This window comes from Callithrix jacchus, chromosome 3 (genome assembly GCF_049354715.1).
Source record: "Callithrix jacchus isolate 240 chromosome 3, calJac240_pri, whole genome shotgun sequence".
NCBI lineage: Eukaryota > Metazoa > Chordata > Mammalia > Primates > Cebidae > Callithrix > Callithrix jacchus.
Window position 1 is genome coordinate 40,768,821 of NC_133504.1, and position 247,614 is coordinate 41,016,434.

General features: G+C 37.4%; 1 protein-coding gene and 1 long non-coding RNA gene across 9 annotated transcripts; one reads left to right on the forward strand and one right to left on the reverse strand.

The window, feature by feature from the left end:
- Positions 1-929: 929 nt before the first annotated feature.
- Positions 930-66,148, reverse strand: GUCY1A1 (guanylate cyclase 1 soluble subunit alpha 1). 8 transcript variants are annotated; one of them, XM_078366363.1, is made up of 11 exons: positions 65,993-66,148; positions 65,531-65,604; positions 38,650-38,770; positions 35,876-36,242; positions 29,007-29,068; positions 25,078-25,136; positions 22,121-22,830; positions 19,324-19,809; positions 15,495-15,638; positions 9,720-9,874; positions 930-1,845 (listed from the first exon to the last, which is right to left on the reverse strand). In XM_078366363.1, the coding sequence occupies exons 4-11, from the start codon at positions 36,128-36,130 to the stop codon at positions 1,644-1,646; spliced, it is 2,073 nt and encodes a 690-aa protein (XP_078222489.1). In that variant the 5' UTR covers positions 36,131-36,242; positions 38,650-38,770; positions 65,531-65,604; positions 65,993-66,148; the 3' UTR covers positions 930-1,643. The 8 variants fall into 8 exon arrangements, with proteins under 8 accessions (XP_078222489.1, XP_008990804.3, XP_002745349.3 ...); XM_008992556.5 differs by lacking the exon at positions 38,650-38,770 and having other exon boundaries at positions 35,876-36,192; XM_002745303.7 differs by lacking the exon at positions 38,650-38,770.
- Positions 66,149-109,972: 43,824 nt separating this feature from the next.
- On the forward strand, positions 109,973-214,887 carry LOC108590790 (uncharacterized). The gene is made up of 3 exons (XR_004740585.3): positions 109,973-110,233; positions 209,365-210,913; positions 211,037-214,887. It is a non-coding gene; the product is annotated as an uncharacterized LOC108590790 (long non-coding RNA).
- Positions 214,888-247,614: the final 32,727 nt, after the last annotated feature.

Genomic DNA, 247,614 nt, shown 5'->3' on the forward strand with positions numbered 1-247,614 from the left:
AACATTATTGTATTATCTATAGAAGTACCCTTGGAATACTAGAGGCCCATCAGTAATAACTATTCCTGGTGTCACGGTGGGGAAGCCTGGGCACAAATGAAGGCAATTGAAGAATTTTTAAACTGAGTTATTTCTCAGAGCCCAAATTAAGAGTTTAGCATATCTATGGCTCTGCTAATATTGATTTTAAAACTGTTTAACATTCATTTTTTTCTTACTTTAAATTTGAGCTTTTAAAAATCAAATCCTTATCCTCAATCAAAATGTAAATATTTTAGTTCACCAGAAAACTTCAACTGACATAATTAAAATTAAAAGATCATATCTGCTTAAAGGTTTAAGTAAAACCAAAGAAAAAAGGTGAAGCTCTGGAAAAAAATATCAGAAATTTCCATAACATAGTCACTGCCTTATTTGCTTTATCAATACTGAGTGTCTTTAAATAATCAAGATATTTCAAATAGAATAAAAAATACTTATTATATGTATATTTAATGAGACAAAAACTTGATTCTTAGTGCATAAAAATACACCAAAATGTTCATCCCAAATACTCATGAAAAATGAGATATCCACAAAAGAACAAGACTTATTTCTAGTTCCATACTTAGATTTTCTTTTTAAAACTGTAAATGGCTCATCATGGCAACAGACGATGTCTGCCGAAGTAGGTCCACATTGCTCCAAGTGTGCCTCCATGTATGTGTACATGTGTGGATGTTTTACCAATGTACTTTATGGTGAGTCCTCTGGACCATTACTTTATTCCCATGTTGCTTTCAGCTAAATTAGATTAGAGTTATACTGCTGCACTTTAATACAAGACATAAACCTCTATTATCTTGAATACTTAGCTATCATGATAGTAAAATGAATTAATAGGAATTAAATAACTAATATGAGTTAAAATAGCCTTTACCATTGTAGAATTTTTAAGAGTCAAACGAAAGAAATATTTATTGTTATAACACACATTACTATGGAGAGTATTTGTAACTTCAAGAACTAAAAATAATATTTGATATTTACAGAACTATTTTATATTCATATTGCATCTAACCCCTAATTGCTTATTTTCTAAAAAGAAAAAAAGAAGAAAATGCAATAGAGATAGAAAGGTCACCGTATATTCAAACATATGCTGGCAGTTAAATGAGAAAGTGCAATAAAACGCAGAGTTGAAAGTTTGAAAGAACTTACGGTGTCAAAATGTAATTTCTAATCAAAATCCTTTTTTAAGACAACACTATCACAAACACACTTTAATACGCATGGCATTTCACCAGGATTTCAGATTGCGGGTGACTCCATCAGTTTGTATAGTTGACTACAATTATCTTATATATGTACAAGATGCTGAATTTTGAGTACAGGTAATAAGTGATGGTTATATATAAAGAAATACTGCCCAAAAAGTAACTTCTTAAGCTTTCTTTCTTTCTTTTTTCCTTTTTAACAGAAGAGCTGAAGTACTGAACTGATCACATTTTGTTAAGTTAAATGACAGAAAGAGTACATTGTGAGTTGGCTCCTGAAATTTTAATACTGCTCATTAGCCATCTACAATCCTAAAGTGCTTTCAGAGGGTCTACACATCTTCAATGAGTCAAACCCCAAAGACTTATAAATAGGCATATAGGTTGCTAATCTATTCCCGACGCTTTGCCTAAAAAATTGGCATTGCCATCTTCCACATTTTTCTTTTGGAATGATGGTTTTGAGTTTGTTCCTTGTTGGTAAGCATCCAGAAAATGGCAGATTCCGGGAATTTCACTGGGGAAGTTTGGTGGAAGTTCCTCCCTTGATCGAGGGGTAAACACAAAACCAGGGCAGTCTTTGAGTAATCTGAAAATATTAAAATAAAAATATTCAAATATAATATTGACATAAATGTTTGTCCACTCAAAAAAAGAAGACAACTTAACTGAATGTTACTGAGAATATTAATAAACCATATTAATAAATGATTTTAAATGTGATTGACAGGAAAAGACAAATGAGGTTAACAGATATCTTCACAGAAGTACAACAATGAAGAATCAATTCACAAGAAGAAAATTGTGTCAACTAATGAATTTCACTTACACTGGCAACAAATTATAAAATATTTTTGCAAAGATAATATCCACCTAACAGTGCAATTTATAGTAGTGAAAAAAAATCCAAAGATTTAATAATAGCAAAGTATCCACACATAATCATAATAGTATTAAGATTTCCTAAGTTGAAAGAGGTAAGACTTCCATTTATCAATTCATTAATTTTGTAAATTTTACTATAATCACAGCCAAAAAAAGTAATCATGTGGGCAAGAAATTCTGAACCAAAATTACAGTGACAAAAATGATGTGTGAACAACATCTGAATCGTTCAACAGAATTTTTGTAAATTCTAGATTCATAAAAATGAATCAAATTAAGACTCAAATGAGATTTAAGATTGTACATACCAGCACTCTACTTACCAATTGTTATTTGCAATATTTTACCTCCCGAAATTCGTCTGTTCACCAAATTATATTGTTTGCTATTTTACTACTTGTTCATTATGCTAAACCCATTTTAAATTCTTAATCTTACTGATTAAGCTATTGGCACCTCTTCCCATTTGCTTCCCTAGCTTTCTGTCAAATTCGAACCTAATAAGCCTCTCTAACCTAATATTTAGGCCATGCATGAAAAATGTCGCATAGTTGTGGGCTCTCAACTAACTGCTACAGAGAAGCATGTATTATATTTACCCAAACAGACCACGATCTTCTACTCACCAGTCTGTAATGTCATGTCTAAATTAAATACAATAATGATGTTGAATCAGATTTTGGTGCTGTGACAACGTCTATCTGCTGAAGAAACCAATTGAATAGAAATCTGTCTCAAGGATGACAGTTTAATTTTCATCAGTACATCAATAAATATGTAATCAGCAAAACAATAAAACTAACAAAAATCATGCCTTAGCCATGAATTTATAAATATTTTGAATGGCTATTATTTGAGAATATATAATGAAAAGTTATAGAATCACAAAGTATTAAAAGCATAAGCTTCAAAGTCTGATAGATCTAGCAGTAAAGATGTTCATTATCCAACCTTTAAAATGGGGATAGTAATAGTACATATTCCTTAGGACAGTTGTGAAAATGAAGTAAATGGATTTTTAAAAACTGACTAAGCCTCAATTAGAAATCACACCATACCTATCATATTGGCAACAATAAGTTTGACAATATCAGGCTTTGGGGAATAGCACCCTTCATACACTTGGTAGAGTATAGATTGGTAAAATCAATTTGAACAGCTAATTAATGGTTAGTAAGGTTGAAACTGGGTATAGCCTATGGTCTGGGAATACCATTTTTAGTTATATTATCTAAAGACATTTGTATAAAGATATTTATTGAATCACATTTTATAATAATGAAAAAATGGATACACTTTAATTAACCATGGGTGGAAGATAGAGTCTGGCTTATTCATACTCCAGAATACATATTATATCACATGCGCATATAGTAACATGCTGGATCTAGTTCATACTGGCTTGTGAGCGTCAATTGTTAAATACTCAGAAACTCTGTGAGACAGTTAAGCCTCTGTAGCCCAAAAGCTGCCAGAGTGTATACAGTAACACCACCGAAATTGGCAAATGTTAGAATCATGGATTCTCTATCTCATCCTCCAAAGTTGGTTTACCAGCAAACCACTCCATTAGCAATAGTTAAAATGAATGATCTAGATTTATAACTAGGCTTAATGTTTTATCAAGGAAACTATCTCAGAAACATAATACTGAGTGGATCCAAGGCAAGTCATAAAAGGATTGGGAATCTATTTTCCTCTGGCTTTATTTTTCTACCTGGCAGGACCTAAATGAAAGTGAAATTCCTGCCTCTCTCTACCCATTTTCCTTCCTGGAAAGCAGAAGTGACATCTTATTGATGAGTTGTGGAGAAGCTGCTGAACACACATCTGTATTTTGGAGATCGTCTGTAGGGAGTATGTATTCTCAGCTCCTATAAACTATAAAGCATATAGGATCCATTGTATCAGAGTGTACAGGGACCATGTAATATTTTACATTTATATTATATTATATTAATATCTATTTATTTTATTGTTTTTATAAAACAGAAATCTGAAATGAATATGGCAAAATGTTGATACTTAAGTGTTAGTATTGGCTATATGAGTGCCATCTTGTTTGCTTTGTTATTTTTCTGTATGTTTAAAAATTAAATGTAAAAATGTATAAAACTATGAGTCTAATAAATAAAAATATATAAAACTATAGGTGATTGATAAACTTATTTTTTCTACCTATGACAACCCAACATTTCCTACTAAATACGGTCATCATATTTAAATGTATTATATAAAAACATGCAGCCTTTACAAGTGGCTTTAAAGTGCATCATCTGAGTTTATTAAAGGCCTTGCTCTGGATCACACATCTGGTAAGTGCAGTGTTTGGGACTCTAAGACATGTCTTCTGAATACAAATTCTATGCTTTTTAAAGAAACTTAACAGACAAACATAATTAGAATGTCATGGAGTTAGAAATGTTCATTATATTGTCTTTTAAAAAGATCAGAATATTTAAGACAAACCATTTGGAAAAACAAACCATTTAGATGAAATCTTGATGATAGTAACACCCAAAAAAGGCAGCAATAGCCTAGATGTCCTCATAGGGTGGACATTTTTCTCTACAGCTTCTTCAGCAGACACCATTTTCCCCAAATTATTGCATCAACTCTCCTATTCTCTGTTATCTTTCTTATATTCCTTTAATCACTCTGTTCTTTCTTCTTACAGAATTCAATTCTTGCTTCTCTAGCACCATGTGCTCAGATTTGTCCTACAAACAAGAGGTCCTAGGCCTGTTTACCCCACACACTGGCCGGCATCTACGCATCCTCCCCAATTGCCATTTTTGTTTCTAATGATTCTTGGATCACCACATAAACCCCTATCATTAATCCACGACCTGAAACTTTGACAATATCTAATGTAGTCTCTATTAGTTTTCCTCACCTCAGAAAAAGACAACAAAATGCACAGTATTATCCCCTAAAATTAGTGTAAAACTCCTTACAATGTTTAAAAGACAGGAATGTATAATTGTCATTACACTGCCACATTCTGAATCACTGATTAGAATTTGGAAGTGGAAATTTGAAGTAGATGTATGTATTCTGTGTTCTAAATTTACCTGTATTTACAAATATATTAAGGGAGTTACATTCAATATTAAAAATATTTATTACTAAAGAAATATCATTCCAGAATTTAATGCATTGCCAGTAAAGCTCTCCAAAGAAAACTGCATTTGGTATTTGCACACGTTCTTTAGCATCCACTTCTTGTCCTATACTTTGAGTAAAACTAAAATTATGCCCCTCCTATTGACTAAATTTAACAAAGCATGGATGTTTAGTTGAAATTTAAATTATTTATATTGTTTTCCTAGCATATGGAAAAAAAGTGAAGTATCTCTTGAAGAAAGGAATTTAAAATGTTGTTAAAAGTATTTCACATTAAGTATTTATATTTGCCTAAATAAAACAGTATTAACTACTGCTTTCCCTTAGGCAAGACATAAACATCTCATATATGAGAATAAAAGGAGAGTAAATTAGTATTGAAATCAACACAAAAGGGGAAAAAGCCATATCATATTTGTCTAGAAAAAGTAGAAATGACTTTAGCAAATAAGCTGAATAAAGTTTAATAAAAATTAAATTAAAATTTCAATATTGTAAATGTATGTGCATATCAACATAACTGAAAAAAAGAAATGTTAGTAGTTACTATCTCTGGGTAGTGAGATTATGAGATTTTCCTATTATTTACTTAGTAACTAATTTTGTAAATTTTCTAAAATGGACATGTGTTACTACACTAAAAAATTTATTTTAAAAAATAACACATGGTCCTCTGCTGAAATACCTGAGATGCTGAATTATATTTTGGAGAAAAATGGGTAGTTAATATCAGTGTCTCTTAACATAACTCAAGACCACCAGACTTTGAGATACGAAATGAAAGATTTTTGAAAAAGTTAGTTTTATACTGTAAAAAACAATCAATATAGAAAAAAGGAAAATATACTTTTTATATGTAGAGATTTTGTTTTAAGGTAGGATTCCTCAATATGCACATGCACATGCACACATAATATATCACTGAACACTGAAGGGGAAGCTCAGCTATCAGTGGAAGGACAAGCAACTGAGTCCTGCTTAGCAGGATGATTCCTTTTAATGCCCACAGAGAGAGTGGCATCATATTGTTTCAGGCCATGGATTCTTATCCCTACCTATATTATACCGGATAGGACCACAGGCCAATTACCATTACAATGAACCCCAGGGATTTTTCCAGTTCTCAGGTTACACTGAGTATTTTCATGTCCAGGAGTCAGTAGTCAACCAGTAAATACAGAAATAGCTTTACTTCTGTGTTCCAGGCACTGATCTAGGAGCTGGGGATATAGAATGTGTACCACAGGAAGCTAACATTCTGCAAAGGGAGGCAGGAAATTGGCACATAAATACTGCATAAGACAATTTCACATGCAGGTGCTAACTGAGAAGATAAGATAGTGTGAGGGTGTGTGAGGAGAAGGTTGTTGCTGTAGCTATGGTAGTTAAGGAGTGTCCCATTAAAGAGAGGAGAAGAAATGATCACTGTAGGGTAGATGGTCTGAGTAACTAGGTGGATGGTGATATCATTTTTAAGATGATTGGTAAGCTTGCCTGGGTGGGAAGTGGATTTCATCACTCTGCGTGGAAAATCACTCATTCTAATTTGGTCCAGTTAATTTTAATATGTCAATTAGTCATCCAAGTGGAAATATGGAATAGGATAGATATATGATCTGTAGCTATATGGAGAGTTAGAGGATGGGCAAAAGATTTTTTAAAAAATGATTACAGTCATAAAAGTTCAGACACAGAAGAGTACAGGAGCAGAGCTCTGGGCACTGCCGCACAGGTTTGGTAGGGAAGGAGTGCCAACGAGACACTGAGAAGGTGCAGACACAGGGTAGTGAGAAAACTAGGTGAGTCCGGAGCCAAAAACTTAAGGAAGAAAATGTTTTTTTTGTTTTGTTTTGTTTTTGTTTTTGTTTTTTTGAGACGGAGTTTCGCTCTTGTTACCCAGCCTGGAGTGCAATGGCGCGATCTCGGCTCACCGCAACCTGCGCCTCCCGGGTTCAGGCAATTCCCCTGCCTCAGCCTCCTGAGTAGCTGGGATTACAGGCACAGGCAAGCAGACGGGGTTTGTATCTTTAGTAGAGACGGGGTTTCACCATGTTGACCAGGATGGTCTCGATTTCTTGACCTCCTGATCTACCTGCCTCGGCCTCCCAAAGTGCTGGGATTACAGGCTTGAGCCACCGCGCCCGGCCGAAAATGTTTAAATGAGGGAGTTCTCAGCCAATTCAAATGCTACTGAGATGTTGAGGACAATAAGGAGAGAAAATTGACAGTGATTTTAACAAGGCACACTGATGACCCTGATAAGAACCATTTCAGTGGAGGAAACACTGATTGGGGTAAGTTGAAGTGATAATAAGAGGTGGAAAAAATAGAGATAGTGAATGTAGACAACTTATTTCAGTTTTGCTATAAAAAGGAGCAGAAATTTAAAATTGTAGCAGGAGAACAAAAAACAGGAAAGTTTTTAACTTTTCAAGAGCTTTAATAGATACGGTTGTGTTCTGTTGGGAATATCATTTCATCAGAGAGAAATTGCTCATTGAGAGAAAGTAGTTAATTTCAGCAGAAAAGTTATTGAGAAGGTGAGAGGAAATATCACTTAGAGTAAAACTGTATCAACAGGGGCAGGACGGGAGCTAGCCCAATGTAAGGGGAACAAAGAAGGAGCAGATGGGTACTGGGGTAGCTCTGCCGAGGGAACCCACGGTGTGAAGATGGCAAAGTTCTTATCTGAATTCTAGTCTAGCTGTGAAATATGAGGCAAGATTATCAACTGAGAGTCTGGGCTGGAAAGGAAAGGATGTTGGTACTTTAAGAAGGGAGAAGGCCAGGCACATTGGCTCACACCTATAATCCCAGCACTTTGGGGGAGCCAAGGCGGATCACTTGAGGTCAGGAGTTCAAGACCGGCCTGGCCAACACAGCAAAACCCAATACCTACTAAAAATACAAAAATTAGCCAGACATGGATGTGGGTGCCTGTAATCCCAGCTACTTGGGAGGATGAGACAGGAGAATCACTTGAACCTGGGAGGCAGAGTTTGCAGTGAACCGAGACTGCACCACTGCACACTCCAACCTGGGCTTCAGAGTGAGACTTGGTCTCAAAAAAATAGAAGAAGAAGGGAGAAGATGAGAAGATGATATTTATTAAAGAGCTATTTCTGATAATAGAAAAGTTAACTTGCTTGGTATAATTTAGCTGCTCCATAGATCTGAAAACCTTTTTTGTTACTTTAGAGTTTCCAATATAATGAGACAAAATGTACATGATAGATTTATTTCTACTTACCACGAATTGGTTTATTGTCTGCTTAAAGATGGATAAGTGATGCCAAAATGGCAGATTTTATAGACTCAGGGTGTACACGACATGTTGTTAAGGAGACAGTGAAAAAGGAGGTTCTTCTGATGCGAGATGACACATGGCTCCTCTGTGTTAACACTTGCTGCCAATCCACAAAACTGCAATCTTTGAAAAACACTTGATAATAGAAAACTTGACTGGCTTTTGTCCTCAACTGCAGGGAGGGAGCTTCTAAAACTCTTGGAGTTTTTTTGAGTTATAGGTATCTGTTTTCCATGAGCCCTTTGGATCATATTTGAGTTTATACTAATGAAATGACTCAGAATGGAGGCAGTGAACCAGAAAAATCAATCTTGTGATTAGAAGGTTGGGGTTTTGTGCTAGCCTAACCTCTGGGGAGGAGAGTGGGGCTGGTGACTGAGTTCAATCCCATGGCCAATGATTCAGCCAACATGCCTACATAATGAACGCAATAAAACTTCATAACACCAACTGAAAGCTCAGTGAGGTGGAGCTTCCTGCTTTGTGAACCCATTGATGTGATCAGAGGGAGATAAGTTCTGATTCCATGAAAGCCCTGCATCTGGGACCCTCCCAGACCTTACCCACTCTGTTTCCTCCTTTGGTTGGTCCTGATTTGTATCCTTTAAAATAAAACTGTAATAGTAAGTATAGCAATTCCCTAAGTACTGTGAGTCATTTAACTAATTATCTAACTTGAGAGGTTCATGGGAACCCCCAAATTTGTAGCTCATTCAGTCTAAATGCACACTTAGGCCCTGAAGGGTGGTTGGCATCTGAATTAAGGGCAGGTTTGTTGGGTTTTATGCCCCATACCCTGTGGTTATGACTGCTCAGTCTGGGTGGTTAGTGCCAGAATTTCACTGCAGTATACTAGGTGATGTAAGAACACCTATCAACATACTGAGAGTATTAATATATGCTTCTAAAAGAAGAGTGATGGAAGAATATGTAATATCTGTCATGGATTATAGTTGGGCCACAAACACCTCAGGAGACACATACTTAAGAGGCTAATAAGTAGTGTAAAAACAGTTAAAGTGAGGATGATAAAATGTATCACTTTTTTTTTTCTTTATGATTAAGGAAGAAAAAAGTTACAGGGAAAAATGGCAATTGCATATAAATAAAAACAAGAGATTTTAGGTGTTTAACATAATTACTACCTGTAAGTTGTTGGACTGACATTGATTTTTCGTGGTACACTGCAGGACTCAAATTTGTTAGCCAGAGTGACATTGTTTCCAAAAAGACAGTAACGAGGCATTTTAACTCCAACAACGCCCGCAAAAACTGATCCAGAATGCAGTCCAATTCGCATCTGAAAGCAAAAAATAACATGATGTTCCCAGTCACTGGTAAAACACTTCCTACCTGTCAGTGTTGTTTGAATACCCTGTCTAAATTATTTTACCATTCACCCTCAGCACACCACCCCTTTCCTCAAAACCTCCAGCCAACTTCCCTCTACTCCTTATATGCAATCAAAAATTACTAGTGCAGGCTGGGCTTGGTGGCTCATGCCTGTAATCCCAGCACTTTGGGAGGCTGAGGCGGGTGTATCACAAGGTCAAGAGATCGAGACCATCCTGGACAACATGGTGAAACCCTGTCTCTACTAAAAACACAAAAAATTAGCTGCATGTGGTGGCTCGCTCCTGCAGTTCCAGTTACTTGGGAGGCTGAGGCAGGAGGATCACTTGAACCCAGGAGGCAGAGGTGGCAGTGAGCTAAGATTGCACCACTGCACTCCAGCCTGGCAACAGAGCGAGACTGTCTCAGAAAAAAAAAAAAAAAATTACTAGTACAGAATCAATAGTCACACCTCTTAACTCTTTTCCATTTAGATTTATTACATAAACCATCTTAATTTTGCCAGTCTTCAACACCTGAAACAAGTTACCATGCACAGGGATGATAGTTACCACAGCGACATACCAAGGAGGATATGAGCCATTTATGTAAACCTGCCACCTCTCCATCAAGTGAGATAGACATAATTTCTGGACTCCTAGAGTTGTTTCCCCAAACCCTGACAAAGAAAGGCAAATGAAGGTAGCTCTAAGGACATTAAACACATTTTGTAGACATTTTACCTTAAAACAGCTTTATACCAAACACTATTCCACTATTCTAATGACTTACAACTGGGGAAATGAAATTGTACTATTTAAGCAGAAAATGACAGAGGAAGCAGAAAGTGGAAGTTACTTAAGTCCAGATGACAATGTTTATACACATTAAACTGAAAATCCAGACTGATAAAAATGTCAGATTTGTTCCACACCGAGATAAAAGAGGCAGTCTGGGATGTGTTGTGGCAAAATTTTAGGAATTCTGGAAGTCTCCAATATTTGGAGAGCCACTGAGACAGAATGTTTTATTTTATTTTGTTTATGTTTTTAGAGATAGAGTCTTGCTCTGTCACTCAGGCTGTAGTGAAGTGGCACAGTCATAGTTCACAGTAACTTCAAACCCCTGAGCTCAAATGATCTCCCACCTCAGCCTCCGGAGTAGCTGGAACTACAGGCATACACCACCACACCTGGCTAAGTGTTAAATTTTTTTGTAGAGACAGGGTCTTGGCTATGTTGCCAGTTGACTCTCAAACTCTTGGGCTCAAGTGATCTTCCTGCCTCAACCTTCCAATGTGATAGAATTACAAATATAAGTCACCTTGCCTAGCCAAAGCAGGATATTTAATCATGAAATCTTCAAAGGTCTGATTACTTTATGATATTAAAGGATTCACAAGTACTTAAATTACTGCTGCTACAAAGCAGGCTAAAGTGAGCTTATTTTACATCATAATGATGATATCATGTTCGTTTTCAAACTCTATGTTTACTCCACCATTTTAAGAAGTTGTGTTAGATATATGCATTTTGAATGAAGACCAAGAACTCAGTAGCTTAGATATAATTTGGAAATCAGAAGACTTCAGTTCTGCCTACTTTTAGTAACTAATTTCAGATATCTGTTAAAGACTTTCCAGACTCATTTACATTTAAGATGTCATATGAATTCTACAAACTTTTCAAACAAAAGCACTAGCCTGTGAATCAGAAACTTTGCCTTCTAACAAACTCTTCTGGTAACTGGTAGTCTGACTTCCTTAAGGCTCTTTACTTCCCTCTGATCATGTTTTCACCTATAAAATGCAGGGTTTGATTATTTTTAAATAACTTTCTTCACCAAAATTTTACTTTAACAAGCAAAACTTAGATACCTGTTATATAACTGGCTTTGTCTCCCGTAGGAGAATATGACTTAACACATATAATGAGTGCCAGATAGATAGATAGATAGATAGATAGATAGATAGATAGATAGATAGATGAAGACTCTCTTCTGCCCCTAAATCAGCCACGACTTTAGCATATTTAGATTGAGGAATTTTTGCTCTCTCTGAGCGTTCTTCTGGTTAAACCAGGTTTTCTTCCTATACTTAGTTATTCCAGTTTATTATATATTAGATTTACCATAGCATTTTAATCTTATTTCATAATTAAAATATAAATACGTTCTGCTTGTAAAAACTGAAGTCATGCAGATAAGACAAGTGTCCCTTTTAGTCCTTCCACCCCAAGCCGCCCTCTTCCCCTTCTCCAGCTCTGAATTTCACTCTCAACCCCAGCATTTTCTTACAAAGCTTTTCAAACTCATCAGCAAGATTTTAAACACAATGTGTTTCACAAGTGAAAAGCATAGCTCTTTTCACTGGTAACAGACTACCATGTGAAATAATGAAAGGGAAAGGCAGAATTCTGGCTCTTGGAAAACGTTTGAACGGGAACCTGCTAAGGGCATCTTCTATTTGGAACCACTTGTGGCATAGCCCATTTCACACACAGGCTTCTGGGAAGAGGAATGCAGGGGTACTAGAAGTTTGCTTCCATGTTCACTTGTCACTTACTGACTTTCACTGTTATACTCAGCCCACTGGTCTCTGCCCCAACCCACCTGCTGCTTTCTTTTTTTTTTTTTTAATTGCATTTTTGGTTTTGGGGTACATGTGCAGAACTTGCAAGACAGTTGCATAGGTACACAAGTGGCAGTGTGACTTGCTGCCTTCCTCTCCTTTAGCCACATCTGGCATTTCTTCCCATGCTATCCCTCCCCAGCTCCCCCCTCCTGCTGTCCCTCCCCTATTCCCCCCAATAGACCCCAGTGTGTAGTGCTCCCCTCCCTGTGTCCATGTGTTCTCATTGTTCATCACCCGCCTATGAGTGAGAATATGTGGTATTTCATTTTCTGTTCTTGTGTCAGTTTGCTGAGAATGATGTTCTCCAGATTCATCCATGTCCCTACAAAGGACACGAACTCATCGTTTTTGATTGCTGCATAATATTCCATGGTGTATATGTGCCACATTTTCCCAGTCCAGTCTATCATTGATGGGCATTTGGGTTGGTTCCAGGTCTTTGCTATTGTAAACAGTGCTGCAGTGAACATTTGTGTGCATGTGTCCTTATAGTAGAATGATTTATAGTCCTTTGGATATATACCCAGTAATAGGAATGCTGGGTCAAATGGAATTTCTATTTCTAGATCCTTGAGGAATCGCCACACTGTCTTCTAAGACTGACTGGATGGATGTTAGTGAGGAAATCAATAGGAATTAGTGAAGGGATGAATGATTAGCACATGTGACGTGCTAGAGGAAAGTATAGAGTTTGAAAAACAAAAAAAGAAAATATTTTCTGTTCTTTCACTTCAATTATGTACCAGGAGGTAGCAGGGCAAGAAGCAGGAAAAGCCTGGGCTTTGAAGCCACATGGACATGACTCCAAATCCTGACACATAGGAGACCTGACTGCTCTTGCCCACTGGTGAATTATAGATTCCTCTTTAAAGTGTTACTATAAGGATTAAATGAGACGATGTCTAAGTCACAGTATGCTACTTTCCGATACACGTTAAAGTTTCCCTACTAAAAATACTCTCCACTCTGTCTCTGTGATGTTTCACAGGTACCTCTTAAGGCCGTCAGATATTTCCCAGTACTGCGCGTTATAGTATGCATAAAAAGGTATGATTAACGACTCACTTTATAGGTCTCTAAAACTAACCTACCGTTACCCAGGTAACTATCTTTGAAACTAGCTATAAATAATTCTTCCAACTTAGAAAAATCTAAAAATACATTTCTACAAATAACAAAAATCCCATCAATTCTCTCATTCCAAACATACACATCTTAATTATAAAATGCGTTTATGTGGAAATCACTGAAAATATTAACAGTCTAAATATATTTAATATTTACTTCAATGCTACAAGCCCCCTTGAACACCTTAGAAAGAGAAAGAAATATATAGTCCTCCTCAAAAATATGTAATTATAGAAACTAAATCAGAAAAAGTCAGGCGTTGTGATGCTTTTAAAACATAGCTGCAAGTTATTTTATACTCCTTCTATTGATTGATGGGTTCTAAGCCCGCCCTCTTCTGGGACGACTGATGATTGCTCTGACCAATAGAATACAGTGGAAGTGTCTCTGTGTGTCTTCCAAGACTAGGTCATGCAGCTTCCACCAGTCTTGTTCAGTGGGACTTGAACCACCTCATAAGAAATACGTATTCGTGTACCACATGTAACTGTAATAATCCCAGTTGACCTCAACCTTTCATCCATCCCCATCAAGGAATCAGACATGTAAGTGAAGCAGTAGTCTTGGAATGAATCCTCCAGCTCCAGTCCTTGCAATCCCAACTATTCTAGGCAGCCTCAATCATTTGCATATTCCTGGCTGAGGTCCTATAGACTGAACAGCAGAGACGAGGTAGGTATTCCTGCTATGCCTTATCCAAATTTTTGATGAGCAGAATCCATGCATAATAAAAGTTTGTGATTTTGTACCACTAAATTTAGAAAAATATGTTGCACAACAACATATAAATGGGATGACAATAGACTTAGAAAATCGTTATGAAGGCTTAAACATATAGCTTCTATTAAGGTTAAAGAGAGTTAAGGATAAACTTGTAGATACAGTTTTGTTTTTAAATATATTCTTTCTTCACTACATGTTTTATAGCATGTCAACTGAGGACTCTCCTATAAAAATTAAGGGGCAGATTCACTGTAAGTGAGACAAGTAAAGGTAATCTGCTTAGGTTCTATCTATTAAACCAATGCCCACCATGTTAACTTTATTTCCTCACGTGTGGTGAGATGTTATTCTGGAATCTGGCTCATCAAGAAATTCTGAAATGTCATGTGCCTTGGAAAATATTGGTGGATTAGCAGTCAACATCCATTCAAATGTAATATCCTCTCCTCCAGGGGTTGGAAAACCAAAACTACATTTTCCAAATGAACTTACAGCTTCTAAATGCAGTTAGGCTTAGTAAATCAGATGTACAGTTGCATGGGATTTGGCAGGCACAATCTCCACTATAACTCAAGTTGTGGAAGCCTTTGTGTTTTCTATAGCATGCTTAGTTGAGAGTCCATTTTCCCATCACTCATTTTGTAACAGTCATGATGCAGGATGGCCATCTTGCTGATTATTATAGCAGGTACAGTTTTGGAGAGGCAGCAGCTTTCATAACATGGCAATTTCCTGACTGTAGCTTTGGTGGGATAGTTCTGGAATCAGCTTTCAGATTTTTGAAAACGCAGTTGTTGTGAAGTGTGCTTTTAGGAGCCATTTTATTTTGACAATAGAAAATTCCCATGCTATGGGAGACATTTTTTGAAAGCTTATAGAGGACAGGAGAAACCTTCTTAAAGATGGTTTCTTCTGTCCTCTCAGTGATTCCGTAGGCCATTTAATGCCCTATAATAAATTTCTTCCAATGCAAACAAGTTAGAGAAGATTGTGCTCTCTTTATAGATTTTGCTTTCTCTCTCGACTAAACCCCAACTGATACACCGTGCTTTTGATAATCAACTAATATGTGTTTGCTTTTGTGACAATGCATCATCTGCCTTACCTTGATAGGTTCTCCATGGGGAGACATAACTTCATCAGAGAGTTCCATCATCTTCAAGGCCATCAGTGCTATCTGAACAGCATGAGTATCACTCTCTTTGTGTAATCCCCCAGCTACACAATAGGCATCGCCAATGGTCTCCACCTAGATACAATGTATTTTCCATACCATAAATAAATACTCAGGAAGAATCACAGTCTACATCATATAGAATAAATTAATTCATATAGCAGAAATCTCATTGCTCAGGCCATCTGGAGGATCAGGGTTAATGTCAGATACTCCCATAAATGGCTTTCTCTTTCAGAAAATGCACACAATTTAAACCCATTACGTTCACTGCACTGAGAGGCAGCACAGTCCGCGAACACAGAAACAGTTGGCTTCTACTCCCAGATTTGCCACTGACTCATTGTATCATTTCACCTCTTTTTTTCTTACCATGAAAGATGGTTTTTGTAGAAACAAATAATGTGTTTTTAAATTATAATAAATTGCTTAAAGATGTGGGGATCATTTACTCATTTTATATCCTCCTCATCATAAAACAGTATTTTGCCTCAAGTCACTACCCAATAAATGTCCTATGAATGTGATAAAATTGTACAATATAAAACCAAGATATTAATCGTCATAAGAGTAAAGAGAAATGGTTTATCTAAAGGGCCCTTGGGGTTCTCATAGCAATTACATGTCTAATGGATACTAATCACAATTGCAGAAATCAAGATGTTGAACCAGCAGATAAAAACAATGGTGGTGCTTGAAAGACCACTGGATATCAAGCTATTATCTAAAATCAAAGTATTAACCTTATCATCATCATCATCACTATTGTTGATGTTATGGGCAATTTTTATCTATCTGTGATACTGGCTGCAGAAAGCAAATAGTTAACTGAAGTCTACAAACAACTCTGTAATTCTAAGAGCTGCATTTTTCTTCTCCTCCAAATATTTATTGTAACTATAAGACCCTATTGTCCTTATCGAAAGCCTCAATTGTTAAAGGATGAGGGTGAGAAATGAAAAAAGAAAGGAGGTGCAAACCTTCAGAAATTACCCTTATTATGGCTTCACATTTCTTCACGACCTTTCTCTTAATCTCTGACTTTTATCTTCTTATTCTCGGTATTGCTCACATTGTCCCAGTGTCACTGCCTTCCATTATCCAAATGTCAAAGCATATCAAACATGCTCTTACTTGCTATTCCTTTCTTCTGGTGCAATCTCGTTGCAGATAACCACTTGGTTGTCCCTCCTTTTCTTCCGTCCCTGCTAAAACCTCATTTTATTAGAAAAGCCCATTGCTATCACCTTCTAAGAAATAGCAATTGCTCTTTACCCACTGCCCTTCTTCTTCCCCTTAACCTGCTCTATTTTTCTTCCACATTATTGTACTATGGTGAACTTACTCATCTGTTTATTGTCTTTCTTTCCCCCCAATCATATGTAAGCCCTCTGTCTGGTTTATTCACTCCATATTACCTGTGCTCAGTAATGAATGAACTAAACAGCAATGCCACCCGTAAGCTTTTTCTCAGCAATGAGTACATAAGAAGTGCTTATTATGATGGTCATCACAGGTGCTCAATAAATACACTATTAGAAGAAATCCTACCCCCACCCCATCTGATGTTAGGGGCCTGCTGTATCTGCTCTTGCAGCCCCTTGTACCTTACTGTGTCTCTTCATCCTGTCATTTGGAAATCTGGCATTTGTCCTTTCTGCCCTCCTCTCCCTCTCCATATGTGAACTGTTCTCACAGGGATTGTACCCTCTAGCTCTCAAGCCATTGCACACCCATGCTGGCAGATTCTGGATATCCAGTACATATTGATTGAAACAATGGGTAAATGAACACAGAAAGAAATAGAAAAATGGCCAAAAAAATAACCGAGGAAGACAGAGAGAAAATAAAATTTAAAAAACCCCTATTTTAATTTAGGGCTATATAATAATTTATACATTATATATTTACATATATTATTTCTGTACTATTTAATAAAATTAAATAAAGCCCTAAAATTAAAATAAAGCCCTAATAAATAAAAAATTAAAGTATAATCAAGTTCTAGAATAAATAAGGTTGACTATTTTTTCGAAGCCATTGGCACTACAATTATACATTTTGTATATCTGAAACCCTTCCATATTTATTTTCAGCTATGTCCAAGTAATCTGAAGCAATATCAGCAGTGAAGAGAACGTAGAAATGAGGACTGAAATGGAAGGCAATTTACTATATAGCTACAGCTTTATAGTTAGATTCATCAGGGAACTCTGTGGCTGTTGTCTTTAATGAGCAGCATAGTTTCAATATGCTTGTTAGGATATTTTAAAATTATACCCTTGATAGAAAAAACAAAAAGTAGAAATTTAAAAGTAGTAATTAATTGCTACTTCTTCTGTTAGCAATTAAAGCAGTTTGTAAGGAAGAAAAACTTCCTTCTCACACTTCTGAGAAAGGAGACAGTCTCAAGATAGAAAACGTCTACAAATAAATACAGTAAATTCCACAAGAGGCCATGAAACAACCTAACTGAAGCCAATTATTTTATCTGTAACTATACATGGACCTCTTTTTTTCCCAAGGGAATCATGGCTCTGTTTGGAATTTCCTGTTTGGAATTTTAAAAAATCAGGTTTTACTTCTAAATCTAGAACAAAACAAGACAAAAGCTTATGTATTATCAGGAATAATATTTGTTTCTTCCTCAATAATATATTTATTTCCTGTTGAGTTTGGCTCTGAAATGTCAGCTTCTTATGTGGCAAGTTAAGAAGACGGATGTTTCAAGCCACACAAATGAGAAATATGCTTTATTCTTAGTCCCAATATCTAAAAGAAAGCAAAGTCATTTAAATCAGTAAAAACTGTTTTCATTTTAAAGAAGCAGGCAGAACTTGAAATCTCTTCATTAGCTCTCATACTAATAGTCTAATAGTAGCTATAATAAAAAAAATAAAAAAGGTATCAGGGATGGTCGCTGCTGTATCGCCAGAGCCTGCAATGATGCCTGGCTCATCCTCTATGGCTGATGGATACCACATATTATCTAACATTAGCTTTATAACAATCCTGTTCATGAAGATTATGGGACATAATGTGTGTTATTCATGTATATAAACTCTGTGAGTGACCGTTGTTTTCTCTGTCTTAGAGGTGATGGGAAAGGTTTTTTAACTTTCTCAGTTTACCGAGCAAGGAAGGCGGAGAAGAAGATTTGAAGATAGGTCTTTCTTTTTCAACTGTCTCCGCCCTTAGCTAAGCTGCAAAAATGCCTTAAGTAGGTGATTTTGATTTCTGTTAACTGGCCATGAAAAGTATCACATTAACTCTGTGCTGAAGTAATCTATTTAAAGGCAATTTTTATAATCCTCATGTGTCTTTACTTTTACAGATACAAAGGATAATATTTCCTGGGATAAGCCATACTTTGAATTATCTCATGCTTAATAATTCAACTCGGTTTCCGCAGTGAAGTGGCAGGCTCATTGACTATTAAACTTCTCCTATTCACACGTCCTACACCCCATCCTCCATTCCTTGAGCACCCTATCCTCTCTCCATTCTCTGCTCATTCTTTGAGAAGACAGTGTGCCAGTCCTTTCACGGAAGAATTATCTCTGTTTCTGGGCAGATCCGGAGCTGTTTCTGGCTGGAAAACACCCACATAGTGAATGCACCATACCTGCTCCCAGGACTGGGCTTGCAAGACCCTACAGAGGTGGCCTTTTCCGCTGCATTATAATTCAAGTCCTAGGCACAGTACTTGTTCCTCAGTGAGTTTGCCAGTGAAATGATCATTGCCCTGCTTCGCCCTTACCTTGTAGACATCCAGCTCTCCACACTGCTGGTCAAAGAGAGTGTAGAGTGCATTGAGCATGGTGATGACCTGCAGTGGTGAGCACTGGGAGCAGATGGCAGTGAACCCAACGATGTCTGAGAAGAGCATGGTGACATTACTGAACTTCTTGGCTTGCACAACTTGCCCTTGCCATAGCTGCTGAGCAACCTCACAGGGAAATATGGAGCACAAAAGATCTACTGTCTTTTTCTTCTCCTCTTCCAGGGCTTGGTGGGCTTGCTCAAGAGTGGCCTTCAGCTTCCCCAGCCTCTTCTTCAGGCCATCTTGAGCTCGGGCTTGTTCCCCTATCAAGACCACATCCCTCAGTGCATTGTGAATTGGGATGTCTGAGAGGTAGAGCCCTCGGCCTGTAAAATCTTCTAATCTGTCCACACAGGGTGAACCCAAAAACAAGATTGCACTGGATTCAACAATGTAGATCATTTGGCCTTTGAGGTCCATAACCTATGAAGGAAAGGAGAACCGATTGTGGTTTATTCAAGTTTCCAACGCCTTTCTGAGACAAAAGAAGGGGAAGTAGATACAGTGAAAATCCCTTTGTGTTTAAACTCTTTTTTTCTCAACCTACTGAAAAGGAACAATTTGCTTTCTTTTTTTTGAGACGGAGTTTCGTTCTTATTACCCAGGCTGGAGTGCAATGGCGCGATCTCGGCTCACTGCAACCTCTGCCTCCTGGATTCAGGCAATTCTCCTGCCTCAGCCTCCTGAGTAGCTGGGATTACAGGCACGCACCACCATGCCCAGCTAATTTTTTGCATTTTTAGTGGAGAAGGGGTTTCACCATGTTGACCACGATGGTTTCAATCTCTTGACCTCGTGATCCACCCGCCTCAGCCTCCCAAAGTGCTGGGATTACAGGACAATTTGCTTTCTTATATTTCCAGTTTGCCCTGAGTTCTAAACTGCATGCAGATGTTTGAAGAGTATACTGGAGTATACAGAGAAATCAAGATTTGCAATGAACAATGTAAAATGCTCTTGCTTTCTCGCTAAGCAGCATGCTGATGCTTTTGCTAGTAAATTCTTGTTAGTAGTCTCACTTGGTTAATCTGAAGTTCTATTTTTTTGTGTAATATAGTTCTCATGAAAATGGATTCTTCCTCTCTTGCTCCTTCCCTCCCTCCCTTTTACTTTTTTTTGTTCTATTTTTTTGGTTTCCTCCTCTTTCAGCATGTTTCTCTTCTCTTCTCCACTTCTCCCATTAGTACTTGCTCCATCTGGCAGGTATGGAAGTTAAAAAGCCTCCAAAGGTATGATTTTTATCCTAATTTATTTTTTCTGTATGAATAGCTCTCCAGAACTACCTTTTGGAAGTCACTATTTTTCCAGAGACTTCAGCTTGCGTTATCTGAATCTTTTAGGAGAGGCCACTTCCCCATTTCAGCTGTGCCTTCAGAACCTGAGGAACCCTGCCATCTGCTACATAAATAAAAGAACAAACCAGCCAGTAGAAAGGACTGCACCCAGGGGGATGTGAGAGAGATGGGGCTTCAAGCGATCATACTGGACCACAAGAAGATTTACTTGCATACGTGTGGACGAAGATGTGCATGTATGTTCTTGCAGCAAAAAGCCAAAAGCAACTGAGGCACCCTTCCATAGGGAACTAGTTAAATAAAGTAGAGCCTGGGGAGCCGAGGTGGGAGGATCACCTGAGGTCAGGAGTTCAAGACCAGTCTGGGCAACGTGGCTAAACCCCGCCTCTACTAAAAGATACAAAAATTAGCCTGGTGTGGTGGTGCATGCCTATAATCCCAGCTACTCTGGAGGCTGAGGCAGAAGAATTGCTTGAACCCTGGAGGTGGAGGTTGTAGTGAGCTGAGATCACACCACTGCACTCCAGCCTGGGTGACAGAGAAAGATTCTGTCTCTAAATAAATAAATAAGTAAAATGAAGTAGTGCACAACCACATAATGGAATACCACTGAGACTCCAAGAAAGCTGAATAGACCTATATCTTATGACATGGGAAGATGCAAAAGATATATTGTTTCTTGATAAAATAAGTTGTAAAATAGTATTTTTTATTTTAAACAAAAATGTATATTTAGTTTTTAATTTTTTGCTACAATAAGTATCTTTCCATATTACTCATTTTTAAATTATTCATTATTTTATGATAGAAAAGCAATAGATCTGTTTTCCTTTTGGGAAACAAACAGTGCTTCTGCTGGCGTTTTATACATGTGTGAAGCCTCTCTCCTAGCTTTGCTTGTATGATCAACTATGAGTTAGCAAACTTTCTTTCCTGAGACTAAATAATTCCGGAGTTCTCTACCATGAGATGACAGAATATGTTTTAATCTCTACATTCGGCAACAATCAGATAAATTATTTGTTTTTTTCCTGGCTAATAAATGCTGATTAAAAATCCATTTAGTTGCCTCCTACAAGAAACAGGTAGACTTTTGTTTGTTATAAAATAATACCTCTTATTATTCAATCTAAGTCAAGTATTTGATACTTGAAAATATATTTTATATAAACACTTATCAAATTTCATTATAAAACACTCCATAAAGATATTAAAAGGCAGACTGCATCCAATAAATATTTTTGGAGTAATGAATCAAGTAAGCAAACCAATGCAGAAAGAATTCTGTGTTAAGTTGATTCGTGTTACAATTCTTTTACAGTTGTTTCAAACATGTTTTATCAAAAATTTGAAGTGATGCACATATTTTTACCTTTTGGTTTCTTGCTGTTAAATATAAAATAACTTTCATATTCAAGATAATATTATATTTTCCTTACCCTTGAAGATTTCTTCACAGAGTTGTCCCATCTCCTCACTCGCACAACAAACTGCATATTCAACATAGTCATGATCCCGCTAAACGTCTGGTTGATTTTTGGAGTCAGAATTTCAAAGAATTCTTCAAAGTTAGGCTTTCCTTGAAAGTCTCTCCTGTTCATCAGCCTTCTAATGCCATTGCCAAATTGCAGAATTGTCATATCTTTGTCAAACATGAAATGGAATGGAAATGTCTTGCAGAAGAGCGATGTGGGAATCACCAGCGAGGACTGGGGTTTGCTCGGGGACAGGGATGGTTTGGTGCTTTTCACATGAACGTAGTACAACAAATAGGGCTGATTCACAAACTCGCTGCAATCATTATGGAAGCAGGGAGGCATTAATGACACTTCTACTTCAGTTTCATATAATACATGAGCAGCTGCCTTTATGATGCCGGGAAGAAGCAGGGATGTGGTTCTCTTAGGGAAGAAGTAGTAAACATGTAAAAAATTGTCCTCCTTATCCAGGCACAGAATGGAGGCATCCTCAAGCCTGCCCCTTTTTCCTGCTTCTTGGCAATGGCTGCTCTGTTTCAGAAGGGTACTAAAGCTGTTTAAAAAATCTTTCAGGGTGCCTCCAACCACTCCTAGGATGTTTTCATCTTCCTCATAACATATTTTAAAAAGCTCTTCACCAAGAGATTCTTTGATGATCTCCACTGGAACTCCTGAAATCACAGAATACATGTTCTGCCATATCAAATACACCACCTTGGTAAAGCTGTGCTGTTATTCCAATTTTCAACTTGTGTTAGTTGCTGATTTAGCTCCTCTTATATCTGAAAATAATATTTCCAACCAAAATGAAACCCTTATATCCAAATATATACCTAGGTTAGCTTCTAAAATTCTAGTAACTGAAGAAAAATTCCAAGTTAAAAAAGAATGACCAGTTGAGTATAATACACAACTTATTATCTCCCTGAAATCTAACTATAAAAGAACAACTTGGATTCTAATATTAAGTACATTTTGGCAAAAGTCCTCCAATTTTCTGTTAAAAACAAAAGCAATCCATCCTCACGAAGAGGTTCTTCCCTTCTAAGGGTTTCCAGCAGCAAAAGGGTCAGATACTGGAGTTAATTTAAAATTACTGGTTATGAAACTCAATTTTGTCTAGAAATGATGATAAAGCATTTTTTTCCTGAGTAAAATAGAATTCTTGTTGTTTAGTGTTAGCTGAATTAATATCTGCTTGGAATATATAATTTACTTTCTATAGCATCTTCACGACTGGCATAAGGTTAGAAATAATCAAGCCTATGCATATCTGTGTCTTTTTACAATGTTAGGCTTTTATTGGTATTATTTTTTATTATAAAAATTATGAGTTACACAAAGCTTTTAAGAAGGCATTTTTTTTTTTTTTTTTTTGAGACAAAGTCTTGCTGTGCTGCCCAGGCTGGAGTGCAGTGGTGCAATCTCGGCTCTCTGCAACTTCTGCCTCCCGCAGGCAATTCTAATGTCTCAGCCTCCAGAGTAGCTGGAACTAGAGGTGCACACGACCACGCCCAGCTGTTATATATATACATTCTTACTAGAGACGAGTATTCCTCATGTTGGCCAGGCTGGTCTCGAACTCCTGACTTCAGGTGATCTGCCCTCCTCAGCCTCCTAAAGTGCTGGGATTACAGGTGTGAACCACTGCATCTTACCAAGAGGCAATTTTTGTAGTACCTTTTGTTTACTCGCTTCTTAGGGCTACAGGCACACAGGCTCAAGTCACTCCACCAGTCAGTTAATATCGTAAACTATACATAATAGTATGCTTAATTAATATAGAAAATAGAAATGTTATAGATTAAATATTGTATAACAAAATAACATGTAACATCAAAAGGAAAAAGAGATAGGAGAAAGAATTAACAAACTAGGGTTGGTATCATGAAGAAGACAAAAGGAGCCTTGGTTTGGGCTGGCCCATCTGTTGGTCTTATAAGGAAGACTCTTCAAGGTGGCAGATGTCAAGTTTTTATCACAAGTGAATGTAAGAAGGTGTCAGTTAGGATGGCCGTCTTGAGTTGTTGAAAGTTTAATTTTTTTATAGTTACAGAGTCCTCTGGTGAGAACTGATAGTAGAAAAGTGTGTTTGTATTTTTAGCTGGTTTTATATAGTTTTTATTTTTTAAAATTTGTTTATTAAATAAAACATGTTATTTTTATTGGCAAAATGCCCTACAAAATACAAAATAGAGTCTTTTTTAAAGATGGACTTAGTTACGTCAAGGGTGCTCTGCATGATCTTCCCAGTCTATAATCTCCTTTATTCTTTACCCTCTGAGTATCACATTTTCTTATCTGTAATAGGGTATAGAGAACAGTGTCCCCTTCATAGCACTGTTGTAATGTGTGGGGCTTATGTTCAGAATAGGGCCTTGCTCCTAGAAGGGCCTCAATACATGTTAGCCATTATTATTATTATCATCGTCAATATCTTACACTTGTAGAAAGATGCAACCTCTTGGTTCATGTACTAAAACTTTGGAAAGGACAGTAAGACAAAGTCACACTTCATTTTTTTCTGTCTAATTATTAATGTGAGAACACTGTTAACTTTTTTCCCATGATTGCTCCTAATTTTTAAGTATTCTTTATTATTTTGTTGACTAGAACTTTTCATGCATAAAAGAGGAACACTTAGTTAGGTTTAAGATCTAAGCCTGTGAATGTCTGTGAGTGTCAGCTTCCCATCCAGCCTTATCTACTTCTCAGCAAGTAAACATTAACAGAGAAAATGCTTTAGGTCAAACAAAAACAAGCAGTATGAAGAAGAGTTACTCTTCACATTCACAGAATGCATAATATTGAACGCTTCATACTGAGAGTCACCAACAAATAAATATGAATAGTTTTGGAGAAAGTGTTTTACAGGCATATGGTCTACTTTCTAATTAAGTAAACAATTCTATTATTACCTGCTGCAACTGCTTGTTCTGCAATTATTTTTTCAAAGTCTTCTCTTTCCAAATATTTCCTGGAAATATTTCAATATTTTAAGTTATAAACTCATAAATACATGCTAAAAGTTCAGATTGTAATATAGAGAAATAATGATAGAAAATAGTTTACCTTTCCTGTAGAAGCAAATCTTAACTATCAAGTTTACGGGAAAGGAGCAATGACTTGTACCATCCAGAAGAATGTTGGGAAACCCCAAAATATACATGACATAGAATGTTTTGTTATTCTTCATATGGAATATTTACCTTTTAAGTGAACTTTACATAGAATAACAGACAGTCTCAGACCTAAGACTTTTTAAAATTTAAAATTTTTATTTTTTACCTTATCTAGGTGCAAAAGCTGTAAGTATTCAGTAAAAACTGTACTTCAAAGTTTGCATTTTGATTTTGCTCCCATGCTGCAGGTATGGAGTACAATGCTCTCGTGTGATGCTGGACAGTGGCAAGGTGTCACAGCTCTCACGTGGCTATGAAATCGTGAAGGTATACAACCAGTACTCTCCAGTGCACTGTGTGGACAGATGATTTTGCCCAAATGTAGGCTACTTTAAATTGCTGACCATGTGTAAGGTAGACAAGGCTAAGCTATTCAGCACGTTAAGCGTGTTCAGTGCATTTCAACTCAGGGTGTTTTCAAGTTATAACAGGTTTATCTGGCCGTAACCCCATTGTAAGTCAAGGAGCCTCCGTACTAAAGAGAAGCTTCCCTGGCTAGCAACCTCAATGTGAAGTGGCCAAGAAGAGGATGGTAATGCTGATAACCAAGAAAAACGTACATGCAGATAGATTTCACTTTTAAGTAATACTGTGTATCTTCCTAAAGCAAATACATAGAATCTTTTGCTTCTTAGTCTAAGGCTCTATTTATCTCTCAGATATCATTATATTAAACTTTTATCCTTGATTTTATATAGAAATTAGTAATGAAAGAAGCCTATTCTTCATTCAATTACTGCACTTGTTTTTACAGCATAGAAATTGAAATATAACAGCCTACATTTTTACTGATACGAGGTTTTTGCAGTTTTAACTGCGCAACTTGTGGATTCACAACTTGCCTAATTGTTAGTGATGATTTCTGATAGCGATGAGTGATATGACAAAATCTGCCACGTGAGCGAAGCTCAGTTAGTCCAAATAGCACATAGTGCAATTCAAACTACAATTCCTACTCTCATCTCTAAAAAACACAAGTGGGTGTAAGTATTGCACATGCACCAGCAAACACATGTGTACCTCAAATACACACACACACACACACACACACACACACATACCCCAGCATGAGTTCATACATATAATGATGTCATCAAAAGATCCCAGAAAAAGAAACTAGACAAGAACTCTGTGGGCGACCAATCCTGAGAGATATCATAGCTGTACTAAAACTCATTCACTGAAAAGAAGAGGTGAAGCGGGTGGCTCTAGTCCTTCATTCAAGGGAAGCTTATTGGTTGATATACTGGATTTTTGTTTCTCAGTTCATTTAGGAGAATAAGCAGCAAAAAAGGGGTTAAGGTGTGTCCAACAGCTGGAAAACTGACAGCAATAAAATTGGCCGTGACTTGCCAACAGGAAAGTGAAGTAAAAAGCATAAACCAGAGGATACCCCAAAACTAAAAAAGCACAGAGGAGCCACTTAACATAACAGCAGGCAGGCTTATGAGCAAAATCTTGTTTCAACAACTGAATAGTTCTCATCAAGACAATTTAAAGTATAACCAGAATTCCTTTTTATTTATTTAATTTTTTTTTAGGGAAATCAGGGAAGTGCCAAAAAAATTTCAAAATTTCCAAAAAGTAATTATTGTTTGCTTAAGTTTTGAGATCATTTTGAGAGATATACTGCTGGAAACACATCATAACTTAGTATTACAAGAAGCTGCAGGAACAATTCAGAACACAAAGCCCTGAGAATAAATTTTGAATAAACTGGCTGCCAAGGACTTAAGCAGACAGACACAGTAGCACAGGGAGAGACTTGAGGCTATCTTATCAGCTTGACTGGGAATTAAGGTCAGAGGAATTCTGGAATGCTTTTCACATTACTTGTGTAAGTAAACAAAGCTTCTGTCAGACACATAGATTCACACTCTCTCCTTCTGGACCTGTCCATGACTGCTTCTTGGCTTGGTCCTGCTGCCTGCAGTCTGGGACTAGTTAGTGAGCAAGGAAACTGAAGCACATAAAATCCACAGCATGATCACTCATGAGTAGGAGACAGATGAATTAATTGATAAAACATTCCTGACAACAGTACTGGTTTGTAAAACTTCGAAGTTCACTTCTGCAAATTTGAACACCAGCATTTATTCTGTTATTTATTAACTAAATAATCCTTAAAATTTCAGGGAATTGAAAACGAGGCCTATTACTTTTTTTTTTTTTTTTTTTGAGACAGAGTTTCACTCTGTCTCCCAGGTTGGAGTGCAGTGGTGCGATCTCAGTTCACTGCAACCTCTGCTTCCTGGGTTCAGGTGATTCTCCTGACCCAGTCTCCTGAGTAGCTGGGATTACAAGCACCTGCCACCATGTCTGGCTAATTTTAGTGCTTTTAGTAGAGATGGAGCTTCACCATATTGGCCAGGCTGCTCTCAAACTCATGACCACAGGTGATCCACCCACCTTGGCCTCCCAAAGTACTGGGATTATAGGCGTGAGCCACTATGCCCAGCTTCTATTACATTTTCTGTCAGCAGTAAATGTGCTAAATTGTATAATTCACTAAATAAATTAGATTTTTAAAATGTAACTTTAGAGGCCAGGCATGGTGGGACATGCCTGTAATCCTAGCAGTTTGGGAGGTCAAAGCTGGTGAAAGCTTGAGTTTATGAGTTTAAGATCAACTTGAGCAACATGGAAAAACCCTGTCTCTACCGAAAAAAAAAAAAAATAGCTGGGTGTAGTGGCGTGTGTCTGTCGTCTCAGCAACTTGAGAGGTTGATGTGGGAAAATTGCTTGAGCCAGGGAGGTAGAGGTTGCAGTGAGCCAAGATTGTACCACTGCACTCCAGCCTGGGCAACAGAGCAAGACTCCGTCTCAAAAAAAAAAAAAATAGTAACTTTAGGCCCATGCCTGTAATCTCAGCTTTTTGGGAGGCCAAAGCAGAAGGACAGCTTGAGCCCCTGAGTTCCAGGCAGCAGTAACCTATGATCACACCACTGCATTCCAGCCTGGATGACAGAGCGAGATCCTGTTTCTTAAAAGAAAAAAAAAGTAACCCTTTAAAGGAAAATTTCAGAATACAGTAAAAAAAGTATAAACAAAACTGATGTTCACCCATGTAACCAAACTAGTTATAAGAATTCTGGAACACTTCCCCAAGGATAAACACCTGCTACCCACAGAACCCCAAGTCCCCCTCCTCTTAAGCCCTTGATCCTTCTACGTCCTCCTGATGCGGATACTAAAGGGTTAACATGTTGTTGAGGTGTGTGTTGGGGACGGGGTACCTGCTGGGACCCTGCTCAAGACTTCTGCAGTATCCTTCAGGTAAGAAGCCTGTTCTGATAGTTTGGGATCCATGACTTATTTGTTGTTAAATATTTTAGAAGTTACCCATTAGTATAGAAGAATAGGTCTTGTGGGAGCTTGTTAAAGCAGCAGTCTATTACCGCATGCTTAAAATAATGGGCTCTGAAAAACCCAGGCTTGAATGCCAGCTCTGTCTTTTCCTTAAACAGCTAAACAATTCTAAACATTTCATACCAACCTGAGTTTCATCAGTTATAAAATGTGAAAAACAGATGCACTCACTTTCAAATTAGTATCAGCTAAAGAGCTAAGTCCAGTTTCTGACATTTGACACATTCAGTAAGTGCTGGCCAATAGTAGCAGTCTTTGTAATAAGAGGTTCACACAGCTAAAGTGATTTGACTTACCTGCTTTCTTTAATCTTGTGCTTTGCCAATGTTCTCTGAAGTGCAAGATTCAGCCGTTCAAACTGAAAGTTCAAAAGAAATGTTTTAAACATTCCCTTAAATAATAGCTCGTTTGAAAATATATATTTAAAAATGCATCCTGAAGATTTTAGAGAAGCAAAAACATTATAAAACTGCTTGAACGATCAATGTTGTGATTCACCTTGAAAACTCACAACATTGATTTTGGATTTTTCTGTGTTTTCAAACTGGAGAAAAAACAATGAGCTAAGACTAATCTGAGACTGGATATGTGCTGCTGCCCACAGGTTTAGCCTTTGGTGGTAGTCTCATTGACAGCCACAGAACAGTTGAGCTGAGTGTGTATCCAAACAGAAGACTTCAGTTTCGTAGCGTTAGGTCTTCTGTAATAAGGATTCCATGGGCATCACTTCCTGTGGGTCAGAAAAGCCCTCTGGATGGGTGGCCAACACATTAGCCTCAGCATGGACAAAGCCAAGCAAATTTCTCTTCCTTTCACAAACTCCACACTCAGCTGCCCCAGTGACTCTCTGCCCTTAACTATACATTCATATCATCTTCTTGTTTAGCAAACTCTGGAATTATCTCTGTCTCCTCCTTTTTTTTTAATCTCTTATATCTAATCTGTCACCAAAGTTAATTGATCATTTATTTGAAATAAGCCTTGGGTTTACCATAGCTTAGACCAATTTCCTTTCTTTGAATCAATAATTCTCATCAAATACTATGGTTTTATTTTCTTTTATTGATTCTGAGAATTTCATGAGTATTCCTACTTTGCAAGACATTTGTATGTAAGCTTTTATATTTAATAAATACTATTTATTTATTAAATTTATTAGTAAATAAATAGTACTTTAGTATCTATAATGTCTCTAATAAGCGGAAAGTAGAGCATTGATAAGCTGTGTTGTCCATTTTTTTTACATTCCATGTAAAAATCATATGTATCTATGTGTGTGTATCTCTCTCTCTACATATATATATATACCTATATATGTATAACCATATATTATATATAGAGAACCATTGATTCTTTCTATAGTTTGCCCAGAGGAAAGTGAAAATTTTTTCTGTTCCAAGTTGAGAAATTCCTTTTTCCTTAAGACCTATTTATATCTCTTGTAGAGTTTCCACTAGTCAAATGAGGTACTGGAGTAAACCAAAATAGAAATATGTTCTGTTTTAATGAAATGAGTTATGAAAAGGGCTTTTAGTTTTAAATATGCATATACAAAGCTTAGAAAGAAAATTTAAAAATGTCTTGAAAGAAAATACAATCGCTAAAAAGAAATGAAAGAGAAAGAGAATTATATTTACAATGTGGAACAATTTTTCAGACTGTACAGATATATAGAGAAAGGATAACATATGCCACAGAATGAAAGAAAAGCTGGTGGAAGACACACCCATGGGGCAGATTTGGAGCAGGTCCTGGTGGGCTATGTAAAGGCAGAGGGCAGTTGAGGAATATGTTGGAGAAAGAAACTATGGGCATATTTCCTAGACATCTTTCTCATCGAAGAAAAAGGAAGGCAACATTAAAGTAGGGATACTGTACATGAAGTAAATCAGTCAGGGTGCTTGAAATATTTAAACTTGGTGCAGTGGAAAGCTACTCCAGTAACACAGTATTAATGTGGATACAGATTCATGAAAGCATGGGTGGCTCTGAGTTCTTTCCTCCTGCAAAAATATATTCATATGAAAAAAGAAATCTTCAATAAAATAAAAGTTGCTGCCTTTGTGCTTGAGCTCTCAGTTTTCCTTCATAGCATTTGCTCCCCAACTTTGTAAATTTGCCATAATCTGTTTTCCATTACAGTAGAAGCTCCAAAAGGGCAGAGAGTTTCTGTTTTGTTTACCCCTCTATGTCCAGAACCTACAATAGTACCTACTCCTAGGAGATGTTCAATACATATTTACTGAATGAATGAATGAATGATGTTCACCTGCCAGCCACTGGCAGGTGGCTTAATCTACAAAACTTCATCTGTGAAGTAAAAAAGCCAAATACAGAGGTGTTTCTCTCGTACCCTGTTTACAAACAAATTTAGGTTGTTTCCAATGTAAACTATTTCAATTATATTTGTTTATATATATCAATTGCTTCTCGGACCAGGAACTTTTTTTTTTGGATATAGAGTTTTGCTCTGTTATCCAGGCTGGAGTGCAGTGGTGATGACAGTTCACTGTAGCCAAGAACTCCTGAGCTCAAGTGATCCTCTTGCCTCAACCTCCCAAGTAGCTGCGACTATAGGTATGAGCCACCATGCTTGCCCTAACCAGGAACCTTTTATGGACCATGAAGAAAGAAAACTCAACCAATTCTGCCACTGAAGAATGTTTTCCTCTTCCTCTTCAACGCTACTGGAGATATTCCACTCTTCTTTACATCTCTGATTAAGCCATTGGGTATACTCTTTTTCTCTTTTAGTCAACATGCTTATTTGTCTTTCATTTCCTTCCTATTGCCATCAGAAATGTCTTTTTTTCTGGTCCTTTCCTTCTAACATATACATTATAATTGTAACGGGGAGAAGAAATGGTCTCCTTCCAATTGCTAGGGTTGGTAGAGCAAATGTATTTTTGGCTTTCCATTTTGAATCAAAACTTATTTTCCTAAAGAAAAAAGAAACAAAGTTGGAGCAAAGCATTGGTAGCATACCTGACTGATAATATGAGAGAATAGGCTTTTATGGGAATCTACATTCATCTTACACCATTGCTCCTCTGAAAAATTTTTGTAAATTTTCCAGCAAAACAAAACCCCTATGAAACAGAACTCACATGTTTTCCAGGCAGAATATTTCTTGGTAAAGGCTGCTGGTGCATCAAGTTTTCTACACTGGTGCTGTATTTCCTGCGATATATCCTGACCCTGAGATCATGTGAGTCCACAATAAAATTATAAATAAGACTCAACCATAAGTGAGATCTGTCACACACGGCCAACCTGATGAACTCATGACACCAACCATTTCAGGACTGCTCTATATCCCAACAATTCTACATATTAATTTTTGGTTTCAGATTTTAGAACTAAATCCAGTATTTCCTTCCAAATTAACTTCTTATAGCTCAAGATATTTAAATATTGTGTAGCAGTGTTTTGTAGATCTTTTAGTTGTCTATCATTAAAATGCCCTACTATTTGGGAAAGCCTTCGTTTTGAATTTTGGAGAAATTATTTCCTATTTGTATAACCACTAGACCCTGAAGTGTTGTAGATTGCGGACTTTCTGATTCACAGAGGGGACACTTGTCACTCAAAGCAAATAGTCTGTAATGCTTTCAAGTTTGTTTCTCTTGACTAAACAATTATCTTTTGGCTTCATAAAGAATAGATCTGATTAAATTGTTAAAACATCTACTTTTGCCACAAATATACCATATATGAATACTTCAGGAATAACTGTTATTTGATGCAATGTTGCTGTCAACAATGTGAATTTTAATTAATGAAATTTCATTGGTGTGATTTATGGATAAGTCACTATTTTCAATAGCTTTTTAGCTTTTTTACAGTGTTAATGTTTTTCTAGACCAAGGATATTTTAATTCATAAGATAAATTGTAGTACTGTTTCTTTTTTTCTTCTTGCAACCTAATACACTAGAACACACCTACAGATCTCATAATTCCTTCAAATCCTCCTATTCTTACAAAGTACTTGATTTGGGGTCTTATCATTTATGTAAGCATGTCCAATTCAATGGACTCAATTCAGTAAGTGATTTTGATTTGCTGCGACTGTGGATCCATTAAAAACTTCCTCAAGACATTGATTACAAGGTCTTCAAGATCCTTACAATAATTCTGCAAGCCTGAAGGAACTTACAGAATTACGGGAAACAATATCCATGAAAAAAGATCAAACAATATTATAATATATTACATTATATTATATTATGTTAGGAAGAGCAATCAATTATGAATAAAATACAGAGAGTTTTTCATTTCTCCAGTTACCTTTTGCTTTAAGCAAGAGATCTAAATTTATGTGCCTCCATTTCTTAAAATATAAATGAAAAGTTTGCATCACATGATCGAGAAGCCTTTTTAAAGCTCTAGTATTCCATTACTCAGGAATGTATAATTACATCAGGAATGACCTCTCACTTGTTACATTTCCTAAGGAAAATACATTTTTATACTTGCCTGTTCACTAACAAAAATATAATCAGGAAGTTAATTCTGATTATTTAAAACAAAAATTGTGATGTCAAATGCTATCTTAAGTCTTACTTTGAATTATTAATATAACTGAAACTAAATAGTAGTTTAAGCATTAAATCTATAAACTTAACAAATAATCAGAAAAAAACACTAAAAAAACACATAACAGGTATTTTCAAAGATAAGTAGATGTTTGAAGTTATCTAGACTGATTACTACACAGCTCAAATGTATTCAACACTGGAATATTTTCCAAATAAGCATAATGTTTCAGTTGGAGAGGAGTTTTTGTCACTGATGCCAAACATACCTCTTCCATCTCCCATAGTCTTGCCCTCTCTGTTACATGACACTGTAGTAAAATCTTAACGATTATTCTTATAAACTCATGAACAAACAACAAACTACTAAATTATATATATATATTTATATACACATACACACACACACACACACAGAACTTAAATTTGGTATTGCATCCTAGTCTTTCCGTATATTTTCCTAGGAAAAAGAGAAGGGAATTTCAGCAGCCAGTATGGCTCTTCAGGATCGGGAGAAAGGACATCACCCTGAAACTTCTCCCTCAGCAGGAAAAAAGAGTTATGGAACATGCACATCCCTAGAAAATGTTTGAGAGGCTTTCAAAATCTCTAGCTGAGCCAACTGCCGAAAGTCTTTTCCTGTAAAAGCTAGTCTGCAGAGAATGAAAGAGGTGACTGCATATTCAAGTGTGCAGGCACCAATGCAAAGCTATAAGGAACAGAAAAAAATCAGGGAAATATGACACAACCAAATAAATAAATAAATAAATCTACAGTAACTTACCCTAAAGAAATGAAGAACAATGAGTTAAATGACAAAAAAATTCAAAGTGATGAAATTCAGTGAGTTATAAGAAAACACAGATAGACAACGAAATAAAATCAGAAAAATATGCATGAACAAAATGCAAATATCAACAAAGAGGTAACCACAAATATAGAACCAAGCCAAAATTCTGGAATGAAAGAATAGTAGAATAACTAAACTGAAAAATTCAATGGAAAGCCTCTACAGCAGACTTAATCAAGTTGAAAAATCAGCAAATTCAAAGAGAGGTCATTTGAAGTTATTCGGTCAGAAGATTGAAAAGGAAAATGAATGAAAAATGTTGAAGGAAGCCTGTGGAACTTTTGGGAGCAACAGCAAGTAAACCAGAATGTTTTTTAAAAAAGAGTCCAATATGTGTATGACTTCCATTGTAGAAATTCAAAATCTATCAAACAAAATAATGAAGCCAACATAGTAATGACAGGATTTAGGAAAAGCATAGACGCTATCAACCTGCCTCATCACCACCATCTGTTCGTTTCTGTTCATTTCACTCTGTCCTTGGAAATGAGAGCATTGATTGTTTCCCAGACTGTGCCACAAACCAACTCCCTAAGGAGGGCTAGTTGTCTCTAGCCAATTCTGGCTGTCTAGAAACTAGAGTGGGGTAAGAATAATTAAGCATTTCCATTTCAAAGGTTATCAGCCAAAGTACTATTGTGTCAATATCATATCTGAAATATCAACTTTCTGCTAAGTCTAATTTATCCATTCTTCAAACTTCAATTTTTAAGTTTCTTCTTCCTCAGTTATTCCAACCTGGATTGTTTACCGCAGTAATTAATTGCTCTACCCTTTCAAAGTTGTATAACTTTGGTCAAATCTCTGAATTTCCCAAGTATTTCCTGGGAGTGAAACAAGATTATCTGTGAAATTCCTTTCAGTTCTGAAAATCAGGCAGTCTGTGTTTCTTTGGTGTTTTGCACACAGTAGAGTGTTGATATTGAGCCAATTAAAAATTATCAATGTGTTATGTTAGCTATTGTCTGATTAAGTTAATGTTCAGCCAATTTCATAGGTTAAACAAATCTATATAAAACTATGAAGACTGATATAGGGAGGGAGACATCATGAAGACCTTCAACTGCTCTTCTATTTATCTTGTGGAGGGAGAGAAGCGTTCTACATGTCCCCTCTATTCCTAAGACATTTGACCTGTTTAGGTCTACGTTCTGTTCCCAGAAGTTTCCTTAAAGGTGGATTGACAGAAGCTGCTCCAGATCTCAACATGACACTATGCTACGGAGCTTGAAGGTCTATTTGAAGAAGTATCAGAGCTAATAATACATAGGTATAGGCAAACTCTGAAAACTGGCAGGGATCAAATGATGCTCTTTAAAATTAAGAGATGAAAGTCCACCAGAAAACAAGTTATTCTTTGAAGAACTTAATTTTAAAATAATAGCTAACAACTACTGATAGCTTATGGTATGGCAAGAGCTATGGAGGGTTTTACTTAAAAGTCATTAAAACTCTAGAAGGCAGTTGCCATTATTATTTCCACTTCAAGGATAAGGAAGCTGACATAAAGAGACGTCTGCCAGTTGCCCCAAATCATAAAGTTTGTCAGAATACAGTGTTATTTTGAAAAGAATTCAAGATCATAAACATGTTCAGATTAAACAATTGCTTTAAAAGAATATTTTTATGTGTTTCAAGGAAACAGTCTACATTTATTGTAGCCTTGAAAGTGAGAAAGCAAGTGTTTAAATTTTCCTTAGAAAAACATTCTTTTTTAGTTTCAAAGTATTACAGTTTCAAAGTATTACAATTTCAAAATCTAAAGGGCAAGCACTCACCTCTGGGAAAATCAGTTTGCAAATACTCTCTGCCAAAGTATGAAGATAGACTCGGCTCCGACTGGTTTTTCTTTGAGGAAGACTTTCTTGTATGTTCTTCTCAGGAATGTCTTGACAGATGGGCACAGTTGCTCTGCAGATCTCTGAGCTTCCTGCGGCCTCCTCTGAAGACTCTTTAGGAACTTGACCTGGTGCCAGTAAGGAGAAAGGACACTCTCCTGTGATCTTGAGATCCTTGAGCTTCGTGCAGAACATGGTGTTGGTGTCTCTTACCCTGCTGCGATCTCCTCCTGATGAGCTGTAGTTCTTATATGAGACTGACAAACAGAAGTCACTATCAATTCAAGGACACTGGTAACTGGGATGTCTATGGGCAGCAAAAAGTCAGAACAGAAAGAGGAATGACTTTATGCACAGATGAAAACAGAAAAAGACAGGTGAGAAAAACCAACAGTCATGTCATTTTCAAGTAAAAAAATTCTGCTGGAAATTCCATTTATAAAATGAGCAAGACATTTGGCAAAGATCTTTTGTGTGAATTTCACTATATTAGTAAAATACTTGCTCTTAGTAGTTCAACTTTTAAAATAAAATACATTTTTCCCCAAATGTCCTTAGCATCAACTACTGATTTCCATTTTTTTGTACCCAAACTGTCCAGTTTGATTTCACAAGAGTGGGGACACCACGATTTTATGACAACAGCCACATCTAAATCTATGTTTTATTAATGCTTGTACTAACACATTCTCATTACGCTTTCCTTTCTGAAAAGTCAGAACAGTAAAAATCAATGGCTTCCAAAACTACCTAAGGGAAAATAATATGTATAATGGTCCCCAAGTATATGTTTCCAAACATTGATTTAGATTAAAAAAGAAAAATGTTCAATGAAAAAAAGTTCCATGAAGATGATTATGGCAAAAGAAAATTTTTATCACTTTAAACAATACATTTAAAAATATTATCATCACAATGAAAAAAAAAATCAGAATTCCTGATCCCTACGAACATGCCATGGGATTTGCAGGTGTCCCTGGATCCAAATCTAGGCAGCACTGCAGTGAGTCAAAAACTACCCACTTCCCGCTGATATCGTATGCACCGCCATTCCAGCATTGTCCTCTGTGTACTTTGTTTTTGTTGATGCTGTCGTTGTAAATTCTGTCACAATTCACAACCCATTTATCATTAGTTATTTGTTACTGGAACTGTCAAGTTGAGAATTTAGCTCATCAACAATATTAATTATCTTGATTAACTGGGTCTACCAGCTGTTTCCTACTCTTGGGGAAGAAAAACAAAAAGTGGAAAAGAACCTACATTTACTAAACCACACGTGTACTAAGTGCTGTGTGTCTGACACAGTGCCGGGAACTCTATACTTAAAATTAATTCTCACAGCAACCACGTAACACAGGTATTATTATCCCCAATGGGTGAGAGACTCAAAAGTTTAGGTCATTTTCTCTCATTTGAAATGCTAGAGAATGACAGAGCTACGGTTCAATGAAGAGCCATCTGACCATGGAGCCAATGTGTTTTCTGTAACTCCAAACTCATATTATTAAGTTAGAACAATTTTTACATAATCAGGCTTAGTTTATCAACTAAGATTAGATTTTTATCTTGAAAATGTGGTTTATAAGTTTATATTAAAATTCAGTCAAGAACATAATTCTCCTGCTCATTGGCTGGTGGTATATGAATAATCTGGGATACAGCCCTATATTTGAATCTTTAGAGTTGGAGTTTAATTAGTATTTTTCTTTTCTATGCTTCTCAATGCCCTTAATATGTTCCCAGCGTGTATAAGCAAGAGCCTGTAAATTGCCATGGATAAGTCATCTAACAAGTTTAGAACAATGAACAACTCATTTTCTGAACTGAGACAAACAAAGAAGCTAAATTCAGTATCTGATCCCTGTGGGATGTCATGGGACATTAGGTATAGAGGAAGATTATGGATGCTGGCAGGCCAGAAGAAGCTGCCAGGGTTCTGTTACCTAAAGTTACAACCAAAATCTATGCTCATGTAAAATTTATGAATCTTCAAGAAAAGACAAAAAAAATCCTATGCATTTATGAGTAGAAAATTTATTCTGCCAGAACAGAATGGGAATAGTCTATCTCAATAGACTACTGAAGTGGTCCAAAGATAATATGGAGATAAGGGGAATGGTTACTTAGATTCTACAAGACTTAAAAATCTAAGGATTTTTCTTAGGCTTTTATAACCGATATTTGTTTTGGGACTTAATGTAATAAATATTTGCTTCTTAGTCTTTGCTACATCTCAACATAATTCTATTATTGCTTAATAACTTCTCTTCTGCTTTAAGCTTTAAATCAGTGATCAGCTTTAAGCTTTAAAAGTGCTTTAACCTTTTCTGTAAAGGACCTGAGACAATATACTGCCAGCCTTGCATGTTCCATGGTCTTTAATGCAGCTATTCACCCCTACCATTGCAGCATGAAGCTGCCAGAGAAGCTACACAAAGGAATGGGCAGAGATGTGTTCCAATACAATTTTATATGTAAAAACAGGCTGTGAATGTAGCCGGTAGTTTGCTGACCCTTGGATGTAAAATTTGAGTAAATTAACTAAAGCATTTTAGTTAAAATGTAATTTTGACTATAGAAGCAAAGTTACTTCCTCATCTTCTCTAGTCGCTCCTCTCCAAAAATAACAGCCTATGTAGATCCACTTTTGGTAGAGGGGAAGGAGGTTTGGTGGTTTTTTTTCATTATTATTTGTAGAGACAAAGTCTTACTATGTTGCCCAGGCCGGTCTCTAACTCCTGGGCTCAGGCAATTCTCACGCTTCGGCTTTGCAAAGTGCTGGAATTACAGGGACAAGCCATTGTGTCTGGCTGGGATCCAGTTTTTGTACAACTTGAAAGTAATCAAAGAGAATGTGTTAGATAAAACTAAATAACTATTTATACAAATAATAGTACCATTATTTTATATTAATTTTCAGGAAAAAGAGCTATATTAACTGAATGCCACTATTTCAGTTATAACAAAATCTAACTATAATAACTAGCAGAAGAGGAAACTCAAAAACAAAAGGAAGACAATAAGAAATGGAAGATTATAGATTAGATCTGAGGATGGCACAGAGGTATTACTAAAACAAGTTATTCTGGCATATATTTGAATTTTAGTCTTGGACTTAGATGTTTGCCATAATATAGTTTATAATAGACCTTTCCATTAAACATAATCTCTCTCATTCACACTGGATTTCAATGCTGGTACTCAAGCCCAATATTTTAATTCTTGTCTTCCTACTTAATTCAGCTGCAGCAGGATACAGTTGACTAGTCAACTTTCCTTGAAATAATTTCTTTTCCTGTACTGCACAGTACTATAATTTCCAGGAAATGTGCCGAACAGTGTTTTTTAATTAAAGCAAAAATAGCTAACAGGAAACAAGTTGTGCTTACTTTAAGATGGTTAAGGCTTTAGTCTCATTAAATTACATATGTATAAACAAACTAATTAGCATTCTTCATCTGCTCAACTGATGAATTATACTATGAAGCAGATGCATGCAGTGTTGATACCTTGGAAACCTGTTTGTCTTGCTTTTGCCTGCCAGGAATACAGAATATTCCTCAACTAAACTAGTGATGATTTTTATGGGTAACATCAGCAGTAACTTCAGAAATGGTTTGGTCAGTTGATGAATTCAGTACAAAGCTGGTTGTGGAAAGGGTAGTAACATGGTAAGGGAAAAACAAATAAATTAAAATGGCAAATTTGGCAACAGGCCTTGGCAAACAGTGGAATACGATGTTCTCAGAAACTGGAAGAGGTACTTGTCATCCCAGAAGGTGATGATTAAACAGCCTCCAAAGAAACTGAATGCTCTCTCTCTTTAACCAGTGAGTGATTAACTTTGCTGTGGTAAGAATAATAACCCAGCTACTGGCCTAGTATTAATAACAGAGACAGATTATCGTTCAAGTAAGGCAACCCTCAAACCCTCAATCATTTAAATTCTAGAATTTAATTAAGTGTAAACATCTTTTTTTTTTCTTGAGAGAGTCTCACTCTGTCTCCCAGGCTGGAGTGCAGTGGCATGATCTTCCGCCTTCTGGGTTCAAGTGATTCTCCTGCCTCAGCCTCCCAAGTTGCTGGGATTACAGGCAGCTGCCACGAAGCCTACTAATTTTTGTATTTTAGTAGAGATAGGGTTTCGCCACATTGGCTAGGCTGGTCTCTAACTCCTGACCTCAGATCATCTGCCCACCTCGGCCTTCCAAAGTGCTGGGATTACAGGCCTGAGCCACCACACCCGTCCTAGAATTTAAATAAACAGGAACATCTTGTTTACTACATGTAACGAGGTCATGTAGACTTGAGGAAAGCATCCCTTACCATACTCTCTGATATACTTTTCTCCAAAAGCAGTTCTTAAGGAACAGATGAAGAGTTAGAAAAAGACACTTTTCAAAAGAAGGCATACATGTGACCAACAATCATATGAAAAGAAGCTCAACATCACTGTTCATTAGAGAAACGCAAATCAAAACTGCAATGAGATACCATCTAACACTAGTTAGAATGGCTATCATGAAAAAGTCAAAAAATAACAGATGCTGGCAAGGTTGTAAAGAAAAAGGAATGTTTATACACTGTTGATGGGAGTATAAATTACTTCAGCTATTGTGGAAGACGGTGTGGTGACTCCTCAAAGGCCTAAAGACAGAAATATCATTTGACCCAGCAATCCTAATACTGGGTATATATGCAAAGGAATATAAATCATTCTATTATAAAGACCCATGCACATGTATGTTTGTTGGAACACTATTCACAACAGTAAAACATGGAATCAACCTAATGGCCCATCAGTGATAAACTGGATAAAGAAAATGTCATTCATGTACATCATGGAATACTGTGCAGTCATAAAAAAAGATAAGATCATGTCCTTTGCAGGGACCTGGATGGAGCTGGAGGCCATTATCCTGAACAAACTCACCCAAGAACAGAAAACCAAGCACCACATGTTCTCACTGATAAGCGGGAGCTAAACGATGAGAACACATGGACACATAGAGGGGAACAACACTCACTTGGGCCTTTTGGAGCACAGAGGGTGGAGGGAGGGAGAGGATCAAGAAAAGTCACTAGTGGGTAGTAGGCTTAAAACCTGGGTGATGCATGTACACGAATGTTCATTGCAGCACTGTTTACAATAGCAAAGACCTGGAATCAACCCAAATGCCCATTGATAATAGACTGGATTGGAAAAATGTGGCACATATACACCATGGAATATTATGCAGCAATCAGAAATGATGAGTTCGTGTCGTTTGTAGGGACATGGATGAATCTGGAAAACATCATCCTCAGCAAACTGACACAAGAACAGAAAATGAAACACCGCATATTCTCACTCATAGGTGGGTGATGAAAAATGAGAACACATGGACACAGAAAGGGGAGTACTAAACACTGGGGTCTATTGGGGGGAAAAGGGGAGGGCCAGTGGGAGGGGGAGGTGGGGAGGGATAGCCTGGGGAGAAATGCCAAATGTGGGTGAAGGGGAGAAGAAAAGCAAAGCACACTGCCATGTGTGTACCTACGCAACTGTCTTGCATGCTCTGCTCATGTACCCCAAAACCTATAATCCAATAAAAAATTTAAAAAAAAAACAAAAAAAACCTGGGTGATGAAATGATCTGTGCAGCAAACTCCCATGACACAGCTTACTTATGTAACAAACCTGCACTTGTACCCCAAACTAAAAATAAAAGTTAAAATAAACAAATAATAGAATAAATAAATATCCAAAAAAAAAAAGGAAGAGGCAAGCCTAAAAATTATGTATCCATCCTGAAAGCAATTCGCTGTATCAAATGTCTGCCATCAGACCTGGCACCTGGACATGCCAATATCTGTGATTAAAGAGATGTGAGCTTTTTACGATTAAACCTAAAAGTCCAGATTTTTAAGAGTAGCCAAAAGGAGAAGAAAACTTAAAAGCAAATTGCCTTAGTAAAGACAAAGTTTGTATACTTCAGTACAAATTGTAACAACTATTTTCATAAATTAGAAAAAGACTTAATTTTCTGATAGACTGAAAAGTTAGAAAGTTTTCCTTTCCCCAAAATTGAAAAATATTAAATAAAATCCCATAAATCCATCTTTTAGAATGTGTTTCTTTTCACTTCGTAGTAGGAAATGTTTATAGAACTTTCCCTGTGAAGTATCAGGAAAGCAAGAGGAAGTAGTAGAAAAAGTGATGATCATGCCCAATTGTCTCCACCACAAAGTTAAAAAGAGGCAAACAAGTCTCAGACCCCTTCATCCATCATTCCTCTCTAGCACTACACTTCTCTCTTTATTATTACTCTTTTAGAAAGGTTGGCTTTATGGGCTGTGTTCATTTCCTTACATCATATTTATTCTTAAGTTTACAACTATCTGGCTTTTGCTTTAGTATCTTACTGATATCTCCTTATTAAACTTGATAATGCCTAGAAGTCAAAGCTCAAGACTCTTTTGGCTTTTAACATAAATTCTCCATCCATCTGCATTTTTTTAAAATAATCTCAATTCCAATAGATACCTTGGTATTGCTGGATTGTCTTCTACATCATTCATGCATTCATTCACTTGTTCATTTTTCCTCCTCTTCAACAAATATTTATGGATGTCTTGCTCTGTGCCAGGCATTCTTCTAGACACAAGGGCACAAGAGTTTTGTGCAAAGAACACCCCTTGCTCTCAAGGAACTTACAATCCAGAAGGAAAACTATTTCTGATGCATCAGTTCCAAGCGTGGCCTGTGCTGCAAACAGGGGAGGGATATAGTGCTCTGGGAATGGAAATCAGGGATCTGAACCTAGTCCCCTCAGAAACAACTGACTGGGCCAGGCTAAGAGAGTTCCAGAAAGAGCAGCGTGCTTGGAAGCCAATGTTCTAACAATGGAAATGATTCCAGTATAGCAAAGGCATGAACGAGGTAAGAGAGAGCAAGGTAATGGTGGTGAGGGACAAAATAGGTAGAGATCAGGATTTTGCAGTGTTCTACAAACCACATTAAATACGGTAATACTCTATTCTAGGGGCAATCGACTAAATGACTAAGAAGCAAGAAAGCAAATGAATTAGATTGCATTTTTAAAAGATTATTTGAAATGTAGAATGAAAAATGGGTCAGAGTGGGACAGATGGTAGATATGGGATGGGCAAAAACAGTGACCCTGGGGGAAAAAAATGAACCAATGCAGAAGTAATTCTAAGAGAATCTGCACGCCTGGGCTGCTGACTGTGTGTGGGGGCCGAATCAGAGGGAAGACTCATTCCTCTGACTTGACTTCTCAATACCAAATCCAAGAAAAAACTCTAGGGACCATAGGGCACCTTCAAAACAGTCCATAATACATTGCCCATGACTTTGGTTATTCAATCAGAACCAAGCCTACAGCTTGGATTTCAAATATTATACATCTTCTGGGAGTTGGGTTACTCCAACTCTCCTGTTACAATCTCTTTTTTGGAAGCAGTTTCTCCTTCTTGTTCAACGGCCCAGAAGTTATTCATTCCAATTTCTATTACTGAGCAGGCCATTCACCTTCCTAATGGACTGCATTTCTATGTAAGGGTGAGCTGTCTCAAGCCTTTTTTTTTTTTTTTTTTTTTTGAGACGGAGTTTTGCTCGTTACCCAGGCTGGAGTGCAATGGCGCGATCTCGGCTCACCACAACCTCCGCCTCCTGGGTTCAGGCAATTCTCCTGCCTCAGCCTCCTGAGTAGCTGGGATTGCAGGCATGCGCCACCATGCCCAGCTAATTTTTTGAATTTTTAATAGAGACGGGGTTTCACCACGTTGACCAGGATGGTCTTGATCTCTTGACCTCGTATTCCACCCGCCTCGGCCTCCCAAAGTGCTGGGATTACAGGCGTGAGCCACCGTGCCCGGCCTCAAGCTATTTTTAAAGAGGAGGATGCTTACCTTAAATATTTGTAACTCAAGAGCCCATACTGATAATTCTCCCAAAACAAAGAGGTCAGCTCTAAAGACGACAGCAACCTCACTTTCAATAATCACATTGGAGTCCTCCTGGCCCCCGATTTGCCGAATGGCCAACTGCGTTGATAAAATGATAGCACTGGACCTAATTGTGTTTAATAGGCTACATTAAATCTTTACTTAAAATAAGATTGCACTCATCAATCCCTAATCTTTTAAAATTAGATTTAAGAGGCAATTCTGTGGCATCTTTGAAGTAATAGCAAAATTCAGTACACTCTATAACAGGAAGATTTTAACTGCTTAACATTTTTTTTCTCCGTTTTTATATCAAAGTATTTACCAAATGTTTTATAACTAATTTAAGAGCAAACCTTTGAGATTATAAATCCTAAAATATATTTTTAGCACTCTTCTGTGTGATAGTCACTACAATTTGAAGACATGCAGTTAAACATCTTCAAATTAAGTATCATCACTACTTACGGTGCATCATGCTGCTGATGACAAAATCAGATAAGCTTTTCAATGGTTTTTCCCTCTAATATATAAAACAATTTCTTGCAGCTTTTCCTGTGATTCTCATCATAGTTACATTGCTAAAATAGTTCCTTACAGAGGCCTAGCACTTTCAAATATACTTACTGTAAATATACTAATGATGATGAAATGAGTTAAGGAAGAAATGTAATTCCTTTTTACTCTGTAAAAAGCCATTTTGTTTTTATCTGTTTTCAAATAAGTACCGTGCGTTTTGGGAATGTCATTCGGCTCAGGCACACCTATCGCTAGGGAAATAATGTCAGGATAAAATGGCAGGCATGCTAGATCACCTCTGCTCCCTGTTCTTCCTCTTAGCCAAGTCTGACCATATGCTCTGTCATGGAAGCACTGATGGCACAATTTCCCTTTATTTTTCTCTTGTCTCCGTGACTCAGCAGACTCAAGGCTTTAGTATAGTTCTTTCCCACCAACTACTTTCACTTTTATCCCTTTAAGTCACGTTCTGAAATTACTGGGGTGCAATATTCATTTGAATTCAATATGTCTTTTAACTAAACTTTTATATTTTGGGGTTTTTTTAATTGTTGCTTTTGTTAGTGTTCATAAGCAGTGAGTGATTTCACCCAAACATGTTTTTTTCCCTAAGTCCTTTTATTTTTAGTGCAGAGTTTTGAAGCACATAGAGTTTTCCAAGAACATCTATATTGTGTTATATCAAAAATAACTCTACTCTCATCAATGTTTGATTTAAATTTGCAGATAAGGTCAAAGTCAACTTACCATCCTGGAAGAAACACTCATTCTCTGAGACTCCATAGAGTACATTAGGATTTAGATCAAATAATCTGATGAAACTTTTAAAGTGAAAACAAATCCTTGATGATTAAATAATTGGGCTTACCGATAGATTTCATTTAGGCGACATAATGAACTTGATGATTACATGACATCATAATTTCTCCATTTTCTCTTATTTTAAATTTCAGTCAGGCAGGAAGGCCTGGAAGTTCACTCTCCATATCCTTGATGTCATAGACATACATAAACACACATACACATGCATACTTATTATATGTACACACTTATTTTTCCCCTTCTATAATGGTGAATTTTCACATCTGAGAAATACAGGTGTGTGTATATACGAGTGTGTGTGTCTCATGCAGATAATTAGCATGACAGAGACTACATAATTTGGCAGGTTGGATTCACATAAATGTAGGTGTCATGCCCAGTTGTGCCCAGAGGCAGTGGAGTTGGCATAGCAGTTAAAAGCTTAGGCTATATGAACAGATGGCCTGTGTTTGCACCCTGCATCTACCATGTGCTAGCTCTGTGATGTTAGTCAAGTTCTTAACTAAACTTTACCTCAATTTTCTCTATCTGAAAAATAAGGATAATAATAGCAACTACCTCCTAAATGTGTTGTGAGATTAAACAAAGCAATAGATAGAAAGCACTTAGAAAAACACTGCCACCAAATATGTCAGGAATACATGTTGACTGTCATGACTGCTATGCAGTGGTAGTGTGACACAGGACAAGTTTCATAACTTTATGAGTTCTGTTATTTCACATACAGTAAAGTTATGATGTAACAGTTACATTAAGAATTTGGAATAATACATGTAAAGTGCCTGGACTTGCCTAGCATCCATAGGTACATAATTTTTAAACAAGATAAACATTCAGTCTTGGATCAAGACTTAAGTCAAAAGCTGTGATGCCTCTTCTACCAGTTCTCTAGGCAACTTCTTACAACAGGAACAAAAGGATCACTGTCTGCTTGCTAACTTCAGAGCAACCCTAAAATTTTCTTTTTGGTACATACAACCAAATGTTAATGTTCGTTTCATACTACAAAAGAATCCTGCTGATATAAATTATTAAATAAATGACTGACAACTTAGTCTATCTTCTCAGAAAGATTCAGTAGTGTTTTATACCTATGAAACTTTTGTTTCATGAATCAAATCTTGTTTAGGGGAACTCTGATAATACATCAAATGCTCATGATTCTACAAATATAGAAACCAATCTTTACTTGATGAGCATTACAGAATACCAAGAAAGCTATATCTAAGTCAATAGTTAGGGTTCTTCTTATCTAATTATAAAATAAAAGAGTTTGCAGCACAGCTTAGAGCAGAGAGATTCCATTTTGGTTTTATCTAATTCTATTACATAATAAGTTGCATATCTAATTTTTTCAATGAAATATTAGAATGCAAAAATTGGGCTACTATGTTGAATTTTAAACCTCATTTTCTATTCATTAAGCCAAAACTATTTTATAAATCAAGAAGCCTTATGCCATTGCAGTACAAGTTGTTTTGTATTAATTCATATTATTCCCAATGTGGAAATTTGAAAACAAAACAAAATTTCATAACAACAAATCTTAAATAGAAATTCTATGGTGTCTGATGTTCTTTTCTTAGAATGCCATATTGGGAAATGATGACTATTTGTTAAACAAGAAATCTTAGCTCCAAGTATTGCTAACTGTCCTTCTAAATATTGACTCAATGATCATTCTTTAATCTACTGACTTTCTCCATGTTAGTTTGGTAGAAAGGTTCAGGTGGTGAGCAAGTAGAGGTGATACACTAATTGGCAATTCATTTTAAGATATTTGTGGAACCAAGATAGGTGACCCGGAGTCCAGTAAGAGACACAGGGATCCTGACAAAAGTGAAGGGACTCCGGAGTGACCTGTGGAACATTTGATTTACCATCCTAAGCAATGAGAAGATACTAAGGTCATCTTACCCTCGATGGGAAGGAAGGAGTGACCTGTAAGTACAGAACTGACCCAGTGGTAGAGGAAAGACAAACTAGCTGGACTCTAACTTGTCATATTTGGAAAGAAGATTCTGGAATAAGAGACACTAGTGACTCTCACAGTTTTTCTAATCCAGCCTTTGGAAATTTTCTCAAGCTCTTTGAGAGAAAGGACCAGTAACTTATATAGCAATGAAAACTTAAGATCTCTATGCACTACTGGAGTTAGAATCTTACCAAACCTAATCAAGAACACATTAATGGAGAAGTGTAGGCCTGGCTACAGAAGGAACAGCAAAGAGGAAAAAAAACAAAACCAAAAACAGAAGGAGAGCAAGATCAAATGTATCAATGGGGGAGACTCAGGCAGTGGATGAGCTGCTGAAGCCAGAGAAGGGCTGAGGGGAGTCAGGCAAAGCTAAGCCACCATGCAGGAGAACACCGGAAGCTCAGGAGCCTTTAAAGTAGGAGCTGGGGCCGGGCGCGGTGGCTCACGCCTGTAATCCCAGCACTTTGGGAGGCCGAGGTGGCTGGATCACGAGGTTGAGAGATCGAGACCATCCTGGTCAACATGGTGAAACCCCGTCTCTACTAAAAATACAAAAAATTAGCTGGGCGTGGTGGTGCGTGCCTGTAATCCCAGCTACTCAGGAGGATGAGGCAGGAGAATTGCCTGAACCCAGGAGGCGGAGGTTGCGGTGAGCCGATATCTCGACATTGCACTCCCGCCTGGGTAACAAGAACAAAACTCCGTCTCAGAAAAAAAGCAGGAGCTGGCACATGATGGCCTGTGGGCCAAAATCCAGTCTGTTGCCTGTTTTCATCTAGCTGAGAAGCTAAGAACCGTCTTTATATTATTAAATAGTGAATAAAACTCAACACTCTGCGATACATGAGCATTATATGAGACCTAAATTTCTATGTCCATAAATAGTTTGATTGGAGCGCAGCCACACTCACTCATTTATGCACTGTCTACAGCTACTGTGTTCAAACCCTGCAGCTGAGTAACTGCTCCGGAGGTCTCATGGCTGGCAAAGCCTTAAGGAGCTACTATCTCGCCCTTGATGGGGTTTGTTGACTGACTCCTGCTTTGAAGAGCTGCTGGGGCATCACATACATTATCTCATTTAATCTTCGCAACGATCTTATGGGAAGGATGTGTGAGTGTGTGTTTGTATATTTTAGTATCTTTTACACAACGAGAATCTGAAAGATCAATCATGTGCCTTCTCCTTGGCCATAGCGGGTGAGTGGCAGAAACAGGAAATGAACCCAACCCGATCTAACTACAGAGCCCATGCTGTGGAGTTGCCTTGAGAAACCAGGAGCTTTGACATATCATGGTGATTATTATTCAAGTTCTCCTACTAATAAATATAAGCTGGGAAAACAAAGACTAAATTTTATCTTCTAGAGTACAAAGAAAATGAAAGATCAGGTTGTTGGGCATGTCGATTAAGATAACGAAGCTTAAATATTTCCAAAATGAAGGCATGAGAGATGTTTTCAGGGTCCCAATGAACTCTAAGGAGACTCCCTTGGAAAACTTTACTTTGATCCTCTCTAGTTTTAGAAGAATTGAAAGGCAGCTAAAAAGGCTGTCGGTTTCTTTGCCACATTAAAAGGAACTTTACAACAAAGCCGAGGAAGAAACTTTGGCAAAGTACGTTTCTCAGAGAAATTTTCTTTTATGACCCCAGAGAAGAGCTCATAAAAGTGAAGGAAAAAGTGAGATTAGAGGCCTGGAGACTCAGCAGATGTTTCTTTGGAGGTGGCCTAGGGGAACAGGCTACTGAGGTATTAGTAATTGATGGGCAGTCTGGTGCGTTTTCTACTTTTCAGACCAGCAGTAAAGCTCTTTCTGATTCTTAAGACAGGAAACGAACTTTTATCACAACACTGGGACACAGATCCTTGATGCTTATGCTGGAATCGGATTAGCAAAAGACATGTAGCAAATTTCAACATAAATTAAATTCTACCGATTTTTCACATAATGATTTAGTTTAGAAGAAATCGTAACTAGAAATGAATTTTGACTTCTGAACATGTACTTTGCAGGTATATATTTGGATGCTTGCAGAGTCTATCTTGAGAAAGGCTGAGTCTTTTCCCCTTAAATCCAAATCCACCACTATATTCTTTTAATGCCTTCTGCCATCTAATTGATTCAAAACGGAGAAAGTTTAAAGAAACACCAAACAATTTTTCCTGTTCATTTCAGTACCTCTCACATAAAAGTGAACATACAGAGTCATTTGCATAATAGAAGTTTAGAACTGGAAGAGGAGTTAGAGATTATTTACTGCAATGCCTTCCACTCACAGATGACAGAGTGCAGATTTCAGTGATGTGGCTCAAACCCCAAAGCTCAGGAGGCATATAGGTGAGACAGGAATGCAGGGAGTTTGACCATGACCCTGGAGTTCACCCAATACACCCTGATCACCTCCTCTACTGAAAATGCTGAGAAGGCCTCCTCTCTTTGTGGACCACCAGCCACTGCAGGGAGAAAACCTTAACAGTTATTTTAATTCAAATTTCACAGTTTGCCATGTTTTGAGGGTGAACATAACTGGTTCATCTCAGTACAATCAGAAGGTTACCGTTTGTCTACATATCATGCTGTTAACATACACTATAAAATTGCTTTGACTGTCTACACTTTCTAAAATGGTGCCCTAGACTCTTTTATTATTTTCTCATCCCCTTTTGCGCTTTCTTCAGAAAGTATCTTTTAGTCCTTTTTCAAATCTGTAAACACGTTTTCTAAATAATCTTCCTCATTATCCCGTCTTTGTCATTAAATCAAGTTTGGTATTGTCCAGCCTTAATCAAACCAGCTAATGACAGTCTCAGTTTATCCAACTTTGGAATGCCAATAATTATTTTCTGCTGAAATTGAAAGACAGAACTACTGGCATTGAGTCATTTGCTATAAATACGGAAGTGATATAGAAAGGCAATCTAAATTGTTATTACCAAATTTATTCGATCTTTTGCATTTATTTTCCTGGATTCTTTGTATGTGAAGACACGAACACACCTATGTAAGTGACAAACAACTTGACAAGAAATTTTTTTTCCTATGTATTCTCTTTTTCTATTTCACTTATTAGTGTTATTTTTCAACTGTTTTCTGAAAAAGTGAAATCTCACTATACAGAGAAGTTTATGCATTTCCAGGGTCTGTGCTTGATAAAGAAGTCAGCAATGCTCATGTAATTTCCTACCTTCCTTTTTCACTTTGCTGTGAACTGCAAAACCATCCATGTTTCCTATATTTCACTGCCTTATCAGAAGCACTTAGCACATAATCAAGCATCATTTAGCCGTTCAATTAATATTAACAGATGTCAATAAAATATATTAATATCATACCATTAGTTATAATCAATATATAGGGCAAAACACAAGCCAGAAAACCATAAAATACAAACAAAAGAAATCTAAATCAGAACTTCTAGAATGTCTTGCTTATTGGAAATAAGTTTTAAAATGAGTTGTTAATAATCCATTTATTATTCAAATTTACCCAGCTACATAAAAGAATAAAAATATTCCTTTCTTTTTCTTCAAAGCCTGATATGAGTGGGGTATCACACATGCACACTGAATTTTCTTATGTATATTTAAGAAATTTTCTTAAATAGCTAATGGCTATAATAAAAAGTGAGAATGAGTAAAGATGGGGGTTTAAACTGTTCATAAGAAATAATCAGGTATAGGCAGTGGTGGCAAAAGAATGATCGAAGAAGACTTCTTGGAAGGAACAGAATTTGAACATATTTTTTTGAATGACGAAAGTTTCAACATTAAGATATTTGGCAAAGGGCATGCCACAGAGAAAGAGTAGTGTAAGTGAAAACAAGATATGAAGGAAATTGTGGAAAAGAGGCAGAAAAAGATGGTTACTGGAGATATTATAAAATTAAAGTTGGCGTGATGTGGCAACTCACCATATCTGAGGAATAGGATGACTCTGAAGTTTTGTCTAGAATAATATACTACCATTATGGAAACATTAATGGATCTTGAACTGTTAGCGGGGAATCTCAGGTACAGGTGCTTTTGAAAATTGCAGTATTTACTTCAGAAGTGTATAATAGATTAGACATGAATTTGTGCTCCTCCCTGGAGCAGAAACCTTATAGTCAGGAGTTTAATTAAAACTACTTAAGATCAAAGGGCTACATGTAGAGAGAGACAATAGCCAAATTTAGAACTCCAGGAAATCCTCACGTTTAAGGACTGGAGAAGGTATTGTGATTATTGACAGCGAAGCAGCAATTAGAAAAGCATAATGAGAATGAATATGAAAAAGGACACATGTTCAAAAGAAGCGTATGTCACAAGTCCAAAGAGGGGAATGGGGATTGAGAAAACATCATTTGATTTTTAAATTAGAAAAATACTCATGGCTTTTCAAACAAAACTTTGTATAATAAAGTAGATCGAAATGGAAGAAAATAGGAGTTACAGTGATAAAATGCTATACTGTAACTGAGTGCAAATTACATTAAGATTCATGGATTAGGAAACAGCAAGTTTGAGAGAAGGATTATGAGGATAAGAAATCTTTTCCTTTAGTTACCTGTATTTGTAGCTTTCTGTAATTAGAAATACTATACAGACCACAAAAATTAGTTCAAAGTACAGGGTCTTTGACTTCTAGTTAAATTGCAGAAAATCACGAGAGACTCTCACTCCAACCCTAATAATGAGAACAAGTGAGAGAAGCTATGCAATCATCATTTAAAAATATCCATCAGAAAGCATCTATGAAAACTATAATTATTGAGTCATACTTGATGATGAAAGACTGAACACTTTTCCACTATTATTCAGGAACAAGGCAGAGATGCCTGCTCTCTCTACTTCTAGTCAATATTGTAAAGAAGTCAGGTCCTACCCTTTGCAATAAGTTAAACAAAAGGCAAAAAGGTAGCAGATTTACGCGTGCATGCGTGTGTGTGTGTGTGTGTGTGTGTGTGTGTGTGTGTATATCCAATTGCTACAAGAACAAAACAGATTCAAACTGCACGGGTCCACTATATGCAGATTTTCTTCTGCTTCTGCCATCCCAGATGCAGCAAAACCAATCCCTTATCTTCTTCCTCCTCTTACTCAAAGTGAGGACAATGAGAATGAACACTTTTTATAATGACCCACTTGCACTTAATAAATAGTAAATATATTTTCTCTTTCTTTAGGATTTTCTTTGTAACATTTTCTTTTCTCTAGCTTACTTTATTGTAAGAATATAGTATGTAATGCATAATACGTGTCAATCAACTGTTTGTTATCAGTAAAGCTTTCCAGTCTCTAGCAGGCTATTAGTAGACAAGTTTTTGAGGAGTCAAATCTTTTATGTGAATTTTTGACTGTGCAGGAGTGTCGGCACCCCTAAACCCTGTGTTGTTCAAGGATCATACACACGCATGCACGCATGTGCACGCGCACACATACACACACACACACTTAAAATTGTTCATGTAGGAATTCCCAAGGGATCTACTAATTAACTAGAATGAAGAAGTAAATTCAGCACTATTTCAGAATACAAGACTGATATACAAAAGTCCATTGTAATTTCTGTACTAGCCACAAACACTGGAAAATAATTATTTTTAAAACTCATTTATGATAATGTTAATAAATATAAAATACTTAGGAATAAATCTAACCGAAGGCTTACAAGACTCTTACACTGAAAACTACAAACACCGGTGAGACAAATTAAGGAAGGTCTAAATATATGGAGAGATATACCATGTAAAATGTTGTTAAGGTACAAATTTTCTCTAAATTGGTTTAGAGGTTCAGTGCAATTCCAAGCAACATCCAAGCCATCGCTTCAGTAAAAATTGACAAAATGAGGCTTTCACTGATGACATAGGGTAGCCAAATTAATATTCAAGAAGAATAATACCACTGAATGACTTATATACCCGCTTCAAAGTTAAAAAGTCACAGTAGTAATCAAGAGTGAGGTATCAGTTTGAAAGGAGTGCCACAGAGATCAGTGAGATAGAGATCCACAATTGCATTTTCAACAAAGGTGTCAAGGGAATAAAATCAGGAAAAAGAATATGTTTGTTTGTTTTTTAATAAAAAATGCCATTGGAACAACTGGAAATCCATATTAAAAAAAAAGAAAGAAACTTTTATCCACACACACATCATACCATATACAAAAATTAATTCTAAATGGACTGTGCCATGGTTTGGATATTCAAACCTTCAGACTTTATGTTGAAATCTGTTTTTCATTGTTGAATGTGGAGTGAAATGGGAGATGTTTGGGTCATTGGGCAGATCCCTCATGAATGACTTGGCACCATTCTCATGATAGCATGAGTTCTTGCTCTACTAGTTCCTCCAAGAGCTGGCTGTTACACAAAAGCCTGGCATCTCCTCTCTCTCTCCCTTGCTTCCTCTCTCTGAGTCATCTCTGCAAACTCTTGGTCCCCTTCACCTTCCGCCATGAGGGGAAGCAGCCTCATGCTCTCACCAGAAGCAAATGCTGGTGCCATGCTTCCTGCACAGCCTGTAGACACTGAACCAAATAAACCTCATTTTAAAATAAATGATCCAGTCCCAGGTATTCTTTTATAGCAAAATAAACAGACTACAACAGATCTTAAACCTAAATACAAAAGTTACAACTGTAAAACTTACAGAAGAAAGCATAAAAGAAATTCTTTGTGACCTGGTTTAAAGCAAAGATGCTTACATTTAAAAAAAAGCATGAAATATTGTAAAAAGCATGAAGAAGTGGACTTCATCAAAATAAAGAAATACTTCGGCTCTTTGAAAGACATTATTGCATCAACAAAAATACAAGTCACATACTGGAAGAAAATACTTGTAACACATACCAGCAAAGGAGTTTAATCCAGAATATACAGTGTTGCGACTCATTAAGAAAATAAACAATTCCATTTTAAAATAAGCAAAAAAATCTGAATAGACAATTCATTAAAGGAAATATATAAACAGTCAATAAACACTTTTTCATATGTTCAATATTATTAGTTATTAAAGAAAAACCCATTAGAATGTCTAAAATTCTAGAGTTTGGCAATGTCAAGAGTTATTGACTATGTGGAATCACTGGAATTCTCATAGACTACTGGTGGGAATGGAAAACAGTTTGGGAGTTTCTTAAGATGCTAGACATTTAACAAATGCTATTGTTCATCAGCAAAACTTGACTGATTTATAAACCATCAAGAAAATTTGCAATGTGGGCAGAAAGGTAACCATAGTAATTACCACAGTAAGTAAAAGTATGAACCTTGTCTGGCTGCAAATACCAGTTCCATTATTAATTCAATGTATGACATTTATGCAAGTGACTTATCTACTCTGCGCATCATCCCTTTTCTCATCTGTAGAACAGTGATGAGAACAGAACATTCCTCAAGGGATCTGATTAAAGTGAGGCAGTTGTATTAATGCTTGGAATGGAACATGTGCTTAAGAAATGTTAACTATCATTAGCTGGACTTGATATAAAATTATTGTAAGAAACTTTGTGTTTACCTTGTTCAAGTCACATTTGACAGAAGCAGCATTTCTTGAAATGTGATTTGCAAACTCTTGGGGATGGCTTGAGACATTTCCAGAGGATCTGCAAGGTCAAAACTATTCTCATAACAACACGCTAATATGATGCACCTTTTTCATTCTCATTCTTTGACAGATTTCAGTAGAGTTCTCCAGAGACTACATGACACGTGATGATGTAATCATTCTAATGAAATTTACATTTGATTAAAATTCTCTATATTAGTAGGTTTAAAGTATAAGCATACATTTTTGAAGATTAGAGCGGTTTGTTCTCAGAACATCTGTTTTGATTTTTCCTATCAGGATACCTTCTATAATGTTTGTAATTTAATTATTGTTTAATAATTTATCATTTTGAAATCTTGAAGTGTTTCTTGGTCTGAAATGTAAACAGAGAAGTGATTCCACTTTGCTAAATTTTTCATATAAACTGTTATTTTAGATTTTAGTATTTATTCTAATTTATTCTAATTTAAATCTATTGGGTTGCATGTGTGTATATATACATACATATATATATATATATTTGTGTTTATATATATGTGTATATATGTGTATACACACACACACACACACACACACACCCCAATAGATTTGGTCTTAAATTAGAATATATATATAAATTAGAATAAATACATATATATACACACACACACAAATATATATATATAGAGAGAGAGAGAGAGAAAGAGGGGGGGAGGGAGAGAGAGAGAGGCTGGAGTGCAGCGGCATGATCTTGGCTCAGTTTCAAAAGATTCTCCTGCCTCAGTCTCCTAAGAAGCTGGGAATACAGACACCCACCACCATGCCTGGCTAATTGTTGTATTTTTAGTAGAGACAGCATTTTACTAAAAATGTAAAACCAGGCTGGTCTCAAACTCCTGACCTCAGGTGATCCAGGCTGATGTTGGATCAGTCTGGTCTCAAACTCCTGACCTCAGGTGATCTGCCCACCTTGGCATCCCAAAGTACTGAGATTACAGTCAGGAGCCACGGTGCCCTGCCTGATTTTTTTCTTATATTTAAGGATGGATTCTTGGTTTAAAAAGAGGAAACTGGAAAGCTTTCTCAGCCCACAACTGCACTATCTACAATTGCCATTGTGAGCTTATAGCTATCCAATGTGGAGTATGTGTATATATATGTATGTATATATACACACACACGCACCCCAATAGATTTAAATTAGAACTTAAAACTTAAAACTTAGAACTTAAAACACTTAAAACTTCCTGATAAGACTGGTGATGATAGTCACGAAGGCTAACTTTTGACACTGTATTATAAACTATATCACCATTTGGAAAATGTGTGGATTTCAATGGACCAATATTTTCCAAATAACCATGATGCTACATATAAGCTGATCAACAAAATCACGTATGAATGAAGGAGCCATTCCTTTCCTAAGCATTCTTTAGGACCTTTCTCTTATAATCACATTATCAAATCTCCCCTTAGAATCTTTCATCAACCCATCTGATCATTCATTCATTCACGTATCCCCAAAGTATTTATTAAGCACCTATTACTACATTTTAAAGGATGAGATCTCAGAGATTAAAAACAAAAACAAAGAAATAAAAACAAGCTAATACTAGTTCCTTAAAGAATGTGTTGAGTAAAGGTTTGGGTAGACAGACTTAGACTACACAAACTCAGTTCAGTGTGATATCATGACAGGTTGTGATGGGGACATGAAGAATCTGCATGTGGCCCTGTACCATACATTGGTGACATTTAAGATGAGCTTTGTAAAGTAATAGGAAATAGCAAGACAGAGAAAACAAAATAAGGCTTTGCAGGAGCAGAAAATACATGCAAAAGACAAAGACGTGAAAACAAACAAAAAAAAACTTGGGAATAAAGTGCAGCTAAGATAACGTGACCGTAACACAGTATTCAAGGAAGAGAATGTCCAAGAATAAAGCTGCAGGCAGGCAGCGAAATACAGCTGTCAGATTACCCACTTAAAGTGATGAAAACTGCATGACTGCCACACCACTTATATGAGTTTTAACACATGCTGTGCCGCAAAAATTCTTGAGACTTATAGTCACTGACCAATTAGTATTTATCATGGACGGCGAATGTAAAGAAACATAGTCATATACCTTTCCTCTGTGTACAAAATAGACTGTGACAACATGCAACCACCAATTTCCAGTACACACTGAAACAGATCCAATGTTAACATCATAAAAATCACTAAACTGATTTTCCTCTGGTTTGATGTAGGTAGATAATCAAGGCCATAACATGCCAATGTGGAAAAATGTTCCAACCATCCCCAGGAAAGAAGAAAACTAATAGGCAACAAAAGCATAAACAAGACCGGCTCTTCTTAGGACATTCTTTGCTTTCTTTTGGTCTTCCTCTTCTTATTTAAGCCCTGCGTTGTTGCCCAATACACTCTGTGTAGGTCTCATTTACTTATCTATGCCCAACTTACTGAGCCTTTCAGTTTCCTTTTTCTTTTTACTTTCAAAAGCTATGTCCAAGTGTCATGCTCTTGACTGAAGGCAGAACACAACATAATGAAAGTGACCCCTGCTATTGGGCAACCTGGTTGTGCTGCTCTTTTGGGTAAAACAGGTATCTCATGGACTCCGGAGATACTCCAAAGGATTGAATCAATCCAAAGGAGATTTAGGCCTTGGGGCAGGACAAAGTGGGAGAGCAATTTTTGTGAAAGGTGGCCTTATGATATCCCTCATATACAACTTCCTTGCCATCAGCCAAGTCATTAAGCAAGCCTTAGGTGGTGACCAGTCTTGGTTAAGATAAACTGTCATAGCTTCAAAGAGAGGAGGAGAAAGAGAAGCAGTGACTTTAATCAGGATAATTTGCTCTCCAAAGTATAAACTCTTATCAGCACATATCACAGCACTCCTACATACCACTGCTCAATTTTTGTTAGTGTTAAGATGAAACAAGGGCTTATGAATTATTCTGAGCCAGTCACACAGAAGAGAATCAGAAATAGAGGCTGTGGTGTATTAAATTGTTATTTGGGATAGAGCTGGACAAAAAGGAATATTACTTACAATTAGTGACTGCGAAAATTTTAAAACATTAAAAAAACAGAATTTTACCCAAAGATGTTTTTACCACTCGTAAGCTTGCCTTTTACTAATCATATTTACAAATGTATAGTGCTAATTTAATATATAAATATCTTGCTTTACAACTTGTGTACTGACAACTTTATTGCATTTACCCAAATTTCCTTCGATGCTACATTGGTAACTTGCTAAATTCTTCACACATAGTACTGAAGATCTTAATCTAAATGTATCCCCACAATTACACAATTTAAAAGTTCATGCTATACTCTGGAATACTGAAATTCCTTGTCACATGTTTTATTAACTTACTAATGGAATAAAAACCACATATCATTTCACTGCTGATAAGGAGCATATTTGAAGGTACAACGTGATTGCAAATTGAGAACGATAAGCAGCTGACAATTGGAGTGCATATACTGTCCCGTGCCAAATAACCACATTTCTTTCAGCTATGGACCACATACACAGTCATGGCCCCATATGATTACAATGAGGCTGAAAAAATCCGGTTATTTAGACACTGCTAGCCATCTAATGTCATAGCACAGTGCATGATTGAAATGCTTGTGGAGATGTTCCGCAGGCACACCTACTACACTACCAGTCGCATAAAAGCATAGTACATACAATTAAAACTTGATAGTGATAAGAAAGTACTATTTTATTGGTTTATGTATTTACTATACTATGCCTTTTATTGTTATTTTAGAGGTTACTAGTTTTACCTATAAAATTAAGTTAACCGTAAAACAGCTCAGGCATTTCCTTCAGGAGGCTTTCCAGATTGCAATGGAGGTTTTCCATTGTAATCAAAGGCGAGGACAGCTCCATGAGTGTTATTGAACCTGAAGACCTTCCAGGGAGAAAATGTGGCAGTGGAAGACAACAAAGCTGAAGACCCTGACTTTGTGTAGGTCCAGGCTAAGGTATGTGTTTTTGTCTTTATTTTTAATAATAAAAAAGCTTAAGAAGTAAAATCAAATAAATACATTTTAAATAAAGAAAAAAATCTTATAGAATAAGCATATAAAGAAAGAAAATTCTGGACTTGTAATCCAACCCTTCTTTAAACATCTACTTACAAATATTCTCCACATAACTTCACTGTTCTGAGTAGGCTCATCATAGCACACATTATCACTGAGGGCTCATGAGCCATTGAGCGCTTGTGTTAGATGACTGTGCATAAAATGGGGAACTAAACAGAAATGGTACCTCTTCCCACAAATATCAGTTGAATAAGCGAAAGTTCAGCAAGCAATTATTCATGTCATAATAATTTGACAGAGGAAGCACAGTGTGTTATAGGAAAACATAATAAGGTATACAATTTAGGTTTGGAAGGTCAGGGAAAGCTTTTAATAAGTTGAGCTTAGTTTGAGATTTACAGGATGAGTAGGTATGGGCCTCACACCTAGAAATGGAAAAGTGGTGTTCTCTACAAAGAAGTACTTCAAAGCTATGGCTTGGGAAGGCTCAGCATTGCCTGGTCCACCATACACAGGGTACACGCACATACCAAACGCACACACCAAACACATACACACACACGCACACACATACCAACACATCTGATCCCTGCCGTGGATCTTTTCCTTTCCTCTGTCTAGAATACTCTTCATACTATTTGCCATATTTAAATCCTACAGATCCTACGATGTCTAACATCCTGATCTTGCTTTGAAACCTCAGCTAAGTCTTAGATACCCTCTGGAAAGCCTTACTCAGTATATCCATCTTACCAAACTCTCTTCCTTCTCCTAAATTATTTCAAACGTATTAAAACGCTTCTACAAATATTACGCTCATTGTTAAGTGCTGACATGTATAATTCTGAGACCATTTCTTGGTTTTGTTCATGCAAACTTTAAATTCCTTCAAGTCAAGGAGTGTGTGTCATAAACTTTGCTTTATATCTCCCTCAGTGACAAGCATAAACCATAATAAACTTTATTGAGAGAAGTACAAAACGGTGGCTGAGTCTCTAAGAAGACTGTTATAAAATACTAGACATAAAATAAGCTGAATCTTAGAAAAACAAGAAAAAATGCCCTTTTAATTTTTGCTGTGATTGCCAGATAAAGGGGCGACAATGCTATTTTTATTAGATACAAAATGAGTGCACTGGATAAGGATATTCAAATCGCAGTACATGAAGAAACAGGAAAACTACTCTGTTCTTATTTTGTTTCATACCCATTCCTCAAGAAAATCATATCCACACTTATGAAAGTAAGACAAAACTAAAAATAACCAATTTAAGGTCCGGAAGATAGAATGCTATCAAATATTCTAAATGAGCTTAAATTCATTAATTTGGGGAAACTACACTATGAAATATTGAGCATGTGCAGATAAAATAAAGGAATTGTTAAAGCCATCTTTAAAAACACTATGATGAAGAGAACTGTTGACAGAGTCCAACCATTGCCTCAATTTTCAAACTTGGAAAGGTGGGTTCTACTAGCTATAATTTAGAGAGCTGGACATTAATTGCAGGCACTATTCCAAAGAGATGTTTAAAAACATGGCATGCAAGCATTCAAAATGTGAAGTGCTGTTATTTATAAACTAACGAGAGGTCACAGGAACCTATCACTATCAACTAACCTAGTTATTTCCTTCTGTTTTTAGTAGCCGTTACTTGACATTTATTCTGCAGGAATGGAAACTCATTTCAGCAAGGAATTTGACCAAGTCTGTCTCAGTATACACTCTTAAGCCACACAAAGAAATGTAAACTTCAAAGAGAGTTATTTGACCGTATAACTGGTTGAACTGCCTTAGAAAGAGGAATAATTTATGGACTAATATAAAGCAGGAGTCTATCTAAAGGAAGGTGTCTAGGAAAATGCCAAGGCAGTTCCAGTTCAGCATTGTAGACAGTTACCTGGACAAAGATGTTAATCATATCCTGATCAAACCTGTTAATTCCCCTAAATTGGAGAAAATGGCTAATCTGTATCAAGGACTCACAATTTAAGAAGACTTTGACTTTCTGGAACAACAGGCTAACTAAAGGTAACGATTAAATTGAATTGCAGTAAGTATTTGTAAAGTCACAAATCAAGTGGCCAAACAAAATTAGGTTGGGAAAAGAAGTGTATTTTCAGAAGAATGTGCAAAAAAGATACAAAATTAAACAATATTGTATGAGTGCAGAAAAAAGGGGGGATAAGGTAGAATAGATTTCAGGTTGATTTACTATATGGTATCTAGAGGACATAAATATATCAGAGGACGGTCCTCTATGTTTAACTCTGGGTATCACACTAAGAAAAACAGAAGTGCATCCAAAAGAGAAAAGCCCTGATCACGATGAGACTCTCAACCCATGCTAAACACACATGGGTTGAAGGAACGGAATATTATCTTAGACACTATTAGGAGCTGTTAGATGTTAAAGCATTTTTTATAAATACTCTACGAGGTAAAAATTAAAGATATGGGTATTAAAAAGAAAAATTTGATAGTTGAATATAAGAAAAGAGTTCTTACGCTCAGAGCCGGTCAAAGAAATGCTTACTGTATTCAAGGTGAGTGCTGACAAATAATTTGCCAAAGCTGACTCTAATATTCTCTGTGAATGAAAAAGTAAGGTCCTCTGCTAAGAAAGAAGAGTGGAGATAATTTTGGTAGACTAGAAAACCTGGGAATATCCAGAATGCATACCATGGAGAATTTGATATGAAATTAACCAAAAAAGAATAAAGTAACTGCATAGCACTGTTAAGTATCCTCTACACTGAAACTGGAGTGAAGCAATTGGGAGCCACAAGATGCAGTTATGTCTCTTTGTCCAGCTAAATCCACAGCAAGGAAGATAAAGCAGACATTAAAAGTGAAGCTGACATTGGGAAGGCAGGTTCTGGTAGGGCTAGTGGCAAGAGATTTAAGGGTTTGAGCAGAGTTAAAATCGTTGGTGAAACAAATAATAGTTTACAAGCAATTCTGAAGAGGCTACCAACATATAACAGAAGAGCGCACAAGGATCTCTGTCACCAAGATAATAGCTCCATTTGGTAGCATTAAGGCAAAAACGAGCCTTAATTCAAGAATAACAAAGACAACAGTGTTAAGCCCTTTAGACACCTACTATGCGTCAACCACTATGGATCCAATATTGGATACTCCGAAGGAGATTTGAATTTAGTGGGAGATGCAGACATTTAAACCGGTACTTTCAGTGATGTGTGACAAAGCAAAAGGGGATAAATAGATAGGCTGGGCCTAGAGAAAAAGGTCAGGATTAAGAAATGGGTCTGCCCCACCTGCTTTCAACAAGAGGGTGTTCACTTTCAAAGCCATTGTCTTGTGTTGATTTCCTGCTAATTCTTAGGATGGTGAGATGGAGGGCTTGGTATGTGAGTTAATTAATTTGAGTTGGCTTCAATTTTATAAAAGGGAGATTTTGTTTTAACGAAATATTATTAATGGCCAGAAACATGCCAGATAAGAGAAGTTAGGAACTACAGGCTGTGAGGCACATTCTTGTGGCAAGGAAGAACCTGTTCCAGAGGATCTCAAGTTTTAAGATGTAGCCATTCTCTCTTCCTGTCGGCTTGGAAGATGAAGCCTATTGACCTGAATCCAGGGAGGGCAGTGTGTGTGTGTGTGTGTGTGTGTGTGCGTGTGTGTGTACATACATATATATATATATATGTTAGGTAAGACATTTCAAAATGTTCTGAAAAAAATTAAAGAAGCAGATATGATTCAGCACAGCCAGGAAATTTGTTTTACCCCAAGTAAATCAATCCCAGGAAATTTACTTCACCCCAAGTAACTAATCATTGACAAAAGCTCTTGTATCAAGTCAAGATGTAGACACCCAAAACAACCTATTGCAGAATCAATGTAGATGGCCAAGAGACAAAAATATTTTTAATTATTGATACTTTTGAAAGAAATATTTGTTTTTACTAATATGCAAAAAGTGAGAAATATAAATGTTTAAGAAAAGTGGCTTGGGTAAATATTTTTAATTCACCAGTATAAAAACCAGTGCCATCAAAATGTAATAGTCTCACAAATAAAAGCCAAGCAACTTCTTAGTGAATCTGACGTAGAAAAAGTCATTCTGAATAACCACGTCCTCCAAAATCTTTTTCCTATCAATGGACATACTTTTTGGCTTGTTTTATTGAAATACTGCCTTACCTTTCCATTTCCCCTTTCTTGTTGAGATTGGTTCTGATGGCTAATTTGATATTTATTTATTTCTGTAAAAAGGTAAATTAGAAATTATGAGGGTACATATCATGTTATTTTAAACTAACCTGTAAAGAAAGAAATATTCTCCTCAGTCCACAATCATTAACTGTTAGCAAATGTAAATGCAGGATTTAATTTCCCATGTATAGTTTCTGAAAAAATTCAGTTATATGGTATTGCAATGTGTCAATAAAAGTGATATTAGATAAAGGTTTATTTTTTTTCAAGTTTAGTTGAAAAATATCTATGACAAAATTCTTAAAATTAGGTCTCAAAATAGTTTATTGATGTACGTGTAATAGATATACTTTAATTTTAATATTATCACTTGTTTGTAGTGAAATATTAAAATAGCTTCTCAAAATGTCTTAAGAAAAATCACTTAACAAGCCATAGTTTTAAGAGTTATAAGGACTAAGCATTGTGAAGTTTTTCACACTTCTTTTGTCTTTGGGATTACCATAAATAAATAAAATAGTTTTATATTTCCTTCCGCATTCTCTGAATAACAGAAAACTATTTTAATTATGTTATTTAATACCTGAATACCTAGAAGCAAGACCTTTAAGGGGCTACTTATATTTCATACACTTTGAGACATCATATCAAGCGTAAGTACTTTATATGTTGATTGGATTTCAAAGACAAAAATATAATTTTTATTTTCTGCCTTTTAATAGAGATCTTTAAATACAAGAATAAATATAAGGTACCCATCTATTCACTACAAAATTCTACTAAATAAGCGTCACAGACCTATTTCCTAATACCTTAAAATACATGCATCTGCTCTTGTGAAATGTTTAATTATTGTCACACCATGTAATTGTTCTAGAATTTTTCTGCTGGCCTATGTCTGCAGGCTCTATGTAGAGAGCCTGTTGTTTTGACAAGAAAAAGTGTGGCTTATGTGGTTTTACCCTGTGGTCCTTAATTTTGTGTCATTTGATATTTGACTGTGTACCGACTCCCTTAAAATGCAGTAACTCTAACGTTTAAGTACAAATTGAGGATCGCAGGCCCCCAGAAGATCCACAGACCCAGTTGTTAAATGGCTGAGCAAAGCACAGACTGTACAGACAACTTCCACTGAAGGAATAATAAAGTTTATGCATATAACTTTCAGGCAAATCAAGTGTTGCTTATTTGGGTCACATCGTTGCTATCATAACGCGTTGATTTTTTTACCACTGTGCATAATACGGTACCTGAAATAATCACTCTTAAAGAAAAAAAAAATACGTATAGCCATTTTAGGAAAAGCGACAGACCATTTCCACACTATGAACCAAGATATAAAAATTTATATAATTAAGGGCTTCAACCCTTACCTATATGTAACAGGAAAGTTTGACGTTCCTACCAAGACCGTTCTAGTAAGTGGTAGAGATGTAATAAAATCAAATCAAGAATTCATTGAATAGGCATTTAGTGAAATCACCATAGGAAGACTGATCCTAAAACATCACTATTGATATGTAATAAACGAAGTTCAAATGAAAGAAAAAAATCTGCCCTATTTAAAACCCAGCACTGTTTCCACAGGTTCGAATTCAAGATGCCTTCCACCAGTCACCGTTAAGTGAGCCTTACGATCTTCTGGCTTACTTCAGAAGATGTAAACTGTTTATCGAGTGCACAATGAAAGAATAACCTTGTGGAAATCCGTGAGCAAAGAAAGACGCACGAAATCCATAGCCTGAAATCACATGACCACATTGCAACGCAGCCCCTCACACCATCGTCACTGGCAGGCAGCTCCGGCGACGGGGTGCAGCCTGGCGCGGAGACCCCGGTGGCCCCCTGCTCACCGTTTCTCCTAGAGCCTGAGTCCTAACGAAAGCCGAAATGGGACTGCTAAGCATAAATGATTCTGTCTCGCACACACGCGCACACCTCGTGGAGCCGCTGGGGAGCCGCTGGAAGTTAGCCGGCTGCCTTCTCTGGGCAGCCCAGCGATCGCAGGGTTTGCTGTGGGGAGCACGCGCCGCTTACCCAAGCCGCAGCCCGCCGGGTGAAGTTGCCCTGAAACCCGCCACCACCTCCAGTCCCGCTGCCCCCCGGGTGCAGGCATTCCCAGGCTGCGCCCGCTCTCTCGCCTGTCCGCGCGCGGGAGGCCGCGGCGCTGCACCGGGCTGGAGGGCTCTGCGGCCCGGGCTCCCCGGCGGTGGGAGAGCAGCGGCCCCCGCGCGCCCCGCGCGTTCTCACGGCCCGGCCCAGCGAGCGCGGCCGCAGGCGCGGCGCTGCCCTGCGCCCACCCCAGTAAGTGCTCCTCCCTCGGGCGCCGCGGGTCCCCCGGGCCCTGGGCCGGCCCTCCGGGCGTCGTCTCTTTTCCTCTCGCTCCTCCCCAGCGTGGGAACCGGGCCCTGGCTCCCCAGGGCTGGGCAATTTGGGAGCTTAGGGAAGGTTTCCCGGGAGAGGAAGGAGGCCCAGCCCAAGAAGGGGTCCCGGAAGAGGGACCGCCTGTCTGAAGAGCCCCGACCCGCGTGGGGACGCAGCGACCACTTACTTGGTGGCTTCGCACACCTCGGGGCTGTGCTTCCGGATCTCTAGCAGCTCCAGGGCGCGCCTTGCAAATCCGCACTGCGAAGGGAGAAAGAGAGAGGGCGTCAGGGGTGGCAGGCGGTGAGCGGGAGACGGGACCCTGCAGTGCACCTGTCGGTCTCCGCGTGTGTGCACCCTGGGCACTCGCAGCAGCCGCGCTTACGCTCGGGTAGCTAGTGTCTACCTGCTCAACAGGCTGGGCGGGACGCGGCGTGCCTCGGACACGGTGTCGACCGTGTGGCTCCCAGACCCTCAGTCCGCCCCTGCCTTTGTCTCTCTGTGTCTGTCTGTATCTCCCTCTTTGATCACCCCAAAGGAACCCTTGCAGTTCCTTTCTCTATGGCATTCGATTTTTTCAGACCTCTCCCCGTCTCCTCCCCTTTTCTGCACCGAAAGACTGAAAAAGAAAGTAGCAGCCAAAACGCACCATGGTGAGATCACGCTGGGCTGGGGTCCCTAGGCTGCTCCAGGCGCTTCTTCCCCCGAAGGTGTCCTTCCCCTGGGTCTGCTCCAGGCTGCTCGCCGCTATAGCGCAGGAAAAAGTGTAGGAAAACTCTGCCCTAAAACCTGCTTCTGGAAAACTGACTCTGTGCTGTGTCCCACCCACTAGGCTCAGAATAGGGCAGGGGAACCGAGTCCTGGTCTCTGCAGCCGCCCAATCGCCATCCCAGAAATTACTGTGTGGATACTGAGACCTAGGGGCAGGGGACAAAAAAAAAAAGAGAAAGGAAAAAGTCGGAGAAGACTCCAGGAAAATTTGGCCCACTTAAAAACAGAAACATGTCTTCTCTATGCACTGGTTCGGAAACACTGCAGTTTTCCACAGTTAAAAAACTCCAACATTTCTGTCGGGAAGTTGACATCAGCGCTGATTATTTTCTTGTGCAAGTTTTCAGATTTGAAGTCAATATACTTCTTTGCAGAAGCAATTTTATGGTTACAGAGATTTTACATCTTTTGAGTAAAGTCTGGCTTCTGCTTGGCTCGGTGCACTTAGTTCTGTTTGTTACCTATGTGTGTGTTGTGATATTATGCTTTTAGTCACCTTTCTGACTTAAAAAAAAAAAAACCATCATTCTGTTCCATTGTGAATTAACAATTAATCATGATTTTTATGTGATCCCTCTTCAATTCAATTCAATTCAAGATAGTATCCTCTTTTATATGTTCCCCAAATCCACCAACTAATGTGGCCCCATTTTAAGCTCATCACATTTGCAGACTTTCTCCCAGTCTTGCCTGTTGTGCTTGCCTCATGGCGAACATTAATCAGAATCAGGAAAACAAATATATTTAAGTAAGTCAGGAACAGTTAAGAAAGTCAGCTATATAAGCACAGGTAGCCACAGAAACTTTTGCCCTCCTGCCATCTCAGAAACTTCTCTTCCTCTGCATTTAACCCGTGATACTCTCTTAGATCAGCAGGGCATTTGTACTAAGAATATTTAGAACTTCAGATGTAGAAGGAAACTTTAAGAAAATACAGAGTAATTCATAAGTATAAGGAAGAGGGAATTCATACTACTTTAAGTAAATTAAATGCTATGAATATTCAGAAGAAAATGAGGTATTGTCTGGCAGGTTTCATAAAAGAACAGTATTAGAGATAGATCTTGAAGGATTGGTCATATTTGGAGAAAGATAAAATAGAGGAAGTTATTTTTTGGTGTTTTTGCTTTTTTCTGACAGAGGGAAACTTGCGAGCAAACATATAGAGGTTGAAAAGGCATGACACTGCTATTCAAGACACAAAGAGTAGTACCATCCGGTAGAAATAAAAAGTACATAAAGAAACTTGTAGGAATATATGGTAGAAAGATAGGTTGGGTTCAGATGCCTGAGTTCAGATCCGCTGTAGTCATGAGTTTCAGGCTTGTATAAAAACTTTGTTGTTGTTGCCTTCTGCTGCTGATACCATTACCAATATTCCTTTCATTCTGGAACATGACTTGTTTAACCCTTAATTTTGACGTTTACTATTCTCAAGTTTTATAGCGTATCAAATTCCTTGATTAGTAATGCATTTAACCCCACGCCATTCTGCCAGGAGCTACTCAGCTTTATCCGGGTAGACTCTCAACTGAAGAGTGTCTTGTCTTCTTCCTCCTCTACCCTTTGTGACTGTCAGACAATGGGTAAGAAGAGAAAGCAACCAATCTAAGCGTAATGGTGGCTAGAACCACCAAAAGGTGATTACAAAAGACATTCCGTAATCCGGATGTTTGATATGTACTAAAAAAGTAACAAGAGTTCCTTGATGTTAGGGAAGTGCTTATCTTCAAGCCTAATTTCCTAGCAATGAACATCGTTCATAACGGGATTCACTAAAATGAGTGGATGAATGAATACCTGAATATTTTGTCCTCTTCCAGGTCCATTCTTCTTTCTTATAGTTGACTTATGTATTAAAAACTACTTTCCTCCACTTTGTTGAGAATAAGAAAGTTGTCATGACAAATTAATAAAAATGTTAACAAGGAAAATTATTCAGTGTACAGCAATATTCCTAGCCATGTTGGCGCTGGCAGAAAAGCTCAGGATATTTTCCTCTCAAGACGCTTTGTGTTTCTTGTACCTACAACCCACAATTGACAACAATACAAAAGCATTTAAATGTACATTAATTTCACACTTGCACATGAAATGACAATAGCAACTAGAGATAGTATCTAAATCCTCGCTACTCAGAGTATGGTTTCTCTATCAGCAGTATCCCATAACCTGCAATCTTGTTAGAAATACAGAAGGAGAGGCTGGGCGCGGTGGCTCACGCCTGTAATCCCAGCACTTTGGGAGGCCGAGGCGGGTGGATCACGAGGTCAAGAGATCGAGACCATCCTGGTCAACATGGTGAAACCCCGTCTCTACTAAAAATACAAAAAATTAGCTGGGCATGGTGGCGCGTGCCTGTAATCCCAGCTACTCAGGAGGCTGAGGCAGAATTGCCTGAACCCAGGAGGCGGAGGTAGCGGTGAGCCGAGATCGCGCCATTGCACTCCAGCCTGGGTGAAAAGAGCGAAACTCCGTCTCAAAAAAAAAAAAAAAAAAGAAATACAGAAGGAAGTTCAGGCCAGTCTCCAAACCAACTGAATTAGAATATCCACTTAACAGAATCCCCAAGTGATGTACACGCACACTAAAGTTTGAAAAGCACTGATCTACTATCAAGGTGTTAAGTATGATAAGCCTCAAAGAACATTACATGAATCTTCCTAAATCCAGAGATTTTTAGAACGAGTGCTTTTTTTTTTTTCTGGGTTACTATTGCCATGTCAGTTCAAATAAAGTAATGGGACTAATGATTTCATCTCTACTGACTTTGTGGACCATAATACATTCATAAACCAGAGGGAATTAAGAGAGAGAGAGAATGGTGAAAGGGTAGAAGTGAGAGAAGTGGCCATACATGTCGGGGCAGAGCTTTGTTTTATTTTTAGCAAACAAACCAACCATGGATTATACTATTTTCCAAATTAGGATAACCTCTCAAACACAGAAAATGAAGGTAAACTTCTGTCTTTTTATTTCCTCTTTTTCTTAGTATTATTCATTTTCAATTTGTTTTAATGTGCCTGGTTAGATAAATTTTACACTGGTAACTTGCAGTAAGATGATGCAAACACTCCAAAATATCTCTTTTGTATGAATGTAAAGGTTTAGTTAGAAAAACTAAATCACATTAGATTGGCGACCATACATTTCTAGTCCTGGACTGGAAGAGATTCTGATAGTAACAGAAATGTTGTCCACGATATCAAAGAGTTGGTGTTTGTGAGACGTAAATACAGTGGTAGGCAGAATAATGGCACTCCAAAGATGTCAACCTGCTAATCCTTAGAACCTGTGAATATGCAATATTACATGGCAAGGGAGAAGTAAGGATGCAGATGGAATTAGGGTTATTAATCAGCTGGTGTTGAGATGGGAAGAATATTCCAGATTAAGTGGGTGAAGCCAAAGTAATCAAAGGGTCTTTATAAAAGAAAGATTAAAGCTATAGAGTCAGAGTTAGAGTGATGCTATGTTAGAAAGACTTACTCAGTAATTGCTGGCTTTGAAAATAGAAAGGGGGCCAAGTGTGGTGGATCATGCCTGTAATCCCAGCACTTTCGGAGGCCGAGGGAGGTGGATCACCTGAAGTCAGGAGTTCAAGACCAGCCTGACCAACACGGTGAAATCCTGTCTCTACAAAATGCAAAAAATTAGCCAGGTGTGGTGGCGGGCACCCATAATCTCAGCTACTCAGGAGGCTGGGACAGGAGAATCGCTTGAATCTGAGAGGTGGAAGTTGCACTGAGCCTAGATTACATGATTGCACTCCAGCCTGAGTGACAAGAGCCAGACTCTGTCTAAAGAAAAAAAAATGGAAAGGGGCTTAGCCAGGAATGTTTGCAGCCTCTAGAAGATGAACAAAGCTAGAAAATTATCCCTCCTTAGAGTCTCCAGAACAGAAAGCAGCCCTGTCATCACCTAGGTTTTAGTGTAATGAGACTCATTTCAAACTTAAGACTTACACAAATGTAAGCTAATAAATGTGCGTTGCTTTAAGTCCTAAGTTTGGGGGGTAATTTGTTGCAATAGTAATAGGACACTAAATGTCAAAGGGTCTTAGGTGTTGGGCAATGGCAAAGGCTGGAAGAATTGTGTGGAGTCAGCATTTTAAAAACTGAGACTGCCTTGAACACATTGTTAGTAGAAATATGGAGGCCGGGCGCAGTGGCTCACACCTGTAATCCCAGCACTTTGGGAGGCCGAGGCGGGTGGATCACGAGGTCAAGAGTTTGAGACCATCCTGGTCAACATGATGAAACCCCGTCTCTACTAAAAATACAAAAAATTAGCTGGGCATGGTGGCACGTGCCTGTAATCCCAGCTACTCAGGAGGCTGAGGCAGGAGAATTGCCTGAACCCAGGAGGCGGAGGTTGCAGTGAGCTGAGATCACACCATTGCACTCCAGCCTGGGTAACAAGAGTGAAACTCCATCTCAAAAAAAAAAAAAAAAAAAGAAATATGGATGTCAACTCTGCTAGTGAGGCCTCAGAAGAAAGTAAGAGGCATGGTAGAGAACATCTGTATCATCTTAGGGAATACACAAATCATCATGAACAAACTGCTGGTACAAATATGGACATTAAAAGTGCTACTGAACAGGATACAGATGGAAAGGAAGAAAGTGTAATTGGAAATTGTAGGAAATGATATCCTCAGTTGATATGGTTTGGCTGTGTCCCCATCCAAATCTCACCTCAAGTTTTACAATACCCATATGTTACGGGCAGGGCCGGGTGAAGATAATTGGATCATGGGGTTTATTTCTCCCATTCTGTTTTCATGGTAGTGAATAAGTCTTATGAGATCTGATGGTTTTATAAATGGGAGTTTCCCTGCACAAGCAGTCTTACCTGTTGCCTTGTAAGATGTGGTTTTACTCTTCCGTCATCTTCTGCCATGGTTGTGAGGCCTCCCCAGCCATGTGGAACTGTGAGTCCATGAAACCTCTTTTTCTTTAGAAATTACCCATCATCAGGTATGTCTTTATCAGCAGTATGAGAACAGACTAATGTATCAGTATATGGTGGCAGAAAGCTTAGCTGATTTATGTCCCACAGATATGTGGAAATATTGATCTTGGGTATTTAACTGAGAAGATTTCTAAGCAAAATGGTGAAGTCATGGCCTAATTTTGTCTTGCTATTTATTGTAAAATGTGAGCAAAAGAGAAAGATTGAAGGAAGAACTGTTAAGCCAAAAAAAAACCAGAGCTTTACTGGGGAAATCCTCAACCTATCCAGCTTGCAAGTTATGCTATGTCATTCTTTGTTATGGTAAACATGTCTTTTTACTTTTCAAGACTGAGAGATTTTATTAGTTCTCATATTTGAAAAGGCTCCTACATGTCTAGATATAGGAGATTCTATTTGTTTAACTTATGTTAAAATAGTAGTATACTGACTCTTTTAATTGCCAATAGTTAGCCCTGATATCATTATGTAGGCACTGGTATTCCATAAATTGTATGCATTTTGAATGAAAATAAAATGGTATTCTGTAGGCCCCGACATATTTAATGCTCTTTCAAAAAGATTCCACCATAGAGGTAACTTAAAAATTCATTAATTTTGGAACATTGAAAAAACATAGTGTGGATACAATAGCATATAAAAAAGTAAGATGAATGCATTAATGGCTATTGCAAAATAAACGTTTGTGAAACTTTTTCAAAGGCACTTTTTGAGTGTAACTCAAGATATTTCAGCACAAAATATCTCAATATCTCAAACAAGTTGATCAGTTTTAAAAGAAAGCTTCAGCCAAACAAAGAAATGATATCTGTTAAAAAAAACAAGTCCATTAAAGATAGCTACAGTTAAGCTCCCATTCTAAGTTGTTCAACAACATTCTGTTTTCGATATTTTCTTTTTTCTAGCTTAGTTCCCATTCCCTATCTTAATTCTTATGAGATTTCTAGACTTTCCAAAATAGTTGGCCATTTAAAAACAGAGTCTGTGTTTTAAGAGTCTTTGACTTTACTTTTTTTTTTTTTTGCATAGAAAACTAATGCCTGGTGCCAATCAACCAAAAAAAAATTATCAAAATAAGGACCAATGATCTCCTTGCTGTTGTTCTAACATTTTAATTGTCAAGAGAGAATCACCATTAATCATAATAGTTAACATAATAAGATGATAATTATGCACCAGGCCTTATTCTAAGCACTTTGTATGCATTATCTGTTTCCCCTAAAAAACCCTTGGAAGGTTAGCATTATTATCATGTCAGCTTTACAGATGAGAAAATTAAGGTATAGGAAGATTAAGCATCTTTCCCAAAATCATACAGCAAGGAAGTAGCAAAATAGGACTCAAACTCAGGCAGTCTGGCTTATAACCCTGGAGTATTAATAACTCTGGTTACTCTGACAGGAGCTTGTGAATGATCAAAATAAAGATTGTCAGTTCAGATTTATTATGTCATATTCTTTGAGTAGGCTCCATTAACCTGTATTTTAACAAGCATCTGTAGATAATTCTGAGAGTTGAGGATCACACAAACACTAAGAATGTCAAGGTTGTAATCGTATTGAAGAAGTCTCTGGGCATTTGCACATTGGTGATGCCATTATGCAATAGGTTTGAGTTTTCAACATTAGCACATCAAACCGTTTCTATTCTCTTGATGTCTTTGCTTCACATTAGTTTCAGATACCAAATGACTAGTGGAGAATATGAATTTCAATAGCTTGATTTCCTAATAGAATTGCTAACTACATAGGTGTCTTGTCTTTTCATTTAATTATGCATTTGTAGAAAAGAAGCAGAAAAGAAAAGGAGGGAAGGAGAGAGGAAGGGAAGGAGAGAGAAGCTTTACGGAAGTAGGTCAGCAAAGCATTGGAAATATATCCAATAAAGTTACTTATAAAGGAAAATATACTTAGGGGATTTTCTCCCAATTCTTCAAATGTAACAAAAGTTGTCTTATTCCTGCTTCCTTTCACAGTAAAGCCTAGTCAAAAATAATTGTTGATTAAATTAATGCATTTTAGAGAGAGTTGAAAAATTTTAACATCTTCTATTTTTAGACACTGGACACATTAACAACCTCAAAGCTCCTGAAATCGAGGCTCCAAAGCATCTTCCTCAACCATATGGCTGTCTGCTATTTCAGGGGATCTCGCATAGCTGAGTTGAAATAGAGTTAAAAAAACCAGCCTTAATAGAACATCACATTTAGAAGAGCACATTTACTCAAAATTATTATAGAGGAGGTATTTTTCTCATTGTGGAGATTATGAGCATGAGCCCTTATATTTTAAGAAATCCCGAGTAGTATGAGCTTCTGATCTACAGAAAAGAGAGAGCCATCTGTATAAAAATACAGTTTGTAAACTTTCAAAGAATTGTTTTTTAAAAAGTAGACTTTAGTCGCTAAAGTGCCCTCTCTCTTTAAAAATATTATGAGATAAAATATTCTCTGCTTCTTAGATTATACTTTTATAGTTTAAAGCTGGAAAATATGGTATGAGAAAAATAATATGTTACTAATTAAGCTGTCCTGTAGAACTGAGACCAGGACATTTTCATTATTCTTACACAGGACACTCACTAACTGGGGATGTTTTATATTAATGAGCTAATGTAACTCTATCAGAAACATCTAATGAATGGGTATGAGTTTTGCTTTTGATTCTCACTGTGCCTCAGAATTCAAGATGTTTTCTTTGAGCCTAGCTCCTAAATGTGTTTGATGCATGCTTCTCCTCCTGGAAAAAGTGAAGTACATAGATCTCAAAACTGTATAAGGCAGCCAAAAAGACTGAGATACTCTTAAATGATAGTCTCACCAGACAGGGCCAAAAGGCATATCCTGAGCCATGGTTTAAAAAAGGAAACTGATTCAAGTCTGAAAGTAAAGAAAATTTTGTTTTGACATAGAGAAAAGGCAAATTATGCAGAGGCAGGCTTGTTGAAATCTTATTTTATGAAAATGACAGCTATGGCTGCCGATCTCATATTTATAAAATACTTCGTTTAAACAGTTGACAATATTACCTAAGAGAAATAACGTCTTACCAAATCTTTCTTATTACTTTTTAGAGTATTCTATTTTGGTCTCATTGTAAAATTAATGCAAGAAGCTTTCCCTTTCCAACACTATAGAAGATGTGCAGAGAAACCCTTCCCAGTGTTGAAAAGCTGACAAGGCTGAATAAAAATTTAAATATGCTTTTAAGGCTTAACCAGGCTGACTGTTCAGAAAAGGTAATGAGCTGAGACCAGAAACAAGGAGAAAGGGTGCCATCGGTAAGCAAGCATGGTATCTGGCAATTGCCCTGCGGTCAGCTACTTATAGCTGGTGGGCTTAGAGCCTAGGTTATTGGGTGACATGTGCAAGGGAGACAGAAGGCAAAACTAGCTGTGCAAGTCGAAAATGACAGCACACTAATAGAAACCTCGGATGGGAAAGGAGAGTGTTTTCACAAAAACTATCTTGTTTCTTTAAGTTTTGGCTCATAATGGAGCAGGGGAAAAACACATCTCTATTGAAAATTCTTGATCACAAGCCTCTACTTACACAATTTGTGACTGGAAATTTATACCAACTTTGTGACTTGAAAATCCCGAGGCAGAAACTGTGTTTTAAGTAGTCACATGTTGAGAATGCCCCAGGAGCCAGGCAGAAGCAAACATAAATCCTCACTAGTAAAATACACTTTAAAGATAAGCTTCAAATAATCACTACAAATAAGAGTCAGGGAAAAGGAGTCTGTAATAGGAAGTTAGCAAATACATGAGGGAAAAAAACTACCATAAATCAGAAAACAGAACTAAAATTAAGTCAGACCAACAAGGACTGTAAAAGCAGAAATTATTCAAGACGGAATGTAAAATACATGTTATATATGTATATATTTTTAAATAAAATGTATTTATAGTATAACAAAGAAACCAAACATATAACTAAACCAAAAAGAACTCCCAGAAATTAAAACACAATAGTTGGAAATAAAGTTTCATGAATGTATTAAATAAATTAGATAAAACTAAAGAGAAAATTAATGAACTGGAAAATATATCTAGATATATTTAAGTAATACTGAATTTAGACAAAAGGTGAATGAAAATATGAAGGATAGGTTAAGAAGTTTGAAGGGTACTATAAGAAGAGAATGGCAGTTTGGTGGAAAGGCAATATTCAAAGTGACAGTGATTAAGAGTTTCCAGAATTTAATTCAGTCACCCATCCTCTGCTTAGCGTAACATTTAAACATTTAAATACATTTTAAAATACCTAAAATCCACTTATAAATACATTTGGTAAAGAGACCAAACCAAAGATTAAGAAATCTTAAAAGGAGCCAGAGAGAAAATCGGATCACCTACAGTGGAATGACAATTAGATTGACTGTCATCTTTGCTAACTGCTTAACAGAAGTAATTAAAGGTAAAAGTAAACAATCTTCATAGTGCAAGAAATGCGGCGAGAAACATTACCGTCTCTAGAATTTTATATTCAGCAAAATTGACTTTGAAGAATTGGTTGGTGGGGATGGAAAGAAGGTATTCTTTGAGATTTTAAAACCAACATACCTCCTATAAAATAATCTCTAAAGATGTAGTACAGAAAGAACAATTTCCAATCAGGAGAGCTGAGTGCCAAGACAGAATAGTGAGGAAAAAAACAACAAATATGTAACATGTTTAAGTCAAATGTAAACAAAGAAATAGAGTGATAAACTTTGCCTATTTTTAATTTAAGTACTTCCTTTCCTCAAAAAGAATAAAGCAAAAAGCTACAAACCAACTGAAGTTATTTGCAACACATAATTACAAACAGATGAACAACTTTGTAAATAGTTCAAGTCCTACATTTTTCTTTGATATGTTCCCAAGAGTTTTGGTTTCAGAGAATGAGTTATTTAATTGTGACTAAACCACTTGCCAGATCATTCAATGTTTTAATCAATTTATAATCTTATCCGTTTTGTGTAAAGAATGAATTACATACTTGCTATTATTTTTATTAAAGATTTATGTTTGATATTTTGCATTAAAAGTGAATCTCAAAGTATATTTCTTTCATGAGTGAGTTTTAATATCTTACATGTTTATTTAGCATTATTATCCAACCCCATATTTTTTGGACCATCAGTTGATGTCCTTTGCCCTTGGTTGAGGTATTAGTGTTTTTCTAATTCATTTGAAGAAAAGCTTCTTATGGTGAGATTATGCACCTGAAATATCAAAATTAAGAATCTCAACCTTGAATTCTTCTTGATTAAATTACAAGAAACTATAGAATTTAATGAGAAAACATGGACAAAAAATACTCAGTGCTGAGCTGATCTTATCCTTTTCAAACTAGTTAAAGACTTTTTGCATTATGGTGGTCATAATAGGACAATGAAAGAATTACAGTTGGAGAGGTAGGCAGATAAGGCAAGGACTTATTTAAAATTAAAGTATGCATGCTCTGGTTTTCCATATGATAATTAGAGACCCTTTTATCTATATACTGGCATTCAAAAAGAGGGAAAATACACTTTTGTCAGATTCATTCATTCATTCATTCATTCAAATACTTGTATTGAATACCAATCGTATACCAAGCACTATTCTGTAGACTGAGGAACAAGCAAGGATCACTATTGTGGTGGCATTCCACAATGACATAACAGACCATTGAAAAGATTAACAAATAAAATATCAGGATGTCAGGTGGTAATATATGCTTTGGAGAAAAATAGAGCAGAGAAGGATGGTTGGTGGGAGGTGGTTAAGGTAGGAAGAGTAGGGAATGTCAGCTGTGCAGCCAATACATTGTTACTTCTCAAATCTCTCAAATAGGAAATATTTAAGTGTTGTTACAACCACTGTATCAGATTTCATTTTCTTTAGGGAAACAGAAATTACTTTAGGAACAGAAAGGGATGCTAATAGAACTACTGAAAGACCTTGGGAAGGAATGTAGGGATCCCAGGAGGAAAATACCCTTGAGGATGTCAGCTGCCTGCAGCAGGCATGAGGTTGATATACATCTCAACAGGACCCGCTGCCCCGCAGGTGTCTGCTGCTGCCAGAGGAGAACAGTACTTCTCCTGTTCTCTGTCATTCAAATCTGACATGAATTCTGAATCCAAATTAAATCCTGTTGGTGGAGGATTCCGGGAACTGTCTTTTCCATGCTCCCTACTTGCATTGCAAAAGAAAGTGCAGAAAAAAGAAGTATAGAAAAAGGCAAGAATCATGCAAAATTGCTGACAGGAGATCTGATACAACAGCAAAGATTGAAAATACATTTATTGTTGCAAATAATGCAAATGTTTGTTTTTGTACAATCAGTCCATATATATGTATTACAGAGTATTAAATGTTTGCATCTAAGTTGTGAATATATTCTCTGGCTTTGAGTTAATTAACCAGAAGTTTGAGGCATAGAGAGATAATATTAGAAAAAAAGCAGACTAAATAACGAATAATGTAGAGATAGAGTTGGCATTGAGGAAAGAGTTCTATTGCCATTCCTTTATGATTTGATTAGGTAAGTTTAATTAGAGTGGTATGAATATTAATTTAATCAAATATGTTGTATATTTATTCATTAATTTCACACACTTAAATATTTATTCTACCTTTTCATGAGATGAATTAATGTCCATAATTATATGGATATCATGAATGAATATTGATTTATCTATTCAGTCTTTCCTTCACTTGATTCAATGATTTTATTCTTTATCTGTTACCACTGGGGCTTTTTTAAAAACTGTTACCTAATCATGGTTCCCTAGGAGTTCATAATCTAGAGGTGGACAGGTAATTTGAAAAATAATTGTAGCACAGTGAATCAAATGATATCATAGAAATGCTCAGAGGGTGCTTTGGGAACCCATAAAGGGCCATGAATAATTTTGAGAGTTGATGATGTTTGAATTGAGAATTTAGTGCTGTCTAGTAATTTTCCAAATAGAAGTATAAATAGCCCAAGTTTACAGATTAGGAAATTGAAGCTCAGAGGGGCTAAGTAAATGTGTGAAGTCATGATCCAGCATAGTGGCTGACACATGGTAGGAGTTCCTAATATTAAGATTTGTTGAATGTGTGGAAGGGAAGGGTGAGGGGTGATTTGGTGACTAGAGAATAAGATTTGAGGATACAATTGTATTTACTAAAGTTTTCTAAGATTGATATCTTCAAATTTCAGAAAATCAGATGTTTTGTGCTTGGTTCAGATTGTTTTAAAGTCTCATGATGTATTTTAGTAGTAAAAGAGTAAAATCCTTACTGTATTAGAAACCTGTCAACGATACCAACAATGAACATAAACAAACAAAAATCAAGAACTACTTAAAAGCCACACATAATTAAGTTAGGTGATTAGAATAAACGGAACCAAGAAGACAAGGAAAAAGCTTATAAGAAAACACGACTGTATCCATACATTTTAATAGTGGTTTTGTATATCTTTGATAATTCAACAAATGATATTAAGAAGCCCCAATATTTCATACCTGCTTTTCTTGAAGTTTGTCATCTAAGTGAGAGATTACAGGTGTAAGAACAAACTGAGACTTCCAATCTTATTTGTATTCCTCTTACAGAACAATAATTTTAGCTTATGGGCCATGGAAAATAAATGGCCAATGTCCAGGCACTTTTAATGAGCTGTTGATATTACCTGTTTTAATCATACTGAAGTAGAGCAAACTTTTTCTCATCAGCTATCTGCTTTCCTTCTACAAATAATGTTTGTTTTATTTTTGGAGTGAAGATGAGTAAATCAAAAAAGAAAAAATGTATGGAGTAAAACTTGTATTATAATTAAATCTTTTCACAGGTAGGCAATTCTTCCAACAAACATTCTTTCAGCTATACAGAATGAGTATACAGACTTCGTACATTTTTTAATACATCTCTTTCAGGGGGGAAAGAACAGTTCAAGTAACAGTGACTATTACAAACATTAATTCAAGAAGCATATTTTAAATTTACTTTTGCATTCCTTTAAAAAATGTTATATTTTGGTAAAAGAACGGGCAACTCTAACGAGTCGATAAAATATTAATTAAAATAGGAGTCATAACTTAATCTAAATTTTATTTCCAGTATTTCAGTATAAACTTTATTTTTAGATACTGCTAACTTTACCTGGGTTTTATTTCATAACTAAGTGGAATAAATCCTTCTAAATAATTGTACCTTCTTACAGTTGAAGTCTCTTGGGGATTATTTAAATTTCCTAATAAATTGACTAGTCATATAAACCTTTGGAATTCATCTACTTAACTTTTTAATTGCTTTAAGGAATTAAAGAAATGCTGTCTGTTAATTTTAGGGAAAGCTATAACTTATTGTTTCAAGTGTTCTCTACCTAATTTCAGATTTCCTGCACATTTTCCACATCTGTAGTCAGAAACTGTTACTGAAAAATCAAAAGTACCTATATAAATGGCCATCACTATTATGGAAAGTTCGCATAAATGCTTATTTTACTGGCAATAAAGCAATTATCAGAAAGCTGTGACTTTTTTAAGTCATCGGACATGAGTCTCACCATTTGGAGAGGCCAAGTTTACTTATCACAACACAAAAAGGGAGATATCACAATTATACAAATGTTTAGGCTGTACAGGGAGCAAAACTGAGTTATTCAGATCCCCAGCATTCATCTTAGTCAACTAAATTTAATCAAATGAGCATTAGCCTTAAGATAATTGAAAAATCTCCGTTAGAACAGCCTCTTGCTTTGGATATTTAGAGAGAGCAAGATGAATGTCTAGGTCTTTTCTTAATGACTAAATGACTTCACTCATATTCCATTCCACCTTAAGATAGTTGCTAGAGAATCTTACATCTATAAACCATTCCATGAAAATCATTATTCGTATTAGTGTCTTAGGGCCACTGTAACAAATTACCATGCACTTGGTGGCTTAAAAAAACAGAAATTTTTCGAGCCCAGCCTGACCAATATGGTAAAACCCCGTCTCTATTAAAAATACAAAAAATAGCTGGGCGCAGTGGCATGTGCCGGTAATCCCAGCTACTCGGGAGGCTAACACAGGAGAATCGCTTGAATTAGTGAGTCAGACGTTCAGTGTGCCGACATCGCAGCCACTGCACTCCAGCCTGGCGACAGAAGGAGACTCCATCTCAAAAAAAAAAAAAAAAAAAAAAAACCACAAAAACCAGAAATTTCTTCTCTCACAGTTCAGAAGCCCAAATCAAGGTATCTCCGGGTTTGATTCCTGTTGGAGACTCTGAGGGAGAATCCATTCGGAGACTTCTTCCTAGCTTGTGATGCTGCTGGCAGTGCTTGGTATTCACTGGCTCATAGCTGCACCATTCTAGTCTCTGCCTCTGTCTTCCCATGGCCTTCCCTCTGTGTCTCCATAGCGTCTCAAGTTTCTTATAAACTCTCATTGTTGAATTCAGGACCCACCTTAATCCAGGATGATTTCATCTCCAGATCCTTACCTTAGTGATATCTGCAACCAAGATACTTATTCCAAATAAGGTCATATTCTGATGTTCCTGATGGAAATATTTTTGGGAGCCACAATTAAACACAATACACCATAGTTGTCAGCAATTGAACAGTTTTTATGTAAACTCCGTGTTGCATGAGGTTTTGGTGAAGGTCCCCAGGCTGTTTCCTTATAGACACCTTAACCATTATGTCATTTGTGGTATTTATGGTCTTATAATGTTATCCTTTCATTTTGTGCTATATTCAGAACATGGAAATAAAACCCATTCTTTATCTTTTCCTTTTCTCTGAACCTAGTTTGCCTTTTTATTAAAAAGGTCAATCTCTTCCCTGGAAATATAATTGTATGGTTAGAATATCATGATATTAAAAAATTCATCAACTGCAAATAAACAAGGATGTGATAGTTAATTTTTTTGTGTCATCTTGACTTGGCAAAAGGATGCCCATATCACTGGTAAAATATTGCTTCTGCATGTGGCTATGGGGGTGTTTCTGGAAGAGATTAGCATTTGGATTGATAGACTGAGTAAAGAAGGTTGCTCTCTTCAGTGTGAGAGTGGGCATCAGACAGTCCTTCAGGGGATTGATGGAGGAGCAGATTCTCTCTCTCTCTCCTTGAGCCAGGACATCCATCTTCCCCCCGAGACACCAGAACTCCTGGTTTTGGGGCTTTTATACTTAGGCTGACACTTACACCATTACCTGCCCTCCACCCCACCCGACCATTCACTCTTAGATCTTCAAACTTGAAGTCAAAAAGTTTTTAAAAGAATTTTATAAACTAAAAAAGTTATAGTAAGCTAAGATTAATGTGTTATTGAAGAAAGAAACAAATTTTAAATGAATGTAGTGTAGCCTAAGCATAGTGTTTGTAAAGTCTTCAGTAGTCACTTTGGGAGGCTGAGGCGGGTGGATCACGAGGTCAAGAGATCAAGACCATCCTGGTCAACATGGTGAAACCCCGTCTCTACTAAAAATACAAAAAATTAGCTGGGCATGGTGGCGCATGCCTGTAATCCCAGCTACTCAGGAGGCTGAGGCAGGAGAATTGCCTGAACCCAGGAGGCAGAGGTTGCTGTGAGCCGAGATTGCGCCATTGCACTCCAGCCTGGGTAACAAGAGCGAAACTCCATCTCAAAAAAAAAAAGAAAAAAAAAGTCTTCAGTAGTTAGTCATGTCCTAGGCCTTCATGTTCACTCACCACTCACTCACTGACTCTCCCAGAGCACCTTTCTGGCCTGCAAGGAGCCTCCATTCCTGGTACCAGTTTTCATCTTTTATATCATATTTTTACTGTATTTGTCTGTGTTTAGATGTGTTTTATAAGTTTAAGTACACAAATCCTATGGCTGTGTTGCAATTGCCCACAGGATTCAGTAGAGTAACGTGCTGTACAGGTTTGTAGCCTGGGAACAATAGGCTATCCCGTCTAGCCTAGGTGTGTAGTAAGCTATACCATCTAGGTTTGTCTAAGTACATTCTGTGATGTTTGCATGGTCATAACATTGATGGAGAATGCATTTGCTAGAACATATCCCTACTGTTAAATGATGCGTAACTGTTCTGGTTTACCCAGGAATGTCGCACTTTACATGTGGTTGTTTTTATTTATGCCTATTGTTCCACTGTCACATCTGGATTAGCCTTTGTCTAGATTTTTTATATTTTGAAATACAGGGTTAGTAGTAGCTGCATTATAATGATCACAGATCATTATAATATGCCAGACCTCCCCTTTGTGTGTACATCTTCTGCCATGTTTTGTGACAGTTACATGTGTTGATACAGTTACATGTTGTTGATAGTCCCCACCCAAATCTCATCTTGAATTGTAGCTCCCACAATTCCCATGTGTCATGGGAGGGAGGGATCTGGTGAAAGGTAATGGAATCAAGGTGGTGGTGGGTCTTTCACATGCTGTTCTTGTGATAATGAACAAGTCTCACTAGATCTGATGGTTTTATAAAGGGGAGTTCCCCTGCACAATTTCTCTCTGGCCTGCCACCATGTAAGACATCCCTTGCTCTTTCACTATGATTCTGAGGCCTCCTCAGCTATGCGGAACTGTGAGTCAATTAAAACTCTTTCCTTCCTAAATTAACCAGTCTTGGGTAGGTCTTTATTAGCAGCCTGAGAACAGACTAATACATATGTGTCCTATTGCAAAAAAAAAAAAAGGACTTTTAATTCTAACATGTAGATAAATCTGAAAGAAAATGTATTTCTCTTTTGAGATGCAAAAATGACTGATATCTTTGTTTCAAGGAAAACATAAAAGTACTAGCAAAGACATGTGCCCAGACCATAAATTGATATTTTGAAGTTGTAGATAATTTTATAAAGAATTAAATGTAAGAATAATGCATTGTAAAGGTAAATTCTTTAAAAAGGATCCAGTTACATAATAGAAGCCAAAATAGATAAGAAATTGACTGAAGCTTGTGAAACCATACGAGTTATATTTATGTTAGGTGTTGCTTATGCTTTTTTAAAATCAACTTATATTTTAGAACAGGTTTAGGGTTTACAGAAAAATAGCAAAGAGAGTAAAGAGTTCTGATGTATGCCACACCAAATTCCCCTATTATTTGCATCTAATATCTGATAGTTATACATTTCGTATAATTAATGAACCAAAGTTGGTATGTTCTTATTAACTAAAGCTTATATATTATTAGGATTTTCTTAGCTTTTAACTGTCTGTTCTTTTCCTGTTCAAAGATACTACATTACATTTAGTCATGTCTCCTTAAGTTTCTTTTGACTATGACAATTTTTTAAACTCTCATGGAATATTATGCAGCCATAAAAAATGATGAGTTCGTGTCCTTTGTATGGACATGGATGAACCTGGAAACCATCATTCTCAGCAAACTGACACAAGAACAGAAAATCAAACACCACATGTTCTCACTCATAGGTGGGTGTTGAACAATAAGAACACATGGACACAGGGAGGGAAGCATCACACACGGGGGTCTGTTGGGGGGAAACAGGGGAGGGACAGTGGGGGATGGGGAGTTGGGGAGAGAGAGCATGGGGAGAAATGCGAGATATAGGTGATGGGGAGAAAGGCAGCAAATCACACTGCCATATGTGTACCTATGCAACAACCTTGCATGTTCTTCACATGTTCCCCAAAACCTAAAATTCAATTAAAAATTAATTAATTAATTAATTAAACTCTCTCTTTTTTAATGATTTTGATAGCTTCAAGAATTACTGGGCAGGTATTTTGTAGAATGGTCCTCATTTTTATTTGTCTGATATGTTACTCATGATTAGATTGAAGGTTATGTGCTTTCGGAGAAAATCACAGAGGTTAAGTGTCATTGTCATCACATTGCACCCAGGGTACATCCTATTGATCTTAACCTTGATCACCTGATTGAGGTAGTGTTTGTCCAGTTTCTCCACTGAAAATTTACTCTTCTCCCATACTCTTCTTCCATACCTTATGGTTTGAAAGGATGTCACTATGTGCAGCCACACATAAAAAGCGAGAAATTAAGCTGCACCTCTTTGAAGCTGGAGTATCTACATCAATTATTTGAAATTCTGTATGAGAATTTGTTTCTTCTTCTTGTGTTTATTCACTTATTCAATCTATTATTTATATCATCATGGGCTCATTCATATGTATTTTATATTTTGAATATAATCAAACACTACTCTGTTTATTTTGTTGCTCAAAATTTTCCAGCTTCATACCTTGGCCATACATTCATTGTGATGTTTTGTGAGTACTCCCTTACTTATTGACAGTAAAAGCTGCTACAAGCTAGTGTTGTAATGTTGTGTATTTCCTGCTGCAGTCCTAGATGCAAACATCTCCAAGGAGCCTTGGTTGCTCTTTATTGAAGAATGATATTAGGATCCAAAAGCTGGGTACTATTTTTGTTTGTTGCTACTAGGTTTGTTTGTTGCTTTTAGGCCCTTCAGCTGACACAACAAGGAAATACATGTGTGCCTACTAACCACTGTATATACCTACATCTATTAATATTTCCATATTTAGCCATCTGTATCTATATTAAGTTAAACATTAGTTCACAGTGATGTCTCTGACTCTAATCCATTACCACATGGATTATTCTAGCCCCTTTCCTTTGCTTATTGTAACCACTAACAGGCAAAATGGGAGGGAAAAACGGCCAGTCATTTGCTATATTGCTCAATTCCAGTATTAGTAATCTGTATCCTCATAAGAAACAGCTTTATCAGCTAAAGTCCAGCGTTTATGTAGTTTCCTTTGCCTAGACTTACAGGCTACTCATTTCTAGAGTTACTTAGCACCTATTTCCCTGACTTCATTCAGTGAAGCCTTTTCATCCATTTGTAATACAGTTAGATTATTTTGTCATTTTGTGCATTCCATTCTGGCATCGCTCACCCTCATAAATAATTTTTTGTTAATTTGCATACATTAAGGTTCTCTTTCTGTGCTGTAACATTCCGAGTTCTGAAAATGTGTGTTGCCATGTATTTACTATGACACTATCATACAGACTGGCTCCAAAAGTCTCCCATCCTTCACCTATTCAACTTTTCCCCAGAAGCAACTGATGTTTTCACTGTTTCTGTAGTTTTGTCTTTCCCACAATGCCATATAATTGAACTCATGCGGCATGTAGCTTCATACAGACTGATTTGTTTCATTTAGCAATTTGTGTTAAAGATTTACCTATGTGGTTTTTGTTTCTTTGATAGCTCATGTCTTGTTATTGCTGAATAATGTTCCATAGTATGGATGGACCACTGTTTGTTTATCCATTAACTTCTAAAAGAACATTTTGGTTGCTTCCAGTTTTTTGATGATTATGAATAAAGTAGCTATAAATGTCCACATGCAGTTTTTATGTGAACCTAAATTTTCAGTTCAGTTGAGTGAGTACATAGGAATGCAATCATAGGATGGCATAGAAAGATTATGTTTATTTTTGTAAGAAACTGCCAACTGTTTTCCAAAGTGGAAGTAACATTTTGAATTCCAATCAGCAATAAATAAGAGTTCTTGTTGCTCTACATCCTCACCAGCAAGCAGTACTGTCAGATACATCATTTGTAAGTATTTTCTCCCAGTCTGAGACTCATCTTTCATTTTCTCTTTTAATTCACTTTTTCCAGTGTCAGGATTATTTTTAAAAATATCTTAAAAAAATAGTTATATATTTACAGAAAAATTCAGAAATTAGTATAAAGAGTTCCCATGTACCTCACACCTAGTTTGCCCTATTATTAACATTTTACATAAATATGGTATATTTGGTACAAATCAATGAATTGCTACTGATAAATTATTTTAACTAAATTCCATGGTTTATTCAGATTCTTTGTTTTAATGTAATGTTTGTTTCTTTTCTAAAGTCCTATACAGAATGTTCTGTTTGTATCCTACACACTTTGATCTGTAGTTTTCCCTTCTTGAAGTGTCTTATTTTTTTGGAGATGGAGTTTTGTTCTTGTTGCCCAGGCTGGAGGGTAATGGTGTGATCTCACCTCACTACAACCTCCGCCTTCTGGGTTCAAGCAATTCTCCTGCCTCACGCTCTGAAGTAGCTGGAATAACAGGCACCCACCACCATGCCCAGCTAATTTTTTGCATTTTTGGTACAGATGGGGTTCACCTTGTTGCCCAGGCTGGTCTTGAACTCCTGACCTCAGGTGATCCACCACATTGGCTTCCCAAAATGCTGGGATTACAGGCATCAACCACAGCACTGCCTTAATGTATCTTTATCTGGTTTTGGTATTAGGGTGGTACTGGCCTCACAGAATGAGTTAGGAGTTACCCCTTCTACTTCTATTATCTGAAAGATATTGTGGAGAATTGTTACTTAGTTCTCAAATATTTGATAGAATTCGCCATCTAGGCATGGTAATTTCTTTTTTGAAGGTTATCAATTATTTATTTAATAGCTAAAGGTTTATCATATTACCTATTTATCCTTCCTTGTGTGAAATATTGGTAATCTGTCTTTCCAAGAATCTATCCACCCCATCAAAGTTATATGTTAGATGAAACTGGCCCATTTCATTTAAGTATGTGAATATTCTGGGCATAGAGTTGTTGATAATTTTTTTATTACTTTTAATGTCCACGAGATCAGTAATTATAAAACTTCTTTTATTTCTGATATTAGTAATTTGGGTCTTCCATGTTTTTGTCTTCATTAGAGTGGTTAGAGAAATTCATCAACTGTATTTATCTTTGTAAAAGATCAGCTTTTAGTTTTATTGACTTTCTCTAATGCTTTATATTTTCAAGTTTATTGAAATTACCACTAATTTTTATTATTTCATTTCTTCTGCTTGATCCGGACTTAAATTTCCCTTCTTTCTTCAGCTTTCTAATACAGAAGCCTAGATTATTTATTTCAAATCATTTTTCTTATCTAACTATATGTATGTAATACTATAAATTTCTGTCTAAGCATGCTTTCATCTTACTACACATTTTTTTTTAAATTTTTGAATAGGTTTTGGAGAACATGTGTGTTTTGGTTACATAGATATGTTATTTAGTGGTGATTTCTGAGATTTTGGTGCACCCATCACCCATGAAGTATACACTGTATCCAATATGCAGTCTCTGATCCCCTCCTTCTCTCCTAAATCTCTTTTAACATTCTTATGCCTTTGCGACCTCATAGTTTAGCTCTCACTTATGAGTGAAACATTCAACATTTGGTTTTCCATTCCTGAGCTATTTCACTTAGAATAATGGCCTCCAACTTCATTCAGGTTGTTGCAACAGCCATTATGTTATTTCATTTTATGACTGAGTGGTATTCCATGGACTACACAAATTTTCATAAGGTAACTTTCATTTTCGTTTAGTTAAAAATATTTTAAAATTTCATTTGAGACTTATTTGACTCATCATATTTGGAAGTGAATTGTTTAATTTCCAAATATTTAGGGAAATTTCCAGCGACCTTTCTGTTGTTAAAATTCTAGTTTAATTTTATTTTTGTCTAAGAGCATCTGCTCTATTATTTATAGTCTTTTAAAGCTGTTAGTGTGTGTTTTGTGGCCAAGAATGTGTTTCATTATGGTGTATTGTCTACACAGCCTTATAAAGCATGTGTGCTTGTTGAATACTTTTATAAATGTCAATACAACTAATTTAATTAATCTAATTAATGAGGTTATCTATTTGGGTTATCCATATTCTTATTGATGTTCTGCTTCCTTAATCTGTTCATTATCAAAATAAAGACGTTGAAGGCTTCAACAATCTATTGTCTCTTTTTCCTTTCAGTACTGTCATATTTTGCCCTTTATACTTTGATGCTGTCTTCTGAACATTCACCTTTAGGATTGTTCCACCTTCATGGAGAATTGACACTTCTAACATTATCAAAGACCACTTTCTATCCCTCACAATTTCCCCATAATGAAGTCTGCTTTATATGAAATTAATATGGTGGTTACAGCTTTCTTTGACTAGTGTTAACATGTCAAGGAAATGCTATCTCTATCCACTTAATGTTTAACCTGTATTTGTCTTTATATTTAAAGTGGGTTTCTTATAGACAACATAATTGGGTCTTTAAGCACATTTACTCTGACAATCACTGAATTTAATTAGTATATTTACATAATTCACATTTAAGGTGTTTATTCATATACAGATACCTTGATATTACAGGTTTAGTTCCAGACCATCATACAAACTAAATATTGCAATAAAGAGAGCCACACTTTTTAAAAATTTCCTAGTGCATATAAATGTTTACACTATACAATAGTCTAATTAGTTTGCAATAGCATTATGTCTAAAAAAATGTACATACCATAATTAAAAATAATTTGTGGGGTCCAGATCTAAGAAGACTGGATCCAAGAAGCTCTGCAGTGCAGTTCTCAGAGAGAACAATGCAGAGAGTGAGTGATCACTGCATTTCCAAACAAGTTTTTACTCTCCACAGACCAGGAGATTCCTGGGCTGAAAAGTGTCATGTGTTTCCAGCACAGCTGTTTCAGCTGGCACCGAGGGTCTCCACACAAAAACTCACTCAAATCTGAGCAGCCGTTTCACCTGCCTCCTGGAATGCCTGGGAAACAGAGCAGCCCATTCAACTAAAAAAAAAAGGAGGGGCTGAGATAGGGAGCCAGGTAATCTGGCTCAGGGAGTCCCACCCCAACAAAGACCAGCAATCTAAAATGCTTTGGATTGAGAATTTTGCAGCAACTGCAGCTGCAATCGGGTGGTCCAGCTTGGTGGGGGAAAGGGTGTCAGCCATTACTGAGGTAGTCCACCATTACCGAGGCAGTCCACCATTACTGAGGTAATCTGCCTTTACTGAGGCAGTCTGCCATTACCAAGGCAGTCTGCCATTGCCTAGGCAGTTCTAACTGTACCTCTGTAAACAAAACCGCAAGGAAGTTCACACAGCAGCTGGGCAGAGCTGTGGCAGCTCAGCAATGTCTCTGCTGGTAGACTATGACTAGACTACCTCCTTGCTGGACCGGACAGCTCTGAAAAAAGGCAGCCCAGCACATCAGGAACTTATAAATAAAGCCCCAACTTCCCAGGACAGAGCACCTGGGAAAAGAGGCAGTTATGAGTTCCACTGCAGTAACCTTAAAGTTACCTGCCCAGCAGCTCTGAATGGACAACAGTAGAGCTCCCAGCTCAGTACTTGAGCTCCTATAAGGCACAGACTGTCTCCTCAAGTTGCTCCCCAACCCCACTATAGCCAAAAAGACACCTCATAAAGGAGAGCTCAGGCTGACATCTAGTGGGTACCCTTATGGGACAAGACAACAGAAGAAGAAACCGGCAGCAACCCATACTGTTCTGCAGCTGTCACAGGTGATCCCCAGGCGAGCAGGGTCTGGATTGGACCTCCAGCAGTCCTACAGCAGAGGGGCCTAACTGTTAGAAGGAAAACTAAAAAACAGAAAGAAATAACTTCATTATCAACAAAAAGGACATCTACTCAGAGACCACATCCAAAAGTCACCAACTACAAAGGCCACAGTTAGATAAATCCATGAAAATGAGAAGAAACCAGCACAAAAAGGATAAAACCACCAAAAACCAGAATGCCACTCCTCCTCCAAGGGATCACAACTCCTTACCAGCAAGGGAACAAGGCTAGATGGAGAATGAGTCTGATAAATTGACAGAAACAGGCTTCAGAAGGTAGGTAATAACAAACTTCTCAGAGCTAAAAGAACATGTTCTAAGCCAATGCAAAGAAACTAAGGATGCTGAAAAAAGGTTCAACAAAATGCTAACGAATATAAACAGCTTAGAGAAGAATATAAATGACTTGATGGAGCTGAAAAACAAACATGAGAACTTCGTGAAGCATTCAAAGCATAAGTTTCAATAGCCGAATAGACCAAGTAGAAGAAAGGATATCAGAGATTGAAGATCAACTCAATGAAATAAAATGAGATGGCAAGATTAGAGAAAAAAGAGTGAAAAGGAATGAACAAAGCCTCCAAGAAATATGGGATTATGTGAAAAGACCTAATCTACATTTGATAGGTGTACCTGAATGTGACGGAGAGAATGAATCCAAGGTAGAAAATACTCTTCAGGATATTAACCAGGAGAACTTCCCCAACCTAGCAAGGCAGGCCAATATTCAAGTCCAGGAAATACAGAGAACACCACAAAGATATTCCTCAAGAAGAGCAACCCCAAGGCACATAATCATCAGATTCACCAGGGTTGAAATGAAGGAAAAAATGCTAAGGGCAGCCAGAGAGAAAGGATGGGTAACTCACAAAGGGAAGCCCATCAGACTCACAGTGGATCTCTCTGCAGAAACCCTACAAACCAGAAGAGAGTGGGGGCCAATATTCAACATCCTTAACGAAAAGAACTTTCAACCTAGAATTTCATATCAAGCCAAACTAAGCTTGAAAAGCAAAGGAGAAATAAAATCCTTTATGGACAAGCAATTGCTGAGAAATTTTGTCACCACCAGACCTGCCTTCTAAGAACTCCTGAAAGAAGTACTAAACATAGAAAGAAACAATCAGTACCAGCCACTCCAAAAACATACCAAATGGTAAAGCACATTGACACAATAAAGAAACTGCATCAACTAATGGGCAGAACAACCAGCTAGCATCCATATGGCAGGATCAAACTCACACATAACAATATTAACCTTAAATTTAAAAGGTCTAAATGTCTCAATAAAATGATACAGACTGGCAAATTGGATTAAAAAGTCAAGATCCATTGGTGTGCTGTGTTCAGGAAACCCATCTCACATGCAAGGACACACGTAGGCTCAAAATAAAGGGATGGAGGAAGATTTACCAAGTAAACGGAGAGCAAAAAAAAAAAAGCAGCAGTTGCAATCCTAGTCTCTGATAAAATAGACTTTAAACCAACTAAGATCAAAAGAGACAAAGAAGGGCATTATATAACAGTAAAAGGATCAATGTAACAAGAAGAGTTAAAGATCCTAAATATTGACAAACCCAATACAGGAACACCCAGATACATAAAGCAAATTCTTAATGACCTTCAAAGAGACTTAGACTCCCACATAATAACAGTGGGAGACTTTAACACTCCACTGTCAATATTAGACAGAACAATGAGACAGAAAATTAACAAGGATATCCAGGACTTGAATTCAGATCTGGACCAAGCAAATTTAATAGACATCTACAGAACTCTCCACCCCAAATCCACAGAATATACATTCTTCTCAGCACCACATTTCACCTACTCTAAAATTGACCACATAATTGGAAGTAATTCACTCCTCAGGAAATACAGAAGAACTGAAATCATAGCAAACAGTATCTCAGACACAGTGCAACCAAATTAGAACTCAGGATTAAGAAAATAACTGAGAACCACACAACTTCATGGAAACTGAACAACTGGCTCTTGAATGTCAACTGGATAAACAATGAAATGAAGATAGAGATAAAGATGTTCTTCGAAACCAACAAGAACAAAGACACAACATACTAGAATCTCTGGGACACACTCAAAGCAGTGTCTAGAGGAAAATTTATAGTAATAAATGCCCACATGAGAAGCAAGGGAAGATCTAAAATCGACACCCTATCACCAAAATTGAAAGAGCTAGGAGAGCAAGTCAAAAAAACTCAAAAGCTAGCAGAAGACAAGAAATAACTGATCAGAGCAGAACTGAAGGAGATAGAGGACACAAAAAACCCTTCAAAAAATTCAATAAACCCAGGAGTTGGTTTTTTGAAAAGATCAACAAAATAGACCACTAGCCAGATTAATAAAAAAGAAAAGAGAGAAGAATCAAATAGATGTAATAAAAAATGATAAAGGGAATATCACCACCAATTCCACAGAAATACAAACTACCATCAGAGATTACTACAAACAACTTTATGCACATAAACCTGTAAACCTGGAAAAAATGGATAAATTCCTGGACACTTGCAACCTCCCAAACCTAAACCAGAAAGAAGTTGGAACCCTGAATAGACCAATAATAAGGGCTGAAGTTGAGGCAGCAATTAATAGCCTACCAACCAAAAAAAGCCCAGGTCTAGGAAGCTTCTCAGCCAAATTCTACCAGACGTACAAAGAGGAGTTGGCACAACTCTTTCTGAAACCATTCCAAACAATACAAAAGAGGCAATCCTTCCCAAAGCATTTTATGAGACAAACATCATCCTGATACCAAAACCTGGCAGGGACTCAACAAAATAAGAAAACTTCAGGCCAATAACCATGATGAACATAGATGCAAAAATCTTCAATATAATACTGGCAAGCCAATTGCAAGAGCACATCAAAGAGCTTATCCTTCATGATCAAGTAGGCTTCATCCCAGGGATGCAAGGCTGGTTCAACATATGTGAGTCTCTATTTGCAGACGACATGATTATATATTTAGAAGACCCCATCATCTCAGCCCAAAATCTCCTGAAACTGATAAACAACTTCAGCAAAGTCTCAGGATACAAAATCAATATGCAAAAATCACAAGCATTGCTATACACCAAAAACAGACTTAAAGAGAGCCAAATCAAGAGCAAACTCCCATTTACAATTGCTACAAAGAGAATAAAATACCTAGGAATACATCTAACAAAGAATGTAAAGGACCCCTTTAAGGAGAACTACAAACCACTGCTCAAGGAAATAAGAAAGGACACAAACAGATGGAGAATCATTCCATGCTCATGGTTAAAAAGAATCAATATTGTGAAAATGGCCATACTGCCCAAAGTAATTTATACATTCAACACTATCCCCATCATGCTACCTATGATCCTCTTCACAGAACTGGATAAAACCACCTTAAACTTCATATGAAACCAAAAGAGAGCCCACATAGCCAAGAAAATCCTAAGCAAAAAGAACAAAGCTGGAGGCATAACACTACCTGACTTCAAACTATACTACAAGACTACAGTAATCAAAACAGCATGGTACTGGTACCAAAACAGAGATATAAACCAATGGAATCGAACAGAGGTCTCAGAGGCAATGCCATACATCTACAACCATGTGATCTTTGACAATCCTGACAAAACCAAGCAATGAGGAAAGGATTCCTTGTTTAATAAATGGTGTTGGGAAAACTGGCTAGCCACATGCAGAAAACAGAAACTGGACCCCTTCCTGACACCTTACACTAAAATTAACTCCAGATGGATTAAAAATTTAAACATAAGAACTAACACCATAACAACCCTAGAAGAAAACATAGGCAAAACCATTGAGGACATAGGCATAGGCAAGGACTTCATGACTAAAACACCAAAAGCATTGTCAACAAAAGCCAAAATAGACAAATAGAATCTAATTAAGCTCCAGAGCTTCTGTACAGCACAAGAAACAGTCATTAGAGTGAATTGGCAACCAACAGAATGGTAAAAAATTTTTGCAATCTTTTTTTGACAAAGGGCTAATATCCAGAATCTACAAAGAACTAAAACAGATTTACAGGAAACAAACAAACAAACAAACAAACCCATTCAAAAGTGGGTGAAGGACATAAACAGACACTTTTCAAAAGAAGACATATATGAGACCAACAAACATAAGAAAAAATGCTCATCATCACTAGTCATGAGAGAAATGCAAATCAAAACTATATTAAGATACCATCTCATACCAGTTAGAATGGAAATTATTAAAAAATCTGGAGACAACAGATGCTAGAGAGGATGTGGAGAAATAGGAACACTTTTACACTGTTGGTGGGAGTGTAAATTAGTTCAACCATTGTGGAAGACAGTGTGGCGATTCCTCAAGGACCTAGAGATAGAAATTCCATTTGACCCAGCAATCCCGTTACTGAAGCTTTGAAGCTTTGAAGCTTTGAAGCTTTGAAGCCAAGCAATGTCTTCTGAAAGTCGTACACGGCATGTTCTCCCAAAAGAGGGCTACTTTGTCCTCTTAGAACTCATAGTAGAACTTCTTTCAAAACTGGACTGGAGCCACTCAAACGCTGCCATCACTTTATCAATCAACTAAGTCCATGTAATATTCTAAATCCTTTGTTGTCATTTCAACAATGTTCACAGCAGTGTCACCAGGAGATGATTCCATCTTAAAAAACCATTTTCATTGCTCATTCCTAAGAAGCAATTCCTCATCTGTTCAGTTTTATCATGAGATTGCAGCAATTAAGTCATGTCTTCAAGCTCCACTCTAGTTCTCTTGTTATTTTCACCACAGCTGCGGTTACTGCCTTCACTGAAGTCTTGACGCCTCCAAATCATGCATGAGGGCTGAAATCAACTTGTTCTAAACTCCTGGTAAAGTTGGTATTTTCACTTTCACAAATGTTCCTAATGGCATCTAGAATGCTGAATCCTTTCCAGAAGGTTTTCAATTTACTGTGCCCAGGCCTATTAGAGAAATCACTATGGCACCTGTAGCATTATAAAACGTATTTGTTAAATAATAAGACTTGGAAATCAAAATGACTACTTGGTCCATAGGCTGCAGAATGGATGTTGTAATAGTGGGCATGAAAACAACATTAACCTCCTTGTACATCTTCATCTCTGCTCTTGGGTATCCAGGCACATTGTCAATGAACATTAATATTTTGGAAAGAATCTTTATTTTTGAGCAAAAGTCCTCAACAGTGGGCTTAAAATATTCAACAAACCATGCTATAAACAGATGTCTTGTCATTCAGGCTTTGTTGTTCCATTTATAGAGCACAGGCAGAGTAGATTCAGCATAATTATTATAGGACCCTGGATTTTCAGATTAGTAAATGGGCTTTAGCATCAATTTAAAGTCACCAGCTTCATTAGCTCCTAACAAGAGAGTCAGCCTGTTCTTTGAAGCTTTGAAGCCAGGCAATGTCTTCTTCTGAAAGTCGTATATGGCATGTTCTCCCAAAAGAGGACTACTTTGTCCCCATTGAAAATATGTTCAGTGTAGCCAGCTTCATCAACTATTTTTGCTAGATCTTCTGCATGTTTGTTGCAGTTTCTCTGTTAGCATATGCTACTCCATCTTGCATTTTTATGTTATGGAGACAGCTTCTTTCCTTAAACCTTATGAACCAACCTATTCCAGATTTCTTCTGCTGCTACCTTACCTATCTCCGAATTGTTAGGGTCTTGCCCCGGATTAGGCTTTGGCTTAAGGGAATATTGTGTCTGGTTTTATCATCTATCCAGACCACTCAAACTTTCTCCCTATCAGCTGTAAGACTGTCCTGCTTTCTTGTCATTCATGTGTTCACTGAAGTAGTACTTTACATTTCCTTCAAGCACACTTTCTTTGTGTACACAATTTGGCTGTTTGGTTCAAGAGACCTAGCTATGGCCTCCCTCAGTGTTTGATGTCCCGTCCTGACCAAGCATAATAATTTCTAATCCTTTGGGAGAGATGTGTGAGATCTTCCTTTAACTTCAACACTAGTAGGGTATTATAGGGTTATGAATTGGCCTAATTGTGATATTGTCGTGTTTCAGGGAATAGGGAGGCCTGATGAGAAGGAGAGAGATGTGGGGTTGGGGGTCAGTCAGTCAGAACGCATACAACATTTATGCAATTAAGTTCATCGTCTCACATGGGTGCAGTTCCTAGTGCTCCAGAACAATTATACAATAGTAATACCAAGATGGCCAGGTGCGGTGGCTTACACCTGTAATCCCAGCACTTTGAGAGGCCCAAGCAGGCAGATCACAAGGTCAAGAGATTGAGACAATCCTAGCCAACATGGCGAAAACCCGTCTCTACTAAAATACAAAAATCAGCTGAGCATGGTTGTGCACGCCTGTAGTCCCAGCTACTTGGGAGGCTGAGGCAAGAGAATTGCTTGAGCCCAGGAGGCAGAGGTTGTGGCGAGCTGAGATTGCACCATTGCACTCCAGCCTGACGCCTGGCAACAGAGCGAGACTCTGTCTCAAAATAAATAAAGAAAATCAAAGATGACCAATTGCAGATCATGATAACAATTACAATAAAATGAAAAAGTTGAAAAAATTGTGAGAATTACCAAAATGTGACACACAGATTCAAAGTGAGCACATGCTATTGGGAAAAATGCTGCCAACAGACTTGCTAGACACAAAGTTGCTGCAAACCTTCCATTGTTAAAAAACATATTATCTGAGAAGAGCAATAAAGTGAAGCACAATAAAACCAAGTATGACTAGTTTGAATTAATATCCACCATGTTTGCATTGTTTTCTGTTCATTACATTTTGCATGTCTTTTTCTTTTTTTTTTCTGCCTTTTCTGGTTAGAATGAGCATTTTACATGATTCAACTTTTTCTCCAATCTTGGCGTATCAATAGTATTTCTTTTAAAAATTTGTTAGTAGTTGTTCTTGAGTTTCTAATACATTTTTAACTGGTTTGGGTTTACCTTTAAATAACACTTTGCCACTTCATTTTAGCATGGGTGCCATATAACAAAATATTCCCAATTCCTCCCTCCTAACCCTATGACATCAATGTAATTCTTGTCACTGATCCATATTCTTTAATTACTCTTCACATTGATAGTATTGTTACTTTAAATAGTTATCTTTTAGCTCAATTATTATAAGAAAAATAGAAAAAAAATTGTTTTTTTTTTTCTCTAACATGTCCTTTATTTATGTAGATCCAAGTTTCTGAATTGCATCGTTTTATTTCTCCCTGAAGAACCTCTTATATGTGTTACAGGACAGGTCTGATGGCAAAGAATCCTTTCAGTTTTTGTTTACCTAAGAAAGTCTTCGTTTCTCTTTCACTACTGAAGGTTAAGTTTTTTAGATATAAAATTCCAGACTGGCAGATTTTTTCTTTCAACACTTTAAATATTTTATGACACTACCTTCTTGTGTAGCTTCTTTCTTTCTTTCTTTCTTTCTTTCTTTCTTTCTTTCTTTCTTTCTTTCTTTCTTTCTTTCTTTTTTCTTTCTTTCTTTCTTCTTTCTTTCTTTTCTTTCTTTTCTTTCTCTTTCTTTCTTTCTTTTTCTTTCTCTCTTGACACTACCTTCTTGTGTAGCTTCTTTCTTTCTTCTTTCTTTCTTTCTTTCTTTCTTTCTTTCTTTCTTTCTTTTTCTTTCTTTCTTTCTTTCTCTCTTCCCTTCTTTCTTTCTTTTTTTATTGTTGAAGTCTCATGCAGTTGTCCAGGTTGGAGTATAGTGGCACAATCTCAGCGCACTGCAGCCTCCTCCTGTCAGGTTTAAGTGAGTCACTTGCCTCAGCCTCGTGAGTAGCTGATATTACATATGCTTGCCACAACACTCAGCTAATTTTTTGCTATTTTTAATAGAGATGGGGTTTCATGACGTTGGCCAGTCTGGTCTTGAACTCCTGACCTCAAGTGATCCGGCTGCCTCGGCCTCCCAGAGTGCTGTGATTACAAGCATGAGCCACCATGCTTGGCTTTCTTGCATAGTTTCTGATCTGAAGTTCACTGTAATTTTTAACCCTTATTCTTCTATATAAACTGTTCACTCACTTCCTTTAGATTCTTTCAAGATTTGTCTCTGTCTTTATATTTTTGCAGCTTAAATATTATATACCTAGGTGTACATTTTTTGATATTTATTTTCTTGGTGTTCTCCAACCTTTCTGGATCTGTGGTTTGAAGTATGTCATTAATCTTGAATAGCTCTTGATCATTATTACTTCAGATATTTCTTCTGCTCCATTCTATTTCTTCTCCTTCTGGTATTCCCATTCCATGTATTTTATATAATTTGAAACTGACTAGTGGTTTTTGAATGTTCTATTCTGTTTTTTTCATTCTTTTTTTCTCTTTAAGTCTCATTTTATTGTTCCGTCTTCAATCTCCCTAATTCTTTCCTTGGCAATGCCCGATTCTACTGATGAGTCAGTCAAAGGCATTCTTTATTCTGTTACCTTCTTTTTAGAGTTTTCCATTTTCTTTTGATTCTCAGATCTTTTCCTGCTTACATTACTCATCTGTTCTTGCATGTTGTCAATTTTTTTCATTGGAGATCTTAACATATTAATTGTAGCTATTTTAAATTCCTGATCTGATGAGTCCAGCATATGTGTGACATCTGAGTCTGCTTCTGATGCTTGCTTCGTTTCTTCAGATTCTGGCTTTCATTATTTGCTTGGTTGTTTCCTCTTTTTTTTTTTTTTTGGCATGCCTTGTAATTTTTGGTGAAAGCTAGGCATGTTGTATTTGCTAGTGGGAACTGAGGAAAATGGTCTTTTAGTTTGTGGATTTGCGTTAGGGTTGTGGGGACTGTGTTTGATATCTGCTTTGGCTTTAGGTGCCAGAGGCTTCAAGTCCTTTCGTGTTCTTGTATTTATCTCCCCTCTTGACTCTGGGCTTCCTAAGCACTCCTCCTCAGAGAGCGTCTGTGTCTTGCAGCACTTTCAGTAACAATCTACTAATATTATACAGAAACCCTATCAGTGTGGAGGTAACGTGTGGGAGATGAAATGAGTTCTGTACTCTTACAATTAAATTCCAGTCTCTGAGTGGGTCTGTGACTCAGGGCCGTGACTTTCATAAGTGTTTCTTCAGTGGCACAGCTTTTTTTTTTTTTTCCCCTACTCAACGTAAAACATGAAGGCTACAGCTGGAGGAAAGCCTTCACTTAAAAAGGTGAATCCTTTTCTCTATAGTGTAGGCTTTTTTTTATGGAGAAGGCTATTTCACAACTTCTCTGTCCCTTTTCTGACCAGAGCCAGGAGGGGATTTTTCTTAAATATTCATGGTGAAAGCTAGTTAGTTTCCTGGTTAATTTCACAAAAAAAGTGTGAAAGTTCTTCCAAGATTGGGGCTCCCTAAAGCTCCTCACTGTCATCCTAGGCCACACACAGTGTCTAGAAATTCGTCAAAATAGCCACTTAAATATTTCTACAAGTTTGTGTTTCCAGTAGCTGTGATCCTCTGGGTTCTCAGAGTTTGTTGTTGTGGTTTCCCACCCCACTTCAGTTTTCTGTTGGGTCTAAAAAAAGTAGTTGTTTTCACTTTGTCAGCTTTTTCTTCTTGTAAAGGCAAAAATGACAGCTTCCAACTTTTTACATACCAGATCTAAAAGTGGAAGTCCTGTTTATGTTATACTCAAGACAATTAATAACAAAAGTTTAAAATATAATTTGCTTTTAATGTATGTAGCTATGCTACTTTTATTTTATTTTATTTATTTATTTATTTTGAGACAGAGTCTCACTCTGTCACTCAGGCTGGAGTGCAGTGGTGTAATCTTGGCTCACTCACTGCAACCTTCACTTCCCAGGTTCAAGCAATTCTTTTACCTCAGCCTCCTGAGTAGTTGGGATTCCATGCGCTCACCACCACGCCCAGCTAATTTTTATATATTTTTTAAGTAGAGACTGGGTTTTGCTGTATTGGCCAGGCTGGTCTCAAACTTTTGACCTCATGTGATCTGCCCACCTTGGCCTCCCAAAGTGCTGGTATTACAGGCATGAGCCACCGTGCCTGGCCTACTTTTAATTTTTTAAAATGTTTTGAAAATAGGTATCATTTGAAAATATTTTTGAATATCATAATGCATTAAAACCCTGTGATTAGGCAAAGTTAAGCATTTCAGAAGTTTTATAATTTCAATGACTTTTTGTTTCCCCTTGCACCCTCAAAAGTGTTGGATTTGGACAAAAAACTATGAGAAAACTCAAGCACCTACAGTTATAAAGCCCTGTGCAAGTGTTTGCCTTTAATACCTGCAGTCCATTTATAAAGACTCACTGCCCATTTATCATTGAAAGATTCAAATATGTTCCAAAATACAACCATGTCCATGTATTAGAAGTAAATAGTATAGACGGTGTAATGATTAAAGTATACTTACCTATGTTATGTACAAACAGCAGTTATCCTCATCAAGTTGATGAGAACATTACTTAATGTCTGTTTGTCTAGATAAACCAAAAAAAAAAAATTCTGTGATGAGGAGTTTTCTTTGATTTGAATTAAATTACCTTTATTTCTAGGTGGGAGTAGATGTTAACAATAATAATTTTCTTAGAAGTTAGAGAAAAGGAAACATCTGACTTCCTCTGTTTATAACAGAAATTTCCTTTAGTCCACATTAGAGGGACCTGTGGTTCAGAGGTCTTCTCTTTCTCAGATGAAATTTTCTATAACTGCCAAGTTCAATATATCAAAATAACAGCAAAAATGAAAACAGTAGATGTCAAACACTTGAAAAAAAGTGTTTAACACTTAAGTCATTCTTAAAAAGCAAGATCATTTTCCTGTGGGTATTTGAAACTCTAGACCAGAGGGTGCAGTAGAAAAGAACTAAATATCTGTTGTGAGTACTTTAGCTGAAATTCAGAAATGAAGGATAAAACTGAAGTAGGCACAATAAAGGAGCATGTCAACAATAACTTCACAGATAAATTTACCAGCCAGGCACAGTCTTGCACCTGTAATACCAGCCACTCAGAAGGCTGAGGTGGGGAGATTGCTTGATTCCAGGAGTTCATGGCTGCTGCCAGCTATGATGGTGCCACTGTACTCCAGCCTGGGCTACAGAGCTAGACTCCGTCTCTGTACAAACAAAACATGCACAAAATCAAGTTATGTACTACATATTATTATTTATTATGTCAAAATGCAAGACTACATGCACATTAAGAAAGCGTAATATTATATCAATATTAGGGAAACATCTACACGATGTTGTTGACTCCATCATAAAAACAAACTTAATAAATCTGAAATTTGAGCTACTCATTTTAAAAAACAATCACCATCTATTTCCCAAATCTGGATTTCTAATTTTACTCTCTAATAAAATAAAGCAGAGCTCCATGCAGAAATGGCGATTCCAGGGCTAGGGCAGGGAATATACAAGATGAGACTGGAGTATCTTGTTCTACCAGAAAGTAAGAAAATGCCTTAAAGACAAGCAAACAAATACTTGACCTATGTTCATGGGGCAAAGGACCTATCTGAATGGGCTTTATTTGAGCCATAAAATTTAAAAATGTAGTGTTGTATTATAACCCAAAGTATAAAATAAATATTCATGAGTCTATGCTAATGTATATAATTAATTGAACAATAAATAAGTGGGTGAGAATAGATGAATGCCCAATATTGAAGAGTTCCAAATAATTGATGTAGATGCTGTACCGTGCAAAAGTTGGAAGGTAACTCTCCACTTCTTAAGTGTGGGCTGCATAATGAATCCCTTTCAAAGAATTCCATCTGGAAAGAAGGGGAAGTTGGTAACTGTGCAGTGGAGAAACTGTACAAACAGTACTGCAGCCAGATGGTCAAGGACAACATCTGCCATGATAAGTCATGTTGCAATAGATATCCTTGGTGCCATGAGGATGGCACTGTTCCTCTGTGGCCTTCCTCCCCCCAACTGGCAGCTGCTGTCTAACCATGAGAGAAACATCAGAAAATGCAAGTAGAGACAGTCCTTAAAATATGTGACCAATACTCTGCAAGGCTGTTAAGATTAGCAAAAATAAAGGAAGTCTGTTACAGTTAAGGAGAGCCTGAGCTGGGCACAGTGGTAATCCCAGTGCCTGTGTAATCCCAGCTCTTTAGGAAGCCGAGATGGAAGGATCAGTTGAGGCCAGCGGTTTGTGACTAGCCTGGGCAGGATGGTGAGTCCCCATCTCTACAAATAATTTAAAAATTAGCCTGACATAGTGGTTCATGCCCATAGTCCTAGCTACTCTGGAGGCTAAGGTGGGAGGATCACTTGAGCTCAGGAATTTGAGGCTGCAGTGAGCTATGGTCCTGCCACTACAATCCAGCCTGGGTGGCAGGGCGAGACACTGTCTCAAAAAAGAAAAAAAAAGGTGGTAATAAAGACGAGCCTCAGGAGACAAGGCAGCTAAATAGACTGTGGCATTCTGGATGGGATCCTGTAACAGAAAAAGGACATCAGGTACAAACTAAAAATATTCTAATAAAGTATAGACTTTGGTTAATGGGAATATAGCAGTACTGGTTCATTAGTCGTGGCAATGAGACCGTACTAACGTAACATGTAAATAACAGGAAAAACTGGGAGTGGGAGATTTTCTATAAACTTAAGACTTTATTTTCTATAAAATTTTAAAAGCTCATTAAAAATTAATCATCATAAATTTTCCATCAGTGTACAGAATTAACTGGAGGAGGACTAAGACAATATGTCAATTAAATTTAAAAAACAGTCCCTTTTTCTTTATTTCTGCTGCACTGAGAATGAGGGTCCATCTGTTTGCTCAATATGTATATTTTGAACACAAGCTGTGCACTAGGTTTTTTGTCAGGTTGGTAGTTATATAATCATGAGCAAAATAGTTTAATATTTTGACCACTGCTCCATAGCCCATGAGAGGGGAAACAATAGCTAAATATATGATTCAGAACAGCCATAAGTGCTATGAAAGGAAGGTACAGAGAAGTATAGGACTTCTCAAAGGTGAATCTGTTCCCTGAAGATGGGAGGTAGAAGTGTGGTCAGGGTGTGTCCCAGAGGGAGTGAAGTTGAGGCTGAGATGTGACCTATGCGTGAGAATTGGGGACAGTTTGAGGGCAGGAAGACAGTCTTGACAGGAGGAACAGTGTGTGTGGGAGTCCTGGGGACTAGGAACATAGTATGTTGCAAGAACCAAAAGGAGATGAGCATAGCTGGGGTGGAGAGCACAGGGAGAAGGAAACCATGCTTTTGACAATGGATCAAAACACCTTTCTCTTACTCTGGGCTGCATTTAGAAGTACAGTGGCCTGGGGAGGAAAAGGAGGTAACATTCTACTATATCCATATCCTCCCTGGAGTCCTGTTGTGCTCTACAACCCTACACATCTGTACCTCTTTCTAGGAGGCACAACGGTTGTAAATAAAGCTGGCTCTATTGTAAGGAAACCCCAGCCCCAGCTCTCTGTAGACTCTTCTATGGAGACATATTATTTTCATACTCCAATGATCAGAGAGGCCACCCTGGTACAGACATTCTCCTGGGTCCCAGCTTCAATTCTCCTGCCTCCTTTAGTGTACTCTCAGCTGTGAGTCCTTCCCGCATACAAAAGTGGATCACGCTGCTCATCTGGCTTGCTCATCAATGTATTTTAGGACTTAGGATGTGATACTGCAGTTTTTTTTTTTTTTTTTTGCATCTGTTTGTACTACATCACTACAAGCTCTTTAGGGAAAGACCATGTCTGGTTCATTAGGAGTTAATAAATATTTATTGAATGGGTAAGTAAAATAAAGCTCATGTAAGAATTAGAACTTTGATGTTGAATTCATTCCCTTTAGGTTTTATCTGAGATGAATGTCCCAGATAGCAGGTGGTCTCACCTTGCAATAATCATTGACACGTGGTTAAGGAGGACCTTAATCAGACCAGAAATATGATCTGGCACATCTGCTGCCTGTGATTCCAGGCGTCAAGGGTTTTTTTGTTTTGTTTTTTTCCACTTTCTCATTTTCACACAAATATATGAACTTCTTTGGGCTAGTCTATAGTGGTAAGTTAAATCCATTCTTCAGAGTTAAGCTGCTCTTTATCAGTCCTACCACACAGAAAATAATATGCACCATGCCACACATTCCCATGGGGCCACCTCTGTTATGGACTCTGTGTGGTACAGACCACAGAGAGTCCAGCTTGGATGGAGTCCTAATGGTACTCGCTATGATGTCATTCCTCTGCTTCCACTGAAGAAAACACTTTGAAATGCACATGAGAGTGACACTGTAGCCGGGATGACCTTGAATCCACTCTGATTTATTTTTCTAGCACATCTTATACACATTGGAGTGTTTTACTAAAATTAGTAACCGTTTAAACGCTAGTCACAAACGATCTTGACAAACCAAAATGTATCACATCTCTCATTTAGTAGTCACTTTGAATGGGGAAGACATGGGCTGAGTAAATCTTTTACCAAGCTGTCAAAGACATTGTTTTTGGGGCCAATCTTGACATAAAAGGGAGAAACATATCATGGTCATACTGTTTCATTTCTATCATCAAAACTATTGATTAAAACATGAATATCATGCAATTTATGGGCTCTCAGAGCTGCCAAGTATTGTGCAGGTTGCAAACTGCAAAACTTCAGGAGTATCAGTCACATGCGATGTTTACTTGTTGTGCAGTCTAACCTTATAGTTGTATGCTCTGAAGACTTTCCTGAAGTATTTTGTGATACATCAGTACCAAAATATTGATCACTGATATTGACCAATTTCAGACACTGGACAGCTTTGAGTTCATAGATTTTCTATGTTTTACTGATGTGATTATTAAGAAATCAAATTATTGACTATGGTTCACTATCTATGAGGGAACATACTAAAACTTTTCACTTAAATTTTGATTGATTCTTTGTTTAAATGATTGTGATGTGCTGACATTTCACCAGTTTTATTGTTATCTAATAAAATCCTAATTACATGTTTTATAATTCATTTTGAAATTATAGTCACTGATTTCTGCTCTGAGAAGGAAACGTGCATTTTCCCCAACCAATGTGCTTGAATTGTGGGAATTAGACCTCTTAAACTCTCTAGTGTTCATCAATACTGTATAATTATAGCATGGGTTGTTTTAATTCTCAAATGAGAGATGTGGCAATTCAAGAGAGATTAAAAGTGCTATAATCCAGCCCAGGAATTATAAACCTATCTGATGTGGTAGGATATTTTCTATAGTAGAATCTGTAAGATCCCCTCTACTCAATTTCTCTGTGATAAACTCATTTTTTTAATTAATTTCATCATTAAAAAGAATTAAAAATGAATAACCTTGTTAAAAATATGTTTTTAATAAGCTATTATTATAATTATTATTTATATAAGAGGTCCTGATTTTTATAACAAGGCCTAAGTTAGTTTCAAATGTAGACTCTCTACAAAGAGACATTATATACTTGTACAAAACACACCTCTAGTGCCACTATTTTCATAAATGTGTTTACAAGAACAGAATTTCTAAGATCTCACATTATAGTTCTATAGATAACGAGATATCACATTTTTCAATGTTGGCTAAAAATGGATTTCATGCTGTCAACTAAAAATTGTGTATTCCAATAAAGTTGTCCAAAGATCCTAGCCAGGAGTACTATACCACTTACATTACCTACCAACCAGATGTGAAGCTTATCAAATACTGTATCCTACCAGACATTTACTATTAAATGAATAATGACTAAGATGAATCTGTTGAAGATCTGACTTGAAGGGGAGACAGATACAAAACGTAGTCCAACAGAAGGAATGTTTAAAAAAGAAACAGCTGCTTACCATCAACTTGCTTTCCTTAACAAATCTTTTTTCCTAGTCATTAAAATACTTTTTTCTAGGCTTGTACAACATTTGAAGTAGCAATTTTGTCAACACACATCTGCATAATCTCAAAGGCTATAGCATGTGACTCAACAATGTAATTAGTAGCATTTCATTTGGAAGAGTCCAAAAGAATATTTAAAAAATAGGAAAATGCTTTCAATAAGAGGCAAGTGGATGTGTTCTAGAAGAAAAATGATAACTTTCTACACTGGTACATAATAAATGTCTATTCTGTTACTGCTTTACAAATAGAAATGAAAAGATTAGCAGAAACATGGAAAACTAGACTGTAGTCATGGGAGTGATAAAGTTCACATGAGATTTAAAATCAACATACTCTTACCTTGCTAAATTACCAATTTACTTGAAATAAGTATAGTAATAATTACTAAATGAGTAGCAATTCATTTTATTTTAGCAATTTATTTAGCAATTTTTAAAAGATGCTTCATTGTCTTTTTAAAATTTTTATAGATTTAGGGAGCATAAGTGCAGTTTTGTTACCTAGGTGTATATTACGTAGGGGTGAAGTCTGGGCTTTTAATGTTATCATCGCTCGAACAGTTGACATGAACATTTTTCTAAAGACACTCCACTGTTTTGTGATGGTAATGAAGGATTACAGAGAGAGTACTGGTATAATGGTAATAATTTATTATGCTAAATATAGTTTTAATGCCTATAGAAAAATACATGGTTGTCTAAGTACTTGAAGCATAAATTAATTCACAACTGAGATTTTCTAATATTCAAAGATAAAATTTCCATTTAAGACATATCTGCCATAGATAAGTAGGATGAAATAGATATGATTACCGGTACTTATTACTTATCCTGACTGTTGCCCTCGGGTGGCAAATAGGTTTCAACTTATGTGAAAATTCTGATTAATCAAAAGGTGCTTCCTGGGTCGCCGTGTTCAGAAAGATTCTGAGTACTCATTGAGAAGATGTGTAGTGATGGGTTTCTGATGTTTGGGGTGTGGGCGGTGAGTGATGGCCCATCTAGGCACCTGACATTTACTATCCCTAGGGATAATAGAGCTTAGAAATTAACTGAAAAGTCAAAACAAATCATATTATTTATCCATCCTTAAACATATATTTAATATTCTATCACACAAAACCTGACGATATTTAATTAAATGCTCAGTAGAGGTTTTATTTCATTCTCTCGCTTTGAATCATAGCTAATGACCAGGTTCATATCTGTAATCTCAACACTTTGGGAGGCTCAGGTGGAAAGATCACTTGAGACCAGGAGTTCAAGACCAGCCTGGGCAACATAGCAAGACCCTGTCTCAACAAAAATTAGCTGCACGTGGTGGCGCACACCTGTAGTCCCAGCTAGTCAGGAGGCTAAAGCAGGGAAGATTGCTTGAGGCCAGGAAGTCGAGGCTGCAGTGAGCTATGATTGCACAACAGAGCAAAATCCTACCTCAAAAAAGAAAAAAATCCTAGTTAATATTTTCTATGGTACATGGAATCTTGCACAATGTTTTTATGTTGGGACAATTTTTGGTTGGAAAAATAAAGTGGAGAGATGATAGCAGAAAGCATAAGTCCTACTCTTGGCAGAGTATGTAAAAAAAACACTTAACATACATACGAACCAAGAGTCAAATTTCTTATAAACTGCTTGGATAGTGAATACTAGAGTGTTTCTAAATCAGAGTTTACAAGAACTCAAACACATAAACAGTGACAGTGAAGAACTGGCTGTAATCCAAAGAGCTAAAAATGGTTCAAAAAATTATAATTACAGCTTGAAAATGTAAGTTATAGAAAACACATTCCTTGAGTCATTGGCAGTATAAACAGTCTAACTTCAAATGCCTCTCATCTCTAGATAAATCTTCTGGAATTTAAAAAATAAATGTAAAGATTTTCAAAGCTTTTGGTTAATACTGAGAGCAGCATCACAAGAAAGATCACTGAAGATTTGAGACTATAATTGGAAAATTTGACTACTTTTGCCTTCATACAAATGTATCTGCCTGAAGAGAAAATTTAAAAATTAGGAGTAGGGTGAGATTAGGGCTTTATGTAAAGGGTAACTTATATGTAACTAATAGACACCTCCCAAATGAGCAATGTGAAAAAGAACAGCAGTCTCATTTTGAAAGTACTTTTACAAGTTTTATGTTCCTTAAGCTTCTATTTAAAATGAGTTGACCCTTATCTGATTTGATAGTTGGTTTTCAAAGGAAGAATGAGTCATATCAGAAATGCTGTCAATTTTGCTTTTACGAGGTTTGGCAAAGGACTTTCTATTTTCTCCAGATTTTATGAGATCTCAAAATAGATTTAGGAATTCCCCGCCCCCCCACTCCTGCTCTAGAGAGAACATTATGATATTAACTATAATTACGTTAAAAGACCGTTCCGCTTCCAAAGGGCTTTTCCCCAATATTATATAGCTTTGTTAGCCCTTTCAACCTGATTCCATATGGAGTAGAGGTGCCAGCATCCTAGTCGTACAAATGACAGCATTAAGACATGGCTGATTAAGGGGTTTTCCAAGTACACAGGGTTGCTATGAGGCAAAGTAGGGAGCTAACACCCAAACTGTCTGACTCACTGCTGAGTTGTTTTCCAGGCCACTTTATGTGGAATGCTATGGGAGGTCTTGAGGAATACCATCTCTGACTCTTTTTAAATAACAAATGCCCTTACTCTACTGACAGAGTATTGAAGGTACAGGAATACATGCTCTTAATAAAGTCCTGAGAAAATCTCTCTGCAGAAGTTTTGGTGTTTTGCCGCATAATCTTTTTATTCTTTCCCCTTTTCTCTTTTCATACCAGCTCCCTGAAGGACTTCAGTCACTCCACAGCTCTGCTCACCACCTGTATTTTGATGACTCCCATCATTGTATCTGCAGCTCAGATTCCTTCTTCTACAGCTTCCAACCTAAATGTGTATCCACCTACTGGAAACTTCTATTTGAATGCCTTCCAAAAGAGCCAGACTCAAACTGTTGCGAAAGGAATTTACTGTCTTACCTCCACATCTGCTTCCCCTCTGTTTCTGCATGGGGATCCATGCCATCCTTCACTAAACAAACCCAAACTTGAACTGCATCCTTTCTTCTTCCCTGTGTTTCCTCGTAGCCATGTACTCCCCAGCTGCTGGTGATTCAGTTTTTCTAATGCTTATTAAATCCTGTTGGCTTTCTCCATTCTCTCTGCATTTATCTAGGTCAGGATCCCATGATTTTTCACCTGGGTTAAGGCCTACACTTTCTGACAGGCCCCTCTTCTTGCAATCTGGACTGTTTCTCATTCAGTTTCCACACTACAGTCAGCCATCAATGGCTACCCAAAGGATTTATGATCGTGTTTCTACTCTTTAATGTGGCCTGCAGTCTCAGCTATGTGAGAGGCTGAGGCAAGAGGATTGCTTGATTCCAGGAGATAGAGACTGTGGTGAACCATGATTACGCCACTGCCCTCCAGTCTGGGTAACAGAGCAAGACCCTGTCTCAAATTAATTAATTAATTAATTAATTAAGTGTCCTGTAGAGCTCACCCCATCTGGCTCATGGTTATTGACCCACCTTCATCCTGTATCTCTTTCTGCCTCACTGTCTAAGCTCAAGCTACATAGAAATCAAGTCTTAAGCTATGCTGAGTTCTATGTTGGGATTCTTCCTTTATCTATGCTATTCATAGATGGCATCACTCTTCTGCCATAATGTCCAGTTTTTCTCAGCATGGTGTCCCTTCCTGCCCATTGGAATATTATACCTCTTTGCCCTGTAGACATGGCCAGGTGACTTGCTTTGCCTAAGGAAATGTAAACAAAACTGACAGCTATCACTTTTGGAGGATGGCTTTAAGAGCCATTCAATGTGATCTCTTACTTCATTCTGCCACAAGACAAACAAGGTCCCAGGTGGAGGATGATTCATCAGCCTCTGTCCTGGAGAGAAGACATGGAGCAGAGATGTGGCCATCATGTGGTGGCCACAAATGTGAGACTGTAAGGGTCATCCAATGTCAGGCAACCTACAGAAGTTTTCACAAGGAGGTTTAAGGAATAACAGTCTTCCTTAATCAGGCTTATTTGCATGTGTGTTTTTTCAAAGATGTTGAGCAATATAAGTCTAGAATTGTGAAAATTTTCATTTTACATTAAATCATACAGTCATAGAACGAATACTAAATAAACCTTTCTAGTTCTAAACCACTGAGACTTGGGTATCATTTTTGTTTTCTCAGCGTGACTTAGCCTGCTTTTGCTGTTACCTCTGCCTGGGAGAGTCCTCTTCCCCATCTTTGCCCCAATAACTCCCATCCATGTCTCAGCTGAGATTCCGTTCTCTTAGTAATCCATCTCTAACTCCTTGGCGGAATGGCACCTTGTGTTTCTTTCACTCTGGACTTCTCCTAATGTTGAATACACTGCACTGTAATTTCTTGATTATTGTTTGTGTTTTTAGTCGATGGTCAACTCTGCAAGGTTGTGGTTCATTTCTTCCTTGTTTATCATTTTAGTCCTATCTCTTAGTACCTAGTAAATAAATGTTATGCAATAATTATAGTGTATGAAAGGGTGATAAATAAATGTAGGAAAAGTAGTTAAAAGTAAATCAATTCTCACATCCCCAAATACTGTGAAAGATTTTCAGCTTCAAAATCGCATAAGCTAGAGCCATAATTGGAAATTTCCTTTACTGTGGTGACAGATGGAACACTGAAAGGAAAACTCATCATTGACATTTAACACATACCAGTGCCTCTTTCTGTTATCACATTTGCAAACTACAGAGCTCTGTGAAAAGTTTTAATTATAAATTGTAGTCTAGATTACATTTTTGTTCTATGAGTTCCTTGAATGTGTTCAATGTTATGTCCAGTAACAACTCCACTTTCCATGAAGGACAATTTATCCCAGGATCACAAATGTGAGACAGTAACGGGGCCATTCAATTTCAGGCCAACTTATAGAAGTTTTTTTTCAAGGAGGCTTGGTGAGTAACAATCTTCCTTAATCTGTATTATTTACATTCTCTCTTCTTTATTCTGTGTGTTTTTATCAAAGATGTCAGGTGGGATGATTTTAATCTAGGTTTGTGACAATTTTCGTTTTGCATGAAATCACAGGATAGTTTTAGTTTTGTGTTTTTGTAATGTTACTGACTTCCTAGAGTAAGTGTCATGTGTGCAGTAGGTTTGCAATACATCGTTGTTTCCAGTCTATACTTTCCTCTTAACTACTGCTTACATGTTCTCCTTCACTATCAGGTGTCTTTGAAACACTAAAATAATAATTTGTATATTTTCACCTGCATTTTCTAACATCTCTTACTTTTCACTTTTAATGCTCCACACACACACACACACACACACACACACACACACGCCAGGTCAAATATTTTAGCTTGAGACCATGAAGATCCTGTGACAAAAGTCTACTAAGCTTTGTAAAGTCTGTTTCTATATTGCATCTATTTTTAATTTTCTGCATATTATGATATACAGAAAATCTTGAAAACCTTTACTGGCTGGGGAAGAGACAGTCTCTCCTGGAGCTGGTCAGCTCTCAGAGATCTGAAGCAGGAGTGTGCCTTTCTCATGCAAATTCAGCAGTCCAGAGCCACACCTCTATCTAGCCTGTGCTTCCCAGGGGGCAATATTCCTCTGACTTAATCATCCTAGGGCCAGGTACCAGGCAACTAGGGACCACCCCTATAGTTCAGAGCACACTGAAATTATGATTAGCCAGGCCTAAACTGTTTTCTCTTCCTTGCCTTTTCCCCACCCTGTGGAGACTCTAGTACAGGTTCCAGCCTAATGCTTTCCCCTGACTCCTGCCCGCTGCCATCTGACCTAGATCTGATGCATCCCCAGTGATCCTGGGTGGGATGCAATGGCCCCCTCTCTAGAATATGCAAGTAAAATAAACTTTCTTTTCTCTCTCCTTCCTTCCTTCCTTCCCTCCCTCCCTCCCTCCATTCTTTCCTTCTTTCTCTTTCTTTCCTTCCTTCTTTCTTTCTCTCTCCTTCCCCCATTCCTTCCCTCCCTTCCTTCTTTCCTTCTTTCCCTCTTTCTTTCTTTCTCTGTCTCCCTCCTTCCCTCCCTCCCTTCCTTCCTTATTTCTTCCTTTCTCTCTCTTCCTTTCTTTTTTCCATCGCATTACCTATTTAGCATATAGTTTCTGAACTTCATTGGTCTTACTGCAGTTCACGTTTTAAATGAAGCCATCAGTAGATCTGTTGTACAGCACCAGGCATGTTGCACATGAGTCACTAATGAATAGTAAATTTAACAAACTGATTTCCTAAATGAATGGAATGAAAGAGAACATAGGAACTAGAGCAGGGGTTAACTGAGGATGAAAAGTTGCTCAAGGCTTTCAGCCTGGAGGAAGGCAGTCAGGTAGCATGTATGTGCTGGTGCCTGAGGTAACACAGTGCTAAGGCTTTCTTAGGAGAGAGGAGAGGAAAGATGATGCATTTCGGTTTACACATATGAAGTTTAAGATGATAGTTATTTATTCAAATGGAAGTATCTAACAGGCCGTGATGATTCAAAGAAAGAAGGAAAATCAGGACTGATGAAAGATGTAGCTGGGGAGAGGCTCGTTAAGCAGTGAGTGTGACTGTGAAAGAAAATATGGAGACAGGCCAGAGAGAGGAGCCTGTGGTCAAAAAGGAGCAGCCAGACATGTTCTTCTCTGAGTAACAGTGACACAGTTTCCTGGAATCCCAAAATGGAGACATTCTGCAGGAACAGCCAGGACTGGGAGTGGCAGGAAGCATGGAAATGCTATATGGCTTATCCAATCAGATGCTCTTTTTAGGACTTTGACTCTTAGAGAAGAAGTGAGATTTGACTCCTGCAGAAAGAAACCTAGAATTTGAAATGAGTGTAGTGTCTAGGGTGTGAGAACATCAGCCTGCCTCAGCCACAAGCACTTGGCTGCCTGAGGATCCTGCTGCCAGCAGCCCTTCATTCCTGCCAGTTTTCCTGGCCAGTCCTCAGCTTTCCATTAACCATGAGTTCCTCCATTCTGCTAAGAATTCTCTCTCATATTGACGATGGCCAGCACCAGTTTCTGTTGCTTGCCTCCAAGCACTTTATATGACACACAGGGTGACTTCATCTTATTTATGGAAGCTTAGAGAGATATTGATTTCTGCAGTACTGAGGATGCAGTACTCAGCACTGAGGATGGCAGAGATGGAAAAGGAACAGTATTTCAAAATACATGTGTCTTCAGTGATCTTAGAGGGTCAAGTTCAATAGCCTGAGGATGGTAAGATGTTACATTGTAGCAGATCAGGAAATGAGTAACTGGTGAACTGAAAGAGGCTGTAGATACAAGCAAATTTAAGCAATTCTAAAATACTAGGGATTTTCAAATTTGGTTACAGGGGACAGGATGTGCATGCACGAGTGGCGAGGTACAAATGTCATGGGGAGAAATGTGAGAAAATCAACATGGCACTTTTAGAGCAAATCAAGAAAACACATAACAAAGTGTGTTGGTGGGGATGGGGTGGCCCAGTGGAGAAGGAACCCATTATAGCCACTGAATGAATAGAATTGATTCCAACACATCACATATGACAATATGCTGCGTTTTTACTATGATTATCTTCATTTGTACCACTACTACCATTGAAATAAATTATACTACAGTGGAAAAAAAATAAAGAAATTGCTAATACTAACAAATTTGAAGGGATTATGTTAATAATTAGTTTTTTAAAATTGAGATGAGGGAGTCATACTTTGTCACCCAGGCTGGTCTGGAACTCCTGGACTCATGCAAGCCTTCTGCCTCAGCCTCCCAAGGAGCTGGGATTTATAGGCGTCCACCACTGCCTAGCCTGATCATCAGCACTGCTGACATTTTAAAAAAAATCAATGAAAGTAATCTCATGATTATTGAGAGAACATCCCCCTCCCCAATTCTTGCAGATACCCAAATTGTAAAATATTAATACTTTTAATATTTGAAAACTCCTTACTTGGGGTTAAGGAAATATGCTCCTCTAGAAAGTGAAAATCAATGTTGATGTACTGGTTAGTTTTCTTGACAGATCTCATTTTTTTTCTGTCAGAAATAACATTTTTGTTCCATAAGTCTTTAGTGGTAACATGAATGAACATAGAATAGCTTTACTTTCTTTCTTTTGCCATTACTACAGATAGATTGGCCATGTTTTGTGGGGGATGGTTAGCATGTTGCTATTGCACAGTTGTCAATGCATTCATAAAACATTACTTTCGACAATTCTGTGGAAAGACTTGTTTGCTTTTCTATGTCAATTATTTTTTGAATTGCTTTGAAGTAATTCAAAAAGTCCAAAGAAGATTGAAAAAATGATGTTATAAAATTATAAAATCTAAAATAAAGCAAACAATAAAAGGAAACGTTATTTTTTCAGTTATTACTTGACATATGGCTTCAACATGCAACCACATACAACATGCAGAATACAGCCCAAGCCTTTACGGTGCCTCTAGTCCTTCTCTTAGTTTTAGCATTTTATTCTTAGCACCTGGCACTGTTCTGGGCACATGATAAATACTGATTTAAATGAATAAATACATGGATATATGGTGTTTAAAATTTTTTTGATTATATGACTATGACTTCTTTGTAACTAGTTTCTATAATTTCAATTTACTACATATAAATTCCAGGAGTGAAATAGGTAGTAACCTCTTTATCTTTAAAAAATTGTGAAATCTGAAGTTTATCAAATAGACTGACATTACAAATCTCTGCATGTAGCAGAGGAATACTAACCTTTCAGTAGAATACCAACCTAACATCCTACTGAAAGGTTAGTATTTTATATATATGTGTGTGTATGTAAAATTGTGTGTGCATATATATGTATGTATGTACACACACACACACACACACACACATTGAATGGAATGCTGAAGAAACTCATTTAAAGGCCTTTGTTTAATTATCTTAAAGTTGCCCTTTATAATAAGGTAATAAAACTAAAACTAATCATGAGGGGTTTTTCTTTGGTGACTTAATAATCACCTCACTTTCATAATAATAAATTACTTTTGTACATGACAATCATTATTTAATGATCTGGGACACTACACATATAGGAACAAGTTTGAAGACATTTGAGAGTGAACAGATTCTTTACTTCCTTTAAGAGCTGTTTCTTAAAAACTGAATAGTTTAAAAAGTGTTCTATGATTGGACCAAACTGAGTCAGAAAGATGAGTTAGGAGGAAAAGGGAAATGGCATTTGGCACGTTCTAAACTTGCGCAAAAGCTATGATTTAATACTGCCTTCAAGAAATATATCTATTTGCATTTTTTCAAAATGCATCATATCATGACAAAATTTCCACAAAACTACATTTTAAAATGGAAAGTGTTATTGTCTTTAGTTTAGAAATAAAATATCAGAATATCATAAGTATCAGTAAACTTGATACTGCAGTCATAGAACTAATAAGCAAATTAGGGACTAATACTAGAGATTCCTGTCTACTAAATAAATGCTCAATATATGCATCTTATTTTCTCTTTTCATTTTTTAAATTTTAATACTATGAGTATTTTCCAGTAATGGAAATGACGACTCTCCTAACTTTTACATGAATGAGATTTTAACAGCAGCATTTTCAGGTCATGATGTTAAGAGTAAAATGACATTATTTACACATACTTTTTCTCCAACAGCAATAAAGAGAAGATACTTTTGTTACATGTGTTAGGATTCACCATTTATGCCCCAGCCACAATGTGATTCCTTGAATTATAGAGCTAGCATAAGAACTAAAATGACAAAAAGCAGTGGCTTACAATTGGGATATTTTATAACTCTTTTGGAACCTACAGGGATGGAGCAGTAAAAATACTTCCATTAAAAGTCAGAGGAGTCTTTCAAAAGCTTTCGTGAGTTACACCTTTTCCTATATCACAATATCTTCAATGTGCTTTTGCCTTCTCCAGATATTTTTTTCCATCCTGCAGTGTAAAGAGGCAAAGCTTAACAAATAAACCTTTTTAGGGTCTGTTTTCTCTCCTTCTCTCTGAGGATCCTATCTAAAACTGGGGAAATCCATTTTCTATCAGAAGGAAGAAGAACTGCAGTAATAGAAAATATCTAATACCTTAGAGGAGATCTTAAAGTCAATTACCTAGATAAACAAAGAGAAAAAGAAAAATCTTTAAATATCAGTCAACCTTGAATAAGAATGTCAGATATCTGCTTTGGATACAAAGACAGAAAAGATTCAATTTTTCTGCTAGTCAGCATAGGACACTAAAAATCATCGAATGCTAAGTGTCCTTATGATTCATTATTAAGTACTAGGGAATTAGCCTTTGATATTTTTCTTAGGATTCCTCAACAGTGTTAGACCACTGAGTATCTCCTGAGACTTCCAAAGTCCTCACTATTTCCCATCTTTTTCTCTAATCCACTCAATCCTTGGTTCAAACAATTAGCAATGATAAAGATCATCATTTATCCAAATGGATTTTTTCAGGACAAAATGCATTGTCTTGTGGGTTGTTAAGAATTTGGGATAGGCATATATAGGACACGGCAGGGAGGAAAGTTTTTAGCTGAGGTACATTTGAGAAAGGCTGGACTGAATAAAGCCAAAGCATTTGTATAGCACAATGAATTTTCAAACCATTGATACATTAATAGCGTTTCTAAAGCACGTTTAATCATGTAGCCCTGTTAGCCACCACTCCCTGCCTTCACCACTGTGGACGCCATCTAAATATTTCATGAGACTTTAATATTCTCCAATCTCGACGTGCAAATGCTGACACAAAGGCTGCCACTTGCACCATGTTGTGTCCAACAGATCTGCAGCCCCAGCACTCCCCGTTTCCTATTATAGGCTTTTGAAATATTTCCTGGTTGCTGCTATTCTGTCAAATGACCTCAGAAAACTTGGAGCATGGCTGAAATCATTCATCCCCAATAGCATCATGTTCCTTCCCTCATGCAGATCAGATTGCCTTGCTTCTTAGCCTTGCTTCCTAGTTATTCTCCACATTTTTTTAAAGATAACCTGCCTTTTTTTTTTCCTTTGCCTGCTCTATCACCCTGACTAGAGTGCTGTGGTGTGATCATGACTCACTGTAGACTTGACTTGCCAGGCTCAAGTGATCCTCCCACCCCAGCATCCCAAGTAGCTGGGACTCAGGTGTGTGCCACCAAACCCAGATTATTTTATTTTATTTTATTTTTTTATAGAGATTGGGTCTCACTATGTCTCCCAAACTGATCTCAAACTTTTGGGTCTTGACCTCCCAAACTTCTGGGATTACAGGCAAGAGCCACTGTCCCAGGCCTTGTTTTCCAAGTTCTGTTCAAAGCACCAGAGATAAGATTCTTACTTTATTCTCTCCTAACTTAGGAAAAGTAGAGATTTTTAAATTCTTGTATATTTTCTCTCTCATCAACCATGCACTGTATTGCCTTATTTCGGGACAACTTTAGTCCAATATACATATACACACTGCTCTATGTTGCTCTAATTTATCAACACAGCATTGTTGGTATAGTAGAGACCTACAAAAACAGTTATTTGATCCTTTCAAATTTCCACTGAAAAAATGACAGTTTCAAGCATTTATCTGTGGTCTATTTCTTAGCATCCTATTACTTATCGGTTACCTATGAGAGAAAAAGGCATGTTTTTCTAGATCATTTATTATTACCTCCCTCATGGTCTTTTGTTAGTATATTCTCTTGACTAGGAGTTTCTGCTGAAGTGTGGTGGGAGGGGGTAAAAAGGAAATTCACAAATAAGAATACAAGTCAATCGTGGGTGAAAGTTCTAATTACTTTTTCACCTAAATAGGAAATGACATCTAATTGTTGGCCTTTCATCAGGTTAACTGGCAACATAACTAAATTACCACAGTGAGAGTATTGTTAACATCACAATTTGTTTGGAATTAGGCTGTGGGAAAGAGGAGTTTCTACAGAAAGTTAAGCCAAGTTAAACAGAGAAGGGAAAAAATTACTGCTATTCCCTTTACTCCAAGTCTGGGTTAAAGGTTGATTATGTGGGAAGATGCCAAAGGGTCAGATATGCAAAACTCATGGAATCTGGCTTCCTGACAAATTCCTAAATATAAATTATGGTTTCAAGTACTTTTTCCTATTTTGTTCCATTAATTTGGGAATTCTGATATAGATGATTATCAAAACCCAAAGGAAGTAGTTTATTCTTTCTTACAAATGGTTGGGATATTTACTAAGTAAATAAAAAGTTAATATTGTAATGTATTTCTGCAAAGATATTTATATGGCTTTAGAGACACTGTATTTTTCAGTTGGAAAATAACATACAACTATCCCTTAATACATTTTTATACATGTATGTTGTCTTCATTGAATCTTTAGAGAAGATTCCTAATGGAATAGAACATTTCATAAAAATTTATGTAGTCTTGTCTTAAGCTGAAATATAAAGCTACATTAATTTGGCATTCTTATGTATTATTTGGAAATTAACTTGAAATAGTATTACTAAATAACGTAAATTACTGAAACAACTGTAGGAATAACTGCTGTAGCTTAAGTCAAGGGTCAATTTGATGACACCATCACTGATGTTATTAATGGATACTTACAGTGTGAAATAACTTCTCTGAGATCAACCATGCATGAAATTGACTTATTTTTGCACAGTTTTGGTCCAAAATACACATTTCTCTATTTCGCTCTAATTTATTGATATAAATATTATAGCATTGCTGGTATAGTAGCCTCATATGTACTGATTATTGTGTTACAAAATATTGTCTCTTTTTTTTTTTTTTTGAGATGGAGTCTCACTGTCACCCAGGCTAGAGCACAATGGCGTGATCTCAGCTCACTGCAACCTCTACCTCCTGGATACAAACAATTCTTCTGCCTCAGCCACTCGAGTAGCTGGGATTATAGGTGCCTGCCACCACTCCCAGCTAATTTTTGTATTTTTAGTGGAGACAGCATTTCACCATCTTGTCCAGGCTGGTCTCAAACTCCTGACCTCATGATCCACCCTCCTCAGCCTCCCAGAGTGCTGGGATTACAGGTGTGAGCCACCGTGCCCCACCAAAAATAGTGTTTCTTTTCCAAGAATCATAGTGCTGTTATTTTCATTTTAATTTTTATGTTCTTTTGGTTATTCTTTTTAGAATTGAAATTCCCTAAACTTGAAATCCGAAACAATTTCTTTCTTTTCCTTTTCCTCTTCTTAACCCAATGCCTATGGCTGCCCTGATTTAAGTCTGTTTTGAATTGTTATTTTGGCCAAGAGCTGATAATTTTTACTCATAGTTCATTAATCCTACTTTAGAAAGTTTAAAATGTTTCCAGAAAGGATAATTTTTTTCCCTTGTTAACCAAAGGCTGCTGTTATTTGTCCTCTGACAGTAAGTAAACAGGAATGCCAGTAAGTGTGGAGCTAAGATCAGATACTAAGTCTACAATTTGATGAGAATAAACAGACCATACATACTTTTTACTAAAAATGTCTTTTTTCAATTTATTTATTTATTGAAAAAAATAAATTTTTCAATAAATGTATTTTTATTTAGCTTCTGCTCCTGAAAAGGTGCAAAATTATCTGTCTTCTACAATATACGTTAGCCTTATTCAAATAATGCAGTTTCAAGATGGACTCATTGACTCTATTATAAATAAAAGTACATTTTAGATGAAATTAATAACAAGTTAGAAGAAATGGAAGATACATAAAATTTTATTTGGGTGAAAAAGTTAATAAGTTCTGAATTTTATAGCTAACTGTCTAGAATCAATTATTCTAGACAGTTAGAAATAGAAAAAAAATTGGAGAAGCTGGAACTGTTTTCATTCTAATTATTGATTGCTAGTCTTCCAGCAGCTCTGAAACCCATAAGAGAAGATGAAAGGCAATTTCTTTTGTGTTGCTTTTGTATAATTCACAAATACACACTTCATGTCAGGTTTTAAAGACAACTGACCATTTGACACAGCATTTCCCACCCAACCCTTTACATTCTCTGATATAAATTTTATTTTTCAAAACTGCCTTTGAAAAAGTAGATTTAGACAATATACACTCCTTCCTAAATATAATGTGTTTAGTGTTTCTGTATATGCAAAGTGGAATCTTGTCTTTTGAATGATAAATGTTTTACTGGAGTGCTCGAAGTGAGAAAAGAAGGAAAGTAAACGGGAAAGTAGAAGTGAAAAAGAAAGAAGTTGTAGAAGCAGGATAAGTTAAAAAGAAGAAGAAGAGAAAGGAAAGAAAGGAAAAGCAGAACTAAGAAGATTGTTGTGAGAGGGAGAAATAAGAGTAGAACTGGAGAAAGTCAACATCTGGCGAAAAGAAGGAAATGACAAAAAAAAGAAAAGAAAAGAGAGAAAAGGGGAAATAAAAATAGAAAAAGGGTAAAGAAAAGAGGCAAAAATTAGAAGAGAGAGTAGTTTGTTGTCAGCAGATGTTTTGTCGCCGAAGCTACTGCTGAAGATCCAAACTGTATTCCTTTCCCACTGGGGATGGTGACAGTCTTTGAGACTGACAGTGTAAATGAACAGCTTATCTTCACATGTACAGGACAAGACGAGACTAGATGATCTCTCTGCCTGCCCTGAGACAAATGTATATTTAATTTGTTCCCCTAATCTATGTTTATCTTATCTTATGGGAAATGCACATTGACTGAGTACATAATTGACTCTTCCTCTTTCCCTCTTGCCTTCTATTTCCTCTTTGAATAGTGAGGTCCTCAAAACCATCTTTGGAGAAAGCACAGGCCACAGATCCTACTGTGACATGTGTCTCTTTTTCCGGGGTGTGTCCTCAACCCTAGCAAAATAAATCTTTAAATTAATTGAGACCTGTCTCAGACACGTTTTGATTTACCCATGTATGAAATTTTGATCTTGATCAGGCCTAATCAAGAAAGAAACAGAATATTTTTCAACTTTCGCCTAAGAGCATACCAGTTGTCCCTTATCTATGACCAAGAACTTCAGCATTGACAAAAAAAGGATATTTTCTTCCAATCGAATTTACTGATAAGCATTAACAAGGCTTTCTCACACCAATTAGTTCTCATTAGGGAAAGGAAATAATGATGTCAAATTTCAATTGCACAGGATTTTTAAATTAATAAATCTTAAGCTAATAATTTTTTTAAAAAATTAAAAAACATGTATATTTAAAAAGAAAAAAAAAACAGCTGCTGATGTAGCATAATAGCTGTTGAAACTGGATTGTGTTCAAACTTCAGAGACATAGTGATGACTACCTTCCCCTAAGGATGGCTGTGTAGATTCCATGGACAACTCATATTAGAATGAATTTTCCTTGTGTCTCTGAAACTAAATAGTTTATCCAGCTTTATAAATCTTACAAGTCATGTCACTTTAAATCAGTTTACTGACAAGTTTTGATTTGTTGCCCTATCCTTCCAAGCAAATCCCACTTGCATACAATCTACTTTCAACATTGACACCCTCCACTGCATACATTTTCAGACATAAAGGAGACAAAACATCCCTATGGTTTGCTACTGATGATGTTGGCACTTTCAACATTCAGCCTTGACTATTAATTTTGAGCATATAACAAATAAATAAATGGCCACCTCATATTTCTCTTGTTATCCAAGTCCAGATACAAAATACAGGATTTTGATAAATTATTCTTAAGTTCAGACTGATCATACACTCAGGTTAAATAATACGGGTTCTCATTCTTCATTTTACAGATGAGGAAACTGATAACTAAAAGGGTTTAATAACTTAAGCTTCTAAAAGCCACAATTGCTCCATAATTTTGGATTAGGTCCTCAAATTTTGCATGAAGTTGCTAAAACTTCAGATAGATCTTTAACCAAAAATTTGCGCTTGTACCTTCTTTAGTTACCTTCTAAATATAAAATTTATACTCAAATTAAAATCTTAATATTAAATTTAATGTTATAAGCCACATCATTTTTATCAATATTAGAAGCAGAAGCTATGTTCAAGCCACCGGTTACCAGAATTCTCATCTCCAAGAACTCATCCTGCTGTATCAACTTCATGATATCAAAATGGCCAGCAATGGACACAGAGATGGAGGATGAGAAAGAGAAGTGGAGGAACGGGACTTGACTTCAGGATTCTTATGCCATAAGATGTTAGGTTTATCTTCTTTCCTGTCAGAAGTGTTACTCAGATTTTAAAACATCTGTTCAGTTGTGTGTATTCCCGGTACATATTAATTGGTATATGAATGAGAGAGAATGTGTGCTCTGCAGTCTAGTTAAAATGTCAGAGTCAGAAAGAAAGGGTGAATCCCATTAGAAAAATAAAGAAATCTTACTTTTTCACACACTTGGGGCTAAGAAATGATGAAAACATATTTTTACATACATGGGACTTCTATTTCCACTATTTGCTGTGCATTTTCTGTCTGCCAGTCTGGAGATGCCGGAGAAGGGGATCCAGTTTTAAAAGGAAGAAGATAAATTGGAACTAGGATAGGAAGGCTCTATCAAACCATTCCATTAAACGCTTATCTTTTAGGGTTGCACTCAGGATGCCTGCTTCTGCTTCATGAATGTGTCCTTGCATCCCATAAAGCAGAATTAGTTGATGATTTTGACCACTCAAATGTACACTTTTTCTGTTACCTCCAGAGTCTCTGTGCTTGCATAGTAATGGATTAACTCTAGTAGTTGTGAGTGAGAGGTGGAAAATGATAATTTTGTTTAAACTCTTACTTACCTGATCTTTCCATTAAATCACCAAACTCTTATTCTAGCTCCAGAATGGCATATGCTGCTCTAATGGGGAATAAATTTTCTAAATTTAACATTATTAATAGGAGAATCAAATGCATGAAATTTTTTGATGTTTTATACTTACTTAAGTATAAACATGCAACTTAATATACACTTTAAAAAGTATATACTTTTATTTTTAAAAGTATAAATATATGTTTTAAAAATATCCAAGCAGATAGACTCTTGAGATCTAAGTTTCTGCATTGTAATTACAGAATCAGATTATTTGATATCACCAATCTGTATATTTGAGGAAAAAATATAAAATAATTTATCTATTGCTTTTTAGATTTTCTACATGTTCACACCTGGAAAGCAAAACTTTCTTGGTGCTGGGAAATAGCAATAACAAAATAGGGGAAAATGGCCTCATGGAATGTAAATAATATTGGGGAATAGAAAATAAATAGAACAGATTAGTAAAAACACAGTCAGATAGTAATAAGTGCTGAGGAAGGAAAGGAAATCACAGTAAGATGATGAGGAATGGTGGTGTTTGGGGGGAGGCAATATGGTTAAGTTAGATAATGTTTGTTAAGTAAAGAATATGTGAATGCAGACCTGAAGGAAGTGAAGGAATAATCTCACAAAGGAGAAAAGGAGTTGGGACCAAAATCATGATCAGGGCAAGGTCCCTTATGGGAGTTACACGAGCAGGTACAAGAAACACTGAAAAAGCCGGTGCAGCCAGAGCAGCATGAGCAAGGGTGAGCATGGCAGGGGATGAGGTCAGACACATGGTGAGCGCAGCTCTCACTGAGTGCATGGGGAGTTTCTGGGAAGGTGTATGAGCAGAGGACGACAGTGTCTGAGTGAGTTATACTTTGGCAGGGTTCTTTAGCTGCTCTGTTAAATTAGATTGAATGGGTAAAGGAAAAGTATTAGGAAAACTAGTTAGAAGGCTATTTTAATAATGTACGTAAGAAATTCTGGTGGAATCGATGAGGGGTGTGTGAAGTCGTCAGTCTTGGTTTTAGAGAGAGTCTTGCTCTGTTGCCCAGGCTGGAGTGCAGTGGCCCAGTCCTAGCTTACTGCAGCTTCAAATCCCTGGGCTGATGATTCTCTCCACCTCAGCTTCCCAAGTAGCTGGGACTACAGGTAGGCACACCACCAAACCTGGCTAATTAATTTAATTTATGTATTTTTGTAGAGACGGGGTCTTGCTATGTTTCTCGGGTTGGTCTCCTAGTGATCCTGCTGCCTTGGCCTCTGGAGTAGCTGTGATTACAGGCTAACGTCACTGTCCCTGAGCCATTAGGATTACTCATGGATAAGGATGTGCCTGTCAGCAAAAGACAGAAGTGGAACATGACCCTAAGGATATTTGCCTAAGCCACTGGGATCATGATAATGCCATAACTGATATGAAGAACAATCCAGAATGACCAGGTTTAGTGGGTGTGGGGAGACTAGATATTAGGAGCTTCGTTTCAGACCTTTTAACTTTGAGATGCCTCTTAGACATCCAAGAGGGAAGGTCCGGTAATCAGTTGATTATGGAGTTCATAGAAGAGATTATAGTGAAGAAAAATTTGGGAATCTCCATAAAATTAAAGGGAGACAAATGAGCATAGTTTTGCATTTTTCTTTACCCACCTTCAGTGGAGAAGTACAGATGGGTAATAGACTAAAAATGGGAATTGAAATGTATTCAAGGAAATGATCATTATTATTGGCAATGAAATTTTGGCTGGTTAAGAATGAAAATGACACTAAGAGGAGATTGAAAGATGATATGGTTTGTCTGTGTGCCCCTCCAAAATCTCATCTTGAATTGTAATCCAATTGTAATCCCTATGTATTGGGTAGGACCTCATGGGCGGTGATTAGATCACGGGGGCAGTTCTTCCGCTTTGTCCTTATGATGGTGAGTGAGTTAGCTTTTCCTCCCTTCACTCATTCTTCTCCTCGCTGTTGCCATGTGAATAGGATATGTTTGCTTCCCCTCCCATCACGATTGTAAGTTTCCTGAGGCCTTCCCAGCCCTGTAGAACTGTGAGTCGATTAGACCTCTTTGGTTTATAATTACCCAGGCTTGTGTATGTCCTTACAGCAGTATGAGGATGGACTAATACAAAAGACAATGTAAAGTATGTGAGCAATGAGATTTAAGGCCCAGTGTAGTAGAAAAATTGTTAGAGTTATAGTATTTGAGCTGTGTAAGTGGGGAGTGTATTAGGTTTCTCCAGAGAAACAGAACTAACAGTGTATCTACAGATATCTGAAAGGAGATTTATCATGGGAATTGGCTCACGTAATTATGGAGGCTGAGAAGTCCCACAGCATGCCATCTGCAAGCTGGAGAACCAGGGAGATCAGTGGTGTAACTCCCAGTCTGAGGCTGATGGTCTGAAGATGGAGAGCGCTGATGTTCAAGGGTAGGAGAAGATAGAATTTCAGCTCAAGATGAGAGGGTGCATTTGTCCTTCCTCTGCTCTTTTGTTCAATCTGGACCCTCAACAAATTGGATGAGTCCCACCACTATTGATGAGGGCAGATCTTCACTCTGTCTACTGATTCAAATGCTCATCTCTTCCAGAAACACCTTCGCAGACACGCCCAGAAAAAATGTTTGCCAGCTATCTAAGGATCTCTCAGCCTGGACAAGTTCACATGTAAATTAACCATCACAGCTGGAAAGATTTAATGTGGTATCCGAGAATTAGTTGTGTGAAATTGATATTATGAGAACGCTGAGATGTTTGGAAATGACAAAATGAATGACTGAGACAGGATAGAGAATAAGATCATTAGAGGATAGAAGCAGGAACTGAGGAGAAACAGTTGCATTGCATGAATCACCAAGGATGAAACTGATATTATCAACTAGCAAGGCAAGACTTGAAGAGAATGACAGTGAACAAATATTCAGTTTCAAGTCACTATGTAACAACTCAAGAATTCATTGACTTAATAATTTATTATTACCTCTTGTAGTTTAATGTGATAACTAGGCTAAGTTGGGCATGCCTTCTTGGAGTCTTTCTTGCTGTATGTGACTGGGGGCTTTTCTGGGACTGTCAGCTATAGTGCCTTCTCATGGCCTCTCAATGTTACTTGGATTTCTCGTAACAGGTGGCCTCAGGGTAGTCAGCCTGCTTTCATGGTGACTCTCTTCTAAAAGGCAAGAAGCAGAAAGAGCCATGTAGACTAAGAGTTATGTCTGGGAATGGCAGGTAATACTTTCACTGTATTCTATTGATTAAAATAGTCAAAAAAGCCTGAAACAATTTAAGAATGTAAAGAAACAGACTCTAGTATGACATGGGGCCATCTCAAGGTTACATTGCAAGAAAAAAAAAAGAAGAAGTTGAAGTTGGGGTCATCTTTAGAAAATACTGTGAGCCATAGGCAAGGAATAAGTTTAAAGCATAAGGTATTAGTGCCCTAGATGGGTGGAGGTGGCAAGGGTAATAGTATAAAGTTCATGACTACAAAAAGGTGTTATTTAGTTATAAATGAAGGCTGGAGCAGACATAGCCAGTTGACTACCAATATATATTTCAATACATATTTTCCCTCTCTTCTTTGGTAATAGAATTCTGAACTTATTCATTGAGATATTGTGTCTTAGTAAGGTGTCATTTATCAACCTAATTTGTAATGAAAGATAGGTAGACAGAGATTGATAGATGGTCAATGAAACATAAATGAAGGGTGTTCAGTGGATATCCAGGGAAGCTCTTTAAAACTGGCAAAAACATCTGATGCTTGCCTCTTATGGCTCATTCCCTTGGTCTTATCTGTCTCTGGAATATAGTTATATTAGTTTTCTTTTCTGCATAGTAAATTATCACAAACTTAGTAGCTTAAAATAATATACACTTATTATCTCCAAGTTTGTGGGTGAGGATTCCAGGCACAGCTTAGCTGATTTTCAACTTCAAAATCTTCCCAGGCTTCAGTCCAGATGTTGGCTGGGGCTGCAGTCTCTCTAGAGGTTTACAAGGGGAGGATCTTTTTCCAGCCTCCCTTGGGTCGTTGGTAGAGTTCATTTCGACTTCAGTTTCCAGGTGCAGGTCATTCTCAGGTCCTAGGAGCTACCCACAGTTCCTTGTCAGGTTGATTTCTCCAATATGGCTGTCCACTTTATGCAGCTTGAGGGGAAGACTCTAGGGTCGGTGTGCTAGCCAGATAGAATGTTCCATAATGTTACATAACTATGGCAGTAGCATACCATCATCTTTGCCACGTTTTGCTGCTCAGAAGCAGGTCACCCGTCCTGCCCACACTCAATGGGAGGAGATTCTACAAAGCATGAGTACTAGAACACGGAGGCTGTGAGAAGTCACCTGCAGGTTTGTCTGCTACAACATGTGTGACAATCACTATTCCAATAACTATCCTGTGATCTCGAAGATGGGAATTAAGTGACAAGAAAAGCAAAACTTAGGTCCCTGAGGATTTCACAGAGGTGCTAAACCAACCTTGGAATAGCTGCCTCTGGTCTATTACCTGAGAAATTAATCTCTCATTTGTGTAAGCCCCTCCATTTTTATCCCTGTCTTTAGTTGCTGAACACAATTCTTTACTGATTCAGGGACTAACCTTTTCTTTTTTTGCCACTTCTAAAATTATATCTTAGGCCTACCATTGCATGCATCCTCTTCTTTCTTTTCTACAAAACTCATGAGAGACTAATGTTCCCTTATTGTACATGATCACATCAATTACGACCGCTTCCATTATTAACTACAAACTACTGAGTCCCAAAATGATGGCTCCATGATCTTTTCTTTAGCTCTTGTATTTCTTATCTTTGATATGCCCAGACACTTTATATTCAAAAACACTATCTTTTCAGTTGCCTAGATCAGAAATATGAAAATATCTCTTCAGTGTGATTGGACACATTCCCTTTAAGGTTTAAGTGAATAATGCTCTATAATGTAACTCAAAACTGAGAAAAAGCAGATGGTGTTTTAACACAATAAATGCCAAAAGTTATGCTGCAAGGAAATGTAAATCTCATCTCCAGAACCCATATGGACCATTGGCAAGAGATTAACCATTGCCGTGGAAGAGCTCTGCTATTCCTAGATGCTCTGGCAAGACTACCAAAAGCAGAGAGATCGAGAATGACAAAAACCAATCTGTGGATCCCAGAGCAAGCAAACACATTCCAGGAATTGAATACTCACTTTCCCAGCCAGGCAGCATAAATGCCTGGGGAAGAGAATAGTCATGATTTACAATGCCTCTAGAACAGCACTGTTCGAAGAACTTTCTGCAGTGATGAAATATTCTGTATCTGTTCTAACAAGGCAGCTGCTTGTTACACATGGCTATTGAACACTTGAAATGTGCCTGGTGTGACTGAGGAACTGAATTCTTCACTTTATTTAGTGATAATTAAACTAGATCTAAATATCCTTATATGGGTATGGACTAACATATTGGACTATGTAGGCTGTGAACTTCACTAGCTATGCAATCTGTGAAGTCTCCTTTGATATATTAGGAGGTTGAGGCGGTGCTACCTGCTGGAGAAAGGGCAATGGAAGCCTTATCCTGACAGGAGCAATGAAAAGACCAAGACAGGTGGAGTGTTGAAAAAAGAATAATTCCACATTGGGTTCTCTCCATACAGTGCTTAACATCCTTTACTTAACAAGTTAAAAGGGGTTTGGAAAGGAAATTAACAAATTTTGGGGCTATAATGTATATATTATTTTATTATTTTAAGGACATTTGCATGTACCAACATCCTAAGTACCAACGAAAAGTATGTAGTCCTTTCATGGAAGATTTTTGTTTTAAGCAGCACTTTAAAAAATTATGACAATAGTTAAACATTGTTATGATAAAAGATTTGGAAAATATGAAACACTCTTAAAAAAAAATCACTGGTAATCTCATTACCCAAGAGTTTACTTCTATAACACTTTTAGTGTGTAATATAACCTTCCCATTTTTTCTGTATTTGTGTGTTTGTATTCATGTGTGTGTGCGCATGTATACATACATATATCCAAAACATATACAAGTACGTAGATGCATAGATCACATTTGATACACACATGTCAGTGCATGTAACACAGTTGGTCTAGTACGGCCTTGTTCCCTTAACAGTAGATTGTGAACGTATTTATAGGGTTCTCCTTTATCTGCAATGTGATTTCAAATGGGAAGCCACATGACTAAATGTTTTACCCTTTGGACTTTGGAGCTGAGCTACCTGGATTTAGGTCCCAATGTGTGAGTTATCTATTGTGTAGTATCAGGTCAGTCCCTTAACCTTTCTGTATCTCAAGGTTTCTCAATTCAAAAGGTTGCTGTGATGACTAAATACGTTACTATATGTAAGGCATGTACTACATCTGGCACTACATCTATGAACTATTATTATTATCATTATTAATGGTTGGATACTATCTTATCCTATTAATAAATCATAATTTAAATAACAAATCTCAAAATATTTCATGCCCATGAAAACTTCTTTTTAATGCTTATAATATATAATGGCATATACCTGCATCTCTCAGAGTATAGCCATTATTCTAATTCATTCAAGTAATGGTTTATGTTATAAAAGATCAGGGGAAGAAAGTAAATGAAGTTAGTTTGTTCTCTGTTGAAAGCAGATATTTTTTAAAAAATAAGGTACAAGTACATAACTGTTTTAATGCATATATACATAGAAGTCATTTATGTTGGCATTTTTACACTGTAAGAGTTTCAAGAGAAAATATAAAAGAAAAATTTCATGGATGTGTTTATACAGGTTTAAGAGTAGATAGTCTACCAAATTTTTATATATGCAGCATTGAGAAGTGCTGTCTTAGAATTAACATGGTGTTAGTAGCTTGGTTGTGTTCCAGTAAGAACTATCTATGCACAAACAGCAACTCAACTGGAAAAAGTCTCCGCAACAAAATTGGTTTCCAGAACATGAATTTCACAGGGTACGTTGGTTCTGCTCTAATCAAGCAATCCTTAGTAAATAATTCAAAAGCACATCTCCATTGGCAATTTGCTGACACTGGTTTTCTTTTGGCACAAATGGACAACACTGATTTAGGAAAATAATCTGACCAGGCGTGTGAGCGAACACAGTGCCTGACAGGAAATCTGTCTGAAATGACTGACTCTTCAGTAGGCCTCCCCTGTTATCTAGATATTCCAATTCCTGTCTTGGGAACATGAGAGACTCCCATGGTGCTGAGGGTTAGTTTCCATCTGTGACCTGCAAGGTTAGACTAAGAAGGAGAAACTGCCTGACCAGGTACATGAGTCCTGCTATGTAGTCATCAAGGTGTGGAGCTCCTCTTTATAAATATATTGCAGAATGCAAGATAGCTCACTCTCAGGGAGTATATTATATTAAAAACCCTCTCTTTACTTTTCTAGCTTTGCCAAGTTTATAATTATATACTCTCTGAATTATATACTCTTTGAATTATATATTAATTCTCTATGAATTGCATTAAATAATTTAACATGTCTGGCAATGACTCAAAACCTAAGACATGTTTAGGAAAATGCCCAAGTTTCTGTGGTTTTTGGTTCTAAGAATACTGAAGCCTTAAAATCAGAGACATGGAGTAGCTGCTGGCTTGTGGCCAGTGTACTTGAAGTGATGGTGGTTATGCTTACTCCAAAGATCAAGAAAAAACCATTTTTCTGAGGCTAATCACCTTGAAAGTGTGATATTTCTAAGCTTTGCATGCTTTTCACTTTCAAAAATATTTCGAGGTAACCAAAAGTACCAGTTAGTAATATAAAGTGGGTTTTTTTCAGAAGCATTCCAGCTAATACATATAAAAGAAATGTGGTAACTAGAAAAATCATCAATTTGCAACTTGTAATGCAGTAAATGACACAGGCAACAACAAAAATTTGCTGAGCTAAGGCCAACATGAAAAGGTCTTCATCATGAGAAAAATAAATATAATTTGATTGGACCCTTGCATGGTTCTACCTTTGCTTAAAGATGTCCTGATGGTGTTTCTGCTATCTTCTGTGTTCTCTTCACTGCACATTCTTGTTCCTCCCTCCGTCCTTCCTTGAATCCTTTCTTCTTTCCTTTGCTCCTCTAATAACTATTTATTAGGACCATGTTGTGATTGGCATTGGAGATTCAAAAACTGTCAATGTTCATTCCTTGTCCTGTTCTTCCAGGAAAGTATTGCATAAAAAAAGGGAAAAGCCAGCGGGACATGGTGGCTCACACCTGTAATTTCAGCACTTTGGGAGGCCAAGGTGGGTGAATCATGAGGTCAGGAGCTCAAGACCAGCCTGACCAACATGGTGAAACCTGGTCTCTACCAAAAATACAAAAATTAGCCAGGTGTGGTGGCATGCACCTGTAATCCCAGCTACTCAGGAAGCTGAGTCAGGAGAATTGCTTGAACCTGGGAGGTGGAGGTTGCAGTGAGCCCAGATCATGCCATTGCACTCCAGCCTGGGCAACAGAGTGAGACTCCATATTAAAAAAAAAAGAAAGAAAGAAAAGAGCAAGAGCCAGACACCAGTAGGTTTGAATACCAGGTCTATCACTTATACGCTGTGGAATTCGGGGCATGTGACTTAAGCCCTCTGAGCTTGATTTTTCCACTTAGAGTTATTGTGAAGATAATTGAGAGAGAACTCTCAAAGCCTAACACAACCACATAGTAACACAAGCATTTGAGAATGGTAAGCCCACTACCTTTTTTGTTCCTCTGCCCCACACACTGGTGTGTGAGAACAAAGAGTGCTTTCACTCCTAGCCCTGTCTCCAGTGTGGGATCTTTGGCTCTGCTTGGACCCAGGACCTGGACACTTCTGCATTAGCTACCCCTGTTGAATCACCCAAAGCCCCTCTCATGATCTGTTCATATCAGGCTTAATCACCACCAGTTGAAGAAAGCACACAGGCAGAAGCAAAGGGAAATGGAATCTGGTCCAGTGATTCCAATTTAGCCTCCTTTAACCAAACAAGTATGCTCACTTACACCACGTGCACCAGTTCTGAGTTTCGTTTTTATTTTCATAAAAAGTGGAAGCTATAGATGTGATTATGATATCTGATATACTTCTATAAACATAATATACTTTTGGAAATATCTTTTCTTCCATGATATGTTACCTCTAATGATAATAATTAATACTTACAAGAAAAACACATTCTCATCTGTCCTGGCCTCAAGCCTTTCATTCTTCTTTCAGTCTGACACTCAGTGGCCTCTGTAACTCTTGAAACCTTGACTGCCTATGAACTTTCAAATCTGGAAGAGCCGGTTTCTTTACATTTTTCATACTCTCTTTTGCTTTCTGTGTCATGTATATAATCTACAGTTTTAGATGGTTCTGAGGGTTTTAGTTTCTCCCTTTCCCCTTGTTGTTCTGATAGGGGCAAACAGGTTCTGGTGGGCTTTGGGTGGGTGTTCTAGATGACAAATCTCCGTAGGAGAGAAACAGAATTTGCCTCAGAGCCTGTCTCCACCTCTCTCATCAGAAAGGCCTGTGCACAGGAACCTGAAAGTGAGGTCTTTAGGCTAGATAATGTCTTCCATTTCTTACGTGATATGACATTGCAACTTTTCACTATTTCTATGGGAATTCTCTTGTGAAAAATTGCTGTAAACCATTTTATTTTTTAAGTCAGGTATGATGAGGGAAAAGGGCAGGGCAATCAATGTCATACAAAGTGCTGGTGGCATTCTTTAGACTGGATGGTCAGGAATGGCTTTGCTGAGGAGGCAATAATTGTAAGCTGAGATGACTGCTCTACTAGCGTCTGGGGAGGAGCATTGGAGGCAGAGAAAGCAGCAAGGCCCTAAGGCAAGAAGGAAGCTAACAGGTTGGAGAACAATAAGGACAATTATCAGACTGAAGCATAATTAATGAGGGCAGACTAGTAGGGATAAGTAATTGGAGGCCAGATAGATAATGTTCTCTTACAGGCCAGCCTTATGGTGGGCCAGGACAGATGTGGTTGAGATCGTCTTCTCCAGCACTTTAAGGAGCTGTGAGTTGAGGCAGGGGTTGAGATTGCTTCCTTAAATCTGGAGGCCAGCAATATCTCCAGAAATAATGCTTAGTATTCTAATACCATGATACACTGCTGGAACCACTTGCAAAAGACTTAAATTCAAAGTATAACCTAGTGTCTTTTATATGAAGAGCGTTCATTTAAGAATAACCCAGGAGGCAGAGGCTGCAGTGAGCTGAGATCATGTCACTCCATTCCAGCCTGGGTGACAGAGTGAGATTCTGTCTCAAAAACAAAAAACAAAACCACAATGCGATACCACCTTACTCCTGCAAGAAGGGCCATAATCACAACATCAAAAAGTATTAGATGTTGGTGGGGATGTGGTGAAAAGAGAACACTTTCATATTGCTGGTGGGAATGGAAACTTGCACAACCCCTAAGGAAAACAATGTATAGATTCCTTAAAGAACTAAAAGTAGAACTACCCATTTGATCCGGCAATCCCACTACTAGGATCTACCCAGAGGAAAAGAAATCATTATACAAAAAAGAACAAAAGTATATACTTGCACACGCATGTTTATAGTGGCACAATTTGCAATTGCAAAAATATAAAACCATCCTAAATGCCCATCAATCAACGAGTAGATAAAGAAATTGTGCTATATATATATGTACTACGGAATACTACTCAGTCATAAAAGGAATGAAATAATGGCATTTGCAGCAACCAAGATGGAATTGGAGATGATTATTCTAAGTGAAGTAACTCAGGAATGAAAAACCAAACATATCTACTCACTCGCAAGTGGGGGCTAAGTTATGTGGATCTGAAGACATAGAATGATACAATAAACTTTGGGGATTTCGGGGGGGGGCAAAGGATGGGAGGGGGTGAGAGATAAAAGACTACAAATTGGGTCCAGTGTATACTGCTCATGTGATGGGTGCTCCAAAATCTCAGATATCATCACTAAATGACTTATTCATGTTACCAAACCCACCTGTTCCCCTAAAACTTATGGAAATAAAAAAGAAAAAGAAAAAAAAACAGTTATAGTCTACCCAGTCTATTTTTTTTCCAGCAAGTTGCTTTTGGTCAAAGGATACCACATAAAATCAACGGTAATAAACTGCAAAACAAACTCCAAGATAAGTGACAAACTTCAAAATATAATGCCACTGAATGTGAATGTCCACTAGGTAACAATGCAGGTTTTGAACATGGAAATGAATAGATCATATTTTAATTTGCAAACATGACAGGCAATATCAACTTTTATTACTGAGAATTTCATATGAGTACTGTGCGCTAACTGATTGCACTACTGGAGCTCCTTATTACTGAGAATTTCAAACCCAAGTCCCATTGTAGTTTGTTAACTGATGATGTAATAGGATAAGTTGCTCTCACAATTAAAGTAATTAATGAATGTAGATTTTAAGAGTAGAATGTTAAGGACAGGGTTTCATGATGTAGCTTAAGAGTAAATATTATATATTAAGGATTGAGATAATTATTTTTAAAAAGTTTGTTGAGAGATATCTACTAAACTAGGTAAATGTTTTGCAGACAGATTACTGTTTTAGTCTTTGCTCTCCTACATAGAACTCATATGAATTGCTAAAAATACTTTGTCATGGCTTAGGCTCAGTAACTTCATCTGCAAAATGGGAATGATCATGTCTCTCTGTCAAAATTATCTTTGCTTAATAAATGAGATAGTGTTTGACAAGTCTCTACTAAAGTAAACCCATGCTCAGTAGTCTGCCCATCCTCTCTCCTGTTACTGGAGCCTCCCCTACCCACAACCCACCCATACCATAAATGTAAGGCACACCGAAAACTGATATGCTTCAATAATGTGGTTAGTTTCATTTGGGTTGTGTGAGTTACTCATCAGAATGATTTATGATGCATCTTATCCCAGAATAGTTTTGCATAGATAATGATTTAGATGCCTGTCCAGTCCTTCCCTGATAAAAAAGAGATTCATCACAATAACATATTAGGGTTTAAGTCTTAGAATTAACAAAATGAAAATTCACTGAAAAGTTTAGCACAATTTAATACATAGCCTTAAAGTAATGAAAGAGAATGGACCATGTTTCAATATATACGCTATGTACCAATATGCCATATACCAATGTTTTATATATAAAAAATAGTTACTGAGGTCATTGATGCTATTATGCTGAATGAATCAATTTTTAAAAAGGAGAAAATAATTAAAATAGCTAGTTAAGGAATAGATAGGAGTTAGGGATCATGGAAATGAAATTTTGACTGTTTGTGTTCCCAAACAAAGAGCAGTACTGTTGCTTTATAATTAATGAAAACCGAGGAATCTTATCATCTGCATGCCAGACTGAAAGAAATGGCATATAATAAATTTCTCTTCCTTGTTCTTTTGCAGTGTTTCAAAGCATGTACCTTATCTCCAGGGAAATGTAGGCAGCTTGCTTTTAGTCGGTATACTGATTAAAGGAAGGAAAGCCAAAGGCACATTTGCTCAAAACATGTGGAACCAAATTTGGCAACTCGTTTGCCACTGTGTGGTCTGTACTCTGCTACCTTGCTGATGCCATTCTCCATACTCTGACTTGAAGAAAAATCAGCTTCACAGAATATATTCTTCTCCATTTGTATTATGAGGTAAAAGGTAGCATGCACTTTTAAAGCTGAACAAAAACAAATTTTAATAGATGCTAAGTTTATATTAGTACTATCTCATAGATTGACAAATAATTATAGTAAAGGATTTGGAATACAATCCTACGTAAGGACTGAAGCGGAGGACTGGGGAAGGCTCTCCTAACGCAAAAACAAACAAACAAACAAACAAACAAACAAACAAACAAACAAAAAACACCAAAAAACAAAACCCAGAAAAGTGGTGAGTTGCAATCAGTGATTACTAGATTTGCTTGGATTGTTAGTAACGAGGGAAAATAGCAACCAGCTGGTCAAGATTTATGGCTGTAGGTGCACACTATTCCCAAACCACTACTTGGGAACTTAGAAGAAGAAATATTTCTAAGAAGAGAGAACGTTTTCTCTAAGTTCTGGTTTTGGTATGCTTGGTCACTATTGTGAGGGCATCTGTGTTACTCAGCTGACCCATCACAGCAAATATATCTGTATCCTTTCCTTAAATGGAGCAGTAGATCCTATTTGCGTTTGTCTCCCACTGTCCCCTTCCCTGGGTACATCTAACTATAGTACTTAAAGAGTTTATGCATTATATAGGGAAAGTAGCTTTCTGCTGAAGGAATTTTAGCCCTGGTTAGCAGGAAAATAATGAGTTACTTTGTAAGAAATGTTACTAATTAATGAGATGATGAACCAACTGCATGATTCACATCCTTGCTGCAAAGAGATTTTACAGGATCATTGAAGGTTTGGTAACAACTGTGCTTTGCTAATTAACATAAGTTAAATGTGAATGTTGTAGAACATCCTAAAACAACCTAAATAGCAACTGTAAATTTTGTATATAAAATTTCTATGAAAAAACACTTGCTATTAAACAGAACCATATTTCTTAGGCCGAGTGTGGTGGCTCACACCTGTAATCCCAGCACTTTGGGAGGCCAAGGCGGGCGGATCATCTGAGAGGTCGGGAGTTCAAGACCAGCCTGGTCAACACGGAGAAACCCCATCTCTACTAAAAATACAAAATTAGCTGGGTATGGTAATGTATGCCTGTAATCCCAGCTACTTGGGGAGGCTGAGGCAGAATTGCTTGAACCCAGGAGGCAGAGGTTTCGGTGAGCATAGATGGCGCCCTTGCACTCCAGCCTGGCAACAGGAATGAAACTCTGTCTCAAAAAATATGCATATATAAAATAAATAATAAAAATATTAAAAAACAGAAAAATATTTCTTATAACCTACACAATACCATCATAATGTATATCCTTTTTTATTATTTGGTTAAAAAAGTATACCAAAATTTTGACTTCTGACATGTCTATAAGGTATGTTCTTAATGCTGCTCTTAAGATCCAGCAAGACTGTGAAGCACCTTTTGTCAATCAGCAGAGTTGAGTACATTCAATATCATTTTAGGACCACATTATTTGCTGAAGATTAATACTTGAAAATATTTTATTCATATAAAGTGTTTTTTTCTCCAAGCTAAGCACATCATTAGAATTGCCTGGGGAGTGAGGATTTTAAAAAATAGATTCTTTCCTGGAACATTTGATTTACTGGTTCTGGGGTTGAAATGAGGGATCTGGGTGTTTAAAAAATTCCCTGGTGATTGCTTTGGTCAGGCTGATTGGGAAACACAAATACAAAGAATGCATATCCCTACTAATTAGAATATCCTATTTCCCATGTTGTTAATACTGTCTTCTCTTACATATTACTGAGTAATAGGAGTTGTCTTCATTCTTGTGGGGTTTGAACATGTGAGGGTTCTCAAGAGCTGTTGCTGCCACTTTGATGTTTCCCTGCCAGCTTAAGACCTACCTTTTAATACCTACTGTGGAGGTAGTGAACCAGGTGGGCTATTTATGTGCTAGCCTGGCATGTCTTAGGGGCATGGCATGCCAAACTTATTTCTACCAGTCTATTATTAAACAAAAACTAGAAAAGGGAAGTTCGTAAAACATAGCTTTAGAAAAATTGTCCATCCTAAAAGAAAATATGAGTTCAACAAATAGGTGATTAATAAAGGTAAGTGTTACCTTGAATGTTTTATTTAGTGGACAGAATAAAATTTTGGATACTGAGCATAAGTCTCTTTTTTTCTTTTAAAATAACAACTACTTCTCTATTTGCTAAACTTGCAATTTGCTTCTTTCCATGTCAGGTTTAGTAACAGGTACAAGTGATAAACTTCTGGCTTTTAAACAGAAGAGAGGTTTATGCAAGCATAATGTAAATATTAGAAGAGAAAAAGAACTGACGCTATTAGAAGCCTGTAAGCTGACATAAACATTTTTAAAAAGCAAGTTTACAAAACAGATACAATATAATTCCACTATTTTACAATAAAAATAAATGCATTAAACTAACACCTGTATGAATAAAGAAAAATGAAGACTGGAAGCAAATATATCAAAATGTCAATAGTAGTTTTTCCTGATTCTGAAATTCAGGGTATTTTACTTTTATTTGCCTTTTTTATTTGTATTTTAAAACTTTTAACAATTAAGATGTATATTTATAATAAAAACTAAAATTATCTTGAAAAATTCACATTGTTTTTCCTGAAACAGTATTGAGAATATGTTTTTTGTGACTTGCTTTTCAATTCCTCTTTAAAATTGACCTTAGAAATTTTGTCTGATATTTGTACATTCACCTAAGCAGTAAATTTATGCACCAAAAATCAGCTACAGAAAGTTCAGGCTGAAGGGTGTGTTTGATAAGATGACATTAATAATATACTGTCAATTCTATATTTATATATCTTCAACTCATTTGGAAATTTTTAGCTCTAGATAAAAACAATTTAATCTTTTATGTGAAAAGAAAATGGAACAGTGAAGAAATAATTCAACAAAAGGATTAGGGAAAAAAAGGTTATGCATATTAACCTTAAATAGAAGTAATTTTTTAAAACCTCGAACTACTTACCTTTCAAAGTAAAAATGTCCTTTTTTTTTTTTTGAACATATTTGTTTAGAGAAAAATTATGGTTGGATGTAGTGCCCCCTCCACCCATCTCTCTCCTTTCCTTTGAGAGGAACTTGATTCTAGTGCTGGCATGTCCAAAAACGCAGTGGAGTAGTTACAGGTAGCTATCAATTTCCTCAAAAGCTTTTATTTATTTATTTTTTTGAGATGGAATTTCGCTCTTGTTACCCAAGCTGGAGTGCAATGGCGCGATCTCGGCTCACCGCAACCTCCGCCTTCTGGGTTCAGGCAATTCTCCTGCCTCAGCCTCCTGAGTAGCTGGGATTACAGGCACACGCCACCATGCCCAGCTGATTTTTTGTATTTTCAGTAGAGACGGGGTTTCACCACGGTGACCAGGATGGTCTCGATCTCTTGACCTCATAATCCACCCGCCTCCGCCTCCCAAAGTGCTGGGATTACAGGCGTGAGCCACCCTGCCCGGCCCTCAAAGGTTTTATGTGAACATAATTATGCTCCCCTTAAACATCCTATAGATGTGATTCAAAGATAATAAGATAGCGATTACTTTGATGTTTTAAGATCACACTCAAATAAAGCATACTTGGATCTAGTCAAGTTGAAGATGGTCCAGATTTACTCTTTCTCCAGAGACCACCAACCCACTGAAAACCATATATGAAGTAAAGGTATTCAAAGATTGACATCAGACAGCACAAGGGAGGATCACTAAAAGAGGTAAAATAAACCTGACAAACTCTATGATTATTTCAGTTTACTGACTGGAGGAGAAAACCAGGAAGAAAATTGAAAGAGACTTGTATATTCTCCCTGAGTTGAGGAGTCGTGTTGAGAATCTGAGAATGCCAGGGAGTCTCCAAGCACTTGGAAAGAGAAAACTGCACAGAGAGAGAAAATTCCAAAGAACTGCAGAGGTTCTTTTATAAGTTTTCAGCTGAGTAGTGATCAAGTCATGCTTGTGAGGAAATTATCAGATGCTGAAAAAATAACTGCTTTTGAGTGTTAGAGCTCACTCAAAATAGTTTGTGTTCTCAACAGCCAGAGTTGAAAGAACTTTTTAATTCACAGAGTATCTTACTTAGAAGAGTATTCCCTCAAATATAAAGTGAAATTGGTGTTAAATTACAAGTTACTCTAGGACAACATAATGTGAAAGTATATATTCCTGTGGTGTGTATTCGGGGGGAAAAAAAAGAAAAAAAAATAATGTGAAAGTATAAACCTGTTTCCAAATACCTTAACTGCATTGCAGAACATATATCCAGAATATTAACAGTTCAAAATACAAAAATATCTAGCACAGAGAAAGGTGTAATTGTCAATTTGTGGCTTCTAACTGAAAAGAGATATGGAAAATAGAAAAATAAGACACACAGCTAGGTTAAAAATTAATACAAACTCAGAAATGACAAAATGATATACTGTGTAGATAACAAACTTGTAACTCTATATATTCAAGAACAAACCTATAACTCAATACGTTCAAGAAGGTAGAAGAGACCTAAATGTTAAAAGAGATCACATTGAGTTTTCAAAATCTGAATTAAACTTCTAAAAATGAAAAAACTGTGTGTGAAATGAATATAAAGTGAATAGGATTAACAAATTGTGGAAGAAAATATTAGTGACCTTGAAACATAGTGATAGTGAGAGGAAGCAGAGAAATTCTAGGCAGAAAAGAGTGGGTTCCTGACACAACCTCATCCTCAAGGTAAAAAGCCTGAAACTGCCACCCAAAGTGAAAACTTCTATTCCTATTTTCCTGCTCGAATGTTGCCTTTTTCTAAACCACTCATGGCCTGATTCATTCCTCATCCTGTGCCTATAAAAACCCCAGACTCAGCCAGCAGAGAGAAGAAGCAGCTGGATGCCAGAGACTACTACTGAATGTTGGACAGAAGCAGCTTGACTTCAGAGGGACAGCTTGGTGTCATAACTACAAAGAATCCAGCCAGAGATGGCTGGACCTAAGGGGAAAATTGCCTACCTACCCCATACCTTTCCCAGCTTGCCTTCCCACAGACAGCCAATTTCATCTGTAATAAAATCCACATTTACCATGCTTCAATTTATTTATGTAACCTCCTTTTTCCTGGACGCTGGACAAGAGCTTGGGAGCACCAAGTGTGGATGAAAAAGTCTGTCACACTAGCCCTTTGCCCTCGCTGGCAAAAGGCAGCCACCTCATGCAAAAAACAGAGGGGTCACTGAGCTGTTAACACTTAAGCACCTGCAGATGGCAGAGCTAAAATACCTCTATAACATACCTTCTGGGGCTTCAGGGGTCTCAGGGCCTGCACAGATGTTACAGCAGTACCCGCACAGAGTTTGCTCCTGCAAATGTCCAAAATTGCTCTCCCCAGCTCCTACACTGCTCACCTATGTGCTTCCTTCCTCCCACAAGGGGTAAAACGCAGTGAGTTCAAGTGAGTGGAGTTCGCTCCTGCTGGTGCCAAACTGGCCATCTGGTTCCAGCACTCGTGCACTCCAGTTCCCACTCATTCACTCATGTGCTCCATCCTGCAAGGAGTTGAGAGCTGTGGGCTGAGTAAATGAGGTAAACCTGTTGTGAGTCCTGTGAAGGGGTCACAGAAATATCCAGCCTCAATGGTAATAGAACATTTCTAAAATGAGACACAGAGAGAAAAAAGACTGAATAAATAGAGCATCAATGAACTGTAGGAAAACTTCAACATGTTTCAAATACGTAATTGGAGTCCTTAAAGGAGAGTAGAGAGATGGCTGGGTGCAGAAATAAGGACAAAAAAAATGTTCTAGATTTGATGAAAACTATGGAACCACAAATCTAAGAATTTCAAAATCCCAGATACAAGAAACATGAAAAAAGTGATCTTAAGGAGCATCATAATAGAATGGCTTAAAACAAATGATTAAGAGAAAAACTTAAAAGCAGTCACTGAAAATAAGACAAATTAGGTACAGGAAAACAAAGATAATGACAAGAGGCTTTCCATCAGAAACAGTACAAGTCAGAAATAGTAGAGCAGTATCATTAAAATTACAAAGAAAAAAACCTCAACTTCCAAATTACAATGTCATACCCAGTAGAAATATCTTCAAGAAATGAATGCCCAAAAGAGGGACTTTTTTGGATACATAAAAGTTGAACAAATTTGTCACCAGAAGGCATGTACTATAAAAAATGTTAAAGGAAGTTCTTTGAGCAAAAAAAAAATTATAGAAAATTATATCAGATGGAATCTTAATCTACAAAATGAAATCTCTTTAAAATATAATAGGCTGTTCAAAACAAATAATAACTGTTTTGAGAGCTCTATAACATATGCAGAAATAAAAAGCATGTCAATATTGACCCAAAGTCAACAGGGGAAATGGGAGCATTTTGTTGTAAGGTTTTTACTGAAAGTGGAATGCTATATTATTGCTTAAATGTAGGCTGCAATAAGTTAAGGATGATAGTATAGGCCATGGATCGGCAGACTCTTTTTGTAAAGGAGAAAATGATAAATATTTTAGCCTTTTTGACAATATGATGTCTGTTGCATGTATTTAACTCTGACAACATAGAAAAAAATCAAAGACAATACCTAAGTAAATGAATGTGTCTGTGTTATACTAAAACTTTATTGAGGAGAAGACAGAGAGTGAACTGGATTAGGCCTATGGGTTATAGTTATATGACTCCTGATGTAAAAAGATCTGAAACACTCACTTAAAAAAAAGAGTTATAGTTAAGAAGCCAACAAAAGAAATAAAGTTGAATAGTAATAATAAAAAAAGTATATTGATCTAAAGAAATACGGAAAGGAAAGAGGAACAAAACCAGATGTGACAAAGGGATAGGAAAAAACAAGATGGTAGCTTTAGACCCTAAAATATTCATAATCATATTAAATACAAATGACCTAAAAACATGAATTAAAAGGCAAAGATTTTCAAATGACATGAAAAAAAAAGATTCAATTAAATGCTGCCTACAAGAGTCCCAATTTCAATAAAGAGAAACAAGTAAGTTAGATAAAAGGATAAAACATATGACATAATAATACTAATTTTTAAAAGGCTTGAATAGCAATATATGAGACAAAGAAGATTTCAGAGAAATAATTTTCCTAGGGCTAAAAATCCAAACCTGGATGTTTAGAAAGAAATTATGGCTTCTTCCTATTGCAAATTAAAGAGCTCTTTAATGAAGAGAAATTCTCATTCCGTCTTGAGTGGGGTCCTGTCTTAATGGTGCACTTGAGGTTCGCCACAGAAACAACTCTCCCACTCTCACTCCCAATGTACTCATTACTATGCACATGCAGATCAATCTCTTTATGTCCCAAAGTTGCTTCATGTTTTCTCTGGGAGAATAGCTGAATAGAAAATTTCTCAGCAGGCTGATATTTATGCGCCAAACTTGGTTAATTCCAGAAGTACCATGAGAAAAATATCTTTACATTAAGACTTTTTGGAAACAATCATTTTATCTTTATAGCAAATATCTGATTAGCTTTTCTTTACTCAGTTTGCTAGAAAACAAAACAGGTGAAATTAATTTTTTTAATACTTGTTGTTCCACAGCCAGCATATTCATTACATTGGAATAAAGCATTTATTCACTTTATACAATTAAGAACATTCTGTGTCAGGTGAAGTGGCTCACACCTGTAATTCCATCACTTTGGGAGACCAAGGTGGGTAAATTACTTAAACCAGTTCGACGCCAGCCTTGCCAATATGGCAAAACCCAGTTCTTACAAACAATACAAAAGTTAGGTGTGGTGGTGCATGCCTGTAGTCCCAGCTACTCAGGAGGCTGAGGCATGAGAATCACTTGAACCCAGGAAGTGGAGGCTGCAGTGAGCTGAGATCACGCTGCTGCCCAGCCTCCAGTCTGGGCAGAGTGAGACCCTATCCCTGACATCAAAAAAATATAAATATTCTGTAGCTACTCAAAATAGACCTATTGTTGCACAGAAGTAGAATTCTTTGGGGTTTATTTTCCCATGGGAAATGATAAAGTATAGCCAGGGTTGGAGAAAAGGTTTAGAGTACGGATTCGATAAATCAGAAAAGACTGGCCAACACTTTTTAAAAAGTACTTTGGAAATACAATCAGAACATGATATATAGCTGTAGCATGAAAAAGCTAAGAAAATCCTGACAGTTTACTCTCTCAAGGAATAAACAAGTCCAGTGAAAATTGTGTTTTGCCCTAGAGATCTTAGTGTTACTCCATGTGAGCCAAAATAAGAATGAATATTTCCTTTGGAACCTCAGGAATCTTGGTTAGACAAGATGAACTCAATCTACCTTAGGCTCTTCAATTAAGAATGGGGAATCTTGTGTGCCATTTAGAATAACTCACACTGTTGTCACTGAATATATAGTTAGCTGTGCTCTATAACATAACAAAATGGTAAATAATCCCTAAAAGGCTAACATCATAAAATATCAATTAAATTATGTTAGTAGTTATTTTATAACGGAGCCCAGGTAAGATACATCTTTATATAATATTAAAATTTAGGGCAGAATAAGGGTGATTGATTAGGATGCTTTTCTTCTTTTCTCTATTTGTACGCAAGATCAGAGCTTTTGTCTTCTGAGAATAGACCAGGGGTCAGAAACTCAAATTCCAGAAGATGCTACCAGGTAACACACTACATTGAAGTAGAGAGCACTTAACACATCTGACAATAGTAATTTAATTAAAAACAAAAGCATGTGCCATCTAGCCAAAGACCTGCCTATATAACTCAAGTGTTTGGAACTCTTGGCACAGACTTTTATTTCTTAGAACAATGGGTACCTCTGTGCCTAGAAAATTATGTGACCTAGAATTACACCGCATAGATATTTGCACAGAAAGTTGGCTCATCTCTGGTGAGCTATAGAACTGCTTGACATTATTGGAGCCTTCCTTGAACAGCTTAATTTTTGGGGCATGTGAACTAGGGATTTTTACAAAAAGAATAAAAAAAAGTCCTCTAAGTGATTTAAAAACTTAATGACATTGTGAAGTCTATTCTTTTGTTGAAGAGAGTAAAGTTTGAATAGTGCCAATAGTCATCTAAAGTATCCTTATGTAAACTGATTTCCTTCAAGCTCATGTTTTGAACCTAAGCAGTTCCACTAACTTAAGGCTAGGTGCCAACTAGTCACTTAAAATAAAAACAAATACATTAGCAACACCATGCTTATCACAGAAATATTGGAAGGGCTGATGACTGAAATTGATTACATAATCCTCAAGAGGCCTTTAAGGGAACAGAAGCAGATTCAGAGACTGTAAGAATTTCAGTAAGAACCCCTTCTAATCACACTCAGTGGATTATTTAGCTTACTTGAATATTTCTGTCCACTATCCAAGTGAACCATGAACTTTATTTGGAATATATACTGAAAATCCTCCATTTATATCTCATTTATTTTAACTAGAGACAGGGTCTCGCTCTGTCATACACACTGGGGTGCAGTGGTACAATCATAGCTCACTGCAAGCCTCAGACTCCTGTACTCAAGTGATCCTCTGGTTCCTAGGAACTAGGACTACAGGCATGTACCACCATGCCCAGATAAGTTTTAAATTTTTTGACAGAGATAGGGTCTTGCCATGTTGCCCAGGCTGGTCTCAAACTTCTTGTCTCTAATGATCCTGCCACCTCGCCCTCTCAAAGTGCTGGGATTACTGGTGTGCATCATGGTGCCCAGTTCCCCTTGCCTTTTTAGGTCCTTTTTCTATCCTCTCAATGTTGTTTTGTGTCCTGGGAGCTTGACCTGTGAGGAATGCATCAAAAGGCTGCTTTGCCTTCTGACTTTTGGTTGGATTCAACAAATGAGGGAAACGGAGAAGAGATCAGAGGGATAATGGAGCATGAAATTGTGGTATTTTTTTCATTGGCTCCCTCTCTTAGAGGTTATCACAGGTGGGTTGCATTCCTCAACCAAAGTACACAACTCCCATGAAGAGATCTTCCTTCCCCATACAGCTCTCTCTATCTCTGTGGATCTCAGTAAGGTCCCCCTATTTTTCACCTTTAAGAGTAAGAATAGCAATAGCTCCACTCTTAGGATCCCAAGGCTGGTGCATCCCTATTGCTCTTCCTAAGCCATGTCCACATCTTTTAAATAGTCCTTATTATCCACTTTCTCCTTAGCTAAATTGAGGGTGTTGTCTATTTCCTTCTGGGAGTCCACTTAATACACATGCAGAGTGAGGACAATGAGCATTTGGCTGCGTACATGAGCAGGGACAGAGGAGGCCGGTCACAATGAACGAACCATCTTGCGCACTCATCTGAGTGATCTGCTATGTAGCACACAAAAATGTGGTGTGTTTGATGTACATGTTACTAAAAACAGAAAGAAAAAGACGACTTTAAAAGGATCCTAATAATTCTCTGAAGCTTTTTGCTAAATTTAGTGAATAGCATTCTAAAATCACACAGTGAATTACAGCTTTGTTCTTAGTCAAATCAGCAACAAAGTTTTAAAATGCTTTGTCGTTGATGTTATCAAATATAGTAATGAGCAAAGATAAAGCAGAAAATGATAGTGAGGATTCAGACAAATATGGAGGAGAGAAGACTGGGGAAAAGGTCTAGCATTAAGTTAGTCGTGAAGTTATAAATTGCTTGTGTCTTAACACAGTTTTGCTTAAATGTCTAACAAAAACAAGGCTTGAACAAAATTTGTTTTTGAAGAGTCTGTATATGGAATCAATTTAGTTCTGTCCCCGGGGTATATTTACTGAGAGGTAAGCAAAAATAATCACATCGTAGATTTTTCATAAAACGTGAAGAACACGTGTCTTAGAGCAATTATACTGCTATAAAATCAAAGTTCTTATATCAGCATCATATGACTTTATCCGTAATCAGGTTTAAAGTCTACCCAAGTAGTGTGAAAGTTAACAATGGCCATGTAAATCAGATGTGCTTGAAGTCAGTTTATTTTGTATCTTAGAGTGCTTCATGTTGGGGATAACATCTCCCTGGTTGAGTACTTCCAATCTGTTAGTGCTGCAATTCTTCTTTCATCTGAGCGAGCGTCATTTGATCAGAGAAATGATTAATTTGCTAATGAGCAGAAGTGTTTTCTTGAGCAAAACTTCCCAGACAGCAGAGGAATAAATAGATGTTTGCATATATCATTGACTTCATGTTTCATTAAGCTTGAATTCAGAAAACATTTCTCCCATACAAATATGTAATACTTGGAAAGCTGAAATGTGCTATAAAAAAATGAAAATGGCTTCCTAGTGCAACCAGCTGTATTCTCACTGCTCAAAATGTGGTTTTTATTATGAATGAATTGGCCTTCAGGGGAGAATTTTCCCAAGGATATGAACTCTGATTACTTAATATTACCAGTAAGTACATATTAAATAAAGTGAACTGTGTAAATGAAGGCTGTGAATACTGGAATCCACTGCTGAATACATTTTGCAAAGATATCTTTGTGCATGTTTTAAGAATGCGTGTCTGGGAGTACTCAGGCTGCAGTGTGGTAAATCACCGGCAAACTTTTTCTCACGCTTAGGTCTGCCATGAAGAGATAAAGATAAAACATTTTATTTTCTTGCAGCAAAAGCATAATCCCATGAAGAGGTGGAGAGTTCCTTTCTAGAGGTCTCTGGGAAATGCACAGTTCTATTTCAGGGGGAAAAAATAGTAAGGATTTCTTCAATATAAAGAGGAGAATACAGGTACCTTGAATGTGTTATGAAACCTAGTTTCTCCACCTCTAGTGACATCACTGGCCACAATCACTTGGAGTTCCCATCATATTTAATTTCCATGTTAGGGTCTAATGCCATGAAAGGGAAGCAGTTGGCCGGGTGCGGTGGCTCACGCCTATAATCCCAGCACTTTGGGAGGCCGAGGCGGGTGGATCACGAGGTCAAGAGATCGAGACCATCCTGGTCAACATGGTGAAACCCCGTCTCTACTAAAAATACAAAAATTAGCTGGGCATGGTGGAGCGCGCCTTTAGTCCCAGCTACTCGGGAGGCTGAGGCAGGAGAATTGCTTGAACCCAGGAGGCGGAGGTTGCAGTGAGCCGAGATCGCGCCATTGCACTCCAGTCTGGGTAACAAGAGCGAAACTCCATCTCAAAAAAAAAAGAAAGAAAGGGAAGCAGTCTCTCTGATGATATGAACAAGTTAAAGTCACCCTTCTGCTTAAAATCTTGCAGGGGTCCCTTACGTCTTTTGAAGCAAAAGTGAAGTCTTTACAATGGCTCTCAAGGCCTGACTCCCACCTCTTGTCTCTCTGACCTAATCCTTCTACTGTCCTCTGTCTGTCCTTGCTTACCTCTCACTGCTCTCCAGTCACATTTTCTCCCTATCTGTTCACAGCTCACATAGGCACAGATCTTGGATCCCTTTCCTCTACGTGGATGCCCTTCCAAGATAATGCACCTGGCTAACTCCCCCCATCTCCTTCCAGTCAGCTTTCACCTTCACAACAAAGTCTACCTTGACAGACTGATTTCATAAAGCACATTGCCATCCATCTTCCACCTGCCGCTTATCCTCTTTACCCTCTTCTACTTTGATTCTGTTTCCAAAGCATGTATCATCATCTAACATACTATACAATTTTCTAATATGATGTTTACTTTTATTATTCATCTCTCCTCCACTGGGATGTAAGCATAAGGCAAAAGTCTTTGACTGTTGTTTGCTGAGATACATTAGCACCTAGAATGGTAGCCAGCTTTGGGTAAATGACAAATAAACATTTGCCTAATTTTAAGGACTGTAGATAAAAACAAGGACATACAACTTAAAAAAAAATCATTTAAAATGCCTCAAACTTAAATGTACCTCAAACGCATGAATTTCTACCGAGAAAGGAAGAATAACAGTAAATAATTCACTGTAAGTATTTAATACATACTATTTGCTATTTAGACGAATAGTCAAGAAAATATTGCCTGGGCCAAATGTAGCTGGCCACTTTTTTTTTTAATCAAACTTTTATTGGATCACAACCACACCCATTTGCTTGCATATTGTCTAAGACTGTTTTTTCTCTACAACAGCAGAATTGAGTAGTTGTAACAGAAATCTTTTGGCAAGGAAAACCTATTAACTGGACTTTTAGATAGTCTGCCTACTGACTCCTGATTTAGATCCAAGTTGGTGATATTTTGCAAACATTTGGTCTGTCCAAATGATAGCAATTATCCAAACAAATGTTTTCAGTTTGCATGTTTGCGATACTTTGAATGTCCCTTTTAAAACTCATGTTGAAATTTAATGGCCAGTGTCATGGTTTGGGGAAATGGGGCCCTTAAGATGTGATTAGGTCATGAGAGCCCTACCCTCATGAATGAATTAATTGTTAGTTATTGTGGGGGTAGGTTCCTGGTAAAGGGATACTTTTGGCTTCCATTTGCTGTCTTGCCATGTGATACTTTTCATCATGGGATGATCTGGCTCCATGCTCTTGGACTTCTCAGCCTACAGAACCATGAGCCAAATAAACTTCTGTTCTTTATAAATTACCCAGTCTGTGGTATTCTATTATAGCAGCAAAACATGGACTAAGAGTAAAGGAAGTCTAAACAAGAGAGACTGCTTAAAGTGATATTGCTTCACGCTGCAGCTACCTTTGTATCTCTCTGATGTATTTTAAGTGTTTAAATTTTTTTCATAATTTTAGACTTTAAAATTGAAATATGGCCAGAATTCTAAACTAAATGATCTCTTGAAATCCCATCTTAATTCATTTTATTATTCAAAATTCTATGCTATTTTACACTTTATTTACATTTTATAATATGCTGAATTTTTTGGTAATATGTCCTTAATGCCCTGTTTCTATTTAAAAACAGTTCCTTTGATGTTCTCTGAAAGGTATTGTCAGATATCACTACACTATATTTATCCCTCAATAATTTTCTTGAACAAAGATATAATTTTTCTTAACCTTTAATCCTAGATGTGCAATTAGCATACCTTATTTAGCAACATCATTGTTAATCTAATAGCTGCATTATAATTAATAATAGAAAAGGCAGATTAAGATGACAGATTTATCATTATGCTTAGTAAAATATATGAGAACTAGTGCTTTTAAGGGAATGCATTTCGGTACTATCTTAAATAACACTGAATTGAATATACTCAAAAGTCTTTTCTAAACAGAAGTTAAAGTCAACCTGAGGCAAGTATCTGTATAATGCAAATGAAAAAACCCTTTTGTTAATTCCCCCAATTTTTTTAGGTTATTTTTTTCATGTGTGGTATGTGAATGTGTGTGGTTTGTGTGTGTATGTATGTATGCAGATAGATAGATGATAGATAGATAGATAGATAATGTAAAGTGTTCTGCCTGGAGGCTGGCATATAGGAAGTATTTAATAAGTATTATTGTTCTTTTTCTGTATAGTCTTTTCCTTTTCACCAATAGATATCAGAAGTTGAGAAGACCTTTAGAAAATTCTTGCTAATAGGAGAAATGAAAATAGACAAATTAGATAAACGTGATCTTAAAGTCTTCATGTTAGACCTGAATTTTACAGCTAGTCCTTTTATATGGGCCATCCAACCAGACAGTTGACTGCTTCATTTGAAACTCAGGCTTCAAAAGAAAACTTATTTTTGGGGAAACTAAGCCTGAGAAGATTGTTTTAAATACCATTTTCATGTAATTAGCATATTAAAGGTTTGCACATCAGATTCACAAATATTTATTCAGTCTCTACCATGTCAGATGATTTCCTAAATGAGTTATTAAAGTTAAACATGTAGTGATGTTTATTAAATAGTTGTTAAATATGCCAATAACCTGGATTGAATATGCCATTATAACCCTCTTTGAATGAGGAAATGAGGCTAAAGTGGTTTAGCAGACTGAGTTTTTTGATAAAAAAGGAATATTGTTTGTAACAACTTGTATTGCTAATAGTTATTGAAATGCATGATATATAGCAAATAATAAATATGTAATACATAAATGAGTGTGCCTGAATCCATATAGTTGTAAGAAGTAGAGCCATAGATTTGAAAGACAATTTCTGGCTTCAAGACCAGTATTTTTTTTTCTAGGGTAATGGGAAGCATTCTTGCACAGGGTAAAGAAAAGCATACTGCATATATCACTGTAAACAAAAAAATTCCCTCCTTCGAATGTTTGTTATAAAAATAGTAGTAGCCTGGTAAGTGACAAGAGGGGGTTTAACAACTTAAAATAGGGGTATGTACTTAAGAATGTTTCAGATTCATCCTCGAATTAAGTCAGAGACATCTTTGTAGACAATCACATGACAAGGATGAAGAAGATTCAAGAAATAAAGTGCAAAGCTTATGCTGAAGGAAAATAGTTGCTGGAAAACATGAGAGCTGCTGGCTTATTTGATATAACACCATTGGTGAATATTCTATACAATATTCTGTACAATTAAAAAGACTCTTCTGTGTTGTAAGTACAGGGATCTGATATAGTACATTTATGGGGTGTGCAGTTAGAAATGAAACGGGGTGAGGGGAAGTTAAAATAAGATACTTATCCCAAATACTTTACCTGAGGAAAACAAGCGAATCCAGGGAGAACTTCTTATATACATTCTTCAGGAATTGTTTATAATGTCGAATTTACTGTGGGTAGTTTCAGTTCACACTGAACTTCCATAAGCTGTCAGAACAAACCATTAGCTTTATTTCTTCAGAATTTGCTTAGCAAGCTCTTCCCTTTGTTTTTCAGCTTACATAGCTAATGCCCACACCCCTTTCAAGTCTGTGCTTAAAACTCTCTTAGTGTGGGTGACCATCTTCAAATTTTAGAATTTATTTGGTCCCCCAAATTGTGTTTCCATAGGACTCTTTTTTCACTACATTCATAATTATTAATTTAATGTATATTTCCTCAGTGGCATAAAATGTATATCTAATGTATATGTTCTCTGTTAGTGCAACATCTGTTTCTCCAGTGAATAGGTCACTGCCTGGCACAGCTGGATACTTAATAAATACTTGCTGAATAAATAAAGTGAGAAGACTGTGAAAATTGGATGACACATTCATTTAGGTTTACTGAGAAGCAGACACCAAAATGGGATTAGGTGTATAAGAGGTTTATTGGGGAAGGGAGCAAGAGAAGGCACAGAGAGGCTTCAAATTGTGATATGGGTCTGATTTCTGTGGAAAGAGAGAGGGAGGGAAGGAAGGAGTATTGGGTAGAAAGAATGGTGACTGCAGTGCAGGCCCAGAGGATATTTAACCAGGCCAGTGGGGAGCCTTTGAAGCAAAGATGGCCATTGGAAGAGTCTCATGTTTTACCAGAATGGGTCTGCCTGACAAATCCTACTATACTTAGTCATTGGATAGGAGCAGCCACAATGGCCAAGGTAGAGAGACAGCAGTGGCGGCCACCAATCAAGTATGCCTCCTGTAGGAGATCAGAGCAGCACATTTTGATGGCTGCCACACCTGGAAACACTGAGGGAGATTTCTTACCAACTGTCTTTCATAGGCTCATTTACACAAAATTTCTAAAAATATTTGTGATTATAGTCATGTTAGTTTAAAAATTGTTTTCTAAGGTGAGACATTGATTGCTATATCTTATTTGATGTGGGTGTCTCCGATCTAGTAGTGACAAAGTTTTGCTTCCTGTGTTTGTTTTTCTAAAATCATGAAACATTAAACTTTTGCTAGAAAATGTGAGAATGAAGGGTAAAATAGTGCTTATAAATGGCAGAGATGGCATTTTTACCAGAACTGAACTGTAAACTACTTTCCTAAGCTACATCAGTAGAATAGGCATTTCTTCTCTCATTAGTAATCTGTGATGCACAGTTGATAGCTTGCCATAAAAGACTAATTAGGGCATAAATGCCTGCACAATGTCTTTAATGTTCATGAGTAACCAGGCAGTATGCCTCTGGAATCCAAAATATCCTTCATTCTCAAGGCCCATTGCTGTTACATTTTTTTTGAGACGGAGTTTTGTTCTTGTTACCCAGGCTGGAGTGCAATGGCGCGATCTCGGCTCACAGCAACCTCCGCCTCCTGGGTTCAGGCAATTCTCCTGCCTCAGCCTCCTGAGTAGCTGAGATTACAGGCACGCGCCACCATGCCCAGCTAATTTTTTGTATTTTTAGTAGAGACGGGGTTTCACCACGTTGACCAGGATGGTCTCGATCTCTTGACTTCGTGATCCACCCGCCTCGGCCTCCCAAAGTGCTGGGATTACAGGCTTGAGCCACCGCACCTGGCCTGCTGTTACATTTCAACAAGCAAGGCCATTTGAATGGGGAAGACAGATTGATTGCCTGTGTTACCAGATTTATTTAGCAAGCAAGTCGAAGATGATTTGACTGACACAACCTTCTCTAGGGACAAAAAGAAAAACATAAAAACACATCATTATTGCCAAGACCCGTGGGCTACGTTGACAATGCTTTGTGTTAAGATAATTGGTTTTCTCCATTTAAAAGTCTTAGATCGGGCCAGGCGCGGTGGCTCAAGCCTGTAATCCCAGCACTTTGGGAGGCCGAGGCGGGTGAATCACGAGGTCAAGAGATCAAGACCATCCTGGTCAACGTGGTGAAACCCTGTCTCTACTAAAAATACAAAAAATTAGCTGATCATGGTGGTGCGTGCCTGTAATCCCAGCTACTCGGGAGGCTGAGGCAGGAGAATTGCCTGAACCCAGGAGGCGGAGGTTGCGGTGAGCCGAGATTGCGCCATTGCACTCCAGCCTGGGTAAGGAGCCAAACTCCGTCTCAAAATAAAATAAAATAAAATAAAAAAAAGTCTTAGATCTTGGAAGTTAGGAGTGGGCTTTAGGAAATTCTCTATCATGTCCAGCATGTGTTAATTAGGATCAAATTATGTGGGCCTCTGTAGCCTGGGCTAAACTCAAAGCCTGGGCTCAATGAAGATATCCCAACTCACTGTGACATGACTTGAAATTGCCATGAATTTCTTTTTTGTTGTTGCATTTGGAGAACTGACATTTAAGTGCTCAGTTTCCTTCAGAAGCTTTTAAGGCATCCTAGTGTTTACTCAAGATGTGAAAAAATTATGTCCATAGTGGCTGGTGCCTATAAAATCTTGCAAAAAGCACTGACATTGAATATTTGATTTTTTTCTTCATTTAGGAAGATAACATTTATAAAAAGCGCATGTGAATAGATAGGATTACCAAAGGTAAGGTAAATAAAAGTATAATCCCTCACACCATGAAATAATATTTTCAAGGTGTTAGCAAGTTAAAAAACAAGGTATCGTGTGACTTTTTTTATTATACTTTAAGTTCTGGGGTACGTGAGCAGAACGTGCAGGTTTGTTACATAGGTATACATGTGCCATGGTGGTTTGCTGCACCCATCAACGTGTCATTTACATTAGGAGTTTCTCCTGATGCTATCCCTCCTCCAGACCCAACCTTAGACAGGCTCCAGTATGTGATGTTCCCCTCTCAATGTATATCCTTATGAGTGAGACCAATAGCTCTCTGGTGGCCTAAATATTTGCCTTCCTAGTCAGCGAATGCATTTCCATGACTATTACCCATCTTTTTAAACTAAGTACATATTTATTGCATATCAGCTATGTGCTAAGCACTATTGAAGGAGCTGGAGATACAACCAGGAAAATAAGTCCCTGCCCTCTTGGAGCTTATTTTGTAGCGAGAGAAAAGAGTAAATCAAGTATTTAAGTAAATATATCATATGCCAATAATTATTAAGAGCTGTGGGAAAAAGTAAAGCACAGTAAGGGACCAGGTAGTGCAGAGGAGGGAGAGGAGCAGCATGGTTGCTGTTTCCTTTTTCCTAAAGAGTTGCCGTGGAAGGGCTCAGTGATAAGGTGACATTTCAGCAGAGAACTACATGAAGTGAGGGAGTAAGATATGCATGTATCTGAGAGAAAAGCATTCCAGGAAGAGGAAACATCAAAGTCAAAAGCCCTCAGGTAGGGGCCTGACTGACAAGTCAAGGAACATTGAGAAGGCCAGTGTGGCCAAAGGAAGTGAACAAGGGGAATAGTGGTAGAAGACATTCTGTGATAAACGAGATGCATGGCATTTATTGACTAAAACATCTCTAGGTATTCTCTGGTTTTATGGAACTTGTAGGTCAGGGTGAGAAATCTGTCCATGATATTTTGGAAGAATTTGAAGCATGACCTCTAGGAAGGTGAAGATTTATTTAGAAGCCAGTGAAGGAAAATTAGATCTGACCTCTATCCCCTGAAAAAAGCCATTCTTAGGTTGCACTTGAGGTGCTTTCGTTTACTTGAGGTGTGATTGAGGGGTAATTCTAATTCATTTGGTGCTGCCCATACTGTTCGCTACTTGAATCCATTGGAAAGCTCTGCCTTGTCTCTTGAAAATGTTAAGGGAAACTACATAACTTATCAACCAAAACAGAAACCTCATAAGAGTATAAAAGACTGCAAGTAAAATTATGACAGAATAACACAAAATAAGTCTGGGCTGTTTCGGGGAAACTCACATGTGTGGTCATTCCACTTAAATGAAGGAACTCAGCATCTCTGCAGCAAGCGCTAGCTACTGGATGCAGGTGAAGCTGGGAGCACTGAGCTGAGTGTTGAGGCTTGTGAGATGCACCCCACAGTCACTCCATTCCTCCAGGTTTTGCTAATCCACCAAGGTGCTGCAAGGGAGGGGGACACAGATCTCCAATACGAAAAGTCCCATGGACCAAGTCTCCATCCAGACATCAGGAACCTCATCATTACCTGTGGAGTTTGTGCCTTCCCATCTTCAAACTACATGTGAATTCTCTTGTCCTTACTTGTAAAATATCCTTCAGAGTTCAGGCTTTAAGAATATAAAAGGCAGAAACATAAAATGTTTTTAGGTATATTTAACTGTTAACCACATAATAAAATTTAGCTCTTTTGTGAAAAGGGCAAATAATTCCTTTCTTCTTCTCATTATTTCAGAATTATTTGAGAGGTAGACAGAGATTACCAACAGAGAGATGAGTAAACCAGTTGTACTACTGATCAAGCTGATTGGAGAGGTAGTTTTAGATGTGTGGCCAAATGCGCTTGTAAATACGTTACATCTTGAGAATTAGACCTATGCAACCACTTGGTAACCAGCATACTGGACAACTTCAGGTCTCCTCAGAAAGGATAGAGCCTCCTGAGAGAAGGTCCGAACATGAATGAATAGAGGATGTGACAGATTGGTTTCAAAAGACAGAGTCTAGAAGGGGTTCCAATCCTACCCCACAGAGAAATTATTGTTTCTCCTATTGTATGTCCTGTGGTCTGAATGTACACACTCCTCAAAAATTCATAGGTTGGAATTTAGACCCCAAAGTGATGGTATGAAGAGGTGGGGTCTTGGGTGAAGTGATTTAATAATTGGGGCTTTGCCCTCATGAATTGATTAGTACTCTTATAAAAGTAGTCGAAGGGAGTGTGTTTGTCCCTTTTTTGCCCCTTCCACCATGAGAGGATACAGCAAGGGGCACCATCTTTGAGGCTGGTAGAGGAGCCCTTGCCAGACACTGAATCCACTAATTCCTTATTGGACTTCTCAGCCTACATAACTGTGAGAAGACACATTTCTGTGTTTTTTTTAAAATAAATTACCCAAAGTATTTTGATGTAGCAGCACAAATAAACTCAGAGAATGAGCTTTAAGATAAAAGGAGCTTTCCCATAGCTCTCATTCTCTAATTTGTTTTCAGCAACAAAAATAAACAAAGGAAAACCCAACAAGTTAATATTTCAGTGCATAATTTTGACTAAACCATGAGCTTTCTGAGTATAAGCCTTTAAAAAAGATAACTCTCTTATCCTAATGTTTAGTTGGTTCATTGTAGGTTTTCAGTATATATTAGTTATGCATGCCTGCATGAACAGATGAATCATGACTTTTTCATTTTATTTCCCTGAACAGAAACTTTCAATTGACTTATTTGAATTTATAAATTATTTCTTATCCTAGAATCCAGCACATGTTTTATCTTGTCCTAAGAAAACTTATCACATTATCTTTTACACTTTTCCAATATAATCTTTCCCTTCTTGTCCAGTGGCTTGAGTGAAAATTAGTTGTGCCATGCTTACTTTCATTTTCCGATTGTTTAGATTATACTACATTTTTCCCTGTTCTAATCCTCTATATTCTCCAATATCATGTTGAAACTATACATTTTTTTCTTATAAATTCCTTATTAAGGAAACCAAATTTTCCTTTTCTCACCAGACTACTATAACTTACACTGATTCATACAACTCAATTGTGACTTTTCAAATATTTCCTTGTGTGGCTGCTATATGTCTCTGTTTCTTCAATTAATAAAATTATTGAGAATAAGAAACATGCCTACGTTTTTTCCCCCTTCCTTTCATGCCTAGAAGAGCACTGAGCAGATAATAGCTGCTAAGTACATCTCACCAACTGTGTTAAATAAACAAAAGCCTAATGTGCTCTTTTGTTTCCTGCCTGTGCTCCGCCGTTTAATGCCCAACTGAAGATCTTTGGTGGCAATTTATGTTTCTGAATCAAGCGCATTGTAATCAAACATCCTCCAAACGAAGTCAGAAGTTAAACTCCTGCCACTCTCTTCCCCGTTTCCAAGCACAGAACACTGTTTCCTAAGGCAATTCTGAGAAATGACCTTTCATCATAGTCAGCAGGTCATTCCAGCTCAGTTAACCTTTGTGTGTTACATGACAACATCTTCTTGGTTTAGCTTCAGGATGTGATTTCATACAGTGCTGGTGGGAGCATATATTATTACAACACTTTTGGAGGACAACCTAGCAATGATATCACATGCTGATAATGTATAAAATCTTGGCTATTAAGTTCCAGTTTCTCATCCTGAGGGATTAGTCAGAAATATGTGCAGGATTTAGATGAAAATGTTGTGACATTATGAAAAGTAGAACAAAAGCACTATGTCAAGAAATGAAGATTGATAAAATCAACTTCTAATATATGTATCGTGTCTATGTGTTATGTATTGACACACATAGGTATAAAAAACAAAGTAATTTAACTTTATAAGTTATAGTAAAAAATAGATGAAAATTTTTTAAAATTAAAAATTAAGAAATGCAAAATATACAAATGTAACAGATAAAATGGAGGAAGGTATAAATATTTACACAATGATGATACTGATGTTTATTTCTAGATAAGTGGAGAGATATGGATTTTTCTCTCATTCAATTACTATTATCCTACATTTATTTTTGTTAGCTTGGGTTGCTCTAGAAATGAGTAAAAACAGAATTCAGTTTAATTTTAAATCATAGGTATTAAAGTATGTAGTTGTCTAAGAAATTTGAAAAACATTGATATATTCAATCAATTTAATAACACTTATGAATATCCAATTAACTCTGGAGAGGGAAGGTAGGTCGGGACTGACACATTTTGTGGTAAATGGGCTCTAGGTCAAATAAAAGGATGAAGTTACCAAGGTTTGAAAAATATTTTTTACCTCGGTGCACTGGAGAAATCCATCCTTTCCTAGAAGCTAACGGCCTTGATGCACAGCAATGGGCTGCAGCGGCCTGCACAGTTTTATCTGCCTCCTCCCGATGATGTGCATACTAATTAGTCATGAGAATTCCCTTCTAAGGTCAAAGAGTTAATGTTAGAAGCATGGTTTATAGACACTTCTTTCTTTCTGCAAACAATGATAAACTCTCACATTCTGCTTATTATAAATAAGTTTAAAATAACATTGAAAAATAAATATTTTAATAAAGAAATTTAAGGCATTAAGAGGAAGAGACTGGATAATGAGTTCATGGAAGAGGCCAGAAGACTTTATAACAATAATAGTTATCATTTTTGTAGTATCTTTTGTCCAGGCTTCATGAGAATATTTTAAACAATAGTTACTTAAGATTTTTGAGTGAATTTAATGAACTTCTTAGTGAACTTCTTGCTTTATTCCTTAGTGTCTAGGTCATTCATTATTTCATGGCATACATACAGGCAACTTCGGAAATATTGTAGGTTCAGTTCTAGACCACCCCAGTAAAGCTAATGTTGCAACAAAGCAAATGGCACAATTTTTTTTGTTTCCCGATGCACATAGAAGTTATGTCCACATGATACTGTAGTCTTTTTAGTGCACAATAACATTAAATCTTAAGAAAATGGACATACCTTAACTAAAAATACTTTATTACTAAAAACCGCTAACAATCATCTGAGTTTTGTTTTTGCTGGTTGAAGTATTGCTTTGAAGTTGATGGCTGCTGATGGATCAGGGTGGTGGTTGGCAAAAAATGGGTGGATGTGCCAGTTTCTTAAAACAGCAATGAAGTTGCCTCATTGATTGAGTTTTTGTTTCATGAAAGATTTCTCTCTAGTATGTGATGCTATTAGTTAACATTTTACCCATAGTGGAACTTATTTCAAAATTGGAGTAAATCCTTTCAAATCTGGATGCTGTATCAATTAAGCTTATGTAATGTTCTAAATCTTTCATTGTCATTTAACGATGTTCACAGCATCTTCACCAGGACTCTCTTCTATCTCAAGAAACTCCTTTTCTTGCACATTCGCATGAAGCAACTCCTTATCTCTTCAAGTTTTACTGTGAGATTACAACTCAGTCAGAGACTCCGGTTCCACTTCTAGATCTCTTGTTATTTCTCCCACATCTGCAGTTACTAACTCCACTGGCCTTGAACCCTTCAAAATCATACATATGGGCTGAAATCAACTTGTTCCAAACTCCTGTTGGTATTTTGACTTCTTACCATGAATTATAAGTGTTCTTAATGGCATCTAGAATGGTGAATCCTTTCCAGAGGTTTTCAATTTATTTTGCCAAGATGTTTCGGAGGAATCACCATGGCAGCTCTAGCCTTACAAAATGTAATTGAGACTTGAACGTCTCAATTATTCCATGATCCATGGGCTGGAGACAAGATGTTCTGTTAGTAGGCACGGAAATAACATTAATCTCCTTGTATATCTTCACTAGAACTCTTGGGTGACCAAGTGCATTGTCAATGAGCAGTACTATTATGGAAGGAATCTTTATTTCTGAGCAGCAGTTCTCAACAGTGGACTTCAAATATGTAACAAACCATGCTGTAAACAGATGTGCTGTCATCCCGGCTTTGTTGTTCCACTATAGAGCATAAACAGAATAGATTTAGCTTAATTACTTCAGGCCTCGGATTTTCAGAGTGGCAGATGAACTTTGGTTACAATTTAAAATCACCAGGTGCATTAACCCCTAACAAGAAAGTTAGCCTGATCTTTGAAACTTTACAGTAAGGCATTCACTTTGCTCTAGACATAAAAGTCCTAGATGGTATCTTCTTCCAATAGAAGGCTATTTAATCTACACTGAAATATGTTGTGTAGGGTAGCCCCTTCATCAGTTATCTTAGTAGGTCTTCCAGAGAGCTTGCTGCCGCTTCTCCATCAGCACTTCCTACTTCACCTTGCACTTTTATGTTATGGAGACAGCTTCTTCCCTTAAACCTCATGAACCAACCTCTGCTAGCTTCAGACTTTTCTTCTACAGCTTCCTAACCTCTTTCAGCTTTCATAGAATTGGAGAGAGTTAGGGCCTTGCTGTAGATTAGGCTTTGGCTTAAGGAAATGTTTTAGCTGGTTTGATCTACCCAGACCACTCAACGATTCTCCATATCCACACTAAGACTGTTTTGCTTTCTTGTCATTCTTGTGTTCACAGGAGTAGCACTTCTAATTTCCTTTAACTAATCACCTTTGTATTTACAATTTGACTACTTAGTGCAGAAAGTCTAATTTCCTTTAATTAATCACCTTTGTATTTACAATTTGACTACTTAGTGCAGAAAGTCTAGCTTTGTGCTCATCTTGGCTTTCAACATGCCTTCTTCACTCAAGTTAATCCTTTCTAGATTTTGTCTTAAAGTGAGAGACTTGAGATTCTTCCTTTTACTTGAACCCTTTAAGCCTGTTGATGGGTTATGAATTAGCCTAATTTCAATCTTGTTGTATCTCAGAAAATAGGAAGGCTCAAGAACAGGGAGACAGATGGGGGATAACCAGTTAGTGGAGAGGTCAGAGCACATACAATATTTATCAGTAAAGTTTTCTGTCTTACGTAGGCACAGTTGTGGCCCCCAAAATAATTGTGACAACAACATCAAAGATCACTGATTACAGATCACCATAACAGATATAATCATAATGAAAAAGTTTGAAATATTGGGAGAATTAACAAAATGTGACACAGAGACAGGAAGCAAGCACATGCTGTTGGAAAAATGACACCAATAGATTTGCTCAGAGCAGGGTTGCCACAAATCCTCAATCTGTAAACACCACAAAACCCGTGAAGCACAATAAAGCGGCATAAGGTAAAACAAGGTATGCCTGTATTTTTACATGCATTTATTGTGCACCTACTGTGTTTCCAGTGCTGTGCTGAGGTTCAGCAGTTCTGCTCTTAAGGAGTTTATAGTCCGATTGAGGAATGAAGGGAACTCAATTTATATTCCCATGCTTTTCACTCCTAGCTAACAACCTTTGTTCTTTGCAGATTCCTATGGTATTTTAAATATGTTCTTTTGGACAGAAATAGCATATCACAGGGGTTTCCTGGTTGGCACTTCACCACAGGAAGCTATCCAGGCCAGGCCTTTATAACTGAGATGCCTGAGCACCCACAGACAGGACTCTTGGGACTCAGTATTCTGGGAATCCCTCAGCCTTAGCCAGGCACACTTTCTATGTCATATCATTTTTTTCTCATACTCTGGTCAATATATAAGCCCCTTAAGGCACACTGCAATTTTCCCTCAGGCTTTGGTCCCTTTGATCCACTGCTCCACTCCTCTTTCCTCTCTCCATCTCTCCTCTGAATGTTCTCTTCAGCTCCAGTAAACTCACCTCTAAGTCGACATATACAACAAAACTTCCTTAGAACCCTTGGCTTCAATTCGATGCCTGTGTTTGTCCACACACCACAGGTCATTATAAATGCTTAGCATCAGCCTCCAGCATGCACTGAAAATAGCCCACATAGTCACGAAATCTATTTTGTTTTCAGACAGAGTCTCACTCTGTAGACCAGGCTGGAGTGCAGCGGAGATCTCAGCTCCCTGCAACCACCTGGGTTCAAGTAGTTTCTGGGTAATTTTTGTATTTTTAGTAGAGACAGGGCTTTGACACGTTGACCAGGCTGGTATCAAACTCATGACCTCAAGTGATCCACCCACCTCGGCCACCCAGTGCCAGGATTACAGGGATGAGCCACTGTGCCAGGCCCATAGTCAAGAAATCTCATGCACACTTTTGAATCATTCTCTTCCATGATCTCATAACAGCCTTCTGTGCTTTACAAAGCAATTTCTTCACTTGTCTTAAATGACAACACATCTTTTTCTTCCCCTTTCCTGTGTTTCTCTCTCCCTAGTTCATTTTTTTCCCTTGAAATATTGCTGCCTTTCATCTTGCATCATGGATCTTCTGCTTCTCTTACACTAGATATCCCTTTCGGATGATTTCATTACTGCCATGACCTTAATCTACTTACATAAGACTGCCAAATCTCTCTCACAGCCCAGATTGCACTCTTAAATCTCTCCCTTTGAAACTCCCCAATGTATTGTGCGTTCTCTGTGTACTAAGTGGTAGTCAAGATCTTTTCTGCAAATATGCTTCCCCTTCACTAATCCCCAGTTCAGTAAACGGTCCCACATTCTGTCCTTGTCTAGAAACTTTGGAATCACATTTAATTTTTTTGTTCTCCTTCACTTTCCTTATCTAATCTGATACAAGTCTTATCAATATTTTTCTGTCTCTAGAAGCAGTCGATTTCTCTCTGTCATCCTGACAAGACTCTGACACAGTCCACCTGAATTACTGAAACTGCCCCTAAACTAGCCTCCTTCCATTCCATCTTTATAAAACATTAAAACTCTTGATTTAGTAAAGTTGGAACAACTTAAAACTCTTTATTTTAATGAAGTTTGAACAACTTCTCACAGCCTACACAATGTGATGGACACACTTTGGGGTGGCCTGAATGACCCCTACTTTGTATGTTCCTGGTACTCATGGCCTTGTCCAAGCCCCCTCATTGAGTATGGGTGGGGCCTGTAACTGGCTTCTAAACAATAAAAAATGACAAAGGTGATTACATTATGTCTTGCCAGCTGACTCACAATAGAGACTCCTCTTGCTTGTTTAATGAATCAAGTGATATCGTGTAGGAGGTACATGTTGCAAAATATTTCAAGGCAGCCTCTAGAAGTTGACCTCTAGAAGGTGAGGGTGACATTTAGTAGCTGATAGCCAGCAAGCATCCAGGGCCCTTAGCACTCCATCTTTCAGGAATTCTACCAACAACCTCAGTGAACTTAGAGGTGAACTTACGCCCTGTTGAGCTTTCATGTGAAAAATCAATGAAGGAGGGGCAGGGGAGGTTTGGAGGACTGAATCAGGGCAAGGAATTATTATTATTATTTAAAATTCTCCAAGTACCAAATCTTTGCCAAGTATTGGGCTATACAGCCAAAACCCAACAAAGTAGGCCCAGTCCTAGTTCTTGTGGAACTTATAGAATATAATGGAAAGCAGATATTTCACAATTAATTATCCTCAAATAATTTCTTGCCCAGAATCAGTCCTCCACACCTCCCCTGCTCCTCCTCCATTCCTTACTCCTCTCAGTATGTGAACTCATTCCCTAAATCTCAGCTTAAGTGTTATTCTCAGTGGGGACATCTTCAATCCTAGATTAGTTTAGACTTTTCTGATATATGGCTGATACATGCTCCATAGTACCCTGAACTTCATGTGATAAGACATATGCTATTTGAGGATAATTAATTGTAAAATATCTGCTTTCTATATATTCTATACATTCGATGGGAACTGGAGCTGGGCCTGCTTTGTTCAGTTTTGGCTATATAGCCCAATACTTGGCAAAGATTTGGTACTTAGAGAATATTTTTTAAAATGAATTAAGTGAAGCAAGAAAGACTAACAAAAGCATCTGGAGCAGAAAGAAGATGCTCAGATTTTCCTTGTGCTTGCATTTCTATTTAATAACGACTTACTGCACAGATACTTAGAATAGTCAACAGTGATGGAAACTCTTTATTTATCATGTGTATTTAGTAGACATGCAGCCAGAATTTTTAAGATGGAAGTGATGAGAGTGAGAGGAAGAAGGGTAAACTCCTACCAAAGAAACACAAGCCAAGGTGAAAGGCACATTGTCAGATATGAAAGAAAACACCAAACCTTGGTTTTCCTTTGGTTTATTAATAAACAATGACAATAACAAGACAGCAACAATAACAACAAAATACAAGTGTGTCAAGCCCTATTCTGGGTGTTTGGAATACAGTGAAAGATAAGAGAACTTCACTGCCCTCGAGGGGTCCCATTCCGGAGGTGAGAGAGGAGTACTGAGAACACCACATATTGAGAGGGGAAGAAACGGGGGCTTATAAGGGATTACACACCATGAAAGGTCCTTCTGTGGAGGAGATCAAATCCCTAGGCGGGAAGATGTTCATTGTTCTTCATCACCAAAGTTCTGGGAGCAATGGAGTAATACAAACATAACAATTTTAAAATATGTCTATGAGAATAAAACAAAAGAGAAAAAAGGAAAAAACATAACTCATAGTGAAAATAGATGAGTACAAAACTCTTGCTGGTTTAATGACAAAATATATTATTTTTTATAAATCACTTTATGTTTTGTCATTTGATTTTCATAGCAATCTTTTACAGAAAGTAAAACAATCATATGTAATTCATCTTATAAATGTGAAAATAGGACCTAGAGAAGTTAAATAAGTGACTTAACATCACAGATGGTCTTTGAATCATTCTGCTGATTCCAAATAAAAAACACTGTTCAATGGATCCCATATAAATAATTAATGAGAAAAACCTTAGTGGATTGTATGGGCAATAGTTTCCCAAAAAAACTTCATTTATTTTATTGGTCAATATCTAATTAAGTGCATAAAGCAGATGATGAGTATTTAAATTTAATCCCATGCTTAACTTAGTCAAATGGATATATAGTATCCTTCAACTGGAGAAAGTGTTATTTTTTACATTTTTGCATGTATTGATTAGTGTGTATCAATTAAGAAGCCCACTAATGTCTATTGAATTTCTTTTGATCTAATTTAAAGACATTTCCATTTTTTATGTCCTCTAGGGTGACAAAGAGCAAAAAGTAGAGTTAGGAAAAAATGAAGTCCTCTGGATACTTGTAGTTACTTTGTCCCCTTTTTCCCACTTCAGACACTCTGTAATTGTCATTGCTCCTTTTAGATATAACAGATAAATAACAGATAAATGAGGATACTAGAGATAATATCCTCATAATCCCCCATAATAACAGATAAATGAGGATATTAGAGATACAAAACACAAAAATCATAATTAATTTATAAAGATAAGGAATTGAATAACAATATCTACTATAACACCAAATATGTGCCCATCCCTGTGTTAGAGGTTTATTGGCATTATTTATTTTTCCTTTCATTTTACCTTAAGTTCTTTATACAACTGCAGAACAAGGTTTGTTGCATAGGTATATGTGTACCATGGTGGTTTGCTGCACCTATTAACATGTCATCTAGGTTTTAAGCCCTGCATGCATCAGCTATTTGTCTTAATGCTCTCCCTCACCTCACTCTCCACCCCCCAGACTGGCCCGGTGTATGTGGTGCGTGCTTTTCCCCTCCGTGTGTTCATGTGTTCTCATTGTTCAACTCCAACTTATGAGTGAGAACTTTTTGTTCCTGTGTTAGTTTGCTGAGGATGATGGCTTCCAGCTTCATTCATGTCCCTGCAAAGGACATAATCTTATTTTTTTATGCCTGCATAGTATTCCATGGTGTATATGTGCCACATTTTCTTTATAGAGTCTATCATTGATGGGCATTTGGAATAGTTCAATGTCTTTGCTATTGTGAACAGTGCTGGAATAAACATACATGTGCACATGTCTTTATAGCAGAATGATATATATTCCTTTGGGCATATACCTAGTAATGGGATTGCTGGGTCAAATGGCATTTCTGGTTCTAGATCCTTGAGGAATCACCACAGTGTCTTCTATAATGGATGAACTAATTTACATTCCCACCAACAGTGTATGTATGCTGGCTGCATTAATGTCTTCTTTTTAAGAAGTGTCTGTTCACATCCTTTGCTCAGTTTTTGATGGGATTGTTTGTTTTTTTCTTGTAAATTTGTTTAAGTTTCTTATAAATTCTGGATATTAGACATTTGTCAGATGGGTAGATTGCAAAATATTTCTCTCATTCTGTAGGTTGCCTGTTCACTCTGGTGATAATTTCTTTTGCTGTGCAGAAGTTCTATAGTTTAATTAGATCCCATTTGTCAATTTTGGCTTTTGTTGCAATTGCTTTTGGTGTTTTCATCATCAAGTCTTTGCCCATGCCTATGTCCTGAGTGATATTGCCTAGGTTTTCTTCTCGGGTTTTTATGGTTTTTGGGTTTACATTAAGTCTTTAATCCATCTCAAGTTAATTTTTGTATAAGGTGTAAGAAAGGATCCAGTTTCAGTTTTCTGCATATGGCTATCCAGTTTTCTCAGTATCATTAAATAGGGAATCCTTTCCCATTGCTTGTTTTTGTCAGGTTTGGTCAAAGATCAGATGATTGTAGATGTGTGGTGTTATTTCCGAGGTCTCTGTTCTGTTCCATTGATCTATATGTCTGTTTTGGTACCAGTACCATACTGTTTTGGTTACTGTAGCCTTGTAGTATAGTTTGAAATCAGGTAGAGTGATGCCTCCAGCTTTTTCTTTTTGCTTAGGATTGTCTTGGCTAGACAGGCTCTTTTTTTGTTCCATATGGACTTTAAAGTAGTTTTTTTTAAAAATTCTGTGAAGAATTTCAATGGTAGTTTGATGGGAATAGCACTGAATCTCTAAAATACTTTGGGCAGTATGGCCATTTTCATAATATTGATTCTTCCTATCCACGAGCATGGAATATTCTTCCATTTGTATGTGTCCTCTCTTATTTCCTTGAGCAGTGGTTTGTAGTTCTCCTTGAAGAGGTCCTTCACATCCCTTGTTAGCTGTATTCCTAGATATTTTATTTATTCTGTTTGAAGCCTGGAACTATAGAGATGGCTGCCACCATTCCCCCCCACCATCCTGGGAGCTTAGGAAGCTATCATGCCCAGTGTTGGCTGTTGCCTTTCCTTAAGGAGCTCAAAGAGCTTAGATAGCAGGCAGCCACAGCTGTGGTGCTTGTATCCTCTGCCCCCAGGAGCTGGGCAGGCTTAAGCAAATTCTAACTTAGTGGCTGTTGAGAATCTGCACAGCTCTATGGGCCCCAGTGACGTGGGATCACAAGTGCAATCTGCTGATGGGTTGCATAGTTTCATGGAAAAAGCACGTTTTCCCAGGATGGGTAGCCTATTCACTCACCACTTCCCTTGGCTAGGGGTGGGGGATCCCTTGCCCCATGTATCTCTCAGGTGGGCCGCCACATCACATTGCTCTTCCTTCTTCTTCGTGGGTCACATCAGCCACCTAGTCAGTTCTGATGGCAGAAGCTGGAAGCCTTAGTTGCCTGTGCAGGATTCACATGCTGCTATGGGTCTTTTCTTTATTTTTCTTCTTCTTTCTTTGAGATGAAGTCTTGCTCCATTGCCCAGGCTGGAGTGCAGTGGTGCGATCTCAGCTCACTGCAACCTTCACCTCCCAGGTCCAAGCATTCTCCTGACTCAGCCTCCCAAGTAGTGGGGACTACAGGTGCACACCACCACCTCTGGATAATTTTTGTATTTTGAGTAGAGACAGGGTTTCACCATGTTGGCCAGGCTGATCTTGAACTCCTGACCTCAAGTGATCCACCCACCTTGGCCTCCCAAAGTGCTGGGATTACAAGCATGAGACACTGTGCCCAGTCTGTTATGGTTCTTTCTGATGGGAGCCTTAGATTACCCCTGCTTCTAGTCAGCCATCTGGGCCCTGCCCCAGCATTATCTCATTTAATCCTTGCTACAGTACTATGTTGGGGTTACTTAGGTAATTCTGAGAGCAAAACAACAATGCACTTCAGTGAAGGAAAGAAGAGACTGAAACTAGAACTAGAAGGTCATCAGATCTGTAGACACACCAGAGATCAACTTCTCTCGCAGTTTCTCTCAGGTGCTGCAGAGCCTTCCCTTGAGTGTTCGTGTTTCTTTCAGCATGCCTCTTCAACTCTTCTTTTGTTTCTGAGAGTCAGTCCTCTGTGTATGCTCCAACCCCAATTTTCAGGAAGGACACCTGGAATGCAATCCAGCTGCCTAAGCACGGCCACTGGCCCTGCCTTGCCGGGATGCTTCCCACCAGCTAGTCTTCTACTGCCTCACTCTCTGCCTTATTACCAGCCCCATTCTCAGTCTTCTGACATTTTTCTTGCTTTTCCCTTTCCCAGCTTAAGTACTCTTCTTGGGTGTCTCCTTACGGCTTCAGCTTAAATGTCCCTTCTTCAAGAGAAAATTCTCTAACCTAATTTAGTAATCTTCTTATTGGCTTCTACCTAACCACCTCCACCACACTGTGTTTGTTTCTCTCATAGAGATAATCACAGCCTGTAAATATTTTGTTTATTTCATGCTTATTTGTGTACCATTCCTCACATCCATTAGACTCTATATGGTCATGAGGGCAGTGATACTGTTCACCTTCACTGTTGAATTCCTCCCTAGTGCCTGGTATAAGTTATAGAACATATAAGAGGCACACTGTAACTACTTTGTGAATGGAGAAATGAATCCATAAATTGGCTAGCTACCCTTCCTTCCTTTAGCAGAAGGCTTTCCAAAACATCCCATTGGATTCCTGGCAAAACTTTGGTTGGAGCACAGGCCAAGTGACGTGTGTAAGATGACTGTCTCCAGATCAAGAATTTCTAAGTGCCGCCTTCCAGAGCAGTGGACTGTGAGTGGGGCAGTTCCGTTTAAAAGACTTGGGCATGTGACTGAAGTGTAATATTCAGTTTTAAAGCAAACTCAGAGAGGTTAATTATCTTCTTCAAGGTCAGTATTGGAATTTGCACTTGTCTGACATTAAAGGTCAGAATGTGCCCATGCCAAGCAAGCCCCAGCCAATATGATAAAACTGACTTTCTTATCTGTCAGCTTCAATCCCAATTGACATTGTGTTCTGCACCTCTGCAGGAGAGAAAAAAACAGGAGGAGAATGGTTGCTGGGCAACCAAGGCACCAGGAGGTCCCGTTGCAGTATAATCAGTTGAAACCTGAAAAACCTCCCAGGATTAGATTACCAGGAGTAATTCTTTATCTTGCCTCTAATATCCTATGAGCGTTGCCTTGAATTCCAGTCTCACATACTAAAATTATAAGCGTTATCTCCAATTTCCCATCATCTAGAATGTAATTACGTTCTGTGAGATAATTTAAAACTCTATTGGCTGATGATTTAATCTATTGAGAAATTTATCTGAAATTACAGTAATAACCCTGGGAGAGTTTCTGTATGAGCCATAATTCTTAAAAAAGAAGGTTTTCTTGATTTTGAGACAGTTATATTTCATCTGCATGAATTCATATATCCAAACAATTATTTAAAATATAACCAATAATTCAGATTTGTTTTAGTAGTGGACTCAAGATTATAGAAACCAGTTTCATATTTCCCAGTAAGGTACAATTCACCCCAACCATGCAGAACATGCAAAAAGAGGTTCCCAAACCTGTGTAACACTTAGGCACTCACTGAAAGTATAAAGCATGTGAAACAGAAGTCGCTGGGTTGGTAGAAGATTGGTGATGTGTTCTTTGGAGAGATTGGTGCTCTGTGTCCATCCTCCCTCCCCACCTCCAGCCATGTGAAGGAATAGAGCTGTGTATTCAGTGCAAAACTAGCAAGGAGGCTTCAACTGACCACCAAAAGAACTTGCTATGTGACCCTGCATCTGAAAGACAAAGTCAACTGATGACTTCACCTGTGAAATCTCAGTTGTGAGAAGCTATGTGTACTGAGTTCTTATAGCACAGTTGGGGTTATGTTTTGGAAAGAAAGGGCACTGCCCCTGATGACAGTACTAAGCATATGTTTCCTACGCACCGACGGGCCATGTTTGAGGACGGAGGTGTTGTTTCAGACTTTGTGTGGAAGGGACACAGGGAGGCGCAGAGAGACCTCATAAGACAGATGCCAGAAATGGTCAAAATTAAATTAGATGCGCAGGGACTGAGAGAGAAGTCGTTAAGTGGTCAGGTGAAAATTAAAGTTCCATTCTTAATTATGGGATTCAGGAGCGACATCTCCTAAGAATCTCTGTAAAAGCTCCAAGAGAGAAAATGGCAGTATTGGGATGAGTCAAAGGACAAGAAGACCACCACAGTCCCTTTCCACTGCAGACTTCCTGCTGGAGCAGGGCCAAGCTGTTAATCACATTCAGAGATGAGATTGGTACATTGGACTTATTACTAAGTGGAGTTTGTTTTGGAGAATAACATGGTTGAAGGTATTATCACTGTAAAAATGTCCAGAAAACGTATGGAGCCCACGCATGAGAGAACCAGCCAAAGAGGGAAATTTCTAAGCAATGATGAAAGATAACAAAACAGGTTTCTTGGTTTTCCTCCCTTCCCTTCCCTTCCCTTCCCTTCCCTTCCCTTCCCTTCCCTTCCCTTCCCTTCCCTTCCCTTCCCTTCCCTTCCCTTCCCTTCCCTTCCCTTCCCTTCCCTTCCCTTCCCTTCCCTTCCCTTCCCTTCCCTTCCCTTCCCTTCCCTTCCCTTCCCTTCCCTTCCCTTCCCTTCCCTTCCCTTCCCTTCCCTTCCCTTCCCTTCCCTTCCCTTCCCTTCCCTTCCCTTCCCTTCCCTTCCCTTCCCTTCCCTTCCCTTCCCTTCCCTTCCCTTCCCTTCCCTTCCCTTCCCTTCCCTTCCCTTCCCTTCCCTTCCCTTCCCTTCCCTTCCCTTCCCTTCCCTTCCCTTCCCTTCCCTTCCCTTCCCTTCCCTTCCCTTCCCTTCCCTTCCCTTCCCTTCCCTTCCCTTCCCTTCCCTTCCCTTCCCTTCCCTTCCCTTCCCTTCCCTTCCCTTCCCTTCCCTTCCCTTCCCTTCCCTTCCCTTCCCCTCCTTCCTTTCCTTCTTTCTTTCCTGTTGACAGTCTCATTCTGTCACCCAGGCTGGAGTGCAGTGGTGCAATCTTGGCTCCCTGTGCACTGTGAGCTCTGACTCCTGGGTTCAAGCAATTCTTATGCCTCAGCCTCCTGAGTAGCTGGGACTCCAGGTGTGTGCAACCATGCCTGATTAATTTTTGTATTTTTAGTAGAGATGTGGTTTTGCCGTATTGGTCAGGCTGGTCTAGAACTCCTGGCCTCAAATGATTCACTCCCCTGAGCTTCCTAAAGTGCTGGGATTACAGGCGTGAGCCACTGCGCCCAGCTTGCTTCTACTATTTTTTTCTAAAATGAGCACTCCACTTCTAGCTTTGTTAACATCTGTGACTAAATTTCCAACACTTTATAACCAAATTTCCCAGCACCCAGAAAGTAAGAGCTGAATGATGAAGAGTGAGATAAAGAGAGAAGCTAGAATGAAACACAGTGACAAAAATTATACATGCAGACATCATGTAGGCTCTGTATTATTTATGAGTTTTCACCAAATACAGTAACATCTCATTAAAATTTGGGTTTTTTTTTTTTTTTTTTTTGAGACAGAATCTTGCTGTGTCACCCAGGCTGGAGTGCAGTGATGAGATCTCAGCTCACCACAACCTCCATCTCCCAGGTTCAAGCAATTCTCCTGCCTCAGCCTCCCAAGTAGGTAGGACTATAGGTACCCACCACCACTCCCAGCTAATTTTTGTATTTTTAGTGCAGACTGGGTTTCACCGTATTGGCCAGGCTGTTCTTGAACTCCTGACCTTGTGATCTGCCCACCTCAGCCTCCCGAAGTGCTGGGATTACAGGTGTGAGCCACCTCACCCAGCCAAGTCTCATTACTTTGAGCTAACCAAGTAGAACTAACATACCGTCTTCTGTGTCCAGGCACTCTAGCATCCACTGACTCTCAATTAATCTCCAGGAACCAGAGCTTCACAGGCTGCTGGGAATGGGTTTCAGGATGGTCAACATATTGAGAGCCAGAAGGGCCTGAGGTTTAGGCAGGCTTGCCTCTTCATCCTGTGAGCTACTCAAACAGGACTCTTTTTCTCTCATGTTCTAACTCATAAAAAGTTGAGAAGGCATCCTCCAGGCAATTCTGTGAACTACATATTAATAGCCTCATTTAATAAAATAGAAAAATGGAAGCTCATAAGGATGCTATTAAATTTTCACTGAAAAACTAATGTTCAATCTAACTTAAACTCCTCACTATATAATATTTTCTTCCAAATGAACTGCAAATTAGAAGGCTAGGTCTTTTCATGATCACTTATGAAGCATGGGTTGGTGAATAAATTGTTAAGAGCAGAGTTTAACTCCTTAAAGTTTCTGAGTAATTTCACATTATTTGTATATTGGTGATACATAACAATCGTTAATAAGAACTAACACTATATGAGAAGCATTATTCTGAGTACCTAATATGCATGCATTTATTTAATCATCACACAAAAATCAATAGGAAATACCATTTTATTCCCATTTCCCAGATCAGGAAACTAACGCAAGGAGAATATCAGCAACTTATCCCAGCAAATAAGGTTAGAATTTAGGCTCAGCAGAGTTTGACCTCAGAGCAAAAGCACTTAACAATAAATGAACATCATCTTTTTTTTACTGGATAAATATTAAATGAATATCTAAATGAGAGAAGCCATGAAGAAAGAGATACGATTAAAGATGACATATGAATTGTCTTATGGATATTGAAATGCATAAAATAAAATGCATTTAAACTAATTTAAGAAGAAAACTCTGTGAAGGGGATTGAGTAGGGCCACCATCAAGCAGTAGGTGAAGTAATAGTAACACATAAATGAAACTCATAGGATGTTGAACAAGTACTATGCTTCAGATCCCCACCTGTCACTACATGATCTTGAGAAAATTATTTATTATCTTAAAGTTTCAGTTCATTTACATAAACTGGGTGATTATAATATCCCCATCAATGTCAAAGGAGTTTATGTAGGTAAAGTGCCTAGCACGTCTGCCACACAGTAAGCACTCAATGGTGGTTAAATAATAATAGCAATAGTTTGCATTTTAAAACATCTAAGCTAATTGTTATAAAGATCCAGATTATAATGATCATATTAAAACAAAATGTCCATATCCGTTATTTTTGTCCTTCCATCCAATGATAATACAGAACAAAAGCTATATCAGAAGTTAATTAACTAAACGTTCTGTGATTTTGAGCAACTGACTATCTCTCTAAGCTTTAGTTAAATGGTAGTAACATGTTACATAGAATACTACTCATTGCTACCAAGGAATGTGGTGAAAATAATATGGGAATGCAAATACAAAAGTTACAAACTTAAGGAATTATAGGAAAGTGTGTGTCATGATGAGAATTCCTAAGACTATCTTACAATTATGTGTTTTCAGATAGTCACTGTTTTCAACATACATAACAATGTTCAACTTTGAGTTTTTCATCTTGCTCACTTTTATCTCAAAATGGCATTTGTTTGTTTGAAGATGATACACTGAGAAGAGAATAATATATTTACTGCATTTTCAAAGTATCAGCAGCCGCTACACAGCTCTCATGCTTTTGTACTCTATAATCTTATATTGAAAGGGTGATTATTTGTAAAGCATTTAAGAACTGATAGCTTTTAGTTATAATTAAGATGGGCTCACTGTACAATTTTAGCAAAGAATTTATTTTTTATGCTTCCCCTGAAATATTTTTTTAGCAGATTAAAACAATATACATTTATTATCTCACAGTTTCTGTGGGTGATGAATCCAGGCATGGCTCAGCAGGCGCTGCTGTCATCTCCTGTTGAATAATCCACTTCCAAGCTCATTCACATGAATGCTGGCAAGACCAATTCCTCCTTGGCTATTGGGTTGCAGGCTTCCTTTCCCCACTGGTGAGGATGCTCAATTCCTTGCCCTGACAGTCTCTCCAGAGGGCAGATTGCTTCAAAAGTGCAGATGCTGCATCACTTGGTGCCTTGATCTTGGACTTCTTGGCCTCCAGAAAACTTCAGATGCCAATTGCAAGTTGTGGGTCCCCGGGTGACTCACACTTCTGTGAGGATTATAAAACCTGCCATTTTCTGCCTTATGTTTATTATGTACAGTAAAGTAACTTGACTGAAGATAAGTAGAAGCCTTTGAAATGTTGGAGCTCTTTGATAGTATTGGACAACTTTGACTATGTCCCATACCCTGGAAAAAAATATGCATTGACCAAACCAGATGAGGAAAGCTATTCAATTCAGTTCAATCTATATTTACTGAGCCCTATTAGTAGTAGACTCAATCACTCTATTACTATTATCTATCTGTAATTTCTACCCAAAATCAATTTCTTTATCCAGTTCTTTTTACTATAATTGCGATATGGGAACTATTAAAGTGGGTGGGGAGTGGGGCTGGGGCCATGGCTGGGAGTCTGAAAGAAAGTTGTAATGTCTCATTCACTATGCATGCAGCATCACTCAGAAGACGGGGCTGCGTGGGAAGATAGAGTGAGCTGTGGTAGACAAATGCCAGGGTTTATGGGATCACGGCAGTGCTGCATTGGTAAATCTTTTGTAATGGGATCTGATGGGGAGGTCTGGTTTGAGTGTTGGCCAATTTCTACTGTGTAAATACTCCTCTCTTGGCTGATGTCAAGTCACCTATGTGATTCATTGAACTGGGAGCTGGAAACATCAGCACAGTTGGCTCTATTAAATTAATGCAGTCCAGCTGCAGCACAACACTGGCTCAGGGGCATGAAACTTGTAAGAACAAAAAGGACTGCTCTTGTCATGCCCATAAAAGAACCACTAGTGAGATGTGCCTTTCAGACAGAAATAAAAACAAAGACTACGCTTTATCTTCCCACCCTGGGAAATTAGAGAGTCTTCAAAAGCCATAATTTGAAACAATATTCCTTCATACTTTCACCATCTAATTTAGGAAAATTGCAGTCATATTACAAAGTCTCCTCCCTTCTCCAGGGGCTGTCTTCCTCGATATCCTGGCATTACTGAACTTTGTTTTCATTGCCTATACTTTACTCAGAAATGTACATTCCTTGAGTATTTAAGGACATAATTGTTATTATGCTTACTTCTTTTTCTGGATGAATGTAATCATTTTCTGGATGTGACTTTTTGAATACGGAGGTCAAGAAATTGAAGGCTTTAGCTGAAAATATTTTTTCTAAATATAGAATTATTATTCTCGTACCATATGTTTCTTACACAGACAGTGAGTTTGGCTACTGTGGCATCGTAATGCATATGTTACAGAACATCCTGGCCATGTCTGTGAGTCTTGGCAGGGAAAGGGCACACAAATCTCTGACCACTCTTTTCAATCTTGGAGGGAAGATGGAAAAGTTAAGGACATAGAAGATCCTAGCCCAATGTATACCCTTTATAATACTATCTTTATCTAATAAGTTTGCCACAAATAGATGTAGAATCACATACAGTCATGCATTGCCTAGCAACGTTTCAGTCAAGGACAAACTGCATTTGGTAGACCTATAAGATTATAGTGGAGCTGAAAATTCCTATCATCTAGCGACATTGTAGCTATGGTGTTCCAGTTGCCTGCAGGACTTAGCTCAGTAACATGCCGTACAGGTTTGTAGACTGGGAGCAATAGGCTACACCGTGTAGCCCAGGTGTGTAGTGGGCTATATTATCTAGGTTTGTGTGAATACACTCCATGATGTTTGCGCAAGGACAAAATCACCTGATGACATATTCCTCAGAATGTACTCCTGTCATTAAGGGACAGTCGACTGTAGTAGCATCTTAGAAATAGTTCAGCTGATGAAACAGTGTGCTTGCTTCTCCAGTGATTCATTGCCTTCCCAAGGTCACACTGCCGGTTAGTGGCAGAGTTGTGGTCTCCTGACTTACAGTCCAGTTCTGTTATACTGTACATGGCCTCTCAAGGTAGACCCAAACCTGGATTCTCTCTCAGAGGGTTGTACCAGCTAAGATATAACTTGTCCTGTTTAAGAAGTTGTCAAATGGTTCTCAAAATATACTACTTCGGATTAAGAGGCTATTTATGTCTTATTCTAAGCAAGGAGTGATATAAAAGCAGCTGATATGTCAGAAAGGCTCGGTGTGGCTCCTCATGTTGGCCCTGTGTGTTCTTTATTGCCAACAAACACTGTATTCAGACTACTTGGTAGTGACGGAGCTGAGAGATACCATAGGCAGAGAAGGTGATCTGGATTCCTCCCAAGAACATCATTTTGTGTGAGGGAGGGTAGTGCTGCACTCAGATGCAGAGAGAAGAGATGGCTTTGCCTGGGGTGAAAGAGAATAGCTTTATTTTCCACCTTGATACCTATAACATTTATCACATGCAAGTGAATTAAGTAATTAATACAGGCTAAAACAATCCTTCCTTGAAATATTCGAGAAGGATTTTCTCGATTGTCCAAGGAGATAATGCATCACATTTATCAAAAGCAAAATGTTAAATATAGAGAGACTACAAAAAGATAACCTGAAATATTACTCAGGTCTAAGGGCAACATTAAACTTTTCCCACTTAGCCAGTCAGTTTGTTTAACACTCTCCAGAGATTCTCTAAGAAGAGGCCCAGCCTCTTACTAATGAATCAATATTTATTTATTTATTTTAAATAGTCATTTTAAATATCCCACTACTTATGAGAATGTTAAACAAAAACTTTACGGATTAAAAAGTTTTATTGTAGAATTATTTTCTTGACAAGTAGATCCTAAGAGAATACAACAGCTCACATTCTGCAAAAAAAAACAGGAATTAAGTAATAATACCCAGAGTGACACGGGTGCATAAGGAGATAAAGGAGAGGGGAGGTGTGCACTTAGACAGTTCACAGAAAGGAAAGTGGCAATAAAAATCCAAAACTTCATCTCATAGCGTGAGTCACAATGGGCCACACCTGCAGAAATGACAGGAATTTGACATATAAAAGAACTGGAAGTAATTTTCTCTTGACAGTAATATGAATTTCTCCTCCAAGACAGGCTGGCAAAGAGAGCACAGAAGAATAAGAAGTCACAAATTTAAAAATCCCAAGGTCAAACCCCAGCAGAATCTCACTTAATCAAATCAGCAAATGCCACTTCAAAGCTGGTTGATGGAAATAAGTGAAATTGACAGAATCTACAATGGAGTTATCTTCCCATAGGTCAGAGCAAATGGACACAGCAGGCAGCTCTCCCAATTTTCCAGGGCTTAGTTGTAGAGATTTCACTTCCCGAGAGACTCATCATCCCAATCTTTTGAAAAATAGTTTCATAAGCAGATTATGTGCAGTTCAATAGAAAGAATACTTGAGCATACAAAAGTATATACTATTTAAAATTTTAAAATACAGTGTTTCAGCTTATAATAATTTTCCATGAAACAGAAGCATTTGCTTGTCGACTCCCACATCCTATATAAATCTGTCCAAAATCACTGTGGATATTCTTTCAGAATACATTCTAACTTCAACCACTCCGATCACACCTATTGTTACAGTGCTCCTCTGAGCCATGGGAGTCTCTCACCTGGATAATCACCTCCTAACCATCTCTCTGCTTTGACCCTTGAGGTCTCCTTAGTGCTGTGTCAACACAGTGGACAGGTTGATCATCTGATCCTTTAAAAATCTAAAATGCATTTCTTAAAAGAAAAAAAATCAGCATGCCAGAGCATTTTGAACCTGTGCTGACACACCCCATTGCACTCCATGAGGAAGACAAAGTCCTCCAATGGCCTGCCAGGTGTCTCCCATCTACCACTCCTCTCCTTTTCTCTGCTCCAGCCCCACAGGAGCCTTCTCCAGCCATAGGTCTTCTCACTGGCTGTTCCCTCTGCTTGGAACACTCTTTCCTCAGAATGGCATGACTAAATTCCTAACCTTCTTCAAGTGTCAACTGTCATATTCTCACTGAAAACTGCCCCTCCCACTCCAAATTTCCCTTACCTTGTACTACTTTTTTCTCCCCTTGCTAATATTCTACACAGTTATTACACTTATCGTTACTTGTCTATCTCCCTGTTATAATGTAAGAGTTCTCAGGACCAGGATCTTTGTGATAATCACTGTTACAGTTTGGCACTTAGAATACCAGACACACAGTTATTACTCAGAAAATACTGGTTAATGATTGAACTATAGGCAATGACATAAAACCTCAGATCACTTAAAGGAAAGGGGCAAAATTTCATCAGAAAAAAATTTTGCTCATTTTGGAAGACATAAAAAATAGGCTACATCATAAAGATATTTTGAATAAATAATTTTCACATTTAGCTTAGTGGTTATAAACAATATCAATAACATTTTGAGTTGATCATCCAACTTAGGATGTGATTAAGAAATTTTATATTAAATAAATGATTTGTAAAGAAGAGTTGAAATTATCAATCTGCTTAGAATAGTGTCTTACTTATATTTTAAATAAAATTAGCCTAGTAGATAGTATTTGAATAGCTGTTAATGCTTTGTAACGTTCCTGTCCCTGTTGATGCTGTTAGTTAATGGGTAAGCACTTTGTCAAGCTTCTCTAAACTCAAACAAACCAAAAGGTTGGCATTAGGATTCAGGTTCAACAGACAGGGAAATTAGGGCTGGGCGAATACTGGGAGACATGCAGAAGCTTAAGTAGTGAATTTCAGACTCTACTCATGCACCGTCTTTCTTGATGATGCCCAAGTACAGTTGATGACCCGATCTTCTGTGCTCAAGGAAGTCCTTGAACGTATCTGTAGCAGCAGGTGCCTCATGCTTTCGTGACAATTGCTTTGTCACAAGAAGCAATAGGAGTGATTGTCTTTCTAAATTTTAGAAAAGATATCTTTTATTCATATTTGTTTCACACTACTCTAAAGCAGTTTGGATATACTAATTTAACACATCTAAAATAATCTTGTAGATATTTTGCTAGTGGCTTCTGTCATTTTGATGTTACATGAAAGAATTTTAAAATTTGACTTTAGAAATTTCTCACTAAATAGGAAAAATTATGAGTTCCAAAATTGTGGCAGATCTAGTTAGGCGAAGCATGCCAAATTCAGAGACATTTAAGTATAATTTGCTAAAATCAATTCTAATCAATTGCCAGCTAGGTATAGGCATTATTTCAGTGTTTGTGGGATTTGTTTCCCCCAAGTATAGAAAGCTTGTATAAAAGAAAATCAGGTTAATATACCCAAAACCACTTTACAATGATTAAAATGGAGGAAACAAATCAGGTGAAATGAATATATATGTATTTTTTCCCACTGATTTTAACAAATGCTATCTTAAAAAAGGTGGCCTGCAAACATAACAAATGGTTAATTTTCATAGAACCTGGAGCGGTGTTAATGTGATAAATTGTTTTGATAAAAGGAAAACTTCAGCTGAATTGAATTTAAATAAGTTTAACTGAGCAATGAATGATTCAGAATCAGGCAGCCTTTCCAGCCAGAGTAGGAATGGAGACTCCAGCACAGCCACTTGGTAGAAGTAGATTTACAGACAGAAAAAGAAAAGTGATGAAGTGATTTGCAGAGAATCCAAGTGAGGTACAGAAACAGCTGAATTGGTTACAGCTTGGCATCTGCCTTATTTGAACACCGTTTGAACAGCTGACTGACTACATTTGATTGACCAAAACTCAGTGATTGGCAGCACAAGTGTAAGCTTAGGTCTGTCTATATGTCCACTTGTTATAGTTCATGATGTACAGAAAAACCTTTACTCCAAACTTAAGATATGTAAGGAGGCAGCTTTAGGTGAAACTTGATTTAACAGTGTGGAACTTAGGACACATATTTTAAATGTACAGCTTGCTGAACTTCTGCCAACTGAACACACCTGTGTATCTGACACCTAGCTAAAGAGACAGAATGAATGGAATTTCAGAAGCTTGCCTTGTGCTCCTTGCCAGCCACCACAATACTGTCTGCCATCTGGTTACCCCCATAAATGTTCATCATTATGCTTGGTGAAATCCCTGATTCTTCATTTCTGTATGACATTTATGAACATCTGGAGACAAAACTCATCTTGGAGCAGCAATAGAGGCTGCCACTCTACAAACAGATAAATAAACGTGGAACTGATGCGTCATGAGCGGCTGCTAGAACGCGACAAGCTCACACTTCTTTCTCCATTGTCTTCTCATCCTAACATCATATTCAAGGTCTATAGTTTAAGCCTTCATGTTCATCTGAATTTTCTGGAGTGTTTATGTTACTAAAAATATTTGGAGGGAATGGAGAACCCAGAGAACTCTTCCTTTTATATTTTCATAAATAACTAAAAGTAACTATTTTAGATGTGTATTTATAGTGTTAACCTAGAGAAAGCTTTAGAAGGGAATCTTAGGTCAGGAAACAATAATGACACTAAATATTCAGTGATCTCATTTTGAGAGATTAAATGCTTTATCAAGAACAATGTAATTTTATTTTCATTTCTACGAAACTGACACAATTTCTCTGGTGATACTAGTATTAGGTAATTTTTAAAAGTCCAAACGAGTTTAATATCTTGTTCAGGGAAGGACGTAGTAGTGTTTACATCTGTGGTTAGAGTTTCTTAAGGGAAAATTGTGCTGGGAAAGATATCATGTTGAAACCAATCTGCTTAGTGTCATGAAGAGGAATCTTGTAAGTAACAACATCTGTCTGATCCATCACACTGAAAATGCAAACACACTGACCTCTTAAATTATAGCAGATTCTATTTGCCCTCAAAGCTTCAGTTGCTTTATCCTGGTCAAATCAGAAAAAAAATGTACAATTTTAGAAATATTTCTAAATGTAAAATAATATCACATTAATGATACAATTGTATAACGTAAATTTAAAAAATTTGTAATTCCATTATCCACAGTAGCTCTTAAAATGTTCCTCTATATGGTTTATCTATTTTCCTGAACATATATGTACATGTATTATTAATAAAGATAGGGTGATACTTCATGTATTGTTTTGTAATCTTATTTTTGTCACTTATTAATGCATTTTAAACATATTGTCTCATCAAGAGTTATTTGTAAAATGTATTTTAATGAACACACTGATGACATTTTTGATAAGTATTTCCAAGTTTGCCTTCAGGTAAATTGGTAAAAAGATTGTGCCAATTTACCTTTCTACCAACTCTATGAGATTCACTTTTTTCTACACTTTCATTAACACTGGGGTAGCAGTTGCCTGTGGTGAAAATGTTTTCTAATTTTGCGATCTTTGGCTTACTACTCTGATTGTATTTCTATATGTATCTGATTATATCTGTATGTTGGTGTATAAAAATTTTCTGTATCATTTTCCTATTTTTCCATTGATGTGTTTCTCTTATTTTCTAATGAAAATATTAATGAAAATATTAACTGTACCTTTTAAAATAATGTAGGGTATAATTGAATTGTTTGCAACTCAGTGGATAAATGCTTGAGGGGGTGGATACCCCGTTCTTCATGATGAGCTTATATGATACTTCAGCCTGGATCAAAGCATCTCATGTCTTCGAGCTCTGAAATTCTTTCTTCTACTTGTTCAATTCTATTGCTGCGAGTTTTCAGTGTATTTTGCAATTCTCTTAAGTGTGTCAATTTTCAGAAGTTGTGATTGTTATTTACTGGAGATTTTTCCACTCATATCCTGTATATATTTTTTTGATTTCTTAAGTTGGACTTTGGCTTTCTCTGATGCCTCCTTGATTAATTTAATAGCCAATCTTCTGAATTCTTTTTCTGGCAATTCGGAGATTTTGTCTTGGTTTAGATCCACTGCTGGTGAGCTAGTGTGATCTTTAGGGGGTGTTGAAAAGCCTTGTTTTATCACATTACCAGAATTGTTTTTCTGGTTCCTTCTGGTTTGGGTAGCTGGTGTCAGGAGGAAGATCTAGGGCTGCTATTCAAATTCTTTTGCTCCACAGGGTGCTCCCTTGATGTGGTGCTCTCCTCTTCTCCCTGGGGATGGGGCTTCCTGAGAGCCAGACTACAGTGATTGTTATTTTCTTCTATTTAGCCACCCTGTAGAGCTATGGGGCTCCTGGCTGGTACTGGGGAGTGTCTGCAAAGAGTCCTATAATGTGATCTGCTTTCAGGTCTCTCAGCCATGAAAATCAGCACCTGCTCCGGTGGAGGTGGCAGGGGAATGAAGTGGATTCTGCGAGGGTCTTTAGTTGTATTTTTGTTAAGTGTACTAGTTTTGTGTTGGTTGGCCTCCCGCCAGGAGGTGGCACTTTTAAAAGTGCATCAGCCACAGTTGTGTAAGGAGGATACAAGCTTGCCCTAGGGTCACCTTTGGATAAGTATTCATGTTTCTCAGGTGGTGGGCAGGGCCATAGAGCTCCCAAGGAATTGTGTGCTTTGTCTTTGGCAACCAGAGTAGGTAGAGAAAACCCATCAGGTGAGGGCAGGGTTAGGCATGTCTGAGCTCAGACTTTCCTTGGACGGGGCTTGCTGTGGCTGCTGTGGGGGATGAGAGTGTGGCTCCCAGGCCAACGGAGTTATGTTCCCAGGGGGATTATTGCTGCCTCTGCTGCCTCACACAGGTCACCAGGGAAGTGAGGGAAAGCTGGCAGCCACAGGCCTCAGCCAGCTCCCTCACAGCCCACAGCCTAAAAGGCCAGTCTCACTCCTAGTGTGCCCCTGCAACAGCCCCAAGTTTATTTTCAGGCAGCTGGTAAGGAGGGCTGAGAACCTGCCCCAGGCTACAAGCCTCCCAGCTGAGAAAGCAGGCTGACTCACAGTTCCTCAGCTGTCCCATGGAGCCTGCAGCATCAATCCACCTCCTTCAAAGGGTCTGTGGATTCTCTTGGCTTTCCTGTATGTTTCTGTGGTAGTTTATGGATCAAAAATCAAGATGTGGATCTCCACATGCTGCTCTGTTCGTCCGAGTGGGGGCTGCAAAATAGTCCTGCCTCCTATCTGCCATTTTCCCAATAATCAGCCTACTTTAATCTTCAATTCTTATTTGGAATAATCTAACACTAAAAAGCAGGAGAAATATTATTCCATTTAAAAATTATTATGTAGTTATAGACACAACCTTTATTAGATGATGCATTCTTTTCCCACTGATTTAAAAAGGACTATTTATCACAAATTCTCATACACATTTTGATCTGTTTCTTGGCTTTCTTCTTGTTCTATTTATTTAATTTAATATTTTATCATTTTCATACTATAAACTTTTAGACTTTACACTATTTTAATTTGATAGGGCATATTTTCCTGCTTAATTTACATAATATTACATTCCTTTGTTCAGAGTAAAGGAACCTTATATCAGCATGCTTCTGTTTACTTCCTCCCAGGCTTTGGGCTCTGTTGGCATGCATTTTACCTTACCCGTTACAAACACCATGTACCGTGGGCTAATAACATGTAATGACACCATATTGTTATTATTTTTGCTTTAAATGTAAAGAGATTTTTAAAATATATTTTATATTTGCACATACATCTGCCATTCTGCGGTTTTTCATTCCCTTGTGTAGATACAGATTTCCGTCTGACATTGCTTCTCTTCTGACTGAAAGACTCTTTAACATATCTTGCAACTTGATTATATATATTAAAAAATTATTGAGATCTCTTTTATATTCTAAAATGTCTTTAACCTTTAGTTTGAAAATATCCTCTTTTTTTCTGTGCGTAGAATTCCACAATGACACAGTTTTTTTTGTTTTTTTGAGATGGAGTCTCGCTCTGTCATCCAGCCTGGTGTGAAATGGTGCAATCTCATCTCACTGCAACTTTCATCTCCCAGGTGAAGCAATTCTATTGCCTCGGCCTCCCAAGTAGTTGGGACTACAGGCAAGCACCACCAAGCCCTGTTAATTTTTGTAATTTTAGTAGAGACAGGGTATCACCATGTTGGCCAGGCTGGTCCTGAACTCCTGACCTCAGGTGATCCACCCCCCATCAGCCTTCCAAAGTGCTGGGAGACAAACTTGTTTCTTCACCATCTTTCAATGCCTTAAAATGTTGTTTCACTATTTTATTATTTCCAACAGGAAGTCTCCCATCGTTCTGATCTTTGTTTTCCTGTATTGTGCGTCCTTTTTCTCACACTGCTTTGTCGCCAGGATCCTGGCTCTTCGTGGTCTCCCAGCCTGCTCCTTTGCCCTCTCTGAGGATGGGGGTGTTCAGACCGGCATCCCCAGATGTAGAGATGGGTGTAGCCTTCTTCTTCCCCAATTACACCCCTACCCCTGGTGAGCACCACATCTCTCAATTTGCCCAGAGTGAGACATTTACAGAAATAATAAAAATAATCGTTTAAAGAGAAAAAAAAAGGAGGGGTCTCTTTATCTCTGCTTTTTAACATTTTAATTATGATGTGTCTTAGTGCAATTTTTCTTCATGACAAGTTTTTTAAATTAGGTATTAGGGCTTTCTTTGAACTTCTCAGACAAGAATCTTTATAGTTTTCATCAAACTGTAAAAATTTCCAGCTACTATTTCTATAAATATGTTTCTCACCTCCCACCTATTTTTTTTTTTTTTAAAAACAGAGTCTTGCTCTATTGCCAAAGCTGGAGTGCAGTGGATAGATCTTGGCTTACTGTAACCTCCGCCTCCCGGGTTCCAGCAATTCTCCTGCCTCAGCCTCCTGGGTAGCTGGGATTATAGGTGCCCACCACCATGCCCAGCTAATGTTTTGTATTTTTAGTAAAGATGGGGTTTCACCATGTTGGGTAGGCTGTTCTCGAACTCCAGACCTCAGGTGATCTGCCCGCCTTGGCCTCCCAAAGTGCTGGGATTACGGGCGTGAGCCACGGCACCTGGCCTGTTTTCTCACGTTCCATCTTTCTTGAAGACAATTACATGTACGTTAGACTGCTTTGAATTGTAGCACAGCTCACTGATACACTGTTTTTTAAATTTCTTTTTGCATTTTACTAAATACTGTCTACTTTTTCAAGTTTACTAATCTTTCCTTCTGTATTGTCTATTCTGCTGGTAATCTTCTCCATTGTATTTTTTATTTCAGATGTGTTTTTCATCTCTAGAAATTGGATTTTTATTTTTTTATATTCATTTATCTCACTACATTCATGTTTCTTTGAATGCAAGTGCTTGGTTATATGCATTATGGTCTTAATAGCCATTATAACATCTACTAATTTTATCCTGTATTTAATTTTTGTTTCTATGGATTGATATTTCTCTAGATTATGCATATTCACCCGCTTTTGGGGGGGCTTGTCTGCTAATTGTGGTTTCAGATTTTCCAAATAAAAATATAACATACCAGTTAAATTTGAGTTTCAGATAAATAACTGTTATGTACTGAATAGTTATTCCACTCCACCTCCAACTTACATGTTGAAATCTTAACCTTCAGTATGATGGTATTAGGAGGTGAGGTCTTTGGGAGGTGACTAGATAGGTCATGAGGATGGAGTCTTATGAATGGGATTAGTGACCTTATAAAAGAGCCTTCAGATAGCTCTCTAGTCCTTCTCTTGCAATGTGGGGATACAGAGAGAAATCAGCAGTTTTCAATCTACAAGATGGCTGTGACCAGAACCTGACATTCTGGCACTTTGCTCTCAGACTTCCAGCCTTCAGAACTATGAAATATTTCCGTTGTTTTAGTCTATGATACTTTGTTATACTAGTCTGAACAGACTGAGGCAAAAACAATATTTGAGACATGCTAATACTAGGAAGATACATATTGTTTTTCAGAAATTTAAATTTAACTGGATTTTCTGTGTTTTATTTGGCAATTGTCATTCTGGTAATTTTTTTTTTTTTCTGCCAGATGTGAAATTGACATTGTTGTGTGCTGTACTATTTATATTTTAAAAAATATTTTGAACTGTTTTCTGAGATGTAGTTAATTTACCTGGAATCAGTTTGAGACTTTTGGGATTTGCTTTCAGGTGTTGTCAAGGTGGATCAGACAAAGCTACTAATTAAGGCTAATTTGGTTCCCCTTCTGAAAAAAAACATCCTTCTAAGGTTTCTACTCAATGCCCTGTGTGTTAAGAAATATTTCCATTCTGGCTCATGAGAACCAAAACTTTCCCCAATTCTTCATTGTGATTATTCTACTGACTCCTTTCCAGTGGTTACTCCCTCCAACCCACCCCGAGCTTCAGGAGTTTCCACACCTACCAGAAGTAATCAGTATTCAGTCAAAGACACAAGGGGTCTCTCTGTGGAATCTGAAACTTACCATCTGTGTGACACCTTTTCTCTGGAGCTCCACCACATAAATTCAAGCTACCTTGACCTCCAAGAATTCAAAGCTCAGTCTCTTTACTTACAGGGGCTTTTGGCTTTGTTTGGCGGTCCCGCTTCTTGTGAAAACTCTAGGCAGTAAGCTGGGACACGTGTTGGGCTACAAACTGGTAACTTTTAGGACGTGAGCTGGGACACTTGTGAGTTCACTTTCTTTGTTTCCCTGTCCTGTACTACCTGTCATCCAATAATCTAAAATTGTTATTTCATATATATATATATATATATATATATATATATATTTGCTGTTTGTTTAAGACAAGAATGGAAACTTAGTAACTGTTATTCCAACATGGTGAGAAGCAAAAGTTTATTGAATTTTGATCAGAAACATATTATATTTTATAATCATTTAGGAACATTAAATATCATTATGATATTAAGGCTTCCTATTTAGTAATATGTTAAAAAGTTAATTTATTCAAGCCTTTTGGTATTTTTTAGGTAAGCTGAACTTCACATGGGTCCTGCATATCTCTAACTAAAATTATTCAAATGTACTTAATGCATTTTTATTGTTGTTATATAATAGTTAATGAGATCTTTTACATTTGTATTCCAAATAATTTTTTGTCATCATATTGGAAGACCACTGATGTACATGTTTTGTTACTTGACAAGTTCCTTCACGATGCATTTTTATTTTCAGTAGTTGTACAATTATTGTTTAGAATTTGAACATAAAACAAATTCTACTATTTATCCTCATGTCAGTAGTATGACTACCTCTCTTGCTGCCCACTGAGTGTTTGTTATGTGCCAGTTTAGAGGTATGCTCAAAAACTGCCTAATTCTTATCAAAACCTTATGAGGTAGTTATCATACTCATCACTTGAAAGTTAACTAAGGCTCAGCCATTAATTGCCAAAATATAGACAACTAATAAGGGATAGAGACAATAATTTACCTGACTTATTGGATTGAAATAGTATGCTATTGTGTATTTAAAATACTTATAATTTTTTAAAATGCTTATAATTATCTCTTTTTTAACACTAAAATTTTTGTTTTACTTTTCTTATTTTATTAGATCAATTGGAATTTCCATATCAAAATTAATGTACAGTTTTGGTAGCAGGCGTTATTGGTATCTTCCTGACTTTAATGAGTATGTCAAAAATAGTGATAACAAAATATATAATAATAATGATTATCATACAGTAGAGGTAATGTTACCTCACAACATTGTCCCAACCCAGACAAGACATAACAAAAAGAATACGTTTCCAAAATGAGAGTGACATGGGTTTTTATTGTAATTTTTGTAGTATGTTGGAAAGTAGATGATGTATGGTTCTTTACCCCTTGACTTTGGGCCTGGGCTATGTGACTCATTTATTAAACATGACATAATCAAAATGTTGCAGAGTATTTTTATGATGGGTTTGATGATGTGGGCCTCTGTCATCATCACAGAACTTGCCCCAGTAGCCTTCTGCTTGTGGGAGGCTGAGAGATTCGCAATGCAAGCTAGACCCAAAGCCCCTCCGGGTGAGCAGAGCTATCCCAGCCACTGCAGCCTGAAGCATAGCTGCACCAGGCAACCAAGAATAAATGCTTGTCATTTTATACCATTCGGTGTTGGGAAGGTTTGTTATACAATATGATAACGGGAATAGTTAATTAGCATAAGTATTTCCTTAAAATATTATTTTTATTTCTTCATTAAATACGAAGCATTTACTCTGTGCCTTTGTGATGACAGGCACTAAGTCTGACACGGTGAACAAGAAAGAGACAATATCTACTCTCACGACACATATTCTCCAGAAGTGTGAGAAGAGTTTTTTGAAAAGTATAATTTTCAACATAAAGAAAAACAGAAGAGCCCATTATTTTGGCAGTGTTGTCAGACTTAAAAAAAAATCTAAATATGCGAATAATCTTAAAGTAGAAATACTTGGAGAGGAAAAATGGTTGAAAAGGATTGGCAATTGATATCCTAAGAAAATATGAAAAATTATTTCAATTTAAATAATGTTAGTTCGGATTAGAGGAATGAAGATAGAAACCTAGGTAATATTCATATGAGGATGTTGTTATTGGGACCTTGTGTAGTCGTGTACCAGTCTGTATAAATATATCAGTAACATATATAAAATGCATGTACATAAATGCATATATCACATAATACATAGTTTTATAAACATAAAAGAAAAATGATACATATAAGGAAAATATATGGAAAAAATGAAATCAGTTATGAAAATGAGCTACTCTCCCTAGACTGTATTCCTCATACATTCTTATAAGATGATTTGCACAGCCTTGCAATGTGCTATTTAGTTAAAATTGCCTTTGGAAGGATGGTGGAGGTGTGCCAAACTGGGAGCTAGATATAATTAAAGGAAGCTGCTTCTCGTTCCTGTGATATAAATCTTCTGTAGAACACTGTTGGTTGTTATGTAAGAATTGTTAATATTCTTAATTTCTTCAAAGTATCACACAAATGAAAGCTTGCTTTAGATGTGGGGAACAAACCTTGCCACTCCCCCTTGTCTGGGATACAAGACAACAATTCTGGTGGCCTGTATTTATGCTTGACCAAAATGATACGATACTGCCTGTAAATGATACTTTTCTGTGGCTGGGATCCACATTCCAGCTGCACCAAATCTATACAAATGTGGTCCCTTATTAAAAAACAAAGAAAAAACTCTTTATTTTCTTCTGCATTCTGCTGTTATCTCTGGACTTGTTATTATATTTTTTATCTGCTATTTAGTGTCATGCTCCCTGGACATGGGGATACACACCAGTTAAGTACAGATCACTACAGACACCTGACCCTAACCTTCCCTGTTTCCATGCTCATGCTCCTACTGGGGGCAGAGTGCAGCACTAGTTGCTGGGAAAGCAGGTAACCAAAAGCCCATCCAAGGGAGACAGAAAGGCAGCAATGGAAAATGTCCTAGTAGGAGGTAGGAGAAGCATGAGCGGAGGTTTTAAGCCCCTAGCAAATGCTTAATTATCTCATTAGCTATCACTTATGAAACACAAATTCAAAGATAAAATTAATAAGAATTTCAAGAATGAGACAGAAAGGCATTAAACCCCAAGAAAGGGGACTTCTTCTGGGTGTGAGGTTTTGAGCTAGAGCTCTGACTGCGGGACCTGTGAAGTGGGTGCAATTGTCTCATGGAAAAAGACAAAACTGAAGTTTCTGTCCCTGCCCTAGCACTCGATATTGATGTCCAGCACTGCAGCTTGGCAGTGCACTCTAACCGTTATTACTCAGCTGCAGCCGCTGGAATTAGGTCATCCCCACCTGCAGCCCCAAGCTGGTATCCTCTAGCTCTGGGTTCCTGAGCTTTTTGTCTATAGATGGAGGGGATGAGTGCTCTGTGTGTCCTGAGTTCCCAGGCACCCTGCACCTGTTCTCAGCTGCTTCTCCACCACCGACCAGAATAAAATTCAGAGGTCAGCTTGCTCCCATGTTGCACTTTCTCCTTCAGAGTAACTGTAGCTAAAATTTCTAGAATCATAGGGTTATACCCCTCTCTACAACCATATTTGGTTTGTGGCTTAGAGCAAATCATATCTACTTCTCCAGACAGCTCATTTCAGCAGAGATCAACTACCCCATTTTTAGCCATTATGTGGTTTATATCTTTAGCTTCATCATCAAGGCCACCTATACCTATATGGCTTATATACTTTCTCAGGGGTTGGTGGTGCTGTAGTCTGAATACTTGCATCCCTCCAACATTAATATGCTGAAATCTAAGCCTTAATGTGTTATTAACAGATGGGCGTTAGGAGGTGATTTGGTCATGAGGGCTCCACTTTTGTGAATGGGATTGGTGTGCTTACAAAGAGGCTTACGAGAGAATGTTTGTTCTTTGGATCCACAATGTGAGGACCCAGCCAGAAGTGCCATCTTTGAAGCAGAGAGCACACCTTCTCCAGACACCAAATTTGCTGGTGCCTAGATCCTATACTTCCCAGCCTCCAGAATTTTAAGCAGTAAATTTCTATTGCTTACAAAGCATCCTGGGTAAGGTATTTCATTATAACAGCCTGAATGGACCAAGACAGGGAGTGAGGGGAAGGCTAGAAATTAGTGTCTCTCAAAGAGTCACATCCTGCAACAGCTGAGTCAGACCAAGAAGTTCAGTTCTGGCCAGGCAAGGTGGGATCCTTCATTCGAGTGCCTCTGTTCTGCAGTATTCCATGTGATCAGCTGTAAGTGCTGGGTCTACCACTTGAGAGCAGAGTTTCAGGGGACAGAAGAAAGCCTGACAGATCATCTGACCCATAAGTACTGAGAACATTCAGCTCTGGAAAGGCCAACAGTAGGGAGCAGTGGGCAGATCCAGGAGCTGAGATTCAGTCAAAGGCTTGCAATCCTGGAGACACAGATGGAAAAAGCCCCGTCCATAGCACAGGCTGGGTAGACATTTATTTGTCTCTGGTAAGAGTCTTTGCCAAAGTATTTTGCTATATGAACCCTCCATCATAGCCAGTCACTCTCTCTTTTTAAATTTATTTTTATTATTATTTTTTTTTGTTTTGAGACAGAGTCTCGCTCTGTTGCCCAGGATGCAGTGCAGTGATGCGGTCTCTGCTCACTGCAACCTCTTCCTCCCAGGCTCAAGCAATTATCCTGCCTCAGCCTCCCAAGTAGCTTGCCCAGCTAATTTTTTGCATTTTTAGTAGAAACAGTTTTACCATGTTGGCCAGGCTGGTCTCGACCTCCTGACCTCAGTTGATCTACCTACATCGGCCTCCCAAAGTGCTGGGCTTATAGGCGTGAGCCACCGCGCCTGGCATCTCCCCATTTTTAAAGCATTGAATGAGCTCATAGAGATTTTTCGTAATGGCATTCCAAGTTTTATGGCTTAAGAACAGTACCATTTTTTGACCTTTGCCTCTGATAGAGACACATCTGAGTCACATGAGGGATTGCTGCAACTTCTCTTGAGGAGATGTTAATTTCTTAATGACATTTGCATAAAAAGCATCCATTTTATCTGCTATATTGGATTATATTCAATTCACATCAAAGGTATATAGTATCAACAAGATGTTTACCTTCTGTATTAGTTTGCTTTGCATTATATAAAGAAATACCTGAGACTAGGTAACTTATAAATAAAAGAGGCTTATTTGGCACATCGTCCTATAGGCTGTATAAAAAGCATGGCACTGGCACCTGCTTAGCATTTGGTGAAGCCTCAGGAAGCTTTCACTCTTGGCAGAAGGCAAGGGCAGCTGGTGTGTCACATGGTGAGAGGGGGAAGTGCCAGGCTCTTTTAAACAACCAGCTCTTCTGGTAACTCACTATTGTATGCAGGGCACCAACCATTCATGAGGGATCTGCCCCCGTGACACAAACACTTCCCACTAGACCCCACTTCCGACACAGGGGAAACACTTTAACATGAGATTTGGAGGGGACAAATATCCAAAGTATATCCCCTTCCATAGATTATCACACTGCTTCATAGTAAAATGCAGTACAAAATTTTTACCATGAGCTTGAGGAATCCTGTTCTAGGGCTTTCAGTTTCAGGTCGAGCACTTACTAAACAAAGACCAAAGGCCATATGTAGTGGATAAATATGAAAAATTAAAGAATAGACTTTTAGAGTTCAAATGTATTGAGCATGATTTTAGTCACTCAGCTTTCATGTAACTCATTTAATCTTCCTAATAACTCTCATTCAAAACACTGCTAGGCTGTGTATATCCCAGTGCAAATGTAACTGGGCTACCCAGTTTGTTGAAAAGAATATTTTTTCCAGTACCAGCATACTTCCATTCATACGTTAGCCAGTAACAACAATGGATTCATGCCCACTTGTTTTCAGCAACATTCACATTCCATGCATGTCAAGACTTGGAAGAACCTAAAAGATAAACAAAAATCTCCCCAGTCTACTGAAGTTAAATATCAAAAGAACACCCGTGAGGAAGGCATTTGTTCATGGAAGTATTCTCAACAAGGCTGTCCTGTGCATTATAAGATGTTTAGCTTCCTATATCCTGCCCACTGAATGCCAGGAGCCTCTCCTCTTCAGAGCTTCATTGCAACGCCCTCCTGCTTTGCAATATATTTTTTTTTCTCAAAACGTTTCTGAACCAGTATTGACAAGCACTGGTTTGTCATGTTGTCTGATTCTCTTCTAGACATTCATATTCTGCATGACTTTGCTTGAGGTTATATATTATTTGAGGCTCTTGAAGGTGTTGATAATTGTTACATGCAACCTCGGGCGAACATTCTGTATACCACATTTTAATTCTCCTAGTTTTTTAGCAGATCCGCATGCCTTTGGTTCTGCATAAAAAGTAATGAGAAAAAATGCATAGATATTACTTGCACTTACTCCACCCTCTGCCTGAAGGAGAGTAGCTTAAATATGTGAAATAGTATGAGTTCCCAGAGCAAGCAACACTGCTCACTCAGGGTTTCGGAAGGTGCATAAGCACAGGTCTTCCAGCAGGATGCTACCATGCCCCTTTAGGGGTTGCTGTAGGCACCTCCAGAGATGGAAAAGGAGGTCACGAGTGTGTATATTAGGTTGGTGCAAAAGTAATTGCTGTTTTTGCCTATGGCAAAAACTTATGGCAAAAACAGCAATTACTTTTGCACCAACTTAATATTACTTTGCTCACAAGAAAAATTATGGGTTTGTGGTGAAATTAAATTATAAGATCTTTTTTATTAAGATAAATAGATATATGTCTTCCATAACTATGGAGATACCAGGATAAAATGGCAAGGAACAAGAACTAAAGAAAGGGACACTGGGCAGAATATCCTTGGATGTTACTTATTTTTTCCTGAGTGCATATATGTAGTTAGTTATATTTTAGAGAAATTTGCAGTAACCCTGACTGATTTTCTTGAGAACAGTGACCGTATTTGTACAAGTTTGCTAGGCTACAATGATGGAAACGCAGAAATTGACTGTCTCACAATTCTGGGGCTAGACATCTGGAATCAAGATGTCCGGGGCAAGATGTCTGTGGGGTTGGTGCCTTCTAAGGCCTGACGTTCTATGACTTTCCTCAAACTTGTGGTGCTGTTAGGGATTTTTTTTTTTTTTTTTTTTTGAGACAGACTTTCACTCTTGTTGCCCAGGCTGGAGTGAAATGGTATGATCTTGGTTCACCACAACCTCTGCCTCCCAGGTTCAAGTGATTCACCTGTCCTAGTCTCCTGACTAGCTGAGACTACAGGCATGCACAACCATGCCCAGATAATTTTTATATTTTTAGTAGAGATGGGGTTTCTGCATGTTGGTCAGGCTGGTCTCAAACTCCCAACCTCAGGTGATCCACCTGCCTTGGCTTCCCAAAGTGTTGGCATTACAGGCGTGAGCCTGCGCCCGGCTTTTGCTAGGGATCTTTGACATTCTTTGGCTTCTCTCCTGTTGTATCACCCACATCTCTGCCTTCATCTTCACATGGAAGTCTCCCTGTGTCCTGCTCATGTCCATCACCCCTTTTTAAAAGAGCACCAGTCATGTAGGATTAGGGGCTCACCCTACCCCAGTATAATCTCATCGTAACTAATTTCATCTGCAACAGCCCTATTTCCAAATCAGCTACCCATTCTAGTTATTGGAGGTTAGGATTTCAACATATGCATTTGGGTGGGGGGGTGGGGTGCATGGAGGGGACAATTTAATGCATAGCAATAATCTATTTGACCCATCTGCTTCTTGGAGAAGATGAATCATTAGACAGTGGTGCCAGTGGTCTCAGATTTCATGTAGTAGATTTTCATGGGTTCCCTTAGGAATCTAGCTTAGCCATTTCCCAGGGGACATTAAGGTATTTTATTCTGTAAACCCAAGAGAATCTCAAACCTCTCCCAACCTAACAGGGTGGTAGGGGTGTCCAGCAACAACAGCTCCTTCTTCCTGGGCCATTACAGAGGACACTAGTTCCATCAAACAACCCCGAGTTCTCTTTTCTTGAATATTGTGAAAATCATAACCTAATGAGCAAAGAATATAATGCTTTTAATTTACAATTTTTGTGCCTGAAGTCTTGAAAATAGAGGTATTCAGTTATAAATGGAAGCCACAGTGTTCTCGTAATTGCTCTAATAAGGCTTCATGAACTTTTATCTTTTCTATAAATAATACTTCTAAGAACAATACTTTTCTACAATAGCATATATATATTAACTGTAAAATGATTCATTCCCAATATGTGTTCTTTTTCTCTGAAAGTCAAATTGAAAATGGACCATCAAAGGCTTTGAGCTAAAAGAAATCATTTGGCGAAATGGAATGGAAAACTTTGTTTTTATGGTTAAATATCCTCTTTAAAATGGTGCAAAACATAAAATGCTTTAAAAGCAGGCATTATAATAGCAAAAATAGGCATAAAGAGGAAAAGTAAAGAATATCCTGTAAATTTTAGATTTTAGGTAGTGAGAGAAATATATATATATATATATATATATATATATTTATTTTTTTTTTTTTTTGAGACGGAGTTTCGCTCTTGTTACCCAGGCTGGAGTGCAATGGCTTGATCTTGGCTCACCGCAACCTCCGCCTCCTGGGATCAGGCAATTCTCCTGCCTCAGCCTCCCGAGTAGCTGGGATTACAGGCACGCGCCACCATGCCCAGCTAAGTTTTTGTATTTTTAGTAGAGACGGGGTTTCACCATGTTGACCAGGATGGTCTTGATCTCTTCACCTCGTGATCCACCCGCCTCGGCCTCCCAGAGAAATATATTTTATCAGTAAGAATATCATTGAGCTCCACATTCTGATCGATTTCTATACAACTTGTTCCTGAAATGACTGTCAACAGGGTTTATTTAGTTCCATAGTCCCTTTTGAAAAGTAAGATTGATGGCTCAGTTACTGAAATATGTGGGAAGAGGGGCTCGAAGAGCAAGAGATGGATGTACTGTCAGATCTTTTTGCAGTTGTGTACCCAAACTGGTAAGTCAGGACAGGTGTGAGAAAATGAGGGGGCACCAAGAACAAGATCTAAGCCCCACAGGGTTTGGGGATGGGCATGCATTATTCAAAGCCTTCAGTCCTCCTGAGGACTCACTGCAATGGAAGGTTGGACAGCCTGGATTCCCAGATCTCAGTGAGAGGTGAAGTGGATGTTGTAAAAAAAAAAAAAATTGGGGGAATATTTACAGGAGCAGGAGACAAGAAAAACATCTATTGATGATTCAGGCATAAGGAGTAAGCCAGGGCCAAAGATTTTACAAAAGCTTTTTGACAAAACCCCATCCAAGTTTTCTGGGGCCTAAAGCTGCACAATACAATTGAAAGGTTAGTCTTTTTTTAAAAAAAAAAGAATGCAAAATTACAAATTCAAAAGTAGGTACAAAAGTAAATATTAGTTTAGAATGACGATAGAAAACATAACCGATTTCCAGAGTCTTCGGGATTCTTTTTTTTGGAATATTTTCAATTATTTACCGTAAATGTCTTCTTAGTCATAATCCCTGACTGCAGCTTGGCTTCTCTTCACATCTAAATTCTGCTATATCACCTGACAAATGACAGAGCTCAAGGGTTCCAGGTAAGGAAGGAGCCCTGAAGCTTAATCTTCCTTGGCTTCTCTAGAAATCCATCTTGTTTGGATTTAACACAATACAGATCATGGATAGCCAGATTATTATTTTAAAATGGCAGTTCTTGATGTTCCAACTCCCGTTAATATTGTGGAATTCTAGATCAACCTAAGTGTTCATCAACAGATGTTGGATAAAGGAAATATTATATATATGTACACAATGGAATACTATTCAGCCATAAAAATGAAATCATGTCTTTCATAGCATCATAGATAAAACTGAAGGCCACTGTCATAAGTAAAACAGCTCATAAACAGAAATAAAAGTACCACATGTTCTCACGTATAAGTGGGATCTAAATACTGTATACACATGGACGTAGAGTGTGGACTGATACACATTGGAGACTCAGAAAGGTGAGGAGTTGTGGGGGGCATGAGGGATGATAAATTACTTAATGGGTTCAATGTATATTATTCAAGTGATGGATAAACTAAAAGCCCAGACTTCATCATCACACAATATATCTATGTAACAAAATTGTACTTATACCTTTTAAATTTATGCCAAAAAACTAGAAACTTAGAGATTATCAAGATTAATCAGAGTATTTTTTATCAGTCAAATAGAGTTCAGAGAGGTAAGGAATTACCAAGGTTATAAAAGCCAGAACTCCTTGCCTGATACTCTTTCTAGTACAGCCCACTGCCCACTACTATCTGTCTCTCCTCAAGTCTCTTTTCCTGTCAGAACTAGGATATCTTCAAGGATATATGGGCTATTTTGTTTTAGTTTACTAAACAGTATTAGCTAAGAGATGTCTAGATGTGTTGATCATTTATCTATCATTTATCTATCTATCTCTGTTGTCTGTCTAGCTATTTAATCTGTTTATCCTATCTCTCTGTCTATCCTATTATCTATCTACCATCTATCATCTATCTGTCTAATCTGTTTATCCTATCTACCCTATTATCTATCTATCTATAATCTATTCTATATATTATCTATCTATCTGTCATCTGTCTATTTAATCTATCTGTCCTATCTATCTATATTAGTCTGTTCTCATGCTGCTTATAAAGACATACCTGAGACTGGGTAACTTATAAAGGAAAAGGTTCGTTGACTTATAGTTTCACATGGCTGGGGAGGTCTCATAATCATGGCTGAAGGCAAATGAGGAGCAAAGTCACATCTTACATGGTGGCAGGCAAGAGAGCTTGTGCAGAGGAACTCCCCTTTGTAAAACCATCAGATCTCATGAGACTTATTCACTACAACAAGAATAGTATGAGAAAGACCCACCCTTATGATTCAATTACCTCCCACAGGCGCCCTCTCACAATGTGTGGGATTATGAGAGCTACAATTCAAGATGAGATTTGGCTGGAAACAGCCAAACCTTTCACTGTCTAGCTATCTATCCATCTATCTATCTATCTACCTACCTATCAATCATCTGTCTACCATCTTTTCTATCTATCTATCTATCTATCTATCTATCACCTTCTATCTACTTATCTAATCTATCTATCCTATCTATCTATCTATCTATCAACAAACCATGTATCAATCAATCATCTCTATCTATCTACCTATCCATTCTCCCTATGTATATATTGGGAAGACAGAAATACATCAAAATCTTTCCACTTCCTTTCCTCTGAGCACAACAGAGCGGCTGAGCAGGTCAGTGAGATGGACAATAAATGACTGTAAGTCAGCAAGTCTGCCCCACAGCTGAGCAATATCTGTTAGTCACTCAGAATCTAAATAGTATTGAATTAATTATTGTGAAGTACTTAAGATGTTAATTAAGTGCTAAGATGTTTATCCCATTAATACTAATTCCTGTAGATATAAATATGTTTGTGTGGATTGCATACTATTTTTAGATATGTGTCACCCAAAATATCTGATTAGTGTCACTATTCTGTGTCTCCCTCTAGAAAGCCTGACCCAGCTTTATGCCATTGTCATCTTATCTCCCTGTTGCTGTGTGATTTTCAGTCAACCTGACTCTACTGAGTCCTGTATTCGGATTTAATAGACTAACTTTATTTGCAAAGCTCTAAATTGTTTTACTTCGGTTTGGTTTTATAAGATCAGACCTTCATCACTCTCTTCACACCTTCCGTCCATTCCCTGTGAGAGTTATTTGCTGATGACATTTTTTGTTTGCTCACATATCCTGACTTCCTGAGCAAAATCTTTATACTCATTGTCTCAGAATGTAAGAATTTGACTCAAGTGTCTTATGTTGTGCCTTTCGGGTATAAGAAGATAACGCTGCTGCTTTCAGGATGGTGACTATGTGGTCCACAGTGGTGTTAGCAGAGCTGGCTCCTTTCTTTGACTCTGTCTTCTCCAGCCTCTTGTGAACATACTACTGGGGTGACACTTTTACAGATCTGAGCCTTTGTTCCTGAGCCTATTTTCCAGGGTCTCAGAGATGGGAATCCATGTCCCAGCATTTCCTTCCATGACACAAGTCTTGCCAACTGTCTAATCCTGCTTTCAACTCCAACCCCATACTGATGCCATAGTCTGCCTACTTGCCTTTTATGACCACGCAGATAGGTTTTAACAGGGAGTTTGTGATGGTCTTTTTCTGTTTGTGCCATTCCTATTACACTCCTATTCCTTCAGCAAATACTGATAATACCTCCTAGGAGTTAACACCTCTGAGGTGTTAGGCACTATATTGGACAGACATAATGATTAGCAAAACTTGCCTTGCATACATGAGATATGTGAACTTGTTTTCTGTTTGTGAACTGTCAGATAAATTATATACTAATAAACACTTGAGGAAGGATAATACATTTATATTTACTATTTTTATAAGCAGTATGTATTTTGGTTGGCTTTATGATCTGATTAGTGTCTGGTTGGCAGATTACCTTTTTCATGTAGACCTTCATACTTGAATACTCTGAATCTCTGTACATTAATTTAAAAAAATGTATTGTATACCTTCTCTTGTCTCTGTGTAAAGCATATGAATCAAAGTGAAATCACTATTCTGTAATCTGAGTTGATAGCCTTAGACAATTCCAAGAGGACAGTTTAATTAAATAAAACATTTTTCTAAAACAATACTTACAAATCCTATTTTAGAGTTATGAGAATCATTTTAGAGTTATGAATTTAATAGCAGCATAGAAAAAATTTAATAAGGAAAGACCTAGCCTATAACAGAAATCAGTTGCGTAAAGAGACTAACTTGAATTTGCTCAGAAACTATAAAGTAACCTGTGGGTTTTTTTTTAACTTTTATAGAAGTGAGAACAGTAAAATTCTATACCAGAAGAATCCTAATTGTCAGGCATCATGGGAATTTCTTAATCTATTTTTACAGAGATAATGCCACCTACCAGCACATCACTGCTAATTATCATCTGCAATGGTACAAAAGAAAACAGTATTCTGCTCACAGATTCAAATAAAAAATAATTTATTTTTTCCCAGGTATTAGAAAGTGCTATGTAAGAATTGTGAAGCAATGGCTGAATGAACCAAAGGTGTGAAGGTGGTGTGAGGGTCAAGATGGAGCTTATGTTTTTAATGCTTTTTGACCGGAAAGGATGGTTTTTGCTAAATATCTTTAGAGTACATTTGGAAATATGTTTCAGATGCATACGCTGCTCTCAAGTTTGCTTCTTTGCCCCAGGGCAATGGAAGCATTGGGCCTCAGCTGTCTCATTTCGTTTGGACAGCATGGACATCTGGTCAGGTGGAATAGCTGAGTTGTCCAGATTGGCCTTCTCAGGAATTGGACTAAGATACACTAAAAGTTGGACTAGCATTAAGTAGTGGATCCTTGGGAATAGAAATGAACAGAGACTTGAGAATAAGGAGGTAATTTGGGGCTATGCTGGGGAGAAAGCACAGAGAAACGGCCTGCAGAGGAAACAGGGTGAGCTGGGATCAGAGGCACAGAAAGGAGGTGTCCGACCTACCCTCTGCGGGAAGACTGGGCTCATTGGGAAAGAAACCTGACCGCAGGCTAGAGGAAATTCCTTAAGTTCAGGCTTTATTGAGAGGAAAGAGCCTCCGGGCATGCCAGCCGGGACGAAAAGGAAAAATGGCCGCCCCGCTCAGAGGGGTAGGGTTGTTTTATAGGAGCCTGAAGGGCCGAGGGAGTGGGAAGTGAGAAAGCTGAGGTGGTGGGCAACGTTTGGTCAGTTTGAACCGCTAGGCGGGAAGCTGGGCGGCAGGGAGCTGGGGAGAGCTGATGAGGCAGAAACCGGGCGGCGGGAAGCCGGGCAGTGCTGATGAGGCAGAAGCGGCGGGAGGGCTCGGGCCGGTATGTAAAGTGAGAAATAAGGGAGCCTCTTTGTGGGGGAGGGAAAGAGAGAGAGAGCTTTCACGGTAGGGACAGAGTTTTCCAAACAGGAGGTGCTTTGATTCTTTAAGGATTATCTCTGCACTTGAGTTCTGGGAGACTCAACCAGCCCCATCCCCAATCCTATTGAATCTTCATGGGAAATCCCCCTTCCTAGAGTGGACTTGAGTGAGTTTCTCTTTCTTGCAGATGTCTTTAAGTTCATTTTTGATGACTGAAATGATAATGCGTTTTCAAACTTGTCATGTTGATAGAAAGAATTCAAAGTTAAGGCGATTAGAATATAGAATTGCTATTAGCTTTCTCTCAGTACCAGCATTTTTAGGGGGGATTCTGGAGTACTATGAAATGAATTACAGAGATACTACTTATACATATTGTCAACAAATAGAGTCAAACTCTGAGAAATATTTGAAGAGACTTATTCTGAGCCAAATATGAGTGACCAATGGCCCATGACACAGTCCTCGGGAGATCCTGAGAACATGTGTCTAAAGTGGTCAGGGCAGAGCCTAGTGTTACGCATTTTAGGGAGACCTGAGACATCAATCAAATACATGTGAGATATGCATTGGTTCAGTCCAGAAATGGGGGACAACTCAAAATCGGGGCTTCTAGGTTATAGGTAGATTTTAAAATTTTCTGATTGACAGTTTGTTTAGTTATTATTGATAGAAAGGAATGTTATGATAAGGGGTTGTGGGGACCAAAGTTTTATGATGCAGATGAAGCCTCCGGGTAGCAGGCTTCAGAGAGAATAGACTGTAAATGTTTCTTATCAGACTTAAGATCTGTGTTTATGTTAAACGCTGGTCGGCTTTTCCTGAATTCCAAAAGTGCATAATGAAGCCTATTTGACCATCCCTTCCAGTCAAGACCTGAACCAGTTTTTCAGATTAACCTTGACGTGCCCTGGCTATGAGGAGGGGACCATTCAAGTGATTGGGAGGCCTTAGAATTTTATTTTTGGTTTACAGTGTTTTACAATAATGAGGGCTAAAAAAGAAAATAAACATTCTCCTTGTATGTGTGAAGCTGTGGATGGATACAGTTCAGTGCACCCCACAAATACAGTTTCCAGAGCAGCTGGAGGAACAACTGGGACACAAGGAGATTAGCGAATACTCATTCATTTTAGCTGCTGCCAAGGTGAATCTTCCCAAATCCTGATTATGTTTACTTAAGTGAAACATCTGCCAATAAAAGGGAGATATGTTTATAGTAACGGCAGCACCATGGCTCCTGTTCACTGAATAATCATAATACTGACACTGACCGTACTGCCTTGTCCTTGGCAATTTTCTTCTGTTCTTTTTTTATTATTATTGAGTAATAAACTCTGTAAAGCGAACTTTCTCATGCTACTGAGATTGCTAGCAGCTACAGCAATAAAAGAGCTGTTTGTTGTCTTTCCTGTTGGAAAATGGTTGGTGGGAGCAAGGGAAGCACTCAGGAAGCAACCGGGTTTGCTAACATAAACCACACTCCAGCATTTCTGTCCAGAGTTTAGCCACTAATCAGTGATGAGCCAGATGAGAACTGTGGGAACTTGCTGTGGGAACTCGCTGTGGATCCTCACAGACAGGAGCAGCCCAAGTGTGAATTGTCCTGTTTTTTCAATATTTCAGTAACAGTAATAAATATGAAGTCAACTATGAAGAAATAGAGCTGTGGAAGTTATGTGAATAGACTTCATCTGTATTTCCTGAGTATTATGGTTTCTATTATTTACCCATGACTTTATTTGAATACAAATGGGCTATTTTAAGAAAACAAAACTTGAGATCTTTCATGTTTCCATTCGACAAATAACTTAGGGCCCATTTTGTGAAGTACTCTTTCTCTAAGGGTAACTAAGATAAGGCATGCATAGTCTCTGGCTTCATGGAAATTTCAGCCCAGTAGGAGTGTGAGAAAGGCGGGTGCATATGTACTTGTTTGTACCAAGCACCCACTATGTGTCAATCATTGGGCCAGGCAATGAGGATACAACATCAGCTAATAATAACATAAAATGCCACACAATGTGTGGTTTAAAACAAGAGAAATCCATTCGCTCGTTGTTCTGGAGACTAGTAGTTGGAAATCAACATGTTGGTAGGGTTATGCTCCCTCTGAATCTCTAGTGAAGGATCCTTCCTTGACTCTACCAGGCTCTCATAGCCCAGAGTTGTGGCAACACAGCTCTGATCTCTGCCTCTGTTTTCACATGGCTGTCTTCCTTATGTGTTTGCATTTTCACATCATCTTTTCCTAAGGACACCAATCATATATTTGGTTAGGGGCCGGTTCTACTCCAGTATGACCTCATAAGAAATAGTTACATCAGTACTGAACCAATTTCCAAATAAGATTGATCATATTCCAAGGTACTCGGGGTTAGAACTTCAAAGTATCTTTCTGTGGAGAGACATAATTTAACCCATGGCATGGAACACTTAGGGAAATATGTATAAAAGAGGAACAATCACATGTCTGTAGAAAGTAATGAGATATAAAAATAAATGAAGACTTGATAAAGAACTTTGAGCAACTTGAGCCTTAGGTAGACACGGGAGAGGAAGAGCCTTGTAATCCTAGTTCTCTGGTCCATCCTTGGTTATCACCTTGAAACCAGACTCGTTCTGAATTTGAGAACGTTGATCTCTCCCCCAACCTACTAAACACTTCTGAACTTTGTTGCCCGTGAAGTTCACAATAGCAGGGTCTGGGTCCCTGAGCTCCACTAGCAGATCTCCCAAACTGGAGGCTGACCTGCTTGAATTCCTGCCAACACTCTGCCATGAGAATTTCCTAGTTATGTATTTCAGTTGGGACGGGACTGAAATCCAAGTTGTAGCTATGCTAAGATCTTGCCCTAAAGCACTGAAATGCCATCAGTTCTCGGTTCAGTTCTTAGTCCTTCGTGCCTATGTAACAGTCATTGGAGAACCCTCCTCTGACAGGGCCCCGTGTTCAGCTGCCTCAGCTTTGCCTATGTTTGTGGGTCGGCCAATGGGTGGCCCTTCCTTCTATCACTCAGTACTGGTGTAGGTGGGTGGAAGGGAGCAAACAGATCTGAAAAATACATTTATTATTATGTGAGGACCAATGGGCAGTCTGGAGAGTACATGTGGAAAGGTGGGCATGCAGTATGATATTACAGCGTGGGCAGGACTTGGGGGAGTCAGATCAATAGATAATAATTTTGGACTTAAGGAACTGCAAGAGAGCCATGTTATCAAAATAAACTAATATAAAAGGTGGGCTTACTTAGGAAGTTTTAGTTTCTAAGGAATAGAAACCGAATATGCAATCAATACAACCCAAAAAACTGCATACTCAATGTAATAGTGCACTTTTAGCTTTCCCCTTTTTAAAGGAAGCACATATCACCTGTTTAAACATAAATGATGTTGCTTGTGGCTTTTCAGAACAACGAGCTAGTTTATTTTGAAAATGGAGCACATTATTTATTTGCCAGAAGACAATTTATCTACAGGAAATGATTATACACGAACATTCACAATGGCTTATTCAACAGGAACCCTTTCCAAACAGGTATTTCCAGTGGTATTCTTCCATGAATAAATACAATACCCACTGAAATACAAAGTTCTCACGAATGGCATATTACAAACAGGTTTCAACAGCACCCATGGGGTTCAAAGTCACTGTGATATTACTTAGCAGAAAGAATCACTTTTGCAAAGCCACCTCCAAGAGGTTTGGTTAAGAAGCTTGCAATTAGCACCTCAGGTGTTTACTCATCAATCTTGATTCTTTAAAAGATAAAAAACACACAACACCGTCTATTACATAGAAATTGTTTAAGCTTTTTGTTTCTGAAAATAATAGTTGCCCCTCAAGAATATTTATCATCAAGTTTATTTTCACAAATAAATGAAAGCACTTAACAGAATTGGTTTGGTTCTCTTTTATTCAACTCACTTATGCGGTTTTTTCCCTCCCTGCTTTAATTTTGAAATATTAAGTGACTTTACAAAATAACCAAAAAAAAAGCTGGTCTATTATTTTGTGTGGGTATTTTCCAGATTAAGAAACATTTTTTTTTTTTATTTTTTTATTTTTTTACAGTAAAACTTACCTGCTCTGGAATCCTTGCATTTCCTAGTAAGAGCTGCATTTACTCAACCATGTTGCTATACTGATAATAAAAGTATGCTATGGTCAAAACACACACACACACACACACACACACACACACATATATATATATATATATTTTTTTTTTGCTAAAAATTCACCAACACTCCAAAGTTTTTCTTCATTTGGTTTTCAAAACGTCTGCCTGGAAAACATAAATTTTAGAAAGTATGAGAGAAAGAATTTAAAAAAAGAAACTTTGAAAAGTAGATTAAGAAAGACAGTTTCAAGTAAGAAGAGAAACTTGGAGTTCTGCATGATCCATGATGATAACAATAAATCCACCCACGACAGGTGGAATACTAAGAAGAATCCAGGAATAAGGGCATTCTTAACAAGATCTAAAAGTAGTTGTTGATATGCCAAACCCTGTACATAAATGCTTGAATTTTTCCTCCAATTTTATATAGTAGATATTATTATGTTTATTTCAGAGCTGTTAAATTGAGAAACAGAATACATTCCTTAAACTACCACAGCTGGGAAAATTAATACTCTATTGCTTGCTCCATGACCACTGTGCGATAATGCCAGCTGGTAAAAAGGAGGTTAAAAGCCAGATCCTAAGAGCTAGAAGAGTGTTTAAAATCTTTTGCAGCTTTGGGTAAACAGGGAAAACTACGAGTTAGTTTATGAGGATGTTAGTAGTTTGTTCTGCCTTGGAGAAACACAGAAGTAATAAAATAAAATAAAATAAAATAAAATCATCGTTACTTTGAGTTCTGTTTAAATATTTATTGTCTCTGTAAGAAAATAAGAAAGCTTACAAATAAGATTTATTTTCTTTCCACTTTTTCTCCTTTCTTACTTGCATTTAAGGTGCAGAAAGTGGAGTTCATTGTACTCTTCAGGGCAGGGCACGTTGATATTAGCGGTCTTCATAAGGCCTGTCTCTCTTATTTTTTTTCTTCATTCCCCATCACAACTCCCTTTCTATTGCAAATATGATTAATAAATGCCCTAGGACATAGTTACATCCTTAAGAGATGTGAGAAATGGCTTTCTCGACATATTCGTCACTGGGTAGATACCACTTTTTTCCTTAAGGAATGTTGGATTGAGCTCCAAAATGTTTGAATCAGTCTGCATTCTCACCAGACATGCTGAGGATTCCCATTACCTTCTGTAATTGCCAAATTATATTATAATTTAACATTCTACATTTGCATAATCTTATGAGTCAAAAAGGAGTATTTCACTGCTCGGGCTACTGGTGGTGCTCACCATTCTGCACACTTTTAGCCACTCAAGTTTCTCCTTTGGTGCTATCTGTGTAGAGACTTCACTAATTTTTCTAACTGATTTTCACTTTTTCTCAGTGAGATATTTCCCAACTATCCATTCTAAATATATCCTCCTTTATTTTAGTACCCTTTTAATTTTAGCTATCAAGTTTAGGACCTCTAGGGTTTATTTTTGTTTATATTTTGTGCAACTTAATTTTTCTCCATATAATAGAATCTCATTACAAGTATCTACTAAACACTCCTTTTATTTCTGTCAATGACAACAGATTCATTTCACCTCTGTTATGTGCCAAATTTCCATACAAATGGTACTTTGTTTGGGCCTCAATGTTGCATTCCACCGGTCTTTTTGTTTGCATGTCAGAACCACACTATGTATTCTACTTTATTTTGTATCATTAAAATGATGTAGTGAAATGTCTTCATACACCTTGAGTCTCTTTCTTTGCTCTTCTTAATCATAATCTTTGTTTTTCACAGACCTTTGTCTGCATATGTGATCTTTGAATCAATGTTCAGTTCCTCAAAAAGTCCTCCTGAAATATTATCAGAAAATGGACTGAAATTTGCCAGTTAATTTGAGAAGAATGGCATCTCTACAATGTCAAATTTTACCAATCATGAACATTTGTTTATCTCTACATTTATTTAGGATAATTTTTAAATATTGTGATACAATTCTTAACAGAGATTTTATTTGCTTATTCTATGCAGGAACACACAACAGAGAAGTATACACATCTTTTGTGCATAGTTCAATGACTGTCACAAAGCAATGAAATCCACGTAAATGACCATTTAGATCAAACATAGGAATGCTATCAGAATGCTGTAAGCTTCCTCATCCTCCATTCTTCCCCAAAAGTAAATGGTGTTTTGACTTCTAATATTCCAGATTAAATTTAGTTTTTAATTTTATATAATAGAATCATATATTATGCAGGTGGTTATGGGGTTACCTGTGAGAAAAGCTGTCTACAGAATTCTTCACTTAGCATGATGTTTGAATTCATATGGATATATATCTGTCTGTCTTGGAGTCTTGGGTCTTTAGCATCAAACAGCATGAAAAGTGGGCCGCTGGAATAGAAATACGCTGACTCATGATGGCATCAACAGCCATTTATTGAAATCCTAAGTCTTAAAGTTGGAATATAAATTCACAAATGTATTTTTCTTGATTTGGGATAAAATATAATAAATGACCAGATTGTCTAATGGTCCGAAATTTTAAAGTGTTTTCCCTCAAAAAAATGTGAAATTATTTAATAAAAGGATGATCTGCCAGATCAGGGAATAGAGTTAAGAGCATTCTTAGCATGGCGCGGTGGCTCACGCCTGTAATCCCAGCACTTTGGGAGGCTGAGGTGGGTGGATCACGAGGTCAAGAGATCAAGACCATCCGGGCCAACATAGTGAAACCCTGTCTCTACTAAAATACACAAATTAGCTGGGTGTGGCGGTGTGTGCCTGTAGTCGCAGCTCGGGAGGCTGAGGCAGGAGAATTGCTCGAAGCCAGGAGTCAGGGGTTGCAGTGAGCCAAGATCGCACCACTGCACTCCAGCCTGGCGCCTGGCGAAAGAGCGAAACTGTCTGAAACACACAAAAAAGAGCATTCTTAAGGTTAATAATAGTTAAGACGGTGCTAACCTTGTCTCCTATTGAGAGTAGGGTATATATAACCCAAAGGCCAAATAAACTTGGGGCTTTCTCTACCGAACCATCTTCCATGTTCCATGAAGTTAATAGAACCAATGTGAAGGCACCTACTCCTCGCTCTACCAGGGATATTAATACCCTCACTTGTGCCAACTAAAAAAGGCGAAATCATTTGCTTTTCTATGTCTTCATAAAATCTTAAACTTTTCACCCAACTATTTCAGTGCTGTGAAAATTTGTGTTTCTGTGATGAACCGCACAGGCCTTTGAAGAGCAGACTTTTCCTTTCCCACACAATATGCTATTAATAGTCCTATTTTAATTGGATGAAACTTTCATTTTCATTTTTTCTTTTGAGAAAACCAATCTGTGCTAGTTGTGGAAACAATTATTCAACATGCAGCTTTAAGAGCCTGTAGAACACTCCCTAAGGAAAGTCAAACCAGGCAGGATTCGCTTTCCAAGACGGCGACAGTTGTTTACACTCATACGTCCTGTGATCCAGCAAATCTGCAAGGTTTATTTTTAGCATAAATTCAGCTATTTCATTTTCCCCTATAACTGAGAACATTAAAATGATTAACATGATTTTAAATCACTCAACAGTCTCATGTTAGAAAGATAGGAATTAGACTATGTGCAGAAGGAAACAGAAAAAAGGTTGGACACATTCTAATTATCACCTCGTTTTTCTTGTATTTTTCCAAATGCTTTTTTCCTCTAATATTTTATGTAATCCAATAGTAAAAAATAAAATACACAGCTTCAGAGAAGGGGCAATGCTGCCTTTGGAGAAATCAATTTGATGGCTTTATTATCTCTTTAAATTCTCGATGATAAAATAAAATTATAAATGTGATAATAAGAGTGCATATTTCCAGTTCCAAGTTCCAGGGATGTTAACTTCTTCTTCAAGTTCCAAGATGACTGAAACACGAAGGGCAAGATAGTAAAAGAAATTTGGAAATATTGTAAATATTTCTCCCCGGGAAACTGATTTTTAGACCAGTTCACCTCTGGGGACATGGTTTTCTTACCTATAAAAGTGAGTGATTGAGTTTAATGTCATTGTAATGTATTCATTGATAAAAGGAGCAGAAATAAATTCAAATGTACTTGAAGAACAACAAAAAATAGTCTATTATGGTAAGAAAAAGATTGTTCTGTTAATAGGTAATATAATTTCTAGGCTTAAATAATTAGAATCTTAAGTTAATCCGTTGGCTTCTATAATATTTAGTTAATTTGTTATCAAAATTAAAAGGGTTGGATTAAATCAAGTGTTCCTTACCTGGGTTATGATTTTTGGCCCAGAGGAGCAAAAGGACTCTGACACAATATGAAGATTTTGAGTGCATGTCTACTTTCTCAGAGGAGGGTTTATGGCTTTCTTTTCAACTTCCTTTTAGAATTTAAGGTCCAAAGCTGGGAACACACTAGATAATCTCCAGTGTCTCAATTGCTCTGCCATCCTAAGGTTTGTACAACTTGCAACTCCAGTTGGCTTCTGATTAAAGAAGAGACTGCCTTTTTTGCTAAACTTACAGTCCTAGTGATTATTTTAAAATCAAAATCATCTGTTGTCTACGATAAATATTTCTCTATAAATAAGACAAATACCCTGGCATTTCATAACCAGGATTTTCTGTAAATCAATTGTCATGAAGTTCCTGAAATACTTTTGTTGTCTAAAAAGAAGACCCAACTTGATTGCAAATTTAATTTACATGGAGACATAATGTCCATAAAAAGGAAAAAGGTTGTTTTCATATGGAATAGGGTTTGTCTTGATGAACAGATGGAAAGTAACCCAGAAGCAGGTGGGTTGTGTACACATTTGCTGTATGAAGAGGCAAAAGCTTTGGCTTAGTGAGAAAGTCATCTTCAGTGAAGAGCGTGGGAGAACTTTTTTCCATTGAAACAAAGGCATAATGATGAAATGCTAAAGCTGTCAAAATAAAAATTGCTTTAGCAACAATGTTAAGTTTTTGTCTTGGTGTCTGAAGAAGCAAAGAGTACAGAGATGGAGCAGATGCAAAGCTTTCCTCATTCCTAACAGATGGGAAACGTGTTGACACCTGGTGGAAAATGCTTCTGGTTTAGTCAGATTTATTCTTTCAAATTTCTATTCTCCTTATGAATTGTCTTATGTGACAAGATGCAGATCTGTGGTGTATAATAAACTTAACCACTGATTTTTAGTTCCTGTAATATAAAGATTTTTATTCAGATAACCTGGGCTAATCTATTGTGGGTTACCTAGGACCTGTTCTAGTTCTTAAGACTCTTGAAGGGAAACATTACTTAATTCTTTTTTTCCTAGTTTGTTTTAATGTTTTTGACTTTGGAATTGTATGCATGTTAGAGTATACAGATGACATACGAGAAAGAGAAGGAAAGAGAGGACATTCCCTTAGGCGAATCCAAATGATCTGCATCAGAATTGAGATAGAGATATCTTGGTATAAGTGGACCACATCAAACCAGACAAAACAATAGTCTATTGATTATTGATATGCATGCATGTAGCTGCGTGCAGTGACTCATGCCTGTAATCCAGCCCTTTCGGAGGCTGAGGTGGGCAGATCACCTGAGGTCAGGAGTTTTAGACCAGCCTGGTCAACATGGCGAAACCTGTCTCTGCTAAAAATACAAACATTAGCCGGGCGCAGGGGCTCCCAGCTACTAGGGAGGCTGAGGCAGGAGAATTGCTTGAACCTGGGAGGCAGAGGTTGCAGTGAGCTGAGATCATGTCACTGCACTCCAGCCTGGGTGAGAGAGTGACACTTCGTCTCAAAAATAATAAATGATAATAAAAGATATGCATGCATGTACCTTGCTGTGAATGCTAATGATTTCCTTAAAGATAAGGCTTAAAGGATTCCTAAGGTGATTTTAGAAGAAGATGCTGATGCTAGAAGGTACAGATGCAGAACAAGCAGTTGAGAGCTTCTAGAAGTGCATTCATTCACTTTCTCTCTGTGCTATGCATGGGAATTCAAAAATGCCAAGGCAAAATTACGGTCCCAAGAAATGAACTGTTTTGTGGTTAGAAAGGCAAAAAAAAAAAAAAAAAGAATGGATATATGATAGGAGATGGAGGATTTTCAGAATATGATAACTGAATCTAGATGTAGGTGATAAAGAATGATGATCAGATTGTTATTTCTTAAACGGAAAACTAGTAGAAAAATTGTAAGTAGAAAGATCACAGGACTGTGTCCTTGCCATAGATGACTATGGAAAGCAGTTTCCATCTGAAATCTGGATTTCAAGCCCCCAGCAGAACTTTGTTCCAGGACTTAAAAGGTACTAAAAGAAAAATTTAGTCTTGTCCTATCGGGTGAAAAGACCCACTGAACTAGCAAGAAAATGAGATCAAGGAGTCAGTGATTAGAGTTAGAGGGAGAACAATCCTAAGAGATACTCTTTAACATGTGTAAACCTTAAGCTAAGTGAGTAACCAGAGCCTGTGTGTCTATAATTTATCTCTTGTGTATAAATTGTATCCCACAATCCCTCCCTCTGAGATAAAAATAGTCATGCACATGTACTGACAAGATCTGTTCTGTATTTCAGTGAACCCTGTGAAGGAGGAACACCTTCAAAGAGAAGGATAAAGACTACGAACATACGGGCCCTACCACCACAGAGACAAATATAACCTCATACATTTTAGCACTCAATAAATGTCATGGTAATGGAATAGGGAGGAGAGCTACAGATGTCCAATTTTTCCAAAGCAGAGATATTCAACAGTTATATTGTGAGAACTCAGCCAGAAAAAAAATTGTTTGGGAACTTGTTGGGGAACATTGATCAGAGACAGTCGAGGCACAAGTCTGCAAAGCTCCCTAGAAAAACACAAAAATTAAACTGCGATTTGTTAGTGCAAGAGAGCAGGTTTTAAGGATATCACAAATTATTTTTAGAAAGACTTTATGTTTAGAAAGCTTTATGTTTCCCATTCACCCTTCAACAATTCTTGGAAAACTCTATCCCTCCAGAGGTAGAGGTGTTATTTATTCCTGGATTCTCAGTGGAAAATAAACGGTATTCGTAGGTGTGGTAAAGAAAGAAGCATGCGGCTTCCTGATCACTTGTTTGCTACATTGTGACATCAGTTATCTTGCCATAGTTTGTTGTTATTGATAACTAGTTTATCCGATAGCTCCTCAAATTGATGCCTAGATTGTGACCATTCTCAACCAGGTCATGTAGCTAGCACATGGTAAAGAAATATTTTGTGTCATCTAGAATGTAGAATTAGAACTATTCTGTAGAGGTTTCCAGAAAACAGTTTAAGATAAATACAAGAAAGAAGTCGCTAAGTCTTAGAGTTTTATGTAGTTGACATGACTTATCTGGTAAAGTAGTGAATTCCATGTCATCAGAGTTATTCACGAAGAAGCTGAATATTTACTTACCAGGAAGTGACAGAGACATTTCTTGCATTGAGTAAGAAGGTTGTTAGAGGACACCTAAGGCTTTGTCAAATCTTGCTTCCTAATTGTGGGGCTACATGGTGGTGCTCAGAGTGGCATACGTGGAGAGAGACCTAGTGCTTAAAGAGCTGCGGTTATACACTCATTGCTCACAACAGCCAAATAAACAAACCCACGCAATGTTTATAAAACTAAGTAGTTCAGCATCAAGGAAGTTGTCCAAATTTCAAGACCCAGACAGTTAAGCTCAGGAGCTTAACTCACAAAGCCAAGAAAGAATTTAAAAATCAAGACAAGCCCAGAAACAGGAAGAAGAAAAAAAGCTGGTGTTATCATCTACAGAAAAATTCTAGCAGAGGAGCAGGCCGCAAAACCTTGGGAAGAAAACTTTTAATGTGTCCAGCTGCTTCTGGTTTTTGTGAAGAAAGAAGATGTGAAATGAGAGGGCAGGATCGGTAACCACTTTACCTACGATGGTTAGAGAAGGTGAGCATTGGTATCTGAATGGTAAGAAGAGGCAGCTAAGTGAAGATCTGAAAATCAAACATTTCCAACAGAAGGCACGGTGAATACAGAATCTGAAAATTATGAACAAGCTTGGTGTGTTTGGCAGCAGAAAAGAAGGCCAGAATACCCTGAGTTTAGGGACTAAGATGGAGGATGGAGAGACTTAGGTTGAAGTGGTAAGTGAAACCTACCCAATAGTCCCATAGAGTAATTGTTTTTTTTCCTTTCCATAAACATAGAAATTGACCTTTCTGCTCTTAAAGCTTAAAACTTACATTTTATCTGAATTTCTTCCTCAGGAAAGGGTCCCCAGGAATCTCAAGAAGTATCAAAGAACTGAAACTCACCAGATCACATCCAGACAATGAGATGCCCACTCCTCATTCATCATGGTTGCTTCCTTGCTCTTTCCTAGTTCATGCTTTCTTACACATTGTTGCATTTCTTCCCTGCTATATAAACTCCGACTTTTGGTGGGTCAGGGGGAGGATTAGAGACTGCTCTCCTATCTCCTTGACTGCAGCACCCAGTTAAAGCCTTCTTGCTCGGATACATTCATCATCTCAGTGACTGGCTTCCTGTGAAGTGGGCAGCAGGACCTAGACCAAACCCCTGGTGTTTTGGTAACACAAGGACCACTTGATGTAGGGTTATGTGGAGTTTGTTAAGAAATTTGTATTTCATCTTGTTTTTAAAGAAAGCTACATACTTTTTGATATAAGCAACTATCCGTGAGGAGATGATCATGTAGACAGGAGGAAACAAACTCTCTTTACCTCAAACCATCATGAGACAGAGACAGTTGAAACAAGCGACTCAATCGTATTTCTAGGAGAGTAAATGCCATTAGGATTTTGAATTATGTAATCAGTGTATCTCTTAGCGATGGGAACAACTCCGGCTTCACGCGGGCACTGCCGTGAATATAAGGGGACAATGGAATCCTTATTCACAGGAGTCAAAGAAGTACTCTAGATCCAGAGGGGCAAGTAGAAAGTAGTAAAACTTAGGAATAGGGACCAAAGATAATATATGACCCCATGGAATAAGTCAGTTTTGGAGAGAACAAAAGGAACCATGAATCTAGGCAGAATGATTCCTTGATGGCTAGCTCAGAAATCCTGGATCCTGAATCAGATTGATTCTGAGAGAGAACAAATGAAGAGAGCAGGAATCCACCAAGAAATGACATTTTGAAGTCCTCATAAGTTTGTGATGCCGACAGCTCTTCTGTAGTAGCTGCCCTTGGCCAGTAACTCAGATATGTTGAATGCTACATGTGGGAAAATCTTGGAGGTGTGGGAAGCTATAAGTAAGGATACTTCAATGGAACAGGGGAAAAAATTGCACTGCAAAAGCCTGTTTTTAAAAATGAAACTTACTAAGCTGTGTCTGTAAAACTGTGTTTTTAAATTATATAACCAAATTAATATTCATAAGACTCACCTTGGAAGTCAGACATTAACTTCAAAACTAGTTTTATTTCTCATGGCGATTTCAGAGCTCTTTTACAAGATATGTGGGTACATACCCACGTGACCAGACTTGTCTGATTTCTTCAGTAACATTCCTCTTTGATCTGTGACTGAAGGCTGGTTCTCAAGTCAGATCTACTCTAAAGAATGAATATTTGTCACCACTTATAAGTTTTCATAAAATATTCTTTTAATCTTGAAGACATGTTCAAAATTGTGTTGAGTGTCACACCATTATTAGAAAACATGAAATTCCCAACGTAACTATAGGATTTTTCTGCTTTCATTTATAATTAATTCTTTAAAATTTCTACGAAAAACTCCATATAAAAAAGTCAAATATTAAACTACTCCTTATAAACTATTTTAAAACATATCCAAAATTGTGTTTGAGCACTGTATACACATTTGTGTTTACCGTTTATGCATATTTATTTTCTTTCATAAATAAGCAGACAGTTGGATGACATAAATTTAAAGGGTAGACAAAGCTAAGGATTTGCTTCTTTCTAGAATTGCGCCAATTGTATTGTTTTATCATTTGTATCACATTTTCATTTGTCCAATTTTAGTCCTTTCTAAATAAAGAGGGTAGAAAGTAAAAAATATTTAAATAATTACACAAACAGTGCCATCTAGATAAAAATGTCACATAATCATTACACAGTAAGTCTGGAAGATTGTTCAGAGCTAATAGGTTGGTGCCAATCGTTTTCCCCCTCCTGTCACATAGTTTCACCCTTAAAATTTCCTCATAGACCAGAATTGCTGCTGAAACTTGAGCTCTCATATCTGAATTCCAGATCAAGTAGAAGAGGAAAGCTAAGAGAACTAAAAATGTGTTCCTTCTAGAAGTAGATTCTCTATGAACAGTTCTCCAGAAATCTCATACATGTCCATTTGTATCTTGTTGGCCAGAACATAATCATATGACCACAAGCTGACAAGGAGCTCAGTTAAAAATTGATTTCTCAGGCCGGGCGCAGTGGCTCAAGCCTGTAATCCCAGCACTTTGGGAGGCCGAGGCGGGTGGATCACGAGGTCAAGAGATCAAGACCATCCTGGTCAACATGGTGAAATCCCGTCTCTACTAAAAATACAAAAAATTAGCTGGGCATGATGGTGCGTGCCTGTAATCCCAGCTACTCAGGAGACTGAGGCAGGAGAATTGCCTGAACCCAAGAGGCGGAGGCTGCCTGTGAGCCGAGATCACGCCATTGCACTCCAGCCTGGGTAACAAGAGCAAAACTCCCTCTCCAAAAAAAAAATAAAAAAATAAAAAAAAAAATTGATTTCTCTTCTTAAGGAAGACAGTGGGGGTTTGTGAATGCTGAGGAGACAACTAGAAGTCTCTGCCAGGATTGAATTCAGTTCCTTAGAGTTCTGCTGGTGTGGCAGTCTCTATCTTGTTTCCTCAGATCATCTAGACAGGAACAGTAATTCTCTTCATTACGTTAATAGTTCTTGTCTCCTATTTGAACAAAACCTTAGTACAATTTAAGACACCAACATTTACTTTTGTAATATGAAATTTGAAGCCTTACTCGTAAACGGTTATTTGATTACAGTGATTACTCATGTTTACTGTAAAAGTTTATCACTGAAGAACCTCTTTAGATAACCAAACATCTACTTCACTGGAAAGAACACTGTAGAGAAGGCATTTGAAAATGACGCTTTGAGTTAAATCTGGTTAAATCTCTGTCAAATTTGTTGGCTGTTATACTTGTGTTTAATATATGTTTACACTAAAGAAATTTCAAAACATTGTAATAGTTAAAATTGGGGTAACTTGAGAAACACAAATCCCCCCCACCCACCTTTGTTTCTTTACTGAGGAAAGCTCTTTTTGGAAAATTTGCCTGACATATTAATGTCTTTCAAAATACACATCTTGGCTGTTGTGATTACTACTGAAACAAACATGGGAGTGCATAAGTCTCTTCAAGATCTTGATATTAATTCATTTGTACAAATATGTGAAAGTGGGATTGCTGGATTATATGATAGTTCTATGTTTAATTTTTTGAGGAACTTCCAAATTATTTTTCATAATAGCTGTAGCATTTTATTTTCCCACGAGCAGTGTGCAAGTCTTCCAATTTCTCCACATCCTTGTCAACACCATTTAAAAGAAATTATAGAATAGCCATTCTAATAGGTATGAAACAATATCTCACTGTGGTTTTGATTTGTGTTTTCCTGATGACTAATGATGTTGAGTGACGCTATCTTTTAACTATTAGTGGGAATATCTCTTTCATGTACTTGTTAGTCATTTTTACATCATTTTTAGGAATATGTCCATTCAAGTCCTTTGTCCACTTTTTAATGGACTTACTTGCATTTTTGCTATAAACTTGTTCTTATATATTATGGAAATGAATCCTTTATCAGATATATGGTTTATAATGGTTTTCTCCCATTTTATAGGTTGCCTTTTTACTCTGTTATTTCTTTTGCTTTGCAAAACTTTTCAGTTTTATGTAATCACACTTGCTTATTTTTCCTTTTGTTGTGTACTTCTTGTGTCATACCCATAATTGCTGAGACAAATGTCCTGAAGCTTTTCCCCTATGATTTTTACTACAAGCTTTACAGTTTTGTAAAGCTTTTAAAAATTAAAAGTAAGTAGGTCTTACTTTTAATGTTTGACCTACTTGGAGTTGATTTTTTTGTATGGTGTGAGAGAATTGTTCAATTTTATTATTTTGTATATGGATATTCAGTTTTCCCAACACCGTTAATTGAAGAGACTCTCCTTTTCCCATTGAATATTCTTGGTCCCTTGACAAACACCAGTTGATCATATAAGCATGAGTTTCCTTCTGTTCCTTTGAAGGATTATTCACAATAGTTATAACGCGGAAGTGATCAAAATTTTCATTGAGAGATGAATGGATAAAGAAAATGTGTTATAAACATACAATGGAATATTATCAAACGACAATAAACAAGGAAATCCTGCTATATAAGAAAGTATGAATGAGCCTTGGGGACATTATGCTAAGTAAAATAAGCTAGTCACAGAAGGACAAATACTACATGATTTCAGTTATATGGAGTTTAATATAGTCAAACCTGGAGAAACAGAAAGTAGGATAGTGATTGCTGGAGGCTGGGTGAGAGGAAAATCGGGATTTGCCATTTAACAGGCATAGTTTCAGTTAGGTAAAACGAATAAGTTCTAGAGATACCTGTAGAGCATTATGTAGAACAAATGCTTTACAACGTCGTGCCTATAGTTAACATGACTATATACTTACAAATTTGATAAGAAGGTAGATCTCATGTTATTTGTTCTTACTACAATTAAAAAACAAAGAAATAGTAAAATGTATGTGTCAATATGCGAATTAGGAACTTAGGTCACTTTCCAATCTTTGTGTATTACTTTCAGAGTCATTTACTGGCCAGGTGTGAAGGCTCATGCCTGTAATTCCAGCATTTTGGGAGATCGAAGCAGGTGGGAGAATTGCTTGAGCCCAGAAGTTTGAGACCAGCCTGGGAAGCATAGTGAGACCCCATATCTTGAAAAAAAAAAAAAAAAAAGAAGAAGAAAATTAGCAGGGTATGATGAAACATGCCTGTAGTGCCACCTACTCAGGAGGCTGAGGCAAAAGGATCCCTTGAGCCCAGGAACCTGAGGCTGCAATGAGCTGTGATCTCACTATTGCACTGCAGCCTGGGTGAAATCCTATCCAAAAAAACAAAAGTCAATTATCCATAAATAATGAAGACTGGCTGTGTTCTGACGTTAGTCACCTTGAAGACTCACACCTTCAAAAGTCATTTCTAAATAGGCAGTCATGATAATTGAACAGGAAAACAGAAAATAGCAAACAAGAAGACATGAAAGCAATTAGAAAAGAATAAAATAATCTTGTCTGTAAGGCCAATAAAAATTAGACAAAATAAAATAAAACCTTACATTAAAGTTTAAATACACTTTCTGATTATGAAAATAATATTATTTGGTAAGACTTCATAAACTATAAAGTTGTAAAGGAGTCTTTAGCTGTGATTTTGGTTGTCTTATCCTGAATCTAGGTTTCCATTCCTGCAGTTTTTTATTGTGGTTCAGATTTTAGGATTTCTTATACCTAAAGAAAGTAAACTAAAGTCACCTTATTTTGAATTGAGTATTGCCTTGTGTTTTCAGTGGATTTCTAATGCTAATATCAAAAAAAATATTGAAGTACGCTGACTGGCAAGTAAATGGAATTAGTGAAACTGCCATGGAAAAAATAACCCAACAACACAGTTATGCATGTTAAGGTGTCAGAAAATAATTAGAAAAGAATTTTGCCATAACCAAGTAAAAGGGCACTGAAATAGTAAAGTGTTTCATCATATGTAGTAAAATTATAACAGTAAAATTATAATAGCATTTATAATTAGATTTATAATAATCAAAAGATAGAATACAAATAAGAGAATAGAAATACGATCTAAATGATCTCTTAATAGTCTTTTTAAAGTTTATACCTGTCATCTTGGGCAGGTTGTTAAACCTCTTTTTTCTCATCCATAAAATGGAAAAATGTTAAGCCTAAACAATAGAGCCATTGGGAGAACTGGGTTAACACACTGAAAGAACCCAGAGTAATAATTTTGTCTCTTATTATGATGATTTAAAAGGTGCAAATAATTTTGATAAATGTGATCATATTGAATTTGAGTATATAGGTTTGGTCTTATTTTTCAGAGAATTTTCTGTAACTAACTGCAATAATTGCCTCATAGCACTTCTTTATTCAGTTACCCAGAGTAGAAAGAGAATACAGCTTTCTTGGTTGCAATTATCATTAGCATACAAATTCTATCATTAGCACAGAGTTCTGCAGAGAGATAGCTGGGTGAAAGAAAAAACACAAAATAAAACATTGACGAGCATTCTTTGACAGCATTGCATAGTTTCTCCATGGTGAAGGAAAGTAAAACTGGATTAAATGAATAGAGGTATTAAAGCTTCCTATTATCGATCAGCCTTTTCACAGCATTTGCTCTATTTATCGCACAAATTGTACTGATAAGAACCTTGCAAGTGGTACGTTGAAATCAAAATGGGTTATTTTGTATTAACACAGGAAGTGTATTATAAGAACATGATCTCTGAACGCAGATTGCCTAAATTCAAGTTTTTGTTTGCTCTGCTGCTTACTGGTTGTTTAACCCTGAGTAAAATATGTAAAATCTCTGGGTGTCAGCTTCCTCATGTGTAAAAGGATAACAGTACCTACTCCGTAGGGTGCAGTGAGACTTAAATGAGTTAATATACACAAAGCACTTAGCATAGTGCCCAGACCTAGTGATGCCCAATGCCAGTTACTACTATCAGTCGGTGTGATAGCTTTTCTCACTACCTTTCTTGATCTATATAAACTGTCTCTATAATTTTGGAAGAGTCTACTTCTTTTTCAAGCCAAAGCATTGCTGTTATTGTTTTCAGAGCACTCAAATCCATCTTTATGTGAGCAATCATTTAATATCATTGTCCAGAATTTGCCTTGCCGTAAAGAAACTACCCATTGGTTGCAGGTTGCTGCTAACTCTGTGCCTCTCCTGCCCAAAGAGGAATTGAGCCCTCCTCTGAAGTTCCACTGTCCACTCAGAATCTAGACTAAAAGAGACCTCACACTGCAGTAAATGGCTCTGTGGTAGGCTAGGATAAGGGAATAATTACGTACGATTTTCATCCTAATTTTGTGCCCACAGGGGAGCTCTGCTCAATGCAACTGTTAACAACTGGTTGTTTTCTTTCTCAAATGGTTTCAGTTACGTCCATTTTCTGAGGGCTGCCTAGACTACATCTCTGAGTTTCACGTTTTATATTTAACTCTCAACTGGTCATCTTTATCGAGATGTCCAACAAGCGCTTCCTTTCCAGTGTGTCCCAAATTGACTCATCCATCCTTCCTCTAAAAATACCTCATCTTCTGGCATCTTCTATCTCAGTTACCCGAGCTAGAATTTTTGACAGCTATGTCTAACTCCCACTTTACACTGAACCTTAAACTTCTTCCCGGCTATTCTAGGATAGTCCAGACTTCAACTATTTTGCCCAACTTTCCATGATTTATAAGCAGCCGGAAGTGCTCAGCTGAGCTTCAAGACTGTAAATTTGTAATAAAGCCATTATGTAAAGCTCTGGGATTTTCTCCAATGTTGCTTAGTTCAGAGAACACAGATTCTGATATTTGACCATAGATTCTATGTATTTTATGACATAATGTGTAAATTAATTAATTCCTGAACATAAAATCAGAATGCAAAACCTAAATTCTAAAAAACACAGTAACCAGAAGTCAATGGTTCATACTTAAAGCAAAATCAAATTTACATGTCCATGACATCTGGTAATTTGTATTTGGTTTATGTGTTCAATAAGAAAGGACATATGAAAAGAACATTTGCACTGTCTGTGCAACATAGTGAGACTGTCTCTACAAAATATAAAATTAGCCAGGCATGGTGGTGTGTGCCCATAGTTCCAGCTACTCCGGAGCCTGGGTCCATGAGTTCCACATTGTAATGAGCCATTTGCACCACTGCACTCCAGCCTGGGCTACAGAAGAAGACTCTGAAAAACAAACAAAACAAACAAAAAAAAAAACGGCATTTGCCATGACACTGAGTTTATCCAGATTAAGTGAAGACTTTGTATAGTTTTTTTGTTTGTTTGCATTTTCTTTCTTTTCTCCTTGGACCATGTAAAGTACCAAGATGAGAAAAACTTCAAGTAATATTCTTTAATTTCAATTAAAGTCTTTAAATAAAATATTACCATATAAAGACCAAACAATCTGGCATTTACTAGCAATGCATAGGCAGTTAGCTCAAAAAAGAACAATAACAAAAAAAAATGCTATTGCCTGTTCCAAGTCTATGTAGATGAGAAATTTGGGACTTTTGACTTTCCAGTGACCAAGACAAAACATAGGAATCCAGATTTATTATTTGTATTGCTTTCATGCCCATCGTTTATAACTACAGACAAAGCAATATTTTAGCATACTCATTGTCCTTCTTTGCCATTTTAAAGCTTGCGAATGAACATTAGTATTATTTAAGAAGGTCAAAATGGTGATGGAACAAACCATGGTAATTTTTTTGAAGTCTGTGCAGCTGTGATATGCGCACATGTTCCCAGGGGTCTTGTTTTACTACTGAGGGACAGAGGGAAGTTCAAGCCCTTAACCCTTCTCCTCACATTCTCAAAAAAATGGAGTAAAAAATAAAATAAATATAATTTTAAAATGAGTGTGGTTGTGCTTCACAGTAAGCAGAGGTGTGTGTGTGTGTGTGTGCACGTTTAACATCTCCACCTAAAGAGACAGCTGGACAATCAATCTAGCTGTCCTGTGCTAATTACTTCGCAGATGGAGAAAAAGAAACTCTCAAATTAATTTAAGAGAAATTAGCATCATTGTGTAGAATGAAACAGAAAGGCTTTTAACAACTTTTTTCCATGATTACTTGTATGAAGCAAGAAAATGAGGAAATCAGGTGAAAGAGGTCAAATAATTCTTCCAGAATCTCATAACTCTGAGGCAGAGCATTGGTTCAAAGATCAGAAAACCTGGCACTAAGTCTTTCCATATCTTCCACCCAAGCTTCTTGTGTTTTGGAAGCAACTCATTTAACCTTATTGGAATCACCACCAAAGTGCCTAAAACCTGGAAGATGATAAGGGCTTGCAAAATTTAAATAAATCATAGCCCAGAAAAACAGTTACATTTTGTCAAACCATCAAATAGTTGGCAGCCCTTTCTTTCCTTTTAGGGGTTTTCTTGTTGAGTTAACATTCGGGTTACAGTAGATTCTAAAATGATTAGACTTATACAACTTTATTGTTCTCACTCAGAAGAACTACTGCCAACAGAATTGTTCCAAAAATGCTAGTCAAGTACAATTCCAGTTAGGAGTAAAGGATACCTAAATTTGTGAATTGTGACATTTTGGTTTCAGTAAACAGGGTCTATAGACCTAAAGTAAAGCCCCATCACCTCCAGAAAATGATCTATAGAACAAAGACTAATCATGCCCCTTTATGCATGCTTAAGGCCTAATGAGATTCCTGGCATATAGAAGTGGAATAATTCTGAGAAAATGTTCTACTGGAGCATGTCTAACCTTGGACCACAGTTCTTAGGGAAAAATTTCTTTTGCATCCTCCATAGTAGGCACCTTGTTATTTCATCCTTTTACTCTTTCTCTTGCCATGTTCATCCATGTTTCCTGTATGCAAAGATAAAATTAAACACACCTAAAAATAGAAAGGCACAGGCACAGAACTGTCAGAATGGATGCCTTGCAATTAAAATGGGTGCTGACAGTGAACAGCCAGCACCACTGTGTTGGTGAACATCAACCCTTTGTTTCCTATGAGAAAAACTTGTCAGAACTGCCTATCCTAGACACAAGTTTTTCATGGCTTTCAAATAGCTGAGGCTATATTTCTTTTGAAGCTCATGGATATACTTGAAAGAGTCCATTGACAAATGTGAAATTCATTACAAAATTATCTATGTGCATCCTTCTGAAGAAAAAGTCTGTAATTTCTACCCGATTATAGAAATAAAAGTGTCCATGACTCAGAAAATTTAAGGAGTACTATTTATTTGGGTTAAAATGATAAATAAATCAGTACACTAAAATGCTAGTGTAGAGTAGCATTTTTTGGTAGTGTAGACTAATGTAGAGTCACTCCCCAAGAGAGTACTTTTTAATTCCCTAACAGGTTACATAATTGATGTAGCACAGGAGTCTTTCTAAGACCAAAGGAAACAACCTCTATTTATATAAATTTGTAGGACAGACTGTAAACACTTCAGGAGAGCTGTGTTTTCAGGAGTGTCCCTGGTGACAGGGAGATCCATTAGTCTTAAAAAATATTCTCAGCCTGTTCATATCTCTCAATGATTTAAATTTAAGAAGAATTTGATGATGTATAAATGCATCTTCCACTCCAGAGCTTTATTGGTCATTGAGAATTAATTTCGTAAATAGGGCCCTGAGAGGTTTGTGTTGAGAAAGGATGACTTGAGCAAGAGTATCCTGAGGACCATGATAAAGAAGGGAAAGGACCCAGGAAGGACTCAAATCTCCCTAGCAGTTTACTGATGTCATTTCTTTTCCATGGAGAACCTCAGCGTGGTTAAGAGCATGCCCATGGTAATCTGGTGCGGTCCTTCTGTGTCTTGTGTAAGTCACATCATGGCAGAACAGAAAAGTTTGGGGTTCTAAAGTGACCTTCATTGACTTCTTTGTCAAAGACAGGTACTTCCTTCTGGGAACCTGGAGTGGGCAAGCCTATGTGGTTTGAAGTCAGAGCCCACATACTGCTGCCTGGTCCTATTTCTGAAATATGGAGAGAAAATCTAGGGAAGGAAGAACATTTATGGTGATGCAAAACATCAGGAAAAGGAGAGCAGTTTTTTGAAAACTAGTCTTAGGACTCATTTATTCACAATTGAGTAGCTCCTGTCACTGATCACTGTCTGATTAGGTTAAGACTCAGAAAGATGTAACTTTTAGCTTACTCTTACCCATTTCTTAGAAGCATCATTCTGAAGGCAATCAATGGCACTTCTATTTCTAGGTTTCCACCCAATGGTGTAAAACCCTAGTAGGCAGTTCTTTCTCCTCCATATTCTACTAAATGATGTCAGAAAGTCAGTCATTTCTATTACCCAAAGAGATTCCAATCTGGTTGGCTGTTGCCAACAATCACCAGGCACAGCAGTTTATGGCTTCCTTTCATTGATTCTATTGTTTTCCTCCCTGTGAAGAGGAGACCTTTTTCTTTTATCAATTATTTTAAAACAGTATCTAATTCATTTCCATATTAATAAGCCTCTGGGTCAGATAAAAAAATTCTCCTAACTTTTAAAGGGGTCAGATTACTTTTCTTCACATCATTAAGAAACAAAAGCAAGCAAACAAACAAACAAACAAAAGTAACAAAGCAAACCAAAGCAACTGAGTGGAATACAACTGGGTCCTAGACTGAGTCTTCACTGAAATTACAGTAACGCTGCTACTGCTTGAAGACTGTTTTCATCAAGTCTTTTAAAACTAATCTCTTGTATTCATCTGTAGTGAGGTAAATTATCAGAAGAGTGTTGTGACAATGCTTAAATCTAAAAGGGAAGGATGCAATTTGCCAATACTTGCTATGTAAGAGACACTTTGTTTTGTGCTTTGTCTGTATTATTTTCTTTTATACCTATAGAAAGGCCCATCTTACACAGAGAAAACTGAAGTTTAGGGATGAGATTAACCTGCTCAAAGTTTCAATTGGTTAAACACAGATTCTTCAAAACAGTAACACTGTGTAAAACTTCTGCTCGCACACAATAGCTTTTGAAATATCAGACAAAAGTTGGGGAACCTAAATACACACACACACACACACACACACACACACACATTTAACGCTGAAAGTGAGATATGGAAAAAATGTGCAACATTTTTCTAGAGTCTGGCTGAATCAGAAAGGTTGCTTTGTGGCTTTTCTTGTTTGTAGTTGTTTTCTCTGTGAAGAACAAATTGTTTGTAGTCTAGCACTTACATCTCTTTTTTGATCTACCAACAGCAGCTTGTGTTTTTACCCTTCTGTCCTTGAAAATGTTCTTCAAGGTTCAATCTCTTTTTCAAAGTCTGTCTCTTAATTTGTAGCTCAAATGCAGAAACAAACTTACCCTTGAGACAACATTCAGAGCCATTTCTTAATTTAGGGCATGAGTCAGGATCTAGCAGAGCCATCCCATAATTCTACAGTATACAATTCAATTTTTTGGCATCAGACCAGCAAGACGCATAAAAATAATGAGAAATAATAATTCTTCTAAAATCACATAAAAGTGAAAAAGAAAAGACTTCAAAACTCAAAAATTCTTATTACATTTATGGACATCACAGATTTAATTATGACACTGTACAGGGAACTTTTCATTTTTATCCAAACAGTTTCAATAATTAAATTATTTTTTTTTCATGTTTCCTGACACTTGCTGTTACCAACAGTGCACTAATCTCTTATAAAGGGCCAAAGAAATCAAGAATAATGATCTCCTACTGCTAATTCACAGGAAGGTTTGCAATTTTTACTGTAAAACGTTGTAGGAAGTAAATTGCAGATTTGCCATCACTAAACAAACAGCTTGAAATGATAGACTAAAACAAAATAGACGAAATTAAAGAGAAATGCATGAAGGAATATACAGTCCTAAATTTAGACTACAGAAAAGTCGCAGTGGGAACAGCAGTCTAAGAGTGGGGCTCATGACAAATAATGAGAGATATTTAATTTGGGGTTTAAAACATATTACTGTAATGAAGATCTCTGAGAAGAAAATGTTATTGTAGGTTTTATTAATAAATTCATAGGTTTAAAATACATGGCAATTCCTCTATTACTGAGAGACCTACTTGCTGAATGAGCTGTTCTTTAGATGGAGATAGTGACAACTTGGAAAATTCCCTTATGGGGTATGATGAAAGGAAATAGGGTGCCTTATCTATATGAGTGAATTTAACATGAAAATAAAGGACCACTGCCCTGAAATGTTTGAAGCACAGCCATCTGGAAGAATGGAGATGAGAACTATCGTGAGGGTTCAGCAAGTAAAGCAAGAACCTGAGGGTCCGAATGATAAGCAGGCTTGTTTTAACTTCAAATACATAATAATTCCTAACGTTAGTCCTACAAGAGTCTATATGACTTGCAAAGTATTGTGTTAGGTGCCTAGTGCTGTAAGAGCCACTGTAAGAAAGGGTGCTTATGTCTGCAGGGAGTTGACTTCTCAATGAAAACAGTTGACCACTGTTTTCCTACACTGTGTAGAGGGCTGAGCCTGGTATCTCTATAAGAATAAACCAAGGGGAGGAGTTGATACCCACTTAAATTTTAACCTAAAAAATGATAATCACTGGTGGGGCGCGGTGGCTCACACCTCCCAGCACTTTGGGAGGCTGAGGTGGGCAGATCATGAGGTCAAGAGATCGAGACTGTCCTGGCCAACATGGTGAAACCCCGTCTCTACTAAAAATACAAAAATTAGCCGAGCATGGTGGAGCATGCCTGTAGTCCCAGCTACTCAGGAGGCTGAGGTGGGAGAACTGCTTGAACCTGGGAGGCGGAGGTTGCAGCCGAGATCGCGCCACTGCACTCCAGCCTGGCACCTGGCGATGGAGCAAGACTCTGTCTCAAATAAATAAATAAATAGAAAAATGAAAATCACTATGAGAATAAGTCCTGAATCATAATACAAATACCCTGTGACAGATGTCTTAAAGGTGTATTGAAAGTTCTCTTGGGTTCCATGTTTATTTAATGTTTTTGTGTTCTTTTAAAGTCAACAATTTTGAAACAACAAACTGAAGCATCTGCTTATTCTTTTCTTTGCCTTGATATGGTTTTCCAAAGGTAATAATTAGGGTTAATGTAATAATCATGATCCCTCTTTCAATACCTACAATGACATCCAATCCTTCATAATTGAGTAATCCCAAATCACACTGGATCTTTCCCTCTGATCGGATTTGTATGATGTGTACACTTCAGCCTTCTTTAATACCCAGGAGTCTAAATCAGTGAGCTCACTTTCTAGGCACAGAGATTAAGAATATCCTTTTTTTTTCCCTCTAAAAGTTTCATTGAAAGCAATATAATGCCATTAAATGCTCTTTTGGTGGGGTGAGGGGGAGTTAAACATAATTCTAAAGTAAACCATTCAGTCCTAAATTACCAAAAATCTTGTGATGGATATCTTGCTGAAATAATAACAAATCTTTATTTTGAGCTGTGTCAGAATTGCTGTTACTGAGCTATACGTGCATTTGTTAAGAGGCACAATTGCAAACATCAGGTAGATGAAAAAAAATGCCTAAGAATGTTATAAGACATTTATACATAAGGATATAGGAAATTTCCAGAAAATAATAGCTTCTTGCAGTTTATCTTATTCAGTTCTCTGAGGCTGAGAAATAAACTTTATGCCCGACCGTTAATGACACAACCAGTTAATACATCCTTCCATCATTCTTACCACATATTCTTAAATAGTTTTAAATCTCTCCCTTCTTTCTTTGCTTTCTTCCTTTTCTCTCCTTCTCACTCTACCTGTCCTTCCTTCATGCACCATTTCTCTTAGGGGTAATCCAGGAAAATTTTCTTGGCTTCTGTTTAAGCAGTCGGTGTAGAAACTAAGGGAATTAGACCCACTTATCTCTAAAAATCAAGTTATATTCAGAGGTCCTGATAGAAGATAGAGAGAGATATAGATAGATTAGACAGACAGAGAGATAGATAGATAGATGATAGATAGATAGATAGATAGATAGATAGATAGATAGACAGATAGATAGATTAGACAGATGATAGATAGATAGATAGATAGATAGACAGACAGACAGACAGACAGATAGATAGATAGACAGACAGACAGACAGACAGACAGACAGACAGACAGATAGATAGATAGATAGAATTCTTTGTATGATTCAGTGTGACCATATTATTAAACAGCAAAGTAATTGTTCCAATAATTTTCCCACACATTTTATAACTAAAACCATAATGAAAAGTACTCAAGGCATACTATCTCTGCAAAACAGTTTTTAGCTTCACCAGCCTAGAAAGCATGGTTTATTTTTTCCATCAGTGTGTCGAGAAGCTGGTGCTTGTGTTTCCAGCTTTCAGCATCCCTTGGCTGCAGAGGTCTGTTTCCCTGCTCATCACAGGGCCAGCTAGAAACATTCGATTACCAGCTGTGGGAGCACAGCTGAGACTGTTATCCTTCTTCCTGTCAATTGGAGTATTGAGAACAACTGCTGAAGTCCATGATAAAGGAAGAAAACTGCTCTCAGAAAAGTTGCCATCTGAAATACCAAATTCTCCTGGCAACAAGTTAGAGAAAACTTTCATTCTTAAAAGAATAAAGAAGGCACTGAACTGACAAATTAGTTTTTCAAGGAAACTGACATTTATATATACTTATAGATTGTGCAAATGCTAGGCTGAGAATAAAAGCTTGTACAAGCACTCCATAGGAGAGCCTAAATACAGACAATTACAAAATATTTTTAAAAATACACAGAATCCATTCCTCTGTTTGAAGATATGCATATTTGGAGCAACGGGAAAGCTTGCAAGAAACAGTCTGTACAAAAAGACTTCCAGAAGCAGTACAGAAGAGGACTACTCACAAATCACATTTCAGACTTGAAAGTATCTTAAAACTTTTCAGTACACTCTTCTGTTTCTTTCAGATATGGAACCTGTGAAAGGAAAATAAATCTCAGGAACCCCAAATCACTAAGCCAAAAGGGAAAGTCAAGCTGGAAACTGTCAGACAAATCTGCCTCCTATTTTATTCCTAAAAAAGATAGCTAAGAAAACTGCATGCCTCCCTGACTATTTGCCCACAAGGAATAGGGTAAAGACCTTGAGGAAATTTCAGGGTGAAATTCCAGTTCTGTTGGATTTCACCCTAGCAATGTAAACTGATAGCTCATCTTCACAGGTGCAGGACAGAAAGTCATCCCTCTGCTCACCTGAGACAAATGCATATTTGATTGCGTCCTCTACTTTATTGTTTATGTAAAAATGCAGATTTACTAAGCCAGACTAAGGCCTAAGCGGCTATTCCTCTACCCTCCTTTCACATGTAAATTGTGTATTCAGTGACAGGCTAATCCAAGACTCAAAAGAACGCAAAAGAATTGTCAAAAAGAATTGTCTTTTATCTACCTATGACTGAACTGATGCGTATCTTACACATTTGCCTTTGAAATGAATCCATTCAAGTGGAATTTTGCATATTAGTTCTACTATAATTTGGTTTTCACATTGTTCATTAAAAGTCTCTTCTGGAAAATAAACTATGGAGGAAAGCTCAACAATTTATTAGTGACAGTGAAGAAAGTTAATGTATGCCAAGAAGTGTAGAAATCATTTGGAGATGTCGTTTTGTCACTGCTCTCCTTTGCTCTCTTAAAGAGATGATGGGAATAGGAAAGCTTTTTTTTTTTTAATTTTTACAATTTCAGTTCTCACTACAATAAAATTCAGATTTGGTTTTTGGAATTGTTAAAAAAAAAGAAAATCATTTCTTCAATTCTTTCTCTTCTTGTTATGAACATGTTCCTCTCTGTATCTACCAAGTCATCACAAATTATCACCATCAGTGTTCATAAAAGCTCACACCCCTAGAAAATTCTCAGAGTTGTTTATTATAAAGCATTTACGTAAAATATATCCTTTTTGCATGTGAGCCTTATAGATAAATATGATCCTGAGTTAAATAAGTGGAGGACAACCTGTTTTGTGCCCCATTATTATGTTAAAATGCTGCAAGCCATTCCAAAACCTGTCCAGTATCCTGCTAAAATCTAAAAACAACACAAACAACAACAAGTAAAAAGTTTCTGAAGGGAAGAAAAAATAATACTAAAGGCAACTTAAAAAATAGTACTTATAAAAAACCTTTTTTATAAATCATTCCCTCATCCTTCTTCCGCAATTATAACAGCATGGAAAAAACAAACAGTTTAATTTTCTGCAGTAGAGTAGAAGATTGCAATAAGTTTTCTGGTGACCATCTGTGACTTAATAGCCAAAATGCCTATTTTAAGACTCAATTCTGTAGTTTCTGTGAAACTATTTGGGATTCTACAATCCAAACCGATGATACTAGATAAAGCGCAAACATAAAGCAGAGGCATCTAAATTATGTTAGAAAAAGTTCAACATGGTACTTGATCTTTTCTGTTTAAGTATGCCGAATGCTAATGGGCATGAGGAATCAAAAGTCGAGAAACAACTTAGATCATCTTTTCTTTTTTGCTTCCTGCATTAGGTCGGCTATTGCTGCCGTAACAAAGTACCACAGACTGGGTGGCTTCAGCAACAGAAATTGATGGTCTCACAGTTGTGGTGACCAGAAGCCTGAGATCAAGGTGTCAGAAGGTTTGGTTCCTTCTGGAAACTTTGTTGCATGCCACTCCCTTAGCCTCTGGTGATTTGCTGGCAATCTCTGGCATTTCTTGGCTTGTAAAAGCATCACTCCAATCTTTGCCTTCATCTTTACATGACATTCACCCTGTGTGCATTTCTATCCAAATTTCCCTCTTATCATTATTATTATTCTTCTTTAAGTTCTGGGGCACATGTGCAGAACGTGCATATTTGTTACATAAGTATACAGGTGCCATGGTGGTTTGCTCCATCTGTCACCCCGTCATCTACATTAGGTATTTCTCCTAATGCTATCCTTCCCTTAGGCCCCCACCCCCTGCTATCCCTTCCCTAGCCCCCCACCCCCCGATAGGCCTGGTGTATGATGTTCCCCTCCCTGTTTCCATGTATTCTCATTGTTCAACACCCACTTATGAGTGAGAACATGCCGTGTTTGGTTTTCTGTTCTTGTGTCAGAACAGTAAGGGGCCCACCCTACTTCAGCATGACCTCATTCTAACTATAATTTACATGCACAAAAACCTCATTTCCAAATAATGTCTTATTCTGAAGTTTTAAAGGTCAGGACTTCAACATAGGAGTTTTGAGGGAAGATGCAATTTAATCCATAACACTTCATAATGGAGAAGAGAAGTGTGAAAACTGATACTAAAATAAAAAAATGATAGTTTTTCAAATTATTTCAGTTGACACAGAAATAACTGCTCTCCAGTCACGTGCTCATGCTTGCAATGTAGAAGCCAAAATAATGAGATTTAATCATCTACCTAGAGAAAATTAGTATTCAATATTGATCCATGTGATTAGGGTGAAAGATTAAATTATTAGTAAAAAAAATTTATTCATGAATAAAACATATTTTTTTTCAAAATATTTCTCTCATTCAACTGTATTCTTGTTGTTTTTTTCTCTTTGGAAAATTGGATATTATTTAGCTAATTATAGAGTTTTGATGCCAGGGATATTTAGAATATGTTCAGTATACAAATTTAATTCTTGATTGTCATTGTTCTATTAAATTAATAAATGCAGAAAATTCATTATTTGTAACACATATTTTTGCCAAAGCTTAATTATAAAATTAAAAAGGAGTACACAGACAGTTTTAAAATATGCATATCAACCAAAAAGATTCTGGGGAATGTCCCCTAAAGAATAAAAATTACTTGAACACAAGGAGTTTATTACAGTATTGTTTATAACAGCAAAAATTTAGAAAACAAATAGAATTCCATTGAGAATGCACTGTTTGAATAAATTAAGGTTTACTCAGCCTATATAATATTATATTATAATTAAAAATAAGATTTATATTGATAGGTTTTTATCTGAAGTAATGTCCAATATATGTTTTAAAGTTGAAAAAAAAAAGATAATATCCAACAGATGTGTATTGTATAGTGCCACTTTTATTAAAAAGAAAATGTGCATGCGTGTCAATGTGTTTTTGTATTGACCCGGTAAAATATGTGGAATGATAAATATCAAAGTACAAATATCAGTTATTTTAGGGGCTTGAGGTTCAAAGAGGGAAGATGAAATTAACAGTATTTCCTGGCCAGGCCAGGAGGCTCCTGCCTGTAATCCTAGCACTTTGGGAGGCAGAGGTGGGTGTGTCACCTGAGGTCAGGGGTTCAAGACCAGCCTGGCCATCATGGTGAAACTCCATCTTTAAAAAACAAACAAACAATATTTCCTAAGAATATGAACATTCTCTTTATATGATCAGAGAAAAATTAACTAAATTGGGGAATGAAACACAGAAACAAGAGTATAAAAGCATAGATCATATTTCAAATTTATCAATTGTCTTATAATGCCCTTCAGAACTATTTTCCACAGTTTAGGATCCAATCCAGGATCACACTTCATGATATGCTCATGTCTCTTTAGATGCCTTTACTCTAAGATAGTTCCACAGATTTCTTGGCTTTCTTTGTGTTGACATTTTTGAAAAGTGTAGATCAGCTATTTTAAAGAATATTTCTCATTTTTTTTCTGATAATTCCTTATGACTTGATTCAGAAAATGACATTGTATTCTTTTCATTGTGTCATGTCAGCAAGCAGCTGGTATCAGTTTGTCCTGATATATGAAGTTAACATTGATCTTCTCATTAAGGTGATGTCAAACCCCAGAATTGTCAACCATAAATTAACTACCTTTCCCTATATAATTAATAAGTAATTTGTAGGGAGTTATTTTAAGACTGAGTAAATGTCCTAAATAATATAAATCTTATTATTTACATATAAATCCATATTTTCATTTTATTGAATAGATTACAATGTATTATTTTCCATTAAGTCAAGACGATTACTAGAAGCATTCAAATATCTTATACCTGCACTGATTTCTTACTGAGTTCTTGGTCTAATTTTCTATCATTACTGAAAGGGAGTGTAAGATATTCAAATAAGTGTTTGGATTTTTCAGTTTTTCCCTATATCTTAACTATTTTGCTTCTGTATTTTGAAGTTCTGTTATCAGGTGCATACTCATCTATAATAAATATGTCTCTCTAAAAAGTTACCCCATTATCATGGGAAATTTTCTTCTTGATTTTTCTGATAATAATAGAGCTATTTTAGCTTTCTGATACTTATTATTACTGACAGGTATTTTTCCATTCCTTTCTTTTAAGCTACTTGTTTTCTTCTAAACAAAGCTTGCCATTTGTTTTTGCTTTATATATAGTCTGATAATCTTGCCTTTTAATGGTAATGTATATTCTATTTGCATTTAACATAATCATTGATTGGTTAGGTTTAGGTTTACTGTTTTGCTATTGCGTTCTATTTATCCTACTTATTTTTTAGTTCTGTTTTCTTCCTCTTCTGCCACTTTTAGCTAAGCAAATATTTCTGTATTTTATTTTAATTCTTCTAATGGCTTTTTAGTAAGAACTCATAGTTGTATTGTTATACAATTTCATAAAAAATGTAAGAACATTGAACCAGTGTATCTGCATTATATCTTTATAATTCTGCATGCTATTATTATCATGTTTTTTATTTGTATATGTTACAAACCCATTACGAAATATTATGTTTTTATTTTTATAGTAAATTGGCTTTTTTTAAAAGTAAGAGAAATATAAAATATATTTTCTAAACATGTATATTTGAGCCAGGTATGGTGGCTCATGCCTGTAATCTGAACACTTTGGGAGGCGGAAGCAGGAGGATAGCTTGAGCCTGGTAGGTCAAAGCAGCGGTGAGCCCTGATCGTGCCATGGCACTCCAGTTTGAGTGACAGAGTGATATCCTACAGGAAAAAAAAAGTGGGGGGGGAGGAAAATGAAAAAGAAAGAAAAGAAAGAAAAAAGTACAGAAAAGAAAAGAAAAAGAAAAAATAAGCCTGTTTTTACTATTAGTAATAGGTATCATTTCTTCCTGTATTTGAGTACCCATGCAGAGTCATTTTTTTTTGAGACGGAGTTTCGCTCTTGTTACCCAGGCTGGAGTGCAATGGTGCAATCTCGGCTCACTGCACCTCCGCCTCCTGGGTTCAGGCAATTCTCCTGTCTCAGCCTCCTGAGTAGCTGGGATTACAGGCACGCGCCACCATGCCCAGCTAATTTTTTGTATTTTTAGTAGAGACGGGGTTTCACCATGTTGACCAGGATGGTCTTGCTCTCTTGACCTCGTGATCCACCCGCCTCAGCCTCTCAAAAGTGCTGGGATTACAGGTTTGTAATCCCAGCCCAATCCCAAGGTGCGCCCGGCCCAGAGTCATTTTTTAATTCAGCCTGAAAACCTTCCTGTAGCACTTTTTTTTTTTTTGGAGATGGGCTTACTTTGTCACCCAGGCTGATGTGTGATGGCATGATCATAACTCGCTTTAGCATTTCTTTAATGCTTTCATTTATTTGAAAATATTCACAGTTCACTGACTCTCTGTTCATGCTTTTAGTTTTTTTCTTTATGTTCTTCATATTAGGTAATTTCTATTAATTTATCTTGACATTCCCTGGCTCTCTCTTATGCTCTCTTCAATCAAATGCGTATTTTATTTGTGTGTTGCAATTTTTCAGTCCTAGAACAATAGTTGGTCATTCTTTATAGTTTCTGTTTTCAGATGACATTTTATATACATCCATTATAATCATATCATGTTATTTGCTTTGTGCTTTAATATATTCATGATAGCTACATTAAAGTCCTTTTCTGCCAATTACAATCTCTGAGTTTTTTTAATGCTGGATTCTATTTACTGCTTCTCTTAACTGTGGTTCTCATCATTTTTCCGTGTGTTTGTGTGTCTGTTAACATTTTATTTTATGCTGGATATCTTAGATGACATGTTGTAGAGAATCTGGGTTCTATTTTCTTCCTCTGGTTAATGTTGACAATTTATCACTATTTGTTGCAGAAAATGGTTAACTTGGCAAGACTCAAGAAAATTTAGTGTAGTTTATATCTGGGATCCTTTTATCTGGGATCCTTTAGGGGATTTCCTCTCTCAACTTTTAGATATTTTTTAGCATTCCAGAACTCAACGCTCTGATTCCCAAAGCCAGTTAACTTGTGGCTTTCTGAGTGGAATTGATCCACCAGTGCTGAGGGCACTAAAGTACCATCAAGTAAAAAGCACATAAATAAAAAACGAACTTGCTTCTTTTCCCTGTTCTGAGGGATAAATCATCTCGTCCAGTTTCTGTCTGCCATTGGTCCTTCTTCAGTGCTTACAAAATAGTTTTCATTTTAAAATATAGTTTGTCAGTGGTTTATAATTATTAATGTTAGGAGAATAGTCTTATATAATCTACTTTATTACTAAGAGAACTTGGCTTTGATGTATTAATTTTAAATTATCAAAGGCAACAGATAACGAAGGTGCTGAACAGTTTTAAATTATGTTCTTAAAATATGAATGGATTTGGCCTACAGCTTGCTTTAGTAATTACATGCATATCTTCATTACCCTCAGTGAAGCAAGGCCTAAATCAATCTAAGCATTAAAATTAATCTTACAGAGCTAGAATTCCTTGGGTAGCAAAATCTCTTCATTTTACATAGGAAACAAATTTAATGTAAATGTTATTCTTTACTGCCAAAGCAAAATCATAAAACAACAGGATATCAAAATATCACCCACTAGGAGACAAATTCTTAGGCACTGCTTGTGGTCTTATAAAAACTGGTGAAGATTTTCTAAAAAGCAATCTGGTAATACTTACCAAATTAAGAATGCAAGTAGACAGTGACCTACCCTACCAATTTATTTTATATCCCATAGAAATTCTCAATGAGATTCATGACTGTTGTGGGTGTTTACTGTCATAGTAAAAAGGTGGAGCATGTCTGAAAGTGCATGATCACTATTTATGGTGGTGGTGTTTTTGGAGGGAAACAAAGTGCTTATTACTAAATGAATTAAGGTTAAAATGTGGTCGATATACATTATGAACTCCAGCAATTAGAACCAATAAACCAGCTGGAAACACATAAACATGCATAGATATAAACCCAGTTGTCTGAACAGCAAATGAATATGAAATACTTCTTGGACATAATTTATATTAAGTAATAGCAGATTAAATTAATGTTACCAACAAGATATAAAACAAAGATTATTTCTAAACACTGCATATGTATTCAAAAACATATATCAAACCAGAAGAGTAGTTTCCCATGGAGGAGAGAAATGAAATTGAAATCTTGGATGAAGACTATACCAAAAAGAATAGATTGGCTTCTTCTTAATACTAACGATGATAATGTGTAATGAACTGATGGGTAGATTCACTCAGTTCTTTACCATTAGGTACACTTGAAAAAAGAAAAGAAAAATCTCCCCTCGAGCTAAAAAAAATTTCACATTTTAATCTTTTAAAATTTTCTGGCATGTAATTTAAAAACATCTATCTAAAGGCATATACTTCCGAAACATCATTTTAGGGAAAAGTCATAAATATCCATTACTAGAAACAAATTTAACACTCAATAACAGAAAACAGTTAAAACTCATAACTATATTTAGTCATTAAAATCATATGATATAAATGTTTAGAAAAGAGAAAAATAGTTATTAAAATTTAAAATACATACAAAATTGGTGTAAATATTATGATTCCAATTTTGTTGGAAATGCGCATATAAATAAAGAGTATAAAAAGATACTCCAAAAATATTCACAACAGTGAATGTTGTATGTCTGGAATGACTCATCAATCCTATTAACAAACCTTAAAGAAATCAAAGAGCCAGGAAATAACTAAAATATTCTTTATTTTCTCATCCTTTCCTTGGTCTATATGTGAATGTCTTTTTATTGTGTTTCTATTCTTGCTTCTTTTTCAGTCTGCCATTCAGTAAGAGCTACCACTGAAGATACCATCTGCTATGGGCTCAATGTTTGTGTCTCCCTAAAATTTTCATGTTTGCATCCTAACTTCTCAGGTGATGAAAGCAGTAAGTGGGGCCTTTTGGGACTGGTGCTCCCATTTTAATAGCCCCAAGGGAGCTCGTTTGCCCCTTCCACCATGTGGATCCAAGGAGATGGGGCCATCTATGAACCAGAAAGCAGCTCCTCACCAGACACCAAATTTGCTAAAATCTTGATCTTGGAATTCCCAGCCTCCAGAACTGTGACAAAATTTCTGTTTTTTTTTTTTTTTTTAATGTAGCAGGCTGAAAGGACTAAGATTCCATCTAACAAATGGAAATGGATTTATCAATTTTCAATCTAATAGGATACAAAAAAAACAAGACAAGTGCAATTATATGTACTTAAATATTTCTCACTGATATCTTACAAAAATATAAAGATGTATGCAATTCACTTAGAATATTTAGGGAGGAAGACCATCAGCAAAAATGAGGAAGTTTACTCTTAGCTCTATTTCTATTTGAGCTAAGTTTACTCTTAGCTCAAATTCATCAGGATTACTGCTTGATCTTATGCATTGTGAATGCCAACCTCAGGATTTCTATAATTGTTTTTCAGTTTTAACATATTGTATGTATCATAGTATCATTTGTTCTCTATCAGTGTTTATCTTCACCTCATTCACCTACCGCCTACAAAATTTTTGAGCTAGCCTTCTTTGCAAAGTATTTAGTCTCACTTTGTCATTTTAATCATTCCAGCAACATTACTAACCATAAATTCCTCACAGCCATATTTTCATCTTCCTTTCGCAACTTCAGTGGTTAGTAGATATTCCTAACAAAGTGAAATAAAATACCCATTGTATTGCAATTTTACCTTGTGAGTTTGAGTCCAATGTAACCAGCAATTGTTTAAACAGCAGAAGTAAAGTGATAGTACAATAAAGTGAAATCCATTTAACAAAGATTTCCTGCTAAGTGCAACACATTATGCCAGATGCTGCAGAAGAAAACAAATAATTACAATCCTGTCCTATTTTCCAAGAGTTAATGGTTTCATTGACAATAGTAATTATATTTTTACTCTTAAGTGCTTCCCTGAGGAAATGGCTTCTCCCCAAGCACTCTCAAGCCATCCTGTTTTTGTTTGTTTTTCTCCTGCAGCCTTCTTACCTTCAAGCCTGGAGTCGGGGTACCTGTTCCATTTCCCTTCATGTGGCTTTCAGATCATCCCTCCTCCCTTCTCTGAACAATCCTCCATTTTAAAATCTCATTTCTCACCGATGCTGTCATCAGTGGCAACTCCCTCACAAGCCCAATATCTCAAATGTTTGGTCCTGGCTCCCCAATTCTGTCTGAATTCTTGGCTATTAGTTTCTATTTCTTCCAATTTCCTGCATTCTCAGTTCCCAGAGCTCCTCTCCTATGAAGATCTTCTCTTCTGGGAGGCTGAGGCAGGAGAATCACTTGAATCGGGGAGGTTGCAATGAGCTGAGATTGCACCTCTGCACTCCAGTCTGGGTAACAGAGTAAGACACAGTCTCCAAAAAAAAAAAAGGAAAAAAAAAGATTTTTGTCTTCCACTCGTTTCAACTACACTTACTTGCCATTTCTAAAAATCACGGCCCTGTTATAAATTCAGTTTCCTTTACCTCATTTACGACCATTTTCTTTTTTTCCTGAACATTCCCTTTACGTCTCAGACTTCAGAAATCCTCAAAACCTACTGAAAAGGCCATTCCCATGATTCTACTTGTTTTGCATGCACTTTCATCTTCGTTTCCTTTTTGCTCATTATCCAGTTTAAATTCCACTGTCGTTATAGTCACTTCCATGCAATCATCCTTATCTCTCTTGCTTTTATCTCACTTGGCAAGTCACAGCACTAATTAATCCAACTTTCCACCTATTCCCTGCTGTACAGAGCAGTTAAATGGGGTTGGTGAAATGCTTGCTCCCTGTGAACCTCAAACATTCCATAAAGTGGCCTGGTGGTCTCACTGTGCTTCCCCCGTCCGTTCCTTTTCTGCTCTCCTCAATAGATGCCTCCCTATCTCTCCTCTCTGCAGACTTCCAGTGCTTTCCTCCATCACTGGTCTCAGTGGAAAAACCTCTCCTGTCACTGAAAAAATTAAAGCTGTCAGGGCCTGGCACAGTGTCTCACGCCTGTAATCCCAGCACTTTGGGAGGCCTAGGCAGGAAGATTATGAGATCAAGAGTTTGAGACTAGCCTGGCCAACATGGCGAAATCTCATCTCTACTAAAAAAATTACAAAACTTTAGCTAGGTGTGGTGGTGCACACCTGTAATCCCAGCTACCCAGGAGGCTGTGGCAGAAGAACTGCTTGAACTCGGGAGGCAGAGGTTGCAGTGAGCCAAGATCCAGCCACTGCAGTCTGGCCTGGGTGACAGAGAGTGAGACTCTGTCTCAAAAAAAAAAAAAAAAGAAGAAGCTATCAAAAAAGTATTTCTCAGTTCCCCTCTTCATACCTTTAACAGTATTAATACCTGTGGACTCTGTCTTTAGTGAACCCACTGTGTTTCTATCTAAAGCTAATTCCTCCACATGTGCACTAGATCCCATTCGCCAGCATTTCCTATTTCTCCAATTTTCTTCTTTCTACTAGATTATTTCCAACAGCCTATAAGTATGCAGTTATTTCTCCCATTTAAAAAAAATGAAAACCTCATTTGACCACATTTTCCCCTTTGTGCCAAAATTTTTCGGAAGATCGTTTATATTGGATGACTCTAGTTACTTTTCTCAACTTGTCTACTTTAATTTAAAAAATTGCTTTAGTTTTTAAATAGTTTGAAGTGATTTATGGAAAGGTTAAAGGCATATAGGACTAAATGTTGAAAAAAGTTGGAACATTAATAGCCATTCCTAAATTACTAAAATATTGTAATGTTTATAAAGACATATAAAAAGTTGAATATTGTTGCTTTTTGATATCTCAAACTACAATGACAATACATGTCAGACTTAGAGAGACTGATACTCTCATGGATTAAAATACAATTATATTTATTTTATTTTATATTTTGGTGTTATACAGAGCTGTACCTGTTCAGGTCTCTCAATAGTTATGCAAAACACTTTTACAAATGTACCAGTAAAGATAGGAATAGATGCCATGGAAAACACTGATTCTTGTAATGAAGTTTAATTTTTTTTTCACTTTAAACTGGGTTCTAGACTTTCACCAGAATAAGCAAACTCTTTTCCTGGGATCAATATTACAGAACTAGTTTCTAGCTTCAGGTTTTATACTTTTAATTCAAAATGTTAAAATGTCTATTTTTAGGAACAATGTTTCGTGCAGTGTTTGATCTCATTTCAAGGTAAATGAGATGTGAAATCTGAATCCATATTCTGGAACATTTTAATCTCTTCAGTAATTCTCAGTGATGCCAAACTTAAATGTTTTGAAAGAAGTAAGTGTTCACAGTGCCAACATTAGAGAAATATTTACATTGTTCTCCTCGGGTGCATATTAATCCGAGTGCTGTCTTATTTAATCTTCATAGAGCATTAGACTTAGAAAATTAGTATGATGAGAGATAGCATTTCTAAATAGCTGAACTATAAACCACCTAGTTTCCAGTCATATTGCCTATCTCAGTTTACTTCTCTTAACTCTAAATCTGGAATTGATGATTTCATGGAAAGATAAATTCCTAACGAAGTGAATTCATACAAACAAGAAATGCAACGCTAGACGTAGAACCTCAAAATTATATACTCCTTAGTCCTTATGTTTACCAAGAAAAGGATTTGCAGAGGAAAGGAATGCATCATCTTTACTATTTCTATATTTAAAATATTTAACATACTGCTTTGAATTATTTAGTGCTTTATGAAATTATAGTTCTGTTTTTGGGTGGCAGTTCATTGTAGAAGCAGAAAGTAGTTATAGTAACATATTTGAATAGCACCATCTCCTTTTTAAAAGGTTGCCTTGGCTTATACAGGTGTTTCTGAAAGCTGATTAGAGCTTTTAGTAAAGAATGTCGGGAAGAACTTCGAGAGACAGTGAAGCCGAGTGATATAAATGATGTTTCTAAAGCTAATTAACTAATTAGATGAAGGCATTTTGGGAGAAAATACACTGTGGGATGATGGTAGAGATTCTCCAATAGGAGGCTAGCCATCCCTGAAATGATGGCCCCCAAATTTGTAAGACAATTCCACCAATGAACTCATAGGAGGAAAATGGCACTAGAAACACTATTAGGACACCATTTCTATGCGCCACGGCTCACTGCCATCACCTGAGCCATTTGCAAACAATGCCTAACTTGTGCCCAGAACAACCTACCCATGACAAAGGCCCACTTGACCCTTGGTGATTCAGGAAATGAAGGGCACACCCTGTGAAAACGTGCTTACGGACTTTATCAAGTTGCCTGGTGGGGGTGGGGGCTGTCGGTACAGGCTGGTACTCATCTGCACCTTTTCTGGGTGGGTCGAGGCTTTCCTCACCTATACAGAGAAAGCATCTGACTAAAGTACTGTTAAAAGACCTCATCCCCAGATTTGGACTGACTCTAAGGTTAGACAACAGACCGGCATTTGCAGCCGAGTTAGTCCAGGAACTAACACAGCTGTTAAAAATAAAATAGAAATTACAAACAGCCTACCAAACACAGAGTTCAAGAAAAGTGGAACACATGAACCAGACACTGAAACAGCTACTAAAGAAATACTGCCAGGAAACCCATCTGAGATAAGAACAAGTCCTGCCCACTGTCAGGTATAAGTCAAGTGCACCCCACCAAACCAAATATTCACCCTCTGAAATCTTCTTTGGCCAGACACCCCTAATCGTAGGTCAAATTAAAGGTAAATCCATGAAGTAAAATAATTGACCTTGAGAAAGCAAATGCAGGCTTTAAGGATAGCGATGCAAGGTGTCCATGGCTGGGTACAGGAAAGAATGCCTATATGCCTCACAGACCCAATACATCCTTTAAACCCGAAGACTCTATTTAGGTCAAGAAATAGAGTCCAGCCACTCTAAGACCCACATAAGATAGGCCCCATACTGTAATCTTGTCTACCTATTCCCACCGCTGTTAAAGTTACAGGAATTGTGCCTTGGATCCACCACAGTCCGCTAAAACCGGCCGTCTAAGACAGGTAGACCAGCCAACAAGACCCAGACCACCCGAGCCTACTCATCCTACGACAGGATCCAGTTGCCATCATGGATGACAACAGTCCTGCTCTGATTCCCACAGCAGTTGCAGAACTGTAATTTTGTTTAAAGTAAGTTTGTTTGTTTTACTCTACTGCTTAATCCAAAGCATGTCTTCATAATTAAAATTGTATATGTCTATTGAGCAGAATACTCAAATCAATAACATAAAAATTTATAGATTAAAAAGAGGACCCCAGGGGTCTATTCTTTTTCAAAACATAGACATCGTTGCTCAGTCAAAACAAGGTAAGTTTTGAGATAAGACTATAGGCCATGGTTTTTCATGTCACAGGGGTGTGTTGTAGAGATTATTTTATCACCCAGGTACTAAGCCTAGTACCCATTAGTTATTTTTCTGACCCTTGCTCTCCTCCCATCCTGTTAGTTCCCAATTGTAATGAGATATTTGCTGTTCTGTTCCTGTGTTAGCTTGCTAATGATAATGGCCTCCAGCTCCATCCATGTTCCTGCAAAGAACACGATTCCATCCTTTTGTATGGTTGCATAGTATTCCATGGTATATATGTATTACATCTTTATCTAGCCTACCACTGATGGGTATTTAGTTTGATTCCATGTCTTTGCTATATAAATAGTGCTGAAATGAACATACATATGCTTGTATCTTTATGATAGAATGATTTATATTCCTTTGGGTATATACACAGCAATGATATTGCAGGGTTGAATAGTGGTTCTGTTTTTACGTCTTTGGGAAGCCAGCACACTGCTTTTCACTATGATTGAACTAATTTTCACTCCCACCAAACAGTGTATAAATGTTCCTGTTTACTCCACAAACTCACCAGCATCTGTTATTTTTTGACTTTTTAATAATGGCCATTCTGACCGGTGTGAGATGATATCTCATCATGGTTTTGATTTGCATGTTTCTAATGCTCAGGGATGTTAACCGTTTGTTCATATGCTTCTTGGCCACATGGATATTTTCTCTTGAAAAGTGTCTGTTCGTGTCGTTTGCCCACTTTTTAATTAGGTTGTTTGAGTTTTTTCTTATAAATTTACTTAAGTTCTTTGTAGATGCTGGAAATTAGAACTTTGTCAGATGCACAGTTTGCAAATCTTTTCTCCCATTCTCTATGTTGTCTGTTTACTCTGTTGATCATTTCTTTTGCTGTGCAGAAGCTCTTTAGTTTAATTAAGTACCATTTGTTAATTTTTGCTTTTGTTGCAATTGCTTTTGGAGTCTTTGTCATCAAATCTTTACCCATTCCTATGTCCAGAATGGTTTTGCCTAGTTGTCTACCCAGCATTTTTATCATTTTGGGTTTTACATTTAGGTCTTTAATTCATCTTGAATTGATTTTTGTATATGTTGTGTGATGTTTAATACTGCGTGACAACTTGATTGAAAGATGCAAAGTATTGTTCCCAGGTGTGTCTGTGAAGGTTAAAAAGATTAACATTTGAGTGAGTGGACTGGGAGAGACAGACTCACTCTCAGTCTGGGTGGGCACCATTTAACTGGCTGCCAGTGCAGACAGAATAAAGGGGCCGAAGAGGATGGAAACAGCCTACTTGCTGAGTCTTCCAGCCTTCATCTTTCTCCCATACTGGATGCTTCCTGTTCTCGAACATCAGACTCCAAGTTCTTCAGCTTTCGGAAGCTTGGACTTACACCAGTGTTTTGCCATAGGCTCTCAGGCCTTCAGTGACAGACTGAAGACTGCACTGTGAGCTTCCCTACTTAAGAAGTTTTGATACTCAGACTAGCTTCCTTGCTCTTCAGCTTGTATGTGGTATATTGTGGGACTTCACCTCATGATTGCATGAGGCAGTACTCCTTAATAAATTCTTATTATATACATCTATCCTATTAGTTTTGTCTTTCTAGAGAAGCTTGACTAATATATGAAGTAAGGAAGGGGTCCAGTTTCAATTCTCTGTATGGCTAGTCAGTTACCCCAGAACCACTTATTGAATAAGGAGTCCTTATGCCAATGCTTGTTTTTGTCAGCTTGGTCAAAGATCAGATGGTCATAGGTGTGCAGCCTTATTTCTGGGCTCTCTATTCTGTTCCATGGGTCTATGTGTCTGTTTTGGTACCAGCACCATGCTGTTTTGGTTAACATAGCCCAATAGTACAGTTTAAAGTTGGGTAGTGTGATGTCTCTTGCTTTATTCTTTTTGTTTAGAATGGCTTTGGCTATTCAGGCTCTTTTTTTGGTTCCATATGAATTTTAAATAGTTTTTTCTAGTTTTGTGAGGAATGTCATTGGGAGTTTGATAAGATTAGCCTTGAATCTGTAAACTGCTTTGAGCATTATGGCCATTTTAACAATATTGATTCTCCAATCCATGAGCATGGCATGGCTTCTCATTTGTTTGGAGTCACTGGCTTTCAATGACTATCAGATAAAGTTTGCTTTTAATTTTAACATTTTTTTAATGGGTTGATTATATAATAGTACTACATTGATCAAATGTTTAAAAAACTTTCCAAACCTGAAACATCAAATTGTACAACCTACCAGGGAAATTGTACGTGATTTCTTCTATATAGCTGGTCTTGCCCACTGGAAATTAAAATTAGTAAGGGCAATAAAACACATTCATGAATTATAGTAATATATTGCAGATGCTATAGGAATTGTAGATAAAATAAGTAAGGATTCCTAGGAAGGGTCATTTTGTTTCAGAAACAAGCAAAGATGAGTTCATGGAAAAAATACACTGGAGAGGGATTTTAAGGTTGGGGTGGGATTTACACAGGTAAATTAAGTTTTAGAGAAAAAATATTGCTTACCACACAGATATAAAGATATAAACAGAAGTATGAAAGGAAGCACTAAAGAAAATAACAATAATATAAATAATAATTGTTATTTATTGAGAACCTACCGTGTGCCAGAAATTAAGCTGAGATTTTATACATACTATATTGAATATTCCTACAGGAAGAGTACTGTTATCTTTATAAAAATGTAAAAAATTGAGGTGAGGTTCGTAATTTCAGAGACATCAGAAACTATAATAAGGAAAATTCAGAATTTATGTTTACATCTGCCTGACTCTGAGATTGGTGGTATTTTTAGTGTGTTCATACTGTTCAGGCCAATAAAGCAAGGTCTATACAGGGAGTGCTTAGCCATGCTCAGTGCTGCTGAGAAGCTGAGTAAGGGAACTGAGAACTGACCTTCGGCTATGGCCACAAGAAGATCACCACTGGCATTGAAAGGAACAGTTTTAAAGTTTTGTTGAGGCTAAATTCCTAATTACAGTGGATTACAGAGAGAATGCGATGTGAGAAAGTAGAGACACTGATGGTAGACAAATCTTTAGAGAATTTGACTGTGTAGAGGAGGGAAAAAAGTGATTTTCTATCTATCCTTCACAGTTCTTAGCTAGAAAAAAGACAGATTAGTAAGGGGAAACAAACAGATATATCACGTAGATCTCATGTACACATGGGAAATACAAAGGGAAAAGGAATAAATCTCAACAAGGTGACCTAGAACCCTGACTATTATATAGCATCTTCAACTCAAAGAAAGAAAGAAGGGTGTTGGGGAGGCAAGGTATAGGACATTTATGGTAGATAAAAGTTAGTGAAGTTGGTTATGTAGATTCCTCTGGTACCATATCAAGTTTATAAGGGCCTAAAGTAATCTCTAGTGATCAGTCTCTGTCTTTCCTGGTAAAGTGGGAGTGGAGGGACACCTTTTAAATGTATGTCCTGCTTTTCGGTTAATAGAGTGTGGTGACCAACAGGGAACTTCCCCTTCTGAAGATTCTCTGAAAAATCAGCTTGCAAAAGGCAGACTAATATGAGAAAAGGCATAAAAGATTTTTAACATGTACAAAGGAGACTTCAGAAAGAAGACCCAAAGATACAGGGGAAATTGTTCATTTTTGTGCTGAGGTTCAACAAAGTATAGACAGCCTTGTAGAAATATCGGTGGTCAAGGAAGCTTGCAGCGAAACAATACCAGTCAGATAATTTCTTTATGAGCGGTTTTTACACAGTTAGGGAAAGGGAAAGTTAAAGTTATATTTTTAGGTTTTATCACTGGCTTTAGGAAAAAAGGGTTCCGGTTTCTATAACTCTACTGAAGAAAGAGGAATTCTAGTTTTTAATGGCTAGCCTTGGCAGAGAATGGGAGTGAGATACAGGAGGGTTGGAAAAGTTCAAAGAAAAACTTTTGCTTCTGAGGCCTTTGTTTTGGGGACACAAAGTGAGTCCCAACAAAGAAGAGGCAGAAAACTTTTCTTGCAGCTGCTTCTGAATTGCTTCAGCTCAAATTAATTCTTAAGCCAAAGTGGCATATTCTTCTGTTTTGTAGTTATCAAGAAAATAGGCAAGTAAGGCAATAACTGGACAATGATTTGGGGTCAAGAAAGTTTTTGGTTTTGTATTTTGTTTGTTGGTAAACATGATCTAATGGAGAGAAAGAAGAAGATGATATAAGAAGAGAGATCATTATAGGATCCAAGTCCTCAAGAAGGTGGCACTGCCTGGGAACCAGAGGAAGAAAAGGCTGTCTGGAACCCGCGGGAGGGCAAGAGTGGTGGTAACTTACAGTGACAGAAGAAGGAGGAGAAGACCTCAGCCCAGATCCAGGCAAGCTGTTTGTTTTGGTTCTGGGAAAAAAGAAAGGCATTCTCTGATTTTTTTGTTGTCAATAAAATAGGAAGCAAGATTGTCAGCTGAGAAGTAGGGCAAGGGGACATAATGAAGAGTATGGTAGTGAGCTGTACTGAATCTATTGTATCCTTTTTCTGAAAATCACAGTATGAAGTCCGAAGCTGCTTGCTTTATGGAGGAAGCAAAGCACACCTGGAATAGAGGAAAAAGACTGAAGTCAGCAGTGCTGAAATAAGAAAATCCTACAAAAGCCTGGAGATAATTTCTATAGACACAGATCTGAGTAGCCCAAAGTGAAATAATAAATAAAATGCCAAAGTATATAAAGCATCATAGATACTGACAATAAAGCATCCACAGAGCATTAGGCAGGAGGAGTGGAACCTGCTGAGCATGGGAGAGTAACAGCAGTGCAATTCACAATCTTGTGTTTCCGTATATGAAACATAGATATGTTCCATACATGAAACATTTGTTGCATTAAGTGACAAGTTCTGTGATGGCCTTGGAGAAGCCGATGGGAGATAAAGCAGCACAGGTAGGGGGCTTCTAGTGATACCTGAGAAAATGTACATTTATCCAAATAAGGAAATTCAAAGGAATTTGTCATCCTTAGCAACAGGTGAAGCTAAGGCTATACATGCAGACTGACTCCAGCTACTCTTACCCTCTACCATAGTGTTTTGTCTTCTAATTACAGACATTGAGTGCAATAAGTACATTAAAATAATAAAACTACAGAACAAACTAGATATAAGCAGAGAAAAATTATTGTACCAGGACACAACTGCAAGAACCACTAAACAGATTTCTAAGTTTTTAGTGTTTGGGGTAAAAATAGAAACATAATTTGTAAATCTGCAGATTTGGCATGACTCCTGCCTATAGATAAATTACAATAGGTAACAGTCTCCAATGACAAATTATGAGTGTTATGGGCTGAATTGTGTCTCCTCAAATTTTGTATGTTGAAGACCTAAACCCCAGTACCTAAGAATATGACTGTGTTTGAAGATGGGTCCTGTAAAGATATGATTAGGTTATGAGGCCCTTAGGATGGGCCCATATGAAGCCATTAGAATGGTCTCTTACGGGTTCTTACAAGAAAAGGAAATTTGGACAAAGGGAAAGACACCAGGAATATGCACAGAGAGGAAATGTCATGTGGAATGAGCACAACTAAAAGGCAGCCATCTGCAAGCCAAGGAGAGACTCCAGGAGAAACCAAACACGACAAGAAGATCTTGGACTTTGAGTCTCTAGAATTTTGATATTATAAATTCCCTGTGTTTAAGCCACCCAGTGTGTGGTATTTGGTTATGGCAGCTGGAGCAAACCAGTACAACGGGGCTTGCATTTTGCAACAAAACAGTTTAAACGAACCTCAGGACATAAGCAGAAATTTTGACCAAGATTATTCATCAGTGGAGTATGAATGAAGAAAGCTTTAGGCCACATTATAACCCCTGTAGAACCAGATAACCTCACCCACTATCCGAGAACAATAGTTGAAATTCAATGGTAATTATATTAACTAAAATCTATGTACTGGCCATTTCTCCTGCATATTTCAGGGAAATGGGGGAAAAAAGCAAAAGATGCTTTCGCAATAAAGGATGATCTTCGTTACATGATTTTCTTTGCCAAAAAAAGATTGTTTTCCCCCATTTCTTTTATTTTTAGCTACACATTGTTATAAAAGCTACTTGCAGAAACATGTTCTGAAAACTGACATTTTCAAGCAGATCGAGGCACTGCACAGGGCACTGAGACAACCCTCTCAGCATGTTGACTTCTGCCTTTCCCTGAGCCAAGTTCTGATCACAGCGGGAGATTTGAACTCATTATGAAACAGAATTCAGCTTCCAGTACTGGGTACCATATGTCTTCCTCAGTGATAAGGTTGACATTTGCATCCATTGAAAATACGTAAGTCAAGTCATTCTTGTGCTAATGCTCAAGGGAAGAACCTACTGCTGACTTAAACCCAAGCATTGACAGATAGCAGCCCTGGGATCTGCAGTTTTTCACATCGGCACATCTTCCACTAGGTGCAACTGTAAAGCAGTCATGCCTTAGAATTTTGAAACAGACAATAGATACAGAGGTAAAAGGAAGTTAGGATTTTTGCTTTCTCTTCTTCTGTATCTATAGCTTACACTGCTCACTGACTTTCCTCTTATGCAGTTTCCAGTTGTTTCGTTTTTACAGGCAATTAGTTTCTCGATAGAAAATTGTAATAGTCTGTTTGCGCTCTGTTTCAATTGGAAAATGTGAATATTACCTTGCATCAGCATAGAGTTGAGAAAAATTCATTTACTGAGATTTCTTATTGTTCACTACATTCTGTTGGTGATCCATTATGACCTTTGAGTAATATTTTGTAGCAGAACCAGAATAAAAAGTATGCAGAAATAACCACTTACATTATTCTCTAATATTGAGGGACTGTGTTAAGAAAGAAAACTTCTCTTCCTGGGTCCATGAGGGGCGTGGTTTCAAAGGCAGGCGTTTCCTAGTGCCACGCCTCTATCCACAACCCATCCGGGAGCGCAGAGTTCTTTGGGTTACCCCAGCCCAGTCTAGGTAGACGAATCCAGGTGGGCTTCTTTGTCCAAAAAGCCCCTGGAAAACTCTGGGAGGAGGGGGCTCTGTTGTAAACCAAGCAGCCAATTTGGGATCAGAGTTAAATATCAATCATTTCAGAGGAAGTTTGAAAGAACTCCTCTCATCGGATGATAACATGAATGAGGAGGGAATAACTCCAGGGTTAAAACTCGCTGCTCCTTACCTATATGGATTCCTTCTTTGGATCCTCTCCCAGGACAGCATGGGAGCTGTCTCTCCTTCTCTCTCTTTCCCTCTCTCTCCCTCTGCCTAATAAATTGCTCTTTGCAAAACTCTTTGGGTCCACAACATTTATTCCAACGGTATGCTCACGGCACCTCTGGGGCTCCTTTCCCCATTCTTTGGGGTAAGAGAAGCCAAGGACCTCAGATCCTTATACAGAAACGTATTTGGGAGGCCCCTGCTCCCTCCCGCAGTTACAATATGACCTTGATAAATAAAAAAACTCTAAGATGTAATAGTGATTGTTAACTGACACTCATTTTCTAATTTATTTTTAAATCTTAAATGTATTCAAGTTCTTGCTTTGTTATTTATGTGACTTTAGTCAAACAGTCTTAAATCACCACAATTACTTAATAATATCTATTGTTCTACAAACAGTAGACATAATGTTATTTAATTATTTTATGGCCAAATATTCA

Bases quoted from the DNA above. Each gene is read 5' to 3' on its own strand.
- GUCY1A1 (XM_035292809.3), bottom strand. From the start codon at position 65,095: ATGCCTGCACCCGGGGGGCAGCGGGACTGGAGGTGGTGGCGGGTTTCA. The intron at 15,639-19,323 runs GTAAGGGCGAAG...CATTGTATCTAG, and splicing joins GAGAGCTGGATGTCTACAAG to GTGGAGACCATTGGCGATGC. The intron at 1,846-9,719 runs GTAGTAATTATG...TAATATTTTCAG, and splicing joins GTCAGTCCAACAACTTACAG to ATTACTCAAAGACTGCCCTG.